A 288,358-nucleotide genomic window follows, 5' to 3' on the forward strand; every position below is an offset into this window, starting at 1 on the left:
ATCTCTGTGTGCCATGCCCACAACACACACTGCCTTGGCATACCTCAGTCACCCCTCTAGCTGGGTGCACTATGCCAGTGGTGAGGGTACAGGTGCATGAGCCCTGTGCCCCTACTGTACCCAGGTCCATTCCTGGGCACTGTAAGTGCAGTGCTGCCATAAAGAGTATATGGTGCTGGGAGGTCGTCAACACGAACTCCACAGCACCATGATGGCTACACTGAAGACTGAGAAGTTTGGTATCAAGCTTCTCAGCACAGTAAACCCACACTGATGCCAGTGTGGGATTTACTGTAAGATGCATGACAGAGGGCATCTTAGAGATGCCCCCTGAACCTAACCTACAATCCACGTCTTGTCTGAGGGGCTGCATAGGCTGCCACACAGCAGACATGTTGCTGGACCCCTGGGTAGAGAGCCATCTGCTCTCCTGGGCCTGCAACAATGCACATCCTGGGTGAGGTGCTAAGTCTCCTCCCCCAAGATGGGCAGGGGAAGCTTCAAAGGCATTCCGCCTTTGTGAGCTTCTCCAGGCCACTTGCTGTACTCAGCAACTGGCTCATACCGGTTCAGACCCCCACTCTGGTGGGAAGAGTGGCCGGAAACCCCAAGGAAGGAAAGGGGGTGTGCCAGCCTCTGCCAACCCCACCCCTCAGGTGCGGGAGGTGAGGTGAAGCACATCCCCGGGCTCTCGCCATCTTGAAGACGGGAAGCCCTGCCCAATCAGGACTAGGCTACTGCCCCCCTCCCACAGGAGAGTGGTAGGAGAGGGGGTGTACCCACCCCAGGGCAGGGACCCATTGGTCCCTGCCCTTTACCTACCTGAAACACCCCTAAATCTAGTATTTAGGGGCACCCTGAACCTTCCTTCCTGAGATTCCAAATTCCAAAACAGCAAAGAAGATCAAGAAGAAAGAAGACCTGCCGTGCAGCTGCTAACAAGAGGAAGACACCAACTGCTTTGGCCCCAGCCCTACCTGCCTGTCGACCCTCTAACCTGCTCCTGCTAAATCCCGGCATCTCCTGTGGCCAGCAACCTCACAAACCCCGGATAACCTGGCTACCTTGTGACTCTGAGCATCTGGGACTCCCACGAGCAGTGGCACTGCTCAAAGCAAGTAACTGACCCCTGGCATCAGCCAGGAACCGTGCACACTCTGCACCCGCCAAGCCTGGCCTGTGCTGGAGTGGATAAAGACCCCGAGGACATCCCCCCGGCGACTTTGACCCCAAATCCGGCACCCAAGGACGCACCTTGACGCTCCTGACGATGCCTGCAGCCTCAGAACCAGGGACCCCCCCAACCGTGATCAACAGAGGGTAAGATTTCCCAACATCAAAAGGCACCCATGCACCCGGCGCGCTGCAGCCCCCTGTGCCCAACTCCTGGGTACCTACCTATCCTCCAACTACCCAACTTACCTTTTGAAGTGGTGGTCACACCTGAAGAATCTTCGTCTCCGAGCTTGCAGCCTTTGTTCGTCCTTGAGCTTTTCCATTGCAATCCATTGAGCGCCCAACGGCTCAAACGCACCCTGCACCCAGCCGCCCGAGTGGCCCTTGCAGTGCAACTTCTACTCCTACCTACTTCCCCATTTGCCCTGAGCAAGTGACCAGGAGCCCAGCTCCCACAGCCGCGTAGCCTGCTAGTCAGCATGAGGTTCCGTGAGAATCGTAATGACATTTTTGGGTATGTTCGAATATGGACGAGTTTGGTATCTACGAACCGCAAATGACGAGTTTAGTGGGTGTACGCGTTTTCGCTACGCTACTATGTATGGTTCGTCTCATTCGTGGGTATGTCCATCTTAACCCTCGGGTTCCATTTTAGATACGGTATCCATTTTGTCTCTTGCCCTCAAGTAGCCAGCGAACGGACACTGTCCGCTTCGTGACCCTGGGATTCCCAAGCTTTCGCGGAGGACACATGTTCCTTTGAAGGTGTTTTATGATGAGGGGGATGACACGGCAAGGGCAGATGGCTCCGCTCGAGGCTCATCTTGCCGTGCTAGTTTATTGTTTCAGTCGTGCATACATTAGGCACGAGTCCTTTGATCCTGCAATCAAGTTTCCGATATTGCTCTCTACACTGTTTTCTAAACTGTTGTGCATCCTTGTTTTTTCCTTTGCATCTGTTTCTGTCCCTTCCTCTAATTCGTTACGGTCAGAATGGAATGTGCTTAATGTGGGGATAATGTGCTTTTACAGTTGGGAACCGGCAATGCTGCTGTAATTATGTTCCGGGCTTCTGAAAACATGAATGCGACCTTTTTGAAGTTTACTGTGGGAACTGAGTTGTAACCTTTTGTTCGCCATGTTGTTCAATGACGAAAATGTGTATAAAAGGAGCGATCCACTTTTGCAATTTGAAGCAGTCTCTCAGAACCTACACGTTGTGTACTTCTTGCGATTTCTGTATCCCTGCAGTAAATAAATGCTGATCTTTGACGCCGCAGGAAGTGTCCCGTGTCTCTGTGTCTTGTACGCCGGAACAGGTAACCCACGAAGGTTTCAGGTGTTGTCCCCTGGCACCGCTGGGCCTTAGAATAGCCCAGTCCTTCAGTTGGCGCCCAACGTGGGGCGACATCAGCGGTACCGGTCCAAAGCCCGACGATCGTGAGGAACTTCGTGTGAAATCTCCGAGGGAAGGTGCACCCCGCTTCATCGATCCAGTTGTCGAAATAAGTGGCCGAAGACTTTTCCCGCGAAGATTCCCGCCTCCTGACGGCTGCGACGGACTGATGCCCTGACTGTCGACCTGTTTTGGCGCTTGGCGTAGTCCTTTGTACGGCGAGACGATAGACGGGCCTTCCTGGTGACGCCATTGCTCTTTCAGTTAAGTATTTGTGGGTCGCTCCCAGAGTAGACTTGGTTGTTTGCATGGTTCCATTGCATTTGTGGTTCTCAGTTGTTGGTTCTTAGTTGTTGGGTTTTATTTGACAATTGCAATTGCCAAAAACCGAGGGTCTTGCATTTTTTTGCGAGGACGTCGTAATTCGATAGCCCTTGAAGTTTGTAAACTCGGTTAGTGTGCACGATGCCTGGCCGTAGTACTTTGTTTGGTTTCCTTAAATGTTGCAGCACGGATTCCCGGCTGGAGGATTCATGTCCGATACCTCCAGTTGGAACTCCAATTTATGAGCTCTATAGCCGCCACGGAGTAGGTCCTATCGTATATAATGAATATTGGATTCGTTACACTAAAAATGATGGTGTTCTTAGTTGGCCACCACATGGTAGTTTCGAAACTGCAATATTGGATAATCTTGAAGCTAAATTGTTTAAAAAGAAGGCTAGGCCGGCCATGTTTGATTCCTTTCGGTTATGGCGTAAAGAGGCCAAGCAGAAAGAAATCAAACAGACTAAGAAAAATAAGAGAGAAGGTGTTATTGCGGTGATGCGAAATGCAGAACAGTATCAGCGAGACAAAGACGAGAAGGAGCAGGAAGTTTTTGCTAGACTGCATCATATGGCGGTGGATAAATGTTATCCGGTTCTACCGTCTAGTCCTGATAAGACGGGAGAAGAAGCGGTAGAGGATCCATTATTGTCTTATCTATTGAAATCACCACCTCCCTATGCACCAGATACTGTGGGTCCTGTGATTCCTCCTGTTCCTCAACCTGTTGTCTTGGCGGCTGCTGGACAGCCTGTCGTTCCTCCTGTTCTTCCGAATCCCCTTGTGCCGCAAATTGTCCATCCTCCTCTACCCGCTCTTTTTCCTACTGCTCCTTTGCCTGTACCTCATCAGCCTATTGTTACTACTACTCCTGCTATCTCGACTACTGCTACTGTTTCTACGGTTACTCCTAATGTAGTTGCTCCTGTACTTCCTTCTTCTTCCCCTTCTGTTCGTAGTCGTATATTTAATGCTGTCGCTAATCTCTATTCTCCACTTTTTGGACCGATACTTGGGTCCGATCTTTCTGATGTCTCTCAGAGGCGCAGTCAAATTCCTGATGGTAGAGAACGTGAGTCGTTAGTGAAACTGGCGCGTAAATGGATTAGTCATCCTGCGAAGTACACTTCGCGTATAGTTTTCGAGACGTTTTCTCAGTTTAATGAGCCCACACAAAGACTTGTGTACGAGGAAATGTGTAAATCTTTGAGAGAAGAGTGGGATAATGATGCGGTAGACAATGTACCGCCCGAGATCACTGAACTTCAGAATCAATTTTCGAATGGTATGATTGTGGGTAGTAATGTCCGACGTGCTTTAGAGCGTCTGTTATCTTTTCGATCTACGGTATCACCTCGAGCATTGTTTGAGGATGAAACTGAGGAGCGGATGGCACAATCTGGTCAGTACCCTATGCGGGAAGTTCCCCCAGTGTGGATGCCAGGTGATCCTGCTGCTAACCCTGTTATTCTACCACACTTTCAGAGAGTTTGGATACACCTCCCATGGAAGCGATCGGATGTTTTGCAGGTAAGGCAAACTTTGCCTGACCCCCGCAAAAATCCGGCAGGTTATTATAAGGAGTTATCCCAATTAGTGGATGCTACTATTATGAACCTTACCGATATCGACATGTTGTTCGGTAATGTAGTACCTCAACCGATTTGGGCGAAAATCCGTCAAGAGAATCACGTAGCTGAGTTAGGCGATGATTGGGCTGCTCTTGCGGCGGCTGACGCACGGCAAGTTGGTGGGGCTAAACCTGAACAGCTCATTGAGAATCTGCCCCAGAGGATAATTACACTTATGAAGACGCTTATGCCAGCAATAAGAGTTAACTGGGACAAACTGTCTGCGTGCAAACAAAAGAAGGGCGAGAGTGTCTCCGATTTCTTTACGAGATTTGAGGAGGCATTCATCGATCACAGTGGTCAGGATATGAGCACTGAGGGAGGTCAGCGATTGTTTGTTGATAAATTTGTATCGAATTTGTTGCCTGAACTAAGCAACAAATTGAAGAATTCTGAAAGTTCGTGGGCTGTTTCTACCACTGCTCAAATATTAGCCACGGCCCAATACTACGAAAATAGAGAGAAAGAAGAAAGCGAACGTGCGGATAGGAAAACGAAGGATCTTAAAACTAAGGTCTTATTGCAGCAAGCGTATCCCCCGCGCTCGAATCAAAATGACTCGCAACAGCAAAATCGATTACAATCACAGTTTTCTAGGTCGCAGTCGCGTACTGACTCCTCTACACCACGAACTATGCTGGGGTATAATCAATGCGCATATTGTAGGGGTGAGGGCCATCTGAAGTTTAATTGTCCAGTTTTGCGTGACCGAAACAATGGTGTTTCGGCTTGAGGAGGTCGTAGTGGTCCTCAACAAGCATCACGTGGTAGAGGTCGCGGTGTCACTCAGAATCAGAATGAGCGTTTTGCCACTTCATCAGACTTGCAAAATTGCTTTGATCGGCGCGATTCATCGTCTGGTAGATCTGCACAGTATCATGTGGACGACTATTATGTCGAGCATGATGTTGCTGCTGACGGTAATTATTAGGACAGCCATAGACAAAGAAAGGGAGTAGTATCGGTTCCGGTTGATCAGAGAGGGCCTTACGTCGCAGTTGCCACATTGGGCGTAGTTGAACCTTTTCTGTTGGACACTGGTGCAGCGAAAAGTTCCATCATGCATTCGAAACTCCCTGGCGCGCCTTTGTCTGGCTTAACGAATGTTTCCTTTGGATTCTCTGGCGCCCTCGTTAGCAATCCAGTTTCTAGCCCGTTGCCCCTTACAATTGGGTCTCGTGAGTTAGAAGCTCCTTTGATTTTGACTACTGGTTGTGGTGAGAATCTTTTGGGCCTGGATTTGTTGAAGCGGTTATATGCGACTTTGTACTGTTCTCCTGAAGGAGTGGAGCTTACGTTGGGTCAGAGAGTGATCTCTCCTATGTATTTGTCGACTGTTAAGCTCCCACTGGAATTGAGTTCTCTTCCTGAGTCTTTGTGGGCAACAGGTCCCAATGACGGGGGCCTGCTGGATATTCCACCTTATGTTGTTCAATTGAAATCAAACGTGCGCTTACCAAGCATTCCCCAGTATCGTATCTCTCTTGATGGAGAACGAGCATTATTAGCGATCATTTACGATTTGATCGATAAAGATGTCATCGAAGAAACTCGGGGTAACGTGTGTAATAGTCCTGTGTTACCTATTTTGAAACGAACTGATCCATCCAAGCCTCCTGTGTATCGTTTTGTTATTGATTTAAGAGAGGTAAATAAAATTGTAATTCCACAGTTTCCCGTGGTGCCTGACATTACAGCTTTGCTGACTCTGATTCCAGCTTCTGCATCGTGGTTCTCGGTAATCGATTTGAAGAATGCTTTCTTTAGCATTCCGATTGCTGAGGAAAGCAGAGATCTATTCGGTTTCTCATTAGGTGGTCGCAGCTTCAGGTTTAAACGCGCGCCTCAGGGCTACTGTGAGAGTCCATCGATCTACAGCCAAGCTCTTAAGAGCCAACTTGATGCGTTTTTGTTACCGGCTGGTGCGGCCTTGATTCAGTACGTTGATGATCTGTTGGTAGCTGCTGACACTGAACAGATTTGCAAAACTGCTACAGTATCACTGTTACAGCATCTATGTGACTTACATCATAAAGTGTCACCTTCTAAACTACAATATTGTTGTCAAGAAGTAACCTATCTAGGTCACTTATTGTCAAAGGAGGGAAGAAGGTTGACCCCAGAAAGAATTGCAGCGATCGCTTGAATGACTGTGCCAACAACTCAGAGAGATGTGCGTGCCTTTCTAGGTATCACGTCATACTGTAGACAGTGGATTCCAAATTTTTCACTGTTAGCGAAGCCATTGATAGCTCTCACGTGCAAGGATGTTTCGACTCCTTTGCCATGGACGGAAGAATGTCAGAAAAGTTTTTCTGAACTGCGTGATGCGTTGTGTTCGGCTCCTGTGTTAGGTACTCCTGATTACAGTAAACCGTTTACACTATACGTTCACGAGAGAGAAGGTTGTGCGCTGAGTGTTTTGACGCAACAATTTGGTGGTAAGCAGCGTCCATGTGCATATTGTTCCTCGACCTTAGACCCGGTAGCTAGAGCGTTGCCGAGTTGCTTGAGAGCGGCAGCGGCAGCTGCGGTGTCTATTCGACAATCCGCAGGTCTGGTTATGGATAATATGCTCACAGTGATGGTTCCGCATGCAGTTGACACTCTCCTGAATCGTACAAAAACTCAACATCTGACGAGTGCAAGGTTGTCCGGTTACGAGTTGACACTTTTGGCAAGTCATATACAGATCAAGCGTTGTAATGTGCTGAATCCGGCGACATTGTTGCCGACTAATATGGAATCAAATGATGTACCACCACATGATTGCTATTTACGAACTGAGGAAGAAACGAAGGGTCGCGTGGACCTGAAAAACACTCCATTGGTAGATCCCGATGGCACTTTGTATGTTGATGGTTCATGTTTTAAGCTGCCGAATGGTGATGTGACGACTGCGTATGCTGTAGTGACGTTGAGTACGGTTGTGGAAACTGCGAGATTGAGTCAGAATTCAGCGCAAGCGGCAGAGTTGATTGCGTTGACGAGAGCGTGTGTTTTGTCTAAAGGAAAGCGAGTGAATGTATTTACTGATAGTCAATATGCGTTTGGTGTTGCACATAGCTTTGGTCGATTGTGGAGAGAAAGAGGATTTATGACATCGCATGGTACGAAGATCCAACACGGACAGCTTGTGAATGATCTTTTGGATGCACTTACATTGCCTAAACAGGTGGCAATCATTAAATGTAGTGCGCATCGAAAGGTTACGGATGATGTTGGTCGTGGTAATGCATTTGCGGATGAGATTGCTAAGGAAACGGCTAAGAATCTTGCGACCCGAATGTATGTTACGAGTTCAGTGAGGTGGCCTACGGAGACTGGTATGTGTGAAGACACTGTTGAGAGCGTGAAAGCAATTCAGAATGAGGCCACTGAAACTGAAAAGACCAAGTGGAAAGAAAGCACGGGGAAGTTAGACACGCATGGATGTTGGGTTGACTTGTCGGAATGTCAGAGGTGGATGTTACCGGATGCGTATGTACTAGCCGTTGTGACTATGGCTCACGGCTTGTCACATATTAGCGCGAAAGGTATATGTAAGTTGTTGTCTCCTGTATGGAAGAATGATGGTATTGCTAAATGTGCTGAGAGAGTGGTTAAGAATTGTATGGTGTGTTTGATGCATAATCCTGGCAAGGGCACCCCCACTCCACCCGGCCATTTTGCTCCTCCTACGTGTCCCTTTGAGGTTATCCAACTGGACTTCATCCATATGGAGAGATGCAATAACCTGAAGTACGTTTTAGTTGTGGTTTGTGCGTTCTCCAGATGGATAGAGGCCTATCCTCTTAAGGATAATACTGCCCTGTCCACAGCGAAAGTCCTACTGAAGGAATACTTTCCTCGGTATGGAATGCCACGGATTGTGTGGTCAGATAACGGAAGTGAGTTTGTGGGAAGCGTGATGCAGAGTGTGTGTAAGGGCCTTGGAATTCGACAGAAATTCCATAGCGCCAATCATCCTCAGGCAGCGGGTTTGGTTGAAGGGTACAATGGTACTCTGAAACTGAAACTTGCAAAGATACAAGCTACGACTGGTCTGTCATGGCCTGATGCTTTGCCTCTGGCTCTCTTATCAACCAGGGCGACTGTGCACTCTCAAGTAGGGCTTAGCCCATATGAGATTGTGTTCGGCCGCCCTGCAAACATTTGGGGAGTCCCGAGGCCTAAGGCCTTTGATAGTCTTGAGTATCCAATGTTAATTGATTATCTTCATGATCTGACTGCTAAACTGAGGTTAATTCATCAACAGGTCTTTGAAGCTCTACCGGCACAGACAAAGGGTCCTGGACATCGGCTCCAACCGGGTGACTGGGTTGTCACCCGCAATTTTGGCAGAAAACGCAATCTGGAGCCAAGATTTGTGGGTCCCTTCCAAGTATTGCTGGCTACAAGGACTGCAGTTCGGTTGGAAGGCAGAAAGAATTGGGTGCATGCCACCCATACCAAAAAGGTTCCGATCCCTTCACCAGCAGATAATTGGGTGAGAACTGGTATTGCGACAGCGGAAACTGAGACCTCTCTATGTTACGTGCCGTTTAGCGATGCTCAACCTATAGTAGACAATTCATTGCAGCCAGACACATCTGTTGAATCGTCAGTTTTGGAGAACTCAAGGTCTGAATTGTCATCTGATCGACTGAACACTGTTTCACCAGCTGAACAATTATTTGAAGAGCAGACTCGACCTGTAAGAAGTCGATATTTTCTTCGTTCACATGACAAAGACTAATAAACTTTTTTGGACTTATATTAACCTTCACTGTTGCCACGAACATTAAGAACAATTGCATCCTTTACTGATTTTTGAGTTTCTTTTTATGTGTACTTTTTACAGCTAAGAGATTTTTTTGTTCGTTTAAGAAAACCTATCATCCGGGTTGACCGTAGGGCCGTGCGGGTACTTCCTCCTGTTTAGCAGGTTTCTGACATTAGGTCGGTTACCTTTTGTCGATTCCTGGGAACTCCTGGGAATTGATAATCGCTACTCAGAACGAAGTGCGTCAAGGACGTCACGGACGGTTTTTAGAGGATGGCGTTCTCTAAGCTGTTGGAAGTGGAAAGGATGTCGGCGAAAAGATCAAAATTGCATAAGATTGTACGAACGAAATGCTTTTTGTTTCAGGTATTTCTACTGTTTCTGACTGTTTCTATGCTATTGGTGGGCGGAGTGTATTTTGGAATACAGTCGTTATTGCCTTCCATTTCACCTACTTTTTCTCCTAAACTAAGTTCTATTACTACTGTTTCTCCACATTCCTTTCATCCTCTGCCCCAACATGAACAGGTTAGACGTGCGGAATTCATGAATAACTCCTTCGTTCAACTCCTACATCAGCATCAGTTGGTGATGAATACTACCAACTGTTGGGTGTGTGGGTTAATGCCACATACCATGGATAGGGGTATTCCGTACTTGGTTCTTCCTTACAGCTCCCAGGGGTCAGCTCGAGCATTCCAAACTATGTTCCGTAGTGCACTAGATTCCTACCCCAGTCGAGAGCCACGTTCTGCAAACTTTGGTCCTGGTCCGTACCACAAGCCTTTGGCGATAGCGATTGCTGATCTAGATAGAGATATTTTTGATGCATCGCTTATTCCAGATGAAGAGGTACAAGCATATAAAGATCTGAGTGAGGCTGAGTATAGTATGTCAGTGGGTGATAGACAGCTCAAGAGCTCGTCTCCAATATGGATCGTACCCCACCTCGGTAATTTCTGCTTGAAAGGTATTGGTCGAAATCCGAGAGCCCAGCTTGGGGAGAGTGCTTGTACTGATACGTACGTTTTACCGATGCTCTCTTCCCCTGTTTTCCTGACTGCCAAGGGTACCTATTTCGTATGTTATGAACGTGCATATACATGGTTGCCCCGTGACTTCTCGGGTACCTGTTATATTGCAAATCTTTTGCCACCGACTTTTTCGGTTGCCTCAGACTATCACAAGACTAGAGTTGTGAGAGGCGTTATTAGCGAAGAGGACACTGCCGGTCAAGAAGCAGGAGATTTCTTTAAGGGTTTCTTGCCGTTTTGGGGACCTATGGTCAATAGTAGGAACCTGAGACAGTTGACCCGTGTGGTAGAATTGACTGCTAACATAACTGCGAGTGCTCTTGGTAATTTACCAGCAGAACTTCAGGCGGATAGACTTATGACGTTGCAGAACCGTATGGTTCTAGACGTTGTTCTTGCAGATAGAGGTGGTGTGTGCAAGGTGATCCATTTGAGCTGTTGCATTTTCATTCCTGACAACGCTCCAACTGTTTATCAAGCCATCTCGAAGTTGCATAAGATCTCCGAGTCCATACACGTGGACGAAGGTAATTGGACGCTTCTAGGATGGTTTTGGGGCCTGATATCAACTTGGGGTTGGAAGATTCTGATGATCGTAGGGGTTGTTGTAACGTTTCTGTTCACGTGTTGTCTTTGTGTGCAGTGTGGTCCTGCCTTATGTGGCCTCTGTGCTACAACGTGTATAAGACGGCCATCTGTTACCAAAGAGACATTGATGGATAGAATGATGTTCCAGCAGCAACTGAACGATTTGATGAATATCGAAATCGATTCTGATCTCGACTAGTGCTTGCCTACATGAGGGCAAAAGGAGCGTCTGAGGTTCCGTGAGAATCGTAATGACATTTTTGGGTATGTTCGAATATGGACGAGTTTGGTATCTACGAACCGCAAATGACGAGTTTAGTGCGTGTACGCGTTTTCGCTACGCTACTATGTATGGTTCGTCTCATTCGTGGGTATGTCCATCTTAACCCTCGGGTTCCATTTTAGATACGGTATCCATTTTGTCTCTTGCCCTCAAGTAGCCAGCGAACGGACACTGTCCGCTTCGTGACCCTGGGATTCCCAAGCTTTCGCGGAGGACACATGTTCCTTTGAAGGTGTTTTATGATGAGGGGGATGACACGGCAAGGGCAGATGGCTCCGCTCGAGGCTCATCTTGCCGTACTAGTTTATTGTTTCAGTCGTGCATACATTAGGCACGAGTCCTTTGATCCTGCAATCAAGTTTCCGATATTGCTCTCTACACTGTGTTCTAAACTGTTGTGCATCCTTGTTTTTTCCTTTGCATCTGTTTCTGTCCCTTCCTCTAATTCGTTACGGTCAGAATGGAATGTGCTTAATGTGGGGATAATGTGCTTTTACAGTTGGGAACCGGCAATGCTGCTGTAATTATGTTCCGGGCTTCTGAAAACATGAATGCGACCTTTTTGAAGTTTACTGTGGGAACTGAGTTGTAACCTTTTGTTCGCCATGTTGTTCAATGACGAAAATGTGTATAAAAGGAGCGATCCACTTTTGCAATTTGAAGCAGTCTCTCAGAACCTACACGTTGTGTACTTCTTGCGATTTCTGTATCCCTGCAGTAAATAAATGCTGATCTTTGACGCCGCAGGAAGTGTCCCGTGTCTCTGTGTCTTGTACGCCGGAACAGGTAACCCACGAAGGTTTCAGGAGTTGTCCCCTGGCACCGCTGGGCCTTAGAATAGCCCAGTCCTTCAAGCAGCCACCAACCAAGGGCCCCCTGCCTTCCATAGGATAACATTGGGCCTAACTCACTCTGCAGCCGGCTGCCCCTGTGCTGCTGAGGATGTAACAACTGTACTTACCTGACCCTGGGAGACCCCTGAGTCTATGCCCAGAACCTTAACTCTGCCAGTCGAGTACTTACCCAAAAGCCGATAACTCACCTTTCTTCCATAGGGTAACATTGACTGGTTTCACTTGAAATTTCTTCCAAGTGTGGAGTTTCTAAACTTTAAAATATTCACCTAAAATCAACCGAGTAACGAAAACGGAAATACTCACCTGCTATTAGGAGAGATCCCAGTGCTGGATCTTGGTGCCTAGCACTGACCCTGAAAAGTACTTACACCCGTACTTACCACTAACTCAATTTTCTTCCATAGGAAACCATTGACTGTTTTTCTGTGAAATTTCTTCTGTGTCGATTTTTGCAAACTACAAATATTCTTTAAAAATCGTACCAACTGTGAAAACATAATTACTTACCTGTTTTAGATAGATGTCCCAGTACTGAGCCTAGGAGCCCAGCACTGGATTACAAAAGTAACGAGAACATACCTTTCCCATAACTTGAATCGTCTTCCATAGGAAACCATTGACTTTTTTTCTGTGAAATTTCTTCAAAAAGTGTCGATTTTGCAAACTTATAAATATTTGTTAAAAAACGCCTGTATAACTTAAACGCAGTTTCTCAACTGCTTACAGGTGGTACACTAGTGCTGGATCCAGGATCCAACACTGACCTAGAAAAAGTAACCATAACCCCACTTACCTGCTAAGTGAATTTCCTCCCATAGGATAACATTGGTAATTTGATTAGAAAAAGTTTCTAAGTGTCATCTTTTAAAATAGCAAAATATTGCTTAAAAATCACAACAGTAACTAAACGTATTTACTCAATTGTTTCCAAGAACTGACCCAGGACTGAATCTAGGATCCAGTCCTAGAGTTAGAAAAGTAATCCTGAAAGTAATCAATTGCATATAACTTAAAATTCCCATTGAGCTCAATGTATTATTGTGTTTGAAATTGTGTTCCCTATTGCAACAAACTGTAACTATTGCATTCAAAAGTCAATTACCTATTGCAAAGTATTTAACTAAAGCATCTCATTCTGAGAAAGTATATTTTTATACCTATTGTTGGTTCTAAAATAAAACAACCATATATTTTTATATACAAACCATTGGCCTAGAGTTCAGTTCTTGAGTGTGTGAGACCATTTGCTGACTGAGTGTGTTCAACAAATGCTTTACACTGTCCTCTGATACTGCCTTACTGCTCGACCAAGCTACCACTTTAGAGAGTAAGGTTATATCTAACTTTAGCCTCTGCCAAACCTCTGGGGACTGTGGACTCTGTACACACTGTACCTATTTGGGAACAGTATATACATAGGCACTTTCTCACAGATGAGTCATCTGGCCCACAATGTCGTATTGCCTCCACTCCTGAGTTTAACCATTGGTCCTAAGATTTCAGATTGTCCAGCTAACACAAGATGGCAACTCATCTGGTGTGGATTTGAACATACCTTTGCCATGGTCTGTCATTTGTTCTCAAAGGTTCTGCTGCTGCAGACAAGGCAACAAACCAATCCCTTCTAATGTAGGCCTCCTGGGAAGGAAGGAAATGATGGCGAGTCACGCAAGAATCTGATGGTTCAATATTCAGGTGACCTTCCTAGGTGTAGGTTTACGTGAAAAATGGAATGAGCTCTCATTCTTGTTCTTATTCTTCCCTGCAAGGGCCAGGGAATTCCTTCCTCAAATGTGCGGGTCATTGAAATTACAACAGACCGTGGGTGTTTTATTGGGACGCAGGTTGTGGAAAATGTGATACAAGATGCTTTGAGGAACAGTCAGGTTCTGGCCTCGTGTGCATCCTCCTTCCTTTCTCCTCAGTGTATTCCCTCACTCCTTGGTGCCTCCTCATGGACCTTGGTGAGGGATGCTCAGGGTCCCACTCTACAGCATGGATTCTGTGGCAGTGGATTCAAGTTCAGTACTTACGCTGTGGAGTCTGAGGGACAGGCAATGCCAGTGCTAAGGCTTCCTCTTTGCTTGGATCATGTGATGCTCGAGATACGGCAACACCAAAGGGGATGATGGACGGAGTGTTGAACATTGCAAGCACTCACCCCCAGTCAACTGATCTGGGTTTAATCCATCATCATTCTTTAGCTCACTCCACCACCCTAGTTCAGACATGGCCATATGCAAATCAGTCTGACCCTGTGCCTCATGTGAACAGTCCAGCCCGAACTGCCCAGCCATGTCTTCCCTGGACCGGAAACAAGCATCCTGGGACCGGTTTCTGGCTAATCAGCTGTCATCAGCCATGCTAGCTTGAATCCAGTGGCCGACTGCACTGGGAGCAGCACCAACACCCACCGACCACGCACGCTACCTAGGATTCATTCTCGACTCAACACTCTCCATGACCAAGCAAGTCAACGCCGTCTCGTCCTCCTGCTTCAACACCCTCCGCATGCTCTGCAAGAACTACAGGTGGATCCCCACCAAAACAAGAAGAACGGTCACTCCGGCCCTCGTCAGCAGCAGGTTAGACTACGGAAACACCCTCTACGCGGGAACATCAGCCAAATTCCTGAGACGACTACAACGCATACAGAACGCCTCTGCACGCTTGATCCTCAACATCCCTCTCCGCAGCCACATCACACAACACCGGAGAGACCTGCACTGGCTTCCCGTCAACAAGAGGATCACCTTCAAGCTCCTCACCCACGCACACAAAGCACTCCACAACACCGGACCAGCATACCTTAACAGACGACTCACCTTCTACACCCCGAACCGCCAGCTCCGCTCCACCGACCTCGCCCTCGCCACCGTCTCCCGCATCCGAAGAACGACCACCGGCTGCAGATCGTTCTTCCACCTCACCGCCAAGACCTGGAATACCCTCCCCATCCTCCTGTGGCAGACCCAGAACCTACTAACCTTCAGGAGGCTACTCAAGACCTGGCTATTCGAGCAGTAGCAGCACCCCTCCCCCCCGCGCCTTGAGACCCTCACGGGTGAGTAGTGCGCTTTACAAATGCTCTGATTGATTGAAAGTGAGCAAGGGAACCACGTCTGGGTATACCCTGCCAACTTAGGGCGAACAAAGCAAAACCAAAGGGGATGATGGACGGAGTGTTGAACATTGCAAGCACTCACCCCCAGTCAACTGATCTGGGTTTAATCCATCTTGCGTGACGCATCTTCCCTGGCGCATCCATGCTGATTTGCAGGGATGCGCCAGGGAACATAAATCTGCCCCACAATATCCACAACTTGGTTCCTGCATGGTCAAAAACGCCCTGGCTATGTTTATGAGTGGGATGAAAAATGTTTGCTATGTATCTAAGGCATGGTAATTAAAGTCGGTCCCGAAAAATAAAAGGTAAAATTCCATTTTATTTTGTAATCTGTTTATGATTAGGAGTGAATGAACATATCATAAAACTACTGGCAGATAGCACAGGCACATTTTGATCAGGAACTTCCAAACTAAGGGTTAATACTTAATATTGTCTTTGTCTACAAAGGACGTGGATGGCCCTTGATGTTTTTATTTGCCATTTGGAAAAGAAAAGATCGATTATAATCGTTTCAGTCTAGAACTGTATGGTATGTAGCCTTTTTTTTCGCTATGAAGTTTTGTACACATGGAAGGAAATGACGGTTGAACCCTCTGAAATACAGCACAGAAATTAATAGCCTGAAAGGGAAATGATTAAAAAAAGGGATTTTACCTGTGGGTGCGTTCTGGAAGTTCTTACCTTCTGCACAAATGTTATCTATGATCAATGCAAGAAGGATTAATGCCTTCATGGCAAATGGCAGAGTGACACAGAGCGGATTTATTTTAGATGAGAAGTTTAATATGCAATTTTTCAATTTGTTTCCTGTCACTTTTCCCTTCTTCGATCCCCGTCTTCTTCTTGTTTATTCTCTGCTACCTAAAGTGCATGCTTTATAAAATCCCAGAGCCCCGCCCATTCATATGAAGTATTTGTCACGTTTGACATGGATAGGTATTTTTAAATTTTCTCAAGGTCTGTTACTCACCAGCTCTCTATAAAGGTTATTGGACATTGACATAGGAGCCTTGGTTTTCAGAAACATTAACTTCAGGAGGACTATTTATGGACTTCAGGAGTCCTGATTATTAGAAACATGGACCTCAGAGTCTTGGCTTTTATAAACATGGCCCTCAGAGTCTTGACTTTTATAAACATGGACCTCAGAGTCGTGGCTTTTAATGAACATGGACCTTAGAGTCTTGGCTTTTATAAACATGGACCTCAGAGTCTTTGCTATTAGAAACATGGGCTTCGGAGTCTTGGCTATATGAACATTGGACTTTGGAGTCTTGGCTTTTATAAACACGGACCTCGGAGTCTTGGCTTTTATAAACACGGACCTCAGAGTCTTGACTTTTATAAACACGGACCTCGGAGTCTTAGCTTTTATAAACACGGACCTCAGAGCCTTGACTTTTATTAACATGGACCTCGGAGTCTTGACTTTTATAAATAAGGCCCTCAGAGTCTTGGCTTTTATAAACATGGACTTCGGAGTCTTGACTTTTATAAACATGGCCCTCAGAGTCTTGGTTTTTATAAACATGGACTTCGGAGTCTTTACTTTTATAAACATGACCCTCAGAGTCTTGACTTTTATAAACATGGACCTCAGAGTCTTGGCTTTTATAAACATGGACCTCAGAGTCTTGGCCTTTATAAACATGGCCCTCAGAGTCTTGGCCCTCAGAGTCTTGGCTTTTATAAGCATGACCCTCAGAATCTTGTATTTTATAATCATGGACCTCGGAGTCTTGGCCTTTATAAAAATGGACCTCATAGTCTTGACTTTTATAAACATGAACCTCGGAGTCTTGGCTTTTATAAGCATGGCCCTCAGAGTCTTGGCTTTTATAAACATGGACCTCGGAGTCTTGGCCTTTATAAACATAGACCTCAGAGTCTTGGCCTTTATAAACATGGACCTCAGAGTCTTGGCCTTTATAAAGATGGACCTCGGAGTCTTGGCCTTTATAAACATAGACCTCAGAGTCATGGCCTTTATAAACATGGACCTCAGAGTCTTGGCCTTTATAAAGATGGACCTCGGAGTCTTTGCTATTAGAAACATGGACTTCGGAGTCTTGGCTATAAGAACATTGGACTTTGGAGTCTTGGCTTCTATAAACACGGACCTCGGAGTCTTGGCTTTTATAAACATGGACCTCAGAGTCGTGGCTTTTAATGAACATGGACCTTAGAGTCTTGGCTTTTATAAACATGGACCTCAGAGTCTTTGCTATTAGAAACATGGACCTCGGAGTCTTGGCCTTTATAAACATAGACCTCAGAGTCTTGGCCTTTATAAACATGGACCTCAGAGTCTTGGCCTTTATAAAGTTGGCCCTCGGAGTCTTGGCCTTTATAAACATAGACCTCAGAGTCTTGGCCTTTATAAACATGGACCTCAGAGTCTTGGACTTTACAAAGATGGACCTCGGAGTCTTTGCTATTAGAAACATGGACTTCAGAGTCTTGGCTATAAGAACATTGGACTTTGGAGTCTTGGCTTCTATAAACACGGACCTCGGAGTCTTGGCTTTTATAAACTCAGAGTCTTGACTTTTATAAACATGGCTCTCAGAGTCTTGGCTTTTATAAACATGGACTTTGGAGTCTTGACTTTTATAAACATGAACCTCGGAATCTTGGCTTTTATAAGCATGGCCCTCAGAGTCTTGGCTTTTATAAACATGGACCTCAGAGTCTTGGCCTTTATAAACATAGACCTCAGAGTCTTGGCCTTTATAAACATGGACCTCAGAGTCTTGGCCTTTATAAAGATGGACCTCAGAGTTTTTGCTATTAGAAACATGGACTTCGGAGTCTTGGCTATAAGAACATTGGACTTTGGAGTCTTGGCTTCTATAAAAACGGACCTCAGAGTCTTGGCTTTTATAAACATTGACCTCAGAGTCTTGACTCTTATAAACATGGACTTCGGAGTCTTGACTTTTATAAACATGGCCCTCAGAGTCTTGGTTTTTATAAACATGGACTTCGGAGTCTTGACTTTTATAAACATGGACCTCAGAGTCTTGGCTTTTATAAACATGGGCCTCAGAGCCTTGGCCTTTATAAACATGGCCCTCAGAGTCTTGGCCCTCAGAGTCTTGGCCTTTATAAGCATGACCCTCAGAATCTTGGATTTTATAAACATGGACCTCAGAGTCTTGGCCTTTATAAAAATAGACCTCATAGTCTTGACTTTTATAAACATGAACCTCGGAGTCTTGGCTTTTATAAGCATGGCCCTCAGAGTCTTGGCTTTTATAAACATGGACCTCATAGTCTTGGCCTTTATAAACATAGACCTCAGAGTCTTGGCCTTTATAAACATGGACCTCAGAGTCTTGGCCTTTATAAAGTTGGCCCTCGGAGACTTGGCCTTTATAAACATAGACCTCAGAGTCTTGGCCTTTATAAACATGGACCTCAGAGTCTTGGACTTTACAAAGATGGACCTCGGAGTCTTTGCTATTAGAAACATGGACTTCGGAGTCTTGGCTATAAGAACATTGGACTTTGGAGTCTTGGCTTCTATAAACACGGACCTCGGAGTCTTGGCTTTTATAAACATGGCTCTCAGAGTCTTGGCTTTTATAAACATGGACTTTGGAGTCTTGACTTTTATAAACATGAACCTCGGAGTCTTGGCTTTTATAAGCATGGCCCTCAGAGTCTTGGCTTTTATAAACATGGACCTCGGAGTCTTGGCCTTTATAAACATGGACCTCAGAGTCTTGGCCTTTATAAAGATGGACCTCGGAGTCTTGGCCTTTATAAACATAGACCTCAGAGTCTTGGCCTTTATAAACATGGACCTCAGAGTCTTGGCCTTTATAAAGATGGACCTCGGAGTCTTTGCTATTAGAAACATGGACTTCGGAGTCTTGGCTATAAGAACATTGGACTTTGGAGTCTTGGCTTCTATAAACACAGACCTCGGAGTCTTGGCTTTTATAAACACGGAGCTCAGAGTCTTGACTTTTATAAACATGGAGCTCAGAGTCGTGGCTTTTATAAACATGGACCTCGGAGTCGTGGCTTTTAATGAACATGGACCTTAGAGTCTTGGCTTTTATAAACATGGACCTCAGAGTCTTTGCTATTAGAAACCTGGACTTCGGAGTCTTGGCTATAAGAACATTGGACTTTGGAGTCTTGGCTTCTATAAACACGGACCTCAGAGTCTTGGCTTTTATAAACATGGCCCTCAGAGTCTTGGTTTTTATAAACATGGACTTCGGAGTCCTGACTTCTATAAACATGGAGCTCAGAGTCATGGCTTTTATAAACATGGACCTCAGAGTTGTGGCTTTTAATGAACATGGACCTTAGAGTCTTGGGTTTTATAAACATGGACCTCAGAGTCTTTGCTATTAGAAACATGGACTTCGGAGTCTTGGCTATAAGAACATTGGACTTTGGAGTCTTGGCTTCTATAAACACGGACCTCAGAGTCTTGGCTTTTATAAACATTGACCTCAGAGTCTTGACTTTTATAAACATGGACTTCGGAGTCTTGACTTTTATAAACATGGCCCTCAGAGTCTTGACTTTTATAAACATGGACCTCAGAGTATTGGCTTTTATAAACATGGGCCTCAGAGCCTTGGCCTTTATAAACATGGCCCTCAGAGTCTTGGCCCTCAGAGTCTTGGCCTTTATAAGCATGACCCTCAGAATCTTGGATTTTATAAACATGGACCTAGGAGTCTTGGCCTTTATAAAAATGGACCTCATAGTCTTGACTTTTATAAACATGAACCTCGGAGTCTTGGGTTTTATAAGCATGTCCCTCAGAGTCTTGGCTTTTATAAACATGGACCTCGGAGTCTTGGCCTTTATAAACATAGACCTCAGAGTCTTGGCCTTTATCAACATGGACCTCAGAGTCTTGGCCTTTATAAAGTTGGCCCTCGGAGTCTTGGCCTTTATAAACATAGACCTCAGAGTCTTGGCCTTTATAAACATGGACCTCAGAGTCTTGGACTTTACAAAGATGGACCTCGGAGTCTTTGCTATTAGAAACATGGACTTGGCTTGTCTTGGCTATAAGAACATTGAACTTTGGAGTCTTGGTTTCTATAAACATGGACCTCGGAGTCTTGGCTTTTATAAACTCAGAGTCTTGACTTTTATAAACATGGCTCTCAGAGTCTTGGCTTTTATAAACATGGACTTTGGAGTCTTGACTTTAAAAAAAAATATTTTTATTGTTCATCATCAGAAAAATAAAGTATAAACAATTAATTGCTTTGACATATATATCTAATACAACAGAAATCCTTCAATTAAGGCTTAATCTCTTAAATTAAACAACATGATGCAATACATAATTTAATTATAATTACTGAAAAAAGAAAAAATGAAAAATCTGAAAATGGAGGGAAAAAAAATGAAAAAAATTAAAGTAAAGAAACATAAAAGTAAAAGTCGAGCAATTTCAACACAGCCAGCTTTCGTCCTAACAGAGTAAGCATGTACCTATCCCCCTTTAGATTAACCATCTAATTTAAGTTTCCATTTTTCAACTGGGGTCCATACCCGTTTCCCAAGCTGTTTTGCATTCACTCCTTTTTTTTCGTATAAAGATTCCTCTAAGGTGTAGATAGCTAATAATTTTGAGAGCCATTGTTGAAACGAAGGGGGTTTAGAGTCTTTCCATATCGTTGCGATACAAAGCCGGCTCAGCGTCTTTGCAATAAACAAACATTCTTGATGGGGTACCTCCTGTCCCTCCTTTGCCACCCCAAGAACCATAATGTCATTAGTTAATTTAATCGAAATCTCCAATTCATCTTTAAAAATGTTTTCCATAGCTAGTTTAAAGGGATCTAAATTTGGGCAGGCTGCAAACATATGTATCGTGTCTGCTTCCAAACTCTGGAACGAAATAGCAGCAGCAATCTGTTGCATTCCAATCGCACAGCTTAAGAAGGAAAAATTCCAACCTTTGTAGATTCAATATATTTATTCCTTGCTTTTTTCAAAATTCGTATATTCAACTTAACACAATTTGTTGACAACAATGCTATTCAAAGACCCCGTTTGCTTCTCATGAGGCAATTGTGCCCATCCAGGCCTCTTACTGCTTCACGTAGGGCCATGTAATTCACCAATAACAGCTTAAAAACTTAATTCCAATGCCTTTCGGGCCTTGAAGATGCCCTTCGTCAGGGAAAGCTGTATAAATCTAGAAATCAGATAAAACCCATGTTAGTCTAACATGCTCAAATGTATAAATGAATTATACTTAAATACATTCTGTTTTTATCGATCCATTATGCCTAACAATGCCCTTCATCAACGTGAACATGTACCATCTATGCGTTATTGCGAAGTTTGCGCCACACAGAAACCTCCCCCACTCCAACCTCGATTTTAAACCTGCCATATTGCCCGCGTGGTTAAGCAAACATTCACCCTGCCTAATGTTCCTTAAGTGAACCTTTTTACTGCGCTACTCTGAACCTTAAAAATAACAGTTAAATATTAGTTCAAACTTAACACTACCCTCCACCCCGAGTTGAATCCATTTACCCATTAGTTTGATGAAACTGTTCGTGACTGCTCGCAACTCGCTCATCTCTTTCCAAACTCTGACATCTTGGGCAGAAGATCCCAATAGTACCACCCCAACGAGCTATTCTATGTGGTGTGTAATATAGTTCATGCAAGGTCTTATAGTATTGTACTTGCAGGTTTGCAACCTTCAGGATAGAATTTCCAAGCCAAAGTGATTTTTCGCCCTCATTCCCGGCTAAATCTAGTTTAGTTCTCCATTTATCAAATACCTTTCCTCTATCATCCTCATTATACTCGCACAATGCACCATAAAGTTGAGAGATTGAACATCCCTCCTCATCTCGAACAATTTCCATCAGATCTACCCTAGCATACTTACAATTACCTGCCTGTTTCCTCTGCAAAACTGATCTTATCTGTAAGTATTTAAAAAAATCTCTCCGATCCAAGTTATATAGCTGTTGCGCCCTCTCAAATGATATTAACCCTGACTGATCCGTGATATCCCCAATTGTACTAACCCCGAGATTATCCCACCGCCTCATCACTTGATCATGGAATACTTCTGGGAGGAGTTCATTCATATATAAAGGGGTATAGAAATTAATTCTCCCTAATTTAATTTTCTGCCGGATTATTGACCAAACTGAGATGGCCGCCCCCAACAGCTTGAACTTTGTTCTTTTATAGTAGTTTAGCTCCTTGAATGTGAGAAGTCCCTTATTAGAGTCCAAAACCAAGAGATCATATATATCCGGAATGCCAACCCTACCCCTCCAGATGTCTTTCGTATTCCCGCCGAGGAGTCCTTTACAATACTGAAGGACTGACGCAAAATAATATGCCTTAAAGTCAGGTACTGCAAGGCCCCCCCGGTCTTTAGAAAGTGCCATCAACTTTATGGCTCTGCGAGTTCTGCCCTTAGCCCATATATAGCGATTACAAATCCCCTCTATTTCCTTAAACCAATTGTTAGAAAATGATAAAGGAATTGTACGGAATAAATATAAAATCTTGGGCAAAAACAGCATCTTTATAACATTGCAGTGGCCTATGATTGTTAAACGTAAATTGTCCATCCTATCTAAGTCTAATTTTGCCTTTTTGATTACTGGAGTCAGATTTTCCTCCACAACCTTAGATAGGTCAGATGTTATAGTAACTCCCAAATAAACCGCGGACTCTACAACTCTCTCATCGTTAATCGCAGCAAATTGATTTACAACTATTTGTGTTTTTCCTTGATTTAATTTATACCCTGATAGAAGTCCATATTTTTTAGCCTCATTCTCGATTTCCCCTATCGCTATTATTGGTATTGATGATGTAATTGCTAAGTCATCTGTGTATCCCAATATTTTAGTCTCATATCCATTCAGCACTATTGGACAGATGTTTTTATTTTTTTCTATGTGTCTAATAAATGAGTCTATATAACAGGCGAATAGTAGAGGGGAACAGGGGCATCCTTGCCTAGTTCCACGCTCGATTTTTATTGCCTCGCTCAACTCCCCCCCCACTCTCAGACTGATGCTCGGACTTCTATAAAGGGCTTTTAGTGCTCCTATACATATTTTCCCAAAATTATATTTATACATTGTTGCCCAAAGAAAACCCCACGAGACCCTATCGAAAGCTTTTTCAGCGTCCAGCAATATTAAGGACATAGGGTCTCGTGAGGCAGTAGTACCGTCCAGCAACGCGAATACCCTTCTGATGTGATCAGCAGTGCCCCTCCCCGGTATAAACCCGTGCTGCCAGGGTGAGACTATCTTCCCAATTACCAAGCTCAGCCGGTTTTCTAAGATTTTAGAATAGGCCTTAGTGTCACTATTCATTAAGCTGATTGGTCTATATGACCCAGGATCCGTAGAGCTTTTATTCTTTTTTAGAAACACCACCATTAAAGCTTCTCCCCAAGACTCCGGAGGGGCAGCACCATTCTGTATTAAAACCATGAGTCGATTAATGTCTGCTTCTAAGGTTAAATAAAACTTTTTATAAAATTCTAACGGTATTAAATCGGGTCCCACTGCTTTTCCTGATGGGAGATCCTTAAAGGCTCTTTGTACTTCTTCTGGGGTAAAGTTGATCTCAAGGGAGTTATTGTCCTCCTCTGTAAGCTTATCTAGGGAGGCAGAGTTTAAATATTCCTCAATTTTCGCTACATCTGGATCCCCATTATTCTGACTGTATAATTTCTTATAAAAATTCTGAAATACAGCGCAGATTTCCTTTGGTGTTTTTACTATTGTCCCTGCCTCCGTAGTAATTTCTGTTATCTGCCCCTGAGTGGCCGCCTGCCGGGTTCTAATCGCTAGGATTCGTCCGACCTGTTCGCTATATTCATGCTGCTCTTCCCTCCTAGCCAAATATTTACCAGCTGCCTTTTCAGCATATACTTCGCCCACTGCTGCTTTAGCCAAAGCTAGTTTTTGCATTACTTTTGTCACATCCTCTTTCTCTCTTATACTTCTTACCAGTTCTTCCTCTAGCTTTGCTACTAGATTTATCTTCTTCTCTATGGCTTCTTTTTCCCGCTTACTCCGTCTAAGAGAATAACTTAAGGTTTCCCCCCTAATACCTGCCTTCATAGCATCCCATACTATTTGCGGTGACGCTGTGCCCCTGTGGTTTTCCAGAAATTCTTTTAACCAAATTTCCATGTAAGTAACATAATTTACATCCTGTAGCAAAGCTCTTTCAAAGGTCCAGCTATTTATACTGTTTTGTGAATATGGTATAGAGATCTCCATGGAGAGCGGGTTGTGATCTGACATCAATCTAGGCATTTTTTTAATTTTCACCATCGGTATCATCGAGGGGGAAATCAAAAAATAATCTAGCCGGTCTAGAGTTTTATGGGGGGCAGAATAGTATGTGCAGCCTCCCCCTCCGTTTATATGTTCCCAAATATCGATCAACCCATTGTCCTGCATGAGCTGTATTAGCGCTCTGTGGGTTTTCTTCTTTTTACCAATAAATCTTGCAGGATTGTCTTTCCACAACCCGTTAAGGCCATTTATATTTAAATCGCCACATAGTATTATGGGGAGAGGCCAATTGGGCAATTGAGAATTTATATGGATAAAAGTTTCCGGGTCATCAACTGTTGGTGCATAGATAGAGCATAGAGTAAAATTAAAATTTTGAATTTGGCACACCGCTAAGACCCAGCGACCATGTCTATCTACCTGTTGTTTTTTTAATGTAATCTTTTTTCCACATGCTAATATTGAAAACCCGCGAGTTCTAGTGCCCTGAGTCGTACAAGTCAATACTTTATACCCCAGTTGTTCCAGTAAATATTTCTGCGAGATCTCTATATGCGTCTCTTGAACACAGATTAAGTCAGCTTGCAGTGTTCTAAAATATTCTTTCAAATCCCTTCTTTTTCTTGCATCATTTTAACCACATACATTAATTGTGACTATGCGCATCATTTTTCTTTTTTTCCCTCCATTTCTGTTTCCTTTCTTTCTCTGATGATGATTTTTCCCCCCTTTTCTCCCCCGAAGACCCACCCACCCCTCCTCCCCTTACCTCCCCTTGAGGCATCCCCCCTTGAGGCATCCTGGGTCCAACCGGATCCAGGTGTGGGCGTCGGTTGATCACGGCGCCTCAGTGCAACCCCCCCACCCAGCCCTGCGTGTATTTTTTCTTTCCTTTTTCCTTCCTCCTCCTCCCCCCTCTCTTTTTTTTCCCCCTAAAAAGGGAGAAAGTCTGTGAAAAAAAAGGGAAGGATCTTGATCATTTGCCGGTATTGTTCTTTACAGTCTGTGAGATTTCTCTGAGATAATGTTCAGCCTGTATTTCGCTCGTAAAGCTGCGGGTTGAACCCCTAAAAATTATCTTCAATCTGGCAGGGTTCTGTAGGAAAACCTTTGCGCCAATCTGCTCAAAAGGGGAGAATAGCTGCATCAACCTCCAAGTCCTTTCAACCGTCGCATGAGCAAAATCTTGTCGAACAAAAAATATAGTGCCATTGTATTCTCTCTCGCTTGTAGGGCGCGCTAAGTCATAGATAGATTCTCGGAGTAAGAAATTTCCAAAGAACACCAGCATTGCCCTTGGAAATTTAGATTGGTTCTGTGTTTTCTTGGATTGAGTGAGGGGGAACTGATGGGCTCGTTGGACTTCTCTCTCTAGTTCCCAGTTTTTCAGTTCAGGAAAGGCTGATTTAAGAAGTCTAATTACATATCCCCTTGGGTCATTGTCATCAATGCCCTCAGGAAGCCCCAAAAATCGCGAATTATTTCGTCTTGATCTATTCTCCTGATCCTCAACCTTTGTCAGTAAATCCTGTATAATGCCTTCTTGCTTCTTTTCTTGCCTTTGTAGATAAACAACATCATTCTCCAGGTGATCAATTCGTGTTTCAACTGACACCATTCTTTCAGATATCTCTATACATGTGCTGCCCACCTTACTTACAGCACCTTGTAGCTTTTGGATGGCTAAATGATTTCTTTGAGTGTCCGTTTTAACATCTTTATGAAGTTTCCTGATTGAGCTTAATATATCTCTCAAAGATGGCTCATCTGATTCTACTGCTTCATCATATTGAGAGATGACCCCAGTTGAGTCCACACCAATTTCTTGAGCCACTATTTTTTCCTTTGATTTTTGGGGTTTTGGGGTTCTCCGAGGATTACTAGATTCAGGATTACTTCCTTGATCGATGGTTTCTTCATAGGTAGATTTATTTAGTCTTTTATTCCTTGTTTTTCTTGTTTCAAGTTTTTTCCTTGGTGTACTTCCTTGCCCAGGATCGCTCGATTTCCTTATACCCGAGCAGCTGGATATTTCTTGAGTTGAGACACCTTGGTCTTGGTCTTGGCCTTTGTTAGCTTTGCTTGTGTCACTAGAAGTCGAAATACCCGTTTCATAAATGTCTGCGTCAGATTCTTCTGAATGTGAAGGTAAGTATGAAACAGTTTCCAGCGAAGGCCCTATATCTGGGGGGGAATTCAGAATTCCATGAGTATTCATCCCCAGAGTATGTTTTTGATTTTCCCCATTCTGTATCGTTGATTCCTGGACTGCTAGCACACTGCTTGACCCTTTGGGTAGCGGGCTAAAGATATTCCATATGCTTGGCTGTAAAGTAGTTGGCTGCCCTGTCGAGGTCGCTTTTGCATTTGCTTTCAGATCCTTGATGGCTTGTAACCGTTTTGCTTTTTTCATCATAAGTTCCATCTCTTCAGTATCTTCAATATCCTTCTCTTTTTCCTTATATCGCTCCTTGCCTTTTTCTTTCTTTTTCTCTAGTTCTGTAGTATTGACTGCGTATTTATAGCCTTTTTTAGGTTTTTCGTAGTCCCCCTGTTGCTCTCTGCAGCTCGTCATTTTCAATTTATCCTTATCTATCTCTTTCTCTTTATTTTTCTCTTTCTCTGGGCCTCTCTTGTTGCCTTTCTCCTTCTCCTTTGCCTTGTCCTTTTCTCTATCTTTCCCTTTGTCTTTATCCCTATCTTGTACTTGGTCTTTATTTTTGACTTCTTTGGCTTTAGTTCCTCTAGTCTCTCGTCGTTGCTGCATTGGCTGCAATGGCTGCTTTGGCTGCGTTAGCTTTAATGTATGAGCATTAATATTAGCATCATCCACATTATCTGCCTCTAATGCATCTTGCATTTTATCATTAGGTTCAACTTCGACTTCAAGTTCCTCAACCCCTTGTGCACTCATGACCCCCGGGGTGTTCAATCGCGACATAGATAGATAATGCACTACATTTTGATCCCGTAACTCCCTTAGTCCATCCCCCACTTTCTCTGTGGCAGTCTCATTCATTTTCCCTACCTCTGTCCCTGTCTCTTCTCGCCTTGTAGAGTGTCCGGTCTTCTCGCTCTCCTCACTTGCAATAATCTGAGCTGATTGCAGAGTGGTTGATACCTGCCCTGAATATGCCAGGTTTAATACGGCTGACTCACTCCAGATGCACAGTGTAATATGCCGCTCATGTATTTTGCCGTTACACTTACACATAGGCTTGAATCTGTTTGTGGCGCCCTCAAGATTTTGGTTTATCTGTTTTGTCCGTTTTGTTTGTGCCCGCCGCCTAATGCCTTGTACACACTTAATAGTCGCCTTAATCCCGACTGCGGGCCTCGTGGCACATAACACGGCAATTTTGATGTCTCTCCCCACCATCCGCTTCTGTCCAGACACCCTTAGGCACCTAATGCTCTGTTCCTGGGTTTTCCACTGAGGCCCCCCTAGCATTGTAGGCTGTATCTCTTTAATAATAGTGTCCGTTTTTTTAGCATCCCACCACTTAAAACCTCCGTGGAAATCTCTAGACAGGTGATTGACAGTGGGAATCGAGGCTGAGAGCAGAGCCTCCCCTTCCCAGCAGACCCGATCCACTCGAAGCAAGCAGCGAGGTCGAACAGGGGTGAGCAGAGAGCTTAACTTTTAGCTTCAGCGTCTGTGATTGAGTGCTTAATTGCGAGTTGCGAGTTGTAGCAGGTTGTTATGAATTTACTATTCAACATTCAAGTATTGTTCAAGCACTCAGTGACAGGCTGTGAATTAGAGACTTAAGTCTTTTTTTTATCGTCTTTTATAGCACATTGCACATTGCACCCTGACCGAGCAAGAGGCAGTCTTTCTCATCGTTTGTCGTTTTTTAATCCTAATTGCATAATGACAGAGCAAGAAGCAGTGTTAATCCACATGATCCCCGCGAGCATCGCCGTGAAAAACCGCCAACAAACGCCGCACTGCACCCCCGCTCCTCACCTCCACCTCCACAAGTTAATCCAAGTCCAAGTCCAATTCCGAGTCCTGGGCTGTACATGGGGTAGCGGGCGGGTGGGTGGGCGGATGACAGGCGATCAGAGAGTCTGAATAGTCTTGACTTTTATAAAACATGGCCCTCAGAGTCTTGACTTTTATAAACATGGACTTCGGAGTCTTGACTTCTATAAACATGGCCCTCAGAGTCTTGGCTTTAATAAACATGGCCCTCAGAGTCTTGGCTTTAATAAACATGGACCTCAGAGTCTTGACTTTTATAAACATGGACCTCAGAGCCGTGGCCTTTAATGAACAAGGACCTTAGAGTCTTGGCTTTCATAAACATGGACCTCAGAGTATTTGCTATTAGAAACATGCACCTCGGAGTCTTGACTACAAGAACATTGGACTTTGGAGTCTTGGCTTTTATAAACACAGACCTCAGAGTCTTGGCCTTTATAAACATGGACCTCAGAGTCTTGGCTTTTGTAAACATGGACCTCAGAGTCTGGGCCTTTATAATCATGGAACTCATAGTCTTGACTTTTATAAACATGAACCTCGGAGTCTTGGCTTTTATATGCATGGCCCTCAGAGTCTTGGCTTTTATAAACATGGACCTCGGAGTCTTGGCTTTTATAAACATGGCCCTCATAGTCTTGGCCTTTATAAGCATGGACCTCGGAGTCTTGGCCTTTATAAACATGGACCTCGGAGTCTAGGCTTTTATAAACATGGACCTCGGAGTATTGGCTTTTATAAACATGGACCTCAGAGTCTTGGCCTTTATAAACATGGATCTCAGAGTCTTGGTTTTTATAAACATGGACCTCAGAGTCTTGGCTTTTATAAGCATGGCCCTGAGAGTCTTGGCCTTTATATTTATGGACCTCAGAGTCTCGGCTTTTATAAACATGGCCCTCAGAGTCTTTGCTATAAGAAACATGGACTTCGGAGTCTTGGCTATAAGAACATTGGATTTTGGAGTCTTTACTTTTATAAGCACGGACCTCAGAGTCTTGGCTTTCATAAGCATGGCCCTCAGAGTCTTGGCCTTTATAAACATGGACCTCAGAGTCTTGGCTTTTATAAACATGGACCTCAGAGTCTTGGCCTTTATAAGCATGGACCTCAGAGTCTTGGCCTTTATAAACATGGACCTCAGAGTCTTGGCCTTTACTAACATGGACCTCAGAGTCTTGGCTTTTATAAACATGGACCTCAGAGTCTTGTTCTTTATAAACATGGACCTCAGAGTCTTGGCCTTTATAAACATGGACCTCGGAGTCTTGGCTATAAGAAACATGGACCTCAGAGTCTTGGCTTTTATAAACACGGACCTCAGGAGGCCTGGTTATGGATTTAAGGAGTCAGGATGTTATGTTAATAGAGCCTAAAACGCAACAAAACTCCCTGCGCATCATCCCTGTGCGGCAAGTAAAATAATTTGCAATTAACAAACGGTCCCCCAAAAGCATACAGAAAAGCAAACAGAAGGAAAGGTGTATGCTGTACCTGTTGTAAAATAACCAGGTTTTCAATATTATTTTGAAATTTGTTTAGTCAGAATTTGTATGCATCCTAATATGGAGCTTGTTCCAGTGCCAGATCGCTGAATATCTGAATAGCTGAAAGAGCCCTCCCCCTCTAGCATGGAGGATCTGTTGTGCTTGAGCACGGGCTAAAGAGACCTTAGTGCCCTGGTAGGTTCTACTGCACATGTAGGGTGGGGAGGAGGCTCTAGAGTAATGTGCTCTGTGTACATGGCAAATCGGGAGCTAGTGAAGCTTTTTTAACATTGAAACTGATGCAGATTCAGGGGGAAGACAAAACAGGAGTAGCCAGTTGATGACCTTGCAAAGCAAAGGCAGGATACTTCAACAGGATCTACACAGACAACTGCAATCTTATCTTTGATTTACTGTTGAGTGAAGTCCCCAAATTTCTTGCCACTTCTTTAGTTGTGGGGTCTTATTCAAGTTTCCTTGGACCCATTTGTCTAACGAAATGGTATTTGCTCTGACATATGGCACAATCTTGGTCTTATCAGTTAGTTTGAGCCAGTTCTTTCTCATCAGAGCTTTGGCTATCATAAACATTTACTTCAAAGCTTTAGCTATGAGGAACATGGTCTTCAGGTGCCTTTGATAACAGAAACATTTGGGAGCTTTGGTAATGAGAAACTTTACGTTAATCTCCTCTTTATGGCTGTTCCTTCATTCCAGAACAAAAAGCATTCTTGCTGTGTGAAGTTAAAAAAAAACAGAAAGGAGAAAAAGAAATGGAAAAACATTTCTTGACAAAGTTTACTAGTGACCTCTTGCACTGCCTCAGTTTTTCACCCCAATCTGTGGACTAAGAGACCTAACGTTGTCTGCCCTAAGGTCCAATATACATTACCTTTATGAATCAGATATGGAGATTAGTTGCGTTCATCCCCTCACTGGGCAGATATATGTGCCATCCTGCTCAATGTTTTCCCTCCATTGCTTCTATATCATCATGTCCACTGTAGGTGCATCACATTTTTTTGGTGTGTTTCCAGCTTAGCTCCCGGTTCTGCTGGACTGGGGTGCACCCAAAGTGTAACTGTACCCCATGGATAATACCACCTTCAGTAGCTAAAGAGGAGTCTGATGGTTGCCAGCTGCAGAGACCTGTTTCACTGTACCCTGGGGAGAGGGGTCTACGTATCTGCTTCCAACATGCCTTAGGGCCTTCTCTTCCTTGGAAGTGTGAGGTCTTTGACTGTGTGGTTGATGAAGTGGCTCTGTGCTCATTGAAACAACAAAGCACAGAGCACATCCTGCCCTTGAAGCACCCCTTGGAGGCCTCTGCCCCAAACCTCCATTCACAGTGTCTGATGTCTTGGCTGTAACAAACATTAAGTCCAGAGATCTTCCCAAACCAAAGCACCTGGACAAGACCTCTTCTCCTGTTCTGTGCAGGGCAGGGCCCTGAAGACTGAAACTGATGCCCGCTTGGAAGATGAGGATCTGGAATGATGGCATGAAGAGAAAGAGACAAGATACAACTGACTGACGCGGACATCTGTCACAAGAAGAAAGCATGACCAGGAGCCTCAAAGATATGCAGCCCAACAGGTCAGTCCAAAACCTGAGCACTAATATCATTAACAAATCACTCGAGAAGAAGCATAAAGAATATGATTCTGAAAGACACTTGTCCATAAATCAAATACATGGAATTAAAATTAAAACAGCTTTCACATCATTAAATCAAGATTATTACATTTCCTCACTGATCTTAAAAAACACGTTCCAGCCCCACAGCAACACCAAAAAGTGTGTATTGGCTAACAGGGCAATAGCATCATGTCTCCTAAAATCTCATATTTAAAAAAAAAAGGATTTAAACATTTACGAAGCAACCTTCAAATCACTGGACAATCCATTGGAACATGTGTACTTGTACATTTCATTTTCTGGTCACATATATAAGTTCTCCTCCTCTCTTTAAATAGCACCGCTATACCTGGTACCTCCAAAATGAGATTACATCCTACTCTATACTTTAAAATTTCCAATAAGAGAGTTGAATCTGGTAAACAAAGGTATGGAAGCACATCAGAATTATTCAGACACTGAAATGTTAAAGTGATTGCAGATTTATGAGATCAATAAGTCCTGTGCTTTTGCAGAGACATGAATAGGGCAGCCTCCTTAACTTTTTGTGGGGGAACTGGTTCCATCCTCCTAAAACGTCTCAGGTTCAAGAAATAATCCTTAGTATCCTTATTATGTTTCAAAAATTCCCTCACACACTTACGTTCATTATGTTGAGCCCCCAACCAACAGATCTGTGATAACTTCAGCACTTCATCTTCTAAAGAGTACTTACTGCAAAATTAAAACAAGCATTTGCAATGCAATTGGTCTCGCATTTGCGAGAGTTCGAGCTATTGGCACTGTAAACGACAATGCTTTTTATGCGTTTTAAAAACCTGCAAGCAGTGCGTAAACACGCAGTTTGTACTTCTACTTGTTGCTAAGCCAGTCTATGACACTCTACTGTACCCCCTCCATTCTACAACACTCTTCACCCCCTCAAAGACACACCCCATCACAACACTCTACAACACTCTACTCTACGATACCCCACACCACTAACTTTTAGCCATGCTGAACATAATCCAGACTGGTATACAACATGGCCAAAGCACACTGGCAAAGCCAACAGCTCTTGCATAGGAGAGACCTATTTGCTTTGCTAATGCTTGCCTTAGGACTACTGCGACCCAGTAATTAAAACTGAGTGACAAAGGGAACAAAGAAAAGAACAGCAAGGCAAGCATGGGGCGGGAATTAAGTTTGGACGAGGGGTGGTCTTGAGGATGGGGGTTACTAGGAGAACTTTAATAAATGCCTGGTAAGTAACCTGGGGGAGTGGAGGGAGTAGGGAAGGGGCTTGAGAGGGTGAAAAAACAAGGGGAAAGGATTTTGGGATGGGGGGAACCTCCCTCTCAAAAGAGACTAACCAAAAAATAAAAGGAAAAGGTGAACGCAGCGAGGAGACTCGAAAATACAAGCTGTACAAAAAGACAATTTATCAAGATGGGTACTCATCAGGTTGGTTGTCACCAGTCTGCTCAATGCGATTCTAGGTAAAAACATTTGTCAAAACAAACTCTACAAAAAAGATTCATTAGAACCGTTTTCAATGTGTTCTATTTTTGACGAATACACAAACAACCAGTACACGGTCAGAGTAAGCCTTGTAACTGCTTTGACAGGAGCTGGCGAAGAACACCCAGAAATCAGGATAATGGACCCATACTTGGACTTTTAGATTGGTCCACAGAACATCATGCTTCAAAATTAAAAAGGTTAAACCGACCACCACCTCCTTACTGTGGGTACTCGGCTACTGAGGGCAAGGACCAAGCTCATTTCCATTGAATGTGCATTAAGGCCTACTTGTATTTTTGCAAATGAGTTGTACTTCAAGCTTCATACACATAAAAATATGGCCCAAATTTTATGAGGAAGATTATCTAACAGCCTCATAAATGATAAGAACAGGAGAGAATTGACATTTATGGAATATCCCATTTCAATATTTGATGGTATCACCCAAATGGAGAAAGTGCAACCAACTGTAAACATCCAGTCAGTAAGGACTTGAACCAGATTAATTTGGTACCTTTAAATACCAAGATAAAACATAATTCTGGCAACCCCCTCCTCCTCACCCCTCCCCCGTGTATAAAAGAAGGAACTTCAAAAACATAGTGCCTTGTTACATTATAAACAGTCACCGTCTCTGACTCACTGAAGCTCCTACGGTTTAAATGCTGCACTACTTATCGTTGCTGATTCACTGGCAATTTGTGACCCGTAATCATTCCCCTCAAGAAGTGAATCCAGCTCGCGAAAGAACACGGCATCTAGCGCTTCCGGTCTGGTGATAAGAGGTTCAGCTAAAAACAAAACAACAGGCATTGTCAAATACAGGGCTTAAGCCTCGGCTGAGCTGCGGACACTTAATGCGGACACGTCATGGACCCTGACATTTGTCCTGCGCCGCTGTGCTCAACCGCCGGGAGCCGTACACGAGGAGATATGCACGCACGCTGCAGAATAGAGGCGCGAGGGGTGACGCGCATATGGTGCAAGTGCGACCAGCTCCTCGGTGTGCTGTCGGCGGTGGGAGCGCTCGAAAGTTAAGAGACATGTGAGCGTCCAAATGGGCTGTCCGGGCGCCGTGAGCATGCACATCCCTGTTCCCCTTCGGCCACCAAACCGACGACTATAGGTCTCACCAAGGCGAGCAATGCATGCGCTGCATCGTTAGGCGAGACCTAAAAACAAGGATACCTGCCACACGTGACCAAGTTAATACATCATTTCAAAACATAGGCTTTGCATTATTGATCCTTTTGGCAAACATAATACTGGTTTCAAACATCTACTTCTACCGGGTCTAAACTATTTCTATTTTTATGCAAATACATTTGTAAAAATGCTTTAACTAAAGGGGCATATGATAACCATCAGTACGTCTTATCAAACTTCACAAGAAAAACGTACTGTAAAGGTGCTTAGCTGTAGTAACTTTGACATTCCTGCACAAAAACAATCATTCAAGGTGATTGGCTCTTCCAAAATGTGTGCTGTAGATTGCAGCACGCAATGAAAGAGGACAAAAAGGAGGAGAAATAAAAACAGTTCTCCTCGTTGCTCCTCGAGGGTGGCGTAGCATTCTGACGCATTTTCAGATTTACGTTTGCTCGTAAATCTGGAAATGCATCAGCTGACATGGGTGTTGCGTGGGAACACACACAGCAACACCATGTCACACCCCTAACACTCAAAGTGTTGCGTGAAAAGGGGCGATATTTACAAGCACAGGTAAAGTCACGCAGGGTGGCTTTACCTGTGCTTGTAAATATCACTCAGCAGGTTGCGCCGCTGGTGCGTGATGCAACGTGACGCACCGGCAGCGCAAAGGGCTTGTATATCTGCTTCTCAGTTGCCTGACATGCAGGTATGCAGAGGGGAGTGTGCAGTTCTTAGCATGAAATTGGCACTTGAAGCATAGACTTCTAGTGAAAAATCCTACCCCTCGACAAACTCTGAAACATACCACACATTAAATGTGTGCTGTGCACTGCAGCACACATGCAATGTGTGGGTTGTTTGGAGAAATGAACACATCTCAGCACATCCTTCAAAGAGGCGTTAGATTTTTACACAAAGCCCAGCCTGGATATCTAAGTAAATTGAGCTTTACGTTAAAATTCATGGGTGTTTACACTGATCCATGCCCTAGTGACACCCCCTTCTCACAAAGTGACACAAAGTTGTGTAAAATACTTTTGGCACTGAAAAAAGAAAGGGCATCCTTCCACAGCACAACCTCTTTTGTGTAAATACCATGCACACTTCGCATTGCTTTGCGCTGGTGCAGGGCTTGAGTAAATCTGGGCCTTTTTGTTAACCTGACCTTAGTTTTGTAAACCCTTCAGGGAGGCGTAACAAGAAGAAATAGCTTTATTTCTCCTCTTTACTTTCTCTTGGAATTTGTCTCTCTGAATTGTATTTGTGCAGGAAGGTGCCCCTTTCTGCACCAAACAATCTTGAATGCAATGGAGGCACCGCCAGCGCAGGGACTAAGGCAGGAATGCCTCGTATTCTTTTAAGTACGCCGCATTCCTGCCTTTTCCCTGTTACGCAGCGCAGCGTAGCGTAGCGTAGCAAGGTGGCTTGCTGCGCTGCGTTACTTTCTAATAAATATGCCCTGTAATTTGCAGAGCATACATGGCATGTTGGTGAAAATTTGCGTTTCCATTTTCTTTAGCAGTATTTGTGTGTTACAGTTGTCTAAGGTGTGAATTCTCGTATGTGATTCAGCTAAATGCATTTTTAGACAGTATTGATATTTCTACTTTTATGCCACTCCCACGTGTTTTTGTGGGTTGTCAGTTTAGGCATCTTCCGTTTGGCTGTTTTGTTACTTCTTCAGAGATCTGAAAGTGTGCATCAGCCCTTTTTGCACTTTTGCACTATTCTTTTTTCTGCGTTTTCTACCTCGGTGTGAGTTCAGACAAGTACATTTTGCAAAGCTTTAATAATTCATTTATTGTTCTTGGGTGTTTTGTTGCGTACCTACAACCACTATTCATTTTATTGTTGTCAAGTTGCATTAGCCTGCCTGCCCTATTCATTACTTCTGGTGTTAATAAGACCTTTTTGACTTTATTAAAATTATCTCTATGGTATACTCACTGATAGAGACTTTCAGCCATTCCTCTTCATTCATTGGTCTTATTTCTGTCAGTCACATTTTTCTCCCGCCCTCTACAACATACATCATGGGGCCGTGGCTTCCCGGCCTCACCCACTTCAGCCATTAGCTACATTTCCTGTGAATGGAGGCATTCCACCCTTTAACAAGGAGTGCAGCCCCCGAAAAAAGTTGTGGCTTTTAGTGCCAAGGACTACTATGGGAATGAGTGCTCTTTTGAAAGCAAACAAATATTTCTGTTCTCTAAACCAATGTTTTATTTCACGTTGTAGAGAGCCTGGCGGCTCCCTCAACAATAAAGCTTTACAAACACCTTGGCAAATCAAAACAAGCATTGACAACGCCAAGAGGGTGGGAGCCAGCAACAGATCTAAAGGCTTTGCCAATGCTTGTTTTTGTCTGTAGCCTATTTGTCATGTAACTTGTCCTTATGTGTGATGTATCTGTAGTGTTCTGCGGGACACGTTCTAGTGTCCCACAGGAAACTGTACTCCCAGCCACTCCCCTGAGGGCTGGACACACTGCACCCACACACTCTTCCATCACGGGTGTCACGAGTGACGTGGCCCCGCCAATAAAAGGGCCCGGGTGCACGTGCTCACGGCCAGTTATCTAACTATCTCGCCTGGTGTCTGTGTCTACCTTTCATGTAATGTGGGCCTGAGGCCCAACACCACCAGTGGCGTAACAAAACTTGAGGGGGCCCCCCTGCAAAGTACATGGAGGGGGCCCCCATTCTCCTTGCCAGTCGAAAGCTCTCAGGCCAGAGACCCGCCATACTGCCGGGGCTCACCCCAGCCATAAAAAAAGGATTCTGGTTCCTCTATTGGTCACATCCGCCCTCTCATCGGGCGATTTACATACATCAGTAAATTCTGCTGCTGCGCCCTCCAGAAACGTTACATAACACTGTCTCCAGCCGGCCCAACAAACACATCCTCCTACTTGATGACCCACCTTCAAGCGAAGCCCGCTCAGTTAACCACCTCCAAACTCAGATCACTTCCGTCGTGCCTGCTACTAACGCATCCATTACACTCTACCCTCACCCCTATGAAACCCGCAATTATGCTTTTCTGTCTGCCTTTAAAACCACCCCTCGGATGTCACTGCAAACCTGTGACCGCCGCCTACTGCTCCCCTGTCCATCACCCACAGAAAGACTGATGACCGGTCACCATCTAACCACTGCCTACCAGTAAAGACAGAGCCTTTCAGCTGCTGGCCTCCCCAATGCCACTATGGAAGTTTAAAAAATGTTAAACAATCTCTTCAACTGACCACCTCAACACACTTCTTCCTCGTAGCCTATACGGCATCAAAGCCGTTCCTGCTACTTTTCATCCTCTGCATGATGCACACAATAATATCAAATGTACAAAGGGTCCGATTTTTGTTTCCTCACGCCAACATTAATTTACACTATGTACCCCACTAAACCATACCTGCTGTCAAAGGCAAACCAGATCCCATATGTAGCACCAGTCAACAAGTACCCCAAGGACACCAGAGAGAATATGCGTTTCATGAATTAAACCTACAATGACAACGTAGCATTTCCCCACCAACTGTCAGGCCAGCAAAGTCTGCAACCGCACAGTAGCCATCAATACCAGCAACGTCTAAAGCGCATTTCCACTTCCTTTCCTTGGCAGCTCCTGATACATATACTTATGCCTTCTGGGCGGCATGTACCACAGACCACAGCATTCTTTGTCTCCCTAAGACTAACCGAATGCTGTCGGTGAACGCTTCTCTTCCCCCTTCCTTACTAATAACTTATGGAGGATAACAAAAAAATATATATAGTATTTTCTTATGCAAATAGCGTATCAGGCACTTGCTGCCCACAGTCCTCACCAGATCCACACAAATCAATATTCTGCTATCGCACCATCCTGTCACCCCTATTATTATCTGGAGGTATTTTTTATCCCTTCCTTGAACTGGGAAAAGCAATACTTTGCACAAAAACAAGTCCCTTTAAAACCTTTGCTACTTACACAGGCTCGCAAAGCACTTACTTGTTTTACTAACTGTTGTTGTAAAGCAAACGGGTAACTCATTCTAGGATTGGGATTACTGCTTAGAGGTGTGGAAGTTAATACTGAGTCATAGGATGATTTTTTGCATACACTCGTTCTTCCCTGCATGCGCACACAAAGCAACATTACAATTTAGCTTAACAAATTGTTCAGAAATGTACCGGAAGGTAAAGAAACAGCCCAAATTATTTTTACAAAGGAAAATAGACAATCGTCAACTTTATACCCCATGACATAAAAGCCTTAGCATGCACAGCTTGCTCAGATCCACGCTACCTAGTTCTACCAAACTCAGCACATTTGAACATCTCATAATTCCATATCACACTATTCAACTATAAATAATTTAACCCTACATTCCATACCACATAATTACAATCCTAAACATGAAAAAACATATATTTCTACTTCACTCCATACCACATAATTCCACATCACATAACATTCCACACAACTTAATAGCACTCCAAACCACATAATTACACTCCACACAACACAATTCAAGTACACATAATTCCACTTCAACCTATATAATTATACGTAACACAACATATTTACACTCAACTCCAAAACACAGAATTACCCTCCACAAAATACAACTCTGCAACATGTTACATAATTCCACTCCGCACAATTATACACCACACCATGCCACATAATTCCACACGTTTCACAATTCCACAATTCATCCCCACACAATTCATCACACATAATTACTCCACATTATGCCACTCAGCACCACATAATTAACCTCCATATAATTATGCTCTCATTCATATTGCATAAATACACTCCACAGAAATCCAGTCTATGCCACGTAGCAACATTCCACATAACTACACTTCACACCATGCCTCATAATACCACTCAACATAATTTTCACACAGCAGCGCACACTTCCAAGTCACACATTTCAACGCTACACATTTCCATTCCACACCACATAATTCAACAACAAACTACATAATTCAAACCAACAACAGAATTACATAACACACCACATACATCCAATCTACACCACAAAATTCCACATCATGCTACAATATTTAACAGCACATCACATAAGTAAACTCCACTACATACCACTCCACAACGCAAAATACCATTCCAGATAATCTCACTCCAAGACACACAATCCCACTCCATGACACACAATCCCACTCCACATAATTCCAGTACACTCAATACCACATAATTACTATCCACATAATTACATTATTTCGCTACACAGATCCAATCCACACAACACAATTCCACAACTAACAATTCCAATCCAAACCACATATGTCCACTTGACGCCACACACATTCACTCCACTCCAAGCAAAAAACACATAGGTAAAATACACTGTCCTTTACAATGTCAATAGCTCTAACTCTCACAAATGCGAGACCAATTGCATTGCAAATGCTTGTTTACCTTCCAATGCGACTGAGCAGATCCTGTTCATTTTTTATTTTTTTATTTATTTGATGGAGTTTTATATAGCGCAAACTTGACCCGTATCGGGTATCATAGCGCTTTAAATGAGCACCAGTTGCGTTACATGAGGACACATTCATATTTGTTAGGCCCGGGGAGATTAAGTGATTTGCCCAGAATCACAGGATGTTCAGTGTCATTGCTGAGACTTGAACCCAGGTCCCCAGATTCGAGGTCGACCGCCCTAGCCGTTAGACCAACTCCTCTCCCAAGTATAAGTAAGAATAGGCATACGAAGGGCTAAGCAGAAGAGCTGTAGTATGTAGATGTAAAAGTAGTGGAAGGTAGGTTCAAGTAGGAGTATGCAGAAGTAAGAGTGCAAGTAGGAGTAGGAAGAACTAAGTTAATTGTAATAAGGGCATTGGCAAATACGGTAGCAAAAGTAAGAATAGAAGTTAGAAGACGTAATAGGAGTAAGAGGAGAAATGAGTAAGAGCAGGAGGAAATAGGCATAATAAGTTGTAAGTGGAAGCAAGAGTATGTTGGAATAATAAAACGTAAGAATGGGAACAAATATGAGGTGTAAGAGAAAGGTAAAATTAAGAGGTTACGTAGCACAGTAAGAGGAAGTATGAAACCTATGAGTAGAAACAAAAATCAGCAGTAGGCATAAGTAGGAAAAGTTAGTGCTAGTAAATTAAGTTCAAGATTAATGAAAGTAAGATTGAAAGAGACCAAGATGAGAAAAGAAAGACGAAGACAGCAAATCCTTCCATATTCTTCTACGACTCCAGTGCTAACAAAGCATGACATGCTTTTCATTTTATGCACACATCAGATGAAGAGCAAGGACCTTCCATTAAGCACTATTGTAACACGCTTCAGTTGGTAACTTGCGTGCAGCTGAAATAGGTCCAATTTATGTGTTTTATAGCGCTCACAAACATCATAAGCGTGTTTCTTGGCACTATTTCAACAAAAGTTATCGCTATGCCACTGGCAGAGGTACAATTTGTTTTATTAATGGGTTGCACACAGACCGGTCTGTGTGACGTGCTGTTCGACGAAAAAGTGCAAAAAAAGACTTCTTAATACCCCGTCAGCAGCACTTCAGAACAGTTTGAATAAAGCTTAGCCGATTCCCGGGAGCCGAATAGTGATTTTTGTGTGTCTCTGGCGCCCAGTAGCAGTGCGTTTAGCCCGAAGGCCACATTTGGCATGTTGTGACTTGAACTCACCATTATAGAGAGAATGTAATACTAGGTAATTTATTGTCACATGCCCCCCTTTCTCTGTAGTTCCCGGCGCCTGTTTAGAGGTGGACAGGAAGGAGCCCTCTCTCCTTCCAGCACAGCAAGCAATACCACAGAACAGTGCCAAAACCAACACAAACAGCTCCCGGTAGCTCAGCTCATGTGCCCCGATAGATGTGAGGCTGTGAGCTCATGAGTAAGAGGTTTAGGGGCAGAGTGAGGAGCTGGCAGCCTATACCAGGGTGGAGCAACAGCACCAAGGAGTCTACAGCAACAGGGGACGGGTCTCCTCAGCTCCGAAGTGCGAGGCCAGCACGTGGGAGCCATACAGCGGCAGCCAATGCTTGTGAAGCAAGTAATCAAGCATTGGCAAAGGTAAAATAAAACCAGGCTAGTACCAACTAACACGAAGGGTGTGACGGGGAATGGTAAAATTGGGGGCAGGAGGTAACATATCTTGCACTTGTTAGTGTTGTGAGACAGAGAAAAGGGTCAGCGACAGGAGGATATTTACAGCTGGGACTAATTAAAGTCCCAGATAACCTAAAATGTAAATGCTGCATTTTGAAACACATTAGGCATTTGTTATCAACCCACAACATAGCATGTTTTTTGAAGGAGCACACTATTAAAACTCACAATTAAAACTGCTAGACTTACCAACAAAGCTGCAGAATGTTATCTGTCCTGCTCTTTACATGTCTAACCTCTCTCCCTGAAAGCGTGTTTCTGAAGAGTACAGGGCCCCCATCCTTTTTCCGTCAATGTAACTTGTTACTTTGTTTCTCTTCAGTTCAGTCCTGCCCTGGGTCAGCACCAAGAGCTCAGATCAGGCTGCAGACTGCACCTGCTTTCTAGAGCAAGCATTTCACTCACAGCTCTTTACTGGAGAGCTGAGGGGGCCCCCTTCACCTACCGAAGACTGGGGCCCCCCCCGCACCGCGGGGGCTGCGGGGGTGTTTGTTACGCCCCTGAACACCACAGTATCCATGCTCCAAGGTGTGAGTGCTTTCTCCTTCTTCGGTTCCTTTTGTTCCCATGTATACATTTGCTAGCCGTGTTTCTGGGTGTATCGTTGCAGGGTGTGCTGTTCTTCCCATATACTGTCGCCACTGTGGGCCAGCCTTTGGTGGTGGATGGCTAGCAGTTCTGGGAATACATCCAAAACAAGCCAGTAATGGATGTCCGACTTCAAACAATGATTTATGGCGTGGGACCAACAACCCCACTTTGCAGGTGTTCAGCCTGAAATTAAACAACAGCATGACGGCCACATGGATTTACACTAGATAAGGTGTTTTAAATGATGAAATAGTTGATAACAATGTCAAAAACAGGTTTACGCCAGCTATCCGCTCATGGACACTGAAGGAGTGTTATTACACAGCCAGAGCTGTGACAAACATCACCAGCTCCGATGCCAAGAAGTCACAGAGTCCATGCAAAAGTCAGGATCTATTTAATATTAGTAGTGTGAAGTCATGTAAAGGGAGGAGATAATTCATGTGCAGTCTGAGCTGCACAACATGCACGAATCTGTTCATCTAAACTCAGGCATTTAACATTCAACTCAGAGCAGTAAAGTATTTGACTACTATGTGGGAACATCTGCATCTTCTACTGGTAGTGTAAATGTCAAATATCATCTCTTCCTCCCAAACGCACATTGTTCTATACATTTAAAACGGCCAAACAAGTAAACAAGAATCTTTGCTTCTAATAGAACCCCGTTTGCATTCCATGAACAGAGAAAGGGAAAAACAAATATTCGTATTCGTCCTTTATATCAGCGGCAGCACCTTGTTTAGGACAGAGGAGCGTCTCCCCCCTGCTGCCAGCGCCGCAAAACTGAAAAATAAAATAGTAATTAATTGAATTTATTACCATTTTATTTTCCCCTTTCCCTATCCCAAGATGGTGTTTGGGGGCGGGACCACTGCTGCTGACTGGCAGCAAGGGAGAGGTGCTCACCCCAACAGTTTACACTGCGCATGTCACTTTGGCCGGCTGTCTTGCGACGGCCAGTCTGACATGCTAAGTGTAAACCTCTACAACGAGATGTCTCAGACAGCTTGGTGAAGAGCAAGCACAGTCACACAGTGCCAGCAGGAGCGTTGAGGCAGCCCACTCCAGCCAATCCAGGCGCTGCTCTCATGCTGCTGAACATTAGGAGCAGCATGAGAGCAGCGTCTGAATTAGTGCAGAGAATTCAACTGGTTCAAGCTTCCAACACCGAGGGACTGAAGCAGAGGACCAGAGGAGACGATCCAACGGAGTGGGTAAGTACTCTTCTGCTCATTATTTTGCCTCTTTCTGCACGTTCTGACCTGTATTTTGCCTCTTTCTGCTAGTTTCTGGCCTTTATTTAGCCTCTTTCTTCTTTTTTCTGAAATTTATTTTCCTCTTTCTGCCCGTTATTTTTATTTGTTCTCTTTCTGCTCGTTTCTGACCTTCATTTTTTCTCTTTCTGCTCATCGCTGACCTTCTTTTTTCCTCTTTCTATTCTCTTCTGACCTTTATATTGCCTGTTTCTGCTCGTTACTGTCCTGGCTCCTTGACGGAGACGTCGCATCCACAGTGCCCAGATACCCCCAGGGGAGACAGTGCTGTGCTATATAAATGCTGATTGATTGATTGACTGCGTGAGATGGAACCCATCCACCACCCATCTGCCTGCCTCACCACTCTCCTGGGTTGCCAGCTGCCGCTGGTTGTAGGTATGGAAATCAGATACAATATTAACAAGCAATCCACAAACAATAAGATCAAAGTTCACGCAGAGCTGTATCTTGTGAAGGGAAAACTCCTTAATCCACAGCTTGAAAAGGGTAGTTGAAAAGGGCATACTATCAGAAATCAAAAGGTGATGGCACATTCTGGGACTGAGGTGTGACCCAAATGTCTTTTAGGTGCTTAAATAGTTGGGAGCTATAGTTCATTTAACATTAGAGTCTATATGCAATGTAATTCAATAGGCAGAGCCATTGGGTTTATGTGGCAGGAGAGGACAGATTATATGGCAATTTTGATGCAAGAAAAAGCTAATCATGCAGCATATTGTGGTGCATATTGTGGTAGTATTACTTCATAATGTTATTATGTATACACATTAACACTGTCTGAGCAAAAGGTTTCACACCCAAATACATCAGTCAGCAACTGAAAGTTGCAATCTGCCTGCCGCTATACAGCAGGATGCATTGGCAATGTTTTAGTTTCATTCAATCCTTTTTGAGATAGAAGTATATTTTTTTTAAATCTATAAATTGTGCAGCGCACCACGATGAGAGCCCGAGCACATGCTAGCTGATACACAGAGGAACTCAGGCTAACGAAAATCACTTCAATTAATTGGAATTCAAGTGGAGAACAAGTCAAGAGACTGCAGACAAAGACATCTTCATATCCGCCCTAAGACACTATCACCAGCAGATCCGGAACACCAAGCAAACCACATCAACGCTAGCAGGAACAGCAGCAAGGAAATCTTCACCATAATCAAACATTTCACAGCAACTCCAGCTACCTCCAGCAGCATCACAAGATCTCTGCAACAAGCTCTCTGAATTCTTCTGTAACAAAGTCACCTTTATAGACAGCAACTTCAACCCTCAACTGGAACCTGCCACCCTCTCAGCTCAACTTCTCATCATGGCTGAAGAAAGAATCCTGACTTCATGGCCTTCCATTACCATTGACGAAAACAGCCGCTACCATGAAGTGCATCCACACAGGGCCTCATCTGACACCTGACCCCACCATGCACACACCAAAGGACTCCTACTGATTAGCAAATCACTACTATCCATCCTCAATGCCTCCTTCGACTCCGGACACCTGGAAACATGGCAAAGTCACTCCCCTGTTCAAGAAACCATCCACTGACCCTTCCATGCTCACAAACTACTGACTTCTCTCCCTCCTACCATACCCAGCCAAGGTCCTAGAGAAGCGCATCAACGGATGCCAACACCACAGCAACCACAAGCTCCTCAATGACATGCAGTACAGCTTCAGTCCCAACCATAATACAGAAACAGCACTTAGTACTGCCAAATACACCACCCTCATGATCCTAGACAAAGGAGATACAGTGGCCCCTATCCTCCTGGACCTCTCTGCAGCATTTGACAGAGTCTCACACCCCATTCATATCAGACACCTACACGAGACTGGCATCCAAGAAGCCGCTCCATGCTAGATCTGCTCCTTTTTTTTTTCTTTTCAAAGCTTTATTTTTAAGGTTTCTTATACATCTCGTAAACACAAAGAATGCAGAGCGGTACAATTTCAAGTCACATAGCAATCGTCACATTAATAGAGTCTCATATAATGTAGCTCAATCACTTGGCAACCTAAGTGTTCATAATAGCAAATGTGAATCGCGTCAGACCCATCAGTCCACCCGTTACCACCCCCCCAACCCGCAAGGACCATCCACACCCAGACCTCGTCTAAACAAAGGAAAAAGGAAAGCAACCAGAAGGAAAACAAGCATTGGCATAGCCAATAGGTCTCGCTTTTGGGACCTTATAAGTATTTAGTTATGCAGCACAATATCCTTGGTGCAACAACATCAACTGTTGCATGGCTAAACACTTATAAGGTCCCAAAAGCGAGACCTATTGGCTATGCCAATGCTTGTTTTACTTTTTGGATGAGAGATGTGTATAATGTCAGTGCCTAATTTAATGTGTTGGGGGAGAGCTGTATGTCACCATGAGGGACAAAAAAATAAATTGTAGCAAAAAACAAAATCCAAGTGTTCGGGGCCTTAAGTAAATGCTTAAACTAATAATAACAGGGATACAAGAGTTAAATTAAACTGACGAAGAGGGAGGGGGAGAAGGGAGGGGGTAGTGCGAGCAGAGGAGTAAGACAAACAAAAAATGAAGCTGACGAGAAGGGAGGGGGAGAAGGGAGGGGGTAGTGCAAGCAGAGGAGCTTGATTACAGCAATAGAAGACAATCTGTCAAGGTTGCCCAAGCTCGTAAATTAGGCATAGAAGCAGGTTTGAGTGTCTATTTTAGCATTGTCCTCTCGCGGTGTAAATTAAGCAAACAAATAACTGTGCAAACACATAAGCGAGGAAATGTCAGGAAGAAAGCGGAACTAACATGCCTCGCGATGGATAGAACAGGTGTGACGACAGAACAGCGAAGGAACAGCTCCCAGACAGCACAGGAAGAAGGTTTTAAGAAAAGGCACGCTTGCCACGCTCCCTGGGGATAAGTTAATACTGTGTCACAAAAAGCCTCAAAGTAGTTAGAACGGGATTGCTGGCAACGGGATGTGTTTATACAGAACGAGTTACTACTACGGGGAGTTGAGTGGTTTTATTACAGCATAACACAATTATAAAAGTAAATCATGGTTGCAAATGTCATTTGTTCCTGGAGTGTATGTATAGCAGCATATAAAAATGAAACTGACACGGCCGCGGGAAAAAAATAAAAGTGAGCGGGAAGTGATTGCAGGGACGCGCTCTGTGGTGGGGGAGGGGCAGAGCGAGGCGCTTGGGAGAGCGCTGTGCTTTATGAGCCATGACGGCCAGATGGAGGAAAGACAGATGGCGACTGCGTGCATGCACACACTCGTGAACGCAAGCTTGAAGCCAGGAAACCCCTCTGGTAGTACTTTAAAAATCCACTAACTAAATGTCTCACAGAGCAGCGCATGCGCTGGCTCATGCGAGACCTAAAAAAGGGCATTAAACATACCCTGCACTTATATGGTATTTTCATCAGTGCACATATAGGGAAGTTTTGGAACATACATACAGTGAGATATCGACACATTCATCCCACCCCCTCTGGCACTATTCCACTTTCAGCTTGAGATTTCCGGCGTTCACGTTCAATGTATGCCTTGTACGGGCCCCATATGTCCTTTGGGCGCAATGAACTTGGCATTAGGGAAGAATATAGATCACAGTTAACGTTACAATAGGACAAGCTCCATCATGTCTCCTAATGTGTAGTGTATTTGTTCCCAATATTTCTGTAGTTTGGGGCATGTCCACGTAAGGTGGGCAAAGTCCGTGTGTGGAGCGGAACATTTCAAGCAGTGATGCGGTCTGGAGGGATCAATTTTGTGTGCCATGGCCGGAGTGTGATATAATTGGCAGAGAAATTTGAAGTGAATAAGTTTGTGCCTGCTGTTTAGGGAGACTTCCCTGGTTACCTTGCAGCCTTTTTCCCCATTGATTGTCAGTAATGGGATGACCTAGGTCTTGTTCCCATGCTGTGCGTATTTTAACATCAGACACCGGGCGCAGACTAGAACATGATCTATACATTTTGGAAATGAGGTGGGTGCCAGTGACGCTCTCAATAATCAATGTCAAAGAGGTCATAGGTGCAGGTGGAATCAGATAAGTGGGTAGCGCTGCTCTCAATACTGAACGGACACGTTGCAATATAAAGGTATCCATGACAGATCTGTCCTGGAATCGGGCCTCTTCTGCCAATGAGAAGATATGATCCCCAGGATATGGATCCCCTATCTTTGTGATGTTGAATTTGGTTAATGTGCGCTGTACCAGTATTTCATCTGTGATGGGGAGCCATAGAGGATTTGGAAGTGGTAGAGCCGAGGAATATAGTGTGTTAAGTCAAGTCCTAGAAGTCTCCGTAACCTGTCCCATGCCCAGCTAGTAGTAGAGACGGTTTGTATGTCGCGCAGATCTCTGGGGATGCCCTTCGGTAACACCGAGGATAACTTTCGAGGAAGTACAAAATCAGCCTCTGGTCGCAAGAATGGAATACGAGCATCTGGGTGATACCACGCAAATGCATAGCTACATTGAGCCACTAAGTAATAAATATAAGGATCAGGTACCCCGTAGCCTCCTCTGTCACTCGGAAGAGTAAGGATTTGCCAATGCCCATCCAAGCCTCTTACTAGTGTCAGGACATTTAATTCATGAATTGCAGCAAAAATTCTTATTCCCAATGCATTTCGGGCATCTTTAATTGCCCTTCATCAGGGGACAACTTTACTGTAAAGTTGTAAAAATGTTTTTGAGTAGCAATATGGCAAATTAACATGGGTTTTGTTTTATTTTATTGTAACAGCGTCCCCTGACGAAGGGCAATTAAAGATGCCCGAAATGTATTCATAAAGGTAAGTTCATTAATGGGTGAGATTTTACAGTAAGATTCATTGTTACTTATTGGGGAGATCAATAAAGGGTTCATTTTAAACAAGGTTCAGGAAATCAATATTTCTGATAACCAAGGTTCTGACGTCAATGTTACAAGGCTGCAAAGTCAATGTTTGCCACAAGATTCAAAGGAAGTGGAAAATGTCCTAAGCTGGTTAGCAAAAAAACTTCAAATAGTTTATAAATAACTACCTGTGTCAAACGTGGCACAAACTCATAGGGAGCGGGAGGAGGGGAGGGCTATAACAAGGCATGTGATTTAATGAGCAAAGAATAAAAAGCAAGAGGACAGGGATTGAAAAAGGAAAAGAGGTGGAAGGAAAAGCCTTATAAACATCATAATATCCTCATCTTTGCAAATAAACCTGCCTCGTGCCACTCTGCCAGACACCATGAGGGCATTATCCTTCTAGCAGCCATCATAGCCACGGTGTTTGCAGAAAGTGAAGTATTTCAGGATGCGGCCACTGGTAAAATGCTATTATTTTATTATTTTCCATGAATGTTATTCATTTGCCACTTGTGTTTCCGAAGGTTCCATTTTTATTTCCTTCCACATGTACAAAAATCCAGAACAAAAAAGCCTACATACCATACAGTTCCAGAAAAAAATAATTAAAATACGACACCATCATGCCTTATTCTTTGTTTGACACTTGACTGAACCCAGGATACCCTATTTTATCTGCCAGTGGACATATGACATGTCATTTCAGTCTTAATCAGACATAGATTACAAACTAAAATGTCAAATTCGCTTTTACTGCTCTGGAACAACTTAAGGGACCACTTCTTAGACACACAGTAAATAGTTTTAATCCCACTCATGAGCCGATTCAGGGTACCTTTGTCCATGCAGGAACCAAGTGATAGATATTTAGATTTGTTAAACTTTATTGTTGACAACTTCATGGAAAAGAAAAGTGTTTGAATCAATACCATGCCAGTCGTGGTTCAGTACCCCTGGCCAGCTCAGTTCTTCCTTATCTTCATTTTTCCAGGACCCTGTAGGCATCTCATGTGGAAAACATACATTCTGTGATGTGTGTACCTCAATAAAGTCCAGGACACAGGAAACCCCCTGAAAACCACTGATAAACTGAGGTGCAGCGGTGGTTTCAGGGCTGGGTGGACTTGGGTGAATCCTGTCCTGTATGCAGTATTGTGGCACTCAATTGTCTTGCAGGCCCAGGCACGATTTTCTGTTGCAGAATAATAATACTAAATTGAGAGCTGCCTGCTCCAGCTAGCTGGTGACCAAGGTGGTCAGGGCTGGCCCAGTGATCATAGATGCTGCAGGCAGGAGCGCAGAGGGTGCCACAGCACCCCAAAATAACCAGACTTCAGAAGGTGAAAGCGCAACAAAGACGCCTTTGGAGTTTGTTTACATAGTGTGGGTATGTCTTCTGACGAATTGCTGCTTATTCTTTGTGAGGGGATTGTTTTCTAAGTGAAATATGTGGCAATCCTGCTGGGGTGCAGGGAGAGAGATAGGAAAGACTGTAGGATGGCATTATTCTAACACACAACAACATGTAACTACCTATAAATGAACTGCACAAACATGAAACAATGTATCAGCAGCAAGCAAGCACAATGAGACACATTTATAATTCAGAAGTGTGATAGAAACAAAGATTTTAACTGGATCCAAAGAAATCCATACACTTTACTTGGTGAAGTGCAAATTATATATATTTGCTTAAACCTATTTTCCAGACATTATCATTTGTGTGGTATGTAGTTTTATCAGTAAAACTGTGTCTGTGCAATTGTATTGGTCACTTTAATGGAACTCGTGCTGTCCGGAAATTATAGCGCACTACCACACCATGCCTTACTGATATGTGCCTTGAAAACAAGGAGAGGGGCGCTACAAATCCAGAGGGACAGAGCTCCTATTTGCAACAGTGTGCTCCAAAATGCACATCAGACAAATTTACACACTTACCGTTTAAATGATGGGATCACCGACACAATATCGGAAACAACAATATCGTTTACAAAAATATTGTGTCAAAAATACTGTTTACAAAAATATTGTGTCCCAATACGTATAATGGTAAGTACAAAAATATCGAAAATAAAATTTGTTTCACACTAATAACATTAAAAACATACAAAAATATTGTTGTTTAAATTTATGTAGTTTAAAACAGTAAATCTTAAATATTTTAGTATATAAAATTAATATGTAAATTAATTAAATTTAACTAAAATGAATACAATATATAAATGTATACTTCTAGAAATACACACACATATATTTGTGTGTATATATATATATATATATATATATTACCTACTGGCGGTCGCCAGTAGGTAGTTATAGTTAGGACCCCTTTTCCATAGGAAAACCTCAACATTCTATTTTGAATAACTTTGGCGCCGGTCGATGAATCCTCGCGAATTTCTCGAAATAGGTGGGGCGCTACGCTCCGCTCCTACCCTGAAAGTCTCGGGGGGATTCGTCAAGCGGGGGCTGAGATAAAAGGGGGGTCCCAAAACGCGTTTTTCCCATGCATTTTTCCATAGGACCTTTAGAACGAGCTACAGCCCGAACGGCTGAACAGAATTACTAGAAATTTGGCAGAGAGGTAGTCCCTAGGTCAAGGAAGTGCCTTTTGTAGGTTTGGTGTAAATCTGTTCAGTAGATTCTGAGAAAATAGCCTTTAAATCAATATATATATCTGAGCCCGCTTACGGTACGCTTACCGTACGCTTACCGTAAGCGTACGGTGGCGTGCGCGAGCGCGATTCTGATTGGCTCTTAGATCTTAGTAAACATTCGAATCGGCCGAAACCAGGAAGCGGCGTCCGCCATTTTGTCTCTCGCATTGAGAGTTATTTCTCAAACTTGATGCCCAAAAACATGTTACGGGCATTTTTGACAACTCCCTCCCACACAGTCATGTTGAGGGAGTCCCCAAACATCCCCCAAGAGCAAAAACGGTTTTATTTTTTTTTCGGCAATTTCGCCGAGTACGCTTACCGTACGCTTACCGTAAGCGTACGGTAAAAAAAAAAAAAAACCACTATCCACACTTACCCCACCCCCTGTGCTTTTGGTGGCCGGAGGCCACCAAATGTACAGGGCTTATTAATAGGTAAAAAAAACTAAATTTTGGCAACATGAAATTATAAAATCGAAATAAAAAAAACACTATCCACATTGACCCCACCCCCTGTGCTTTTGGTGGCCGAAGGCCACCAAATGTACAGGGCTTATTAAAGTTGATAAAAACCGTGCACGGAACGAACTGCGTTAAGTGGGCGCGCACGCCTCGAATGGCGTAAAGTAACTTAGCATTTAAAAAACCGTACAAATTCACTGAAAAAACCATAGGTTTCACACACGTTATAGTTAGGAATTAGCATTTAAAAAACCTTGCAAATTCACTGAAAAAACCATAGGTTTCACACATGTTATAGTTAGCGGAAATTTTACTGATAAAAAACCAGTGAAATTGCCCCGTTATAGTTAGTGCTGGCAACTATAACTCACGCGACCGCAATCTTCTGCTGATGACATATGTGTCTTTATGAAAAAAAAATATTTGTAATATATGTATAGCTAAAAATGTATGGAAGAAGACATGGGCAAATAAGTGTCTAAATACAGTATTAGCATCAGCAGAGGATTGCGGTCGCGTGAGTTATAGTTGCCAGCACTAACTATAACGGGGCAATTTCACTGGTTTTTTATCAGTAAAATTTCCGCTAACTATAACATGTGTGAAACCTATGGTTTTTTCAGTGAATATATATATATATATATATATATATATATATATATAATATCTACTGGCGGTCGCCAGTAGATAGTTATAGTTAACATATTTTCCATAGGAAATCCGCAACATTCTATTTGGAATAACGTTGGCACCGATTGACAAATCTTTGCAAATTTTTCCAAACTTTTGGCCAGCTCCGCTCCGCTCCTACCCTGAAAGTTTCGTGGTGATTCATCAAGTGGGGGCCGAGAAAAAAGGGGGGTCCCTAAACGCGTTTTCCCCATGCAATTTCCCATAGGATCTGTTGTCGCAGCTACAGCCCGAACTGCTGAACGGAATTACACCAAATTTGGCAAAGAGGTAGTCCTCAGTTCAGACTCATGCCTTTTGCTTAAATGGTGTAAATCCATTCAGTAGTTCCTGAGAAAATTAGAGTTAAAAGTACATAAATATCTATGGCCGGGAAGGATCCGCGCACCCTACCCGCACCGTAAGCGCACCCTCCACGAACCCAGCGCGCACCCTCCCGATCACGCGCTGATTGCTAATTGGCTGCCAACACTCTGAAACAGGAATTGTTGGCAGCCATCTTGTGCCTCGGTAGAACCGAGGCACAAGAAAGCACCAAAAAAAAGGTGCAAAACGCGAGAAGGGGGCAGGGTAGAAACACCCTGACCCCCTAGGCCTGCTCAGGGGGTCCCACAAGGACCCCCAAGGCCCAAAAAAAATCGCGGGATGCGCATCCCGCTAATGAAAAAAAAAACGAAGAGCGGGCTCCCGCGCTTCATTTTGATTCAGCCCCCGGGGGGGCCAAGTCACGGGGGCAATTTCTTTATTATAATGGGGGACCCAGAGGGGCCCCCCAGCCCTGGGGACCATCACCCCGGGGCTTTAATTTAATGTATGGGGGGGCTCATGGGCCCCCCGCAGCCCTGGGGACCCCCACCCCCTGGGGCTTAATAAATAAATACCTGTGTGGGGGGCTCGAGCCCCCCCACACGCCCCGGGGACCGCCACCTTCCCGGGGCACTAATTATTTAAAGTAGGGGGTCCGTTACGGACCCCTAAGCCCCGGGGACCACCACCCCCGGTGCTTTAACTTAATGGGAGGGAGGCCGCGCGGCCCCCCTCCCTGGAGCCAATGATGGCCCTGGGGACCGCCACCCCCGGGACACTGCTGTTTGCTATGGCAGGGTGGGAGCCTCGCAGCTCCCATCCTGCCATAGCAAACTGCTTTGGTATTTGAAAGAGAGAGCAGGAAACCTGCTCTCTCTTCCAAATACCAAAGACGATTGTTTTTCCACACCGGGAGCAGCATGTTAGCTGCTCCCCATGTGGAAAAGCAATGCCGGCTCCCGCAGGACGCAGGGAGCCGGCGGGGCCGTTGGGGGATTGGGGACCCCCCACGGCCACCAACGGAGGCCAGGCCCCGGGGGATGGGGTCCCCGGGGCCACAGGTGGCCACAGGAGGGGGGCTACGCAGCCCCCCTCCATAAAAAAATGAGAATTTTTTTTAAAAGGGCCATGCCCCGGGGGATGGGGTCTCCGGGGCAAATAATGGCCTGGGGAGGGGGGCCACGCGGACCCCTTCCCGTTTTTTTTTTTTTTAAATCAAAATTGGGGCAGGCCCTGGGGGATGGGGTCCCCAGGGCCAAAAAAAAAAGAAAAAGAAGGGGGGCTACACAGCCCCCCTTCTAAAAAAAGGATCGGGCGGAGGCCACAACCCCTCCTTACACCACTCTGCAAACGCGCCCCCTGGCGAGTTTGCAGAGGGGGAACGAATTCCCCTTCAATACTGGGGGTCCCTGGGGGCCATCTAGCCCACCAGGAACCTCCAGTATGCGCCACGGGGCTGAGTTGCAGAGAGGTGTAATGAGGCCATGCCCCTTTTTACACCTCTCTGCAACGCAGCTCCCTGGCGCTTACTGGAGGTACCTGGTGGGCTAGTTGGCCGCCAGGGGACCTCAGGATTCAATGGGACTTGATCTCCCAACTTAAAAAGCGCCACGGGGCGCGTTTGCACAGTGGTGAAGGTAGGGGGCGGGCCTAAGGTGATACTGTGCAAACACGCCTTGTGACGCGTTTTAAGTTGGGCAATTCATTCCTCTTCAATCCAGAGGTCCCCTAGGGGATAACTAGCCCATCAGGTACCTCCACTAAGGGCCACAGAGCTGCGTTGCAGAGTGTTGTAAAAAGGGGTGTGGCCTCTGAACACCTCTCTGCAACGCAGCTCCCTGGCGCATACTGGAGGTACCTGGTGGGCTAGTTGGCCGCCAGGGGACCTCAGGATTCAAGGGGACTTAATCCCCAAACTTAAAACACCCCACGGTGCGCGTTTGCACAGTGGTGAAGGTAGGGGGCGGGGCCTGAGGTGAGATCTGTGCAAACACGCACTGTGGCGTGTTTTAAGTTGGGGAATTAATTCCTCTTCAATCCTGAGGGTCCCGGGGAACCAACTAGCCCACCAGGTACCTCCAGTAAGCGCCACGGAGCTGTGTTGCAGAGTGTTGTAAAAGGGGGCGTGGCCTCTGAATACCTCTCTGCAATGCAGCTCCCTGGCGCATACTGGAGGTACCTGGTGGGCTAGTTGGTCCCCAGGGGACCACAGGATTGAAGAGGAATTAATTCCTCAACCTAAAACGCACCACAGGGCGTGTTTGCACAGGTCACCTCAGGCCCCTCCCCCTTCCTTCACCATTGTACAAATATTCCTCTAAAATCTGCCGAACTACGAATTCCGATTTACTCACCTGTAATCAGGAGAGAACCCAGTGCTGCATCTTTTAGCCCAGCACTGACCCTGAAAAGTAATTCTAAGCGTACTTACCAGTAACTTGTATTTCCTTCCATAGGAATCCATTGTGTGGTTTTCACCAGAAAAGTTTCTAAGTGTCTATTTTCACAAACTAAAAATATTCCTAAAAAATTGTCTGTATGACTTAAACACATTCTTTTAACTGTTTACAGGAGGTTGGCCAGTGCTGGATCCAGGATCCACCACTGAGTAAGAAAAAGTAACGATAACACTACTTCCCTGCTAAGTGAATTTTCTGCCATAGGATTACATTGGTGATTCTATGGGAAAAAGTTTCTAAGTGTCAACTTTTAAAATACAATAATATTCCTTAAAAATCACTACTGTAACCAAAACGCTTTTACTCAACTGTTTACAGGAGATGTCCAAGGACTGAATCTAGGATCCAGTCCTGTGGTTAGAAAAGTAATCCATAAAGTAACTAATTGCATTTCACTAGGAATTCACTTTGAGCTCAATGTTGCTTTGTGTTTGAAATTGTGTTGCCCATTGCAACAACTGTAACTACTGTACTTAAAAGTCTGTTACCTATTTGCCAAGTATTTAAACTAAAGTAATTCATTCTGAGAAAGTATATTTTGTATTGTAATGTATAATGTAATTATAATGTAATTAAAAAAATATATATCTAAAAATAAATAGTTTAAAAAATGTAGTAAATCAGTATCAAAAAAATCAGTATAACAATTAATGCATTCAAAATTGTCATTTACAAAACCTTTGAAATTCACTGAAAAAACCATAGGTTTCAGGCCTGATATAGTTAGGAATTAGCATTTAAAAAACCTTTGAAATTCACTGAAAAAACCATAGGTTTCAGGGGCGTTATAGTTAGGAATTGGCATTTAAAAAACCTTAGAAATTCACTGAAAAAACCATAGGTTTCAGGGGCGTTAGAGTTAGCTGGACATTTCCCTCGTACAAAACCCTAGAAATTCCCCCGTTATAGTTAGTTCAGCTAACTATAACTCCCGCCCCCGCAATGCACTGCTGATGACGTCACATATTACATCACTCATGACATGGTCAGTGACATCACTGATGACATCACTGCTGACATCTGAAATGACATCACTGATGACATCACTGATGATGTCATCCATGTGATAAATTAGTGCATCTTCTCACACCCTTTGATATACTCAATCAAAATTTCAGATGTCCATTCTCAAAACCATAGATACTCCAATACCAATAACTACATACCCACTCATTGACTCTTAGATCTACACATACATGCACTCACTCACCTGAACAGTCACTCATACTTACAGTCACTCAGTACAGGACTATCATATGCATTTATACACCTACATAGACACTCACACACCACCAATCATCCATAGAGGTACTCTCACACCTAGTCAGTCATGCAAATAATTAATCACACTCCCATTTACTCACCTATGCAGTTATACACACACAAGTTCACTTACTCATAAAAATAGTACCACATTCTTACGCTCTTATACAATCACTGATACAAGCACACACTCATCCATACAGCCACTCTCACATATACCCACTTATATACTCTTACACACATATATACTGCCTTTCACATATGTAGTTACCCACACATGTGTTAATATATACATATATATATATATATATATATATCTCCCCTTCCAGTTGCCTCAATTTGAAACAGACACCGACACAGAGGCTGAATTTTGAGTCAGATCTGCGTTTACTTATTTAGCTGTTAAGCGTTTCGGCATTTCCCGCTTTGCTCATATATATATATATATATGTAAAATGTAACACAATAAAAATATATATTTTACATTTTTGGGTTCTTTTTCAAAATTTAGTACTATAAAAAGCATTTATAAAAATCAGTGTATGTCTGCATTCAATCAATCAATCAATCATGGCATTTGTGAAGCGCACTACATGCCCGCAAGGGTCTCAAGGCGCTGGGGGGGAAAAGCTGCTACTGTTCGAAGAGCCAGGTCTTGAGAAGTCTTCTGAAGGTCAGAAGGTCTTCGGTCTGCTGCAGGCGAATGGGGAGGGTGTTCCATGTCTTGGTGGCGAGGTGGGAGAATGATCTGCCGCAGGTGGTCATTATTCGGATGCGGGGGACGGTGGTGAGGGCGCGGTCTGCGGAGCGGAGCTGGTGGGTGGGGGTGTAGAGGCTGAGTCGGCTGTTGAGGTACGTTGCTCCGATGTTGTGGAGTGCCTTGTGTGCGTGGGTGAGGAGTTTGAAGGTTATCCTCTTGTTGACAGGGAGCCAGTGTAGGTCTCTCAGGTGGGGTGTGATGTGGCTGTGGCGAGGGATGTCGAGGATCAGGCGTGCGGAGGCGTTCTGGATGTGTTGAAGCCATTTAAGGAGTTTGTCCGGACCTCCTGGGTAGAGTGCATTTCCGTAGTCCAGTCTACTGCTGACGAGGACCTGGGTGACCGTCCTTCTTGTTTTGGTGGGGAGCCACTTGAAGATCCTGCGAAGCATGCGGAGGGTGTTGAAGCAGGAGAAGGAGACGACGTTGACCTGCTTTGTCATGGAGAGGGCAGAGTCGAGGATGACCCCTAGGTTGCGTGCGTAGTCGGTGGGTGTTGGGGGTGTTCCTAGTGCAGTCGGCCACCAGGAGTCGTCCCAGGCCGAGGGGGTGGATCCGAGGATGAGACCTCCATCTTGTCCGAGTTCAGCTTTAGTCGGCTGTTCCTCATCTAGTCGACGACGGCCTTCATTCCTTCGTGGAGGTTGGTTTTGGTGGTGTGGGGGTCCTTGGTGAGGGAGAGGATCAGCTAGGTGTCGTCGGCGTAGGAGATGATGTTGAGGTCGTGCCGTCGTGCGATGTGGGCGAGTGATGCCATGTAGACGTTGAACAACGTTGGGCTAAGGGATGAGCCTTGGGGTACGCCGCAGATGATCTCGGTGGATTCGGAGCGGAAGGGGGAGGCGGACACTCTGTGTTCTGCCGGAGAGGAAGGAGGAGGTCCAGTCCAGGGCCTTCTCTTGGATTCCGGCGTCGTAGAGGCGTGTTCATAGTGTGCGATGGCAGACCGTGTCGAAGGCGGCTGACAGGTCCAGGAGGATGAGGGACGCATTTTCTACGTTGCCTAGCAGGGACCTGATGTCATCGGTGCCGGCGATGAGGGCAGTTTTGGTGCTTTGGTTGCTGTGGAACCCGGACTGGGATAGGTCCAGGATGCTGTTCTCCTCGAGGAAGCTGGTCAGTTGTTTGTTGACAGCCTTTTCGATGATCTTTGCCGGGAACGGGAGCAGGGAGATGGGTCGGAAGTTCTTGAGGTCCTTGGGGTCCCCTTGGGTTTCTTGAGTAAGGCGTTGATCTCTGCGTGCTTCCAGCTCTCCGGGAAAGTCACTGTCTCGAAGGAGATGTTGATGGCTTTCCGGAGATGGGGTGCGATGGTGCTGCTGGCTTTGTTGAAGATGTGGTGTGGGCAGGGGTCTTCCGGGGATCTGGAGTGGACGGTGTTCATGATCTTGATGGTGTTGTCGTCGTTGATGTTGGGCCAGGAGATCAGGCGGTTGGTGCGGGTGGTGGTCGTGGGAGTGGGGGTCTCAGTGGTTGCCGGCGTGGTGACGGTGTTGAAGCTGTATTGGATGTCTGTGATCTTGTGATGGAAGAAGGTGGCCAGCGAATCGCACAGGTCTTGTGAAGGTGGAATGTCGCTGGTGTTGGAGCTGGGATTGGAGAGTTCCTTCACGATGTTGAAGAGCTCTTTGCTGTTGTGTGCGTTGTTGTCTAGGTGGTCTTTGAAGGAGGTCCTTTTGGCGGATCTGATGAGGTGGTGGTGTCTGCAGGTGGCGTTCTTGTGGGCGGTGTAGCTTTCCGGTGTTCGTTCACGGATCCAGGTTTTTTCGAGTTTTCGGCAGGTTCACTTGGAGGCATGGAGGTCTTCGGTGAACCAGTTGGCTTTGCTAGTGTGGGTGTTGGAGGGCTTCTTGAGGGGGGCAATGGTGTTGGCGCAGTCATTGATCCAGTGTTTGAGATTGTGAGCGGCGGTGTCGGGGTCGGTCGGATCTGTGAGTGGGTTCCGGGCGAGGGAGGTGGAAAGCTGGTCTTCGGTGACTTTGCTCCAGCAGCGGCGCGGCATCTGTTGGGTGCGGTGGTGCGTGGTGGGCTTCCGGAAGGTGAAGTGGATGCAGCGGTGATCGGTCCAGTGGAGCTCGGTGGTGTGGTTGAAGGAGACATGGGAGCTTGCGGAGAAGATGGGGTCAAGCGTGTGGCCGGCGGAGTGAGTGGGTGTAGTGACGAGTTGTCTGAGTACGAGGTTGGCGAGGTTGGCGATCAGGGTGGAGGAGTTGGTGTCATTGTTGTTCTTGGGTGGAAGTTCAGGTCTCCGAGGAGCATGTGGTCCGTGGAGGCGAGGGCGTGTGTGCTGACGAGGTCGGTGATGGAGTCTCTGAACTGTGCTCGTGGTCCGGGGGGTCTGTAGATGAGGGTTGCTCTGAGGGTGGTATTAGGATCGGTGTGGATCTGGAAGTGCAGGTGTTCGGAGGTGCTGAGGGTGTCGTCGGTGTTGGTTGAGACTTTGAGAGTGTTCCTGTGGACGATGGCGATTCGTCCTCCAACTCCATTGGTGCGGTCCCTGCGGGTGATCTTATAGCCTTCCGGGATGGCTATGGCGATGTCGGGTGCCGAGGAGGGGTTCAGCCCGGTCTCCGTCAGGAAGGCGGCGTCTGGGGTGTTGGAGTCCAGTAGGTCCCAGAGTTCCACGGCATGTTTGCGAGCGGAGCGGGTGTTGAGAAGGATGCATCTGAGGTCGTTGGGTTCTTTGGTAGGTGGGTTGGCGGTCCGGATGCTGGTGAAGCTGCAGTTCCGGAAGGAGAAGGGTCCTTGGGTGCGCTTCGGGGCGACCAGGCAGCAGGTGCGTGATCGGCCGGCGTTGAGTGCGTGGAGGGTCCTGGAGTTGTAGCAGAGGCGGGCGCCATGGCGTTTGCGGAGGCCAGGGGTACTGGCGCTGGGCGAGGTCCAGGCATGGACGGACACAGACGGGCTTGCCTAAGGCAAGCCTGCTGCGTGCGGCCGCCATGTATGGGGAGGAGGGAGGGAGTAGCAGCTGGGAGGCAGGAGGCAGGAGGCAGGGGCAGCGAATGGACAGTCAGGGGGCGGGGCCGCAGGGGATGCAGCGGCGGGAACGGTGGACGGCATGGGGGCAAGGGCACAGAATCACGGGGGCACAGGAAGAAAACGGGGCACAGAGGAAAAAGCGGGGCACAGATCAAGGGGGAAAGAAGGAAACGGGGCACAGATCACGGGGCACAGATGAAAAAGTGGGGCACAGATCACGGGCCACAGAAAGGAAACGGGGCACAGATCACGGGGCACAGAGGAAAAAACGGGGCACAGATCACGGGGCACAGACAAAAAAGCGGGTCACAGATCACGGGGCACAGAAAGGAAATGGGGCACAGATCACGGGGCACAGATCACGGGGCACAGAAAGGAAATGGGGCACAGATCACGGGACACAGAGGAAAAAACAGGGCACAGATCACGGGACACAGAGGAAAAAACGGGGCACAGATCACGGGGCACAGAGGAAGAAAACGGGGCACAGATCACGGGGCACAGAAAGGAAACAGGGCACAGATCACGGGGGCACAGAGGAAAAAATGGGGCACAGAGGAAGAAAACGGGGCACAGATCACGGGGCACAGAAAGGAAACGGGGCACAGATCACGGGGGCACAGAGGAAAAAAACGGGGCACAGAAAGGAAACGGGTCACAGATCACGAGACACAGAAAGGAAATGGGGCACAGATCACGGGGCACAGACGAAAAGGCAGGGCACAGATCACAGGGCACAGAAAGGAAACGGGGCACAGATCACGGGGCACAGAGGAAAAAACGGGGCACAGATCACGGGGCACAGAGGAAAAAGCGGGGCACAGATCACAGGGCACAGAAAGGAAACAGGGCACAGATCACGGGGCACAGAGGAAAAAGCAGGGCACAGATCACGGGGCACAGAAAGGAAACGGGGCACAGATCACGCTGCACAGAGGAAAAAATGGGGCACAGATCACGGGGCACAGAGGAAAAAACGGGGCACAGATCACAGGGCACAGAGGAAGAAAACAGGGCACAGGGCACAGAAAGGAAACGGGGCACAGATCACGGGGCACAGAGGAAAAAACGGGGCACAGATCACGGGGCACAGAGGAAGAAAACGCGGCACAGATCACAGGGCACAGAAAGGATACGGGGCACAGATCACGGGGGCACGGAGGAAAAAAACAGGGCACAGAAAGGAAATGGGGCACAGATCACGGGGGCACAGAACTTAACTCAGCAACAGCAGCTGGGGCAGGGACAGGACGCACAGGTGGTGCAGTGCAGAGAGGGAGCGACCTACCTAACAAGGTCAAGGGTCGCTCACCTCACCGCGCAGCGGCCGCCATATATGGGGAGGAGGAAGGGAGGAGCAGCTGGGAGGTGGGAGGTAGGGGCAGCAAATGGACAGTCAGGGGGGCGTGACCGCAGGGGATGCAGCAGCGGGAACGGGAGCGGTGGACGGCACGGGGGCAAGGGCACAGAATCACAGGGGCACAGGAAGAAAACGGGGCACAGATCACGGGGCACAAAGGAAAAAGCGGGGCACAGATTATGGGGTACAGAAAGGAAATGGGGCACAGATCACGGGGCACAGAGGAAAAGGCGGGGCACAGATCACAGGGCACAGACAGGAATCGGGGCACAGATCACGGGGCACAGAGGAAAAAACGGGGCACAGATCACAGGGCACAGAGGAAAAAGCGGGGCACAGATCACGGGGCACAGACAGGAAATGGGGCACAGATCACAGGGCACAGAGGAAAAAGCAGGGCACAGATCACGGGGCACAGAAAGGAAACGGGGCACAGATCACGGGCACAGAGGAAAAAACAGGGCACAGATCACTGGGCACAGAGGAAAAAACGGGGCACAGATCACGGGGCACAGAGGAAGAAAACGGGGCACAGATCTCGGGGCACAGAAAGGAAACGGGGCACAGATCACGGGGCACAGAGGAAAAAACAGGGCACAGATCACGGGGCACAAAGGAAGAAAACGGGGCACAGATCACGGGGCACATAAAGGAAACGGGGCGCAGATCACAGGGGCACGGAGGGAAAAAACGGGGCACAGATCACGGGGCACAGAAAGGAAACGGGGCACAGATCATGGGGTCACAGAACTTACCTCAGCAGCAGCAGCTGGAGCAGGGACAGGACGCACAGGCGGTGCTGTGCGGAGAGGGAGCGACCTACCTAACAAGGTCAAAGGTAGCTCACCTCACCGTGCAGCGACCGCCATATATGGGGAGGAGGGAGGGAGGAGCAGCTGGGAGGTGGGAGGCAGGGGCAGCGAATGGACAGTCAGGGGGGCGGGGCCGCAGGGGATGCAGCGCCGGGAACTGGAGCGGTGGACGGCAGGGGGCAAGGGCACAGATTCACGGGGCACAGGGAAGCAAACGGGGCACAGATCATGGGGCACAGAGGAAAAAGCGGGGCACAGCTCACGGGGCACAGAAAGGAAATGGGGCACAGATCACGGGGCACAGAGGAAAACGCGGGGCACAGATCACGGGGCACAGAAAGGAAACAGGGCACAGATCACGGAGCACAGAGGAAAAAATGGGGCACAGATCACGGGGCACAGAGGAAAAAGCGGGTCACAGATCATGGGGCACAGAGGAAGAAAACGGGGCACAGATCACGGGGCACAGAAAGGAAACGGGGCACAGATCACGGGGGCACAGAGGAAAAAATGGGGCACAGATCACGGGGCACAGAGGAAGAAAACGGGGCACAGATCACGGGGTACAGAAAGGAAATGGGGCACAGATCACGGGGGCACAGAGGAAAAAAACGGGGCACTGATTACAGGGTACAGAAAGGAAGCAGGGCACAGATCACGGGGGCACAGAACTTACCTCAGCAGGAGCAGCTGCGGCAGGGACAGGACGCACAAGTGGTGCTGTGCGGAGAGGGAGCGACCTACCTAACAAGGTCAAGGGTTGCTCACCTCACCGCGCAGCGGCCGCCATATATGAGGAGGATGGAGGGAGGAGCAGCTGGGAGGCGGGAGGTAGGGGCAGCGAATGGACAGTCAGGGGGGCGGGCCGCAGGGGATGCAGTGGCGGGAATGGGAGCGGTGGACGGCATGGGGGCACAGGAAGAAAACAGGGCACAGATCACGGGGCACAGAGGAAAAAGCGGGGCACAGATCACAGGGCACAGAAAGGAAATGGGGCACAGATCACGTGGCACAGAGGAAAAGGTGGGGCACAGATCACGGGGCACAGAGGAAAAAACAGGTCTCAGATCACGGGGCACAGAGGAAAAAGTGGGGCACAGATCACGCGGCACAGATCATGGAGCACAGAGGAAAAAACAGGGCACTGATCACGGGGCACAGAGGAAAAAATGGGGCACAGATCACGGGGCACAGAGAAAGAAAACAGGGCACAGATCACAGGGCACAGAAAGGAAACGGGGCACAGATCACGGGGGCACAAAGGAAAAAAATGGCACAGATCACGAGGCACAGAGGAAGAAAACGGGGCACAGATCATGGGGCACAGAGGAAGAAAACAGGGCACAGATCACGGGGCACAGAGGAAAAAGCGGGGCACAGATCACAGGGCACAGAAAGGAAATGGGGCACAGATCACGGGGCACAGAGGAAAAAATGGGGCACAGATCACAGGGCACAGAGGAAAAAACGGGGCACAGATCACAGGGCACAGAGGAAGAAAACAGGGCACAGGGCACAGAAAGGAAACGGGGCACAGATCACAGGGCACAGAGGAAAAAACGGGGCACAGATCACGGGGCACAGAGGAAGAAAACGCGGCACAGGTCACAGGGCACAGAAAGGAAACGGGGCACAGATCACGGGGGCACGGAGGAAAAAAACAGGGCACAGAAGGGAAATGGGGCACAGATCACTGGGGCACAGAACTTAACTCAGTAGCAGCAGCTGGGGCAGGGACAGGACGCACAGGCGGTGCAGTGCAGAGAGGGAGCGACCTACCTAACAAGGTCAACGGTCGCTCACCTCACCGCGCAACGGCCGCCATATATGGGGAGGAGGGAGGGAGGAGCAGCTGGGAGGTGGGAGGTAGGGGCAGCTAATGGACAGTCAGGGGGGCGTGACCGCAGGGGATGCAGCGGCGGGAACGGGAGCGGTGGACGGCACGGGGCAAGGGCACAGAATCACGGGGGCACAGGAAGAAAACGGGGCACAGATCACGGGGCACAAAGGAAAAAGCGGGGCACAGATCATGGGGTACAGAAAGGAAATGGGACACAAATCACGGGGCACAGAGGAAAAGGCGGGGCACAGATCACGGGGCACAGACAGGAATCGGGGCACAGATCACTGGGGCACAGAGGAAAAAACGGGGCATAGATCACGGGGCACAGAGGAAAAAGTGGGGCACAGATCACGGGGCACAGACAGGAAACGGGGCACAGATCACAGGGCACAGAGGAAAAAGCAGGGCACAGATCACGGGGCACAGAAAGGAAACGGGGCACAGATCACGGGGCACAGAGGGAAAAACGGGGCACAGATCACTGGGCACAGAGGAAAAAACGGGGCACAGATCACGGGGCACAGAGGAAGAAAACGGGGCACAGATCACAGGGCACAGAAAGGAAACGGGGCACAGATCACGGGGCACAGAGGAAAAAACAGGGCACAGATCACGGGGCACAAAGGAAGAAAACGGGGCGCAGATCACGGGGCACAGAAAGGAAACGGGGCGCAGATCACAGGGGCACAGAGGAAAAAAACGGGGCACAGATCACGGGGCACAGAAAGGAAACGGGGCACAGATCATGGGGTTACAGAACTTACCTCAGCAGCAGCAGCTGGAGCAGGGACAGGACGCACAGGCGGTGCTGTGCGGAGAGGGAGCGACCTACCTAACAAGGTCAAAGGTCGCTCACCTCACCGTGCAGCGACCGCCATATATGGGGAGGAGGGAGGGAGGAGCAGCTGGGAGGTGGGAGGCAGGGGCAGCGAATGGACAGTCAGGGGGGCGGGGCCGCAGGGGATGCAGCGCCGGGAACTGGAGCGGTGGACGGCACGGGGGCAAGGGCACAGAATCACGGGGCACGGGGAAGAAAACGGGGCACAGATCATGGGGCACAGAGGAAAAAGTGGGGCACAGCTCACGGGGCACAGAAAGGAAACGGGGCACAGATCACGGGGCACAGAGGAAAAAGCGGGGCACAGATCACGGGGCACAGAAAGGAAACGGGGCACAGATCACGGGGCACAGAGGAAAAAATGGGGCACAGATCACGGGGCACAGAGGAAAAAGCGGGTCACAGATCATGGGGCACAGAGGAAGAAAACGGGGCACAGATCACGGGGCACAGAAAGGAAACGGGGCACAGACCACGGGGGCACAGAGGAAAAAATGGGGCACAGATCACGGGGCACAGAGGAAGAAAACGGGGCACAGATCATGGGGTACAGAAAGGAAATGGGGCACAGATCACGGGGGCACAGAGGGAAAAAACGGGGCACTGATAACAGGGTACAGAAAGGAAGCGGGGCACAGATCACGGGGGCACAGAACTTACCTCAGCAGGAGAAGCTGGGGCAGGGACAGGACGCACAAGTGGTGCTGTGCGGCGAGGGAGCGACCTACCTAACAAGGTCAAGGGTTGCTCACCTCTCCGCGCTGCGGGCGCCATATATGAGGAGGATGGAGGGAGGAGCAGCTGGGAGGCGGGAGGTAGGGGCAGCGAATGGACAGTCAGGGGGGCGGGGCCGCAGGGGATGCAGCGGCGGGAACGGGAGCGGTGGACGGCACGGGGGTGTGGTGTCCTTGTAAATATAAATAAGTAGAAAGCAGGACGAAAGAATAGGCAAGTGGATTTATTGGCACCTCATCCATCAACCGCTCTTCTCCAACTCCCGACTTCCAGAACCCCACGATAGCCCTTCTGATTCCACATTGGAATCCATGCCACATTCTGACCTTAGGCCAGTTAGCTCCACTGTACATTGCCACACATCTTCCCCCTCAACAATAATAAAACAGAATTGCAAATAATCATAAAACAAGAAAATCGTCATACAGAATCAGGACAGAGAAACATAAGCTGCCCAGTAACATATTACTAAAATGAACAGAAAGGCATCACAGTAAAATAATCCACTCCATTCTTCTTCTGAAGCAGCACCGCCCCCAACCCTTTTTCACTAGCATCCGTCATGATAACCGTCGGATCGCTAGGCACAAACGCATGAAGGGCTGGCGCTTTACTCAACTCCTTTTTGATCAAGACAAACTCCTCCTCACACTCACTTGACCACAAAAACACCGCATTTTTTACAGTCAATTTCCTCAAACAATGAGTTTTACTTGCATAGCCAGGGATAAATTTACTGTAAAACTCTACCATACCAAGAAAAGAAAGCAATTCTTCCTTGTTGACCGGTACCGAAACATTCATGATGGATTCCACCAATTCCTTCTTGGGAAAAACCCCATGTCCAGTTATACAATGTCCAAGATAATTTACCTCCTGCAACCCAAATTTACACTTATCCTTCCTAAGAGTAAGACCCGCTTCCCTTAGACGTTGCAGGACAGCAAAAACCCGACTATCATGCTCTTGTAAGGTGTTCCCAAAAATCAAAAGATCATCCTGATAGCATTTAACTCCAACAAGACCCCTGAGAATGTGCGACATTATTCGTTGAAACACAGAAGCCGCCGAGACAAGCCCGAACGGCATTCTACAAAATTTAAAAGTACCCATGGGGGTAACAAAAGCAGTGAGATCCTGGGAGAAGTCATCTAACTCAACTTGATGATAAGCTGAGGCCAAATCAAGAGTTGAAAAGTATTTCGCACCACCCAACGTACCAACCATCTCATCGATGTTCGGTAAGGGAAACTTATCTACTATGACCTCTTTGTTCAATGCCCTCAAGTCAATGCAAAGACGAATTTCGCCAGTGGCCTTCTTGGCCACGACTATCGGAGCCAACCATTCTGTAGCTTCAACTGGTACAATTATGCCTGCTTTCATCAATTTATCTATCTCTTTCTGAACGCCAGCTTGTTCATTCAACGGAATTCTCCTTACTCTAGCCACAACAGGTACCGCTCCTACTCTTACTTTAATGTGATGTTTATATCCCTTAAGACACCCCAAGGTATCCTTAAATATGTCAGCAAACTGTTCTACAAACCTGAGGGACGTGTCCCCAACCGCTTGTACTTGAACCTGTGGAGAGGCATTGGGATTTAACCACACCCCCAATAAACGTTGATGAGGCCAACCCATAAGGGAATCACCCTGCTTAGCAACATATATCTTCCCCGCAATCATCTTCCCACAAAGTTCAATGGTGGCCACAAAATATCCAGACATTTTTATAGGTAAACCTCCATAACCCATGGGAGAAAGATCATTCTTAAAATATTTCACTCTGTTGACAAAATGTTGCATAAAAACATCCTCTCCAATTATTGTCAGGTGAGAACAGGAATCAAACTTAAAATTAAGGGGTACCCCTTCTATATCCACCACATGAGATGGATGATCACTTTTGCTTGCATCAACTTGAAATGTGACCACCTTTACTTCAGGCTGGTGCTTGGCAGTCATACTGTTATCTTTATTGCCTTTACCCTTGCAACATTTAGCGAAATGTCCTTTCCGACCACACATGTTGCAGATAGCTCTCAGTCCAGGACAATAAGGTGAATTAGCAAAATGCCCAAAACGTCCACATCTAAAGCACACAGGTTTTCCTCCAACAGGAGAACTGGTTACATTGCTAGGCATAAATATACTAGTATCTTTTCCCTTAATCTCCCTCTTTTGTACCTGGCATACCACTTCTTCTACTTTATTTTCAACCACAGTACTTTTACTCTTTTCTTCACTTTTACCCTTTTCTTCATTCAACTCATCAACACACTTCCTCATATGCTCTACTTGCTTGGCAATAGTAATCACTTCTTCGAGCGGAGGTTCATCTTTCAACCAGAGTTCTTTCCTGATATCATCATGCGCACACCTCAACACAAACTGATCCCTAATCCTCTCCTCCACAGCAGGACCAAATTTGCATGAGGAAGCAAGCTTCCTCAGAGCCGAAACATACTCTTCCACCGACTCCTCTTTTTTCTGTCCCCTTAGACCAAAGTGGTACCTTTCCATTATCGTGCTCAGCCTTGGTAGGTAATGACGGTCCAATTGTTCAATACATATTTCATATTCATTGAGGTTCCTTTGTTCAGAAGCACTTAACTCAGGTAAATGTTCTAACACCTCTTGACCTTCACCCCCAAGACAATGCAACAATAAAGAATGTTTACGTTCGGCACTGAGATTCGTGCCACACACCCTCGCATAATTCGTAAAAATCTTCTTCCACTTTTGCCATTTAACATTCGGCTCACCTGGACTAGTTAGAAAAAACGGAGGTTGCGTTACATTCTGCATGACGATAGACTCTTTTTAAGTCTTAAACATTACCAAGCTATCAATAACAACATAAAATCAGTATAAATAAAAATAATAAACAAATTAACATATGACCAACTCCACCCTTGGTAGCACTAACACATCTAAAATTCCAATCAATTGTTAAAGTACTTGTGACCAACTGGCTCACATAAAGGAACAAAGAGTTATAAACACACTTCCAATGAAGTATGATTTCTGTGCACGTTCCCTCTGATTCCAAAAGGAAAAACCACAAAGTACAGTATTTTTTCTTTTGAGCACCGTATTTCCTTACAAGTGAATGGAGATCTTCCCAACAACTGAAAATGGCCCCCAACGAGGTTCTCATTGGCTGTCTCCAAGCCTCCTTTTGACGATTCAAGCCTCCATCTGGGAATTGCTGGGACACACGCTGAAGCCTTTGTTTTCCTTATGACTTCACCGCACACGCGCAGAAGCCTAGCGCCTCCCTTTGGCACACGCGCTGAAGCCTTTGTTTTCCTTTGTGACTTCTCCTGCACACGCGCAGAAGCCTCGCGCCTCCCTTCGTGACTCCTCTGTAAACGCGCTGAAGTCTCGCGCTCCGCGTTGAAGTCTCGCGCTCACAGCCTCGCACAGCAACCAGTTTCACGGAGCTGTCTCGCGCTCCCGATGCCACCAGCTGTTCTCCTCCTCCAAAAACTTTCACCACAAGAAGATCCGCAGCGCCACACCCGGAGCGTCACCACTCTCGAAGACCTCCACAACGCCTCCTCATTAGCAGAGATCATGAATATCGGCTCCAGGATCCACACCGAAACCCTCCAGAGGTTAGTGCCAAACCGATGTTGAGGTGCCTTTACTCCTGCCTTTACTCCCGCTCGTCGCCAAATAAATGTGGTGTCCTTGTAAATATAAATAAGTAGAAAGCAGGACGAAAGAATAGGCAAGTGGATTTATTGGCACCTCATCCATCAACCGCTCTTCTCCAACTCCCGACTTCCAGAACCCCACGATAGCCCTTCTGATTCCACATTGGAATCCATGCCACATTCTGACCTTAGGCCAGTTAGCTCCACTGTACATTGCCACAGGGGGCACAGGAAGAAAACGGGGCACAGATCACGGGGCACAGAGGAAAAAGCGGGGCACAGATCACAGGGCACAGAAAGGAAACGGGGCACAGATCACGTGGCACAGAGGAAAAGGTGGGGCACAGATCACGGAGCACAGAGGAAAAAACAGGTCTCAGATCACGGGGCACAGAGGAAAAAGCGGGGCACAGATCACGCGGCACAGATCATGGAGCACAGAAGAAAAAACGGGGCACTGATCACGGGGCACAGAGGAAAAAATGGGGCTCAGATCACGGGGCAATGAGAAAGAAAACGGGGCACAGATCACGGGGGCACAAAGGTAAAGAAGGGCACAGATCACGAGGCACAGAGGAAGAAAACGGGGCACAGATCATGGGGCACAGAAAGGAAACTGGTCACAGATCACGGGGCACAGAGGAAAAAATGGGGCACAGATCACGGGGGCACAGAGGAAAAAAACGGGGCACAGATCACGGGCACAGAAAGGAAACGGGGCACAGATCACGGGGGCAGAGAACTTACCTCAGCATCAGCAACAGGGACAGGACGCACAGGCGGTGCTGTGCGGAGAGGGAGTGACCTACCTAACAAGGTCAAGGGTCGCTCACCTCACCGCGCAGCGGGCGCCATATATGGGGAGGAGGAAGGGGGAGCAGCTGGGAGGCAGGAGGCAGGGGCAGCGAATGGACAGTCAGGGGGCGGGGCCGCAGGGGATGCAGCGGCAGGAACGGGAGCGGTGGGCGGCACGGGAGCAAGGGCACAGATCACGGGGCACAGAAAGGAAACGGGGCACAGATCACGGGGCACAGAGGAAAAAGCGGTGCACAGATCACGGGGCACAGAAAGGAAATGGGGCACAGAGGAAAAAACGGGGCACAGATCACGGGGCACAGAGGAAAAAACGGGACACAGATCACGGGGCACAGAGGAAGAAAACGTGGCACAGAACTTACCTCAGCAGCAGCAGCTGGTGCAGGGACAGGACACACAGGCAGTGGTGTGTGGAGAGGGAGCGACCTACCGAACAAGGTCAAGGGTTGCATTTATTAATCAGTATATATATATATATATATATATATATATATATATATATATATATATATATATATATTCACTTAAAAAACCATAGGTTTCACACATGTTATAGTTAGCTGGACATTTCACTCGTGAAAAACCATTGAAATTCCCCCGTTATAGTTAGTGCAGGCAACTATAACTCACGCGACCGCAATCCTCTGCTGATGACGTCAGATATTACATCACTGTATTTAGACACCTATTTACCCATGTCTTATTCCATTAATTTTTAGCTATACATATATTACAAATTTTTTTTTTTCAGAAAGACACATATGTCATCAGTGATGTAATATCTGAATTTGCAAGGTTTTTTAAATGCTAATTCCTAACTATAACGTGTGTGTAACCTATGGTTTTTTCAGTGAATTTGTACGTTTTTTTAAATGCTAAGTTATGTATTTTTTTTTTTTAAGGTTTTTCACCGTTCGCGCACCGTGCGTGCGCTGTGGGCGAGCGGTGCGCTTTGCGCACCGCGCGCCCATGTTAGGCAGTTCGCGGAATTTTTCCGTTTCTACCGTACGCGCACGCTACGCGTACTCCGCGGTTTTTTGTAAAAAAACTTAAAAGATATTTTGGCCCTTGGGGGTCCTTCTGGGACCCCCTGACAAAGGCTAGGGGGTCAGGAACTGTCCACCTTGCCCCCTTTTCACGTTCTCCACCTTTGTTTTTCACCCCCTCAGACTGCGAGAGACAAAATGGCGGCCGATACTTCCTGGTTTCGACCGATTCGAATGTTTACTAAGATCTAACAACCAATCAGAATCGCGCTCGTGCACGGCAGCGTGCGCGTACGGTAAGTTTTACCGTACGCGCACGGAGCGCGCCTATAGATATATATATTGATTTAAATGCTATTTTCTCAGGAAATACTGAACAGATTTACACCAGACCTGCAAAAGGCATATCCCTGACCTGAGGACTACCTCTCTGCCAAATTTCAAGTAATTCTGTTCAGCCGTTCGGGCTGTTGCTTGGACTAAAGGTCATATGGAAAAATGCATGGGGAAAACGCGTTTTGGGACCCCCCTTTTTCTCAGCCCCCGCTTGACGAATCCCCCCGAGACTTTCAGGGAAGGAGCGGAGCGGAGCGCCCCACCTATTTTGAAAATTTCGCGAGGATTCGTCAATCGGCGCCAAAGTTATTCCAAATAGAATGTTGCGGATCTCCTATGGAAACACGGTCCTAACTATAGCTATCTACTGGCGACCGCCAGTAGATAATATATATCTATATATACCGTTCCACATTTGTCCAAAAAACGAAGCACACTCGTGTCAGGTAAATTAAGTGCAGCAAACCAGAGCCAGCATGTTGCTTCTTTTAATAGATCAGCCCAACGCGTTTCAAATTTAACATCCTTGATCACGGGCAGACGGCATCTGAAACAAAAGATTGTCTTTAGGGACTCTCAATAAATACCCACATATTTCATTGATAACACACTGGTGAGTAAGTACAGCCTCCATGCATTGTGGGATCAGAAGTCCATGATGAAAAATAACCATACTCATTTGTCGTCAAATATTTGCATAATGTTCCTTTATAAACCATGATAAGTTTGAAGGTCCATCCATTACTCTGGTATGCCAAATATCGCAAACTGACACTCTGCCAGGCTCACAAGTCGTAAAGCCTCAGACCTGCCATTTCTGATGTAGGCGGGGGTGCGCTTCCACGGCCGGACCGCCGTGATATGTACATATATATATATATATATATATATATATATATATATATATATATATATTCACTGAAAAAAACATAGGTTTCAGGGGTGTTATAGTTAGCTGGACTTTTCACTTGTACAAAACCATTGAAATTCCCCCGTTATAGTTAGTTCAGCTAACTATAACTCGGGCGCCCGCAATGCACTGCTGATGACGTCACATATTACATCACTCATGACATGGTCAGTGACATCACTCATGACATCACTGATGACATCTCAAATGACATCACTGATGACATCACTGATGACATCATCCAGTGAATGTGTGTTTTTCTGAAAATTAAATATATTTTGAATATGTATATCTCAAGTTCGATGGAAGAATAAATGGGTATATAAGTGTCTAAATGGATGATTTGTTTTTGAAAAATTGATTGTGTAACTGACTGATTAAGTGTATCATAGTGAATACATGGCTTAGTGAGTAATGTTTAAATATGTAAATATCTGTATCAGTCTCTCACTTTGTGTATAAGTGGCTGCATGGGTTGGTGAGTAGCTACATGGGTGTCTATATAGGTTATTAGTTGTTTTTTTGAGTATCAGTCTGAGTGTCTGCATGCTCGGTGGGGGGTATTACGTAGTGCATAGGTGCATGAATGAGTGACTCACTGTTTGTATGTGTTGAACACAGCATGTGTGCAGGACTGTATGGGTGGATGAGTGTGTGTATGGGTGTGTTAGTGAGTGAATGACTGTCTCAATAGTGTCTTTATGAGTAACTACATATGTTTTAAACTAGTATATGTGACTATTGGTGTATATATGTGAGTATATGTGAGAGTGAGAGATTGAAAGAGTTCCTGTATGAATAAGTATGTGTTTCTATAAGTGATTGTTTAAAAGACTAAGTATGTGTAAGTTTCCGTAGAAGTAAGTGTGGTGGTGTGTGTATAACTGTATATGCAAGTAAATGTATGTTTGATTCTTTATTAGCATGAGTGACTATGTGTGTGAGTAACTCTATGGATGAGTGGCATTGTGTAACAGGATGTATAGGTGTATGAGTACATATGATGAGTGAGTACACGTATGAGTGACTGTATAGGACTGTTGGTGAATGAGTGGATGTGTATGTGGATCTTAGAATTACTGAAGAGGTTGTTGTAACTGGTATTGGTATGTCCATTGTTTTGAAAATTTTAGTCTCTATTTTTGAATGTGTGTATCAAAGGTTATATTAGGGTGAGAGGAGGTCTGCCACTCTATCACAAGGATGATGTCATCAGTGATGTCATCAGTGATGTAATTTGAGATGTCATCAGTGATGTCATGAGTGATGTCACTGACCATGTCATGAGTGATGTAATATGTGACGTCATCAGCAGTGCATTGCGGGCGCGCGAGTTATAGTTAGCTGAACTAACTATAACGGGGGAATTTCAATGGTTTTGTACAAGTGAAAAGTCCAGCTAACTATAACACCCCTGAAACCTATGGTTTTTTCAGTGAATTTCTGAGGTTTTTTAAATGCTAATTCCTAACTATAACGTGCCTAAAACCTATTGTATTTTCTGTGAATTTCAAAGGTTTTTTAAATGCTAATTTCTAACTATGCCTACAGAGATAGGACATATGAAGAAAGAAGAAAAAATGCACAGAAAGAAACAAAAGAAGTGCAGAAAGAAGCAACAGAAGTCCTCAAAGACGAAGAAAAGTGCAGGAAGAAGGATAACGTGCAGAAAGAACAAAAAGAAGAGCAGAAAGAAGCCTTGTTGCAAAATCATCCTGTACCCTCAACTTTTTCAGACGGATACTGGTGGTAACTGAGTCTAACTAACCAGTCCTAGAGCCAGTGCTATGTTAAAAGACACTTAGAATACAGTGAAAACACCTACATACACTAGGGAACATTATGCGTTGGGGTCCCCCTGTGATTAGCATGACCTCCTCTGTAAGCCCCTAGTATATAATAGGGCATGGGGATTAAAACTACCTCTTAAAACAGGCCACAGGGCGTTTTTGCACATGTTAACTCAGGCCCTGTCCCCTCCCTTTACCACTGTGTAAACACGCCCTGTGTCAGTTCTTAGTTGGGAGATTAAGTTCATTTGAATCCTGAGGGTCCCTAGGGTCCAACTAGCCCACTAGGTACCTCCAGTAAGTGCCACAGAGCTGCGTTGCAGAGAGGTGTAAAAAGTGGCACGGGCTGGACCACCTCTCTGCAATGCAGCTCAGTGGCGCTTACTGGAAGCACTTGGTGGGCTAGTTAGCCCCCAGGGGCCCTCAGTATTGAAGGGAAATTATATCCCCAATTCAAAACGTGCCATAGTGCGTGTTTGCACACGTCACCTCAGTCCCCGTCCCCTCCCTTCACCACTGTGTAAACGCGCCCTGTGGCTGTTCTAAGTTGAGAGATTAAGTCCCCTTGAATCCTAAGGGTCCCTAGGGTCAAACTAGACCACTAGGTACCTCCAGTAAGCGCCACAGAGCTGCGTTGCAGAGAGGTGTAAAAAGGGGCTTGGCCTCAGAACACCTGTCTGCAGCGCAGCTCCCTGGCGCATACTGGAGATGCCTGTTGGGGGCGCGTTTGCAGAGTGCTGCACGGAGGGGGCATGTCCTCCGGCACAATGCCAGTCTTTTATTTATTTTAATTTTTTAAGAAGGGGGGCTCTGTGGTTCCCCTTCTTATTCTAATTTATTGGCCCTGATGACCCCATCCCCCAGGGCCTGTCTCCTAATTATATTTTTTTGACCCAATCCGCAGGGCCGGCCACTGTTTTTTATTATTATTAAAAAATATATATTTATAGACACACCTAGGACATGCTGGACAAACCGTACGTACCTATCACCATGACGATTTGCGTGATATTCATTAAAAGGCGACTATGCATACAATGAATCCACGTGGAATGTATTTACACCACTAGTGAAGCTCTGACATGTCTGATGCCCTACCGTGCCTAATCCCGGTAGACACCCTTGTCGTTTATTTATACAAACATGGGTAGCTATTGACGGGCACATTTAATACACATGCACACCAAGCCATTCAAAGGGGATTCGACAAAAATTCGACCAAAACTATGCAAGAAACCCCCCTCACGGTTAATAAAACACACATCCACTGCCGGATGTGTAATACTTTTTATTTTACTCTCTGGAAAGGGGACGAACATCACTTGAGAGTCACAGCGCGCTCCTGACAGAGCCCAATGCTGTGTTACACCCACCATTGCCTGCCGAGTGCCACACACCTCTGTGTTGTATTCCACTAGCTAGTGCATATGCTATGACACTCTCTAGCCCATGTGCACTGTAACACCACCCCGTGAATATGTCATGCCACACTTGTCTTCGCACGGGTTATATTGCCCCATCTAACGTGCCTTCCTCGAGGCCTATGTTATAACGCACAGTGCTATGCCATACATATTACAATCTGGGATCCATATCTTTGTCACAGTGCATATGCAACGTTACACTCCCCAGCACATATTTTATATTACAACTTTAGAGACTAGCTAGGTTACACAACACTGCCCTGTGCATATTACACTCCAAGGCGCATATCGCATAGCACGCGCTAGTGCCTGTGCTATCTCGCGCTCACCAATGAATCTGTCATTGCGCACAATGTATTGCATATTATATTTCACGCCCGGTTCATTTTATATCACACTTTTTGGTGCATAGTTTATACCATACACTATATCTAGTTTTCATTTTCAATTGTGCTCTCAGGACTATGTTCTATATACCACTGTGTTCACCTACCCTTTTCACGGGCATTACATTTTGCGATAGGGGGTGGAGGGTCAGGGGGTGTTTCTGCCAAGTGAGCCCAGAGTCACAGTCACAAACGTCCTCTTCTTCCTGAATAAAAGTGAGATTATGCTGCATACTTGTTCATATTTTAAGTAGTTCGCACAGACACAATGTTTTAAAAACAATAAAGTTCCTAATACCCGCCTTCTCTGAACAGTTAGCTTGCTGCCCCATCCCCCTCCTCCCTATCCTCTGTTGTGTGAATCCATGGACTAGCCTCCTCCCTCCTGCCATGCATGGTCTGATGTGCTGCCACTGCCCTAAATTTAGTATGATGTACCAGTCCACTCCTCCTGCCCTCCATTGCCCAATTCTATGCCCCATCATTGACCTCCTGCTGAACCTCTGTGCTTAGCTTGCTGCCCCTATTCTCCTTCCCCCTGCCCTCCGATGTCTTTGTGCATGCCCCTGCTCCATCCTTTTTGCCCACCATGTTCCATGGACCTGCCACTCCTATCTACTCTGAGTGTTCTGTTGAGCTGCCACTCCCCTCCCACCTGCCTAGTATTGTCAGATGACTGTAACCTGTCCCTGCCACCTCCACCCTGCCTGTCCACATGCCATGCCCCTATCCGTTTCCTCCTGTCCTACATGGTCCATTGTACAGCCACACCCTTCTGTCCTCCCTGGTCTGTTGTGCTGCAACTGCTCCTCCTGCCTGCCCCGTGTGGTCTGTTGTGAGGCCCCTTCCCCTGAACTTTCTTGCCTGTGCACAGGTCCTGACCCTCCCTTCTATCTTCCATCGTCCTTTGTGCATGCCCCTGCACCCTCCTTCTTGCCCATCATAGCCATTGTGCTGCCACTAACCCTCCCACTTGCCATGCATGGTCTTCTGTGCTGCCATGGCCCCTCCCACCTTCCCTGTGTGGTCAGTTAGCTGCCCCTGACCCCCTCCCACCTTCCCTCCATGGTCTGTGTGTATGCCATCACAGTCTCACTGTTGCTCTTCATGGTGTGTCTTGCTTCTAGTGCCCATCCTGCCTGACCTCCATGGCTATCTTGCTGCTCCTGCCCTGCCCCCTTGCCCCCAGCCCTCTGTTTACATGTGCAGACCCCTACTCCCTCCCTCCTGGCTTGTCTGTTCCATTGCAATGCCCCTGATCCGTCCCTCCTGCCCTTTATGGTCTGTTATGCTGCAGCTTTCTCTCCTGTCTGTCCATTATGGTCAGCTAGCTACCATTGCCTCTTGCCCCTCTGTTCTCTGTTGTCCATGTGCATGGGCCTGTCCCCTCCCTCTTGCTTTCTATGGATTGTTGTGCTGCACTCCCGTCCTGCATGCCCTGTGCGGTGTATTGTGCTGCTGCAGACCCTGATGCCTGCCCTGCAGGGTCAGTTTGGTGCACCTCTCCATGTCCCTCCTGTCCTCTGTTATCCAAGTCCATGTCCCTACCCCATTTCCTTCCATGATCCAATGTACCATACTTGCGAACATTTAGAACTTGGTAAGAGGGAGATTTTGAAAAAAAACTGGGGTATTGATTTTCCCCTTTGAGTTACATTGAAAAAGAGGAGATTGTAGACAGGAGACAGATCAAATAAAGCCCATTTGAGCTTAAAAACATTGGACGTTTCCTGGCTGAATCGGGCCTGTTGGCATGTATGGTTGTACTACCATTGCCTCTTCCTTCTGCCCACAATGGTCTATTATATTGCCACAGCCTCTCTTGCAAGTCCTGTATTGTTGGTTTGTTGCCCCTGCCCCCCTTTTCACTGCCCTCCATAGTCTGTTGTGCTTCCACGGCCCTTCCTGCCTGCTCAGTGTGGTTAAATTGTTGCCTTTGCACCCTCCTACCTGCCTTCAATTTTCAGAGTCCGTGCCCCTGGCCTCTGCCTCTCAACAGTATCCTAATGAACAACTAGATTGCTAACATTCTATATTTATTACAATAGTGTGGAACGCCTGACATCATCTTGATGTAATCAAAACTGTAATACCTAGTGTATTTCCTTTAGAAATTACATATATGAGAGGGTCTTATTAGCATCAAAATTATGGTTAGTGCTCTAAAAGACTAAAATAAGGACATATTTTCTGAGTTTTCAAATAGCGACAAAGCACTTTTAAATTATTTGTTATCTTTATGTTTTTTTATCCAGTTGACCACTTGATTAACCCCTTCAGTGCGGCGCAGATTTCCGCGCCACGCTGAAGGTTCCGTGCGCGGGCGGGGCCATGACGGAGCGGTTCCGTCATGTGCACAGCGCGACCGTCGCGCATGACCGAACCGCTCCGTCACAAGCGCGGAAAGGGTTAAATGTTGCACTTAGGGGAGAGGATGTGGTGTTACTTCCAGAACTGCAGACTTTGCAACTGGGGAACCAGGTTGAAGTTTCTGCTTCAGCTCGACATTCTGTGATTCTGGTCAAATCACTTAGTCTCCCCATGTCTACAACCAAAATGAATTTGTTCTTGTGTGATGTAACCAATGCTCATGTAAAGCACTCCAATACCTGACAAGTCTGCACTATATAACACTGCAAAAACACAAAATAATAAGTGTTTTGCACACTTCTGTCATTGGGCTATATTTGGGCTACATCTGGGTGATTTTGGGCTACATTTGGGCTCTTTTGTCTCCGGTGGCCATCTTGGGAGATTTATTTGTTATGAAGTTTCCTAATTTCCTCATGTACTGCAGTCTCCTCAGTAGGAAATGCTTTCAGTTTTTTACTTTGATTCCATCATGAAGGTATTCAGATGTGTCACACATTTGCCATAAATTCAGAATGTTAGCCCTCTTTTTGCTCATTAGATCACTGTAGTAAAGCTACTGCTCACCAGGGAAAACTGCTGCTGGTATTGAAAGTGCATGTTTCAGTCTGCATGTCAGAATTTTTTAATGAAATAGAAGAGGATTTGAGAAGTCACTCAAAATGTGCCCTCATTTTCTTTCTTCAGCATTAATCATAATTTCTATGGCAAAATGAACCCCCTCATTGTGTTCCTTTTTAAATTAAATGTGTTAAGTGTTACCAGTTTATTCCAATCAAGATGGCTTCAGGTGTGCCATACTTTTGTCATAATGAAGACAGTAAGCGCTCTAGTTGTTTTTAAGAACATTCTGGGACATTCTGTCATTGGGCAATACTTGGGCTACATCTGGGTGATATTTGGGCTACATTTGGGCTCTTTTGTCTCTGGTGGCCATCTTGGGAGACTTATTTGTTACGAAGTTTCCTAATTTCCTCATTTACTGCAGTCTCCTCAGTAGGAAAAACTTTCAGTTTTTTACTTTGATTCCATCAAGAAGGCATTCAGATGTGTCACACATTTGCCATAAATTCAGAATGTTAGCACTCTTTTTGCTCATTAGATCACTGTAGTAAAGCTACTGCTCACCAGGGAAAACTGCTGCTGGTATTGAAAGTGCATGTTTCAGTCGGCATGTCAGAATGTTTTAATGAAATAGAAGAGGATTTGAGAAGTCACTCAAAATGTGCCCTAATTTTTCTTTCTGCAGCACTAATCATACTTTTTATGGAAAAATGAACCCCCTCATTTTGTTCCTTTTTAAATTAAATGTTTTAAGAGTTACCACTTTAATCCAAGCAAGATGGCTTCGGGTGTGCCATACGTTTATCATAAGTAGGACTGTTAGCGCTCTAGTAGTTCTTTGGAACACTCTGGGAAGCTGCAGTAGAACACAAAGGAATCAACTGACAGTCTCTGCCCTTGTTGGATGTACATGTTTTACTGAGAATGTCAGACTTCATTCTCACATGACTGAGAAAGATAATGTGAATTTACAGAAAATAAGCTCTCAGTTTAGCTTATAGATCACCTTCCAAACCTCTGTGGTAAAAGCATGAGAAAATATTTTTCTCTCAATCATGATATCCCAGCAGAAGGCTTTTTCACATGGTGAAATCACCTTAGAACATACCACAATTCCTAAAATGAGTATGGTACCATCAACAAATGATTTATAATGTAACTAAAGTCTTAAAACCTTCTATTAACTGCAATGCTTTTTAATGAGGTGCTATCATGTATATTGGTCCCAAGATGGCTGCCAACACTTCTTGGATGAAGTGCTGACAGCCAATCAGATCTCAGGATGAGATGTGTGGTTAGGCTCCGCCCACATATATATATATGCTTTTAAATGCTATTTTCTCAGGAAATACTGAACAGATTTACACCAGACCTGCAAAAGGCACTTCCTTGACCTTATGGCTACCTCTCTGCCAAATTTCAAGTAATTCTGTTCAGCCGTTCGGGATGTAGCTGTGTCTAAAGGTCCTATGGAAAAATGCATGGGGAAAACGCGTTTTGGGACCTCCCTTTTTTTCTCAGCCCCTGCTTGACGAATCACCCCGAGACTTTCAGGGTAGGAGCTGAATGGAGCGCCCCATTAGTTTTGAAAATTTCGCGAGGATTCGTCAACCTGCGCCAAAGTTATTCAAAATAGAATTTTGAGATTTCCTATGGAAACTAGGTTGTAACTATAATAACTATCTACTGGCGACCGCCAGTAGATTATATATATATATATATATATATATAATTCACTGAAAAAAACATAGGTTTCAGGCCTGATACAGTTAGGAATTAGCATTTAAAAAACCTTAGAAATTCACTGAACAAACAATAGGTTTTAGGGGTGTTATAGTTAGCTGGACAGTTCACTCGAACAAAACCACTGAAATTCCTTTGATATAGTTAGTTGTACTAACTACATCTCGCGCACCCGCAATCCACTGCTGATGATGTCACATATTACATTATTCATGACATGGTCAGTGACATCACTGATGACATCTCAAATGACATCACTGATGACATCACTGATGACATCATCCACGTGACAATCAGATACACCTCATCATACACTAGTATAACCTTTCATCACTCACTGTAAAATACAGAGTGCCAGATTTAAAACCATTGACACACCAATACAAGTTTCTAAACACCCACTCAGTGAATCCTAGATCTATACACACATCTAATCACTTACCTATAGATTCACTCATACATGCTGTCAATGATCAATAGAACACTATCAAATATATTTATACACCTATATCGACATTACACACCAGCACTCATCCTAATCACTTATGAAGTCATCCTACTCACTTGTGCAAACAATGGATCATACTTACTTTTACTTTACTATACACTTATAAAAACACCACTTCATCTATTCATATAGATAAGAACTCATACTTAGTGTGTTATAAAAACACTATTACAAGTATACAGTTATCCATACAGTCACTCATACAATCACCGAATCTTATGTATACTTATTTATATACAACAACTGACACATACACTGGCTTTTATTTTTCTAGTTTGTTGGACATGTACCATTGAGACATATATTGGCTCATCACCACACCCAAAAAGATATTCACTCACCCAAACAACTGTTATAATATGTAGTTTTAACTTCATTTACCTACTGAATCAACTATTCACACATCTTTGGGCAGTCACACACCCCCCACCGAACCACACACCCATTCACTCTCCCATACAAATACTCAGTTAACTAATCAATAACTAATATAGACTTTCACATAGCTAGTAACCAACTGGTGCAGCAGTTTACACAACAACTGACAAAGTGATACAGATATTCACACAGTTTAGTCACTATCTAATATATTTAGTGAGGCACTATAAATTACTCAAGTAAACAGCCAATCACACTGCTTCTAAATCCTCCATCCAGATATTTATATTTATATATCCACTCATTCTTCAATGCAAATTGCTATAAATATATAATACATATTTAAATAACGAACCAAACCACATTCACTGGATGATGTCATCAGTGATGTCATCAGTGATGTCATTTGAGATGCCATCAGTGATGTCACTGACCATGTCATGAATGATGTAATATGTGACATCATCAGCAGTGGATTGCGGGCGCGCGAGATGTAGTTAGTACAACTAACTATATCGGAGGAATTTCAATGGTTTTGTTCGAGTGAAATGTCCAGCTAACTATAACACCCCTAAAACCTATTGTTTTTTCAGTGAATTTCTAAGGTTTTTTTTTTTTTTTAAAACCATTTTTATTAGTTTTCTTGCAAGCAAACCAACAAGACACTTGAAACATTACGTTGCCCATCATTTCTGCTAACAACATATACCACCTGGCAATACATAAGTAGATCACAGACCAGCACATTGCCGCATAGCCGGTAACAGTCTCTGGCCTCTCCGTCCCTGGGGCCTCCCCATTAGTCCGAGTCCGAGGATTCATCTTGTGACAGCGATGGAGGGGTGCATATTTCTCCTCTGAATTTGTTCCACGCCCCCCAAACCTTGTCCCACTTTCGGGGGCATCCCCGCCTGATAAACACAGAGCGTTCCGCAAACATTGCTGCATCCATGTCCCTTCCCCATGCGGCCAGCGTTGGTCCCCTCTCCGCCCCCCATTTTTGGGCTATGTTCCTTTTAGTCGTTATAATCCCCAGTGTCACCCAGTTCTGCGCCTGCCGGCTGAGGTGATTGGGCTCCCACACATTTAACAAGCATCGCCGGGGCTCAGGCACCAATGACACTCCGCACACCTGCGACATCGTCCTCATCACTCGTCTCCAGAAGTCTTGGATGACTGGGCATTCCCAAATAGTGTGGTAAAAGGTCCCCACCTCCCCACAACCACGCAGGCAGAAGGGGTGCACCGCTCTACCCATTTTGTGCAATAAATGTCTGGTGTAGTACGAGCGGTGCAGGATCCGAAGCTGCACCAGGCGCAGCCTTGAGGGGATACCTGCCTCCCGCGGCGAGGCCAGCGCCTCACGCCATTCCGGGTCATCAAATTCCCCGACCTCCTCTGCCCACCTATCCCGAAGGGGCCCCATGGGGTCCGTCAAGTTATTAATGAGCTTGCGGTATGTGAGGGACGTAGCCTTCTTGGGCATGTATTCCGTCAGTAGCCTATCCTCCAGCGGGGATGACTCCGGAACCTCCTGTCCGGGTGTCAGATGCGTCATCAGGACGTGTTTAATCTGAGTGTATCTGAACCATTCCGAAGGAGCGAGCTCATATTATTGCTGCAGCCGCGTGAACTGGACGATTGCCCCCTTGTGCCACATGTCACCTAATACCGAAATGCCGATGGAGTCCCAGGCATCGAACCCTTTACTGCCCCTCAGCCGCCCCAATTGTTTAGTATCCCAAAGAGGTGTGAGTTGAGTCAGTACTCCCCGCCATCCGAGTTTAGCCTGTGCTGCGTGCCAGATAGACACCGTCTGCCGCAAAGGGCCGATCAGCCTCGGTGCCAATCGTCCATCATATAAAGAGGACAGCATACCCCTCTCACCTAGGATGTCTCTGTCTGCCCTGAACGCCGGATCAGACTGTGGCGCATGGAGCCATTGGTTAATCACCTTCAGTTGGGCTGCCCAATAATAGAGCTGGATGTCTGGGAGCGCAATTCCCCCGTCGTACCACCCACAAACCAGTTTGGTTTGCGCAATGCGTGCCGGCTTGCTACCCCATAACAAGCTGGAGACTTGCGCTGCTATCGCGCGGAAGTAGGCCGGAGGCACCGGGTACGGCGTGTTTTCCAGTACATATAGGAAACGTGGCAGAGCCATCATTTTGAAGAGCGCCGCCCTCCCCAGCAAAGTCAGTGGCAGTGCTCCCCAGTGAAGCACATCCCGCTTGAGACGGTCCAGCGGGGGGCTTAAATTGCGCCGAAAAAACTCCGCCGGATCCAACGTGATATACACCCCGAGATATTTAAACGAGCCGTCTGCCACCAGGAGTGGACAACCCGTCGGTAAGCGGGGGGGGTGGCCATGCAACACAAATAGGACCGATTTAGACCAATTTATCGTATATCCCGATGCCCGGCCAAAAATCTCGCAGATATTAAGCAACGCCAGTATAGAGCGGCCAGGGGAGGACAGATACAGGAGCACGTCATCCGCGTATAGAGAAACGCGGTCCTCCCAGCTTTCCGTCCACCTGAGGCCCCGTATCATGGGCTCCCAGCGTATCCACGCCGCGAGCGGCTCAAGCACCAGGGCGAAGAGCAGTGGCGAGAGGGGGCAGCCCTGTCGAGTCCCTCGCGTCAGGGGGAAGTCCTCCGACATATGCCCATTGGCCGTGACATGCGCCAGTGGGTTAGTGTATAGGAGTCTGACCCAGGCACAAAATTTGGGCCCGAAGCCCAGATGTGACAATACCGCAAAAAGAAAGGGCCACTCAACCATGTCGAACGCCATACGCGCATCCAGGGAGAGAAGCACCGCCGGCTCCCGCACGCGTCCCGCCCGGGCCAGTACCCCGTGTAGGCGTCTTAGATTGTGGGATGTACTTCTGCCGGGCATAAAGCCGGATTGATCTGGGTGCACAATTTCAGACAGATATGGCGTCAGCCTGATAGCCAGTAGCTTAGCGAGGATCTTGGCCTCCGCATTGATTAGTGATATGGGACGGTAGGAGGTGCATTGCGCAGCGGGTTTACCTGGCTTTGGAACCACCACAATGGTGGCCGTGCGCTGATCTAACGGAAGCTCGCCCTCGTGCAGGCTGTGATTTCTAAGGTTTTTTAAATGCTAATTCCTAACTATATCAGGCCTGAAACCTATGGTTTTTTCAGTGAATTTCAAAGGTTTTTTTAAATGCGAATTCCTAACTATATCAGGCCTGAAACCTATGGTTTTTTTCAGTGAATTCCAAAGGTTTTTTTAAATGCGAATTCCTAACTATATCAGGCCTGAAACCTATGGTTTTTTCAGTGAATTTCAAAGGTTTTTTAAATGCTAATTCCTAACTATATCAGGCCTAAAACCTATGGTTTTCTCAGTGTATTTCAAAGGTTTTGTAAATGACAATTTTTAATGTATTAATTGTTATACTCATTTTTTTGATACTGATGTACTACATTTTTTAAACTGTTTATTTTTAGATAATTTTTTGATTACATTATAATTACATTATACATTACAATACAAAATATACTTTCTCAGAATCAATTACTTTAGTTTAAATACTTTGCAAATAGGCAATAGACTTTTAAGTTTGGTAGTTACAGTTGTTGCAATGGAGACGTGCATTGGTGACTGTTTTGGATATATATATATATATATATATATATATATATATATATATATATACATATATATATTATCTACTGGCGGTCGCCAGTAGATAGTTATAGTTAAGATCGTGTTTCCATAGGAAATCTCAAAATTCTATTTTGAATAACTTTGGCGCCGGTTGACGAATCCTCGCGAAATTTTCAAAACTAATGGGGCGCTCCGTTCAGCTCCTACTCTGAAAGTCTCGGGGTGATTCGTCAAGCGGGGGCCGAGAAAAAAGGGGGGTCACAAAACGCGTTTTCCCCAGGCTTTTTTCCATAGGACCTTTAGTCGAAGGTACAGCCCGAACGGCTGAACAGAATTACTTGAAATTTGGCAGAGAAGTAGTCCTCAGGTCAGGGAAGTGCCTTTTGCAGGTCTCGTGTAAATCTGTTCAGTATTTCCTGAGAAAATAGCATTTAAAACCATATCAATATCTATACGCGCGCACCGTGCGCGCACGGTGTCGTGCGCGAGCGAAATTGTGATTGGTTGTTAGATGTCAGTAGACATTCGAATCGGTCGAAATCAGGAAGTGTCGGCCGCCATTTTGTCTCTCGCAGTCTGAGGCAGTGAAAAACAAAGGTGGAGAACGTGAACAGGGTTCAGGGTAGGGAGTTCCTGACCCCCTAGCCTTTGTCAGGGGGTCACAGTAGGACCCCGAAGGGCCAAAAAAAAGATTTTAATTTTTTTTTTTAAATCGCGGGGTGCGCGCACCGTGGGCGCAAGCTACGCACAGCGCATCGTTGGCGCACCGTGCGCAATGCGCACCGTGCGCCCAACGCCTGCGCGCACACGGTGAAAAACCTTAAAAAAATATATATTAATAAATACATAACTTAGCATTTAAAAAATCGTACAAATTCACTTAAAAAACCATAGGTTTCACACACGTTATAGTTAGGAATTAGCATTTAAAAAACCTTGCAAATTCACTTAAAAAACCATAGGTTTCACACAGGTTATAGTTAGGTGGACATTTCCCTCGTAAAAAGCCAATGAAATTCCCCCGTTATAGTTAGTTCAGATAACTATAACTCGCGCAACCGCCACTCTATCACAAGGATGATGTCATCAGTGATGTCATGAGTGATGCCACTGACCATGTCATGAGTGATGTTATATGTGACGTCATGAGCAGTGGATTGCGGGCGCGCGAGTTATAGTTATCTGAACTAACTATAACGGGGGAATTTCATTGGTTTTTTACAAGGGAAATGTCCACCTAACTATAACCTGTGTGAAACCTATGGTTTTTTAAGTGAATATATATATATATATATATATATTGCAAAGGATTCCTTTGGAAAAAAAAGGAAGGTCGACGCCTTGTCTGTTTGCGCGAAATCAATTTAATGACAGCACAGCCGTTAGACGCGTTTCGCCTGTGAAACAGGCTTGTTCACTATATATATAAAACATACAAAACATTAACAAATCAATTGCAAAACAATAAATTTCCAAAATAATAAAAAAAAAATATTCTAAAATCCCTAAAACAATACATTTACTAAAAATATTATGGCAATAAAAGAAAAAATTATTAATATATAAATATATATATATACACAAATAATATAAGATTACAAATATTATTGCTAGATACATTTAATCAATATTAGGAAAAGTATTGGAGTCTGGGATGAATAAGTCTTCTATTCCCACACTTACGTTTATGCACAGTAGTGAAAGCATATGCTTTTACTATTCCCACTCCAAACAGGTCAAGGGTAGGGAAAGTATTGGACTTAGGAGATGTAAGATTTACTATTCCACCTCCAGTATGTGCAACAGGGAGGAAAGCCTTGGACTTCGTTCGGGTAAGATTTACTATTCCCAATACAGTCTCTGCACTAGTAGGGAAAGTGTTGAACTTCGGAGGGGTAAGATTTACTATTCCCACTCCAGTCTGTGCAAACATTAGGGAAAGCATTGGACTTCAGAGGAATTAAATTTACTATTCACACTCCAGTCTGTGCAAAAGGAGGGAAAGTGTTGGACTTCGGAGGGGTTAAATTTACTATTACCACTCTAGTCTGTGCAACAGTAGGGAATGCATTGGACTCGGAAGGGCAAGATTTACTATCCCACTCCAGTATGTGCAACAGTAGGGGAAGCGTTGGACTTTGGAGGGATTCAGTTTACTATTCCCACTCGAGTCTGTGCAATAGGAGTGAAAACATTGGACTTCGGAGGGGTTAAATTTACTGTTCCCACTGTAGTCTGTGCAATAATAAGGAAAGCGTTGAATTTCAGAGGGGTAAGATTAACTATTCCCACTCCAGTCTATGCAACAGTAGGGAAAGTGATGATCTTCAGAGATAGTAAATTTACTATTCCCACTCCAGTCTGTGCGACAATAGTGAAAGATCTGGATTTCGGAGGGGTTACATTTGCTATCCACACTCCAGTCTGGGAAACTGTAGGAAAAAATTTGGACTTCAGAAGGGTTACATTTATGATTCCCACTCCAGTCTAAGCAACAGTAGGGAAAGTACTTAATTTCAAACACATCTTATATTTGAATAACCCTATTAATTTAGCACAAATATGACATTCTTAATATAAACATTATTATTTGACCCAAAAATAAGTATATATATATATATATATATATATATATATATAATATATATATATATATATATGAAAAAACAATTACATGAATATTAAACAATGTATTAATTAACAAATTGTTATTTATTTATTTATTACTTAATTCACTTCCCACACTATACCCCTACTAATCTAGCAGCCCACACTTAAAATTAACTAAAATAAATAAGTATAACACAATGTTCATAATTAATAATCAATTAAGTAATTAATTAATAATTATTTGTTAATTATTATTACTTACCATCCCACTCTATATCCCTATAACCTTAGCAACCCACAAAATAAAATATAAATAAAATAAATCAGTATTACATAATGTACATTATTAGTTATCAATTAAATAATAATAAATAAATGATTGTTAATTCATTGTTGATTAAATAACTTCACATCTTAAATCCTTACAAACCCAACAGCCCATACTTAAAATATAACTAAAATCTAAAGGTATTACACAATTTATGTAAATAATAATCAATGAAATAATTAATAATACATAAATAAATCATTAATAAATATTATGAATTAACTTCCCAACCTCTACCCCTACATGCAGCAGCCTGCACCTAAAATATAACTAAAAATAACATGATTACACAATTTACATAATTAATAATCAATTAAATAACAATTAATTTTCAATTCATTATTACTTAATATACTACCCACCCTGTACCTCTACAAACCCAGCAGGCCGCACCTAAAATATAAGATAAATATTTAATTATTACAAAATTTACATAATTAATAATCAATTACATTATAAATAATACATTGATAATGAATTGTTACCTCATTATTGCTTAACTAACTTTCCACCCCATACCCACACAACACTAGCAACCAGGTACAACACTATAAATTATTTTTAGCAATTAAATTAAAATGTATTTATCAGTCAAAATTAGAAAGTGTATTTAAAAATATTTTTAGAATTATACAAACAATAAAAGCACATACAATTAATATATGAACTAAAACACATTAAAATCATTTAAAAACTCTATTTTTTTAAACTACGTTATTGAAAACAATAGTAACAACAACAATATTCTTAACAATATTACTTACCTGAAAAAAACAAGCTTTTGCAATGCAATAGGTCTCACATTTACACAAGTTTAAGATATTGGCATTGTAATTGACAATGCCTTTTATTTATGTTTTAAAAACAAAAATAAAAATAAAAGGCATTGTTCTTTGCAATGTCAATAGCTCAAACTCGGTTAATTGCGAAACCTATTGCATTGCAAATGCTTGTTTCAGAGGCTATTGTGTTTTGCTCAGATCACTCACTGCATGGAGGGAATCCGAAAGTAATGTATTTTTTATGTGGAAAAATCCCAACTTCTAAAGGATCCCACATAAATGAAAGGAGCCCAGATTTTGGAAAACAGTTATTTCCTTCAAACAACACTGTGTGTCATGAGAGTGGCAGAAACCGGAGCTGCTGAATCCTTGTTTTAAACCACATAACTGCAACCTGCCCCTCTCCATGTAATCATATTTTGGAAAAAATACGAAATGTAAACTTTATCGCGATTGTGTTTATGAGAGGATCCTGGAAAATGTTCTATACGTCAGCGTAAACATAGTGGACCGTTTGTCACATATGTTAATTGGAATTGTTTGCATTCTGATTGTTACGCGGCAACGCTATGTTTATCGGGTTCTTGGTTCATAAAAATGCGTTTCGAAATGCTGGCGTTTGGCTACGCACACGGTTTGTCTCTGTCATACACAGGCCTTTGTGCCCCCCACAGCCATGTATCAGAATACTGGGTCATGGCAAGCTCCGTTATTTGCAAGTCAATACTACACGCTGTGGCGCAGGCGTGAGTGGGTAACTGAGTGCACTGCACGTCCATTGTGTGTGAGTACACTGCACTAGCATTATCTGTAAGTGCAGCACTCTAACTGTGCCCGTTAGATTAAGTGATTTGCCCAGAATCACAGGATATTGAACCTGGTTCCCTAGTTCCAAAATCGGCAGCTCTGGCTGTTACGCCACGTCCTCTCCCCATCCTCTTGATAGTATATCAATAATTGAGTCGAAGGGCCTTACAAATCACGTTCTACTGATAAATAATCTCAAAGAGTCGTGATATCTAAGTAGAACGATCAGTGTGAACCGTGCAATGTGTGAAAAAAGTGCTTGGTGCATATAAACAAATGTACGTATATACATCCTGTTGTCTTGAAGTTTCACCTTCCATCTGCACTGGCAGTGTCTGTGCGTGAGTACACAGCACTGACTGCAAGTGTGAGAACACAACGCTGCAAGCATCTGTGACTGTGTGCGTTTGCATTACCTACGAACATGCCTCATGTACACCACGAGTGAGTGCGCTGCACTGTCAGTATTCGTGAGTACGCCTCAGTTACCGTGTGTACACCATCCTCTCCTCACCATCTGTCAGCACACTGTGCTTGTATTATCTAACAGGGCCATACTCTGGTTGTCTGTGAGTGCTGTGTATTTCCTCTGAGTAGTCTACACTGGAGTTTCCTCCTCACTATCATGATATTTTGTTCCTGTGTCACAATTTTCACTTCTTCTGCCTGTGTTCAGGGCAGAAATGAGCACACCTCGCAAGTAGTGGGGAAAGGGTCTTATGGGAAAGAAGACCCCCCCCTCCCAAAGTCTCTCATCTGGCTCTCGCCTCTCTCTCTGGCCCTTCCTGCCTCTCAGGAGCTCTATTCTTGGGGATGCAGGAACACAGCACACCCTGCTGTCTCAGTGTGTGCTCTTCACACCGCGGTCCTGCAGCCTGTCTTATGGAAGAGACGGGAGGATGGGCTGAAATTGCGCCTGTGTTCGCCTGCCAGCTTCTTAGAGAGACCTGTTGCTATCTTAATAGGTATAAACAGCCACACATATAGATACTCGTGTCATTAAACCTGGTATACGACACATCAAACACCTACACCTTCCGGTCACAGTCAAGTCAATGGCATTGAAATAAACAAAATTATTTTAATATTATAGTAATATTGAAAGTTGGCACGTTTCTTGGTTCGACTGTTTGATGAAACATTAAATAAGTTAGAAACATTTTTAACAAACCCCAGAGTTTCATGGTTTGACTTATTCGACGCGCGTCCTTTCCCTTTTCTCACAATATTGGTACGCGTGTGAATATGGTGTAACTTAAGTGCGACATTTCACTTTTGGATTCATTCACATGAGGCACCTTGGGTAGAATGTGTCCTTAGAAAATGTTCACGCGGACAGTTACTTAAACGAGCAAACCTGGCAGCTTCATTCCAAAGTCGAGTTATTGTCTCCTGGGAGGGCAGTTTCATTTGACAATTTTCAGGCACATTAGCACAAGAGCAACAGTACAAAACAAGGAAGTAGTCCCTAAATAAAAAGATAACAGCAGAGCAGCAGAACTAAACTGTAGTTGGTCGGTGTTGCTTCCTGCAAAACGGAAGCAAAACAGAAGTGACGTATTGGACCTCCAGCCAATGAATGAGCGAGATAAGAAGAGCAATGCCAGATTTAACCAATGGCAAGCCACAAAACAAATGGAAACACAATGGGTGGAGTTTCACCACTAACACTGATTACTTGATGCCTCGGAGAGGCAGCGCACGCGCTGCCTGTGAGAGACCTAACAATATTCTTGACAACAATATTTCTGCACCACAATATTTTTGTATCACTAAATATTTTTCGAATATTTCTGGCTACTAATACTTGCAACTTGATATTTTGTCCAAATACATTCATGCTGGATGGGCATGGTTTCTTTGCTGCACTTGTGTTTTTTGTGTGATGCTTGTATTTGTGAATTAACATTGACTGCAGCACCCCCACTCTGAAAATTGTTCCGGCACCACTGCCTGTGATCATATTTGCTGCATTGTTTTAGAAGCACGTCATTTATCTTGTTTCTTAATAGGAACCCGGAGAGCTTATTAGCAAGTCATCTAAGGAGGGATACACCTCTTCCGGCTCAGAGGGGCAGATACTACTGCTGTGATCTTATTGCTTATGTATGTGCAACTCATGCCTTTACACCCTCCCCCCTTCCACCTTCACTGGGACAGTATTTATGGTGCAGATCCCAGATAGAAATACCAAAGTACTTTACTTGCAGGTCTGGGAGAATAGAATTCATACCAGAGCCGCCATCTTGAAATTCTCTGTGGAAGAAGGAAGGTGAAGAGGTGATGAAGGTTTTGTGTAGGTAAAAGTCGTTTTTTCCACAGTAATGAGCTTTGTAGGATTACCCGTGGAGATGACTGCATCATATTCTCCTAACTCTGCTGAGTTGTAATGGTTAATGGTGCATCACGTGCTCCAATCAGTGGATGAATGTGCTGCGGAAAATGTAGTTCTTTACCGGTAATGGAATTTGGGGACTGAGACATCCCCATCTATCGAACAATGCCCCCCAAAAACAGTGCTGTAGAAGAAAGGCTCTATTATTGACATTGGAGGGGGTGAGTTGCTGAAGGGAAGGGTGCAGGGATAGAAGGAGAGGTTGCATATATATTGTTATACAACAGTTACATTATTTAAGGAAGCAGGGAGAAGTTAGAAGTTCCATACGTGATGTTACAGGACAGTGAGATTTTTTAGGCAGCAGGGAAAGGAGAGATTGCCTACATAATATTACATGTTAGTGTCCACTGGCAAGGTACAGGAATAGGCCGTAAAATGTGATCACTAACACATACATACATCACCAAGCCTAACAGCAAAGCAGGGTGATCGTCTCCTAAGCCCAGAAGATTGTAAGGTCTTTCTTGGAACATAGCAGGTCTCGCCCCCAAGTTGGATAATCCAGAATGTGGTTCTTTTATTGGTCTTCATGAAATCTGCATGTTCCAAGAAACCTGGGCTAGGACAGACATTCACAGAGAGGGCTATGCCACGTTTAGTATACCAGCATCCAGCGAGGGCAAGGGAAGGCCATCAAGGGGATTATGTACATGGGTTGAAGTGAACTTGGGATGTGTCGCCAAACAGTTAGAGACATCATCCCGGGATATTCTTTGCATTTTTCTATCCTTCCCTACGAAGATTAGAATCGCTCTGATTAATATTTACTCCTGACCAGTCCGCTACGGCTCAGAGTCACCAACCCTTGACCAATTAAATTTCTTTCTCTCATCAATTCCTGCAAATCTCTGGGTTATAATCGGTGGGGATTGTAAGTGCCAGTATGAGCCACTGAATGGATGGATCATTGACAACCCAAGTGATGAAGCTCTCCATTGGGCTATCCAGGAGCCAGACATCCCCCCAGTATGTGCATGGTCCCCACTAGTCTTGCAGATGAACATTCATACACTCAACCACTCCATGAGAGCTTGCAATGGACTCACTAAATCAGTTACACCAGGACATCACACCTTCAATAGACCGGGGCAAACATCTATCATAGACTACATCCTGGTTGACTTCAAATCATGGCATAGGGTGATAGACTTCAATATTGTGCCCCGTATCGATAGTGACCACAATGCTCTCATAGTAGAGGTACTCTCACCCTGTGACTAGAATGTATCTGCAGTATCATCATCAGCTGATCATAGGTTAATACTGAGTAACTGCAGGAAGTGAGTGCGCTGGGGCGATATTTGCCAATCCGAAGCAAAGATGGCTCTAATATATCAACATCCATTCCCTTTCTTTTAGCAGTGGAACAATTAACTAGGATTGATGGGGTTCCAAACTCCCTTCCCGAAATATCGAAAAATCACCAAAACCTGGTAAACAGTCTGGCAAACATACTTAATCCAATTAAAAGAAGGAAAGGGGTTGGAAGTTCAATTGATCCATGGTATAATGCAAGTTGCCGTAAGGCTTAGGTAGATCTTATTGCCGCAATCAAAAAAATGATAGGCGCCTAATCAGAGAGAAAGGGACACTACACAACAAAGCCATTTTGCAAGCAAAAAAAACATGGGAAAATGAGACTGAACAAAGCCTTAAGTGCGCATGATTTGCGAACATTCCGGAATATAGTCAACACGGGTTCACAGGAATCCAAAAGCGCTATAGAACCCAATATAGCAGAGAGCGTTTGAAGGGCACATTTCCAATCTCTATATGTGAGGGAGGTGGATGCTGATGCTCCAGTGGGCTCCACTCTTATGTCACACGAGATAAATGCCCCACCTATCACCCTAAAAGAGACTTCAGAGGCAGTAAATAGGATTCTACCCTCCAAGGACCCAGGGCATGACAAGATCCCAGGTGACCTTTTTCGCTCAGAACCCACTATTTGGATCCCCTATCTGTGCACCTTATTTAACGCCATACTCTGTGGAATGACGATACCTACCACTTGGGCTGGGGCTGAAATTATACCTATTATTAAAAAAGGATCGCCACTTCTACCCGCAAATTACTGTCCAATTAGTCTCATTGATGTAAGTCAAAAATTATTTGCCCGCGTCCTTCTTGGACGGTTACAGAGCTGGATGGACGAGCACAAGGTACTTAGCCCCCTCCAAGCTCTTAGAGCCAAGATTTCAACAATCGATCAAATCTTTAGGCTCCAAATGTTATATTGGAAGTGTGTACTTTTAGAGGGTGGCAGCCTCTACCTGATTTTTGTAGACCTTAAGTCAGCATTTGACTTGTTTCCGAGGGGGAAACTGTGAGCACTCCTGTTAGACATGGGCGTCCCACCCTATCTATGCCACTTATTTGAACGTCTCCACCAAGGAAATTATACCCAAATAAGGTATGGGAAAAATGGCGATCTAACTGCCACATTGCCGGTAGAAAAAGGTGTACGCCAAGGTTGCGTCCTGGCCCTGACACTCTTCTGCCTTTTTATCAACGGCTTAGTTGAGTCATTAACCACAGAGTTAGACATTGATGCCCCCAAACTTGCAAACCGTAAAATCCCAGTGATGATGTTCGCAGATGATACCCTACTTCTGTCTAAATCACCCATGATAATCCAGAAGGTCCTTAATAAATTTAGATCTTTCTGCAGAAACCGGGGCCTGGAGATCAACCTACAAAACCAAATACATGGTCTTCAATGCAAGTAGTAATACTCGCCACATTCCCCATCTAGACGGAAAACCACTAGAAAGGGTCTCCATCTTTGAATATCTTGGCATCATGCTTACAGAAAAACTGGATTGGGGACCGCAAATCCAGAAGGCAAGTTTAAAGCTAGAACAATCAACAGGGTGCTTAACTAAGGTGTACAGGAGTTGTTCCCATAATATCCTAAGCCCAGCAGTTGAAATTTACAAAGCTCAAGCTAGGGGTGCTGCGCTGTATGGTGCCGAAATCTGGGGCCATCGCCCCCCGGACTCCTTGGTAAACTCTGAGAACGCCTTTACTAGGCAACTTTTTGGTCTTCTCCCCAGTTCCCCTCTTATACCGCTAAGAATGGACCTGGGGATTAGACCAATTTCTGATGAAGCCGCCCTTAGACCTCTTTTATTCTGGCGTCGCTTATGGAGCACCCCTGAACTGTCTACTTATAGAGAAGAACTGAGTGAAGTGCTGAGAATACGGGGCGCGGGCAAACTTGCCTGGTTGGTACATATTAGGAACACCTGTGCTGCAATAGGGAGACGTAACCTGTGGACCAATGCAGAAGAATCCTGCCTTGCTACCCCCATACCCTACTGGAGAGCTATAGGGAACATAAACAAACTCAGGCCACAACGAATTCCACAGCTGGTTGCCTAACACTCGAGTTTCTACAAATCAAAGACCAATACAGTCTAGAACTAGTCTTGGATGTCATTCAGCTACTTTTGGCCCACAAATTACATCTCCAATTCAGACACGGGGTGCTCCCACTGCGCACATTTACTAGTAAATGGGCGGTCAGTCCTGATCAAGGTTGCCCAGCTTGTAGCAATATAGAGGAGACAGATATCCATGTATTCTTCATCTGCCAAGGCTATAAGAAGGCACGGTCGCACTGGCTCCGTCAGATATCTGGGAGTTAAACACTGCAGAGGCATGTAGGATATTGAAATATGATACACATCCACCCATTGTGTTTTCTGTCACACGTTTTTTATTTTCAATGTGGTGTGTGCGCAGTGCCATTTTAAAGTCAACACCCTAGTATGGGCCAACACACTGTACTTACTATACCTCCCACGACAAACCTAGTTTCTAGTTTCTCATTGGTATCTTTGTAAATTATAAGCAAGCATTTTAGAACTTTTTAAGAAAACTTTTTAACTACAATGCCCAAAATGGAAATTGGTTATCTCCTCTCTCTTGGATTGTCTATTGTTGTTAGATCAGACTAGGGACATATCCCGCCTACATAAGGGCCTCTTATGAACTTAATATTCTAGATAAAGTAGTAATTGTTAAGATTGCCCGTAGGTTGCACAAGCACTTAAACTATTCGTAGAATGTGTATATGATGCATAAGCACTTTGCTACCGCCCTAACTAGCCAACATCGGGGGGCTGCGGTCTGAGGCAGACGGAAAGCGGAATTACAATCTGCCAGAGTGGCTGCATGTTGCACTAGGACTTTACCTTTCACTCACCTAAACAACAATGTGGGGCCGAGGGGTGAGCTAGAAGGCCAAATGAGTTGATAATGGATTTTGTTCATAATACATGTTTTTATCTCCTTGGCTGGTATTCTCCGAGGGCCTTGGTTTGTGATAATGCAATGTACCACATGTCATTTTTTAACTCTGTTTTTAATCAAATGTAATGTAGTTTTCATATTTGTGCTTTTATGGCTATTTTTAGCCGAAATAAAGTTTTCTGAGATGAGACATACATACGTCCCTTTGGCATCAGCCACTTAATGTTTCACATTGGAATCACCTCATGCTTATCAGTGGAGCTCTGCTGCCTCACCTGCCTCATGGGTAGGGTAAGGGCACAAGGCTGATGCCTAAAAGTGGGCACGGAACTTAGCTACCTTCCACATCCACAAAAACAAAATGCAAAATTCCTTGCCACATAGTTTAGTCACTCTCTCTTCATTTTATCTAGAGGCGATCGAATATAAATTGGGCTCTCGATGGCTGAATGGCTACGACCAGCCACTGTGGTTTACTTGCCCGGGTCAGGATTCGATCAGCTCAATAATAAGGTATGATTAATGTATCACCTAAATGTTCGTTGTTAATATCATCATTGCTATAATGTACTGCATTATTCTTCTGAGTGTTGTTTAATCCCTCCCTTATGACTGGTATCTTTCCTGCCCTGTTTCACAAGGTTTCTCCTCTTCCGCCTCTGAAGAAACACAGGGGCATATTTACAAGCCCCTATCGCCACGGGAACGTCACATTATATGACGTTCCTGTGGCGATATGGCCTTCACCTTATTTACACGGCAACGTTAAGCCACTTAACGTGGCCTAATGCTGCCTTGTAAATAAGGCCACTTTTCACGCTATGCTTAGCGTGAAATGGGAGGGCAATGGGTGTTGCTATGGGCATTCCACCGCAAAACTGCAGAAAGGTTCCCCTTGCTACACATAAACAATCATTTAAAAAAAATGCTGTTTTGTGTCTGCTGCATTAAGCAGCAGACATAGAAGTTACAAAACGGCATTTAAAGATTGTTTATGTGCAGGAAGGGGGACCTTCCTGCACACAAACAATCTTCCCCTGCACGCAGACACCCTTGCACTATGGTGTTAGAGTGCCTGCGTTGGCACTAGGCTGCTAAGTGTAGTGCCAGTGCAGGGGGAAATGCAAGGGCTGCACCAGATTCTTGTAAATGTGGTGCAGCCCTGCGTTTCTGGAGTGGCGGAGTGGAGCGTTAAGCCAGGAAGACTAATGCCTCACTCCCCCACTTCCCTTGTAAATATGCCCCACAGACCTAGTATTACTTATTTTTCACCCAGCACAGCCCAACAACCAGATTCTACCAAAACTGGCCTGCTGCTGCTGTCACTCCATGCACGAGTGATTGGCACATCTCACAGCCTCGCACCATGGTGCAGAGGCGAGTGTGCTCTTTCTGGCATATCCTTCCAGTACAAATTCCTATGTCTAGACAAACATAGAAGGATCCTGCAGACATGATATGTGATATCCACTTCAGCACACGTACAAGGCATTGTTTTTGGAGAAATAAAAACATTTCTCTTTGTTAACACTTGGTTCAAGTCGGTGTTACTTTTAAACAAAAAACCCAGTCTGGCTACCTTAGAGGATCCAAGTTTGCATTAAAACCTATTGGTGTTTGTGCTCATCTGTCCCAGTAATGCATCCTTGCCAAAAACCAACACAGTGCAGCAAATAACAGTATTTTTGTGCTGAGAACAAGGCACGCTTCCACCACAAAACTCCTGTGGTATTACTTACCAGTAACAAATGTCCTGAATCACTTTGCATTGCTTTGCGCTGGTACAAGTCGTAGTAAATCTGTACCAAAATATTTTCCCCCTATGATGTCAGTTGTCACCTTCTTATCTCTTTCCTTCCCTTTCTCTAAAAGATCCCATCAACAGCGCATCTGCTTTATGGACTCAAGGTCTCCCCTTCCCCTTGTAATGCATTGGGTTTAAACCCTTAGCTATGGGCACCTAGAACGTCTTAATTTAACATGATGTTGAGGAAGTTTGAAGACACACCGGCTTTGCTCTTTCAAACTCTGTGTTACGTTTGAGAGGAGGGAGCAGGGGCAATCAGTAGCGGCATCTCCGGGGGAGCTGAGGGGGCGGAGTTTAGGGTTAGCAGTCTAGCTGCTTAACCCTATAAAAATCAATAACTTCAGCAACGCGCAGCTGACGTGCCGCCGGCGTGCCAAAGGCGCGCCAATGCCAAGCTTGTGTGCGCCCGTCGGCGCCCGGACGGGACCAGGGGCCAGAGACTCTGCACGTTTCACTACAGGTATACGCGCAGACTCACCTGACTTTCTCCATTCCCTCAGAGGGAAGAAACTTGAAAATTTCTCCCATTCTTTAACCCCATCCAATAGTGAGAAGTCTTGTTGACAGTGTTCATTCGCATTCACGCCATCACTTAAAATCCATGCAGCAGATAAGGAACAAGGTTTTTATAGGATGTTCCTTTTGGATTGTAGGTCCCTGACAAAACATGAAACTGAAACTTCCATGGTTTTAGAAGATGAGCTCCCTGACGCATTATTCCTAACAGAGACCTGGCTGTCTAGTGACTCTGACCCAGTTTTGGTGCAAACTCTTTAACTGGCTATCTTATTCAAAGATTAGACCGCAAAAGCAGTAAAGGGGGAGGAATCGCTGTTATTTACAAAGAGCGTTTCTCCTGCCGCATCACACCTGACCTACTAACCAACTGTGAGAACCTCATGTTTTCCATCAGCTTCTCACGTACTCAAACATTTTCAGGATTATTGATTTACCGTCCCCGAGGGACACCGGGACTGCTTCTCAAATCCTTCCGCGAAATGGTTGCCAATTTAGCTAGCACCCCCTCTAATTTCACAGTGATGGAGATCTTAACTTGCACTTTGACGACTCTACCAACTCGGTTATCTCAGAATTAGTTGAGAATCTCTCAGTGCTTCAGCTCAATCAAAAAGTGTCCGGACATACTCACATCAAAGGCCATTTCCTGGATCCAATTTTTACCAACATTGAGGATCTCTCAGTAGAGGCCTCAACTCAACTTTCATGGTCTGACCATTTTTTGATCCCCTCCTCATGGGCCACTATGGGACCACCATCCCTATTTAATAAGACTCTTACGCAGGATCATCTATGGTCTAAACTCCCCCTTGAGCAGTGGATCTCAGTTTTGAACGCCACCATACCTCCCAAAAATGCCAACCCAAATGTGGCCAATAATTTGTTTAATCAATGGATTAAACTCTCGCTAGACCAGACTCTCCCTAAACAAACATGCCTCAAAAATAACAGATCTAAGATATCACCATGGTATTCTTCAAATCTTCGTGAACTTAAACAAGCATGTAAAAAGTTAGAGAGAGAATGGAGAAAAGATTATGCATTACCTAGCAAACAAAAATATAGGGCAAGCATTCAAATCGACCAAAGCGAAATTAAAAAAGCACAAGCCACGTATTATGGGGAAAGAATCGTTCTTGCCGCCAATGCACCACAGGAAATTGTTCGCATTGTAAAAACCCTTACCAAACTTCCTGCACCATCAGTCAGAAACAGATGACGCCCTCATGCGTTGCAATGACCGAGCTGAATTCTTCTGTAAGAAGATTCATGACATGTACCTCACATTCCCGGGATCATCAGTTCACGTCGACTCATATCCACCGGATACGCAATCCCCGGATATACAATTAAAGCTAGAGCATATCCCTCTTCTGGACACTAGTTCACTCGAATCAATTCTCATCCAGGATCACCCAGAGAACCAGCCCCCCCCCACATGTTTTGAAATTAGCGAAGGCTACTACTGTCCCCGTGATTCAAGAACTTATCAACACCTCCATCTCCTCTGAAGTGGTCCCCTCACCATGGAAATGTGCCATGGTAAAAGCATTGCTGAAAAAACCCAACCTTGACCAAAGGTCCTTGGGGAATTACCGGCCGATTTTCCTGCTCCCAGCAGTTAGTAAAATCTTGGAAAGGCATGTCAATTCAGTTTTATTTGAATTCCTAGAATCAAACTCCTTGCTCCACCCCTCACAAATGGGGTTCCGGCCAGCCATGGTACAGAAACGGCACTCCATGCAGTGGCTGAAGAGTCCAGGAGAGTCTTGTATCAGGAAGGCGCTGCAGCCATCATTCTCCTTACCCTCAGCGCCGCATTTGATACCGTTAATCATGTTATTCTAATGTGTAGACTTAAGAGTTTGGGAGTGTCAGGAGATGTACCCACATGGATAGAATCTTTCTTAGAAGACAGATCTTTTCAGGTCTTCGAAGGAGAAGTAATGTCTAAGCATATGGCTCTCAGCTGCGGGGTGCCTCAGGGATCCTCCCTGAGTCCCACCCTATTCAATATATACATGAGGCCGCTGGCCGACATAGTACAACCATTTGGCATAAAAATTGTCACGTACGCCGATGACACACAACTTGTCATGACCTTAAATCAGAAAATACATCCGCAAGTCTAGGCCCTTGCCTAGAGAAGGTTGCTGAATGGATGGGGCTCTCCTGTTTAAAATTAAATGGAGACAAGACCTAGCTTATGCTCCTAGGCAACTCTCCAATCTCCAGCATAGGACTACTGTGGTCAAAATGCTTTGGCCCTGCCCCACCTGAAAAAAATCAGATCAAAAGTCTGGGTTTGTGGTTGGACCGCTCACTGACTTTCGGATACCAAACTGCCAAACTGGAAGCAACTTGCTATGGCATCATGAGGATGCTTCGTAAAGTACTTCCCCTCCTCCGGTTCCTGGCAAGAAGGATAATGGTCCAGGCCCTCATTCTTTCGCAAATGGACTATGGAAATGCACTTTATCTGGGAGCCCGTAAGGCCACGATAACCAGACTACAGATCACCCAGAACTGTGCAGCTCGTCTGCTTCTGGGTCTCCCCTATAGGCAATCGGCCAAACCCGCATTGAAGACTTTACACTGGCTGCCAATATCAGAAAAGATTAAATTCAAGGCGCTCTGTATTGCCCATAAGTCCTGCCAGGGGATGGGACCGGTCATCAATGAGTCCATGACCACCCGTTACCACCCAAACAGAAGCCTCCGCTCAATAAACTTGTTGCTTGCAACAGTCCCAAAAATAAAGAGGGCAAGAAGCAGTGGCCGTTCCTTCGCTTATAATCTGGCTAAGTTATGGAACGCCCTCCCCCTCCACATACGACAGGAAACCAATCATCTGTCTTTCAGGAAACTACTCAAAACCTGGCTGTTCTAACTTACCACGCAGTGAGCTGTCTTTAGGTCCACGTCCGCAAATAGCGCTGGGATGCCTTATGGTAGCTATGCGCTCTATAAATGCTTATTTCATTCATTCATTCATTTCATTCATTATGTAGGAACCTCACAAATTCACATCCATATTTGTTTTTTATCACCTCTGTGTACCACACATGTAAAGAAAAGATTCTGCAGTTGTCAAAAACACCAGGGACCCTATTATGTAGAGGGCACACTTCCCTGTTTGCGACCGGTGCACCTTAAAGCAGGTGGGCCAAGTGCAAACAGGGAAAGTGCCCCCTAGTACATGGAATTCACAGCCCCCAGAGCAGCCACGACTCGCACTGCCCTTGGGGCTGCGCATTCCTGTGAAAAACGGAGCGCCTGCTTTGAAGCCGCTCCGTGTTTTCACAGTGCAGATGGCAACCTGTCTGCACTTTTAAAGGAGATTAGAGATCCCCTTGCAGGCGGGTGCAGCCAGTGACTGCATCCGCCTGCAAGGAGTTGTTTAGTGGGTCCCTTGGGAGCTCTTGCCCCCTCCAGAGGACTGCCATCAGGGATCACCCTTTAGATGGCGCACTGTCAGTGCACCTCCTGGGAGCTTCTTTGCCTCTATGCCGCGTTTGTAATACGGCGTGGGCGCAGAGACAAAGGGATTCAATCATTTGCATGGGGCACGCCCCCATGCAAATGAGGGAACGCCCCCTGAAGATAAAGGCCCAGCGCTATCGGTATTACAGAAGGGGCAGCACACGCATCTGCGGCCCCTTCTGTAATACTAAAGTGCCCTGCTGGCACTTATGTAATATGCACCAGGTAGGTTAATACAGCTATTTCCATGGAGGCTCTTTATATCTTGTCATAAACCTTTTATATGCAGTCTATGTTTCCTAATTTTCCCTCTGCTGCTGCTGTAGTGCAGAAAATAATAGCTTTAAAATCTATTGTTTTTAATATAAACTTAAAATAGAGCTTACATCCCGCCTCCTCTCCTTCTGGCTTCTTATTGGTTCCTGTGGTGCCACTTACTTTTCCTCCATTTCTATAGGCTGTAGCATATTTTCCTGTATTTCCCAAAGCTTGTTGCCGAAATGCTGTTAACATCCGCTTTGGTGGAACTATTGTTTATGAAGTTTTGCCTCTTTTTGCTTTTTACTCTTGCATCATATTTATATAACAAATTATAACCAGAGAGATTAAGTGATTTGCATAGAAACAAAGGATATTGCGCCGCAGAGTCTAGAACCAGGATCCCCAGCTCTTGATTCAGTAGCTCTGGCCGCTGCGCCACATCCTCTTCACTCCCATGTATTTTTTCTTCTTCTTCCGGTTTGATGTTCCATGACTAAGCACTTACTTCCTCTCCATAGTGCTGTAAAGCCGTAATCCCACCTTTGGCATAGCTGCATTTCCCATGACGGAGAGGTTAGTCTGTAGCAGGCTACATTTAATCTGTGAGTGACATCTCACGTTTTATCCAAGATGAGCCGCTTTAAAAACACAGTGACACCTTTTCTTTCCTCTGTTCCGCCTGTAGCGTTTCTAGCGATCTAATCTACATGCTTGCGCGGTCGCGCTAAAGGATCACAGGAGCCGGTATTTTATACTTTACACGCAGCTCCCGACTGCCGCGCCGAGGCCACGCCTCTTTATTTATACAGGCTAGCGTCTGACGTCACGCATCAGCGCTAGCGCACCCCGGCAGCACGGAAGGCTAGAACGCCTCGCGCGCGCCGGACATTACACTCCTTCCAACCCTTATAAAACATCAAAGCAAAACACAAAATCAAAACCAACGATGAGTCTGTTACCAGTCTGCCAGTCCTTTCAGGTTACACCATATAGTCCGCCAACTGGGACGACGGTGCCGGGTTCTTCCGCAGGCTGTAGCGGGATTGGCCGCCTCTGGGTGGGGCCACCTCGGGGGTTCTGCGCCTTGGGGTGTTATGCTCCTCTCGGGACGGGGAGCAGCCGGGCAGGTTACACCCGGGTGTGGCTGGTATAGACTGGGAGTCACAATCTTCACCCAGACCGTCCTCCCCCTCCTGGTCTCCGCTCAGCTGGTCGGGGCCGGGTCCTTCTGGTTCGGCCCCGGGACGTGAAGGTGTCCCTGGATGGACTTTTTTGAAGAAGGACACATCTCGGGTGACCGTTTCAGCTCCTCTTTGGGCGGTCACCATCGTGCCTGTCCGGCGGGTGACGATCCACGGTTGTGGTTCGAAAGGAAGTCTGAACTTGCTGCCTGGGTAGCGGTCCTTCACATACACTTGATCCTGCCATTGTATCGTGGACTCCTTAGCTCCCCTTCGTCGGCTGGCTTGGTCATTCGAGCGCGTCCGATTGGCTAGAGTCTTTTCATTAGTAGCTTGTGCCGGAATCCAAGTCGGGTGGTGAGGGATCGTGTCACTCATTATTCTTCCCATGGTGGCTGTTCCTGGTGCTGCCTCTGTTGTGACACGGGGGGTCATCCGGTATTCCCTCAGGAAACTGTAGATTGCCCTCTCCAGTGGAGATCCGTCAGCCATGGCTATGCGTATGGTTTTGTTGAGTGTCCTCATAAACCTCTCCACCTCTCCATTGGCTTGGGGCCATCGTGGTGTCACCTTGCGATGATGGATACCCCAACTCTTGAGATATTCTGCGAACTCCATCTGGGAGGTGTCCGAAGTCGGCGCTCACGCACTCCCACGGCCTCTGGGGGTTTTCTTCGGTCGCCACCGGGTGAGGGCGATCCGGCTGTCCTGCCGCTTGGCACCACGTGCAGGTTCTCACCGCCTGCTCAACCATCGCATCCATGCCAGGGAACCATACTTTGGCTCGAAGCCTGCCCTTCGTTTTCACCATTCCTTGATGCCCCCTGTGGGCGAGGTCTACCGCCTGTTGGGCCAGGCTGGCCGGCATGACCAGTCTCGGGCCACGTAGAAGACATCCTTGGGCGTCGACGGACAGTTCACCCTTCACTCTCAAGATGGATTCCAGTGTCAGCTTGGCTTGGGGAGTCCTCCGGTTTAGCGATTCTTGGATTATTCTCCAATCCCCCGATCTGACGGCCTCCGCCGCTGCTCTCAAGCTTTCATCGCCTCTCGACGCTTCTATGATGGCGGATAGGCTCATCGGGAGGGGTCGTGACCGCTCTGTCACATACCGGACGTACTCCTCTGTGTCCTCGGCCTCTTCCTTTTCTTCCGTTGTGGCTTTCCGCGGGTGCCTTGACAGATAATCCACCGGGTTCGTGGCCCCCAGTTTGTACTCCACCCTGTAGTCGTACCCTTGTAGTTGGAGTATCCACTTTTCGATCCGGGGTGGCGGCTTCGAGGCTGACCCTTGGAAGAGAGGTATGAGGGGCTTGTGATCGGTTGCCACCGTGAAGTGGTGGCCGTACACATATACATGAAAGTGCCTGCAGGCCCAGTGGATGGCAATGGCTTCTCGCTCGATTTGCGAGTAACACTGCTCTGTCTCGGTCAGAGACCTGCTTGCGTAGGCGATGGGGGCCCACTCTCCGTTGCTCTGGAGTTGAGTCAACACCGCTCCCAGACCAAAAGGGCTTGCGTCCACCGCCACATTGGTGGGCTTCGCAGGGTCGAAGTACGAGAGGGTAGTGTCCGCCGAGAGGGCCGCCTTCGTTGCTTGGAACGCTTGCTCTTGTTCCGGGCCCCACTGCCACGTGGTCGACGACTTGGTCAACTCCCTGAGGGGTTTGGTGAGGTTGGAGAGATCCGGAATGAAGCGGCCGCAGAAGTTGACCATGCCCAGGAAACTCCTGGCCTCCGAGATGTTTGTCGGGGCCGGGGCTTCTTGGACATCCTTCACCTTGTCCGGGTCTGGGGCCACTCCTTGATCCGAGAAGGTGTATCCGAAAAAGCTAATCTTGTTCTGCAGGAATTGACACTTCTCTCGGTGCAGGGTCAGGCCTGACTCCTGAATCCTTTTGAGGACCCCTCTCAACTTCTGGTGGTGTTCCTCTATGGTTGACGCGTATATCAGCAGGTCATTGCTCACATTGAGCCCGCCGGGGAGCCCGCTGAGGACTTCTCTGATGGTATTTTGGAATACCTCTGCAGCACTCGAGATGCCGAAGTTGAGACGCCGATACCGTCGATACCACATGTGTGGAGAACGTGGTTATGTACCTCGAGTCCGGATGAAGTGGCAGCTGGTGATAGCCTGATCGTAGGTCCATCTTCGAAAACCACCTGGCCCCGTTCAGCTCTCCCAAGATGTCATCAATGGTGGGCATCAGGTGTCGTTCCTCTTTACTGCAGCGTTGGGGAGGCGCATGTCCACACAGATGCGGACTTGTCCTGGCTGTTTCGGCTTCCTGGCGATGACGATCGGGGATACCCACGGGGTTGGCCCGCTGACCTTTTCAATGATGCCTTGTCTCTCCAGGGCCTCCAGCTCCTCCTCGACCTTTTGCCTCAGATGGAACGCGATTCGCCTGTGCCTCAGCGCCACTGGTTGGACCGACGGATCGATGTGTAAGGACACTTCCTTCCCTTTCAGGCATCCGATGCCTTTGAAAACTTCTCCGAACTCTTCCATGATGGTATCCAGTTCTTCCTCTAGGACTGCCATGGCAAACGAGATCAGTCTCAGTTCTTCGGCTGATTGCCCGCTCAGCAGCATCCCACTGCCCTCTTCGGTGACATAGATGGTGGTGCTGATCCTCCTCTCTCCATGTTGCAGCTCTGTCTTGAAGCACCCAATGAGAGGGATGGGCGTCTTTTGGCCGTACGCGAACTCTCGGATCTTCGCCTCTCGCAGCGGAGGCTTGGTGCGCAGTTGGTGGTAGACATTGGCGGCCATCAGCACAATGGATGCCCCTGTATCAATTGTCGCCTTTACCTCCTGTTGTTGGACCAAGATGCGACATTTTGGAAGTCTGCGCTTCTTCTTTTGTGGCTGGTTGATCGCAAACACATAATGGACTGGGTACTCTTCGGTGTCATCGTCCATGTCTTCGCTATCCGCCCCTTCCTGCACCGCATGGGCTGCCTCTTTCTTGACTCTGGTGGACCGGCACACTGCCGCAAAGTGGTTCATCCACCCGCAGGCGCTGCACTTTTTCCCTCTGGCGGGACAGTCTTGCATGCGGTGGGGCTGGCCGCCACAGTATCCGCATTCTTTCTTCTTCGTCTCAGATTGTCTTTTCCCTCCGGCCGGCCTCCCTTTGGGCCGTACCACGTTCACCGCTTCCGCCACCTGCACTTGTTCCGTCTTCACGGGGCGATGTAGAGCTGCTTCCATGTGCGAGGCCCTCGCCTGCGAGAGCTCCTTCGACCGTCTGAGGGTGAGGATGTCCGCAAGGGGCTTTCCTTCTTCCTGGAGGACCGTTACCCGGAGCTTGGACGAGTAGCACCCTTGTATGATCTGCCCTCGGATCTCTTCTTGCTCATCGCGGAACCCACACATGCTGGCTAACTCCTTCAGTCTGCCGTGGAACGCATCAAGGGACTCTTCTGCCTCCTGTTTGGCTTGACGAAAAATGAATCTTTCATAGTCTCTATTCGCCATGGGTTCGAAATGGGCGTTGAGAGCGTTCAGCAGCGTGTGGTAAGTCTTCGGCGTTGCCTCCACAAGGGTTTTGTAGATGCGGTGGATGTCTTTGCCTCCCAGGTGGAGTAGCAGTGCTCTGCGCCTTTCCCTCGAGATGCCTGCCCCTTCGAAATAAATTTGTAGGCGGTCTGTCCAATCCCTCCAGCGCGGGGCGAGGGACGACGGGGCACCGTCAACGACAAACGGCTCAATGGCGGGAATCGACGCCATCTTGGCACGTGCGCTGCACGCGGTGGAAGCCGGCTACCTCTCCTCTTCGGCGAAGCCGATCGGTGGGCACCCCCTTGTGGGCATCGCGCGTGGTCCCCCACCGTGCCTCAACACCATCCAGCGGGCGCGCATACCTCCAGGAGTCATCATTGGGACCCTCAGGGTGTTCAGGGGCTTGGGCGATCCCGCCAGGCTTGGGCCTGCTCACGGGTAGGGTGCGGCCGTCGTCAGGCTCTTCGTGGCATCAGGCCTGCCACCACCCAGGCGAGACAGACTCCTCACAGGCTGTAGGGTGGGGCTCCAAGGCTCTCTCAGGGTCTCCACAGGCTGCAGGATGGGCCTCCAGGGCTCCCTCAGTGTCTCCCACAGGAACCACCAGCATGCTCAGCTGGGTAACCACTAGGATGGGACACCAACCACAGGCCCAGGAAACATGTGTGGCCGATGTACCACACAGTGGGGCATATCACCATCAATGCAGGGCTCAATACACCCCTCGTCGCCAGTGTAGCGTTTCTAGCGCTCTAATCTACATGCTTGCGCGGTCGCGCTAAAGGATCACAGGAGCCGGTATTTTATACTTTACACGCAGCTCCCGACTGCCGCGCCGAGGCGACGCCTCTTTATTTATACAGGCTAGCGTCTGACGTCACGCGTCAGCGCTAGCGCACCCCGGCAGCGCGGAAGGCTAGAACGCCTCGCGCGCGCCGGACATTACACCGCCTGGATGCACAGGCAGTGAGTGTGCCAGTGATTCACTAGTGGCTCAGCAGCTGATCGCTATCATCTGGAAGCTTAACACCCAAGTGAGAACAGACTCGACATGTTTCCGACTGGCCTCCCTATTTCTAAAGACTATCCTAGCACCAGTGCTTTAAGTGGGCCGGGTCTCACTGGTGCTGAGCACCAGCAGTTTTTTAAAGGGGGACTCGAAACGGGTCTTTATTGGGCTCTGTCTTGTGCCCTGGCACAGGCTGTCCGTTTTTTCCAGACTGCAGTGACAGCAGGCACAGCGATGTGGCGTTATCACTTCTCACTAGTGGAGAAGTTACGGCATGAAGTCATGCCAGGTCAGGTGACTGTTGTAGGGGAAGGGAAATACTTTAAAGAGAGTCATGTTCCCTCTGGATTTCCCTTCTCTTTTTGAAACTCAGGAGCAGCAACATTGTCTTGGTGTCACCAGGGCTTTAAGTGGAAGCTTTTTCAATATTACATACAAGCCATAGTTGCTGCTTATTTATCTTATGCAACTAACAACCATTGACAAAGCCAATAGTACTGACCTGTTGCAGTTATGATGTTACTTGTTGTATCATATATCTGGATGCAGTGAGAGAAACAGCAAAATACAAGTCGTGCGGCACACTGTGCTAAGCACAGGTTTTTAGATTATGTGTTTTTAAGCATTGCCCGTAATTACATTGGCCACGCCCCTTTGAGAGACCCCCTAGTTTTTTTATCCCACTTAAAGCCCTGCCTAGCACTTTTGTAAAACTGCTGTAAATATGCCACATTGTTGCTTTTTTCTCAGATTTCGTAGCTTGGCATCCATCGCTAACAGCTTTCTCTGTGTATCTCAGTCCTGCCCAGGGCTTTAAGTGCGCCGGGTCTGTCCGGGTCTGAGCACCGGCAGTTATTTTCAGGGGGCCTCGAAACGGGTCCCTATCGGGCTCTATTTTCAGGCCTCGCAAAGGTAGTCCGTTTTCTTTTTTTTTTAATTGGACTGCAGTGAGAGTATGCACATCGATGTGCGCATGCTCATTCTGCTTACTACTGAGAAGTGGAGACGTCATGCTAGGTGAGCCGCGTTGTAGGAGGAAGGGAAATCCTTTAAAGAGAGTGTTTTCCGAAGGTAGGATAATTGGAGGGGATTTTCTTAAGCACACAATGCTAGTTGTCTTGATTTAGACCATGCCCCTACTTGGATAGGTCAAACCCCTTTAAGAGGTTTTCCCTGCCCCTTTTAGAGCACCCCCAGTTTTTTTCCCACTTAAAGCCCTGGTCCTGCCCTGCCGCTGCACAGGGCACAGTCTCGGCCACTCTGATTATCCGCTTCAAGCAGAAATCCAAATGGAACAGGTCTGCGGGCTGACGTGTGCAGTTTGTACATTTATAGCGCTGGTAACAGAGTGTGGCTGTGAAAGGACCTCTTGTGCGCGTGTGTAGGTCCACTTCTAGCCCTCTCACTCTCTACCCCCTGCAGCATATCCTAAAATTGAGCCACTCAGCTGGCATTCTATGCGCTTGTGTGCGTTATAAATACTGGATACCTCAGCAGCCAGAGCCATTTACCTATTGCTGCCAAAAGGGCAGGTTGTGCCTTTCAGCCATCCGCTGCCTATCGTTACTCGCTCCCTGGCTCAGCAGCCCAGATCACCGTTGGCACTGACCCCAAGGATGGCAGAGACTGCGGTAGCAATCAACATTTTAGAAGTATGTAAACTGCATTACGTTGTTGTTTTTTTTCGTGACAGGGAATAGTTGAGCCATCAATAGCTTTGAGCCCGTTGCAATCAAGGTCCTGAAATCCTGATCCATAGAGGACTTTCTACTGAAATGCATTTTTAATGTTGCTATATTTTACTACTAAACAGGGAGACGCAAGTGCAGTCACTTTGCAGTTAAAAGAGGCATAATTTGAATGGTGCAGCAGATGCAGTGGCACTGGGGCAAAAAGCTCTATGGACCCCACTAAACACAGATCACAATTTAACTACTAAACAAGACAGTCACAGGTGCAGTTATCTAGCAAGCACTAGGGTCATGATTTCAATGGTGCTGCAGGTGCAGTGGCACTGGGGACAAAAGTTGTCAGAACTCCTCTGAACACCAACTATTTCTAAATGTAACTACTAAACAGGCAGTCACAAGTACAATTACCATGCACACACTAGAGTCATGATTACAATGATGCAGCAGGTGCCTTGACACCGGGCCTAAAGCATGAGGATTCCCTCTAAACACCAAATATTGAAATATTTCACTACTAAACAGGCAGTCACAAGTGCAGTTACCTTACGTCAATAGGGTCATGATTTGAATGGTGCAACAGGTGCAGAGGCACCGGCGCCAACATTTATCATAAATCCTCTAAACTCCAAATATTGCTATATTTTACTACTAAATAGGCAGTCACAAATACAGTTATCTTGCAAGCACTACGGGCATGATTTGAATGGTGCAGCAGGTGCAGTGGCATCGGGCCCAAAAGTTGTCAGAACTTCTCTAAACACCAAATATTGCTATTAAATCAATTAATTCTATTATTTTCCTCTTTTCTTTCATTTTTCAAAATGTTGCTATTACCTACCTGCACTATATCACTAGTAACATCACAATATATTTCCTTGTACATAAACAAGTCATAACACTTTAAGAGACTTTATGTAACTTATAGTTATATTGTACAACTACTCAGCAAGCTACAACTACAACAAACAAGCATTTGCAATGCAATTGGTATCACATTCTTTAGAGTTAGAGCTATTGGCATTGTAATGGAAATGTTCCTTTGTTTATAATGAATAACCACGTCTTTAAAGGCACTTGCTTTTTAAATACCTTTTAGAAGGCAACGGTAAAGGCCTCCTCCCGGCAGCAATAGTGTCGCTGAGATTTGTAGTGGTGCTAGGGAACAAACGAACACTGGGGATTTTGCTGCCTCATAAGCAGCAACAGGCCGGATGGCACAGCGGGCGGCGAAGCTGAAGAAGCCCCACCATGAGTCTGAAGAAGCAGCGACCTCTGGAGGGTGTTGGAGCTAACCCTGCTAATTTACGGACCAGATTAGGACGACACAGAGACTACTATAATATTTACAAAAGCCATGCAAAGGGTGATTTGTGCCGCCTTGTGTGGCTTTGTAAAAAAATGTAATGCAATTCAGTGGCTTGACCAGCGTTATGTTACATTTGAAGCTGGGAGGCATTGCATGGGCGTTCTCAGGCATCCACCCAAGGATTATGGCACATGCCCAGATTTACTAAAGCTAGTAAACCTGGAAATGTGTCAAAATGCTACACCTTCCCCAATGAGGTGAAATGAAAAGAAGTATTTGTCTTCCTGTGACTTCCTCTTCCTAGATGCATTCTGCATCACACATTGAAAGAGGAAAATGCGTCAAAGGATTGCTTTTGGAGAGGAAGATGTCCCTTCCTGCAGCAAACCAACCCTGCCTCTATCCCAGGCACCCTTGTACTATGGCGCAAGGGTATCTGTGTGGGCGCTCGGCTGCACACAGTGCATTGGTGCAAGGAGAGAGCAGAAAGGCTGTGCACAGTCCTACTCTAAAACTTTACCAAACAGTTCACATTTTCATGATCATAACTGACCAATCCACAACATACTGAAAGTATTTGGAGGGTATAGAAGTACATTGAAACATAATCACATGAACGTGCATTCCTAGGATTCCACACAGAAAGAAGTATTATCAGGAACCTTACTTTAGATATTGCACCAATTTTTTTTTATCTATCATCTATGTTTCCTTTCAAAATCCGCTCTGTCCTGTATGCACTCATTGTGAAAACACTGAATATTGGCATTCTTGCCATACCACCTATGGATACCTAATTCAGTTCACGTATGCTGGACTTTCATCAACAGTTGGGAAACATATTGCAATATGCTTGTGAATGTGCACAGTGTTTTATTACATTAATGTACACCACATTTCCACTGCATTTCCCAACCACCAATCTGACAATTTAGTGGCAATGCCCAGTGGCCTAAGTTCAAAACAACGTGTGCATAGCTGACACATACATTTTGCTGTAAGCACATAGACCTTAACTGTGCGTGTTTTAAGTAACTTGGCAAATCGCTCACACAACGCAGGGCTTCAAAAAGCTCTCTCAATAGGTAGAAGGATGGGTACAACTGTAGTATCTTCACAACTGGTCATCACAATTACTACTTCAAACTCTTTTTCCGGGAAACAGCAAAGGCAATTGCCTGGAAGTCAAGTGAGCAATGAGTAACAGTTCATCTATTCTGCCAGTGCACATGACCTTAAGGATCAGTCTAGATCAGTGGCCTGCTGATAAAGGGAAGAACTGTTTCACCACTGTTCCTCTTTCCACAGTTAAACTTTATTTAAGCAACTAGTCTCTACAAAGATTACATTATAGAATAATTACTTTCATGAAGTAATGTATTTGAATACATGGACAATGCATTACTGGCAATTATTAACAGTTTATCACATTCAGCCATACGCTTAGATATACTGCAGAGAGCTGACATGTAACCTATCCGAAAAGAGCCCCTCACTTCAGCCTAAACCCGCTATGATACATTTAGCTATGGATTTATTAGAGCAGTGGTTGTTAACTCGTGATCTGTGGGGTTTACTCATGGGGCCTGCAAGTGTTTTACAAAATCAAATAATATAAAATAAAAGGAAAACAAAATAACAAAGTTTATACAAATAAAGGAGTAACATTTTTTTTAAAAAATTCTCTATTTGACTGAATTAAACAAAATATTTCTATATTTGAGCATTTGTGTAAACTTGTTTTGTGTATTATTTTGAGGTTCCAAACATAAAAATTGCTTACGTAGGAGGCACCCGACGTCCAATAATGACTTAGTAGGGCGGAGTATGGGGTGTCACTGGATTCCAGTAATGATTCAGTGGGGATCCAAAGAAGTTAAAAGGGGAAGAATTGCTGGATTAAAGGATTGTAAACTACTGTGAAGAGCCACATACTTTTTTTTTAAGGTGCTGCCAAAGGTTTGGGGAAATTATGTCTAAGCATATATCATTTATTGCAAAGGTAATTTTACATTATTTTGGAAAAACAATTTCTTGTGCTCTTTGAGGAATTACAGTAAGCCAATGTCAATTCAGAGGTGAGGTTTAGAAAAGGTAAATGTAATCTAGAAGAAACAAAATACATTCAAGAACAAAATGAATTATGGTTAGCAAGATAAATGAAAATATACTCTTATGTGGCACTCAAAATAAGCCACAGCAATACAACCAAGGTAGTCACAAAGAAACCATGGTAATCACAAAGTTTGAACTTGCCAGGGTATGACAGCCCAAACGTAATACACTTAAATGTGCCCCTCCGTAAAGAAATATCTATAAAGTCAAGTGAAAATTCTGGGGCTCCATTTATGTGGTAAACTAAGTGCAGAGCATCTAAGCACTTTATGCCGCTATAACTTTTCACTTTTTTGGCGCACACATGGATTCTGTACACAATTAACACTTCTGAGTACCTGCTGACTTGACAGGATGAAGAAGCACTTCATAAAAATCTAAGTACAAGGTCAACAGCATATTTCTGCGGTGTTCCACAGGTCTAGCCATTCCAGAGCAGCCTATCTGACACTGCAAACATATATACATACACACACATATATACAAATATATATACATATTCACTGAAAAAAATACAGGTTTCAGGGACATTATAGTTAGTTGGACATTTCACTCATACAAAACCAGAGAAATTCTGCAGTTTTAGTATGTTAAGCTAACTATAACACGCGCCCCTGCAATGCACTGCTGATGACGTCACATATTACATAATTCATGACATGGTCAGTGACATCACTGATGACATCACTGATGATATCTCAAATAACATAACTGATGACATCATCCACGTGATGATCGGATGCACCTCCTCATACCCTAATATAACCTTTGATACATCCACTCTAAAATACAGACTACCATTTTCAAAACCATAGACACACCAATACCAGTTACTACATACCCACTCACTGATTCCTAGGTCTACACACACATCCACTCATTCACCCATACAGTCACTCATACATGCAGCCACTCATCAATACAGCACTATCATATGCACTCATACACCTATACAGACACTCACACACAGTCACTCATTCAGAGTTACTCACACACCTAGTCAGTTATTGGGAAAACAAAAAACGCTTTTTTGAATAGAAACGAGGTCCTAACTATAACTACCTACCTACTGGCGACCTCCAGTAGGTAATATATATATACATATATATAATATACATCTTTAAAGGACTTCTTTAAGGATGGGAAAAGATGAAGTTCAATGCAAATGCATGTCAAGATGACGTGTTTCGACCGCAAGCCTGCGGCCTTGATTACATAGCGCACTAAAGTGAATGACAGGGTATATATACAGATAGAGGACTGGTAGTGACTCTTCTATTTTTACACACAGTTAACATTATGACGTTGGGTTCACGACATGCTGAAAATCAGGTGAGTCATCTGTCTAGGATGACTATGTGAAAAGCCGTGAAGCAGCGGACTGATGTGACATTACTAACGCTCGCCCAACATTTCTCAAACTGCTCTGTGAAATGTAAACATTATGGGGCAGATTTACAAGCCCCTTGCGTCACTTTTGCATCACTTTTCCCATGTTAAAAGTGACGCAAAAGGATGTCTTTGATTTTTAGAAGGAAGTCACTCATGTCTCTGAGATATGTGGGCAGGTTGATGACAAGTTCCTGAAGGAAAAAGTCCACATACTTGGAGATATTCTCACACATACTTTTGCGGGCCGAGATTATAGGGCATCCTGGCACTGGTGATGTACATTTGTGCACCTTAGGGAGGAAATACCGTACCGGGAGTACATGGAATTCATTATTGAGAAAGTTGAATTCATCCTTGCTGATAATGCCTTGAGTTCTATAGATGTTTAGGCTTTTCTTCAGTTCTTTGCCACTGGCAGTTACTTCTTTCAGGTTAGAAATCATGTAACATGTGGTGTCATCAAGGTGTCTGTGGGCTTCCTCCATGTACAGATTCCTAGGCCAGAGAACGATATTCCCACCCTTACCTGATTTTTTGATGATAATCTCATTCTTGCTTTGTAGTTTTTTCATCAAATCTGTTTATTGATTGTGCCGAAAGTTGAGTCGGTGCTTAGAACGCTTTTTTCGATGGTGCAGACTTTTAAGCCTCACAATGACGACATCATTGTAGAAATCTATGGCGTCTCTGGGCATCATGGGGGTAAAGGTGGATAGTGGCTTAAATGGGCTCTCCATGTTAGTCAAGATGTCAATGCCCGCATTGTGCATCAGCTGTTGTGTGGAAATGTTATCACCAGTTGATTCTAACTCAGATAGCATACGTATGGTTGGTATGTCAGACACCAAAAGGTTGCTGTTATCAGGCCGCTTCATGTCGGTAGATGTTGGATTGGGGTTGTTGGCATGTTTTTGCTTGAAGAACTTGATGAGTTTCAATTTACGGATGAAGTTGAAAATGTCAATCCTGGTGGTGCAGTAGTTGAAGCTGCTTTCCGGGCAGTAGGTCAGGCCCAGGGAGAGGAGTTGGGTTTTGGCGGTCGTGAGATTGCAATCAGAGAGATTGATCACAGTTTTAGAGTCCGATTTTATTTCCATCTCCAGTTGCCTCTTTTTCTGTTGTTTCCTCTTGAGTTTGTACTGCTTCCTCTGCTCACATCTCCTGATGTTGTGCCTGTGCCTGTGCCTGTTTTCTTCGGCAACTGAGAATGCAGGGTCTGTCCCCTGTCCAGGACCAAAAAATCAAGGTCCTCTGCTAGGCTGAAATTACTGAGTTGTGGGTCGTCTCTGATGTTTGTGCCCATACCATCCACCGAGTCAGTGCCACTCTCAAGTACTGAGCTTAGGTCGGATGTTGAGGCTGAATCTGTTCCAACTTAAGCTGAAGATGTTTGCGCAGCTGGTACTTCTGGTCTTACGCATTTGTTGAGTCTTTGTTTTTTGACAGAGTCAAACTTTCTTGCAAATGTGAAGATCTGCCCACATTCATAATCCGCTTTATTTCGTACGAATTTGAACGCCTTGCGTGTCGTAATCATTTCCTCATGTTTTTGAGTCTCGTCATGATGTCCTCACGACCCCTGGTGATTTGTTCCATGTTGTCTAATTCAATGTTGATTCAGTCAATCTCTTTTTGTGCATGTGCATGGTCTAAGTACTTGATAAGGATAATAATTAAGCGCATTGAGGCATCAAGGATACTTTTCGCCCACTCCTTGAGCATTTGTGGGTTGGGATTGTCAAAGCTTGGTGCTAGCATTATCCTGAGTCTGCGTGGAACACAGCACACTTTGCGGTACTTCTGCAGCGACTTGCACTTCCACCACTTGGTCAGTTCAGTGTGCATTAATTTTTCAAGTAGTTTCAGTTTGGCCTTGAGGTTGTCATTGTTGGGAGCCCCTGTGGAGCTGGGGGCTCTCAGTTGGTTGGGAATATTTGGTAAATTGTCAAACAACGCTTCAGCTGCTGCTTCCCTTTCACGCAGCGCTTCGTTTGACATGCTGAATAAGTACAAACTTTTGTCGGACTGCCGATAAATGTGAAGCTGAGTGCAATGTAATCAGAACAGTCAGGCAAAAACCTCTTCAAACCTGCCAATTCCTGCATGATAGGGTACTCACCACCAGATGTGGAGATGATGGACAGGTCCTCCGACTCGACGAGCAACTCGATCGTGGTGGTAGTAGGGCAGAGACTACCGGGCTGGCAGGGGGCAGTGTTTAGTCCATACTCCTCCAGGAGTTACCACAGAAATCCGACGGAAGAAAATCACCCAAGCCCTTGGAGACAAAGAGACAGCCGTACTCTGCCGAAAATGAACAACAGGATCCCAAGGTAAAACCACACCGGGTCAAACACGGCCACAGACCTTTAAAGATGCAAAAAGATTACGTTTAATGCACATGCATGTCAAGATGACACGTTTCGACTGCAAGCCTGTGGCCTTGATCACATAACGCTATACTTAAAAAAGTAATCTATGATTCTGGCTCAGAATGTGATCAAGGCAGGGGACCCTGCCGAAACGCGTCATAACCCTGATGTGATGGAAAAATAAAGAATTGTATCGCTTACCTGGGACTGCGGTGTAGTTTTCCGGCACAGTGAGGTTATTGCCGGAACTTGCCGAATAAACTGACTGCATTCAAACTAATACGGGGACTTGTGGAGTGCATATATACATATATATATTATCTACTGGCGGTCGCCAGTAGATAGTTATAGTTAGGATCGTGTTTCCATAGGAAATCCGCAACATTCTATTTGGAATAACTTTGGCACCGATTGACGAATCCTCGCGAAATTTTCAAAATAGGTGGGGTGCTCCGCTCCGCTCCTTCCCTGAAAGTCTCGGGGGGATTCATCAAGCAGGGGCTGAGAAAAAGGGGGGTCCCAAAACACGTTTTCCCCATGCATTTTTCCATAGGACCTTTAGTCCAAGCTACAGCCCGAACGGCTGAACAGAATTACTTGAAATTTGACAGAGAGGTAGTCCTCAGGTCAGGGATGTGCCTTTTGCAGGTCTGGTGTAAATCTGTTCAGTATTTCCTGAGAAAATAGCATTTAAAAGCATATATATATCTATAAGCGTGCTCCGTGCGAGTACGGTAAAACTTACCTTACGCGCACGCTGCCGTGCACGAGCGCGATTCTGATTGGTTGTTAGAACTTAGTAAACATTCGAATCGGTCGAAACCAGGAAGTGTCGGCCGCCATTTTGTCTCTCGCAGTCTGAGGGGGTGAAAAACAAAGGTGGAGAACGTGAAAAGGGGGCAGGGTGGACAGTTCCTGACCCCCTAGCCTTTGTCAGGGGGTCCCAGAAGGACCCCCAAGGGCCAAAATTTCCTTTAATTTTTTTGCGAAAAATCGCGGAGTACGCGTAGCGTGCGCGTACGGTAGAAACGGAAAAAATCCGCGAACTGCGTAACGTGGGCGCGCGGTGCGCGAAGCGCACCGTGCGCCCACAGCGCACACACGGTGCGCGAAGCGCACCCTGCACGTACGGTACGCGCACGGTGAAAAACCTTAAAAAACAAAAAAATTAAAATACATAACTTAGCATTTAAAAAACCGTACAAATTCACTGAAAAAACCATAGGTTTCACACACGTTATAGTTAGGAATTAGCATTTAAAAAACCTTGCAAATTCACTTAAAAAACCATAGGTTTCACACATGTTATAGTTAGCTATGACATTTCACTCGTGAAAAACCATTGAAATTCCCCCGTTATAGTTAGTGCAGGCAACTATAACTCACGCGACCGCAATCCTCTGCTGATGACGTCAGATATTACATCACTGATGACATATGTGTCTTTCTGAAAAAAAAATATTTGTAAAATATGTATAGCTAAAAATTAATGGAAGAAGACATGGGTAAATAAGTGTCTAAATACAGTGATGTAATATCTGACGTCATCAGCAGAGGATTGCGGTCGCGTGAGTTATAGTTGCCTGCACTAACTATAACGGGGGAATTTCAATGGTTGTTCACGAGTGAAATGTCCAGCTAAATATAACATGTGTGAAACCTATGGTTTTTTAAGTGAATTTGCAAGGTTTTTTAAATGCTAATTCCTAACTATAACGTGTGTGAAACCTATGGTTTTTTCAGTGAATATATATATATATATATACATATATATATATATCCTTGAAACTCCAACCTTCACCCGACTTTTGCCAAAACAGGAACAGGAGCACGGACCACAAAGTAGGCGCAGATTATTTAATTTATTTTCACCAAAATATAACCACTAGCATGACGTGTTTCAACCCCGAAGGGCCTTGATCACATGACACGGAACACAGTACATGATTGGTTTAAATACCCTTGTGCATCATTTCCTCAAGTTTTTTTATTTCATTCTTTTTTTCTTTTTTTCTCAACTTTACTCTCTTTTTTGTGTGCTGTTTTTTTACACATTTGTTTAAAACATTTAAAGTGACGAGTGCTTGAGCAAAAAGTTTGTGCAAACAATGCATAATTAAACATCATCACGCCATATTAATGAATTCGGTACTAGTCAACGTTTTACATTTGAATATGTAATGTGTACGGATTGCGGGGCATCCAGGTCTAAATACCTGATTAACCTTAGCCCTGGTACAGAAGGAACACAAACTTGTTTATATAATAAATATTAAATAGGTATATAAATGTATAAATAAATAAATATCCATATGTAAAATATTTGCACTTAAATATTTTTACAAACATTCAATAAAAAGACTGTATATGTACTTTCTCAAAGGGTACCACCTTACCCAATATTCGTACTTTCTATTGGTGTACCCTGAAAAGAACCATCCAATACTTTGAATATAAATGTATGAAAGTACTTCCAATACTTGTCACCATATGTTTTAACTCGTATTAATAAGTATCAATTGTGGTCGATTAAATAACATGAAATCGCTTCGTACATTGTATAATCATTTTGAATAATTTTCTTCTTATTTGGCACGGTTGCTCGCCCCTCGTTTTGTGTGCAAATACCTAGAGAGAAAACTATATTCAATTTGTGTAATAAACCCCTTAAAAGATCTATAAAAAATATATATGTGCAAAATAATTTGTGCAAACCCTATATATAATTAGGAATCAGCGATTGCTTGAGTTTCTTTCAATTAGAATCATAGTGATTTGAATGTTTAGTTTAATTAAAACTGAACAATGTTTGATTCTAAGAAGCTCCTAGGTTGAGTTTATCTATTATCAGTGCCGAAATAGCTTTACTCTGTTTGACTATCTCATATTAGATGCCGGTGTAGAGTTCTTCAGTTACATTAAGGCCCCCAGGGGCCTTAGTGTCGAGGTCTAGTATGTAGCGTGTTTCTAGTTGCCTCAATTTCCTCTCTCTATCACCCCCTCTTTTGTTGGGCGGGATGGTGTCCACTAAAAAATATTTAAGATCTTTGGGATTGGCATTATGTACTTCCCCGAAGTGTTGTGCCACTGGGTAGGCTGTATCTTTGTTTTTAATCGCCCTAATGTGCTGGAGTATCCTCTTGTGCCCCTGTAGTATTGTACTTCCTACATATCGTAGGGCACAGGGACACTCCAGCACATAAACCACATGATCAGACTTACAAGTCATGGCCTTATTAATCTTCTTCTCCCGATCGCTGAATGGAGTGTTGTAGGTGGATTTTTTAATGCCATGTTGGCAGGCTTTGCATGTTCTGCAGGGAAAAAAGCCTGTTCTTTGTGAAAGCCAGGTACCCCCTGAGGGTGTAAACGGGTCGTTCCTTACTAGAGTGTCTTTCATAGAGGATGCCCTGTTGTAAGTTAGTAATGGATTTTTGGGGAGTAGATGGCCAATCACTGGGTCCTCTCGAATGAGTGGCCAGTTTCTTTTGATGATGTTCCTAATGGCTTTTTCCTGTCTATTATATTCAAAGATGAATCTGAAAGGGGGGGCCTCCTCTGTATCTCTTTCAATCTCATTAGACTGTTTGTTGATGAGGCTCACTCTGGTTACTGCCATACTTTTAGTGATTGCACTATCAATGCAGCTACATGAGTATCCTCTTGCCAGACACCTCTCCTTGCTCGCCTGTTGGCACAAATAACGTTCATCTTCCTGACTGCAAATACGTTTGATACGTAGCATTTCCCCATAGGAGATGCTGTGTATCAAATAGGATGGGAGCTGCCTGCATGTAAAATTGCATTACCTGCTGTTAATTTCCTGTGCAATTTAGTTTCCAAATGACCATTCTCAATATATAGCTGTACATCCAAAAAATTCACAGTGGTAGCACTAATGGAGGCTGTAAAGTGCAGGTTAAGGCTGTTGACATTCAAATCGTTAACAAATTTTTCAGCTTCACTTATTGAAGCATGCCATATTATAAATAAATCGTCTATAAATCTCAGCCATTTTTTGACCTTACTATTGAAAATATTGGTGTAATCTTTCAACAGAACCAGCTCCTCCCACCAGCCCATGTGTAAACAAGCATAGCTTGGGGAGAAGCTGGCTCCCATCGCTACACCGCGTTGCTGTAAATATAACACATTCTGGAAAAGAAAGATATTATTATTGAGACAAAAATCCACCATATTAGTCAACATCTTATTATGTTGTGTACAGTTGGATGGTCTTTGGGCCAGATAATGATTTAGTGCCTTAATCCCATCCGAATAATGGATGGACGTGTAGAGTGAAGTCACGTCCATTGAGATGAATAAATAATCACTTTGCCAGTCAATGTTTTGGATCTTGGATAGAAAATCGCCTGTGTCTTTTATATATGAGGGTAGGTTTTGAACGAATTCTTGCAGGTAGTAATCCACATATTGGGAAGTCCTTTCCAAAAGACTGTTGCGAGCGGATATGATAGGCCTTCCGGGTGGCTTTGCAGGGTTCTTGTGTATCTTCGGTATGAAGTATAGTACTGGGGTTACTGGTTTGTCATTACGTAGAAACTTATATTCTTGAGGGGAAAATAGGCCTGCATTTTTCCATGCTATTAATTTCAAATAATAGTCATTGTAGATACATCTGAGTTTAAGATGATCACTGCGGTGATAGCAGTCTTTATCTGAAAGTTGACTCATTGCCTCATTAATATATTCACTCTTTTTCCACAACACAACATTGCCACCCTTGTCGGCACTGCGAATGATTATATCATTGTTGTCCTTTAATTTCTTCATTAACATATGATATTTAAGTTCGTTTTTGTTAGAGCGTGATCTTATAGTTTTTTGTACTCGATGGTTGAGTCGCTTAATGCCTGTAATCAATTGTTCTTGGAAGATTTCAATTGAGTCCCTTGTAGTTATGGGGTTAAAGGTCGATTTTGGTTTGAAAGGAGTTGTTTTTGAAACCCCTTGGACCGTTGTGTTTACTTGAGTGTACTTCCTTTCACTGTTTGATGAACCTTTGATATTTTCATTCACCAGTTCTTGTAATTCTGATAGAAGAGGCAAATCAGAGGCGGTTAGACTGCAGCCTGGAGGACTTGCCGCCAGAGATCCTGTGTGGATTGGATCAATTTCAGTTACGTTATTCTCATTGTTTGGGCCACGTTGGAGGAAGTATTTCTTCAACTTAAGTTTCCTGATGCTCTTAAAAATGTCCATTCTTGTTGTTGCATAATTGAATGTTCCAGCAGGGCAATACAAGAGACCCAATGTTAAAAGCTGCTCCTCCGCTTTATTTAAAACAACATCAGTTAAATTTATAACCATTGGGTTGTTGATTGGGTCTTCACTGATTGCTGTCGTTAGCGTCTCCAATTCTTTTTCGGTTTTCGTGTTGATTTTTTGTATTCTTCGTTGTTTTTCCTTTCACCTCTCCCGGCGTTTGGTGGATCTGTTTTTGTTTGTTTTATTGATTGATTCCTGGGGCGTAGCGTGTTTCTCCTTTCGTATACTAAAAAATCAACTTCTTGTGCTAGTGAGAGTTTCACCGGGATTGCTCGAATGCGTTCCTCATTATCAGTTTCGCTCTCCGGCGCTGAGCTGAGATCAGAGTTTGACACTGTGTGAGAGACCATAGGTGGTCTTGAATTGATGCCCTCACTGCTGTCAAGTGCTCGTGTTTCCCCAAATTTTGTCACCTTAAGAGCATCATATTTTTTAGCAAAGATCCGTCGTGTTTCAAAATCGACGCGATCGCGATGAAATTTGAACGTTTTCCGTTCGCGAATTTTGTCCTCCTCCTTTTTTAAGCGTTTAGCCATTTCATCTCTCAATTTCACAATTTCTTCAGTGCAGTTCAACATTGCTAATTCCGCATTTAATATTTCTATTTGTTCTTGTAACTTTGCCCGATCTTTTTCTGCATATTTAACCAGAATCACAATTAACCTTCTAGATGAATCAAGGTTTGTTTCCGCCCATTCCCGCATCATATCATGATCAGGGTTTTCATAGCTGGGGGCAGTTAGAATGCGCAATCCACGGGGCACCCTTCCAACATCTAAATATCTTTGGAGGGACTTGGCCTCCCACCACTTGCTCTGCTCTGATTTCATTAATTTTTCCAGAGTTTTAATTTTTTCTTTGAGACTGGTGTTGCGTGTTGTGACTGGTGCATTATGGGAAACAGAGTTTTGCCTAGGAGTCTTCTCATCATCAAACATTTCAGCAGCCGCTTCCTCCCTTTCCTTGAGCGTGTCGGCTGACATGGTGTTTTTTGGTCTAATTTGAAATTTAATAAGTTGTACAAGGAGAGCTGTTTTATGCAATTAAAATAATTCTCTCGATGTATGCGTACTGCACACCTCCAAACCCGATTTGCCTTTCAATTACTGGCCTCTATCACACTCACGCACTCCCAGCTGGCGCCCTCCGTGTCCTCCGACACGTGCTCGCCTACCTGGTGCCTGCTGTGCGGATGCCGTGCCTTTGTCTCGGGCAATCGGGGGGCTGAAGCCGAAAAATCCTCCCGGATTAAATTGCAAAGCTTGTAAACCAAGCGGCGGCTCCTTTGATGGCGGTACAGCCCAATTCTCGGAGGGGGTCCGTGTATAGCCGGAGGAGTCCACAACCGGCTAATCCTATCCTTGAAACTCCAACCTTCTCCCGACTTTTGCCAAAACAGGAACAGGAGCACGGACCACAATGGGAGCCTGGGGGGCAGCCGAGCACCGCGAGGTCTGCCGCCCGGGCAGGTTGGGAGGGGGGAGAGGGGGGCGTGGCCGAACGGCCATTTTGTAAATAATTGGGCTACATTCGAGGGATAGCCCAAATGTAGCCCAAATCCAGGGGTAGTAGCCCAAGGGATATATAAGCAAAACGCGCGATATCCCAGCCACCATTTTAGGATTGGTGACCTGGTGGCTGAGTGCGCTAGATTAAAGTTTTTGGGTGTGCTAGTAAGTAAGTGTAGGAGGGTTAAAAGTACCTGGAGGCATGTCTTGCGGCGATTATCGTGTCCTGGAGGCGATCCGGTTGTTGAGCGAGGCGGGGAGGATGGACTTGCTGGTCCAGGAGGCCAATTGGACGAAGCGCCCGGCGAGGCGCGCGTCCGCGGGGGTGGCGGCCGCCGTCGCGGCTTGTTCGCCACCCGGGAGTCCGTCAGGGAGAGCGGTGAGTGACAGGGGCAGCGCATATGTCAGGAGCGCTGCCCCGGGATCAGAGTGCGTAGCGGAGGGGAGCGAGGCGGGAATGGAGGCGGGGAGGGGGCGGGGACGAGCGACGCGACGAGGGAGGGCTCCGGGCGCCTCCCAGGCGAGGCCTAAATCTTATGCGGGCCGCTCCGTAAGCCGGGGAGCGTCCGTCTCCACGGCAACGGCGAGGAGATGCTCGGCGGAGGGCCAGGCGCTGACGCGGGGAGGATCGCGGAGCGCGCGGGGGCGGGGAGAGCATGCGAAGGAGGTCGAAGGGCAGGGGGAAGGGCCCGGGGGGAGCGCCCGGTTTGAGGAGATATCGGGGGCCGGATCAGCGCGGAGGCGCGCGGCCCCATGGTCGGAGGGTGCAGCAGTGACGAGTGGGGGGGGCGGGGGGGGGGGCAGGCGGCTCGGGCCTGGAGATGGGAGTCATGGATCGGCTGGTTAGCCAGACGATGGGGGGTCGGGGGAGGGGGGGGAGCGCGGCCTGCAGTGGGGGGGCGATCGCGTCGGGCCATCAGGCGGCTGGGGGGGAGCCGGGGAGGGGCGGGGGGGGGTTTGACGCGGGCACCTGGTAGAGGAGGGGAGGGGACAGGTTTGTGGCGGGGCGCGATGACGACGGGTGGGGGCAGGTAGGGGGGGCCCTGGGGGGGGAAGCAGCAGGGGGAGAATCCCCTGTGCTATTTGAGTCGGAGGGCAGTGAGAGGGACTGGGGAGGCCTGGATATATTCGAGTCCTGGGCGGAGGGGTTGGGGGGGGCGTCGGGGGTCGGGGGCGTACGGGCGGGGGAGACGGAAGGGAGAGGGGAGGGGTGTGGGGGGGGTGGCGCGGTTGGAGTGGGGTCGAGCGGGCATGGGGTAGGATGGAGCGGGCAGGGGGAGTGGAGCGACGGGGACGACGGCGAGGGGGAGGACGACGAAGGGGCGGATTTGAGCGCGGTGGGTAAGGCGTGGGTCGCGGAGTCGTCGGGGGCGGGCAAGCGGGGATGGGATGGCAGGAGGAAATTAGGTAGGCCCAGCACACCAGACCATTCCTTTCCTTTGCAGGTAGCGGAGCGGCAGCGGGAACAGCGCGGGGTACCGGACTTGGCAGGGCTGGGAGCGGCCTGGCGACGCCAAGGAGAAGGGAGGGTGGAGCCTCGGGCGGCGTGCCCAGTACCTGCGAGGGATCCCGACGCGGCTGGCACAAGTAGGCCCGAGACGGGCTCGCCGGCCCCAACACCCACGGGGTTACAGCGCCCCGGGGGTCAGCGACGGAGGAACACCGATAGGAATGTGGTTGGTTTTCTTAAGCAGCAGGTGGCAGGTCCAGCGGGGAACGCTGGGGGTGCAGGACAGGAGGAATTGGACTATGAGGAGGAGAGTATGGAGGAAGGAGAGTTGCGTGAGGTGGGAGACGGTAGGGACGGGGGGCCGAGTAATGTTGTGGCTAGTTTCTTACAGGTGTCACGACGCCAGGCGCAGCCCACGGGTCGGACATCAAGGTGGGAAAGCAGCTCGGCTCCCAGGACTGGACGTCGGGAGGAGCGACGGATGGAGACACTGGCGCCAGGTAATGCACATTTGCTCGGGCGGCCAAGGATGGTGTCGAGAGGGGTGGGGGGGGCGGGGGTGGAGGGAGGGTTAGGGGAAAGATTGCGCAAAGGTACGTATGTGGTGGATGTGGCTGTTGGCACGGACGGAGTAGGGCAGGGTGACAGCGGGCAGACCAAGAAGGAGGGGACAAGCGAGAAAGGGACAGGGGACGCAAAGGCAGAGGAGACTAAACTGGAAAGCAAGGAATTGAAAGTAAAGCGGTTACCATATATGGGAGTGACAAAGCCCTTGGGGGCGCACTTGATGTTGGCAACAAAGGAACGGATCTGGAAGGGGGAGTATGTGGAGATACTAAAACTCCTGCACAGAGAGGTCAGGGCGAAAGAGGGTTCTAAGGAAGAGGAATTTGAGCTCGCAAAAAGGCCTAAGGTGCCGCTGACGATAGAAAACTGGACAGCGGCTTTTCTGATATTTGCCAGCGTGTATTGCGAGAAGTTTCCGGAGAGGTCAGTGGCCATGTTTAAATACATGGACGTCATTAGGAAGGCACAGATTACAGGAGGTGGATATGCCTGGGCTCAGTATGATGAGGAATTCCGGGCGCGCATGGCATGGGATGCGGAGGCAAAATGGGGAGAGTTGGATACGGATTTATGGCAGCATACCATGGGCCTGGCGGGATCGGGGAAGACGATATTTACGGCCAGCGGGCTGCCGCTGGTGTACCAGCCCTTTCGAGGGGGTCCCACCCGCGGGGGGGTGGGGGGAGCCGGCAGAGGGACGACAGGAGACAAAGGGGCTTGCTGGGACTTTAACAAAGGCCTATGCACGAGAGAGTATTGTAAGTTTCGGCACGAATGCTCGAGCTGCGGCAAGCGACATCCGCTGGTCAAGTGTTGGGGGACTCAAGGTCCGGGCCAGAGCGGGCAGCATTGGCAGTCGGGAGCCCCTAAGGCTGGAGCCCAACAGCAGTCACAGCAGGGAGGAGAGGGAGGGGGGCGAGGGGTGCTGGGGCAAAGGGCTCGTACTCCGGTTAGGGTAGAGCAGCTGGTGGGGGCGCTGGGGGCCTATCCGGACAGGGCGGCGGCGGAAACATTGAGATTGGGGTTTCAAGAGGGGTTCAGATTGGGGTACGAGGGGCCGAGGGTCCGGAGATGGGCAGACAATTTGCGATCAGCGAAGGAGCACCCACAAGTGGTACAGGCAAAACTAGACAAGGAGGTACAGGAAGGCCGCATGGCGGGACCATTTTGCGAGTGGCCTTTGCCTAATCTGATTGTGTCACCCATTGGTGTGGTACCTAAAAAGGAGGTGGGCCAGTTTCGCCTCATTCAGCATTTGTCATGGCCAGAAGGTGGGTCAGTCAATGATTTTATTGCGGACAGCGCGGCCACTGTGTCCTATTCATCGGTTGACGTGGCCATGGCACTGGTGGTGTCCGCGGGCGCAACGGCACAGATGGCAAAGTGCGACATCAAGTCAGCTTTCCGGTTGCTGCCAGTGCATCCAGATGACTGGGATCTGTTAGGCATACAATTCGGCGGTCACTGGTATGTGGACAAGGCATTGCCGATGGGCTGCTCCATGTCCTGCGCACTTTTCGAATGTTTCAGCACGTTCCTACAATGGTTGTTTACGGAACGAACGGGTCACCAAGGTGTGACACATTACTTGGATGACTTTTTCTTTGTCGGCACCTCAGACTCCGCGGACTGCCAGCAGGGTCTGGACAGATTCCATGAGATCATGGGGGACATGGGCGTGCCGCTGGCCCCGGAAAAAACGCAGGGCCCCAGTACGGCACTGGCCTTCCTGGGTATTGAATTGGATTCGGTACGCATGGAGGCGCGCCTCCCGGAGGAAAAGAAACGCAACATGTTGAGTTTGCTGACAGGGGTGTTGGCACGACAGAAGGTGACGGTCAGGGACATACAGGTTTTGCTGGGACACCTCAATTTTGCTTGTAGGGTGGTCAGAGTAGGGCGGACTTTCTGTAGGCGACTGGGGCGCGCACTGGCGGGGCAGAGGCCTCCGCACCATCATGTGAGGTTGTCAGCAGGGGTGAGAGAGGACTTGCGCATGTGGCTGTTTTTCCTGCACCAGTTCAATGGGGTGCCTTTGATGAGGGAAGTGGACATGGTATGGGACGTACAGATTTTCTCGGATGCAGCGGGGAGTAAGGGATTTGGTCTGTATTGGCAGGGGAGATGGTGTGCGGAGCCCTGGCCAGAGGAATGGTTAGAGGGAGGCAGGAGCATCGCGTTTTTGGAATTCTTTCCCTTAGTGGTGGCAGTCACACTGTGGGGGGTTTTGCTGGCCCACAAAAAAGTCACGTTCAGGATCGACAACATGGCAGTGGTCCAGGTGGTGAACAGGCAGTCGGCGCGGGATGCGCAGGTGCTTAAGCTGTTGCGGGTTTTTGTGCTGGGGTGTTTGAGGCATGATATTGCGTTTCGCGCGGTGCATGTGCCAGGAGTGGACAATGACATTGCGGATGCCTTGTCTCGTTCACAGTGGGGGAGATTCCGTGGGCTCGCCAAGGACGCGGACGTGAACCCGACCAGGATGCCGAACCAACTCTGGGAAGTAGGCAATACCGGATGCTACAATTGGTTCTAGGTTCATTGGCGCGGTCAACGAAACTAGCGTACAGGGCGGCATGGGAGGAGTTTGTTCGAGCAGGGGCGAGATGGCGGGCTTCCGAGGCAGAGAGACGGGAAGACGTGGTGCAATTTATTCTAGATTTGGTGGAGAGGGGTTTGACAAGGGTGACTATAGTGGGCAAGTTGGCGGGGGTTGCGTTCATCGGCAAACTGCTGTGGGGTTATGCGCCATCCGCGGGGGAGCTGGGGGCGCGGATTCTGGAAGGCTGGGCGCGGGAATGTGGGAGAGTGGCCAGGGTGCGGAGGCCTCTGTCCTGGGAGCTCTTAGGTCGAGTGATGGGGGTTCTGCCAGCGGTGTGCTGGGACGGGGGGGAGGCCTTGCTGTTCGCCACACTCATGTCTTGGATGTTTTTTGGGGCGTTTCGGGTATCAGAGTTACTGGGGTCGAAAGGGGAACGGGGTTTGACCTGGGAGGAGGTATCATTTGGGGACCGGGTAGTGAACATTTGGCTGCGAAAGGCAAAGACAGACCAGAAGAGTCGGGGGAAGTGGGTTACGTTGAGGAAAGGGCGATCCCCGAGGGTTTGTCCGCTCCGCTGGGGCATGTGGTGGAAGGCGTGCGCTGGGGGTCTGGGGGGACTGGTCTTCTCCCATCAGCATGGACGAGGCGTTAAAGCTTCACAATTGCTGGCAGTACTGAGGAAAGCACTTAGGACTCTGGGGGTCGAAGAAAAGGGTTTTGGCACGCACTCGTTTCGCATTGGGGCAGCGTCAGAGGCGCATGCGAGGGGTTGGGACAGGGAAGAAATCATGAAGTTGGGAAGGTGGTCTTCGAATTGCTACCAGCGTTATGTGCGCAGCGAGCCGGGGGGTGGGGCGACACTATAAAAAAAAAAAAAAAAAAAAAAAAACAGGCAAAAGAGGGACTTTACACAGTACAGCGGAGCTTGTCAGAGGTTGTGGATAGGTTTTCATTCTTGTTTTTCTTTTCAGGTTCGGTTATGGGACCCCTGGCCCGAGAAATGGCTATATGGATTGTGGGGCACTCGTTCGTGCGGAGGGCCCAATTGCAGGCGCAGGAGAGCTATTTTGGGGAACAGTTGGGTTTCAATAAAGATGTGTTCTCTGTGGGGTGGAGGGGGAGGGGGGGGGGATGCGTTGGAAGGAACTGGTGCCGGTGTTGAACGGGATTTTAAGGGCAGGTCGGTGCCCAGATGTATTGGTTCTTCACTTGGGGGAGAACGATATGGTAAGGGAGACAGGTTTGGCACTAATGCGGGCGATGAAGAAGGACCTGGCTTTGATTAAAGAGAGATGGGCGGGTTGTTCAATTGTGTGGACGGAGTTTGTCCCCCGGAGGAGTTGGAGGGGGGCGGTGAACCCAGGTGCGGTAGATAAGGCGCGGCGAAAACTTAATACGGAGATGGTGAGGTTTTGTCGGCATTTGGGGATTGACCGCATGGCTCACGGGGACATTCGATATGATGCGCAGGAGATGTTCAGGGATGACGGGGTGCACTTGTCCAGGATGGGAATGGATCTGTATCTTTTGGAGTTGAGAGAAGTGTTGGCGCGTCTGTTGGGAGTTTATAGGCGTTAGGTCATGCGGGGTCGCGGCGCGTGGGGGGGGGCAGAAAAAGGGGAGGAAGAGGCGCAGTCGCCGACACTTCCCCCCTTTTCCTGGGTGGCGGGGTGGTTGACAGTTGGCCGGGATTGGCTAGAGTTTGTTGTTAAAGGTTTGGTAATGTGGGTCCAGGGACAGGTAAAGGATAGACAGGTTGGATAAGTTTAGATTAGAGGTTGGTTAGTTACAGTTGCACTAAAGGCAGGTAGGGGTTACGGTCAGGGGAGTTTGGGAGTTGGGAAAGGTTACATGGTGTAGGATTGGGTTATATGTTGGTTATGGAAGGTTATGTTGTATTTTGGGGGGATGGGGGAAATGATGTGGGGATCGTAGGGGTGGGGGGAAAACACAAGGGGTCAGGAGGTTATTGTATAGCGAGGCGGTAGTTTTGTAAGGCAGTGGCCAAGGAGTTAAAATTGTGATATGCACCTGTTTCAATAAAGCGGCCTTTTTCACACACAATAAAGGAGTTTGGTGTCGGCTTGCCCCCCTCTCCCCCCTTAATCTCCCAATGGGAGCCTGGGGGGCAGCCGAGCACCGCGAGGTCTGCCGCCCGGGCAGGTTGGGAGGGGGGAGAGGGGGGCGTGGCCGAACGGCCATTTTGTAAATAATTGGGCTACATTCGAGGGATAGCCCAAATGTAGCCCAAATCCAGGGGTAGTAGCCCAAGGGATATATAAGCAAAACGCGCGATATCCCAGCCACCATTTTAGGATTGGTGACCTGGTGGCTGAGTGCGCTAGATTAAAGTTTTTCCCACCCTCCCTCCCTATGGTTAGGGGGTTTAAGGGGTCTGTTTTAGGGGTTTTGGGTATGCATTTTTGCGGGTTTGGGGGCAGCATTTGTTGGAACAGGTACATAGGGGCTGTTGGATGTATTGTCGCTTGGAGCAGGTGCAAGCGGGGTGGTTGACAGTTGGCCGGGATTGGCTAGAGTTTGTTGTTAAAGGTTTGGTAATGTGGGTCCAGGGACAGGTAAAGGATAGACAGGTTGGATAAGTTTAGATTAGAGGTTGGTTAGTTACAGTTGCACTAAAGGCAGGTAGGGGTTACGGTCAGGGGAGTTTGGGAGTTGGGAAAGGTTACATGGTGTAGGATTGGGTTATATGTTGGTTATGGAAGGTTATGTTGTATTTTGGGGGGATGGGGGAAATGATGTGGGGATCGTAGGGGTGGGGGGAAAACACAAGGGGTCAGGAGGTTATTGTATAGCGAGGCGGTAGTTTTGTAAGGCAGTGGCCAAGGAGTTAAAATTGTGATATGCACCTGTTTCAATAAAGCGGCCTTTTTCACACACAATAAAGGAGTTTGGTGTCGGCTTGCCCCCCTCTCCCCCCTTAATCTCCCAAAGTAGGCGCAGATCATTTAATTTATTTTCACCAAAATATAACCACCAGCATGACGCGTTTCAACCCTGAAGGGCCTTGATCACATGACACGGAACACAGTACAGGATTGGTTTAAATACCCTTGTGCATCATTTCCTCAAGTTTTTTTCTTTCATTCTTTTTTTCTCAACTTTACTCTCTTTTTTGTTGTTCTGTTTTTTTACACAAAACATTTAAAGTGACGAATGCTTGAGCAAAAAGTTTGTGCAAACAATGCATAATTAAACATCATCACGCCATATTAATGAATTCGGTACCAGTCAATATATATATATATATGTCTTCATGCTCGAAAGAATAAATACCAGCACTCACAGGGGGTAAATCCTTCTTCGGATTTAATGGCACAGCGGTACTCCTTCCTCAGTGTTGGCGGCTGTCAAACCTCGTTATATAGACATCGTCATTCCAATTATCTTCAAAGCTAATTGACAGTCAGGCAAAGAAATACCATTAAGACATCAGGCATATCAAACCCACATTGCGTCATGCTGTAATGGTACCAACTGTTACATTTCAAAGGAGAATCACACGAGTCCCCTCTCGGCAGCGTATCGTAATTGCAATGCCCACATAATCACATAGTCTCATCTATGCAGGACAGCTTATATTATATTAAATCTAAGCTTCCGATGTTCATTACAATTATAGATAACCCACACATATCAACGCAATGTGTTTTCATTATTGCGCCCTGAATGGGCCTGCTCCCTCTGGAGCTCAACATTATAACACAATCCCTCCCACATGTAACCCAATGATGCCCTATATGGGCCATGCATCTGGCGGCTTCAATGATCAATGCAACAGGGTATCATTATTATTAATACGCCCTGGATGGGCCTGCTCCCTTTAAGACTCCGCATTACACAAACAACCCATGCCACTGCCGCATGCGATACAATTACGCCCTGTATGGGCCACATATCCATAGGTGCCACTCCACCTGCTGACTGACCCCTACTCTGCCTGCTCTACTATGCTTGCTGTACATATTTACATGTGAACCCCGAGTTCCTCCCGCATATTCAATCCTAATGGTGACTTTGTCACCATATCGAGAATGTAGCGCGATTCAAATCTCCATAATTGCTTCTCTCTATCTCCTCCCCTCATGTCACGTGCCACATGATCAATACAAAAGTATTTGAATAGTTGCCTGTTGCTGTTATGGTGCGACCGAAAATGTCTGGCGTCAGGATAACACACATCTCTGTTTTGAATAGCCCTCTGGTGCTCCAAAATGCGGACTTTGGCAGGATGGATAGTACTGCCCACATATCTCAAGCCGCACAGGCAAGTTAGACAATAGACCGCATAGGGTGTGTTGCAATTCATAAACTTGGTTCACGTTTATCCAGTTTAATTGCCTGCACCAATCCTACCTCTCCCTCAAGTGCACATGAAGCATTTATAAGAGAGATCTCTACCTAAATGCCAAACCCCCACCAGAGATTTGTTCCACATGATGTAGGAATGTCCCTTGAATAGTGAATACTGGAATATACAAGTGCCCCTGATGCCAGACATGGGGCTCGAATCCTGCCCATTGAGATACTTTTTCAGATCTAAGAATTACAGCTGTGCAAACTAGTTTATTGGCCCTGTATGTATCCTAGCTAAGAGGAGAATGACCTTGTCTTAAAAGGCATCAACTGCACCTCCTATACATTAACGGCTGAAGGATCTACAGAGACGGGCAATTTTTAGAAACGATACACTGCAAAGACAAACAAAGGGCAGAATGGATTCTAACTCAATATCTTGCTATGCTTAACCAACAAGAATAATGAAAGGCTCCATGAGGACCTGGAATACATGCTAGGCCAAGGCTATGAACAAAGTGTACAGTTTGGGAAGCCTGTTGCCGTGCACTATCCGGTGTATCGCCCTGATAAATGACAATAAAATTCGGGACATCCTGATTTGTGGATGGAGACGCCCACCCAACATGCTATTCTGGTGGGAGGAGGTCCTACATAACAACCACCAATGGATATACACGTCATCACTAGACTACGTTTAATACAGTATTATGTTTTCTGTTGTACTTTAATTGATGATAATAAATGTTTCACAATGTAATGAGCACCACTAGATACAGAACATTGTACAGTCCACAGTCATAAAGCTTATAAAGAATAGTTTAAGAAAATCTTACATACTCAATCCATAGTCACTTGTTATTTGTAGACATTTCAGTGTCTCAGCGAGTAGTGTTTAATTGACCCAGGTTTAATTTTCTTTATAGTCAACATCACAACAAGCATGAGGACCGCCAGTGGGATTTCACCTGCAAGAACACCTTCAGCGGATCAGCAGCATGTCAATGGAGCCCCTATGTTAACTACTTTGATGAGGAGTTCTACTACACCTGTCCTTTTGGATCTGTCATCAGTGGCTTTGACAGCTATCATGACAACAAGCGTGAGGACAGGAGGTAATGCCACCCAAAGATTAGAAAGCAAACCTTCATAGGCAAACCAGCTATGACAACAAATCTTTAAACCATTGCCACCAATATAATGCCACATGAAACCTCTCAACAATCACAGCCTCTGTAAAACAAACAGTTCCACAGACCATTACCATTCCAAGCAAATACAACGAGATGATGGGTGGAGTGCTGAAACTTTTCAACCACTCACCCCCAGTAAAGAGATCTAGGTTTAATCCATTGTTCTTTTTCTCACTATGCCACCCCAGTTTGGACCCAGCAATATGCAAATCAGTCTTGACACTGATCCTCATGAGAACAGTTCAGACCGAACTACCAGGCCAGGTCCACCCTTGACTGGAAACAAGCATCCTGGGGCCAGTTTCGGGGCATCACCCCTCATCAGCCAGGATAACTTGAATCCAGTGGCACAGTGAGCCCAGGACCCACGTCTGGGCATACCCTTGGCCACTTAAGCTGAGCATAGCAAACACAACAAGATTATGGCCAGAGTGCTAAAACTTTTTAACCACTCACCTCCCAATCAAGCGACCTGGGTTTAATCCATTGTTCTTTTGCTCACTATGACACCACAGTTTAGACCCAGCCATAAGCAAATCTGCAAATCAGTCTTGACCCTGCTCCTAATGGGAATACACAGGGTATGCCCAGACTTGGGTCCCTTGCTCACTTTGCCAATGGAGTCAAGCTATCCTGGCTGATGAGGGGTGTTACCCCAAAACCGGTCCCAGGATGCATGTTTCCGGTCCAGGAAAGACCTGGTTTGGCAGTTCGGGCTGGACTTTTCCCACGAGGAGCAGGGTGAAGACTGATTTGCATATGGCTGGGTCTGAACTGGGGTGGTGAAGGGAGCAAAAAGAACAATGATGGATTTAATCCAGATCTTATAGTGACTGGGGTGAATGTCTGAAAAGTTTCAGCGCTCCATCGATCATCTTATTATGTTTGCTTTGTTCACCCTAAGTTGGCAGAATGGGCCCAGACTTGGGTCCCTTGCTCACTTTGCCACTCAATTTAAGGTAGCCTGGCTGATGAGGGGTGTTACCCTGAAACCGGTCCCAGTATGATGTTTCCATTCCAAGCAGGATCTGGCTTGGCAGCTCGGGCTGGACTGTTCCCAGGAGGAGCAGAGTCAACACTGATTTGTATATGGCTGGGAATGAATTGGGTTGGCGAAGTGAGCAAAAGAACGATGATGGATTTAACCCAGTTCTGTGACTGGGGATGGGTGTCTGAAAAGTTTCAGCTCTCCGTCCATCATCTTATGTGTTTGCTTCATTACCATTCCACGCCATACATAAAACTACCACCATCTCAGACTCACTATTCACATACACTTTTACCACGAGAAATCAAACTGTTGCCACCAGCTGTCTGATGAGGACCCACACTAACCACTGCCAAGCTAAACTTGCTTCTTCTTCCGATGCGTTGCCACTACACATCTGATTATTCCCATGAATCCACTACCACATAGAGCTCAACTATCCTCTCTGACACAACACCACACAAAACCTATCCTTTCCCACTGACTACCTGCTGCCCAGGCTCATCCAGTCCCACTTTGTCACTGACATGAACACTGATGCAGTGCTGCCAGATTCACCTCTAACCACAGACCAACCAATCTAGCAGATGGCTTTATGATGCTGTAATTGAAAACAAAAAATACATGATCATCATGGGTCGGCCTTGCATATCTCTGAGGTGCTTCTCCCTATATTTGCTTCAGTGTGTTACTGCATACAATGGTTTTTAAATGCTGCACATATTGCTGTGTTAAATAAAGCAGAACCCCCGCCACATCAGATATTACCATTCCCACGGATGAGAGGCATCGGATGGTAATCTTAGCCATTCTGACATCCAGCTAATGCAACCATCCTCAATCTTCACACATACCAACTGGTCATAAAAACATAAACTGCTCTACACATTCACTAACAGAAACAACCTTTAGACCTGGTTCTACATAAAAGTTGTACCAAGTACACACGTGGCTGAACACTCACTGCTACACTAAATGCAATCTGTTTCCACAGCTTCACTTTTGCACCAAACCAACCCTGCAAAATAACCTAGCAAAGATGCTAACTCAAACTATATCCCATCTATGATCACAGTGACTGTAGTCATTTTAGTGGTAGAAACCCACTAGCTTCCACAACCCAACCATGTATACTAGCCTGGTGCCAAGCCTGTACCAACCATACCAATGGAATCACTACAATAGCAGCACTAACCATGACAACAAATCCATGGCTAAATGACTTCTTTCTGTTTAAATCTCTTATCAATCTATATTGCCAAGCAAAAACATTCATATGCAAGCGATACACAATGTATCAAACTGATCCGTCCTCGTACACAAACTGCCACCCACAATAAAACATATCCAGCAGGCACACTATCTATGCAGAAGGTATCTTTCTCAAGGCTATTACCTAATGTGTCTGGACCACCAGAGAACACATCTTGCCAAAGACACACGTTTGTACAACCTTACTATAAACCATCCTAAACAACTGAAACAACTGTACCCAAACACTCCAGATATCCACCAGTGTAGGACTACAGCTCCGTAAATGGCATATTCTACATTAATCAAGCCATTTCCAATTAGACAATTCACATCTTTAAAAACCTATTTTACCAAATGTAAATATTTTACACCAAGGTCCCTTATAAGTCATAAAAAACATATATCTATATATATATATATTTTTTTTTTTTTGCACGACCTCCATCCTCATAGGTGCCAGGTACCATCAGCACGGTGCATCCCCAGGGTACGAGGAAAACCCTGTAAATGTTGATTTTCACTAATAGCAGACTCACTGCTTGGCACGCACTCCCTCCAAAATGATGGGAAAATGATGAAAAAACACCTCACATGTGGCTCAGAGTGATTTATTCATAGTCAGCTAACCCAACGTGCTTTTACGTCTCCATGCCTCGATCACGGGTGATACAAGTGGTAGTAGGCTTGGTTTAAGTAGAACATAAAACAGTGATATAAAAGAAGGACTTACATACACATAAATACCCTACACTTGGTGGCCATTTTGTGCTATGCAATGTATAGCAAAAAAAATCCTCATATTAACAGTAGGCATCTTATAATGTGCAATATATGTGCAATATATCGTGGTGAAACCCATATTAAAGCATGAGCAAGAGCAAAACGACTTCTAACAGACATAAGTGTGTAGCAAAATAGTTTTAAAAATGTCAAGATGTATAAGTAATCATACAAAATTACATAATACAGAATAAAGGGCACCAATGTAACATGACACCATGAACAATCACAGACAAATACTGTTGATATAAAGTTTCTGATTTAAAGTCCTATATTTTGATCACACCTATAAAGTTATTTCCCAAACGTAATTCCCAGCCTACTCATGATTTGCTTATTCTTTTAAACATATTACATATGCCACAACACTAAAAATGTCTGTAAACAATACTCTCCAATAAAGTGCTCTGCGCTATATTGGTTATTAATGACCTGTAAACACCATTCTCCAATAAAGTGCCGTTTTACTTATACTTGACCATCTTTTTCTTGCTTTCTTATTTTCTATCTGTTTATATGACTCTTTTAATCTTTTTATGGTAATTTCAGCCAATAATTGAAAACTGATATATTATATCATCACTTCTCCTGAATTAATAAAACTGCTCAAATGTATAAACTCTGAAATTTTACATTGAATAATTAATGAGAGGATCCCTTTAATTACAAATGACCATCAACATAACCTTCAGGGGGAATCCACAATTGAGAGCAAACAATTCAGCCCGAGTGGGCATGCTACAAAATACTAAGCACAACTCAAAAAATATATTTTTATTTGATGATAATATTCTCTCTCTATCCCCTCCCCCTGCCAATATAGCAAGTAACTCATAAACATAACCAAGAATAAATCTCATACATAATATTTTGTAAAGCACTCTCCAAAAATATATATGAAGAATTACTAGCAGTTGAATTTGAAAGATGTCTTCTGTACGATAACAGAGTTTGATTTTCAAGGGAGAACATTGCAGCCAACCTGAACAGAACAAACACATATGTTTAAAATCTAAAGTGCTATGTGAATATAAAGGGCAATGTGAATTTTAAAAACCAAATTCATTACAGTAACAGATTTCTAGAATGTAATTATAACTTAACAGCAATTTACCATTTCAGTGTATTAAACAGTGTATTTTTTTTTACCTAAATAGGAGACCAGCTCTTCATCGGAATTCAGACCCCCTTGTATTTTAGTATCCAGCTCTAATATGTACCTAGATTCCAGTTGCCGTAGTTTGTGAATCCTATCTCCTCCTCTAACTGTCTCAGGGACACGGTCTATCACACAAAATCGTAGATTTCTATTGCTACGATGTGATTCCTCAAAATGACGAGCTACCAGATACTGTTTATCCTTGTTCTGGATAGCCCTCAGATGTGCTTTTTGGCTGGAAACATTGTGCTGCTCATGTATGATTTCTGACATGGGCCTTTTACCATTTTTACCATTTCCCAATATCCACAACTTCTATCATGTTGTTTCCTAGGTGGAAAGTTTATTGCTGCACTCAGAACTCAGACATAAGCAGTGACTGCCAGTGGACTAATTATGTCAATGACTTTGATGCATATTTTAATTGGAATGTGCCCAATGGAAGATACCTCGTGGGAGTCTCCAGTTACCACAGCAATAAAAGAGAGTAAGTCCTGACAGTATTTTACGAGCTATTGTAGCCACTGATTCGAGATTTTGTTGCTGATCAGTTGTGCACCGAGTATATTACTTCAGACTGGAACATTCCTAGTTGCGTCTCTGTTTACTGTTTCCACCTAATCTTTTTTTTCTATTGGTTGATAAAGAGACCAAAAGATTTTTGACATTGCCATTTCTGTTTTTTAAATGCGTTATACTCCACTTAAAAGTATTTTTTCTGATATGACTTTTAATTTCCAGATACTAGAAGGCTTCAACTCATAGCTGGTGAAACCTACTCACTGACACTTTAGGACTGGCCCAAATATTTGCTAATTTCCTCCTACTGATGTGAATGCCCTTAGACTTTCTGATAAACAATAGAGCCCCCAAATACGTTGTCGGGCGGAAAGCCATCTGACATCTAGTCGGAGGCTTTCCGTCCGACATCATTGATTTTCGCCCAACTGCCGTATTACAATACCGGTGGTTGGAAGGAAACCCGCGGGGGGGCTTCCCATAATGATTCGTGAGCCAGCCCCGGTTCCACTGTCTAAATTACGATGTCGCTTTCCTTCTGCCCTTTCATGGCGGTCTCTCTGTCCCAAAAAGGCAGGCGGAAAGTAACTGAGGGGGCCCCTAGCAGGGCCCCTTTCTCCCTGGCCCTCCGCTATGGGGCCTGGGGGCACCTATGGTGCCCCCTAAACATCCCTGCACCGTGTGCCTGTCACATGGTGCAGGGATGTTTGTAAACATTTATTTTTCAATTTTAGCTTGTGCTGCGCCCCTTTTCCGCCTGCTGCACAAGCTGGAATTGAATAATGGATGTTTCTGACCACCCATAGGGTGGTCAGATCCAAATACAGCGGGATGAACTGCCAACCTATGGTCGGACCATTCCATTCCGCAATGGTGTCAGTCGAATGCTCGTCTGACCGACATCGTAATTCGGCCCAGAGTGTCTAAGGGGTTCTTCTTCACTGAAGAGAGACTCTGGTTCTTTTTGTTGATACCAGAGGATGGGTGAGGTGTTGAGGGGACTTGATCAATGCGATTCTGCTGCTAAACATCCTTGATGGATGCCATCCTAAAGGAAGTGTTTTAAGCAGTCCTATTGGTTAAAATGTTCTTAATGCAGGACACTTCCAAGGCTGATCAAATAATGCTATCAAATCTCCTTCTTCACAAATTTGATTTGTCATGGCTGTATACTGCTGGTTTTGTTTACACTCATCGTTATGTTTGTTGAGGGAGGAAAGGAAGTCCGGTTAATTGGTGATCGTACCAGATTTAAATGAATAGTTGTCATTTTAAGATGTCAAGAATGTCAATGACTGATGATACACACAAAATAAACAGAAACAACTGGGATTAAAGCAATTAAGACGCTAGTGGAAATGCAAAGACTTAAAAAGAGAAAAGTAACATTGATACTTCTCTACACTTTATCCAACAATCCTCAGGAAGGTTCTAGGTCTCTTTCTTTTTCTTTGATAGACTTTCTATTCTGCTCCCTTTTCCTCTCCTCATCTTCGTCCCCGCAATTTCTTTTTTTTAGGTGTGCCACTGCTGTCGAACCGACCTATTACTGACAATATTCTAGGAAAATGCCTCATTTTGGGGCATATCATCAATAGACGGTGATAAATATCACAAAGCGCGCTTAGCGCTTTTTTATTTATCACCGTCTATTGCAGGAATTTATTGCCCGGTTAGAGCGTTATTAACAATGTGGCGATAAAAATGCCAGTGATAGCGGGGAAATCGCTGTTTTCCATGGAACAACACTGGTTTTCAGGCGATGTTCCGTGGAAAACGACGATATGGTTGATGATAGGGCCCTGTGGTCTTAGCCCCACAATCCACCTCCCATGTTAGGTATGCCTTAGTCAGGAATTTAACAGATGTTAAATTCCTGCATTAAGTATTGTTAACGCAATTTCAGATACCGCTACCCCTCGTTGATGATATCACGAAGCTGGGTTAGCGATATTTTCCCATGGAGTTTTGTCAGGCACGCCTCCTTTGCATCTCATTAACGATGCGATGCGAGGCTTGCTGACAATGGGCACTAAGGCAAGGAAACACGCGCTAGCGTGTCCTTGTTGATAATGCGATAAGATTATCGCCGCTTTTCACCTGAAAATGGACACTAAAGTGGCGATAATGTTATCGCCAGCCCTTGATAATATGCCCCGTTGTACGGTCACCCCTAATATTTCTGGACTGATCTTGCTGTTTTTTTACTCTATGCACTGTGGCGCTGCTAATAAGGCCCCAGCGCATGTACTCCCACCCCAAAAACAAAGTCAAAATTGGATACACTCCTGATTGGCATATTTAATCAGTGTTGCTTGAACAATGATCAGGGTGGGAGTGCTGCTATCAGTTTAACATCACTGATTTCATTGGAATTGGGAAATACCCAACAGTTGCACAAAGAGCAAGTGTAGCAAATGTATTCAGAAAGAGAGAGAATGAAAGAGAGCGAGAGCGAGAGAGAGAGAAAGAAAGAAAGAGAAAGCAAGAGAGATAGAGAAAGAAAGAGACAGAGAAAGAATGAAAGAGAGAGAGAGAAAGAAAGAAAAAAAGAGAGAGAGAGAAAGAGAAAGAGAAAGAAAGAAACAGAAAGGGAAATAAAGAAAGAGAGAAAGAAAGAGAGAAAGAAAGAGAATGAGAAAGAAAGAGAAAGAAAGAAAGAGAGCGAAAGGGAAAGAAAGAGAGAGAGAGAAGGAGAAAGAAAGAAATAGAAAGTAAGAAAGAGAGAGTAAGAGAAAAAAAGAGAAAGAGATAGAGAAAGAAAGAGAGAGAAAGAAAGAGAAAGAAAGAAAAAGAGAAAGAGAAAGAAAGAAAAAGAAAGAGAAAGAAAGAAAGAAAGAAAGAAAGAAAGAAAGAAAGAAAGAAAGAAAGAGAAAGAAAGAAAGAAAGAAGGAGAAAGAAAGAGAGAGAACGAAAGAGAGAGAAAGAAAGAAAGAGCGAGAAAGAAAGATAGAGAAAGAAGGAGAAAGAAAGAAAGAGAAAGAAAGAGAGAAAGAAAGAGAAAGAGAAATAAAGAAATAAAAAGAAAGAAAGAGAAAGAAATGGAAAGAAAGAGAGAAAGAGAGAGAAAGAAAGAGAAAGAAAGAAACAGAGAGAAAGAGAAAGAAACAGAGAGAAAGAGAAAGAAAGAGAGAGAAAGAGAAACAAAGAAACAAAGAGAGAGAAAGAAGGAGAAAGAAAGATAGAGCATGTAGCTGGTGGTGCTTTTTGGGGGAACACTAGTGCAGATATATTGCCTATGTAGTTAACTTACCTGTAAGTCCCTAGTATATGGTACAAGAGTACCATATAAAAAAGTACCTAGGGCACAGCTTTCCAAACTTTTCATGTTGGTGACTCACTTTTTGGAGATGCATCATTTTGGGACAAAGCAAGGCAGTGTAGCAAGCGAGCGTAGCAAACGGGCCCAAACCACTTAAGGGTGGTTCGGGGGGGTTCTCTCCCTGGAAGAAAATTTTGAAATAAAAGCGGGAAAATGGTTCATTTTCAAGCAAATTTGGGACCATGAGGTTGAACACAGGCCCCTGCAGTGGATGCCTTCGTCCACTGAGCCACTAGACTCGGCATACACACACACACTCTCTCTCTCTCTCTCTCTCTCTCTCTCTCTATCTCTCTCTCTCTCTCTCTCTCTCTGTCTCTGTCTGTCTGTCTCCCTCTGTCTCCCTCTCTCGCTGTCTCCCTCTCTCTCTATCTCTCTCTCTCTCTGTCTCCCTCCCTCTGTCTCCCTCCCTTAGTCTCCCTCCCTCTGTCTCCGTCCCTCTGTCTATCTCCCTCTCCTTCCCTCTGTCTCCGCCTGACACGCTCCCTCTGTCTCCCTCTGCCTCCCTCCCTCTGTCTCCCTCTCTCTCTGTCTCCCACGGTTTCCCTCTCTCTCTGTCTCCCTCCCTCCCTCAGTCTGTCTCCGTCTGTCTCCCTCTGTCTCTCTCCCTCCCTCTGTCTCCCTCTATCTGTCTCCCTCCCTTCATCCCTCCCTCTGTCTCCCTCCCTCAGTCGCCCTCCTCCCTCTGTCTGTCGCCCTTTGTCTCCCTCTCTGTCTCCCTCTGTCTCCATCTCTCTGTCTCCCTCCCTCTGTCTCCTTCCCTCTCTCCCTCCCTCTCTACCTCCCTCTATCCCTCCCTCTCTCCCTCTCTGTCTCCCTCGCTCTGTCTCCCTCTCTCTCTATCACCCGCTGTCTCCCTCTCTCTCTCTCCCTCTGTCTCCCTCCATCTCCCTCTCCCTCTCCGTCTCCCTCTCTGTCTCGCTGCCTCTCTGTCTGTTTCAGTCTCTGCCTCTGTCTGTCTGTCCCTGCCTCTATCTGTCTGTTCATGTCTCTGTCTGTTCTTGTATGTCGCTGTCTCCCTCCCTCTGTCTCTGTTTGTCTCTGCCTCTATTTGTCTGCCCCTGTCCCTGTCTCTGCCTCTATCTGTCTCTGTCTGTCCCTCTCTCTGTCTGTCTCTATCTCTGTCTGTCTCTGTCTCCGCCTCTCTCTGCCTGCCTCTATCTGTCTCCCTCCCTCTCTCTCTCTCTCTGTCTCCCTCTGTCTCCCTCCCCCTCTCTCCCTCTGTCTCCCTCCCTCTGTCTGTCTCCATCTGTCTCCCTCCCTCTGTCACCCTCTATCTGTCTCCCTCTATCTGTGTCCCTCCCTCTGTCTCCATCCCTCTGTCGCCCTCCTCCCTCTGTCTGTCTCCCTCCCTCTGTCTGTCTCCCTCTGTCTGTCACCCTCTGGCTCCCTCTCTCTGTCTCCGTCCCTCTGTCTCCTTCCCTCTGTCTCCGTCCCTCTGTCTCCCTCCCTCTGTCTCCCTCTCTCTCTCTCTCTCCCTCTCTCCCTCTGTCTCCCTCTCTCTCTGTCTCCCTCTCTCTCTTTCCCCCTCTCTCTCTGTCTCCCTTCCTCTGTCTTCCTCCCTCTGTCTCCCTCCCTCTGTCTCCCTCTCTCTGTCTCCCACGTTTTCCCTCTCTCTCTGTCTCACTCCCTCTGTCTGTCCCCCTCTGTCTGTCTCCCTCCCTCTGTCTCCCTCTATCTGTCTCCCTCCCTCCCTCTGTCTGTCTCCCTCCCTCCGTCGCCCTCCTCCCTCTGTCTGTCACCCTCTGTCTCCCTCTCTGTCTCCCTCTGTCTCCGTCCCTCTGTCTCCCTCCCTCTGTCTCCCTCCCTCTCTCTCTCTCTCTCTCTCCCTCCCTCTGTCTCCCTCTCTCTCTGTCTCCCTCTCTCTCTGTCTCCCTCTCTCTCTGTCTCCCTTCCTCTGTCTCCCTCTGTCTGTCTCCCTCTGTCTGTCACCCTCTGTCACCTCACCCCAGCTTCCCGGGCACACACACCGCCGCACCCAAGTACTTCGCAGGTCTTTAAAAGACCATTTACTGGGAGACGTTATGCAATAGATGAGGCATAGTGAGAACAAAGCTTTCAAAGGAATGCCTCTTAATTAGCATCAGTTATGTGCTAAGTGCCTGTTAATACCAGTTTCATCCCGCGACACACCTACCATTTGCAGGCGACACAGCACTGTGTCGGGACACACAGTTTGGAAAGCTCTGACCTAGGGCCTTTAAGTTTAATGTCACTAGTGAACTGCAGCATGTATTGTGCTGCCACAAAGGTGACAATGCAAAGCATGACTCCAGGCCTGCCCCTGCAGAATGGATAGGCAGGTTTAGAACTCCCAATTTGACTTGGCAACGTAAACATTTTGCCAGGCCTTATCCTTCCTTTTTATACAATACTTATGAGCCACCCTGAAAGTAGGCAGGTAGGTAAAGGGCAGGGTGCATGGTATTTAAAAGTTTCTCCCACCATTATCTGACAAAACTTAAGGGTCCTCCAGCAGGGTGCTCACACCAAAGCTCAAAGGGGCTGAAACCCACTCCCTTTTCCAGTACCTCCCTATAGGTAAATACAATTGTTGAGGTGGTCCATCTCACTAAAGGAATGGACTTTACAGTGGAACACCATCCTGCGTCAGACCACGCCAATACTGATGGTCTCTCCAGGTTTTTCCACCTTAGTGATGAGAACACCCAGGAGGTTGGGTAGTTCTCCCCAGTTTCAGTTGGAGGGGACACATGTTAGATCTGTCAGTCTTAGGGTGGTCTTCCCCCAAATGTTTTTCTTCACCCCTCCTATTTTTGCTGATCTCATTTTTGTTGACCTTAGAACTCTGCACACTTTACCACTGTTAATCAGTGCTAAGGTGCTTGAGCTTTCACTTTAAACATGGTGGAATTGGCTTGCAACCGAATGGCATATTTAGTTTACTTGAAAGGCCCTAGTAACGTAGTACTACATGTACCCATGTCCTGTAAATAAAATGCTACTAGGGGGCCTGCAGGACTTATTGTGCCACCCACTGAAGTAGCCTTTTAAACATGTCTCAGGCCTGCCATTACAGCCATATCGACCTGGAAAAACAAACCTTTTGCCATTCCCAGACCTTCTTTTTTAATACACGTAAGTCACTCCTAGGGTATGTCCTACACAGCCCAGAGGGCATGGTGTAGTGTTTTTAAAAAGTTGGACATGTACTTTTAAGTTTTACATGTCCTGGTAGTCAAAATCTCTTCCATTTGGTTTCCAGTGCTGAAAGGCCTAGCTCTCTCATTGGATAAGATTGGAGTTACTTTATTACATTTAATAAGCTGTAACTTTCAAATGGGAACAGGTGACTTCATTTGTGGTGTCTTTGGAAGTGTAATAAAACTTCCTCACTTACGGTGAAGTTGGATTTTTTTATCACAATTTTTTTAAATGCCACTTTTAGAAAGTTGGTATTATCCTGTCCTAGCAATTAGTGCCTACAGAGTGTCTCGGGATCACATGACTGGGTGCAGCTGACAGTTGAGCTTTGTGTATTTCTCTTAGACAGGCGCACAAATAGAGGGTTTAGGTGTACCATCACTTATAGGATGGGAGGGCATAGCTAGGCACAGCTCTACTTACACTTGAATAGGCCGTGTCCAGCCTCCATACAAAGGGCTGCATACACCCATGGTTAGTCTGGAGCCAGGGCAGGGGAGGTAGGAAACCTGTGCACTTCAAAGAGAAACCTCTAGAAGCTTTTCACACTTCAAATGAGGCACCTGGTATACCCACTGGACATCAGACACCATTATTCAGTTAATTTCTGGACCTGTGGGCTCTGCTGGGAAGGACTGTTGTGATGCAGAAAGGACTGTCACTCTGCTGTACTGGTGCTCTGAATGACTGCTGCCCTGCGGTGCTAAGATGCTGCCTGCTGTCCTCTCGTCTGGGTGAGAAAGACTGGGCCCACATCTGTTGATCCCACAACCCCAGAGTGCCTCCAAGGACTAGTTGGTTGGCCTCCTGATTACAGCCTCATGGACAGAAGACTCCATCAATCTTGAACCCAGCACCTGCACTTTATCTTCTGTGAGTACTACCCTGCCAAGTGGTGCCACCCCAGTCCTGGACCCTTAGAAGTGGGCCTGCAAGTGCGCTGCCAGCCCATCAGTCGATCCAGAAGAACTGATGCATCTCCTCTGCTGCTTGGCACAACTCAGAGCAGAACAGACTCATCGCCTCTGCTGTGTGGACTTTCCCAAGAGAAGGACTTCGCATCGCATTCTCACAGCTCTATCTGAACCACTTCTGCATGATGCATCCCTGACATAGGCCCCCATCCATCAAATCTCTTTTCAAAATGATCCTCGACGATGATGCAGGACCTTGCATCACAGACTCACAGCTCCCCGGAATCGATGAATTGCCATGGCTGCGCGACACATTCTTGCCACTGGACCTCGTAAATCTCAACAACCAGGATTTGAGGTACTCTTGTTCAGCAGGACTAGCTGGGAACCTGTAGCCGGGCTGTGCTCCATCGCTGTCAGCTTGAACTTGTGACTTTGTCCTGGTCTAGCACAACCAGATATCCACAGAAGGCGCTTTGTATTTGTTGGCACTATTTTTACTCAAACCTTTAAAATTACATATCACTGAATCTGCTGATTGCATTTTTGTCATTTTGGTTCTGTTTTATTTATTAAAATCTACTCTATTCTCCTAATCTGGTGTGGGTTCTACTTTTTAGGTGTGTTCATTTTATTACTGTTTGAAGTGCTGCACAAATACTTTACACATTACCTCTAAGTTAGGCTTGACTGCTCCATGCCAAGCTATCACAGAGTTGAGCACATGTTAATCTGAGGGTTTGCTTGTGACTTCTCCCTGACAAGGTTTGTGGTTGTTGCTTGAGCAGGGTTTTACCCCATCTCAATCAGTAACCCAATTTCTTACACTCAGCTTCCTTGATACAGCTGTCAACGGAAACCCTGAACGTTTTCAGCCTTCATCAATGATGGCATGAGGACCCCATCATGCTTCAACCTGTCACCTTCGAACCCTTCTATTGTCTTAGCCCGCTGCCTACAATGCCAACAAACTTGTCTAAGAAGATAACTTTTCACCTGGATAACCCAGTCTATGTGGCCAGTCGGTGATCGGTCATGGTCGGCCTTAATCTAGGCTTTGCCCCAGTCTATCATGATCAGTTGCCCGTGGTTGGTGCTGAATGGTGTTTTGATGCTAATATTTAATTCAAAGTTTTAAAACTTGTATCTCCGGTATCTAAATTTCCTCCTTTTAGATTGTTTTTATTTTGGTCTTACTTTGTTCATTAAAACATTCTCTACTTTTCTAAATTAGAGTGTGATTTTTTATTTTGTTGTGTGTTCAACTTTTTATCTGCTTTTGTACTTCTAAATGTTGTAGGGAAGTGCTTCTTTTGGACATGGTTAGCCTCCACCTTTTGCCTGGAAAATGATGTAACTTTGACTGGAAGTGCACAGGGTCTCTGCCAACCAGGTCCCCTGTGCCAGAGCTCTTTCCCTAAACTGTCCCATATGTTTCTCACTTAGCACAACTTCAGTGGCCTTTGTAAATCCCTTGTAAATGGTACCCCTGGTACCTAGGGCATTGACCCTGAAGAGGAACCCCAAAGGTAGCAGCACAATTTGTGCCACCCTTGGGCCCCCTCACCAAGGCCATGCACACTGCCATTGCAGACTTCATGCCTTGGTGCACATAAAACCAAAGAGTCAACATGATATTGGTAAGACACCCTGTTGGACTTAGCCCTTTTTGCAGGGTTATCCCCAAACCTTTTGCTTCTTCCTCCTCTTTTTCCTGACCTGAGTTTGTTGGCTATAAGACACTGGGCACTTTACCACTGCTGATCAGTGCTAGAGTGCATATACTCTCTGTATAAATTGTTATTATGATTGGTTATCCATGATTGGCATATTTGATTTACTGGTAAGCCCCTAGTAAAGTGCACTGAGTGTGCCAGGGCCTGTAAATCAAATGCCACTCGTGGCCTGCAGTACTGATTGTGCCACCCACATAAGTAGCCCTGAAAAGATGTCTCAGACCTGCCATTGCACCCACTTGCCAGGCTCTAACCTTCTATTTTCTTACATGTACGACACCCCTATGGTAGGCCCAAGGTACCCCCATGGTCAGGGTGCAGTGTATGTGAAAGGCAGGACATATAATGGTGTGTGTGACATGTCCTGATAGTGAAATACTGCCAATTTCATTTTTCTCTACTGAAAGGCTATTTTGCCCCATAGGATAGAATGGGAAATGCTTTGTAACATCTTACAAGTATAACTTCCCTTAGAGACAAGATGGAGAAAGAAAGTTTAGGCTCTCTGAAGTCAGAATTTAATAACGCATCGTTTAGTAAAGATGGTTTTTAATTGTATGTTTGAATATGCCACTTTTAGAAAGTAGGTATTTTCTTGTTTAAATATTCTGTGTGCCACTGCCTGTTTGTGTATTTACTGTTTTACTGTCTGATTTGGAATGACAGAGGGTAGAGATGTGCATTCTCTCAGACAGCCACGGGGGAGGTTGTGGTGTTTGTGGCCCTTCCTTGATATCTCAGAGCTGAGCTGAATAGACCTTGACTGAATTTATAGTAGTGGGAGGAGATTTCTTTGCACCTGAATAGGGCCTGTCTCCCTTGCACAATGCTGTCTCCACCCCCTGCGGTAATACTGCACCAGTGAGGACAGAACTAGTTTGGACTGGGCTCAGAGACTTTTTTGCACAAAGAGAACAAAGACATTTTGGGGTATACGCATTAGATAGTTTCTGGAATTCAAGAGGAACCTTTGCAAAGTAGAAGAGCTGGAGAAACTGAAGGAGAAATTCTGCCCCTTTGCTGTGTGCTGTCTGGGGTTGACCTGCAGTGGCTGATTCTGCCAAGGGAAGGACAAGGACTTTGCTGTGTGCTGTGTCCCCTGCTTGAGGAAGGTCTCCAAGGGCCTGTGTGTGCTGGCCTCCTTTTCTGAAGTCTCAGGGACACAAAGACTTGACCCCCAGCTCCCCTGAACCCTCTTGCTGAGAGTTCTGACCTGTCAGGAGGTGCCTATTCCAGTTGTGGGCCTTAGGAGGTTGTTCCTGCTGTTGGGAGATGAAAGAAACCTAAGAGAAGCAAGAAAACCTGTTTCTGACACCGTCAGTGATGCCGTGACTTGCACAGAGACCCGGGGCACTGCTCGTGAAGTGAACGACGCACGCTTGGTCTGCATTGCGTCTCCGACGCCCTTCAACGCCTCCAGTTATCGGCCGTGCCTGACACTAGCGCCTGCATTCTGTTATCACAGCTCCGATAACCGGCGAGAGTGACTCCATGACCACGCTAACTTCGCATCCTCACCGGAACCGATGCCTCACTGCCGACGCAACAGTCTTCCCCTGTCCTGGACACAACAAGTCGCCTCCTTGCGGACATGATCCCTCGCCTCCCCCGTGGCAGCCAGAGAGCCGGCCTTGACCTTGGCACCGACGCCTCACCTCCACAAAGCTGTGCACCATCATAGACATCGTTTCCAAGGTACTGTTTGTTTGGGGATCTGTGTGACTCCGTGGCCGACGCCACGCTCCTTGCAGTCGTTGACGTATTTAGATTTATTATTGTCACGGCGTTGCAATAGCCCCAGGTGGAGCTATTTGTTTTCTACAAGCTTTATTTTGCAATAACTCTACTAAAGTCATATCTTATTAACTGTATGTTATGTATGTGGAGCGGTGTGGCTCACTGGTTAGAGGCAGCAGACCTGGAAGCAGAGGACGGCCCGGGACCAGGGTTCAATTCCCGACGCGGCAGGGTTGTGGACCAGGGCCAGCAGACTTGATAATTCTCGCTTCGGTGCCTACTCTAACCAGGGATCACACTTGGCAACTCTGGGCATTAGCTTGCCTCATCTCCACAATGGCCCCCCACATTCGCCGGGGATGCCTGGTTTCACCTTGGAGATACCCTGGAGGGACCATCTCACAGGGATAGCCAGGACGGGTTCCCCAGCGGTCTACAGCGCCACGACGCCTCAGGGCAGCAGTGCATTTTACAAGACATTTACATTTATGTTGGGTTTTTGTCGTTTGGTCTTGTTAAGTTTAGATAAAGATACTTTATTTTTCTAAACTGGTGTGGTGTCCATTTGTGGTCTGATCACTGTATTACTGTGTGTTTTGTTTTGAGTAGAAATACTTTACACATTGCCTTTGGGATACGTTTGTCTGCTCGCCAACCCAGGCCGTGAGCAGGGGGGTATCTAAAGTGTGTATGCCCCTTACCCTGACTAGAAGCAAGGGTCCCTATTTGGACTAAGGTACCTACCACTGCCAACTAGAGACCCCCATTCCTAACACACCCCTATAACAGGCCTTATAGTCCTAAGGCAGGGTGCAATATATCTCCTGTGGGGACATATCTGCATGAGCAGATATGCCCCTGCAAGATTCATGTTGATTCTTGGATGTTGTAAGTGAACAGGGAAGCCAAAGAGAGTACATGGGCTGGACACATGTCATTATGGGTTCCCCATCTTCATGATAGCTTCACTGTGTTATGGGATGTTTGGTACCAAACATCTCGTCTTAATAAACCTGCACTGATTCCAGTGTCAGATTTACTGATACTTGCACACAGAGGTCCCCTTAGAGGGGTCCCCTGAAACCTACTAATCCTTAGAGTGGTCACTGGCTGGCCTATCACAGCCTGTCACCCCGAGACAGAGGTCTGACGTGTTTCAAATGCCTTGCCACATTTGAAACACGACCCCAGCCTCACTCCTATCCTCACCCCTTCTTTTGGCGGGAAGCCAGGCGGTAAAACGAAGAAAGAGTAGGAGGTGTACCCTCCTCTGCCAACTCCACCTCTCATGTGCTGGAGGCGAGGTGACGTGCATTTTTCAGTGCCCACCATCTTGAAGATGGTGGGACTTCTCCAATCAGGGCTAGGATTACGTACCCCTCCCACAGAAGGTGGATATAATAGAGGGAGCAGACACCCCACATAAGGGGCCCATTAGCCACATATGTCACTCCTTTGTAAACGCCACAAAATGTAGTATTTAGGTGGCATCCCCAGACCCTGAAACTAGTATCCACTGACACAAGAAGAAGACGAACTAAGAAACACTGTTAGTCTGAGAACTCCAGACCTCGTGGTGGCCTTTGGGTGCAAACTCCTGCCTGCCTCCACAGAACTCGACAATCACCATCCTCCAATTTGTCTTGTCGTTGTGTGGCCTCCACAAATCCTGGTGGGTCATCAGCACTTTGCAAATCTCCGAGGAACTCCCTTGAGATAGCGGAGCTATCTCCCTGCAACCTCTGGTCCCAAAAACAGCAAAGTCCGGTCCAGTGATGTCCAGCTCCCCAGATGGACCAATGTTTCTGAGTGCCAGACGAAGGTACACTGGAGGGTCAGATCGGCCTCTGCACTAAGGAGCTCATTACGATGGCGTAACGATCGCATCCGCCGAGCCGGCGGTGGCGACCGTTACACCATCGTAATGAGAAATACCCCCCTCCATATTATGATGGCAGGGGGTATCGCGGTGGACGCATTGTTTGTCTGCCGCTTTTTAGCCTGTTTGCAATTGTTCCGATTGCCGGCTCTGCTGGGACAGTAATATGGTGGCGGTGCCTAGCAGGCACCGCCAGCCATATTATGATGTGGGTGGAATACTGGCCCTTCCATGGCGGCGATGCCGCCATGAAAGGGCTGGCAGGGATTGGCTTTGGGGACCCGTTGCGGGCCCCTGGGAGGGTGAGGGGGTGGGGGTAGGGGTGCACTTGGGGGGTACCCATGGTACCCCCTGCAGTGCCTACCACGTGATGCAGGGAAATGCCAGGCATGTGGTTTTGACATTGCGGTGGGTGCAATCAGCACCCGCCCCAATGTTAAAATGTTAAAATGCGGAATGCGACCGCCAGGGTGGCAGTCGCATCATAATTCGCGGTGCAGGACCGCCGCATGTCTGGCGGCCGGTCCCAACACCGCGAGGATGGCAGGCGGACTCAGGTCTGCCCACCAACCTAATAGGCCCGTAAGTCTTTAGTCCCCGGGACCCACCGGAGCTGAAAGACACAAATACCCGGGGTACTGGACTCCCTACTGTAAAAACCTACGAAACCGAGTTGAGGCAGACTCCAAATTTACAGGGAGCCAGCACACAATGAGGGACATCAGGGGTCTGGAGACCCACCTCAGCAGTGGCCCAGCAGCTCCAGAATCATCACTCCAAGGTGTCAGCCTTTGACCTCGAGGTGTCTCTTTGTGCGCCATTGCCCAACTACACATCCTCACTGCACCCAGCCTGCCCGGAACTTTGGAACTTGGCCCTCGAACCTTCCCATTCCAAAAGGTGAACCACAAAAATCACTGTATTGCTTTGATTTTCCGATTGCCTTTTACCCCCCGTAGGGAATGTATTGTGCATACATGGGCACAACTGTGAATATTGCATTTACTGTGATTTTCCTTATAGCGAAAAGTATTTACCTTGCACCTGAAGTTCTAAATATTTAAATAAAAATCAGTACTATTTTTCTAATTCGTTCTTGACTTCATTAATTGAGCCGGTGTATCATTTATTGCCTTAGGTAGTGCAACAGATGCTTAGCACTACCCCAGGCTTCTCCAATGAGTATCTCGTGAGCTACTGGTAGCTCTCCAGGTATCTGTAAGTAGCTCTCCTTTGTGCAACCCAGACTACTAAATTAGAAGCTTTACTTGCTTGAAGTAATATATGTATACTAAAATTTTGAGTGTATAGTTCAGACAAAATATTTCTTATTTTCAGAACTTATAAGCTGATATTTGGAGAAAAATAGCTAAATTTCCAAAATATATTTAAATTTGATATTTGAGTGATAAATAATATTGTGGGTTTGGGAAGACCTTTTCCCAATGTTATTACCTTGGTGCTAGTCATAACAGCTATGGTTATTATATACTACCCATGTTGTGGCATTCCATATTGACAAAGCCTTTTATGCATTACTGTTTGCAACTATGTCTGATGCACTGAGGTGAGTACTGGTAGTAATCTTGTCTGAAGTAGTCAGTATTACAACACTAACAACATTAGTAGCTCTTGATGAGTTCAATTGAACATAAGTAGCTCTTATTACAGACAAGGTTGGAGACCCCTGCACTACCATGTGATAAGCCTTACTGCTCACTCACACTACCACAAAAATAGAGTGTTAGACAGTATTATCTAATTTTGCATCTGAAAACCAATAAGGGTCTCCTTGACCACTCTGCATAGTGTACCCCCTGTGGTGCACTATATAGAGAGGTGGGTTTCATACAAATGGTTTATACTCCTTTTTAAGCTAAGCCTGTCTGCTCTGTAACATAGCTACTAAGGGTAGAGCTCAGGTTTAAATTACTGAAACCTTTACTGAACCTAACAAGGATAATGCCAATATTACTTGTGGTGTACTGCAATCTACTTTAATTAATAATCCACTTTCTTACATTGAAATTCAGTGGTGGGAGTCAGGACCTTTGTTTAACAGTAACGCTCAGCTATTAGGGTGGAAATTAAAAATTCCTATTTTGAACAAAAAGCAAACATTGATTTTTGATCTTCTATATTCACCAGGCAATCAATCGGGTCATATTTGATTTTTCAAAATTATTTTTTAGTCTAATTTTTGTATCTTTTAAAATTCAAGGTAACATTGAGCTGGATCTGACTGCCTAATTCCAAGTAATCTTGCAGAATTCACTATTCTTAATTACGCTACACGGAATTGTGCGAGTTACATCCAACTCTAATTAAAAGGAATGATCTGAGAAACCTGGGGGAAGTGGAATGTCCTACTCCAATTACTTTTATTTCCCTATAGGGAGGTACTACAATAAGGGGTGGGCTTCAGCCCCTTTGAGCTTTTGCATGGGCACCCTACAAGAGGAGCCTTACGTTTTGTCAGAGAAGGGTGGGAGAAACTTCTCAAGGAACTCATACAGGACATTGCAGACTATGTGCTGGGCTTGCATTGCTAAGCACATAAAGAGTGCTAACAGAAACAGCCAGCCAGGGGCTCATCAAGCACTGGTATGAGCACAACATAACCTGGTGGAATACTAGACATGTCAAAAAGTGTGGGTTGTGGAGCCTGGACAAATGGACCGCAACTTACACTGCACTGGAGAAGATGAGTGAGGCCAACTACCAGGTAGACCTTTGTACTCTAAGGCACACCCACAGGGTGGTCCATGTCAACAATTTGATGCCCCACTTTGCACTGACAATCTTGTGTTGGTGCACCTATGCCCAGTTAGTGACTTTGGCAACATTCCCAGCTCCCCCACTACCCTTTCCTGATGAAGGAATTCATCTGAAAACACGTTTCTAGAATTACGCAGCACAGGCTGCACCAACAAGGGTGAATACTACTACTGAAGTAAGTGTTATCTTTCACTGCATTTCCCATGATGCATTGGGGCAAATTGAGTGCTGGGATGTGAGGCAGAGTGCTTCCACCCCCGTTTGAAATTGGCTTCCTAGAACTACTGAGCTGACGAGCGTGTGTTGATGCACCTGCACCCAGTAAGTGGTACAGAGACCTGAAAAGGATTGGGGAACCATGTCCAGCACCCCCACTACCCCCTACTGAGGAAGGAAGGAATCCAGAAACACAGGTCTAGAGTCACTCAGCACAGGCTGCACCAAGAATGGTGAAAAATGAAAGGCTACTACTGAAGTAAGTGTTATCATGCACTGCATTTACCATGATGCATTGGGGCAGATTGAACGCTGGGATGTGCGGCAGAGTGTTCCCACCCCCTCCTGTTTGAAAAGGCAAAAAGGCAAATCAGGATTGGCCTTGGGAAGTTAGTCATAGTAAACACAAAGTAGCCCCTATGGGCTACTCTCCATCCAGTGGGCTTTCCCATACAAATACTAATGGGTTTGGACACAAATCCCTATCTGCTAACATTGGCAGATAAAGATATGCACCAAAAACATATACCTTCTCAAGGCAGGTAGAACCACAGGCATAACAAAGACCTTCGCAGCACCTGTAGTGCAGTGGACCCCCAATTCAGCCCAAAACCAAAGAATATCTATGAAATATGTGAAACTCGGGAGCCCCTCACCGCATTCTATGGTGGGGGGAGGGGCATAATTTTTTGTTATGCCACTGAGCGTAACTGTGCCCATTTTTCCAACTTTGCATGTGTGCTGCACTCTAGAAAGCGCATACATGTGGAAATGTGCCTTTTCAGGGGCACACCGGTGCAGGGTTCACCCTTCTCTGTCCACGGGTCCTTAAACCAACAAAGAAGAGATTGGCACTGAAGCTGGAATTCTAAATAACAAGTTTATTCACTCATGAGTGAGACCACGTCCATACAACACCCTCAAGTGTTCCAGGAGGTTGAGGCTTGAATACACAGACCATGGTGCTCATATACTGTGTTTTCTACACTGGTAAGCATGTAATTACAAATAGAAGGTACAAGCATACACAGGAATAGTTATAGCCAGACATGGGCAGTTAAGTAATCACTTAGTCAGCAAAGTGGGAGGGGGGACAGAACTGCTTACAGCAGCATAAAATATCTGACAATTACATCTTTTACCCGGTGCATTTCAGCAGCCACATGCCTTTGCTCAGCACAGACATTGGTTTGGCCCAATACAGATGAAGTTAACTAAAGTTGATGACTCAATCAGAATAGAAGGGCAAGCAGCAGTGAAGACAGAAGAATTACATAGCTAACAAATTGGATGCCACAGACAAGATGGCTTCAGCTTATGCTAACAGAAATTATTACACGTTTTCCACATACGGCCCTTTTAGCATAAGCTAAGACATTTATTTATGCTTCTAAAGGGGTACGATAAATGTTATACATATCAATTAACATTATGTTGCTGACTTCATTATCTACTGCTAAACGGGCATTTACATTTTGGACATTTGTTTTAAATGGTAGACAAGTAGTACAAGTGGAAATACAGAGGGAACAAAACATTTGTCTGGTCGTCTACAGAGATGTCTATTGCACGTTTTCCCCTACTACCAGCATAGTGATTGAACAATTGCAAATCTTGATGGTAAGCTCTGGGAGCTAAAAACACAGGTGGTAGAAGGAAGACTATGTAACAGGTACCAGAGCAGCCTGGAGGTAGGAAATAGTATGCCTTAGTTCCACACAAAAAAAATCATGACAAAATGCAAGGAAGCGGCTTCGGCCTCTCGAAGACATCTGCAACACTGCAGTGCAGTTTCTGTGGCCCACTGGCACATCGCCTGTACTTTGCACAAAAAGGGGGCCAGTGGTCATGGCAACAGAGATAACAAGAGGTCCATTTCCTTTACCCAACCTAGAATTTGAATACACATAGTTTGTTGCTGCACTTCTTTTACTATATTCTTCCATCTCTAAAGCAGCCCCTTTTGCTTGTAGGTCCCCATCTTTGTTGGGGTAACAGACTTTGTTCATTAGAGGCATGTAGAAGTTTGAACCAAGCTGGGCATGAGCCATTGTTAGAGAATGGCAGCGGTGATAATAGGATTCCTTTTCTGTTCTGATGAGGAGGAATCTTACCACACATCCAACAGTTAGTATCATTGCTTAGCTGGTGTGTCTGATGCAACATTTGAAGAAATTAATTGTTTCTCAAATTTTTCCGGTCTCCCTGTTCATGTTGCGGCAAATCAAAATGATGGTGCTTTTTTGTAGCAAGTGATGTAACAGTAATGTTAGGTAAGGAGGCTCCAGGCATTACTTCCTCCACTACCCACATTACAGTAGCGATGATGGCAACAGTCAAAGTTAGACCAAGAATCCAGATTGTACAGCCGTTGCACATTGTCGCAGCGATCTCCTTCTTAGGCGAGCTCATTTTCATCGGCAAATAACAAAATAGATGATGCCCTAAGGTCCTGGGCAGGCGTTGGTTTCTTCACTAATGTTGAGACGAGTAGTCACTAATAGGCTACCTCCCTTTGTAGTCAGTCTTTAACCACCCAGGACAGTGGTTCAAACAGTCTTTTTCAGCAACGAAGTGTCTCTTCATGTATAGGGCGTGGTTTCGGAATCCCCCATATATTCATTGGTCTTCCAAAAACCACCTCATACGGTGTGAGGCCAGATCGTGTATGTGGTATCGATCTAATAGATAGCAATGCTAGGGGCAGTGCATCAGGCCATTTCAAGGATGTGGAAGCCTGTATTTTGGCCAACTTCAATTTGAGGGTAGAGTTTTTTAATTTTTATTATTGATTTTCAAAAAGCAAACAATGACAACACAATACATACCCCTCTAAATTTGAGGGTAGAATTGTAACGTTCCACTAGCCCTGCTGATTGTGGGTGAAAAGCAGCATGAAATGTCTGCTTAATTCCTAACCCTTTCATGAAATACTCAACACCTTGCCCAATGAAATGGGGTCCATTGTCCATTTGCAGGACCTCAAAAGTTGGAGTTTGTGTTCACTTTCTAGGACTATACTGGAGACAGACCAGACAAGACTGGACTATCTTTTTAGCAGTGCCGGCAATATCAGGATGAACCCAAACTTGCATAAGTTGTTTTGCTTTTGAGGATGCACCAACATGTGCCGGCCCATGTGCCAGGTGAATCATAGGGTGTAAATAGGCTGTGGGTAACTTCCATTTGGTCATTTCTTTATTCCTTCATCATCCAATGCTCCCTCCTTGGACCATTGTTCTAATTCATCAACAGAGGCAGATTGTTTCATGTCCAGGAGCTCTTGCCTGGCATCATGCCAATGTTCAGCCTGTGATTTTACCACATACATGGAGGTGGTACTTCGCTGCATTGCAGTCTCCCGAGCTGTGTAATATGCAAAGGTATTGCCTGCTCCTATTTTATCGGTCACTTTCTTGTGTGCACTACATTTTACGATTGCTACTGTCTTAGAGTAGGCCAAGGCAGTAAGGAGATTATGTACTAATTCCCTATGCACTATTTGTGTCCCATGTGAAGTGAGAAAATAATGTATGAAAAGCTAGGGATTCACTGCCTTCAGAAAGAAGTAAGGCCAATCAATGCATGGACGTCCTTCTGAGTACGGGGCACAGGTGTATCTAAAATGGTCTGAATGCGATCTGGTGTGAGTGCACGTTCCTCCATAGACAGGAGGTGACCTAAATAGGTAACCTGCTGTCTACAAAATTGCAACTTCTTCCGAGAGACTTTGTGATGATGAGAGGCAAGGCATGATAACAAGGACAGTGTTCCTTTCACACTAGGTAAGGACGCCAGAGCGGCATCCTCATTGATAAGACAGGACCTTTCAACCATTGGATAGTTGTTATTTAAAATAACACGCACACCTTCTAGAGAACAACGTATTGTGGCACGAAAATATTTAAGCATATCGTTACCCACACTGTTGTCCGGCGTATTAGGGGAAAGCAAAAATGGACATGCTGCAGTGAATTTAACAAGACTAAATGCAAGTGACTGCAACAGCGGGCTAGATGTAGGTGTCCCATCGAATCCTATCGATGTTATCATTGCGCCAGACAGGGGAGCCCTAGGAACCAATTTTTTAGACAGAGCACTACGAGCAGCTCCTGTATTAACCAGAAACTGATCAGTAGAGCCCAAGACATTTGCATCAACATATGAATCTTTCTGATCTACTGGGACCTCAACCGGTTCCTTACCCCATCCTAGGCATTCCTATGCATAGTCACAATCCCCAAGACCATCAGCTGAATAATCAGACATTTGATATTGATTTTGTCTATCAAAGATATTTGAATAATGTGGTCCATGTTCACACTAAGTATAGTGTGAAAGGGGGCCTTATTTACAAGGCTGCCTTGAAAATAAGGCAAAGCCAATGCTGCCACAGGAATGTCACCAAAAGGAACTTTCCTGTGGCAATAGGGGGCTTGTAAATATGACACAAAGACTCAGCAACTATGGCACCAAGGCCTTTGTGCCTGGCTGTCTAGACCTCTCTGTGGCAGCAACGCGGTGAGGGATATGCTCGATGTGGCACCTGTTTTGCACGCAATTGCCTCCTTCTCATGCAGAGCTCAGCAGGCTATCTGAAGTTTGGGTAACATGCCCAAAGCCAAATAATACACCTGCTAAACCTACCACGTTTATTGTAACAAATAGAAAGGCACAAAATGGAGCAAAGATGAGCGTGCACCAAAGTTTACTGACCAATGAGGCAAGTCTGAACCTACACAAAGATTAGTGAGTAATGGTGCAGATCGGAAGATCTGAGTTTGCAGTCCAAAAGAATGAGTGATCGAACAAATATGGGCAAATGACAGTGGCGGCCAGCACAGCTCGTAGGTGGGGGGCGAGCACAGGGGGTTGCGGGGGGTTGAGATTGCGGGAGGGAGTTCACGTAATTAAAAAAAAATACCTTACATTGCTGCAGGGTTGCACGTCTCTGCTCCTGATCTCCTCGGGGAACAGGAAGCATAGCCAAGCCCCACTGACCAATCACAACGCTGCAATGCAGCATTGTGATTGGTAGGCACCCAGGCTCCACTGATCAATCACAATGCTGCAATGCAGAATTATGATTGGATTTGAGCGTGCTGGTTCGACGCTCAACCAGGAAATGGGGGTCAGGGCATATTCTCGGTGCAGGCTGTAATGCAGCCTGCATGGAGAACCCGGAAAGTGTGCATGACTGGTTTGGGCTGCCTTAGTGCGCACTTAGGAGTGGGCAAACCACCCTTCCCCTGCCCTGCTCTGAGAATAGAGCAGCTCCGCCCACCCACCCGCCCCCAAGTCAGTACGAAGCATAAAATGATAATAAATGAAAAATATAATTTTATGTTTCTGCTTCTCGCACTGCTTGAAAGCAGTGGGGCGATGCTCCTCCACCATTGCGGAGGAGCCGCCACTGGCAAATGATCCACATTTCTGAGCACTGGTGCAAGTTTGAGCAGACATTGATTTCTGGTGAGTGAAGGCATGGTTGTGCACATGAACTGATGGTCACTGAGCGATTGCGGAAATCTGAACATGAAGTCCTCATACGGAACGATACTGCAAATGTGGCCATGCAGCTAGGACATCTAAGTGATGGCATGCATCTGTGCCAGCAATAAAGAGGTCTGAATGCGAATGTAAATATTAGCGAGTAAGAAATGCGTTGTAAAGGTTGTTTCCCGTTGATCCCTTCATCTATTCAATAATAACTCCCATGGCTAGAAATCAGTACACAATAATGCCCTACAACTTTTAAAAGTTCTGTTTTAAATTAATTCAGAAATGATAACATAAAGACAACTTCCCTAGAGAACGACAGCTTGTCCAAGCTGTTATGTCTCCTAACACATGCCGTTTCGTATGTTTTACTATATTGGTCTGTACTGCATGGGTCATAAATAACAAAATTGATTTTATTTTTTTGTAGGGACCGTCGATGGAAATACCAGCACTGTGCCAAAAGAGCTTGAGCATAGAGGATGCAGCAGGAGAGCGCCTCTGTGATTGGAGCTTCGCCTCGGCGTGCAGACACTACATTTGTGTTTGTGCATCAATTAACACTCTCTGATGTCATCACTCTGTAGCAATCCTGGTTATGTATCTCCAACGTTACATTATCTGTTCATTAATAAAGCATCTACCAGACTTTTTTTGTTTTTTGTTTTTTTGTTGGGGGGTCTTTGCCGGTAGGGACCCCTACCCGCAAAAGATAGTATTGATTTTTTCAAACAGCTCTCCCCTGTGTGCACTTTCAAAGCACATTCCATGGTCTTTATGACCAGCCAACTGAACTGCTGTCCACTCCCCTCCCGCCCCAAAGGAGATAATGAAAAATACTACAGCCGAGCAGTGTGTGGTCTGCTTGTAAGCAGCCAGCTCTCTGCATCCATTGTGTAGATGTATTGGTCTGTGGCTCACTCATACCTTGTGGTGTCGGTGGAGGGCAGGTCTTCCTGAAAAGTCTAGCCCACTCAGGTAGGAGTTAAGTATTTTTGCAATCAGTAAAGATTTTAAAGAACCGGTCAATGACAAATAATTTGGTTCCTAAAAATGTAAATCATAGTGGGTCGCAATCTGACCTACCTCATAAATAGTAATGAGGAAGGTCGCAAATTGCGACTCACTATGATTAGGGGCCATCACATGGATGGTGGCCTACTGGGGTCAGCAGACCTCAATATCTGTGATTGCCTTTCAAGAAAGTTTTTTGTTTTTTTGTAAATGCAGCCCTTTTTACTAAAGGACTGTATTTAAAAAGAAAAGTTACATGTTTTATGTTTGTTTAAGAGTTGGTAGTGGTAAAGCTTTTTTATTTACACTAAGAAAACGGAAGGGATGCCCAGGGGGCCCTTTCCCTTTCGTAAATGAATTACAACCTCTTTTGAGGTGTGATAAAATAATCTATGCGTTGCAACTGGATTTCGGCTGCAAAACAGCCAGACATTAGATCCATATTCAGTATTTGGAAGGGATGCCCAGATAACGCCTCTCTCAGGTACTAAATAGTATCCTTTTTTAATCAAATTTAAGGAGCTTGAAAAGCGTTTTAGAATCCTAAAATTGGATTACTAATAAGAAAAAACATTCAAATGTTCGCAAACACCGAATTGGAGTATTTGCAACTGTTTAAATGCATAGTACCTCTGGCCCCAAATTCTTTGTTCCAAGTTGGGCCCTTAGGTTACAGTCACAGCAGGTAGATCTGGCCAGGGCTCCTTCCTCAAACTGAAATGCTCCCCCAACTTCCAATTTTGATGCACAGACCAACATTCCTTTCCATTACATCATTCTCTCGCAGCATTCCAGACGCAGGGTCAGAGGTAAAGGAGATGGGAACACAGTGGATAATACATCTTTGTTTATGTAAAACATGTACTGAGGTGAATGTATGACATTTTTCTGCATTCTGTCCATCAATTGTTCTTTTTGCATTTGTCACCCCGAGTGGGAAGGGTATGCCCAGACGTGGATCACGTGCTCTCCATGCCACTGGAGTCAAGCTATCCTGGCTGATGAAGGCTGAAAGCCCGAAACCGGTCCTAGGATGCTTGTTTCTAGTCCAGGGAGGACCTGGCCTGGCAGTTCGGGCTGGACTGTTCCCACTGGGTGCTGGGTCAAGACTGATTTGCATATGGCTGGGTCCAAACTGGAATGGCATGGTGAACAAAAAAACGATGGATTTAGGCCCAGATCTCTGTACTGGTGTGAATGTATGACATTGTTCTGCATGCTGTCCATCAATTGTTCTTTTTGCATTTGTCACCCCGAGTGGGACAGGTATGCCCAGACATGGGTACCGTGCTCTCCATGCCACTGGAGTCAAGCTATCATGGCTGATGAGGGCTGAAAGCCCTAGGGTGCTTGTTTCTACTCCAGGGAGGACCTGGCCTGGCAGTTCGGGCTGGACTGTTCCCATTGGGTGCAGGGTCAAGACTGATTTGCATATGGCTGGGTTCAAACTGGAATGGCATGGTGAGCAAAAAACACGATGGATTTAGGCCCAGATCTCTGTACTGGGGTGAATGTATGACATTGTTCTGCATTCTGTCCATCAATTGTTCTTTTTGTATATGTATGTCCCAAACAAGTTCAACATAAAACCCTAAACTTTGAGGTAAAACGGGAGAGAGAAATAGAGAACCATTTTGTGGCTGAACTGGACAATGTCAATCAATCAGGGATTTGTAGAGTGCATACTCACCCGCAAGGGTCTCAAGGCGCAGTGGGGTGTGTGGGGGGGAGTGAGCAGCTTCGTTAGGGTCATTCGAAGAGCCAGGTCTTGAGTTCCTTTCTGAATTGGTGCAGTGTTGGGCTCTGTCGGAGGTGAAGGGGGAGTTCATTTCAGGTCTTGGCTGTGAGGTAGAAGAAGGATCTTACACCAGCCCTGGTCCTGTAGAAGCGAGGGACAGTGGCTACGGCGAGGTCGGCTAGGTCAGCTGAGTGGAGGTTTCTTTTGAGGGCATGGAAGGAGATTCGGTTATTCAGGTATTGGGGTCTGGTATTGTGGAGGGCTTTGTAAGTCTGGCTGCAGCGTTCTGAACAGTCTGGAGTTAGTGGACGAGGTATTTGTTGATTCCAGTGCAGAGGGCATTGCCGTTATTCAGTCTGCTGGTGATGAGTGTGTGGGTGACGGTTTTCCTGGAGTCGGGGGATCCACTTGAAAGTCTTGCGAAATATGCAAAGGGTGTTGAAGCATGTGGAGGATACAGTGTTTATCCGGGAGTTCATGGTGAGTGAAGAGTCGAGTAGGATGCTGAGGTTGCATGCATGGTCAGTGGGGGTGGGTGGGTTTCCGAGGGCAGGGGGCCACCAGGTGTTGTCCTATGTGGAGGGGGTGGAGCAGACGATGAGGACTTCTGTTTTCTCAGAGTTGAGCTTCAGGCAGCTGTTGCTCATCCAGGTCGCAAAGGCTTTCATCCCTTCTTGGAAGTTGTGCCTTGTGATGTTGTGATCCTTGATGAGGGTGTCATCGGCGTAGGAGACGATCTTAAGGCTGTGGTTTCTTACGATGGTTGAGATGGGGGCCATGTAGATGTTGAAGAGTGTGGAGATGAGGGAGGATCCTTGGGGTACCCTATATCTGATCTCTGTCGGTTCTGAGAGGAAGGGCGGGAGTCTTATTCTCTGTGCTCTGCCTGATAGGAGAGAACGTATCCAGTCTAAGGCTTTTCCCTGGATGCTGGCGTCGCAGAGTCTGATAGCTAGTGTGCGGTGGGAGACGATGTCGAAGTCTGCTGACAGGTCCAGGAGGATGAGGGCTGCCGTGTGGCCTTGGTCGAGGAGGTCACGGCTGTCGTCGGTGGCAGGGAGGAGGGCGGTCTCGGTGCTGTGGTTGCGGCGGAATCCGGACTGAAAGGTGTCTAGAATGCTGTTGGTTTCTATGAAGTATGCTAGCTGGGTGTTGACGGCATTTTTGATGACTTTGGGGCAAAAGGAAGCAGTGACATGGGCCTGAAATTCTTCAGGGCAGTCGGGTCTACAGAGCCCTCCTTAGGAGGGGGTTGACTTCGGCATGCTTCCAGTTGTCGGGGAATGTGGCTGTGTCAAGGGAGCAGTTGATAGTTTGACGTAGCTTGGGTGCAATGGGAGTGGCGGCCCTGTGGAAGATGTGTGGTAGGCAGGGGTCAGAAGGTGTTTCGAAGTGGATGTTCTTCATTGTCTTTAAGGTGTCTTCTGTGGTGAGAGGGGACCAGGTGAGAAGGGTCTGTTAGGTAGCGTTGTTGTGGGTGAGAGTTAAGGCAGTGCCATGGTCTTGATCGTCGGAAGTTGTTGTAAAGCGTATTGATCTTAAGGTGAAGGAAGGAGCCGAGTTTGTTGCAGAGGTCTTGGGAGGGAGGGACGTTGGTTGTTTCGCTGTTGGGTTGGCGAATTCCTATATGATGGCAAATTGTTCTTTGGAGTTGTGGATGTTGGCATTGATTCTGTCATGGATGAAGTTTTCTTTGTGGATTGGATGAGTTGGTGGTGTGCTGTAATGGCTGTTTTGTAGGCAGTGCGTGCTTCCGGGGTTCTGCTGTTTCTCCATGTCTTCTCCAGTCGGCAGCAGGAGTGGATTCTCAGAGTTCCATGGTGAACCAGTTGGCTTTCTTGTTTTGTAGTCTTGTGTTGTTCTGAAGGGGGGCGAGAGTGTTGGCGCAGTTTGCAATCCATTGGTGGAGGTTGCCTGCCGCTATGCTGGCATCTGTTGTAGTAGGGGGTGGAGTGCAGGTGTGGGCCGAGGTGAGGTGTTCTTCAGAGTCTTTGTTCCAGCTTCTGTATGGGAGGCAGCATGTGTGCTTGGGTGCGATGGGTTTCGTAAAGGAGAAATGGATGCATTGGTGGTCGGTCCAGAGCAGTTCCGTGGCGTGGCTGAAGCAAATGTTGTTTCCACCGGCAAAGATGGGGTTGAGTGTGTGTGTCCTTCTGTGTGAGTGGGGGTGGAGACAAGTTTCTTCAGTCCTATATTGGTGAGGTTCTCCAGGAGGGCGGTGGTGTTGGGATCGCTGTGGTTGTCCAGGTGGAAGTTCAGGTCTCCAAGTAGAATGTAGTCTGTAGAGGCGAGGGCATGAGGTGCAATGTGGTCAGCGATTACGTCAGTGAAAGGGGTGCAGGGTCCAGGCGGTCTGTAGGCGAGTGTTCCGTGGAGCGTCATTCTAGAGTTGGGCTGGATCTGGAAGTGGATGTGTTCCATGTGGGGCAAGGCATCATCTGAGTTGGTGGTTGTCAGTCGGAGGGAGCTTTTGTTGACAATGGCGAGGTCTCCTCCTGGGTCGTTGGGTTAGTCTTTTCTCAGGATCTTGTATCGGTTGGGGATGGCAGTTGCGATGTCGGGTGCAGGGCTGGCGTTTGTCCAGGTCTCTGTGAGGAAGGCGACGTTGGGTGTGTGGGTGTTGAGGACGTCCCAGATTTCTACGGCATGTCTGTGCAGGGAGCGTACATTGAGGAGGATGCAGTTCATTGGTTTGTGTTCACTGACGTCCGGTGGGCTGGAGGCTACTGCTGGGGTCCGGAGGTGGGTGAAGGTGAGGCGGCAGTATCGGCAGGAGATCGGGCCTTGGGTGTTGCTATGCGGTGAGAGCTGGCAGTTGTTGTTGCATCCGGGGCTGAGTGCGTGGAGGGTTCTGAGGATCGTAGCGACAGAGGGTCAGAAGACCAGGGTCCTTTGCGCTGGTCGCGATCCGGTCGCAGACGGGCACAGACGGCTGCCATTAAAAAAGGGGTCGGGGGAGGGCGGTCAGATGGGAGGCTGGAGCGGGAACAACACGCATGGAAACCCCAGATCTATCCCAGCATTCCCGTTTGACATAACTGTGTCGATCCTAAGTAAGAATTTTATTTCACTCTGCCTCCTTTTCCTTCATCATCACATCTGAGATCACTCTAAAATTCGTCAGTTCAGGATGTGTGGTCTATTAATACATTTCATATAGATTTTAATGTTGCTCAATGTGCAACAACAATACAGGCCGTATACAACTGACAATACAGGTCAGTATACAACTGACTTGCTGGTTGATTCTCTAGTGACATCGTCGCCAGGGTGGTGGAGGGAGGGGCATGAATATTTCTAGATTCATGTTTAGAAATTATCACCTCTAATGAACGCCACTCAACACACTGATATAATCTAATACACTCAGATGAAACAATACTGTATAAAAAAAGACACTTTTAAAAAACATTTTGAAGCGTTTTTATCATATTTTCACATTCACAGTTTGTTCATGGACATCAATTAGGGGTTGCCGGGGTCGCAATTGCGACCTCTGGGCAACTCCTTGCAATCCCTGGTGCCCTGCTTGCGACCCATAGTTCCAATTTACCTTTATTATGCCGCTAGTAAGTTTACTGACTTCGTTAACGTAGTATGCATTACACTGGCCTTTTTGCAAAAATGAAATCGTTGTATGGGATAACCTGGGACAGGGAGGACTGCAGCCTCGCCACCATGAATACACCAGGACTACGGTGGCCCTGCGGAGTGCACTTGTGGAATGCACTTACTTGTGCGCATGTGCGGCCTCGGCGTGGTGGACATCGAACCATTTTCAGCTTAGCGCGCACTCTTAAATATTGCTGCCAGTCAGTGCTTAATTTGTCCCCAAAGAAAAACATAAGTGCCAGGGCTCTCGTGAAGAGGCCACTGCAGCTTGCAGCACACACTGCCCCTGACATTTGGCCAGTGAAAGTAATAACACTGCTAACAATCACACTCCTAAAAGTGTGACAATATGGACTGTTAGTCTGTTACAGGCCACCAAAGCTATGAGAATGACTTGGGCAGCAGGTAATTGTCATTTCTAATGTATATTGAATAAATAATCAACTGTTGTTGTGGTCATCACTAAATTAGCTAAACTGCGTCACCTTGTGGCAGACTGTCACAAGCACCGGTGTTGACAATTAAGTGCCGGTGCCCAGCACCATAAACCACCAGCTCAAATTAAGGACTCCTGCCAGTAAAGACGGGGCCTCCTGCAGCCGCCCTAGGCCCTGCATTCATTATATGCACACAATACTATATGGGGAGCACAGCAGCGACCCTGCCCTGGCATGTGTGTACTATCCTGACTCAGCAGCAGTGTCCATGCACCCAGTCCCGGGGGTCGGTGCCGCTCTGCTACTGCTCACGCTTGTAGGCCATCCCTACTGTATAGTAATGTTAGAGCCCATTTTCATAAGTTTCAGTACCCTGCTGTAAGCTCTCAGTAAATACAGAGCTGGTTCTAAATGCCGTGGATTTAATGTTGACAGTTTTACATGGACGCAGGATACCGGCTCCGGTCTCATATTGCAGATTACACTTCTCAAAACCGCACGATCATCATGAGGTATAGAAGTGTACAGCAGGGAAGTGACGTAGAAGGCGCATTTGGCCTTCATGGGGTCAGGTCACCGATGAATGACTGGAGTTTTAGGTAAGACATAAATAAAAGGGTTTAGTTAGTATTAAAATGCGCAATTACTTATTTTTTTCGTATACATTGGCATGCAGCCTGTAAAAGGAATGTTTACGCACATACATACACAAAAGCAGCCCTTTCCCCTAAACGCTTGCCTGCCTCGGTTCAGAACCAGAGATCCTCTGTACCTAGTGCGTGAAGCCTGCTAGTGAAAGTAAAGAGGACGTTGTGCCTATTTTCACATCCTCAACTTTACAGGCACAACCCCTGTTTGACGGATTTCTCAACAGTCACTTTAAGGTAATAATGTCGAGAGGCAGTTTCAGTTCACTTTTCACGTTTTACTTCACCTCACCTTGCGTTCCCTACACGTCTTTGCTTTTTTCGGCTGCTTTGCTTTCGTAGTTCAGTTTTTTCATGCACGATATGTCTTTTTCTTTAGTGCACACTTAGAACGGATTCATCTCCAGGTATACGGGTGTGTCCTGTGGAGCAGAGAATGAAAGCAGTGCAAGCTTGTCACAGCATCTGCCAGTCGATCTAAGGATGTTCATGCACATCAATCCTTGGCCTCTTGTAATGGAAATAAGTGAGGGAGATCCATTCTTTGTAAATTCATAGATGGTATTTATTTAAGTAGTAATAAAGGAGAGCCCCACCAGGAGCAGTCTGTGCTCTGCTCAGCCCATACAGCAACTCGCTGAATCATGCCAACATTCTAATCTTCAACATTCTAAAATACAGACATCCTGGCGGTGGTAGGTCACTGGTGGGGCTCTCCTTTATTACTACTTAAATAAATACCATCTATGAATTTACAAAGAATGGATCTCCCTCACTTATTTCCATTACATTTGGCGACGATTTGGAAAGGGCCTGCGCTTCAATTTCCGAGAAACCTCAAAATAAAGCTACCTCAAGATACAAAAATTCTAAAGCAGCAGCTCAACTCATCTGGCACTACGAGCCCCACCAGTGACCTACCACCGGTCGCCCTCAAATCCACTTCCTACCTGCAGATCCTGCTTCTTCCCAGTTTCTACTTACTTACCTTAAATGCAATTTAACATTATGCGTTGTAATGGTATGCGTTGTAAAGGTAGTATGCGATGTAATGGGATGCGTTGTAAATGTAGTTTTTAAAAATGCGTTGTAGTGTCATGCGATGTAATGGAATGCGTTGTAGTGGATGTTGCGTTGTAAAAATTGCGTTGTAAGTGCATGCGTTGTAAAAGTATGCGTTGTAACGTCATACATCCATGTCAGCATAATCCACCCCCCATGTTAGGGATGGCTAAATCAAGATTTTAGCAAACGTTAGGTTTTTGCGAAAACGGCTGTTTTCGCCAAAATCTAATGTGTGCTAAAATCATGTGGGCTGCCTTGTAAATATCGCGATGTAAACATCAGCGATATTTGCAAGGTAGTCCATCTTGGGTACGCCCTGTAACGCCTACTTTGCATCTCATTGGAGAGAGGCGTTGGGAAAAAGGGTGCTAACATGCGATTATGCATGTTAGCATCCTCTTGTAAATAGGGCGCTGGTTTTTCCTCCGATTTTTTGGCTTTGTAAGCCAAAAAAGCGGCGATAAAGCCATTGTAAATATGCCCCTAAATTCCTGCAGAAAGAGAAAGTGAGATGATGCTGAAAAGGGAATAGATGATGTCTGAGGTATGGCGATGAAAGTATGTTTGGACAAAAAGGATGCATGTGTCTAACAGAGTGAGAGATTGCAAAGCAAAATGGTGTACATGAGAAACTGGGAATGACAGAGGCACTCCGAAGATCACGACCTCTTCCTCAAACCTTAATGACGCTTAATTCACTGTGTCCTATTTTCAGAACAGAAAATTTTTCAAGCCTAACTATTCATAACAAAAACCTTGTCGTTAATATTTTTTAGTGCTGCTTGGCAAAACCAACAGGTCTAGCTTGTTTTATGCATAGGTTTTTTCATTGTCTTATGTGTTTGGATGCAATGGTAGAAAACTCACAAGCAGCCCCACATACCCGCTCGGTGAAGTATAGGATTTTATTTTCCATATTTTAACTCATGCCCTTAATTCCATGTTGCTGGGATCACTAAAGTTATTCAGTCACTCTCCTTTCAGAGCCAACCTATGTTTTTAATCCCACTCAAAGCACTTCCTGCGAATGTGCTCACCCAGCGTCTGCTTCTTGCACGGTGCTGGTGCACTAAGGAAGCACTTTTTTTAGGAGTATTGACAGGCATGTAATTGGTGGTACAACATTACAAGGAAAATAGCACAATTGTTTTCTCTTGATCGCAACTAAGGGAGAGGCGGGAAGGTCACAAGCAGACCCATGTTAATCCAGCCCAACTCAAACCAGTTGTCGTCGAAAGCTTTGTTGAATCATTCTGACATGAACCCCTATTATGGGCACGCTAATTCTTGGTGCAACCAGAATAAAGCTGTAACGCTCACACATCCACAATGTTTAGTCTCCTCTCCAGAGCCCCAGTGTAGAGCACACTGCAGGGTTGTTCTGGGCCCCCAACCACACTTGAAAACAAAGTGTCTGACCAAGGGAACTTGGGGAAATGTATTATTTTATTTTTTGAAAGAAGTTACAGCTTCAGGCCTCACAACGGCTTCGCAGTGCAGGGGTCGGGTCTTAGGGATTGTTGTGCATATGGGTGCTTGCTGTCTCTCTTGTTGCTCACCTCAGACTGCACTGAGCTCCTGCAGAGGAGCACAGTGCCTGTTGGACTCTACTAATGGTGTGAAATGTCAAATCCCACAAGGCAAAGCTCTACACCAAATATAGTCATTAGGTCTCGCCTAGCGTGGCAGCGCGAATGCTCTGCCATCTCTTTGCGAGGCATGCAGTATATACTATAGCGGGGAAGCTTTGTTTAAGGTCTGCCCACTCTCCGCCTATCTTTTGGATTGGCTTACATCCTAAATGCTGCCTTCCAATTTGTTCTAGGCTTATTAGTCCCTCCTTATGACGAGCATGTCGTCATTTATATCCTTCCACGGCTACTGGCCCCTTTACTCCTAACACAATTTTCTTTCCTGACTCCCTTCCCCTCCGCCCACTCCCTAAGTCTGTGACTACTCTCCCCACCCCTGCCCCCCCCCCCCACTTAGGATTGTGCCTTTCTGGCCACCCGTACTTCTGTTTTAAATACAATAGGTCTCATGTAAATACGAGTCCTATTGCATTACCAATGCTTGTTTCTCATTCTTGTGAGCACTATTTTCGGTATACGTCACAACGTGCATACGTTTAGCAGGCCGTGCGCGCTTTCACTTTCTAAGAAGCCCACACCACGCGGATGATGGAGCCCAGAACAGCTGGTGCTTTCAGGATCCGGGACTGCGGGTAGCGGGATAGAGATGTAGAGACGCCAACGGATGAGCGCAACCGGGCTCAACTCCAGCACTGCGCTGTGGTTTTCCCAAACCTATGCAAGTTTGTGGGTGTGCCTGTCACATGACCTGCCCCCAGGAAGCAGGCTGAGCCTGCTGTGCCGCTGACCCGGCTCCAGACGCGGCCAGGCCCGGAAGTAAACACTTGGCACGCTCTGGATCTGCAGACGGCTCAGTGTGTGTGCTGCGCTACTACGCTCATCCGGTCCAGGACGGGAGCCGCGCAGGGAGCTGTGCAGCTCCACCGCCTCCTATTGATCACAACGACTCTGGCTGGACACCGCCAAGCTCAGGACCATGGCTGCCTTCTGAACAACCGGCCTTAAACCAACCTCACAATATGGACACTCTGCCCTGTCCTCATATCCACGTGTCCACTCTGTCTCCACAAGACCCTCGCTTCCTCATTTGTTGTATCATTCCTAATCTCTCTCCTGCCGCAATCCTCATGTGTTTGCTATTCTCACCACTGTCTGTTTCTCTAGTCTCCGTGTTTGCTGCCTCTCTCCTTCCTTTCACCTGTTCGACCCCTCACTCCCCCGTGTCACCTGCCCGCCTCTCCATTTGCTGTGCCTGTGCTAGGAGAGGTGAATGATGGATGCACAGGGCAGCAGCGTGCCTGTTCCAGAAGGCGGCGGCAGCAGCAACGGGGACTTGAAGGCTCCCAATCATCTGTGAAGACGGGAGCAGCAGCACCACCAGTATCAGAGCCCGCCACACTGGCAGCAGGTCCTACTCCAGCAGCGCTCCCCCCGGAGCCCCTGCAGCCTCTCCTGCCCGCAGCAGTCGGCGACTTCAGCCAAGTGTCCGGCACACGGCTTCTCGGACACTGAGTGCTATTTGCACTACCGCCCTATGGAACGCACCTCGTACGCCGTGGACACCGGGCTCCAGTCGTTGCTGAAGAAATCACAGATGCCCTGGCCTTCATCCTTAAAGGGGTTCAAACGGTAGGACACTGAGCGCTATTTGCACTACCGCACCATGGACCGCACTATGGACCGCACCTCCTATGCCGTGGACACCGGGCTCTGGCCAGGGTTGAAGAAATCACGGATATCCTGGCCTTCATCCTTCCAGGGGCTCAAATGGTAAGAAGGCTACTTATCTCCCCTGCTATTGTGTGTTTCCACAGGTTCTGTGCCCTTTATAAGAGGGGGGCATTGCTAACCACCACCCTCTAGAAACCACAGTGCCCACCTGTTATTATGTCTTTACTCGTCTCTGCCCCTGATTTTTTTGTCTCTTTTTATCCATGATTTTTGCTCTATTGATTAAGAATATGAATATTTACCTTTTTACGTTGGCCCGGCCAATACAGAGATGCATTTCAGCAACATTCCTGCCAGCTTGCTTCAATTTGGGAGGTTCTTTGTTTTCTATTAACTTTGGCCATAACACACAGATATGTATGTATGTTCATAATCTGAGACAACCAGAAAAATATAAGTACATCTCAATGCTGCAAGTAAAATAACACATTATAGAACAAACTGAGCTTCGACAAAAATTCTCAGAAGAAAATGTCGCAAAACTTTGTTGAAAAAGTTACATGAGGAATTATAACAGCCAGGGTTAAGTGCGTTACCAGGTATGTTGAGTTGATGTGGAAATAATTCCAAGGCTTATATACGAGCATAATGCCACGAGCACCCGTAGACAATAATATTTTTTCAAATCTTGTATTTTCAGTGATATGACCACCGAAGGCCCTGATTTTATATTAAAAACAGAGCTTTAGCCTATACCATTTCCCGCTAAAAGGCAATATTTCTCTCCATGTGTTCCCATACCTGGTGTCATGCAGTTAGGTACTTACTTTCCGCCATGTTAAAGAGCAGTAGATGTTTCAGCACCCAGCCTAATGTGCTGCATAGCTAAATACATATAAGGTCCAAAACGCGAGACGGATTGCATTGCAAATGCTTGTTTTTACACTGCCCTAACTAAAAGTGAGCACTTTTACACCTTCATAACCGTATATTGATTTTGTGTAGGAATCATTTTCAGTACTGTGAGAAAATGCCTCTTTTTGCATAGTAACCCCATTTCTTTTGCCAAGTTTTATTGCTAGTGTATAGTCTCTGCACATTGGGGCACTGCTGTTCAGAGCCCAGTGTATGTGGTCGGACCTCTAAAATATGTAGAAATGGCCAAATCCATGATTGGCGTATTTAACTTTCTATAGAACCATAGCATATGGTGCAGAAATACACTTATGGTCTAAAAAGGCAAGTCATCTGTGGAGTGCAGCACTTATTTTGCCGGCCACTGGTGGTACAAGGAAAAAATGGCTTCAGGCATGCCACTGTAGCCTGATGTCTGCAGTGTAAAATCTTCAGTGTGACCTGATGAAATATTTCCTTTTAACAGGTAGAACCCTCTCTTTTAAATATGAGTAAATCACAACTATGTGAGCCTTGTATCCCACAACGTAGGCTGCATGGTATTTAAAAGTGGGACTAGTGCAAAATCAATGTTACTATGTTCCTACAGTGTCAAGGCCCTAAAAGCTATTTTTCCTGTGTTAGGCCTAGCTGTCCTATGTAGAAAACCAAAGTACAGATTAAAATACTAATACTGTATCTCAGGAATGGGACAAGCTAGAAAACAAATTAAAACTACTATTCTTAATAGTTATAAAAAATCCGATTCACTGGTGAAAAGTAACTTTCAGAAAGTCTCCCTTTACCTGCCTTAACTGTCCAAAGGCTAATTAGCTTAAGCCTATACCAACTCCCAGCCTGTGCTCAAGCCTGGGAGTAGGTGTGAAAAAGGTGTGAAATGCCTCCCAGGAGCAAACAATAGGCTGACCTGAATGGGCAGAGATGACTCCTCTGAACGCCACTGAATATTCTGCGTGGAGGCTGTGGACATCCTGTTGACACCACACTGTCAAATCCTGCTTAACAGATTTGTTGAGCCACATGTAAAACTTGGGAGACACTTGAAAGGGAGAGAATAGGATTCCAGGACACTTCTTATCTATCCCCTATCTGGTTTCCGCAGGTCCCTGCATTTGCAATGCCAGACTCCTGTCTATGGGTTTATTGTGGGTTTAGTGCCTGCTTTAAACAGGATTTAGAGTAAAATGTGTGCGGACAGTAGGATTAACATAGTACAATCCATAGTGCACTCCCCACTCACATCCCCAGCCTCAGAGCCCAGGTTTAGTGTGACCGAAGACCTTCATCATCTTGGATTTCCCCAAACACATTTCACTTTGTGAGTGTTTGCCGTAAAAGAATCAGGAACTACTGCAAAAGTATGGGCATGGGAACCTCTACTCCATTGGTCAGAGAAGACCTAAGAGTGTCTTAAGGTGGCCCCCACCCGAAGGCTGGTGAATCCTACAAAGCTGGATCCGCGCCCAGCCTTCCTCAGAACACGTCTGGACTTGCAAAAGGATACGAGTTGGACTGAAAGATGCTGCACTTGGCATCTGTGACCTGTGGTAAAAAGACATGAGAATGTTGGGCCACATTCCACTTCAAATCAAGCAAAATCAGCAGAATGCAGCACAGATGGAAAGATGAAAAAACAAGAAAAAATAAAATGATGCCTCCTCGTTACGCTTCCGCTGTGGAGGCGTAAGGTTTTGAAGCATTCCCCGGTTGCCATGGATTTGTCAATCTGTGGGAGCATCGAAATACATGGAGTGGTGTGGCTCACTGGTTAGAGGCAGCAGACCCAGAAGCAGAGGACGGCCTGGGACCAGGGTTCAATTCCCAACGCGGCAGGGTCGTGGACCAGGGCCAGCGGACTCGATAATTCTTGCCTCGGTGCCTACTCTAACCAGGGATCACACTCGGCAACTCTGGGCATTAGCTTGCCTCATCTCCACAACGGCCCCCCACATTCGCCGGGGATGCCTGGTTTCACCTTGGAGATACCCAGGAGGGACCATCTCACAGGGATAGCCAGGACGGGTTCCCCAGCGGTCTACAGCGCCAGGACGCCTCAGGGCAGCAGTGCGCTTTACAAGACACATACATTTACATTTACATGGGTGCTGAATGGGAAAACCCACTGCAATACCCATGGAAAGCATCCCTAGGGTAGAGTAAGGCAGCACAGCAATTTGCGCTTCCTGCCTTACTTCATATCTATGAGGCCATTTAAAGCCATGGAGAGGCTGTGCGTGCCCTCATAGATATGATTTTGTAGTGTTCGCGTCAAAAAAAGTGACACTCTGGTGGCAGAAGAGGCTCACAAATATACCCCCGAGTTCTCATATGTACAAGGTACAACAATTATTGGGAGGCGTCAGAGTTTGATTGTGTCAGAGGGCGGGAAAAAAACCTCACAATGCTAGGTTGAATTAAGGCACTACCTGCTGTTGAAGTGTTAAGAGCACAACCGCTACTCAATTAATGCCATATTAATATACCATAGTAACTAAATCTTTGACCTCAGCCCTTTCAGTTTCTAAGTGGAATTCTTGAGATGCCTCTAGAAGATTCCCCTTTCTCTGCAGCTAAATAAGGGATGCTATGGCATTGTGCATTTGTATAGCGCTTAGTATGCTGGTCAGATTCTGCGAATCCTGAATGGGCATCTGAGCCATTCCTTCCAACAATACATTATTGCCTCCAATAAGTGTGCATAAAAATTTTTGTAAACTGTGCTTAGGGAGTGATTTTGAGTTTCAAGGTGTGTTTTAGGATGGTCATAAAAGACATGGATTCCCACGTGCAATCATTACAAAACAGTGAAACAAAAATCCCATCTAGCCACTAGTCAAGTTTTAGAGGTTACTAAAAAGTATTGTGTTATTTCACGTCTTAACATGCATAGATAGAAAACAAAAGTCATAGGAGTAAAAATCTGTTCTAATTCTTTTAACCCATCAGTGGTTAGAAAACTGGGGATGTGCCACATCTTAAAATTGTACATTTCGGGGCCTTTTTTTAGGTCTCGCCTGACCCAGCGCATGTGCTGGTCTGGCGAGACTTATTGAGAGGGCTCCAAAAAGTGCTACCAGGCCAGCCTAGAGCTACAGTGCATGTGCGCGGGCGTGTGCGCCGTGCTTGACAGCGATTACTTTCACTTTCGCGGCCGCTTTGATGTTTGATCGCGATCACTTTCGCGGCCGCACGGCCGCTTGGCATAGCCAATAGGGCTTGCTTTTGAGACCTATAAGTATTTAGTTATGCAACTGTTGTATGGCTGAGCACTTATAAGGTCCCAAAGGCGAGACCTATTGGCTATGCCAATGCTTGTTCTACATGTTCCTTGAAAGTGCTTGAACTAATTTTCTATTCTATATATGTCGTTTGGAAGGTGCCAAATCTGTATTTTTGTAAGAATCATTGTATTTGGCTGGATGAAGGGAGGCTCTGATCTGGATAGCCGACCTAAGGAACCTGGTAAAGATTACCTACGGCTGTTCAGGAATGGCCTTGCAGCGAAAATGATGGTGTGAAATGCAGATTGCCTAACAAGAGTAATAGCAAAGAAACAATTTATTCAAAACAAAGATCACCTTTGATCGCAATTTCAGGTCACAATTTCAGTGGTACAAGGGCGGTTTCGTAATTCGGTGTTGGACCATACCCCTCAACCTTTTGGGCCTACAAAGTGAGGGACACCCAAAGTGCCTGGAGGTGTTAGAGGTTTGCCTGTATGGTGAAGGGGCCCTGCGATGGTGGCACTCTCCAAATGAGGTCACTTTGAGGCATGGAGCAGCAATGTGAATTTTAATTAAAGTGTACTGCTGTGAAAAGCAGTAGAGGGGTTGAAAGCAGAAAAATAAGCTAAAAAGAGAAGCTGGATGTCCTTTTAAACATAGTGAACAAGCGTTGGCATAGCCAATAGGTCTCGCCTTTGGGACCTTATAAGTGGTTAGCCATGCAACAGTTGCATAACTAAATACTTATAAGGTCCCAAAAGCGAGACCTATTGGCTATGCAAAGCGTCCGTGCGGCCGCGAAAGTGAAAGTAATCGTGGTAAAGCGCGGCGCGTGCGCCCACGCAGTGCACTGTAGCTCTAGGCTTGCCTGGTAGCACTTTTTGGAGCCCTCTCAATAAGTCTCGCCAGACCAGCGCATGCGCTGGATCAGGCGAGACCTAAAAATGGATCCACGCAACATAGGAAAACTTCAAAATGTTATGCTTCAAAGTAGCCTGAGAGCCACCGAAGCCACTGGGCAAGAAACCTGCATAACTTTGGCCACTGAACTCTGATGCGCACAACCGTGAAGAATTACCGCAGTTTGATGCATCCAGAAAAAGAGCATGTGAGACAATAAAGTGGCACGGACTTGGTACACACAGCAGCCGTCGCAGCCTTCTTTCTAAACTCTACAGTACATATACCAGGCCTCCCACGACTTATGCTGTTTAACGCTATGAAGCAGGACTGTGTAGAGCCCAAAAACCTCACACAAACATAATTCCATATTTATACTCCAAACCCAGAAGCAGTTCACAGTGAAATCAATAAAAATGGTGCTCACAAGGTGGAAACAGGGAGATAATAATTTACAAAGACAACAGTAATTTGTTGTATATATTTCTTTATATATTTAAGAAACATGAAAAGCAATGTGTTACATTCAATGGCATGTAACCTGTGTAATACTGTGCACAAGTGCTTGTGAAATAGTGAACGGCGCAAGTGACACGTGAGGAAGTATGTACAGCGACAAGGGGGGGCGCAAAAACAAAACAAATTAAATACAAGATGTGTGAGTAGAAATCCCCATACAATAAATGCAATTAAATACAAAGTGATTTAAATGGGTATTTTAGAAAGACGGGCGCCATAACTTTCGCTGTAAAAGTCGACGGCGTTTCGGCCTGTAGCAATTTTAGGCCATCATCAGGACTAGGTTACAATTAGTTACACAACAGTGCTGTGGGGGAGAATAAAAACACTCAATGATGGACCAAGAAAAAAAGAAAAAAGGAAAGACCATAATGGCAATGGAGTGAGCCAGAGAGAAAAAACAATTACAGTTAGAACGCGGCAGATAAATGGCGCTAGTAGGAAAATACCGCGTGTCTAGGCTCAGAGGGAAGAGGTGGGGGCAGGTAGCAGGGGGCAAGGGAAGAGATAAGGCCCGCAGTGGCGGTGAGGGAGCGCTGGTGGGTGAAGGCACTTACTGGCAGTGAGAAAGGGAGGCGCAAGCTAGGTGGTCTCAGGCTGAGGGCCCTGGAGATCCAGCTGTAAGGCAAAAACCGAAGAAGGTGAAATAATAACGTGAGGAGTTAAAAGGAAGAAATCCTAAGAGCTGCCAGGGGAGGAAACACTTACTGTTATTTATTTGAAATACGCCATGCAAACAACAACATGAAGCGAAATATACACAAATTATGGGTTTCGCACAATCACTTCTTATTGACCGCTTCTGTGCATTGGAAAAGCCTACCTTATAATAACAAGCATTGGCAAAGCCAATAGGTTTTGCCTCAAACTAAATCTATTGCCTGTGGAACGTGGCTTTAAGTAAATAAACGCTATGACGAATGTCAAAGCTGGCCACGTCACCACTTTTTTTATGCTCTAAGCCATATTGCACAGCAGGTCAACTGCTGTGCACCACGTAGAAACAAATTGACAAAGGCAGTAGATTTTGCATAGGTGAAACCTATTAGCTTTACCAATGCTTGTTTAAATTAAAATGTTTTTCTTCAAGTTTGGCTTCGGATGACCCTTTAAAATATACCTTTTTGACCAATATATTAAAGAAAATGTGCTGGAAAATGTACCATTTTCACAATTTTAAAAATAAATTCTCACTGGAAGACTTGTGCCCCAGTCCAACCTCCAGCCCTTTTCTTCCAAGCCTTTACTTTGGTCATACGTGATTGTTTGCTCACACAAGTTCATGTTTTGGGTTTACACCCCACCACTTTCAAGCTTCTCCAGCCACCACTCCTCACACCAGACAGCAAGAGGTATCCAGCGCCCTTTATCAAGAAAGTCATCAATAAAACAGTTACCTGCCTTTGACAAGTCCCTCATCTGTTCTAAATCCCAAATCACCACCTATTGGTGCATTTGAGTGTAAACTACTGTGAACAGCCGGCTCTGTTAGACAGTGTGCCATGCAAGTGCTGTGGCATGGATGATTGCGTTTGAATCCTTCCTCTAACCCAATTCTATCCCCTCGTAGATTGACGGCATGCCCCTAACTTGTTCCGGCAAGTTAGTAGTAATAGTTAATTGTATGCCGGTTGATGGACAAATTAATAAGAAACCCATGTGGCCAACGTTAAGCCCACATTCACTGCCGGTCTTTCCAATCTCCATTTGAACGTCTTGATGACTGCGTTAATCTCCAGCTGTGTGGTTTTACGGAGAAAACTGTTTCTGTAAAGAGTCCTGCAAATATTGGGGCAGATTTATGACGACTGGCGCATCCCTGCATATCAGCAGGGATGCGCCAGTTATTATGCGCCACAGCTGCGCCACCATGGATGCGCCGCATTTATAATGCTGGTATTTATAAGGTTGGTAATGCCCCAATGGGTCTTAAATACTCCTATTAACCTAAAAGGAAAAAGGTGTCTTGTGTATCTCTCTTTTATACCTTTTTTCTTTTAGGTTAATAGGAGTATTTAAGACCCATTGGGGCATTACCAACCTTTGGAGGTTATTTACTTCCTTTATTCCATTTCTTCACTCACTATTTGGCTATTTTTCACACATCACAGTGCGTTGTAGGAAGGGATCCTTAAGGTCCTGACGAAGAAGCATGGGGAAGCTTCGAAACATGTCGACACCATTAGGAGGCCTAGCTCATTGAGGCATACACCCTCCTCCCCCTCACCTTTTAGTAATACCAGCTCAGACGGCAGAATAAACTTTCCTAGACCAGAGAGCCAGGTATTTTTTAATTCACTCTCCATCCACTCCTGACCCTTCCTCGCACACCCCTGCATCACACATAGCAGTCTCGGCAAGAACAGTGCTCCCACGCAAACGTAGGTTGTAGCACGCCCCGTCCCGTAGAGGGGCGGGAAGACCCCTATGATGAAGTATGACACCAAGGGCCCTTTTGGTGTGTGAGGGGTATTTTAACAACTGATGTGTACTCTCCACGACTGTGGGATACATATTGTATAAACGGGAGACTCTTGATTCACTATACCTGTGGGTGGATCCTTGTGTTTATGTACGCTTTACTGGGAGGAAGTATCCACCTCCACCACTCGTTGAGTGGTACCTCTCTACTCCCCTCTTTGTTTCTTTCTCTTTACTTCACTTTCAGCCATGCTGAACAGCAGATGTGCTGCTATTCAACATGGCTAAAAGACTTTAACATTGATCATGCCAATAGCCATCAGATTGCCAAGACCTATTGGCTGTGCCAATGCTTGTTATTTACTGTATCCTGCCCCACAGCAAGAGCTGTAGGCCAGACCAGCACAAAAAGTCAGTCAGTGACTTTTGTAATAGGGGTTGACTGGTATGTCAAATTATGTCAGAGAGGCTACCGTTAGGCAACATGCCCAGGTGTTGTAGGTTACGGGCCACCCAAATAAGACTGACCTAGTAGAGGACTTGGACATTAGAAGTGCTTGACTCCATCTCAAGTTAAATTTGTAACAAGAAAAAGTGAGAACTCATCAACTAATATTATGGGGATCCCACATACTGTCATTGTTATATTCTGTTGTATTGATTTGTATAGCGCACTAATCACCCGAGAGGGCATCCAGGTGCTTGGGCAAGTGTGTAGGTGTGTGGTGCCCAAGGTGCTTATACGAAGGACCAGGTCTTCAGCTTCCTGCAGAACTCAAAAAGTGAAGAGGAGTCTCTGATGTGTTGGGGGCGGTCGTTCCATGTCCCGGATGCGATGTAGGAGAAAGAGCGACCTCCAGTTTTGCTTTTGCAGACATGGGGAATGTGTGTGAGTGACAGTGAGGCAGAGCGCTGGTGTCTGGTGGGTTGGTGAAAGTGTATATGGTCCTGTGTTGTGCAAGGCTTTGTATGTGTGTGTGAGAAGTTTGAATTGGCTGAACTTGTGAATGGGGAGCCAGTGAAGCTTCTTTAGGTGTGATGTGATGTGGATGCGGCATGGGAGGTAGAGTATGAGTCTTGTAGCGGTAATCTGGATGATCTGGAGTCTCTGTAAAAGCTGGAGGTGAACACTACATTGACTTGAGCCATCATGTTGAGCATATCGTCTAGTATGATCTTGAGATTTTGTTGCATGGTCTGTGGGTGTGAGTGTTGGTCCTAGCTCCGACGGCCATCATGTGGAATCACATGAGGAAGTCTTGTTGCCAAAGACCAATTTTTCCATCTTGTTGGAGCTGAGCTGCAGGTAATTGGTTTGCATCCAGTCTGCTACCATGGTCATGCAGTTAGTGAAGTTGGTCCTGGTGGTAGTTGTCTTGTCTGTCAAGGAGAGGATGAGTTGGGTGTCTAGGAGATGACGGTTGTGTCTTGTGATTGGATGATGTTGCCAAGCGGTGTCATGTATGTGTTAAAAGGGTGGGGCTGAGGGACTAACCATGTGGCACCCTGCAGATCAATCTCTTGACCCTTTGGGTTCTGCCCATGAGGAAAGAATATATCCATTTGAGAGCAGATCCTTGTATGCCAATCTCGTGGAGTCTTCTGATGAGGGTGTTACGGGAGACAGGGTCTGTAGGCTGTGGAGAGGTTGAGCAGGATGTGGTCCGCTGTTTCTCCTTGGTCCATGATGATTAGAATATCGTCAGTGGCCGCAATGAGTGCTGTTTCGGTGCTGTGGTTCTTTCTGAATTCTGATTGAGTGTTGTCTAGAAGATGGTGAAGCTTAAGGTGGGTTGTGAGTTGCTTGTTGATGGCCTTCTCAATCACTTTGGCTGGATAAAGGAGCAGGGAGATGGGTCAGAAGTTGCTCAGTTGATTTGGGTTCGCTGTGGACTTCATTAATTTCTGCAAGTTTCCATTCATCTTGAAAAGTGGCTGACATGATGGCGATTTTCCCAGGTTGTGGATGTAGTGGGGCGACGGGGTCCGTTGGGGCCCCTGAGTGGATGGTCCGCATGATTTCCGCAGTGCCATTTCTGGTGAGCGTTGTCCATTTGGTCAGGTGGCCGTTTTGGTTAGTGATGGGAAGGTTAGCCACGAGTTCTCTGAAGTTGTGTTGGTGTGCAAATTGCTGTAGATATTTGCGATTTTGCTGAGTAAGAAGCTGGATAGGTTGTCACAGAGTTGTTGGGAGGCAGCAATGTCGTTGAGAGTGGCTAAGGGAGAAGAGAAATCCTTAACAATGAAGAAAATCTCCCTGCAGCTGTTGGAGCTTCCTTCGATGTGATCCACTAGTGCTATTTTCTTGGTGTCTCTTATTTGCTTGTGATAGCTTCTGAGTGCAGCCTAGTAGGTAGTTATGGCTTGCTTTCATGTCCTTTCTAGCTGTTTACAGTGTCATTTGGTGTCTTAGAGGTCTTCTGTGTACTAGCTGGCCTGTTTGTTTGATCTACCATTCTTGTTAGGTTTGATGGGTGAGATGGAGTCTGTGTTGTTCTTGATCCAGTTGAAGTTGTCAATGTCCTTGTCGTGGTTGTCTGTGGGACTAGGTTGATCCATGTTGAGGCTGCTGAGCCACTCTGCTTCTGTGATTTTGCCCTAGCTGCAGCTTGGAATGTTCAACCTGGGAGGGGTGTTTACTTGAGGTGTGTTGATTTGGAAGTGGATGATGAAGTGGTCGCTAGATGTGAGTGGTGTGGTGGAGTTATTTGATACTGTAGCTTGTGGTGAAGACGGGGCCCAGTGTATGTGTCCTGCGGTGTGAATTGGTTCTGGGACAAGTTGGGTGAGACCAACTTTTAAGGGATGCTTTAGAGCAGGAGTAATTCCTGTCTTCCACGTGAAAGTTGAGGTCACAGAGGAGAATGTAGACTCTGGAGTCATTTGTGAGTGGAGTAACAAAGTTGTTGAAGACGTTTGTAAAGGTGGCTGGTGGTCTGGGTGATCAGTAGGTGAAGGTTCTATCCAGGGTGAAGTTTTCAGAGATTTGCAGCTTGAAGTGCAGGTGTTCCATGATTGGTTTTATGTTCTCCGTGGATGTTTTGCATTTGATGTATTCTTGTAGATGATGGCAAGTCCTCCTCCTGGATTGTGAAGGCAGTCCTGTCGGGCGATCTTGTAGCTCACTGGGATGGCCGCGGCAATGTTGGTAGCCAATGAGGGGTTCAGCAAGGTCTCTGTAATGAAGAGGATGTTGGGTGCACTGAAATATACATAAACTATCCTACCTGCAAAATACTTAAGTGGGCAGAATCACTCACCATCATAACTGGGCTCAAAAAGAGTCACAGATGAGACAAGACACATTACACTAACTGTGTACACAGATAATGTAAATATGCATACATTTGAGAACAATCGTACAATCAACACTCTTGTACTAAACGATGAAACAAAGGAAAACATACATTTTCATTTTTATTATGGATATTAACAGGTAGAAACTAAATACTGTATAATTACATCAAAAAATATTTCTACATATATCAGAAGAACACAACATAAGGAAGCGACACCAAGACATGACCTAACAACATCTCTGATCACCAACTTCCACACATACTGCATTCATACAACACACAGTTAACACATTCTAAAAACAAACAAAAGATACATTGAAAGCTGGGAGGACCAGCCCGCTCTAATACACAGGCAGAAGCTTTAAAATGTGATGTCCACCTATATAGGAATAAATCAGTCTCTGTATCTTTAGAGAGTGCCTGTAACACAGAATAATTAAGTTAGATTTATCTGTTTAATAGAGGTAAAACTTGATTAAATAAATGTCCTAAAACAAATGGACTTCTAAATGACTTATTCATTTGTTGCTACAGGAGACTTAATATACAGCGGTTCTATCTTGCTGATCTCCACAGTGTGCGCCAGGATGTTGGGTGCATCACTACTCAGCAGGTCCCCTTAGTTTGGTTGTGTGTTTGCCGAGTGATCGCGTGTTGAGAAGCATGCTGAGTGATCGCGTGTTGAGAAGCACGCATTTGAGTGGATGCTGATGTGCAGTTTACTGTGGCATGTGATATAGGATGGAGATGTCGGCCTTGTTAGTATTAGCGTGGGGGCTATGGGTGGGTGGCTGCTAGAGAACTGGTAGTGGGTGCAGGCACAGCTCCTACTGTGGTATGTGCGAGGCACAGCAGCATTAGGGGGAACAATGTCCAGTGTCTAGTATCTTAAGGAGTGCTACGTAGAAAACCAATAAGGTCACTTCCTGTCTAGAAGGATGATAGGAAATTCAGTGATGTCACTTCCACTTGATTGCCTCTCACAATTGGAAATTGATGGATCTGGGCAGCCAGTGGCTCCATTGCTCATACAAATTGGACCAGTGACAAAGAACACTTGTGGTGTGTTCCACGCTGAACTGGAAATGCCTTGGAGAGAAGGCAAATAGAGGCTATAGACTCAGGGGGTTGAACAGAGCCAGTGGATCGTATTAAGAACATTCATTCCCAATCCTGCACTTTCAAATGTCCTGAAAAGGTAACCTCAATCTATTGAATGCTTTCTGTATGCAAGGACAGGACGCTGATTGTGTCAGCCAGACAAACAAATGAAAGCGCCTCATGATAACATGCATAGACACAGTATGTTAATCTAAGGGGACAATAACATGACCACCTATCTCCACTCTTAATCTAGTTAAGTCACATGAAGATTGTCCATATTGTAGACACTGCTATATGAGTCGCACCATGTGTGTGAACAAGGGGCTACGAAGGAAGAGTGCCAGTAGTAGCCTGAGCAATCACCAGTGCCAACCCACCAAAGTGTGGGACTGCAGGAGGCAAAATAAAAATGTGTGAGGTGCATGACCAACCCAAGAGCTGGCTGTGGATCCAGAGTTGAGAAAATTAAAAGAATCATGTACATTCCCCTGTACATATTCTTATATATGTGAACCTTTATCTGTGTGCGGGACAAGATGCTCCTCCCTGACAAACTGTGTAGCTCTTATCAAAGGGGTTATCCTTGGGCACAACTGTGTCAGTTCCTGGCCTAGTATTGCCAATGTCATAACAATAGTTATCCTTGACTAATTTGGGCAGCTTGGTCTAGTTAAGGCATAATGCCAGCCATCGTTGCCATAATAAGATCCTGAATGTTCTACTTTTATCCATTTGTGACATAATGGTGGTTGCCCCGTGCATAATAATGGCAATGACTTCTATATAGTGGGCATCCACGACATTCTGGTATCTAGCTTTGGGACAATGGGGGTGCTGGCACAATGTTGGGCTTGATTAGTATAATACATGCATCCTTGGTGTTACTGATAAGTGTTGGACCTGACCCTTTTTACAGGGTTATCCACAAACTTTTTGACTTTTTCCTTCTAATTTTTATGACCTGTTGTTGTTGAATTTAGGACTTTGGGCACTTTACCACTGCTAACCAATGCTAAAGTGCATATACTCTCTGTGTAAATTGTATTGGTGATTGGTTTATCCATGATTAGCATACTTGATTTACTTGTAAGTCCCTAGTACAGTGCACTGTATGTGCCCAGGACCTGTAAATCAAATGCTATTAGTGGGCCTGCAGCACTGATTGTGCCACCCACAAGAGTAGCCCTGCAAACAGGTCTCAGACCTGACATTGCAGTGTATGTGTCTGCAGTTTTAAACTGTCATGTCGACCTGGCAAGTACAACCACTTGCCAGGCCAAAACCTTCCCATTTACTATATGTCAGTCACCCCTAAGGTAGGCTCCAGGCAGCCTAATGGGCAGGGTGCAACGTATTTAGAAGGCAGGGCATGTATTGTGTTGTTTTAAATGTCCTAATAGTGAAAACATGCTAATTGTGTATTTCACTATTGCAAGGACTATCTCTCCCATTGGTTATTATTGGAGCTGCATTGTAACATCTCACAAGTGTATCTTCCAATTGGGAACAGACAGAGTTTGGAGTTTGGGTATCTCTGAACTCACAAATTCAAAATACATCTTTTGGTATAGTTGTTTTTTAAATTGCGTGTTTGAAAATGCCACTTTTAGAAAGTGGGTATTTTCTTGTTTTACCATTCTGCGCCTCTGCCTGTCTGTGGAATCCACGTCTAAAGGAGGATGACAGTTGGGTTGTTTGTGCATTCACTCTAGACAGTCACATAAAGGGAGCTGAGGTGTGCCTTGCATATTGTATTGCCCATCACAAGGCTGATGGGCCTTCCTGAGCTAGAGTGGTGGGAGGAGTTATCACTGACACCCGAATTGGGCTATGCCTGTCCTCACACAGAGCTGTCTCCACCCCCTGTAGTGTGTCGAGCCAGGTCAGGTCTTGTGCACTCCTAATACTTTCCTTTGAAGTTTGCCTACTTTAAATGCAGAAACTGGTATAAGTAGTGGAGCTGTGACATCATAACTTCAGAACACTTCTGGTTTTAGGACATTCTGCCACAAGAAGAGTTGTGTTGCTGTTAGGAGGGACTACAGCTTTCGCTGTTTGCTTTGCTGTGCTAGCCTGCTGCTGCTGCTTCTGTCTTGAGCAGTGAAAGGACTGGAGTTTTCTTTATGTATCCTGCCTTCCAAGGTTCTCCAAGGGCCTGAGTTGAGCTTGCCTTCCGTTGCAGAAGTATCAGGGACACTAACGACTTCATCCACATCATGTGACCAGCACTTGGACTCTTCTGCTGTCAGTCCTGCATTGCCAAGTGATGCCAAAACTAGTCCTGGGACATTGGAACTCAGTGGCTGTACTGTAATCCCACAAAAAGCCATCCCAAGAGCGTCCACCGCTGCCTTTAACAAAGCCATGGTCACCGCCACTCTGCTGCATACACCATGGCTGAGTGCACCATTCGGTAAGAGCACGATGCATCACCCCATCTCACAACGCAGCCCGTGGTCTACCGACGACTGCACTCAGCACCGACACCACACCACTGCCTGCACTGAAGCTCTTGAAGAGCACAACACATTTCAACAACACCTCAGCCACAGCCCTGCCGACACTAGCGATCCTGACTTTGACATGGTAGAGCTCTATCCCCAGTGTGTGAGACTCCAAGGCCTCAACGACTTCTGCCCAAATTTCAGAACTGACGCCCTCCGACGCCAGCAACGCCTCATCTTCTGATTTCATCATCTTTACTTCTAAAAATACTGTTTTAGGTGTCTGTCCGACACATGTCACTGAACTGTTGGATTTGCATTGTCCACGATGACGCATTAGCCCCGTTTGGCACTATTGACTTCAAGGAACTGTATTTTTAAGTTTATTCATGCAAAATCCATACATTTATTGTGTATGTTGGATTCTTATAGTTTTGGTCTTGTTTTATTCAGATACATATTGACTATTTTTCTAAACTGGTGTGGGCTAATTTTTTGGTGTTTTCACTGTGTTACTGTGTGTGTGTTTAAATTGTACACATTGCCTCTGAGATAAGCCTGACTGCTCGTGCCAAGTTATGAATGGGGTGAGCAAGGGTTATCTTAGCTGTGTAACCTACTTACCCTGACTAGAGCGAGGGTCCCTACTTGGACAGGGTGCATACCAACTGCCAACTGGAAACCCAGGGGCATATTTACAATATTTTGGGATAGGGCAAGGTTGCAAGCTTTCTAGCTGCACTGCTTTCATCATAAGAAAAGGGCAAGAATGTGCCGTAACTACAAGATAAAGTGCATTCCTGCCCTTTGTGCCAGTGCACAAACTGCAGCCGAGCACCAATGCAGGCAACCTTGCACCATGGAGCAAGAGTGTCTGTGTTGTTGGCACAATTGTTTTTGTGCAGGAAGGTACACCTTCCTAGACAAAAACAATCAAGGGAGGAGTTTTCCTTGTTCTATGCAGCACATGTGGATAGAGGAAAAAATGAGGAGAAATGTAAGCATTTCTCCACGTTACACCTGCTTTGGGAAGGCCTTCGTTTTAGAGCTGTCCTAGATTTACACTATTGGGTCGATTAAAATCGCATTTGGAAGGGCTCCGGATTGGATTTGGGCTTGCTGAATCCGATTCATAAGCCTTATTTCCGACTGAATCATACCCAGTTCCGAACGCCCGATTACGATTCTCAGAAACCATAAGGGCTGTCTGAATCGGTTCCGAAAGGCATTCGGACAGGTCAAGCCTTTCGGAGCCGAATCGTACAGCTCTATGGACTAGCGATTACGATGACCGATTCGGACAGCCGTTCCAATTCGTTTTGCCTGGAATGAAACAGCTGTCAAAATCGGTCATCGGGGGCCCGTTGCAGGCCCCCTTCACCCGGGGTGCTCCGAACTGGGCCCGTGGGGGTACCCATGGATTCCTTTTTTGCAACCATGCACAGTGTGGAAGCCACCATGGGTGCCTGCCACAGACTGCACGTTTTACCCGAGCCACCCCTTTCTTCAATGGGTGCCTGTGTTCACATTCGGAACCGAATCGTATACCGAATGCATACGGATGCATCCAAATTGCTCGGTCGGAGTCCCCAGATCTGAGTCGTCTGGAAAGCAGTCTGGAACCGATTTGGTCATAATGCTTTTCGAACGTGATTGTAATCGGCTGCTATGTTGTAAATCTGGGCAGTATCAAAAGCCATGGGTGTTGCATGGGAACACCCAAGGCAACACCCATGGTACACCCTTTCCATGCAGAGTAGGGCATTGCCTTACTCCATATTTACAAGGCCATGAAAAGCCACGCAGTGTGGCTTTGCATGGCCTTGTAAATATGGGCTGGCAGACTGCTCCTCCAGAGCATCACAAAAGTGACACTCCGGGAGCGTAAAAGTGCTGCAGGGGCATTGTATATATGCACCCCCATTATTTATTAACAGTGAGCATCTGCAGTCTATGGTTGTAAATCCTGGGCATTTTAAGCAGAATCTGTCCACATGAGGCATTTGTACATTTGTGTACTTCATAAAAATGATAAGATGATATTTGAGTATTGTGCATTTCCTACAAATGAAAATGGATAGTTTGAAGGCAGCAATTATGTTTTTCGGAAAAGGTTTCTTTTAGGAAAACTTTGTTTGTTTGCCCTTAATAGAAAGTGGTATTTGAAATATGTGTATTTTAAGAAACATTCATGGTGATGAAGACAACATTTTGCAATTCCAAAACACTTTGTGATTGAATGATAACTCAAGCTTAGCTCAGGAGACTTACTTCTGTGGTTATGTCCTCTGTGCCAGAGGGTTCACTGATACCATATCGACCACCAAAATATCAGTGACAAAAATATCATCATTATATCTTTATAACTCTATATATAAAAATATTGAAAATAAAATGTTGATGTAATTAATATCAATGTACTAAATATTGTTTCTAAATATATATCAAATAAATCAACTAATAATAAATATTAACATTAATTTAAAAAAGAAAAGAAATATAATATATACTTTAACAAATATTATACTAGAACGTCTCTGAAGACTTTACTTGTGACTGTTTCTTTGCATTACCAGACGCTAGGATCTTTGACGGATTACTATCATCCGGCTCTTTACTTACTCACACCTTATTGCGGTGTGCTACTCATTTTACATTTTGGATTGGACAGTACTTACTCAAATACCGACTCAAGTATTTCTGGGTTTCTTTATCATCTCACACCTCATTGCGGTGTGCTCGATTACTCGGACTGGGCTTTATAAACCTTTATACTGACTTAAATATTTCATGAATCCGTTAGTATTGTTTTTCAAAAGACCGTGAAGATGGTCATTTGATTTGATACCTCACTGGGAATAACGTACTGGATTGGTGGAGCATTTGATCATAATCTGAGCCTTGAAAAAGTCATTGTACCCATTAAGTACAGACGAAACACGTGTTGACTGCCTTGGATATTGGGTGACTGTACTACATGACTGAATACTGGGTCCTCATTTAATAAAGAGGAGTATTTTGGAAAATCCTGCCAACTTCTGCACCCTGTCCGGTCATTTCTATTTGTGAACTCTTCAGAGACTTTCTCGTATATGATTTGTACACTTATCTCAAGGAATTGGTCCTTAGACCTAGTGAATGGACTTTTATACGTATTTTGTATTTAGGGTGTGCTTCTAAGCGGATTCTTTCTCAATATTTGTACGGACCAGTCGATTCATCGACTTGCCAACAGCACTTTTGGGTAGTAAGTGCTATAGCTTCACCAGCACCCCGCCATACCAACACTATATTGCCTACGCCAATACATAACTGTTTACTGTTCTTGATAACTGTGTTCATTTGATGTGCGGTTCTTTACCCATTTTGGGGAACACTACTACCTCATTATATTTGTACTTTAACAAATATAACAAATTAACTAAATTCAAAACATATATATATTTACATATATATCTGCTCAAAAACAATGTTGAAACTATTTAAATTTATATTATAATTTAAAAAATTGTTCAATAATGTAAATGTAAATTGATACTTGTATAGCGCACTACTCACCCGCAAGGGTCTCAAGGCGCTTGTACGAATACCGCTGTGGAACCCATCCTGGCTTTCCCTGTGAGGAGTCCACTCCTGGGCACCCCCAAGGTGGAGGCCAGGCATCCTTAGCATTGTGGGGGCCGTTGTGGAGATTAAGTAAGCTATTGCCCAGAGTTGCAGAGTGGGACTCCATGATTGGAATAGGCACAGAGGCGAGAATTATCAGGTCCGTGGAATTTTTGAGCCCAAGACCCGCCGAGGCGGGGAATTGAACCCTGATCCCGGGCTAGACCTCTGCATCAGGGTCTGCCGCTCTAATCATTGAGCCACACTTCTCTCACACTTCTTGATATAAAACAAATATATATTACATATACTAATAAAATAAATAAAAAACCAACATTCTAATTAAACTAAACAACTTTTATGGGCCGATTATGGTGACGGTGGGACTGCCACCGACAGCCCATCGGTGGTGGTGACATCGCCATCGTGACCATGTTATCCGCCTGCCATATTACCATGGCCTGGGATAGTTGGCGTTTGGAAAGACCGACCACCACACATCCGACAGGCCCCTTGAGCCTACCAGTGCGTTGGAGGGGAATGATATCCCTACAACGGTGGCAAAGCCCACCAGGCATCAAATAGAGATTATGATCTCCCTTTCTGCCCACCTTTTCCTCCCACCTTTTCATGGCGGTTAACCCGCCATGAAAAAGCTGGTGGAAAGGGACTTTGGGAGCCCATAGCGGGCTCCGCTTCCACCTTGGCCCTAAGCTCTGGGTTTTAGAGGGAACCTCTGGTACCCCCCTACTGCATGGTGCCTGCCACGTAGTGCAGGGTTATGTCATGTGTCCCCTTTTTGCATTGTGGCATGTGTTGCAGCCACAGCACCCGCCGCAATGCAAAGGATAGGCATTGCGACCTCCGTGTTGGTGGTCGCATCGTAATGCCTCTGTTAGGACCGCTGACAGTCTCTTGGGTGGTCTCGTTTCTGATACGGTGGCGGCAGTCTGCCCACCATTCTAATCAGCCCCAAAACTCCTAAAAATTAATAACAAATATTTTGCACATGAAAAACATCAATAATTAAAAACACAATAATATAAATTATAACAATAAAAAATAAAATAACAATTTTAATACATATACTTTACCACTACACTTTATTTAAAACTAAGTAAACTATAATAATAAATATGTAAAATGCAATGCAAAAATTACAAAACTGCCTCATATTTACAAATCTCCCTCAAATAAATACAATATTAGTAAAAATATATAATTACAGATAGGCTTTATTTACTATAACCATTTGAGCCACTACAACAGAAGGAAATCTGTTCCAGTACAAAAGGGTAACATTTACTACTCCCACTCCAATCAAAACAACTGTTGGGAAAGTGCTGGATTGTGGAGGAGGTAAATTTACTATTCCACCTCCACTAAGGGCATCATTATAATGTCGGTTGGAAAGCAATCCGACCGACTACTTGTCGGAATCGCTTCCGACTGACTCGGCTACAGTGAGTCCGACGGACCGATTATGATGTTTCCGAATACCGTTCGGTCGGACTCCCATTGACTTCAATGGGAGCCTGTGTTCCGCCCAACAACATAGGCTCCCATTGATAGAAGGGGCGGTTGTAGAAAACCTTGCACCCTGTTGCAGGCACCCCATGGTGCCTGCCACAACGTACATGGTTGTAAAGAGGAGTCCCATGGGTACCCCCACGGGGCCCAACGGGAGGCCTCCGAGTGAAGGGGAGCCTGCTACGGGCCCCCAAAGTCAGATTCGGACAGACTTTCCATGTCAGACAAACCGATTCGAAAAGGCTGTCAGAATCTGACATCGTAATCACTCAGTCAGAAATGCGGTCCATCGAGCTGTACAATTCGACTGACTCGGAATCTCCGAATGCCGGTCAGACCTGAGTCGGAAAGACCAAACGGTTACCTTCTTTTGCAATCGGTCGTTCTGAAATGTTTACGAGTTGGTCAGAAATATGGGTTCCGACACGGGTTAGGAAAATCCGAATGCGGTTCAGAGCCTTTGTGACCGACATCATAATGTAGGCCCCAAGTACAACAGTAGGGAAAGTGTTGGATAACGAAGGGGTACATTTTAGTATTCCCACTCCAAACTGTGCAACAGTAGCAATAGTGTTGGATTGCAGAGGAGTAAAATGTACTATTCCCACTCCAGCAGGTACAACAGTAGGGAAAGTGTTGGATTGCGAAGGAATAACATTTACTATTCCCACTCCGATAAGTGCAACAGTAGGGAAAGTGTTGGATAGCAGAGGGGTAAAATGTACTATTCCTACTCCAGTCAGTACATCCGTAAGGAACGTGTTGGATAGTGGAGGCGTTACATTTACTATTCCTACTCCAGTCAGTACAACAGTAGGAGAAGTGTTGGATTGTGGAGGAGTAAAATTAGTACAGCAAATTAAATTACTTCAAAAACAAATTAAAATAGAACAATATAAATAGATTGAAAACTATACAAATGTATTTAACTTTAAAAATTAAAAGAAATTAAAACATATTACAATGTTAAATACATAACACAAATACCTACAAATATTATTAAAAATCAAATTCAAAGGTAATTTTCATACAAATAAATGTTTGTATTTAGAAAATATTTTTTAACAAAAAATGATTATTACGTAAATGTAATTTACTTACTTACCACTGTTAGTCTCACAAAAGTCTCTACCTGTGCCAAAGAATTCTCCTTTTATAAAAACATATTTACCCTATTAATACAAATATTTAACAACAAACCAATTATCATTAATTAAATATTAATTAATTCATGTACTTCCCACAATATACACCCCACAAAACACACAACATAACATAATTATCAATCTTTTAATTAATAATAATAAAAAAATTATGAATTACTTAAAATTAATTTACTTCCCACCCACTAACCCTATAAAACCCACAACCTACAGATACAATCTAAAACAAATAATTTAATAACAATTAACATAATGAATTATCAACGAAACAAATATTATTTATCAAAAACTGAACATAAATTCAATACAATTAAATAACTTCCCATCCTTTACCCCATAAACCCGACAACCCACACCTACACCACAATTATTTAAACAATTAAACATAATTAGTTATCAATTATTTAATTATTAAATCAGTAAATAATTCTTAGTTAATTAAATTAAAATTACTTCCCACCCTTTACCTCAATAATCCCTCAACTCACAACCAGAAAAAATTAAACAATGAACACAATTAATATTGATTAATTATTAATCATTTGCAAAAAATTGGTCATTAATTAAAATTAAATTGCTTCTCACCCTTTACCCCTAGAACCTCACAACCCGCACCCAAAAATAAAAAATTAAACAATTAACATATTTAATTTCCAAATAATTAATTAATACTAACCAACAATTAATTAATAATTAGTTAAAAGTAAATTACTTCCCACCCTTTAAACCCCACAACCCGTACATAAAACGTACTTCAAAAACTAAATAACACAATTAAATTACTTCCCACCCTATACCTCTATAAAACCCACAGCCCACTACAGAACTAAACAACACAAAATGTAACATATGCATCACATATAATAACTACTAAAAACTTAACAGATATATTACCAAAACACAAACAATAATGCTACAAAACATTACATCATATACACTTAAAATATTATCGAAAATGCATAACAATAATTTAAAAAACAATATTTAAAACAACTATGTCACCGATTACGATGTTGTGCGGAAAGCCTACGACCAACGGTTGGAGCCTCCTCGACCGTGTCGGAACGCTTCTGACCGACTAGATCGGTTTACAATTTGACCAACTGATTATGATGTTCGTGGTCGGATTGAAAACTGTACGGTCTTTTCGAAACGCTTCTGACCGTCTCTCGGAGTATTTGTGCCAGTCGGAACCGCATTATACAGCCCTATAAACAGCGTTTCCGACCGAGTGATTATGATGTTGGTTTCCAACAGCCTTTCTGTATCAGCCTGTCCGACACAAAACGAAGGTCGGAAATTGACTTTGGGGGACCCTGGCAGGCCTCCCTTCATCCTGCGGTCTCTGGTTGGTGGCTGAGGGGGTACCTAAGGAACCCCTCTTTAAACCATGCTCAGTGTGGCAGGCACCATGGGTGCCTGCGACAGGGTGCAGGGTTTTCCGCACACCCCACATTTCTCCATACAAGCCTGTGTTACAGCTGGTTTTTGGGTGGAACACGGGCTTTCATAGGAATCAATGGGACTCCGACCGAACAGTGTTTGGTCGCATCGTAATTGGTCAGGTGGAACCGCCGATTGCAAGTCCGTCAGTTCCCAATCCGAGACAGTATCGGGTGGAAAGTTTCCGCTCAACATCATAATCAACCCTTAAATTTATGACCTATATTTAAAAAAATCAATATTACTTACCTGCAAATCGATATTCTTGACAACAATATTCTTGCTATCGATATTTCCATGTCACAATATTTTAGACCCAATATTCTTGTATATTTATATTTTAGACTCGATGTTTTGTTTGATTACCATCCTAGAGGACAGACACAATATGCTTTGGTTACTATTACATTAGACCCATGAGAGCTTTAATATTGCAAAGCTTTTTCCTGGCATTTCTTTTGGTAATCTTGCCTGAAATGCTTGGGTGGGCACTACTGATAATCCTGTTTACGGTGCATAGAAGGGAATGTTACATATGTGGTCACTATTTTACAGTGATAAAATTAGCTAGGAGAATGAGGGCACGTTCCTTGAGCAGAAATAGCTCTCACTACAGAAAAGGTTGGAAATCTGTGCTGTAGAGCAAATTCAGATTGGGAAGTAAAGTGTATATTTAATGATTATTTAGCTCTAATCTGGTCTTGTATGTATGTTGGGGACCCGTGCATTTTGTCTCCTAAGTACGGTGTCCAGGGCTTTCAGTGGGATGAAAAAACTGGGGGTCTCTCAAAGCAGCGTGGCCAATGTAATTAAGGGAGTGGCTTCAAAACACATAAGTCAAAAATCTGTGCTTAGCATAGTGTAAAGCCCAACTTGTATTTTGCTGTTTCTTTCATTGTATCTACATGTATAAAACAGCAAGTAGCATTACACACCTACAACAAGCCAGGACTTTTGGCTTTGTCAATGGTTATTAGTTGCATAAGATAAATAAGCAACAACTACAACTTCGTTGTATATAATATGAAAATCAATCAGTTCTGAAAAGATGAAACTGTGAAAGAACTTTAACGAGTCTCTTTAAAGTTACATCAAAGGCAGTGAAGGTTGGTGCTGCTGCAGTGGCAAAAAAAAATGTTCACCCTGAGGTTGAGAGCAAAAATGTAGAGCCCGATAGGGACCCGTCTCTTTTTAGAACTGTTGGTGCTGAGCCATCTAGCGCTTGCTGCGCGTACACGCTCCTCTGTTGGCTGCATATAGCGTTTTTAAGCTCCCTTGTTCTTCTATCTGTGTTAGTTTTCATTTCGTTTATCCCTGTTTTTATTGTGGGGTTTCCCTTCCCTGGCCCTTACTTGCACTTTAAATCTGTGGAACACGCACCGCTGTTTCGGCGGGTCCGGGCTCACGGGGCTCCCGCGCGCACTTTGGCCGCCATCTTGGAGCGGGTTGGAACGCTCCTTCTACATCCAGGTGAGCGCTCTAGTGCTCTGCCTGTCACTTCTATATAACATCATTTCCGCAGCGCAGCGGTCACGCGCAGCGGTGACGTGCCTTCACTAAGCCTGAGTCTCGCCAGAGTCCTGCCCGTCTGCGCCCGTCAGCGACTCGGAGGCGACGGAGCGGCGGGTTACTCTGGACAGACCCGGCGCCCCGTTAGGATGCTTTGTTATTCGTCATCCACCCTTCATACTATGCGGACTTCCTCTCGCACCTGTCGGACAACATTTCCGGGACGCTATAAGGGGAAACGACGTTGCCCGGGCTGTGGCTGGATGCCTACTTGGGCTCCGGTTGCCGCCCGCCGACCTGATAAGGCCTGTGGTGTCCACTCTTGCCTTCTGCTCAACACCAGATCATTAGGCAGTCATGCCTTGGACATCTATGATCTGCTGGTCAGGGAAAGTCCTTTATGCCTCTTATTGACTGAAACCTGGTTGGGCGAGGCGTCTAACCCGGACATCCTCGCTGCCATTCCTCCAGCCTATAACATCTTTCGGCAGGATAGGGTCAAGGGTAGGGGAGGGGGAGTTGCGGTGGTGGTGAAGAAGAGTGCCTCCTGCTCTCTACTCCCCTTGAATTCTCTCTCTGGCTCTGAGGCTCTTGCTTTCACGCTTGGTCTGTCCCCGCATCAAGCCTTGAAAGGGCTATTGGTATATAGATCTCCAGGTCCAGTAGGCTCCTTTTTCGAGGACCTGCAAACGGTCATGTCCGATTTGGCCCTGTCCTCACAGCATTGTTTGCTGGCGGGTGATTTTAACTTCCATCTGGATGTGGAGGATGACTTAGACGCACTGAGACTGATGGATATTACATCTCCGCTGGGTCTTGTACCTTTTGTCTCGGGGCCTACCCATGATCGGGGTCATACTTTAGATCAAGTGTTTTCTTCGACCCCTCTGGCGGACATCGATGCTCTGCCAGTGCTATGGACAGATCACAGTCTGATTAAGTTTTCCATCCCGGGGGTCGTGGTCCCACGCAGTAACAATTCCACACAACCTAGGTCAGCCTCCAGGGCATTGCACAAAGTTACGCCTGAGATGCTTGCGCAGACGCTGGTGGACCATCCATGCTCCGCCACGGGTGATCTAGAGCGGGATATTGAGGCCCTGCAGCTCTGGCTGGCTGAAAGGCTGAATGACCTTGCCCCTGTAGCTGTCCCTCGGGCCATGACCAAACGATTATCTGCGCCTTGGTTTACAGAGGCGCTTCGCCTGTCTCGCTGCCAGTGTAAGGTCGCGGAGAGGACTTGGCGCTGAAAGTCTATCACCGTGACATCGTGGTAGCGAAGAAGGAATATCTGGCTAGGCGGATAGAGGTGTCCATGAACTCCTGTAAGGAGCTCTTCACTGTGGTAAGGGAGTTTATGACCCTGAGATCCACCGTGCCCCTCTTAGTGTCATCCGATACATGGGCTTGTGATCTTGCTAGCTTTTTTACTGAGAAGATTAAGGTCATCCAGGCCTCTTTTGCGGAGAGGACTGACGAGGGGAGGTGTAGCACTGGGGTGGGTCCTGGTCTATCGTCCATGCCAGATGTTGTGCTGGAGGAGTTTTCTGCTATCTCCAATGAAGCTTCCCTATTGCTGCTGACCAATTTGAAATCTGGTTCGCCACTTGACCCCTGCCCGGCCAAATTTTTGGCCAGGATGGCATCAGTTGTGAATCCATTGGTCAACCCTCTCCTTAATGCCTCCTTGATGGAGGGCAGGGTCCCATGCGCCTGGAAGAGGGCGATGGTGATCCCCCTCCTAAAGAAGCCTGGATTAGACGCCGAGGTGTTGGCCAATTATAGGCCAATTTCCCTTCTCCCGGCCCTAGCAAAAATCACGGAGAAGCATGTCCATGGCATTTTATCTGGTTTCTTAGAAACCAACTATCTCCTGCATCCATCACAATCTGGTTTCCGTCCCGGTTTAAGTACCGAGACGGCATTGCTGGAAGTCTCGGAGGTTATTCGGGAGACATTGGATGCAGGCGGCAAGGCCATGCTTGTCATGCTTGACCTGTCGGCGGCCTTTGACACCGTCCCCCATGAGGCGCTTCTCGCCAGGCTGTATGACTTCGGGCTTAGGGGGACGGTGCTTAAATGGTTTACATCTTTCCTCGAGGGCCGCCGCCAAACAGTCTGGGTTTCCCAAAGCACCGCAGAAATGCCGCCATTGGGAGTCGGAGTTCCACAGGGATCTGTGTTGAGCCCGACCCTCTTTAATATCTTTATGGCCCCTCTGGCGACACTAATGGGGCCCAGATTGTATCGTATGCAGACGACACTCAACTGCTCTTCACGTGCAAGAAAGATCAGGCATTTGATGGTGTGGGCATTCGGGGCTGTCTGGGGATGGTCTTTGACTGGTTCCAGCAGAACAGTCTCAAGGCCAACTCCAGTAAGTCAGAGATCCTTTTCTTTGGTTGCACCGCTGACCCTGAATGGCAGGTTTGGTGGCCTATGGACATGTGTCCTCCGGCTCAGTCCTCTCTGGTCGCCAAAAACCTAGGAGTTAAGCTGGACAACAAGCTTACGCTAAAGTCACATATCCTTGGTCTGGTGGGCACCTGTTTTGGCATTCTGAAGATGCTCCGCAAATTTTTACCACTGCTCTCTGAGGAGCATAGGCGGATCATTGTCCAGGCGCTAATAGGCTCGAGACTGGACTATGCCAACGCCCTTTTTTTGGGGCTTCCGGACTACTTGGTCCAGCGCTTGCAGGTGGCGCAGAATGCGGCGGCGCGTGCTATTTTTGGCCTCCGTAGGCGAGCGGGGGTCTCTGGGCTACTGCAAGCATTACACTGGCTGCCTGTCCGGAAACGGATCATGTTTAAGACTTTGACTCTTATGCACAAAGCTCTGTTTAGTTCAGGGGCTAAGTACTTGCAGCGGAGGTTGACTTTTTATCGCCCCGCCCGCGCTCTACGTTCAGAGGCATTATACCTGGCTTTGGTGCCACGTGTCAAGAAAGCTCGTATTGGTGGGCGTTCTTTTAGTCTGAATGCCCCCCACCTCTGGAATTCGATGCCTCTGGCTCTACGCAGCACGTCCAATCTGTTTTTGTTCAGGAAGAGCCTTAAGACCTGGCTTTTTAATCTCTAGGTCTTCTATTTGTTCCTTTTATGTCTGTGCTGTTTCCATGTAGTTATGTTACTTCGCTGAGCTGTATGCGCAAAAGCGCCGGGACACTCTATCGGAGTAGCCGAGCGCTATATAAATGCTTTGTAACATAACATAACATAACACCGACAGGACCTGGCCCACTAAAAGCCCTGAAGGTGTCCCTCATCATATGGGCTCTAATATACGTTGTTTTCACTACTATTCACGAACACTGAAAAGCTCCACCATTACACAGGATTTTAGAACACTTTACTATAGGTAATTAGGTTTATTATTATCATCAAATATTTGGAGCCTGACCTCTGGTTATGGATTCTGACCGTCTGATTACAATGCGACCGAACACATTCTGTTTTCTATATGGAAGCCTGTGTTATAACCGTACACCGGCCGTAACACAAGCTCCCAAATAGAAATGGGGGGTATCGAAAAACCGTAAGTCGGAGACTTTCTGACCGAGATCACTGCTTTCACTTCCGGACACCTAATTACAATTTAGGCACTCAGAAGTGAAACCAGCCGGTCATTCCAGCTGGCCCCCGATGGGCTCAAGGTGCCTTTGGCCAGTCGGAGACCGGCCCATCATCCATATGGAAAGCGTTGTACGCCGTCCGGATTACAATGCTCGGTTTCCGGCAGGCCTTCTATGCCGGGCTTTCTGACATGGAAAGCCTGTCGGAAAGCGAGTTTGGGGGCCCCTAGGAGGGCCCCCTTCAACCAGCGGCCTACAGTTGGTGGCCAAGAGGGCACCTATGGTGCCCTCCTGTTGAACCCTGCACCGTGTGGTAGGCACCATGTGGTGCAGAGATAAACACAGCCACCCATTTTCCTATGGGACCTTGTGCTACGGACAATTTATGGCCTTAGCACATGCTCCCATAGGGAAATGTGAGTATGCGACCACACCATGTGAAGTCGCATCATTATTAGGAGGTCGGGACATCGTAATAAGCCCCATTGTCCCAAAAGTGATCTCAGGTGTTCATGTGAATCAAAGCATGTGACTGGCAACAGTTTTGTCAAAACACTCATCTGCAGAGGCCCTTTCACGTGATGTGAAGAAGCCTACTGATAAAGCATTGGTAAAGTGCACAGTCTGCCCTTAGTTTCACCTGGTAAAACAATCTTTGATTTTATTCTTTTAAATTATAACTAACACCACCCAACATTCATGGTGCTGGAGAACCACATAGACTAGAAAGACAGAAATTACAAAAAGGGAAATCTTTAGAGCATTTCTGAAGGTAAAGAAGTGATCCCTCTGTATCTGGGAGTGATAGGTGATTCCAGAGTTTAGTGCCAAGAGGTTTAAGAGCTTCTACCTGTTTGGGACTTTTTTATTGAAGTAAAATTGCCCTCCTGACCAACAAGTCTTAAAAAGACACAATCGATCCCGAGATCTAAATAACTATTTGCCAACAATGGAACAAAAATACTAAAAATGACCACATAAGAAAAAGTCTATAGTGCACTTGGTAATGTATCTCAAGAAGATCAGAGGATCGTACTACGTGGCGTCGCATCTCCTGGTGCTAAATGAATGGTGTTATGGAAATGGAGAAGTGGAGCGGAGCTGTATGCGGGAGTTCACCTTGCATACCATTCTGTACTCTGCATCGTTATGTAATTCTTTACTGTCGGCAACTCAGGTGGTGTTTCGAGTGTGGAAACAGTCCCTCCGTAAGATGGGGTGGTGGAATAGGCTAACTAGGGAGATCCCGCTGTGGCATAATGGCCGTCTACTGCAGCTGGCAGCGCTAGCTGGATGTCAAGGATGGGACAATATGGGAATTTCCACATTAGGGGATGTCATGAGAGGCTTGGTATTCAAATCCTTTCAAGATCTTCAGCGAGAGTACCATATGCCAAGAACTCAGTTCTATAAATGCCTCCAATTTCAGCATGCTATTTACCCGAGTATCTCGTGTTGGAGGACCTCCCTGAATTCAGTCCGATTGAGGCTAAGCTCTTCATGGGAGATTTACAAGATCATAAGATATCAAAGATTTATCAATCCTTGGTGACCCATGGCTTCACTAAGCTGGATAAACTCAGAGAAGCATGGGTTGGGGATGTGGGCGAACTGGATGGAGATGATTGGATGGACGCACTGGCCTCCCCTAGAGGAGCAGCGATATTGATGAGATTGCATCTCATTCCATTTAAATACCTTCACCGGGTTTATTACACTAGGCTCAGGCTCTGGAGGGCGGGTCTGGTGGCTTCCCCAATGTGCCTGCACTGTGGACGAGAAGAGGGGTCCCTAATGCATACCATTTGCCACTGTACGGCGCTCACAACATTTTGGAGAGGGGTGTTGACCTGTTTGGCGGAGGTGTTGGGGTGGGAACACCCCTCCTCACCGAGATTGACAATTTTGCATATCATGGAGGGTATAGGAGGGAACATGTAAAAGAGGCATCTACTACTACTGGGGCTGACCTTGGCCAAAAGAGATATAGTAAGGCTGTGGAAGACGACAGCCCCTCCATCTATCTCGGCATGGAAAAATGGGCTGGATTTTAGCATGGGGTTAGAGATTCCGATATTTAAGGCCAGGAGCTGCCTGCACAAACACCCCAAAATTTGGAAATGATGGGCGGATTACCGAGGCCTGGAATTAGACCCGGTGCCCTCAGTGGACGCATCCGTATCTGCCTTGATCTGTGGACCACTAGGGTAAGGGACTGGATGTGTAGCAAAGGGATGGATTTGCTGTTATGGGTGATGTGGTGACAGCCGGAACTCAGCAATGAGTTAGTGCAACAGGGGTGGGTGGTTTCAGGGTGCTTATGTTATATTGTATTTTATGATTTTGATGATAATAATGTATAAACTATCTGTCAAAGACATTGACCTGCAATGTTTGATGTGGTAGATGTTTCCTGGGTTAAGGAGCACTGCACCATGTATGACTTTTGACATAATAAAATTTGTTTTAAAAAAAAGAAGAAGACCAAAGGATCACTCTACAAGGTTAAAAAGGCTACTTTTTCTTTTTAAGAATTGTCTCTTCTTCTGAAGTCTGCAGAGCATCTTCCTGGGGATCACTTATTTACTATAGTTGTAGTCTTTACTCAGGCCTCCCTGATTCCTCATTGTCATAGTTTTAGTAGGCTCAAGACTTTGCAGTCAGCAGAATGACAACAGGACTGAGAAACATGACCATGTCTTGACTGCCAGGAGAAATGTTACCGGCTCTTAGCGAAGCAAAGGATTAGTTTCATTGCTGTATCCCTCATATACCTAGTCATTTACTAATTTGATCATTCCTGCCCCGCAGTAAGGCTTTCCTGGAATAGCATTGTAAGACCGCTTCAGTCGAGCTCTTTTCTTCTTGTGTGTTCCCCACTGACTAAAGGTTTGCATGTTGAAGTATGGTCCTAAGAAATCTGGATCCCAAACTTTAGAAATGTCTCCTGTACATCTCTATAACCTTCAGAATCATTATCCTTCAGAACGGACCTCAAGACTTTCCTGTTTTTTTGACTTGTCTAAAGGTCAACTTGTGCTGTTCCATCCGAGATTGGGCTGATTGCGTCTGGTTCTGAATTACTCCTTGCCAAGATACTCCCTGGTGGATGTGTGCTTTATAAATATTAAACGTAAGCAAATAAATCAAACACTTGTTATTGCAATGCAAGAAGGGGAGATATCTTTGCTTCTGAGAGATATTAAAGAAGCATTGTCACTGAAAGGCCATAAAGGTGTGCGCGGCATTTAGCTTGTGGTGAGATGCCCTCAGGTAAGAAAATCCCCTGGTCCAGGACCAGTTTTGGTATCTGCACAGTGAGCAAACAAATCAAGAGCAGGTTCAAGATAAATGTTTGGTATGTACAACTTTAGCAAATAATAACTTACTAACAACGGTGAATGGTAACTTTGCAAACAATTTTCCAGGAGACATTATTTCTGTCTTCCTAAGCAGGTACTTAGATATCACTGCTTATAATAATAATAGACCATTTCAAAGATTAAAGTTGAGTGAGTGTTTGATCAGTTAACAGTTTTTTGGCTCCAAACCAGCATCGCTTCTGTCTACAAAACTCGCACTGATGGAAATGAAATGCCTTTAGAGAAAGGTTGGTTATATATATACAAGACTCGAACTACGGGTTGATATGAAACTCCTCAAATGAGCAAACATGCATATCTTGAAGGGATGCCCTTCTTCTTTGTTGACTCATTGTTTTCTGTGAACTTCACAAAGATGCACTTTGCACCATCTCATCTTAAAATTAGTTTTTCATCTCTCTGCTCCGAAAGAGTGACTGCACTTTTTGGAAGGCACGATACATTTTGGGACACATTACAATTTCTATCACGCCAGACATGTCAAGGTTGTGCCTAGTTTCATCCTGTTTCCTGCTTATGCCACGCCGCCATCTGAGAATGATGCCAGTGCATGAGGTCTTGGCTGATCAGTGAAGTCTCAAAGTTGAAGTAACATAAATATCCTATGAAGCATTGCAAATATGGATTCTTTAACTCACAGCGGGCATATCCTTGGAACAAAAGAGTTTTCCCTGCACAATAGTGACTAACCTATGTCTTGTTGGGGGAAAGGCACACATTTCCTTTTCGGGTGCTGGGTCTGTGGCCCCCGCAAGCAAGGAGATCTCATATCCACTGGTTAGAGCAGTGATACTCCTGGTTTAATCATCAAGGCTTCGTTGCAATAACCAAGGTTTCATTTGTAGGAATTCTTACAAGCAACGATGTAAAGAAAGAAATTACGTATTCTTGTGCCATCTCTCAGGGCACAGTAGGTCTCAAGGGCTAGGTTTTAGCAGAGCATCAGTGGTGTTAGGCTAACGCCAGCAGTTCATCCTGGCATCCAACATATTCAATGTCATAGCAACAATTTTTATATTGCAGCGGTACAGATTGGGACACTCGCTAGAACATCATCTTTAGACCATCACCAGACTCATTCCTTAAAACTCCGCTGGCCTTTGTTATCCCAACACACTTACACTGCTTTCATCCCTTTCATCCAAGGTATTTCAAGGTGCAGCCAATAGACTGCTCCTAGACTGCCCAAGTGCAGCTTCGACCCACTGATTTCATTTCATTCCTGAGGCCACACTTTGCGTGACTGTAGATGGTGGCAGATGGGTGGCTCAAGCTCAGTCTTCTGTAGTTTCTTTTGACCATGGTGGGGAGAGGTCAAGCCTCAGCCTGGTTTGTTTCACCAGCCCGGATCAAGCCTCCCCTGTGCTGCTCCTCTGAGATTTTTCTGCAGAGTGTCTCGAAGTTCATCTGTCAGCCACAAGCTTCAACTCTTGCCCTTCTCTCCTGCTCATTTGGGTTCCCATTCTGTTCCTGCACTGCTGATTGTATTGTATTGTATTGTATTGTATAAAGATTTATATAGCGCGGAGAAACTGTAACCCTACGGGTATCCAGGCGCTCTGACCAGATAAGATGTTTTATCGCGCGAGAAAAGAAGATCAGGGACTTCAAGCTACTGGGAAAAGGCAGGTCTTAAGGCCCCTTCTGAAATCTGTCAATGACTGCGTCTGCCTAAGAGCGGGTGGGAGTGCATTCCAGCTTTGAGCTCCGACCACCCTAAAAGCCCTCCCTCCTAGTCTAGCCCGTTTAAAGCTGGGCTGTACCAGCAGGTTGGCCCTGGATGACCGCAGCTGCCTTATGGGGGAGTACCGGGCAAATCTTTCCTGTAGTGGGATCGGGCCTGTTCCGTGAATTGCCTTATGCACCAAGCACAGAGATTTGAAAAGGACCGTCTCTCTAACAGGTAACAGTGCCTGGGTGGAGGATGAGTCGAAATTGCGACCGAGTGCCAGCTTGGCAGCAGCTGACTGCACTCTCTGTAGCCCCTGCAGAATGTGATGGGGGGCTCCGAGGTACAGAGAGTTACAGTAATCCAGTCTGCTGAGGATGACGCTTCTAACAACCATGTTGCGAGAGTCTATAGGCAACAATGGGAGAACACGGCGTAGGAGTCGTAGCAGGCCGAAGCAGGTGCTGGAGGTTTTCCTAGCCTGTGAGACCAACTGGAGGTTATTATCAAATAAAACCCCCAGGTTCCGTACAGTACTAGCTGGGGTCAGTGGAGCTGAGTCTGGTGTAAGCCTAAGTTCCACAGGAAGATTTTGGATCCGTTTCGATGGTGCATAGAGCAGCAATTCAGTTTTGTCTCCGTTAAACTGTAAACAGTTTTTCCGTAGCCAATCCATGGTCTGCCTCATGCAGCTTTGGAACTGCTCCAGAGGAACTGCCTGTTTGCCTTCCAGGGAGAAGGCCAGTTGGGTGTCGTCCGCATAGTTTATCAGCTCCACCCCGAACGCTTTAATGATGGAAAATAGCGGTTGTAGATAGATATTAAACAGGATGGGGCTGATACTAGATCCCTGTGGGACCCCAAATTCCACGGGTGTATTCTCTGAGACAAAAGGTCCCATAGTCACCATTTGGTGCCTTCCTGTTAAGTAGGAGTGAAGCCATTGTAATGCCTGGCCCTCCACCCCAACCTCCGTCAACCGTCCCAGCAGCATTTCATGATTCACGGTATCGAATGCGGCTGACAGATCTAGGAGCACCAGCACGGCGGTGCTCCCTGTGTCAGCCCGCATCCGCAGCGAGTCCATCATGGTGACTAGTGCAGACTCGGTTCCGTGACAAGGGCGGAAGCCGAACTGGTCCTTGTCCTGCAGACGATTTGTCTCGAGATAACTCGAGAGGGATCTGCTCACCGCCTTCTCCAAGATTTTAATTGGGAACGGGAGGAGAGAGATAGGCTGGAAGCTGGCGGGAACCGCTGGGTCCAATGTTGGTTTTTTAATGAGGGGGGAGACCGTGGCCTGTTTCCATCTGATGCCAGCTCTTTAGTCTTTAGATAGTACCATCACCATCCAGACATGTTTTCTAGAGTGTCTTGTGGCTTAAGGCAGCTGGGTTATCTGAAACAGTATAAACAGAATGCCAATACCACTGAGGCACTTGTACTATTCTTTAGTCCAGAGAGTGGTGGTCTTCCAACAGGGTCCACTTCTATTCTGTCTGCCACAGTGTGAAACCAGGCTTTACTTTTTGAGAATTCCCTCTTACTTGGCACACTTTTCTATAGCTGTTTTTGTCTGTTCAAAAACAGAAAAAGAATCCATTCTTTCTAGGATCAGTCACAAAACTGTGGTTCAGAAGATTTTATAGCACTGATTTTATTGTACTGATAATTCCTTTGGGTCCCCTTCCCCCAACTACATGATCCCACTACTTCAGCTACTTCTGCTGCTCACTTAACTCCAAATTATAGTGACTTCTTAATTCTGATAGGGTAGGTAACAGTAGCTGCTGACACCATCGAAATTAAGAAATCTGCCAGAACTCTGAGGATTTCTTAACTTTTGTCTACAGAAGTGGGGGGAAAGTCTGGCACAAAATGTGGAATTCCCAGGAGATCGGAGCTGGCATTACTGATTGCAGCTGTTAATTCCTCATTTTAAGGGTGCCCTCGGGGTCTAACTAGTTATGGGCCGGATTTTCCCCACCTCTGTTATCTGTACCTCTGGGGGAGGGCAGTTGCAGCTGGTGAACTTGGAAGTGGTGGAGAGTAAACACAAAATATGAAATTGTGTGAGCAAGTAATCACGTATGACTTAAGTAAGGGCTTGGAGGGAATGGGCGAGAAGAGGACAAGGGTGATGTCCCTGCGAGACTTTAAAAAAAATTGCACTTTTTCTTTAATATATTGCTGAAAAAGCTATATTTTTTAGAGCCATCTGAAGCCAAACCTAAAAAAATTACGGCTTTCGATTCCATGGTTGGCATGGGTGCCAGTTGGTGGGAGCAAGTGTAGGTGTCAGCAGAACCTTCACTGGCTCTCATCACTCATACTAGTAGGGCGCTGTGGTAGGGTGGGACGGAGGTGCATTGATAGAGATGTGCGAGTCTCCAGAGCTGCACCAGTAAAAGATATCTTGGCTCAAGTTTGAGATGCATTGTTAGAGAAGTGTGGCATCCCAGAAACTCACTAGAAAGGACGATGGCATTAGGACTGAAGTGGATTGGCAGGACTGTGTAGGAGGGATATTAACATTTTCAGGGAATGCTGTTGGTCAACTTTGCACTTCATGAGTGAGAGGGCTTGCACATGGAGGAGACTAGTTGCCCCCAATTTGAGATGATAGTAGGAGTGTGTTATAATAACAGGTAGTCTGCCCTCACATGTATTCTGTGTGGCTGGTATATGACAAAAGAAAGAGGGGTACGAGATTTTAAAAGTATCCCCAAAATTAACGCAAATCATATTCGTTCTTTACTGAAACATTTTGTGCTAGAAATAGGAGCATTGGATTGGATTATGATGATGTTCGGGGCTGATTCGTTTTAAGGTGGTTTATCTCAATGTGGGGGTTTCTGGCAGTGCACAGACGCTGGGTTTAAGTTTCTTTTAGCACGAGGAAGTGATACCTGTCTGAAACTGCGAGTAGCTATCATGGCTCGAGTTAAAAAATAACCAGATTGTACTTAACGTCACCACGAAATAGATGCTCATGCTTCCTCCTTTCCAGGAAAATTCCCAGTCCTGCTGTCCTGCACCAAGCTCCAATAAACAGGGAGAGCATAGCCAGGCGCTTGGCCGAGCACTGAACATGTTAACTATTTAAGTCATACCACAAACATCATGTAAAATATGATGAACTCTAGTCAAAATCCCAAAAAGTGTATTTATTTACCATGTGGATGTTTGGCATTATTACGTCACACTACATACACCACTGCACTGGGAGGTACTTTTTAAATCTGAGTTTTTAAACATAGATCAATAGTGAACTAAGATCCAAGACAAGAAACCCTGTACCTGGCCCAGATTATTATGAATCTGTGTGCTTGCTTGTGTGTGCGCATGTCTATTATGAAGTTCTGTGAATATACAGAATAAGCAGCATCTAGCTACATTTTCATCATATGAAATCCTTTTTATTGATGTCATGATAAGTACACTTTTACTAATGCTTTATTAACCTTCAAATATACTTGAAAATGCACCATTTGCCCACTCTTTTTTTACAAAATGTTCCCTTATGACACTCGGGCTTGCTCGCTCACCACTGGGCACAATTTTACGCCTCACCACTTTCAAATGTCACCAGCCACCACTGATGAGAACGATCTGGGTCAAAGAACAGCACATCCGTCGTAAAGGGACTCTACCCACGAAACAGCCCTATTACAAGCAAACTTCTGGAAAATGCTTTATTAATAAAAAAAAAAGTGATTTAACGCCGGAGACATATAGCATACTGATTATATCACATAATATTGATTGATATATAAACACATTGCTGCAAACAGTGTTGAAGCTTTAATCACAGAGGCGCTCTCCGGATGCGTTCTTGATGTTAACGCACAGTGCTGGAATTTCCAACGACGGTCCCTACAAGAAAATAAAATGCATTTTCATTTCTTATGACCCATTCAGTCCAGATCAATGTAATAGCACACATGATGAAGTAAAGCATGTGGGGGCAAGCTATGATTCACCAGGAAAGTAGTCTAATGAAAAAACTGCTGTATTTAGGTCTTCATTTCTGAAGTATTTAAAAACACATTTGGAACTTATAGGACATTACAGTCCGTGCGTTTCTTAGCTATAGCAGATATGGAATAGATTGATGGATTAATGCATAATAAATGAATGTGTGTATGTGTGCATGGGTGCAGACCAGGGTTTACCAACCTTGTCTGTAGTGAGAGCTTTTTCTGCTCAAGGAAAGTAACCCTGAGCTACTAACCAATTTTATCACTGTAAAATAGTGACCATTTATGAAACCTTACATTACATGCACCCTACGTAGGACCATCAGAAGCAGCCACCCAAGCTTTTCAGGCGAGCTTACCAGCAGAAATGCCAGGAAAAAGCACAGACTCTCTGAATGAGGTACCGAGCTTGCTTTCACCTCTGAAAGCTACTTTGAGGTTGGGGGAGTTATGAGTGCCTTCCCATCTACTTGTTGGAGACCAAAGGGTTAAACCAAACTTTCAGGCCGAGTGGAATATTATGTCAGTGCAACCTTTAAACCAGGGCCCATAATATGACTAATTATCACCAACATGTCAGTGCCAAGAATGGCCACAATACGTCAAGAATGGCTACTTTTGCATGTTCAGATTCACCCCATTACACTTCCATCCTTTGTGCATGCTCAGATCTGCACCACCACTCAATCCTGTCAGCTTGTTTAGATTTGTTCTGTCATTTAGTAATCCGTACTTAATGTTAAGGTGGCACCATCACTCACTAACATTTACATTTGCATTCACAAATCTTGATTACCGGCACAAATGTGTGCCATCACTTAGCTGTCCTAGCTGCATGGCCACATTTACATTATCATTCTGTGTGTTGGAATGTCCAGATTTACACAATGATTCAGAAAGTATTAGTCAATATTCACAAGTAGCTTCACTCAGCAATATTCAGTGCATGCTGACATTTGCACCAGTACTCAGAAATTCTTAACATTTACCCATTTTGTATCATACATACATAGGGACCCATCCTCTTGTATCATCCGAGAGGGCCAGGGTGACTCCTTAGTGAGGAAGGGACCCTTAGACACTCTACTGTTTATCAGAATGTCAGAGGGAATTCACATCAGCAGGAAGGAATTAGCAAACATTTGGGCCAGTCCTAAAGTGACAATGAGTAGGTTTCACCAGGTACAAGTTGAAGGCTTCTAGTATCAGGAAACAATCTTTTAAACCGAGTATAATACATTTAAAAAAAAAGGAATGCCAAGATCAAAACCATTTTCATCTCTTTATCGACCAGAAGAAAAACAGATTAGGCGCAATCAGTAAACAGAGATGCTACTAAGGATGTTCCAAGGTGAAGTAATTTAGTTCTTGCACAATCAGTCAAAAATCAAATCTCAAACCAGAGGCTGACAGGACTTACTCTCTTTGGTTGTCGTGGTAACTGGAGACTCCCAAGAGGTATCTTCCACTGGGCACTTGCCAGAGAAAATATGCATCAAAGTCATTGACATAATCAGTCCACTGGCAACTATAGTTTGTGTTCGCGTTCTCAGAGCAGCAGTAAATCTTCCACCTAGGAAACAACATGGTAAAAGTTGGGACTATTAGTTTTAGACTTGGCATTCCTTGGCATGGTTTGTCCTGACTTTTTGCCTCTACCTCCTGCAATACTGTGTGTGGGTTTTCCTGGCTTAGATGCTTTTCGCACTTTGCCACTGTGGATCAGTGTCAAAGTGCAAATGCTCCCTTTGTAAATTGTTGTTATAATTGGTTATCCATGATTGGAATATTTGATTTGCTGATAAGTCCCTAATGTGTGTGTGTGCCCAGGGCCTGTAAATCAAATGCAACTAGTGGGCCTGCTGCATTGAGTAGCCCTGAAAATATAGCTAAGACCTGCCACTGCAGTGTCTACACGCACAGTTTTAAACTGCCATGTCAACTTGACAAGTGGACCCATTTGCCAGACCTTAACCTTCCCATTTCTTACATGTATGACACCCCTCAGTTAGGTCCAAGCTACCCCCATGGGCAGGGTGCAGTGTATGTGAAAGGTAGAATATCTGCTGGTGTGTGTGTGACATGTCCAGATAGTGAAAATCTATGTATTTCGTTATTCACAATTGAAAGGCTGTCTGTTCCATAGGCTAACATAGGAGTTGATTTGTAACAGCTTACAGTTATAACTTTCCATTAGGACAAGATGGAGAAATTGAGTTTAGGCTCTCTGAACTCAGAGTTTATAATACATCTTTTTAGTAAGTCAGGTGCATATTTACAACCCCTTGTGCCGCCTGTGCATCACTTTTTGTGACGCACCAGAGGCATAGTGTGCTGCCCCACAGACAGCCATATGGGGGAGTTGAGGTGTGTCCTGACTTTCGTGGGTGACTTATAGCTGGGCTGAATATACCTTGGCTGCATTTAGAGTGGTGGTAGGAGTTTCACTTGCACCTGAATAGGCTGTGCCTCCTTTACCTAATGCTGTCTCCACCTCCTGTGGTCATGCTGCACCAGAGAGGACAGAACCGGTGTGGACTGGGCTCACAGACCCTTGACACTAAGGGACCAAAGACTAAGTATTGAATCATAAACCACAGAGAACTAGATCACTTCTGGACTCAAGAGGAACCTCTGCCAAGGAGAAGAGATGGATGGCTGTGAGGAGGAGTACTCTCCATTTGCTGTGTGTGCTTTGCTGGGTTGGCCTTCAGTTGCAGCTTCTGCCAAGGAGAGGACAAGGACTGGAAATTTGCTGTGAACCTGCTTGAAGAAGAATCTCCAAGGGCTTGTGTGGGCTGGACTCCTGTTCTGAAGTCTCAAGGACACAAATACTTCACCTGCAACTCACTGTCCAGCACCTGGACCCCTTTGTGGACTTCTTTATTCAAAAGGGCACCAAGTCTAGTTCCTGGGCCCTGAGAATTGTGTGGTTGATGCTGCAAAACAAGAAAAACAACTCTGACACAGTCAGCGACGCCGCCTGTGACACTGCGACCTACATCGAGGCCGGGGGCATTGCTCATGAAGTGCCTGACGCACCGTCCCGCTGCACCACAGCTCTGACACTCTCTGACGCCAGCTGACACCTACAGTTATTGGCATTCCGGACTCCAGCGATCACACCATCACCGCCAGCATCCTGGTATCACAGAGCCGATAACCGATAAGGGTAACTTCACAAACTCTTCAACTTTGCCTCACCTTACTGGAGCCGACTCCTCACCGTCGACGCCACCTAACTTCCCCTGTCCTTGATGTATCGCCTCCTCATGGAAACAATCCCTCGCCTCTCCCGTGGCAACCAGGGAACTGGCCTCGACCTCGGTACAGACGTCTCACCTCCACGACAACGTGCATTGCCCATAGACTTGTTTTCCAAGGTACTGTTGTTTTGGTGTCAGTGTAACTCTCTGCCCAACGCTGTGCACTTTGCATTCTGCACCGTACTTATGCCTGTCACAATGTCGTAATAGCCCCAGGTGGAGCTATTTTGTTTCTACAGTTCTATTTTTGAAATAACTATTCTAAAACTGATATCTTGATACATATATGTTGAATTTTTGTTGTTTTGGTCTTGATTAATTTTGATAAAGTTCATTTTTCTAAACTGGTGTGGTGTCCATTTGAGGTGTTTCCACTGTGTTGCTGGGTGTTTGAGTACAATTACTTTACAAATTGCCTTGTTTTGTGGTGACTGTGTATGGGTTTAGTTATGAAAATGTGACAACGCGTGAGTTCTGTGTAGCTGTGATTTTCTGTGAATAGTTGACATTGCACGATTCTGAGTGTATGGGGAAGTTAGGCCTAATCATCTGTTGGGGCTGTGATTCATTCATAAGTCTAAATGAGGCAGTAGTGTCCAATACATCAATTGCATTATATAGCACTTACTACCCCTGAAGAGCCATTGAAGCGCTTTGTGGGGAATAGCACACTTTTCTGGTACCCAAGGTTAGAGATAAATAGATAATATGTAGTAATCTGTGCTTTCTGTTCCAATTGGAATTAGTTGTGTTAAGGTTGTTACGTTTATGCTCCTGCGGTCTTATGCATTTACTCTAGTGTTCTGAATAAGAGTAGATTAATTTTAAGTTGATTAATAAAGGGAAGATATGAGATGTTAATGGGAGTGGTGGGCATGTGTGCCTGTTAGAAGGGATGAATTGGATGGAAAGAGGTAAGAGTCCTGAAAGCATGTTTGAAAGTCCATAGTAGACAGAAAAGTTTGTGAGACAGAGAGTTGAGGGAAGGGGTGGATTTTTGTTTTTCCATTTAATGATTTTTAAATATATGGTACCCAATGGCAGTAGCACCTGTGTAGTTATCCGTGAGTCAGAGTTTCCACAGGAAGAGCTTTTTGTTGGCTAATAACTTTGATGCAGTTTGACAAATTTTCTGAGAACTTCCCCAAAAAAGGAAATCCACCTCAGCTCCTTCCTAGAAAGTTGTGTGGTGAGTTCGTCAAGCTGGAGAGGAATAAAATGGGAATTGGGGGCCCAAAATATTTTTTTCCCAATTTAATTTTCCCTGCAGCTAAAAATTTAAAAAAAATGTTTGGGGCGTTCATTGCAGTCCCACTGGGCTTTTCTGGGTGCCAGCATGCTGAACCTCCACTTCCCTCCTTAGGTGTGGTCCCGAAAATAAAGAAACTATGGAATGGAGGTCTGTGGTTGGTTGGCCACTTGTCTGGTTTTTGGCCTCCTGCAGGGCATTGGGTACTCTGGGGCCAATCCCGCGAGGGTTGATCGCCCTTGGGGTTTAGGGTAGGTCGGTGAATGCAGTGAGGGGTTTGTTTGCAGATGTATCATAAATTCACTGATACATAGATTTTTTTTAATTGTTTTCAGTTTCTATATATATGCATATCCTATTGAACTAAAGCAGAAACCCATATACATACTCATTTGTATATAGTGAACCTGATCTACATAGTCAAAGAAAAATATTTTATCATGTTAGAAAATAATTTTTTTAATGCATTTTTCTTTTTAATTTGTTAATATCCAAACATTTGTTCTATGTTTATAGAAAGTATGATGAAAACATCCTCTACATAACTAGAAATAAATATTTTGTTGTGTTAGGACTATACAGGTGTTTTTCTCAATATCTAAATATATTGTAATAGAATAGCCTTTTAGAAAGCATTTAGACGAATATACCTAGGCACAGGATCCAATTCTGTAATCATATATACATAATCCAAAATATATTTATTAGCATGCAATGAAGCATAATCTCATATACAGGGACTCATTTACATATATGTTATCAGCATATTTTGACATACATAAATATGTAAAGCATAAACATATATTTATTTCTGTACACATATAATTTTTTATCAATATTTTTAAGTATCTGTAAATCTTATATTGAATTGATAGACCAAACCTGTTTATTATGGTGCACAATTTACCTTTGTGTGAGATATTTACATTTGGTAAGAATGCGGGATTTAAAAAGGGTGACTTTTGAAATTGGAAATACCTCAATAAGTGTAGAAATTGACTTTTACCAGGGTGTACTTTTATAGTGCTTGGGTGCAGTTTTTTCAATTGTTTAGAATGGTTTGCAGTAAGGTTGTACAAACATGTGTCTGTGGTAACATATGTTCTCTAGTGCTCATGAAACATAGGGTAGTAGCTTTGTGAATGGTTACTTTCTGCATAGAAAGTGCAACTATTGGATATGTTGTCATACTTGTCGCATTTTGCTATGAGGATGGATCAGTGTGATATATCAGTGGATCAGTTGAATGTCAATATTTCATGTGAATATTTTCACTTGGTAAAATGAATAAACTTGGGATTTAAACAGAAAGAGCCTGTATAGCCATGGACTTGTCATTGTTAGTGTTGTTACTGTAGTTATTTCATTGGTATGGTTGGCACTGTTCTGGAACCAGTCTAGTATAAATGGTTAATTAGTCTATGGAAGTAGGTTTCTGCCATTAAAATAACTGAGTTCTCTGTGATAATAGATGAAAACTAGTTTGCTTGATTGCTAGGTGAGGTGGGTTTGGAGCAGAAGTGAAGCAGTGGAACCAGATTGTATTTAGTGTGTTAGTGAGTGTTTGGGCATGTAGTGGTTGGAGCAACGTTTGTGTAGAACCCGGTCTAGGATGCTTCTGTTATGTTGGTGGTTATGCGGGACAGTTCATGTTTTATGACCAGCTGCTTTGTGTGAAAGTTTGGTTTGTCTGTATTAGCTGATTTGTCAGAAAGTCTAAGATTGCCATCCTATGCATCCCATCCGTGGGAATGGTAATATTAGATGTGGCGGTGGTTCTGCTTTATTTCACCCATGAAATCGGTGCAGCATTTAACAACCTTCTTGTGCATTAACACACCAGTAAGGAGGGAGACACATCACGTAAAGATGCAAGACCAAAGCCATGCTCGTCATGTTAGTTTCTGTTTTCAATTGCCTCATTATGAACCCATCTGCTAGATTGATTGGTTGGTCTGGGGTTAGGGTGGGCTACTCCATCTCTGCGGGAGTGTTCATGGTAATGAAGAAGAGAATACATGAGCCCTGGCCAGCCAATAGTCAGTGGAAAAGGATTGGTTTTGTGTGGTGCTGTATCACTGAGGATAGTTGTGATTTATGAGGAAGTGGATTCATGGGAATAAGCAGGTTTGTTGCGGCAACACTTTAAAACGTGTTTGTCTTCAGCAGTCTGTTGGTGGCAATGGTTGGCTTTTGATTGGTAATGGTGTATGTGAATAGTGAGTCTGACGTGGCAGTAGTTTTATGATTGGTTTGGAATTGTAATGGTTTGTGGTAAGTGAAGCAGATAATTTTACGGAGCCTGTGATTGTTAGGAGCAGTAAATTGGTGGCAATGGTTGGATGCAAGATTTGTTGTCATAGCTCAGTTGTGTATCCATTTTTGAATGGTTGAGCGGATTACCTCCGGTCCTCACGCTTGTTGTCATGATAGCTGTCAAAGCCACTGATGACGGATCCAAAAGGGCAGGTGTAGGAGAACGGCTCATCAAAGTCATTCACATAGGGGCTCCATTGACATGATGCTGATCCGCTGAAGGTGTTCTTGCAGGTGAAATCCCACTGGCGGTCCTCATGCTGGTTGTGATGTTGACTATGAAGAAAATCAAACAGTAGTCAATTCCACGCTCCTCCCTGAGACTCGAAAGTTTCTACTAATAACATGTGACTATGGTTTGAGTATGAATTTGGGTTTTTAAATCAGTTTTATGACTGGTTGCTCTACAATGTTCCATATCGAGTTGGTGCTCATAACATTGTGCACATTTTAATACCATCATTTAGAGTACAACAGTGACCCTTGACCCTCGGGTAGGTCACTTCCCCACCGCTGCAGCTCCGCCTGCCTGCCCGCTTTGCCGCCAGATCCTATACTCGTGTGCCTACTCGTGTGCCTGCCCCCCTTGCCTGTTTTTTTCTGTACCCCGCTTTTTAGTGAGTGCCCCGTGCTTCTTGGCCCTTCTCCCCTCCCGCTTCCCGCGTCTTTCCCGCCGCTGCCTCCCGTGCGGCCCCGCCCCCCCGACACCCATTGGCTCTTCCCTCCCGCCTCCCAGCTGACCACTCCTCCCCTCCTCCCTCTTAAGGCGACCGCTGCGCGGCGGAGTCAGTGACCCTTGACCCTCGGGTAGGTCACTTCCCCACCGCTGCAGCTCCGCCTGCCTTCCCGCTTTGCCGCCAGATCCTATACTCGTGTGCCTACTCGTGTGCCTGCCCCCCTTGCCTGTTTTTTTCTGTACCCCGCTTTTTAGTGAGTGCCCCGTGCTTCTTGGCCCTTCTCCCCTCCCGCTTCCCCCGTCTTTCCCGCCGCTGCCTCCCGTGCGGCCCCGCCCCCGACACCCATTGGCTCTTCCCTCCCGCCTCCCAGCTGACCACTCCTCCCCTCCTCCCTCTTATGGCGACCGCTGCGTGGCCACGCCGCCGGCGCGCCAAAGGCAAGCCCGTCTGCACCCGTCCGCGCCTGGACCGCGCCCAGCGCCAGGACCCCTGGCCCCCGACGATGCCAGCCAACACGACGGACTTACGACGCCGCCACCCTCAACGCACTCAAACCCGGCCAGAACCCCGCCTGCTACCGAGCCAGCCCGAAACACACCCACGGACCCTTCACCTGCCAAGCCTGCAATTTCACCTGCCTTCGGACCTGCACCGCACCTGAAAGGCCAGGCACCAGCAACAACCACCTCAAGTGCATCCTGATCAACACCCTCTCCGTCCACAGACACGCCGTCGAACTCTGGAACCTGCTCGACACAACATCACCAGACGTTGCCTTCCTCACGGAAACCTGGATGAACGCCTCCTCAGCCCCCGACATCGCCATAGCCATCCCGGACGGATACAAGATCACCCCGAGGGATCGCGTCAACCAGACCGGAGGAGGCATCGCCATCGTCCACAGGAACACCATCCGCATCATGACCAACTCCGACAACACCCTCACTGCCGCCGAGCACCTTCACTTCCAGATACACACTGACCCCAAGACCACCCTCAGAGGCACTCTCATCTACAGACCCCCAGGACCACGCACACAATTCAGTGAAGCCATCGCAGACTTCATCAGCCCGCACACCCTCACCTCCTCTGACTACATCCTCCTAGGGCACCTCAACTTCCACTTGGAGAACAACAATGACAGCACCACCCTGCTGGACAACCTCGCCAACCTCGGACTCAAGCAACTGGTGAACACCCCCACCCACTACGCCGGCCACACGCTTGACCCCGTCTTCTCCTCCAACAAGCACATCTCCTTTAGCCACTCCACCGGACTTCATTGGACTGATCACAGCTGCGTCCACTTCAACTTCAGGAAAACCACGACCCACCACCACCCGCAACAGGTTCCGCGCAGGAGCTGGAACAAGATCACCGCCGACCAGCTCACCACCTCCCTCGGCCAGAACCCTCCCGCCAGCGCAACGGACCCCAACAAAGCAGCCCGCAACTTCACACAGTGGCTCACCAACTGCGCCGACGACCTCGCACCTCAGAAGAACCCACCCAGCAGACCCAGCAGCAAGAAAGCCTCGTGGTTCACCAACGAACTCAAAACATCCAAGAAAAACTGCCGCACCCTCGAGAAAGCCTGGCGCCACGACCAGACTACAGAAAACATGACAGCCCTCAAGAACGCCACCCGCATACACCACCAGCTGATCCGCACCACCAAAAGAACAACATTCAAAGAACGACTGGACAACAACACCCACAACAGCAAGGAACTCTTCAGCATCGTCAAAGAGCTCTCCAAACCCAGCGCCGGAAACAACGACATCACACCCTCGCAGGACCTCTGCGACTCACTCGCCTCATTCTTCCACCGCAAGATCGCTGACATACACAACAGCTTCGGCACACAGACCACGCACCCAACCACCGAACCAACGCCCCCCACCACCACCCTCTGCAACTGGACCCCGGTCAGCAGCGAAGACACCACCCGCACGATGAATACCATCCACTCCAGATCCCCTACCGACCCCTGCCTCCACCACGTCTTCAACAAGGCCGACTCCATCATCGCACCCCAACTCCGGGACATCATCAACATCTCCTTCACCACCGCCACCTTCCCGGAGAGCTGGAAGCATGCCGAGCTCAGCGCCCTCCTGAAGAAACCGACAGCGGACCCCACCGACCTCAAGAACTTCCGCCCCATCTCGCTCCTCCCTTTTCCTGCCAAAGTCATCGAGAAGACCGTCAACAAACAGCTCGCTACCTTCCTCGAGACAAACGGATCCCTCGACCCCTCACAGTCCGGTTTCCGAGTCAACCACAGCACCGAGACCGCCCTCATCGCAGCCACCGACGACATCAGATCCCTGCTCGACAACAGGGAAACAGCTGCCCTCATCCTCCTGGACCTCTCTGCAGCGTTCGACACAGTTTGCCACCGCACACTAATACAGCGCCTCAGCAACACCGGAATCCAAGAGAAGGCACTGGAATGGATCATCTCGTTCCTCACCGGAAGAACCCAGAGAGTCTGCCTCCCCCCGTTCCTGTCCGCGGCCACCGAAGTCACCTGCAGCGTACCTCAAGGATCCTCGCTCAGCCCCACCCTCTTCAACGTCTACATGAGCCCCCTCGCATCCATCGCACGCCAACACAACCTTAACATCATTTCCTACGCCGATGACACCCAGCTGATCCTCTCCCTCACCAACAACCCCGCCACCGCCAGAGCCAGCCTACACGAAGGAATGAAAGACGTCGCCGAGTGGATGAAGAACAGCCGCCTGAAACTGAACTCGGACAAGACGGAAGTCCTCATCCTGGGATCATCCCCCTCCGCCTGGGCCAACTCCTGGTGGCCCCCTGCCCTGGGCACCTCCCCCAAGCCAACGGACCACGCACGTAACCTGGGCTTCATCCTGGACTCCTCCCTCTCGATGACCAAACAAGTCAACGCCGTCTCGTCATCCTGTTTCAACACCCAGCGCATGCTCCGAAAGATCTTTCGATGGATCCCCACCGAAACCAGGAAGATGGTCACCCAGGCACTCGTCACCAGCCGACTGGACTACGGGAACACCCTCTACGCGGGAACCACAGCCAAACTACAGAAAAGACTCCAGCGCATACAGAACGCCTCCGCACGACTCGTCCTGGACATCCCCCGCCACAACCACATCTCCGCCCACCTGAGAGACCTGCACTGGCTCCACGTCAGCAAGAGGATCATGTTCAGACTCCTCACCCACGCACACAAGGCCCTCCACGACCTGGGCCCCAAGTACCTCAACAACCGCCTCACTTTCTACACGCCCACCCGCCAGCTGCGATCGACCAGCCTCGCCCTCGCCACCGTACCACGCATTCGCAGAGCCACCGCCGGAGGAAGATCCTTCTCCTACCTGGCAGCCAAGACATGGAACTCCCTCCCCATCCACCTTCGGCTGACCCAGGACCATCTCTCCTTCAGGAAGCAACTCAAGACCTGGCTTTTCGAGCAGTAACGGACCCCCCCCCGCCCTCAGCGCCTTGAGACCCTAACGGGTGAGCAGCGCGCTATATAAATTGATTGATTGATTGAACAGGAAACAATAAAAAAACTTCAAAAATGTATTAAACTTGGTCTAGTGATGATGTGCAAACATAGTGAGGGTTTATATCTGGGACCACCTCCTGCCAGAAGAGTATGTGGGCGGGCGTCTCCATACACAGAATGACCTACATGTACCCTTTATTGACATTTATCAGTGTAATACACTGATTCTATGTAGGTGTGCGGTAATACATGCCAACATGAGAGTTGAAGGCTACATCTTCTACGGCATGCAGCATTCCACAAAGTCTGTGGTGGTGGGGGGCTATGTATGGATCTTTCCTAAATTAAACTCTTTAATAACACCCATGACCTTGCATTTATTCCTGATACTTATTGTAGCCTTTCAGCATTCTTGTTGGTTAAGGCTAGCAAGATGTTGTGTTACAATCCATTCTGCCCTTTCTTAGTCTTTGCAGTGTATCGTTTTCAGCAGTTGTCCATCTCTGTAGATCCTTCAGCCGTAGATGTATAGGGAGTGCACATGGTGCCTTCTAAGACATGGCTTTTCCCTCTTAGTTAGGATGTACGCATGGTCAATAAACTTCTTTGCACAACTGTAATTCTTAGATCTGGGCAGATGTCTCAACAGGCAAGATTTGAGCTACATGACTGTGTTAGAAATAGGGTTTCTGGTTGGCTAAGGTATACACCTAGGCCAGGCAGAACCCACCACTCTAGTCAGAGTAAGCTTGATGCACAACCAGTGACGCATAGTGACATTTGAAAGTGGTGGGGCAATACCACACAAAGCTAGGAGTGCCTATGGCAGAGGATACAGGCCTCAATAGTCCAACACAAACATAATTGTGGCCTGCTATGTAACAACAATGGCATTGCGTTTATTAAAGTTGTAAAATGCACAGCAAATTGATCTGCTTTCTGGTGCCCGTTGCTCCAACTCAAAAGTATTTGATCGACCTTAAAAGATATCTGTGTTCCACAAAATGTAGCTCATGCTTGCAAACCAATCAGCTACGTCACACTGATGACACATGACAAACAAAACTATGCCTTAGAGTTCAGATCACACGTCAAGTAAAATGTAACCTGTAAACATACAGAAATTGTACATCATCTTTCCGATAGTATGGAACAGACAGCAACCTCTGGCTTAACCACCCTTAATAACACAATCAATCAATCAATCAACCAATCAGGGTTTTGTAGAGCGGACTACTTACCCATTAGGGTCTCAAGGCGCTGGGGGATGGATGTGTGTAGCTCCGTCGGGGTCATTCAAAAAGCCAGGTTATGAGGTCTTTCCTCAATTGGTGCTGTGTCGGGCTTTGTCAGAGGTGAAGGGAGAGATCGTTCCAGGTCTTGGCTGTGAGGTAGGAAAAGGACCTTCCACCCACGCTGGTCCTGTAGAAACGTGGGACGGTGGCTAGGCAGAGGTCGGCTGAGTGGAGGTTTCTCTTGGGGGCATGGAAGGAGAGGTGGTCGTTGAGGTATTGAGGTCCGATGTTTGTAGGCGTGCGTGACCAGCTTGAAAGTTATTCTTCTTTCAACGGGGAGCCAGTGTAGCCACAGCCATAGTTTTGCTTTACCGTTTTCTGCCCAAAGTGGGTATACTGGCACCTGTACAGACCTAGAGAGGGGTGCTACAGCAAAGGGGAGTTATTACTGTATTGTGGTGGGGCTTCATTGGGAAAGTGTGTGCCATAGGCATGTGCCGCTTTCCACATGAGAGTTTAGTACTCAGCCATTCAGTAGAAGCACTCTTAACATCACGTCTCCGAATGTAAATGTCAGTAGAAGCCTCAGAGCCTTCAGCAGTGGCACTATCTCGGCTCTGTTAATCGATCCATATCATGATTCGGTGTTTTCGCTCCCATGCATAATTTAACTTTTTAACAGATCAGTAGACTGCTTCATGGATCAATCATTATTTCTCTCTGCTGATCCATTTTAATTGTGATATCAAAGGGGCAATAATCCATTCTCAGGTTATAATTTAAAATAAATAGTGCTAGAGTCAAGATGAAAATGGCATTGTGATGCAGCCGGTGTCTGAGAAGTGGATCTGAAAGGAATGAGGCAGAAAGTTTTGGAAGGAAGATCGGTAGCACTTGAGCCAGGCAGCATCAAACAACAGTTGTGCTTACCATTTACACACAGACAGCACCCACCACAGGGTTTTAAATAAATTAGATACATCCTGAGTCGAGCAAAGAGGGGAGCTCAATAGTAAAAAATATTTATACAAATTAAGTGGGAATCGTGACATATGTTACCTTAATATTTCCAATCCCACTCCAGTCATGATGAAGGTGTCCGTTCCAAATGCAGCCTGAGCACAGCCAACAAGCCTAACCAATCCTGGAGCTGCTCTCCTACAGAGAAGCACCAGTATTGGGTGCAGCAGGCTACCCCAGCGCTCCTTTTGGCTCTGGGAGCCTGCAGCTGCAATCTGCCCGGATGTTTAAAACAACTCGGATTTGTGCAGTCAGAAGTACGCATGTCGGGCTGGCCGTGGGAAGAGAGACGGCCGATCCAACATGCACACTTTAAGTTTTAGGCAAACTGAGGTTATCCCTGAGCCTGCTGTCAATCATCAGGAATAGCCATGCACCATCCCTTAACCCCTTGCATGCCCGCCCCTTTCCCCGCCCAGTGCCGCGCTTTGTATTAGCGGGCGGAGTTCATGACGAGCTGGACTCGTCATGGGCACAGCGCCACCGCAGCCCATGACGAGTCCAGCTCATCATGGGCACTGAAGGGGTTAAAAGCGAACTGAACATAAGTCTTCATTCTTAAATGGTAATATAATCATTCATGATGACGATTTTATTAACTTCTTTTGCTGCTGCGCTTGCAGCAGGTGAGGCAATGTTCCTCTGCCCTAGAGGAGGAACCGCAGCTGCAACTGAGATAATCTGTGCTCACCCTCCGGTAGCTTGGCACAGAGCAGGCAGGCTTATTAAAAGAGGAAATGTGTATAGTATTTGTGCAACACACACACAGTAACACAATAAATACACTACAAAAAGCCTCTACACAGATTTATAAAAATGGGTTGTTCATTTATAATCACTCAACGGCCAAAATGATAAAAAGCCAATATATTTTTAAAGATTGAGACTTTTTGTTAATTAGAGGTAAACACATTCACATCTATTAGGTGCGTTACAGTTCTCTTCCTACCATTACAATGATCCCCGTTGGGGATTGGTAAAAGGGCTTTCTAAATGTTGAAGAGTAAAAGCAGCGGTCCTAAAGTCCTAAGGGATAAGTTTCCTCTTGTCAAGTAGTTAAACGTCAGTGCCCAATAGTCGCTGGCACAAGAGTCCTCACCCGGAGGAGCACAGTGCAGCCCTAAGGATCACAGGGGTCCTTCCATTCACAGTACCTTTTTGGCGGGTGTTACAGGGGACGTCTTTGGCAGGTAGGAGGTACAGCAGTGGTTGCACTGGACTGTCCTTGGCATTCCCATAGCCCACAACTGTGGCGATCTCCCTCGGGACCTCAGTTGAGCAGCCATTGTCAGCATGCAGCGTTGGTTTAGCTTAGGTGGGTAGGTCAAGCAGACGAGTAGAGACTTGTTGGAACTCCTATTACCAAGGCGACATGGCGGTTCGCACTGAGAGGGCTTCTCTCTGCAGTGCAGCATTGCTTAAGGATCAGAGACGGCGATTTTAGGTGCACATATGTCAAAAACAGCTCAGGATTAAATTACTGGTCCTTTGTGCAAGTAACCATGGAGCGCGGAGCTCATCTGCAGCTTAGGCGCCAGTGCTTGTCTTTTGTGGAAAGCACTGATCTTTGCAGGCATCAGCAGCCATGTAGATGAAAAGTGAAGTCTTTGATGACCCTCAGACTGCGTTAAATGAGGGCAAGCTAACAAGTCCTTGGAGAGCACTTTGAGTTCAGCGCACAAAAGCTAGCAGGCAGCAGGCCAGCACAACCAGGCAGGTAGCATATGGCAGTCCATCCTGCATCACGACAATCAGCAAGTAGCAGGCCAACACAGCAGAGCAGAGTGGCAGTCCCACGTGGCAGCTCGGCAGTACTTCTGGTAATGAGCAGATATAGATCATGCAGTGCCTGGTTACAGATCTAAAAAGTGTCTGATCTGTGTGGGTCAGGGACCCAGTACTTATACCCAAAAGTGCCTTTGAAATTGAGGTGACATCAAAGGCTGGCCTCTGAAGTGCACACATGCCTTTTCAGCCCAGTCCTGTCTGCCAAGCTATCTGTGGGAGGTAAATCAGTGCATTGTGTGTGGATAGGACACTACCTATTGAAGTGTGTCAGCCCCTCCCATTCCTCCCTACCCAGAAGGACCCATGAGATTGCAGATGAATACAGAGGAGTGCTCAGAATGCAGATGCATTTCACCTTCCGGTGTTTGTGGTTGTCTAGAGTCAGTGCACAAAGTGTAGCTGTCACTCAGCCCAGACGTGTATTGGAGACAGACTGAAAAGCTATAAGAAATGTCCACTTTCTAAAAGTGACATTCCTAACATGGGGCCTTATTTAGATTTTGGCGGATGAGTTACTCCGTCACAAAAGTGACGGATATCCCGTCCGCCGAAATAGAAATCCCATTGTATCCTATGGGATTTATATTTAAGCTGACGGGATATCAGTCACCATTCTGGCGGAGTAACTTGTCTGCCGAAATCTAAATTAGGACCATAATAATGTCAAATCCAACTTTACCATTAAAGAGGATTTGTCAGTCCCAATCTAAATATATGAAACATGAAAAAACGACTCCTCTCTGATCAGTATTTAAAGCTTAAAAGTGTAGAAAGGCATTCCCAATGGTAACCTATAAGAGGAGTAGGTCTCACAGTAGTGAAAAATAAATTTGAGTGTTTGTCACAACCAGGACATGTAACTCATACAGGTACATGTCCTACCTTTTACGTACATACCACCCTGCCCTTTGGGCTACTTAGGGCATAACTTAGGGGTGACATATGTTAATAAAAGGGGAGTTTAAGGCTTAGCGAGTAGTTTTAAATGCCAAGTCAAAGTGGCAGCAAACTGCACACACAGGCACTGCAGTGGTAGACCTCAGACATGCTTAAGTGTGTGGCACAATCTAGGCTGCAGTCCCAACAGTAGCAGTTACCTTCCTCCTCCATTTTTTTACTGACCTCGTTTTGGCTGGCTTAGGACTCTGTGCCCTTTGCCTCTTTGCTAAAGTGCTCATAATCTCTATCCTCTAAACATGGTAACACTGGTGTATAGCCAATTGGCATATTTAATTTACTAATAAGTCTGTAGCAAAGTGGCACTACGTGTGCCCAAGGACTAAATTAAATGCTACCAGTGGGTCGGCAGCACTGATTGTGCCACCCACTTAAGTAGCCCTTTAAACATGTTTCAGGTCTATCATTGCAAACTGTGTCTGTTTGCAATGACATGGCAAAATATGCCTTTCACCAGGCCCAAGCCTTCCTTTTTAATACATATGTCACCCCTAAGGTAGGCCCTGTAAAGCCCAGAGGGCAGGGTGTAAAATATTCAAAGGGCTGGGCATGTACTTTTAAGTTTTACGTTTCCTGGTAGTGAAAACCCATAAATGTGTTTTTCACTACTGGAAGGCCTATCTCTCCCATAGGATAACATTGAAGTTACCTTATTGCCCTTCATAAGTGTAATTTCCAAATGGGAATAGGTAACCAGTTCATTTTTGGTGTCTCTGAGATCCTATAGTTAAAACTCTAATTTATGGTAAAGTCGGATTTTAAATTACAATTCTGAAAATGACACTTTTAGAAAGTTGGAATTTTCTTGCCTTAGCCATTTACTGGCTGTAGCCTGCCTCAGTCACATGACTGGGTGTAGCTGACAGGGAGCTGAGTGTACTCCTCCTAGATTGCCAAACACAATAGGGAGCTTAGGTGTGCCTGGATGGGCCATCACTGGCAGAAAAGGAAGGAGGATCTGGACACAGCACACTTACACTTGAATAGTCTGTGTTCCCCTCTTCACAAAGGGCTGCATACTCCTTGTAGTTAGTCTGGAGCCAGGACAGGGAAGGCAGGATACCTGAGGGCTTCAAAGGGAAATCTCAAGAAATGTCTCCCCCACTTCATAGGCACAACTGGATATACATACTGTACCTCAGACACCAGCTCTCCAGTACACTTCTGAATCTGTGGATACTCTGTCAGGAAGAAGGGGTGCTGTGCTGCTACAAGGACTGCCACTCAGCTAGACTGCTGCTCTAAAGAAACTGCTGTCCAGCTGTGCTGACCTGCTGCCTGCTGCCCACTTTATCTTTAACCCAGGACCCCAGAGTGACTCCAAGGCCTAGTATGCAGGCCTCCTGATCTGAGCCTCAGGGACATAAAAGGCTCCCCAACATCCCGCACAAGCCCATGGAACCAGCTGCCGCACATTCCTGACCCAAAAGTTATGCCTCTCAGTTCCTGGACCCTAGGATTGGCTCATGGGTGCTGAAATCAAGCTTTTGGACTCGTAACAACCGCGAATAGGCCATTTTGCAACAAGACCTCGTTGATCACACTGCTAATCAGCTGAAGCTCTGTCAACCTTGACTCTTAGCACTGCAGCATCGTCCACTCGGAGGGACCGCCACCGCGAAGCCCCAGCAATGCCCACTTTTGACACCGGCCGTCTTCTCGCACATTGCCGACAGACTCCCGCGACGCTCTCGCTGCTCCTCGTGGCCCTCTGCAACAGGAATGTGACTCTTGGCATGAACTTGAGATAAGACTAATCTGAGGCTGTATCCAACCTGTACTCCATTATGATCAGCCTGAACTTTTGACTTTGACCTGGTCCATTGCGACCACATAGCAGCGTGTAAAATTTTTGCAAGGATCGAGGTCCACAAATTAGGGGTTTGGGCTATCTCTTTTTATTGCACAGATACGACTTTTCACATAAGCCAGAGTTCATCACTCGAATAATGCCTCTTATTCGGGTTGGCTGATCTTGTCTTGAACTCCGGGGTCTTCTTCTCTCTTGTCTGTGTTTCCTCGCTGGGACGTTCCTCAGGTAAGCAGGGAGACATAGAGGAAAAGAAGGGGTATGGTCAGTGGTGTGCTATCTAATTGTAGCGAAGGGAAAGGGATTGAAGGACCACCAAAGTGCTTTAATCCGGCTCCAGTATCGTGAGGTAGTGATGGGTAAGCGAGGTAGGATCAGACAGGCAGGAAACGCTATACCCTGCTCTCTATTTGCCGTCTTCCTCCCTCCACCCAGCCCACCCCGTGAGCCGCTGATGTACCTTGGAGAACCACGCTCTTCCAGGAGCGTGGCTGGGCGCAGTGCGGATACGTTGGCCTCCTGGCTCTCCCTGCTTTCCGGTCTCTGACGTAGTCGTCAGGATCTCGGCTTGTTCCTCGGGTCTCGGTCTCTCTGCTCCTCGCTTTGTCTCGATCAACACGTCACGTCTTCCTGGGTCTGACGTTGTACGTCTGAAGCCTGGTCCATCCTCTGCACTCATTGGATCCAGCGGCGTGACGTCAGGGGCACAGGCGTGGCTATCGCAAGAGGGTTCCTAGTTAAAGGAGTACAGTCCTGAAAATGGAGTCTCCAGGGAAGAAGTGCAGTATTGTATTCCTGTCCAATCCGACGGTTCCTCCTGGTATGAAGAAAGGAGAGGATCGTCTTTATGAGGTACTTGCCATCATTCAGTTACACTGCCAGTACCCTCTTCAGGGCCGGGAAATCATGACACAGCGGTTGGGGCTTTGTGCTTTTAGGTCCTATTTTACACTCTATTCTTTAAAAATTCATATTGCCGGTTCTACTGGTTCAAGTTTTGTCGCTTGGGTCTTCTTTTATTTATTAGATTTTGCTCTATTTTTCTAACTTGGTATGGGATCTTTTTGTGTGGTGTTTTCGCTGTTTTACTGTTTGAGGTGTTGCACAAATACTGTACACATTGCCTCTAAGTTAAGTCTGACTGAGCTGTGCCAAGCTACCAGGGGGTTGAGCACAGGTTAATTTGGGGTTTGCTTGTGCCTTACCCTGAAAAGGATTGTGGTTGCTCTTTGACCAGGGCTCACACCCCAGTGAACCAACAACCCAATTTCTTATATTGATGATCAGTGGCGATGATCAGGACTTGTGTTTGTGCAGTGCCATTCAGTGATTTGGTGTACACTACCAGCCTACATATAAGACCAATTCGAGTTTAAGTTCTCCTTGATTAGCTTCTTTTTGTTTTTCCAAATTCTTGGCCAATTTGTCTGATACCACACCTGCCCGGATGGAACTCGAGCTGGCCAACATAAATGCATACACTGTGGCACAGCTCAAGGACTGCTGCAAAGAGAAGGGGCTTCTAGCAAAAACCACCACCAGGAAGGTGGAGGTCCAGAAGGTGCTGAGAGCCTGGATGGAACCTCTATGATGAAGCATGCCACCTTCGGTGGGTGAGTGAAACCTCCCTTTAAAAGGGACACTCTGCTAGCACTCATCCTCACCTGGCGGACCCAGGGTTTCTTTTGTAGTTTTGGTTTCTTACTCTTACGTACTCATCTGCAGATGCAGGACAAGAGTAACAAAGTGGCAGCCACATCAGCACAACTTGACCTCAACATCCACAGGGGTAAATCCAAGATTCTGAAGGCTAACTCGGCCAGCTAAACTGCAGTCACTCTTCCAGGTGATGCACTAGAAAAGGTCGAGGCTTTCACCTACCGGGGCAGTGATCTAGACAAGGACTGCAGCACAGACGTCAAGGCAAGAATTGGCAAAGCAAAGGGATGCCTTCATTCTACTAAAGAAGATCTGGTGCTCCAAGGACTTAACGCTGCAAACCAAGATCATTGCAAAAGAAACAATTGATGGACCGAATGCTGGACAATGCAAACATTCACCACCAGTCGCAAAGATCTGGGTTAAATCCATCATTCTTTTGCTCACCACACCACCCCAGTTTGCACCCAGCCATATGCAAATCAGTCTTGGCCCTGTTCCTTGTGGGAACAGTCCAGCCCAAACTGCCAAGCCAGGTCCTCCCTGAACCGGAAACAATCATCCTGGGACTGGTTTCAGGGCATCACCCTTCATCAGCCAGGCTAGCTTGAATCCAGTGGTGTAGTGAGCATGGGACCCACGTCTGGGCATACCCTTTCCACTTAGGGCAATATATGCAAAAGTAACAATTGTTCCTTTTGCATTTCGCAAACCAAGATCAGGCTTGTTAACACCAACATAAAATCGGTCCTTCTGTATGGAGCAGAAACTTGAAGGACAACAGCAATCACCTACAACAAAGTCCAGATCATCACAACACCTATCTGATGAAAACCTTCCAAATCCGCTAGCCACACACCATCAAAAACGACTTATAGCAACAGGCTTTCCAATTCCCTGCTCATGAAGAAATCATGAAAAGATGCTAGGGCTGGATAGGCCACACCCTCTGCAAGCCTACATCAAACACTATCAGGCCAGCCTTCCATGGAACCCTCAAGTCAAAAAGGAAAAGAGGAAGGCCAAGAAACACCTGGTGTCGAGGCCTCAAGGAGGACTGCAGTGAGATGGGTTGCATCTGGAGTCAGATTGAAAGAATAGCCCAGGACAGAGATAGCTGGAAAGTCCTGGTTGATGACCTATACCCAAGGAGGGGTACTAGCCGTAAGTATTAAGTAAGTAGTGTCCGGATAGTGAAAAACTCTTAGGGCCCGATTCACAGAACTAACTTAAGACAAAATCCTAAACTTACTACCATTTTGGTATTCACAGAAGGCACTTACTCATTTTGGTATTCACAGAAGGCACTTACTCATTTTGGTATTCACAGAAGTTAGGAGTCCTAAGTTTAGGACTCCTAAATGCCTTCTGTGAATACGGAAAGCCTTAAAATTAGGATTTTTCTGAGTTTAGTAGTAGTAAAGTTAGGAGTCCTAACTTTAGGACTCCTAAACTGAGAAAAATCCTAATTTTAAGACTTTCGGTATTCACAGAAGGCATTTAGGAGTCCTAAAGTTAGGACTCCTAACTTCTGTGAATACCGAAGTGAGTAAGTGTCTTCTGTGAATACCAAAATGAGGAAGTGCCTTCTGTGAATACGAAAATGGTAGTAAGTTTAGGATTTTGTCTTAAGTTAGTTCTGTGAATCGGGCCCATACATTCCCTTTTCACTACTGCAAGGCCTACCTCCAATAGGATAACATTAGAGTTACCTTATTGTCTTTTATAAGTGTAATTTCCAAATGGGAATAGGTGAGAAGTTCATGTTAGGTGTCTCTAGAATCCCAATTTAAAATCCTAACTTATGGGAAACTCAGATTTGAAATTACAATTCTGAAAATGCCACTTTAGCCATTTAGTGCCTGTCTCTGGTGACATGACTGGGAGTAGCTGACAGATGAGCTTTGTGTACTTCTCCTAGACAGTCACAAACAATAGGGACCTTACGTGTGCTTGGGTGGGTCATCATTAGCATGATGGGAGGGAAGAGCTGGGCACAGCCCCACTTACACTTGAATTAGGGTGTATCCTGCCTCCCCACAAATGGCTACATACCACCTGCAGGTAGTCTGGAGCCAGAACATGGAAGACAGGTTGCCAGGGGAATTCATAGGGAAACCTCTAGAAGCTTCACCCTCACTTCAAAGGCACAACTGGGTAAAAATACTGGCCCTCAAACACCGACTCTTCAGTACACATCTGGACCTGTGGTGCCTCTGCTAGGAGGAAGGAATGCTGTGCTGCAACTTTGCTGGGCTACTGCTCTGAAGTAGCTGCTGTCATGCTGTTCAGACCTGCTACCCTCTTGCTTGGGGAAGGAGAACTGGACCTGCAACTTCATCAGGACCACAAAGTGACTCCAAGGGCTAGTTGTCTGGCCTCGTGACCTGAACCTCAGGGACATAAACGGCTCCCTAACATCCTGCACCAGCCCATGAATCCAGCTGCAGCACATTCCTGACCCCAAGAGGTGCCTCTCTGGTCCTGGACCCTTCGTGTGGCTCATGGGCAATGAAATCAAGCTTTTGGGCTCCACACTACTGCGAACAGGCCAGTTTGCTCCTAGACATCGTCGCTAGCACTGCAAATCAGCTCAAAGCTCTGTCAGCCCAACTCTTCATTCTGCAGCATCAACCGCTTGTGGGGACAGCCACCACAAATCTCCAGCAAGGCCCGCCTGTGTTGCCATCCGGCTCTACACACTTTGTCGACAGGCTCTCACAATGCTCTCCATGCTCCTTGGGGCCCTCTGCAATGCGAACAGGACTCTTGGCGCGAACTTGAAAAGGTAAAACAGCAGCGGGACTAACCTGGGACTGTTTCCCACCTGCGCTTCATCATGGTCGGTCTGAACTTTTGGCTTTGACCCGGTCCAGCTTGACCAGATAGCTGCAGTTGGCGCTTTGTGCTTTCGGGCACTTTTTACACTTTATTCTTTCAAAAAATCTTATCCGCTGTACGGTCTTGTTTTAATTTATTAAATTTGGTCTATTTTTTTAACTTCGTGTGGGATCTTTTTGTGTAGTGTTTTGGCTGTGTAAATGTTCAAAGTGTTCCACAAATAATTTACATGTTGCCTCTAAGTCAATCCTGACTCCTCTTTGCCAAGCTACAAAAGGTTAATTTGAGGTTTGCTTGTGCCTTACTGTTAGAATCCGGGGTCTCTGGTTGGCGCAGGTATGCACTTGCGACAAGCAGGGACCCTTTCCTCTAAATCAGGGCATAGGATTACCTCTTTAAAAATAACCCCTGCTCACCCTCTAGGTAACGTGGCGCGAGCAGTCAGGCTAGATTTCCAGAGGGCATTAGGTTAAGCGTTCAAGATGTCTCACACAATAATCACCACCCCACCACACAAAGACACAAGGCTGTATTTATATCAAAATAAAGTTCTTTATATAAAAGATTTCTTCAAGCAGGATGTCAAAATACAGTTCTTTCACTTAAATAAGGTTCCAGTTACTTTAAATGCTTTTAGGCAGTCCACAGTTCTTAAAATGGCACTTTCCTATTCAAAACAAGCTTCTTTGGGGTTCTGTGCGCTTCGTAGCGCCTTCGGTACGCTTCGTACTAAGTTTTGGACGTCTCTTGCCGTTTCTCACGCTTCTCGCGTGAGCACGCGTACTCGGGACGTGCACCGTACGGACCGTACCCTCGTAGGTACGTGTCGTACACGTTCGGTACGCCTCTTCCCAAACCTCACGCTTCTCGCGTGAGCAATGTACTATACTTTCAATGGGGGACGATTCGTACCTTTCCGGATCCCTTCGTACAGTCGCTCCGAAGGTTGCTAAAGCGCACGCTTTACGCGTGAGCAGCATAGCGGGTCTCAAGCGTCAGTACGGCCCGAACCAAGCAACGGACGGCTCTTACCAACGCGCGCTGCACACAGTACCTTGGAATTCTTGTTGGGCAAAAGGTCCTGGCGGCTCCAGAAGTCGGTGAGGGGTGTCCCATGTCGCGTTGCTGTCCCTGGAGGTCAGAGGATGGCGATGCTTCGTGGGGCACGTCTAGGCTTCCGGACACGCACCAGAGGGTAGAAGCAGGAGGGGCAGCTCGGGGGCAATTCCTTCAGCGCGTCGCGCTGCCGGCTTCACGGAGAGGACACACAGGGCTTCGTAGGTCCTTGCAGGGGCTTCCACGGCCAGGGGGGGTCGCAGAGGCTCGGCGCTAGGAGCCTAGTCAGTTTCTTCTTTGCGTTGCGAGCTACGGCTCGGGGGGCAGATGCTTGCGGTGCTTGGACCAGGTAGACAGGTCTTTGCAGTGCTCGCAGTAGCCCCGGTGGCAGATGTCACGGTGCTCAGATGAGGGGCACACAGGTCCTCAGGGGTCAGCGTCACAGGATCGCCTCCAGCAGCTTCTCCTCTTCTTGGGGAAAGGTAGCGCCCACTGTTCCTGGGGCGCAGATCAGGGGGCAAGTTCACCAGCAAGCCCTTGGAGATTGTTCAAAGCACAAGTTGATTCAAATGTCTTTTCTTCTCAAGTCTTTTCCTCCTCTACTTCTTGCAGCAAGGCACCCACCACAGGCCAGTCTCACAGGTCAGAGACAGTAGTCCTCCATGCAGCTTTCCCAGGTCCTTCTCTTCAGGCAGAGTTTCTTCTTGGCGCAAACAGGATCTGATTTCTTAGGAGCAGGGCTTCTTCTTTTATAGCACAATTCTTTTGTTCTTTGTCGCCAGGGGGCCTGGGCCTGGCTCAGTCCAGTTTTGGAGCACTTTGTTGTGGTAACTCTGCTCTTTCCTTTCAGCAGCAGGGCAGAGACATCAGCCGCTCCACAGGGGGCGGAGCCGGCATTGTGGTGGCAGAGCACAGGTCTATTCAGAGTCAAAGGTGTACTCCTTCCACCCATCCTGGTGTAATCTCTCTACCCACCACCTGGCAGCCAGCCTGTCTCCTGGAATTCCCCAGCCCTGCTCCTTTACTGTTACTAGGCAGAACACACACACACAGCAGAGGCGGACTGAAATGGCCAAGTCAGTAAATACTAACTTTCTAAAAGTAGTATTTACAAACACAGGATATTAAAATAAACTTTACCAAAAGAAGTATTTTATTATTCTGAGTTCAGGCATACTAAACTTGACTTTCTACCATGGTCTATGAGTCCACTGGGATTACAGCGTGTAGTAATTCCAGCAGCCCATTCTGGCCTATGGAGAGCAGGTAGCCTTCAATAGTGAAAAATGAAAATGGCTGTAATTCACTATAAGGACATGCCACACACATCAGGGCATGTCCTACCTTATACCTACAATGCACCCTGCCCTTGGGCCTACCAGAGGGGTGACTAATATGTAGTTAAGTGAAGGTTTGGAGACTGGCAAGTAGGTGCACTTGCGCAATCAGCGCGACAGTACCAGACCGCGCGCAGGTTCTGCAGTGGCAGACCCTAGACACATTTTACTAGGCCGCTTCTGTGGGTGGCACAACCAGTGCTGCAAGCCCACCAGCAGCATTTGTATTTACAAGCCCTGGCACTCCTGGTGCACTTTACTAGGGGCTGATAGTAAACCAAATAAGCCAAACATGGACACCAATCAATGTATACACTTTTCCAAAGGGAGCACTTGCACTGTGGCACTGATTAGCAGTGGCACAGTGCCCCGAGCACCAACAAATCACAATGAGGCACATCAGCAAAAAGCGGAAGGGAAACTCATGCCAAGGTGCCAGGTCTAACACGTGTCCCCTCCAGCTGAAATGTGGGGGGAACTACCCTACCCCAGGGAGTTCCTCTTCACTAAGGCGGAAAAACCTGGACAGACCGTCAGCATTGGCGTGATCTGTGCCAGGGCGATGCTCCACCGTAAAGTCCATACCCTGTAGGGAGATGGACCACCTCAACAGTTTTGGGTTCTCACCCCTCATTTGCATCAAGCATCTGAGGGGCCTGTGGTTGGTCTGAACCCGGAAGTGAGACCCAAACAAGTAGGGTCTTAGCTTCTTCAGCGCCCAGACCACAGCAAATGCTTCTCGCTCGATTGCACTCCACCTTTGTTCCCGTGGAAGTAACCTCCCACTAATGAAGGCTACAGGTTGATCCCAGCCCTCCTCAGTCATCTGTGAGAGAACAGCCCCTACACCATGCTCTGATGCGTCTGTCTGCACTAGGAATTCTTTGGAGAAGTCAGGAGCCAACAGCACGGGCGCCGTGCACATGGCAGTCTTCAGGGTGTCAAAAGCCTTCTGACAGGTGTCAGTCCATATCACTTTTCTGGGCTGCTTCTTCGAAGTCAGCTCTGTCAAGGGGGCAACAATGCTGCCATACCCCTTGACAAACCTCCTGTAGTACCCTGTGAGTCCTAAAAAGGCCCTCACCTCCGTCTGGGTCTTTGGGGGCTCCCAAGCCAGGATGGTTTCGATCTTGGGTTGTAGGGGCCCTACCTGGCCGCTCCCTACTTGGTGTCCCAAGTACACCACGGAACCCTGCCCGATTTGACACTTGCTTGCCTTGATCGTGAGGCCTGCCTTGCGCAGTGCCATCAACACTTCCCAGAGATGTTGCAGGTGTTCTTTCCATGTGCCACTGAACACTGCGATGTCATCCAGGTAGGCGGCGCTGAACTCGGTCAGCCCAGCCAACACCTGGTTGTCCAACCTCTGGAAGGTGGCAGGGGCATTCTTCATCCCAAATGGCATAACCCGGAACTGGAAATGCTCATCTGGTGTGGAGAATGCGGACCTCTCTTTGGCCCCATCAGTCAAGGCGATCTGCCAGTACCCAGACGTTAAATCGAACGTGCTGAGGTACCGTGCAGCCCCTAACCGATCGATGAGCTCATCAGCTCTGGGGATGGTGTGCGCGTCAGTCTTCGTAACTGAATTGAGTCCTCTGTAGTCCACACAGAACCGGAGTTCGGGTGTGGCACCCGGCGCTGCAGCCTTTGGGACCAAGACCACTGGGCTGGCCCAAGGACTGCTGGAGGACTCAACCACCCCTAGAGCAAGCATCTTTGAGACCTCCTCTTTGATGCAGGCTCTGACCCTGTCAGTTACCCTGTAAGCCTTGTGCTTCACAGGTAAGCTGTCTCCTGTATCCATATTTATTTATTTATTTATTGCTATTTTTAAAGCGCGCAAATACCCATACAGGTGTCTCGGCGCTAGTGATCACAGAACTTCCTACACTTTGACGAGGTGGTTAGGCAGAGGAGAAAAGCCATGTCTTGAGGTTTTTTCGGAATTTAAGGAGCGTGGGGGCGGTTTTGATGTGCAGTGGGAGGCTGTTCCACAATTTAGCAGTGGCTGTAGTGAAGCACCTGTCTCCCCAAGTGGCCTTTTTTGTCCGAGGGACAGACAGCATGAAAGCTGTGGAGGATCGAAGGGTTCTGCGATGCTCCAATGGGCGTAGAGCTTCTTTTAGGAACTTAGGCCCTGGGTGGTTAAGGGTCTTATAGGCTATGCAAAGGGCCTTAAATTTTATTCGGCTCCTGATTGGGAGCCAGTGGAGCTCTTTGATGTGATGGGAGACAGATGTGAATTTGGAAATAGAGAGTAAGGTTTTGGCAGCCGCGTTCTGCACGGTCTGGAGTTTGTTGAGGACTCCTTCCTGAGCATTAAGAAGCAGAGAGTTGCAGTAATCCGTTTTAGAAAACACTACTGTTAAGTGTTTTGCCGGCTGACTGTGGTAGATAAGGAAGGAGTTTCTTGATTTTTTTGAGGGTGTAGAATGCAGATGATACAACAGCATTGGTGTGATGGTGGAAAGTCAGTTTGTTGTCAAAGGTGACTCCCAGGTTGCGGACCTTAACCACCGGTTGGGGGGGGAGATCCCAACTCCGGTGGCCACCATTGTGGGGACCATGCTGGTTTCAAGCTCCCGAATGTCATCACCTCCGTTTTATCAGAGTTAAGTTTAAGACAGTTTGATGACATCCAGGAGCTTATTGCCTTCATTCCCTCCTGAAAGTTGGCTGCCACGCTAGCTCCATTATTGTACACCAATAGTACTAGTTGCGTGTCATCGGCGTACGTGGTAAGGGCAATACCATAAGATTTTATCACCCTCGCCAAGTCCGATACATAGATATTAAAAAGCGTCGGACTTAGCGAGGAGCCCTGTGGAACGCCGCAGGGGAGTGAGAAGGTCTGGGAGGTGAAGTTACCCATTTTGACAGTCTGTGGACGATTGGCGAGGAACGAAGCAATCAGATTTTTAGCTGTTCCTCCTATTCCCAGAGCTGCGACACGGTCGATCAAGGTGATATGATCGACCGTGTCAAATGCAGCGGAGAGATCAAGGAGTATCAAGACTGCTGATCCTCCCTTGTCCATGGTTGTTCTGATTTCATCTGCAGCTTTCAGTAGTGCCGTCTCTGTCCCGTGTCCCTGCCTAAAACCGAACTGTGTGTCATCTAGCAGATTGTTGTCGATGTATTTTGATAGCTGCATGTTCATGGACTTTTCAAAAATCTTTGCTGGAAATGGGAGACAGGCGATGGGTCTATAGCTTGCTGGGATAAGAGGGTCTAGCATTGGTTTTTTCAGCAATGGCTTTATAATCGCCTCTTTCCAGACTGAGGGATATATACCTGTTGCGAACATAGCATTGCATATGGTAGACAACGAAGGGGAAATTGCTTCCGGTATGCGGTTGAGAATGGAAGGGGGACATGGGTCGAGGGGGGAGCCGGATTTAGTGCTGGCTACCAAACGTTGAATGTGATCCTTATCCACGGCGTTGAAAGATAGTAAAGTTGGCTGAGTGCTCGTAAGGGGAGGACTCGAAGAAGGTAGGGGGGAAGAGCGTGAGAAAGTCTGGAAGATGGAACTGACTTTTTCCTCGAAGAAGCTGGCCAAGGCATCTGCCAGTGATTGAGAGCCTTCTAAGGGCGGCGTCGGGGGGTTGGATAGAGTGGTAACTACCCTGAATAGTTCTCCTGACGAGTTTTTTGCCCGATTGATTTGAGTGATAAAGTAATGGCTTTTTTCAGTGATTATCGCTCTTTTGTAGATGGCGAGGGCATTTTTATAGTTGGATTTGTCTGCAGGGCTATAGTTGCGACGCCATTGTCTTTCGAGGTTCCTGCAGTATTGTTTCTGCATGCGTAGGGCCTCAGTGAACCATGGGGCTGAAGGTATTTTCCTGTTTCGGTGTGATGATTTAAGTGGGGCTAGCTTATTACAGGCCGTGTCTAGGTTTGTCAGGTAGTTTGCGGATGCTTTGGTAGGGTCATGCTCATTGGGAATATAATTATCCTGTATCATCTCTGCTAATTGTGTTATGTTAATGTTTTTCCAGTCTCTATATGTTGAACGGGCTGGTACAGTGCGGCTTGGTTTGGTGGAGTTTATTTGCACTGTAAAACAAATAGCTGAGTGGTCTGTCCAGATTAGTGGAATTATTTGGGTGATATTTACAAGAAGACTGTTGGTAAATATACCGTCTAATGTGTGACCTGCCTGATGAGTCGGGGAGTTAATAAGTTGTATTAGGCCTGCAGCTTCAAGGTCTGCAAGAAGTTGCGTGGTATCGTGGTTATTCGAAGTCTCAAGGTGAAAATTGAAGTCACCTAGTAGCGTAAAATGAGGGGCGTCGGCGACTGCTTCGATTAGACTACCTATGTTAGCTAGAAACTTAGCTCTTGACCCTGGAGGGCGGTAGATCAGCATTCCCTTGAAGGATGATTTTGCTGATAGGACTAGAGTAAATGTGAGAGACTCATATTCTGGGCATGTATATGGTTTAGTCGAGAGTTTGAAGTGGCTTTTGTAAATTATGGCAGTGCAGCCACCTCTTTTTATTGGTCTGTCTAGTCTACAAACATTGTAGTTGATTGGAGTGGCTTCTGCAAAATCGGGTCCTGAGGAGTCATCGCCCCATGTCTCGGTGACAAACAGTAGGTCCAGTTTGTGCGCGCCGATCAAGTCGGCGATTTTTGTTTTGTGTTTGGGGAGGGATCTGGCGTTTATTAACGCTGCTTGAATTGAAGGTAAGTTATTTGTTGGAGGTTTCCCGGAACGTTTAATGCAAGTCGGACATAAGAGTGGACCTAAGATGTGATTAGAGTAGCTTAAATACGGGGGTATATGCGGTTGGTCCGCTAGATGTCTCAGTTGTAGTAATTCATCGGTGGAATAGGTTAGTCTCACCGTGTCCGTAGAAGGCCGTGGAGCTGGAGTTGCAGGGGGGGTGGCCGTTGGCCCGTCCTCGGCGCGGACGAGCGCAGACGAGCTTGCCCTATACGCGCCTTCGGCGCGCAAACGGCGCTCCCGCTGCGCTTGCGAGGATGGCACATTTGGGGAGAGGGTGGGTGTGGCCAGAGAGATGGGCGTGGCCTCGCGAAGCAGCGATGGCGGCCCTTTCACTGTCTATCCCGCGATGCAGCGCTAGCTCCGCTGCTCGTGGGGTGCCCTGGTAGGCTTTAGGTGCTGTCAGCCTCAGTAAAGGAGTTAGGTAAGTTTGAAATCATGTAAAAGCACAAAATACAATTTTTAAAAACACGAGTGATTCTGCCCTCCGGCTTCCGCCTCAGAGGTGTAGGAAGTAATCACCAGCGCTTTCAGTCAGCGCTTAGATATAGGCGGGGGAGTGGGCGTGGCCAGAGAGATGGGCGTGGCCTCGCGAAGCAGCGATGGCGGCCCTTTCACTGTCTATCCCGCGATGCAGCGCTAGCTCCGCTGCTCGTGGGGTGCCCTGGTAGGCTTTAGGTGCTGTCAGCCTCAGTAAAGGAGTTAGGTAAGTTTGAAATCATGTAAAAGCACAAAATACAATTTTTAAAAACACAAGTGATTCTGCCCTCCGGCTTCAGCCTCAGAGGTGTAGGAAGTAATCACGGACGCACCAATCTGTGATACCAGGAACCAGGGAGAACAGGTCAGGAAACTGCCCCAGCAGCTGGCGGCAGTCATCCTGTTGCTCAGGGGTCAGGGTGGGTGAGAGGTTAACTCCATCCACTGACCCGTCTCGCTCTGAGGCTACCAGGAGGTCAGTAAGAGGCTCAGACTCCTCCTCCGTCACATCATCTGTGGCCAAGAGCATGCCCACTTCGGACCTCTCCAAGTGGGGCTTCAGTCGATTGACATGGATGACCCTCAAGGGGTTCCTCGGAGACTGCAAGTCCACCAAGTAGGTGACAGAACTCTTGCGCTCCACAATCTCAAAGGGTCCTGTCCACTTGTCCTGGAGTGCACAAGGCTCCACAGGGGCCAGGACCCATACCTTTTGACCAGGTTGAAGCTCAACCAGAGTGGCATTCTGGTCGTACCACCGCTTCATTTCCTCCTGGCTGGCTTCCAGGTTTGCCTCCGCAAGTTGCCTGAAACGCCTAGTCTGGTTCCGAAAGGCCAGCATGTAACTATATACATTCTGGGGAGGTTTCCTGGGAGATTGCTCCTAGCCTTCCTTGACCAGACTAAGAGGTCCTCGTACTGGGTGACCATACAGAGGCTCAAAGGGACTGAACCCCAGAGACTTCTGTGGCACCTCACGGTACGCAAAGAGAAGGCATGGTAAGAGGATGTCCCACTTACGCCTCATGGGTTCCTCAAGACCCATAATCATGCCCTTTAGGGTTTGGTTGAATCTCTCAACCAACCCATTTCCTTGGGGATGGTAAGGGGTGGTAAACTTGTACGTCACACCACACTCTTGCCAAAGGGATTTCATATATTTCGATATGAAATTGGTCCCCCTGTCAGACACCACCTCTAGAGGGAATCCTACTCGTGAGAAAATTCCCATCAGTGCCCGTCCCACCACGGGGGCCGTCACTGTCCTCAGAGGGATGGCTTCAGGGTACCGGGTGGCATGGTCCACGAAGACCAGGATAAACCTGTTGCCCATGGCTGTCTTGGGGTCCAGTGGCCCCACAATGTCAATCACCACTCGCTGGAATGGGGTACTGACCACAGGGAAAGGTTGGAGTGGAGCCTTCAGCTTCCTTCCACTCTTGCCACTTGCCTGGCAAGTCTGGCATGTCCTGCAGTGAGTGTACAGAACTCCTGCGCATTTGAGGCCAATAAAAGTGGGTGAAAAGCCTTTCGAAGGTCTTGTCCTGCCCCAAATGCCCTGCTAACGGAACGTCGTGAGCCAGCCCCAGTAGGAAGGCTCTGAACTTCTGGGGTACCACCAGCGCACGGGCTGACCCAGGTTCAGCAACCTTAGGCTCTGAGTACAGGAGGTCATTCTCCCAGTAGATTAAGTGAGTACCGGACTGATCACCATTGGCTTGGGCTGCAGCCTGCTGCCTGCTGCCGCATACCCACTAGAGAGGGGCACTCTTTCTGCTCCCTGCAGAATTCCTCCCTGGTGGGGCCTCCTTCTTGCTGCCAATGGGTCAGCTCAGGCAGGTCCCCCAGTTCGGCTATCTGTTCCCCGGTAGGCTCCAGGGCATCCCCCTCAAGGTCTACTTCCTCCTGGGCCGTGGGAACTTTAGGAGCCGGTTTCCCGTGCCTCCTGCGCCCTTTCCCTAAAGCTGGTTCCTGGGCCTCTCCCTCAGGCTCCAGGGTCCCTTCAACACCCCTACTGGCTGCCATTGACCGGGTGGTCACGCACGCCCAATCAGGTAAGCCCACCATCCGCAGGTGAGCTGTCTTCTCCACCTTTTCCCAAGGGGAGCTCTCCAAATCATTCCCTTGGAGACAGTCTACAGGCATGGCAGTTCTCACAGCGACTTGCAGAGTACCAGAGACCCCCCCTCCATCAAAGGGAACTTGAGCCATTGGACAATGACTCTCTGTGTTGTCAGCATTGACAACCCAACAATAGGCATGGGGTACGACCTGCTCTTGAGATACCAGGTGCTGCCGCACTGCAGTCATGCTGGCTCCTGTGTCTCTAAGAGCCTCTACCTTCTTCCCATTGACGGTCACCACTTGCCCATATTTCTTAGTGTTAGAGGGCAAGTCGGCGTTTGGGACCATCTCACTGTCTCCTAGTGAGACTAAGGTCAGTTGGACGGGGTCCCACCCATCTGGGACTTCTACCTCCTCCCCAAAGGCTACTGTAGCCACTTGCTTCGGTAGAGCACCAGTGGGTGCTGGTTTCACATACTGGCGACACTTGGGATCACTGGCAAAGTGACCTAGTTCACCACATTTATAACATTGAGGGGGCCCCTTGGGAACAGGTTTAGCTGTCGGGCCCCTGTCGGCTTCGGGGGTGGGGGAGGCTGAGAACCTTTCTGCTGGTTCCATTGGGGATTACTTTGGGGGCCTTTTTGGAACCCTTCCTGTTTTCCCTTGTCCCCCCCACTCTTCTGCTGGGGACCCTGCCCACCCTTGGCGGAGTCTCCCACTTGACCCTTGTGGACCCTGGTGCTGACCCAGCGGTCCACCTCTTCAGCAAGCTTCCTAGGGTTAGTCAGCTTGCTATCTATCAGGTGTTGGGGTAGCTCAGGAAAACAATTAAGCGACAAGTGCTCCCATGCAATTAAATCAAAGAGACCTTGGTAATCATCAACTTTGCTACCCTTCACCCAGCCATCCAGTGCTCTGCAGAAAAAGGTCACATACTCCACATACGTACTCCCCGCAATCTTGGTACACCCCCTGAACCTCTGTCTATATAATTCAGGAGTTAGCCCATACCTGGTCATTAAAGCTTCCTTCATGTGGGGGTAAGAATTATACATGTCAGAGGGCAAATCTAAAAGTGTGTCCCGCCCCTCACTGAGGAACCGTCCCCACAACCCCGCTCCCCAATCTCTCTCAGGGACCCGGTGGGAAGACATGGCTACCTCATAGGCCTTGAACCATTGCCCTATGTCATCATTCTTAAAGTATTCCTTAACTACATCTTTTGGCATGTACACCCTTGACTCTACCTGCACCGGCGTTGTGCTGCCACCAGAGGGAGGGCTTTCCAAACTTTTCTCCTTTATCGCCAGCTCCCTCAATCTCGCGTCGTGCTCCATCTGAATCTTTCTTTCTTCAAGAGCCATTTTCTTGCTCTCTAGCTCCAATTGGCCATTTAATTTCAACGTTGCCAAGGTAATCTCATGATCTCTTGCGGCCTGTCAGTCTGCCAGCTCCTCTGGCGACAGGCCTCTGTCAAGACTACGGATGCTCTCCGCTGGTTCCACTAGGTCAACCTCAGGTACAATGTTCTCAGCTGCACCCCTTGATTCCATCCAGGCTCTCAGCGCTGTGCGGAAGTGTGCTTTGTTTGTGCATCCTTTGCGTGGAACCTTGAACTTCTTGCAGAAATGCCTGAGTTGGTCTTTCGTGTATTTATCCAGTTTCAACTCATCCCATTCCAGTTCCTCTCTCTCTCAGAGGTTCCAGATGCTGTATTCTCTGTGCTGTTTGAGCCCGGCATGGCTTCAAACACAAGGGATCTTCTCTACTTGGCAAGCGAAAATAAAAAGTTCTGTGGCTTAAGCTACTGGACTGTCCTCACTGTGCAATGGTTAGTAATCACTGCGCAGACACCAAGAACGCAAATCCGTAAATCCTCACCGCTGCCACCAATGTTAGAATCCGGGGTCTCTGGTTGGCGCAGGTATGCACTTGCGACAAGCAGGGACCCTTTCCTCTAAGTCAGGGCGTAGGATTACCTCTTTAAAAATAACCCCTGCTCACCCTCTAGGTAACATGGCGCGAGCAGTCAGGCTAGATTTCCAGAGGGCATTAGGTTAAGCGTTCAAGATATCTCACACAATAATCACCACCCCACCACACAAATACACAAGGCTGTATTTATATCAAAATAAAGTTCTTTATATAAAAGATTTCTTGAAGCAGGATGTCAAAATACAGTTCTTTCACTTAAATAAGGTTCCAGTTACTTTAAATGCTTTTAGGCAGTCCACAGTTCTTAAAATGGCACTTTCCTATTCAAAACAAGCTTCTTTGGGGTTCTGTGCACTTTGTAGCGCCTTCGGTACGCTTCGTACTAAGTTTTGGACGTCTCTTGCCGTTTCTCACGCTTCTCACGTGAGCCACGCGTACTCGGGATGTGAACCGTACGGACCGGACCCTCGTAGGTACGTGTCGTACACGTTCGGTACGCCTCTTCCCAAACCTCACACTTCTCGCGTGAGCAACGTACTATACTTTCAATGGGGGATGATTCGTACCTTTCCGGATCGCTTCGTACAGTCGCTCCAAAGGTTGCTAAAGCGCACGCTTTATGCGTGAGCAGCGTAGCGGGTCTCAAGCGCCAGTACGGCCCGAACCAAGCAACGGACGGGTCGTACCAACGCGCGCTGCACACAGTACCTTGGAATTCTTGTTGGGCAAAAGGTCCTGGCGGCTCCAGAAGTCGGTGAGGGGTGTCCCACGTCGCGTTGCTGTCCCTGGAGGTTAGAGGATGGCGATGCTTCGTGGGGCACGTCTAGGCTTCCGGACACGCACCAGAGGGTAGAAGCAGGAGGGGCAGCTTGGGGGCAGTTCCTTCAGCGCGTCGCGCTGCCAGCTTCACGGAGAGGACACACAGGGCTTCGTAGGTCCTTGCAGGGGCTTCCACGGCCAGGGGGGGTCGCAGAGGCTCGGCGCTCGGAGCCTAGTCAGCTTCTTCTTTGCGTTGCGAGCTACGGCTCGGGGGGCAGATGCTTGCGGTGCTTGGACCAGGTAGACAGGTCTTTGCGGTGCTCGCAGTAGCCCCAGTGGCAGATGTCGCGGTGCTCAGATGAGGGGCACACAGGTCCTCAGGGGTCAGCGTCACAGGATCGCCTCCAGCAGCTTCTCCTCTTCTTGGGGAAAGGTAGCGCCCACTGTTCCTGGGGCACAGCTCAGGGGGCAAGTTCACAATTCTTTTGTTCTTTGTCGCCAGGGGGCCTGAGCCTGGCTCAGTCCAGTTTTGGAGCACTTTGTTGTGGTGACTCTGCTCTTTCCTTTCAGCAGCAGGGCAGAGACATCAGCCGCTCCACAGGGGGCGGAGACGTCATTGTGGTGGCAGAGCACAGGTCTATTCAGAGTCAAAGGTGTACTCCTCCCACCCATCCTGGTGTAATCTCTCTACCCACCACCTGGCAGCCAGCCTGTCTCCTGGAATTCCCCAGCCCTGCTCCTTTACTGTTACTAGGCAGAACACACACACACAGCAGAGGCGGACTGAAATGGCCAGGTCAGTAAATACTAACTTTCTAAAAGTAGTATTTACAAACACAGGATATTAAAATAAACTTTACTAAAAGAAGTATTTTATTATTCTGAGTTCAGGCATACTAAACTTGACTTTCTACCATGCTCTATGAGTCCACTGGGATTACAGCGTGTAGTAATTCCAGCAGCCCATTCTGGCCTATAGAGGGCAGGTAGCCTTCAATAGTGAAAAACGAAAATGGCTGTAATTCACTATTAGGACATGCCACACACATCAGGGTATGTCCTACCTTATACTTACAATGCACCCTGCCCTTGGGCCTACCAGAGGGGTGACTAATATGTAGTTAAGGGAAGGTTCAGGGACTGGCAAGTAGGTGCACTTGCGCAATCAGCGCGACAGTACCAGACCGCGCGCAGGTTCTGCAGTGGCAGACCCTAGACACATTTTACTAGGCCGCTTCTGTGGGTGGCACAACCAGTGCTGCAAGCCCACCAGCAGCATTTGTATTTACAAGCCCTGGCACTCCTGGTGCACTTTACTAGGGGCTGATAGTAAACCAAATAAGCCAAACATGGACACCAATCAATGTATACACTTTTCCAAAGGGAGCACTTGCACTGTGGCACTGATTAGCAGTGGCACAGTGCCCTGAGCAGCTAACACTAACCAAACACAATGAGGCACATCAGCAAAAAGTGGAAGGGAAACTCACGCCAAGGTGCCAGGTCTAACACTTACCATGAGAAGTAGTGTGTTTACTGCTTGACCAGGGATCACACCCCAGTCAATATTATTAGGTTTCTCCAACAGGGCTGTATTGAACAGCTGGTTTGGAGAAACAGCACAAACTCTGTGTCCTGAGAGGAGCATCAAAGCAGCCCGCTCAGGCCAATCCCTGCGCTGCTCTCATGCAGCATGAGAGCAGTGCAGGGATTGCACAGGGAGTCTCTGCTGCTGTTCTAGTGTCTGCTGGGACCAGGAAGCAGCAGAACACTGAGTCACGAGGAGTGATGCTGCTGGCAGCTTCAGGTAAGTGTTACTTTTTGAAAATTACAAACCCCTGTGCTCCCCTCTCACCACCTCTTTATTGTGTCGGCCGCCACTGACTTTAATGTACCAGCTGGTACAAAAAGAAGCAAAATCACCTAAAGCTGGTATTTTGAACCATAATCTGTACATACTTAAAACATCAGAAATAAATAGAAAGCATGTGGTTTTAGAGCTGTGTTAACGAGCCCTGACTAATAATTAAAGTAAACAAAAGGCAGAAAAGTAATGTTACAAATGAATACATACAATTTTATTTACAGTCATATTTAGTATCATGTCCGGGGCCTTAAGAAATTAAAACAACAGCAAATGGCTGGCATTTTTCTCTTGGAAAGATGACAACCCTAAATCTGAAAGACTGACACTTTATTCTTAGAATTTACCCATGCCCAACCATGCCAAGTAACACGCATCTGGGGTTAAACTAACGCATTTTAGTGCTGGTGTCCGCATCACTGCATTAAAATGCATTAATCACACAGTACACCTCTTCCGATCTCGTATATTGTTTAATTGTGATGTGAAAATATAAACAGCAGCCCGCACGATTATGGCTGCTCTGCACTGCCTACAGCTCCAAACAATGCATTCACTGTCGCCCGGGCCTGGACTTGTAGCTATGGTCAGGGCATCAGGAGGAGAGTCACTTAAAACATAAACAACAGGAAGCCCCAACCCAGCTGATGTGGATCCAGTGCCTTCTTTTGCTTTCCGGGTAACGCCGCAGTTGATTGGTTCCTGGAGGCAGCAGCTCTTTGATTTCCTTTTCCTAAACTGAGCAGTGAACTGTGTGGTGGTTTGGGCAGTGTGCGCCAGCTTTCTGCCACTTTGTCAGGTTCCCAGATGGTTTGTCCTGCTGCCCTGTGCAAAGTGAGCAGGCTTTATTCAAATGTATTCCCTTCACCTTAAGGGTCTCTAAACAACCGCAGGCCAATTGGTCCAAGCATGGAGAGAGGTAGTCTAAGACTCTGGCTGGTCAAGGGGACAAGCGAGCTAGCCATGTGCATGACATAAGGGAGTCGAGCAAAGGAATTACAATAAGCAAGCTTTGGAAAAGCTAATAGGTCTCACCTATGCGGGATCTATTGGATTCATCAATGTTTTAGTCATGTTGTAAAGCAGCCTACCTGCTGTGCAGCATGAAGGAAAGTGTATAACCAGCATTGGCATAGCCAATAGGTCTCGCCTTTGGGGCCTTATAAGTGTTTAGCCATGCAACAGTTGATGTTGTTGCACCAAGAATATTGTGCTGGATAGCTAAACACTTTTCAGGTCCCGAAGGCGAGACCTATTGGCTATGCCAATGCTTGTTTTCATGGCCGGCGGATCAAATTCGCAGCACAGCCAGAAGGTAAAGCTTAAGTTTCAACATCCCGCTCTCTCCTGTTTTGCTAGGGTTTTTTACTCGCTTCCTTTTAAGTGCTTCGTGGCCACAACAGGGGTATGAAGCGTTATGCAAATATTACAATAAAATAAAAGCACAGGGGGGGCGGAGGACGAGGAATGCTACAAGAATAGACTGCTGTATCCGTTTGAAAATTATGTTTTGATGTATTTTACTACTTAATTAATTGTACTTAAAAGCAATACAATTTGGACTGAACAACTGAACTTATGTTTGTTTGTGATTAGTTGGTTTGATGAGTCTGTTTCTAACCAGGGAATAAATCTGTCTGTCTGTCTCTGTCTGTCTGTCTGTGTGTGTTTTTCTATTTACGTTATCCATCTACTTGTATCTTTTATTTAAGTAATTGCTGTGAAACAGTGCCAAACCACTTTGCAGTGCTTTCCTCCTGCATTGGTAGTGAACAAGTTACCAACAGGAAACACGCTTTTAGCTAAAGTCTGAGCTAAGATGCCTCAAAGGAAGAGCGTCTGAAAGCAGAGGGGAGGGGGCTTCTTAGCAGTGGCGGTTGGTGTACTTTTAAAGTAGTGGGCCGTAAACTGTGGCAATCACGGGCGGGTGGGGGAGAGGGGGTGGAAATTTATTTTATTTTATGCGTTTTTATATAGCGCGGACTTTACCCGAAGGTGTCAGAGCGCTTCACAATAGGAGCAGTAATGATACATAAGGAGAAAAATTACAAGTGAGCATGTTACAAAATCAAACGGTACGTTACATGAGGCAATAGTGACAATTGTGCAAGTATCAAGAGCAAACAGAATACAAGAGGTAGCAAACGATACGTTACAAAAGAAAAAAGTGACATGTGTGCATGTTACAAAAGCGTTAAAAATACAAGTAAAAGTATAATACTGCAATAAATGGCAGACACTCAAAACACAAAAACACACTGGGAAGGAAATGGGAATGGGGTTGGCTCGGGGTAAGGAATGGGGGGAGGGTTTGTTTAATTAAAAAAATACATCAAATAATATCAAACTTAACTTACCGTCCTGCGCCACTGTCTTGATGGGTCCAAAGTCCGACTTCCGACTCCCGCCGTCCTGCCTTTCCCGAATTCAGTTCCGAGATTGTCATCAGCTAGCAGGCAGGCAGCCTCCCTCCCTCACCTCTGCCAATCACAACGCTGCAATGACAGCGTTGTGATTGGTGACCCGCATTGGAGAGCGCCCCACAGGCGGGCCATTTTCTCTATAGAGAACAAAGGGAGAGTGGGCCGTCCTGCTCGAGGGCAGGGGGGGAGTGGCTTGCCACTGTTGTGCATACTGACTGTTTGGTCGGCCCTGGGCCGACCAAACAGTCAGTATGCACAACAGTGGGCAAGCCACTCCCCCCTGCCCTCGAGCAGGACTGCCCACCCCCAATCAGGCACTTCTGCTTTCTCGCGGTGCGAGAAGGCAGAAACATACGATGGTAGTTATTACCATTTATGTTTCTGCCTTCTCGCACCGCGAGAAAGCAGTGGGGCAACGCCCCCACGCCCCAATGGGAGAGCCGCCACTGCTTCTTAGTCCCGACACCACGATCCAAGAGAAGTGACCGAGTCTCGAAAGTGAATGCCGAGCAGGGTCCCGCGCACCGTCACCTTACACACAGCGGCAGTGCCAGCCCACCTCTGACCCACACCAGGCTCCGACTCATTACCTTGGTCAGAAAAGAGATATCACAAGTTATGACACACCGACTAATTTCTGGGACGGACGCATTGAGAAACGCCTTCCGTCACCCCCAACCCATTCAAAACCTGTTGAGGTCAAAATGACGGTGTCTCTTTAAAGGGAAGCGGGCCTTGTGGTTCTGAGATGCAGTGTCCAGCGAAAGGTGGGACGATTAGACAAAGCAGCGAGGTCGTAAAAGCATACACTTGTTACTGTCTTTAGACATACATCTCTGGAACTGTATAAATATAACCTCTGTAAAAGCTTTACATATCCTTTAAAATAAAAGAGAGGGGATAACAACGACACAGAGGAACACAGGAACCACAACACCCTAACAAAGAAGCATTCCAATAAGAAATAGGAAAGGAGTGGGAGCAAAAGCTTAAAAGAAGGAAATTATTTGATTTAATTGAACAAAACACAAAACAACACACACCAAAAAATCACCATTTCTAAGTGCGTGACAGCAGGTCCAGCTTCCAGCGCCCAATGGAGCAGACGTCGGTTTCCGATTCTTCCGTTGAGAAGAGATAAAGTTGCAATTTCAAGACAACGGGTGGGGGCAGTTGACGCAATATGGGGTGGGCTTCCCTCCGCTGAAGAGACCCCGGGTGGGGGGTGCAATGCCAAGGTGGCGCAGGCAGAGCGCAGTCCCGACCTCTCTCCTCGGGAGGGAGAAGAGCAAATGATGGAAGAAGAAAAAACAGCGTGCGCGCCTCAAGTAAAAACAAGCATCGGCCGCGAATGTGACGCGGCTGCGAAAGTGAAAGTGATCGCGATCGAGCGCTGCGCTTAATGAGCATGACGAGGAAAGCCATATGGCGCCTCTGCTCGTAAGCGTGCGCCCGCGCACTTGCACGCAAGCTGTAGGCCGGCCATGGTAGCATTTTTTGAAGCCCTTACTAAAAGTCTTGCCAGACCAGCGCATGCGCTGGGTCAGACGAGACCTAAAAAAGTGCCATGACGCAGGAAATGTTGGCCGATTCATAGTGCTTAGCAAACATACAGCTGTACAACATGGCAGAACAGACATTGAAAAGCTAAATAGTAGAGCTGTTTGGCTTTGCCTCTGTTTTCTGTGTCATGTTGTACAGCTGAGTGGCTGCTAAGCAGCATGGTTGGACAAAAAACAAACAAGCATTTGCAATGCAACAGGTCTCGCAATTGCGAGATTTTGACCTATTGGCATTGTAAATGACAATGCCTTTTATGTATGTTTTAAAAAAGACCTGCAAAAATAAAATGCATTGTCATTTACAATACCAATAGGTAAAAGTTTCTAAATGAGAGACCTATTGCATTGCAAATGCTTGTCTAACATATAGCTAGGTAAGACTTCCACATGTTTTCACAGGTTTTCGGAGCATTTGGAATGCCACTATTAATGGGCACATCTTTACCAACATACCTGAGTGGCATACCATCAGATTTTTTTTTCCTATAACACTTCTTTTTCCTGCCTTTATTCCAGGTATTCTTAAAGTATGGCCACGGAGACACAGTCTGGAAGAATGCGGTTTAAAGCGATCTTTACACTCACAGCCTCCTTTCCAAGTAACCATTTGCTTTTCTGTGTAGCAGAGAAGAATAACTCATACCATGACAGACAGAAGTCAGTGCAAATATTTGCAGATGTGAATCACGCGGATTAATACCCTGGGTTTTATATCGTGTCCGTGCCATTTCTAAGCGCTGTAAAGGGTATGTGTTTATATTACCCATGTAACGGTACCCGATTTAGCCACCTTTGAGTGCTGAAGGACTGGGCCGTCTATGTTGGTAATGGAACTTGTGACATACAGACCATCACATGCGGAGCATCGCATGTCTCAGCGGCAATCGCGCAAATCATGGCAACTCGGAGCTCTTCTCAGTTTAGTGTGAGGGGGAAAAGGAGGACGAGGAAGGATTACTTCCTAACTTGTTGTTCAGCTCTTATACCCCACATCTGTCGATTCTAAGCATTAATAATTGCAGGTGTATTTACCCTCGTTTTATAATACAAAAATTATGAACATGATTAGCACGAGAGCTGAGTACATAATGCCTGCATTCGAACCCTTGTGCATTAGACTACCCTATTTGCCAGCACATAGGGCTCAACCTCCTAAGCCAAGCACACACAAAAAATGCAAGTTTATTTGTCTTCTCCTTCTCCGTCTCTATCGCCCCTCTTACCATCACTCCAGCCTTCTCCTAATCGTCCCTCTCATGGCTGCCTTCCCTTCACTCTTTGCCTGGAGGCATTCGCTCTTCCCGTGCCCGCATAATTCAACGAATGTTAACCTTTCGTTCATTGGTATCAAGTGAGGGTTTTGCAAACGCAGATACACAGAGCCAAGCCCTGAAAATATTTGCCATAGGAAACTCTCTTCAAAAGTCAAAGAAGTGTATTTCATTAACATGCAGATTATTTTTCTTGAATGATATCTACTTTCCACTGTTACTGATGTGTCCCGTTCATGTGATCCCTCCCTCTGCTCTCCACTCACCACATAATTTGATACCAAACATATTTCATCTCAACGACACAACACACCACATACATCCAATCCACATAACACAATTCCACATCATGCCACACAATTCAACAGCACACCACACAATTAAACTCCACTACATACCACATCACACCACAAAATACAATTCCACATAGTTATACTCCATAACTCACAATCCAACTCCATCTAATTCCAATACAGTCAATAACACATTTACTGTCCACAATTCCACTGCACACCATGCCACATTATTCTACTGCACAAATCAACTCCACACAATTCCATACCTGATAAGTCTGCAACAATTGCAGTCCAAAACACATAATTCCATTAAACACCACATATATACACTCCATAACATATGGGTAAAATACATTGTCATTTCCAACTGCATGAAAGACCTATTCCATTTCTAATGCTTGTTTTAAATTTAGAAATGCACTCTCTGACATCAGACACCCAGCTGTTCCAAGGTGCGCTTTAGTAAAGAAGTTAGTATGCTTTCCTTTTCAAGGTGGAGGGGTGGCCGGGTCCTGGTTGTTGCATTATAGCAAGTTCCAGTTCAGGGATACATTTGCCAACTAACCAAGGTTCAAGTAGGCTCCACATGTCCTATGAAGGCAGTACAGTGTTAAACGGGACTCTAAAATGTGACATCGAAAGTCCAACGAGTCCATTCACTATCACCCGTGGGTGGTGATGGGGCAAGACACAAGAGAAGGATGCAGCTTGACCCGTCCCCAGACTCCAAGACCAATCGTCTGAGGCTCCCATCTTTCCACATGGAGCGCGGTTTGCAATGTAGGTCTTTATTTACTCTTCTTATAAGCTGTACTTCCATGTGTGTTTTCTGTCCAGGATGAAAGAGCATCTGGTAGCCTTGTTTTATGCCTATAAACGAGTAACCTTTATCTCTATAGGAAAATGTTCTAATGTTCTCAGGCTACGCTTGCACACTAAAACAAAATAGGGGAAAGAAAACACGGTGAAGATCTAAACAGTCTATCCCTTTTCTTGTACTGTGTGGGTGATCTCAAAGTTCACATTTAGTAGCCTATGTCAGGAGATGAATGTATATGACGACGGTGATCAGTACATCGTCCACCTGTGAGACACTATCCGTCATCAGAGCGCTGCCCATTTATACTAGACTGAAGGAACTGTGTGTAGGGCCTGGGAAAATAGTGCTACTGTTATTATACTGGGCTTCCATCAAGCTTTAAAAAAAAAAAGTAATGCTTCCGTGGCCCTTGCCAAGATCTGAGCCGATCTAGTGGTGTCTAGACGGGCTCCGAGCACGTTAAACTACCCAAGCATATTTGGCCTAAAACATTGTGTTTTATGTGATTTGTTAATTGTTAAAAGATGTCCTACAAATAAGCAAGATCATTTTCGCAAGTTATTTATTTCTAGGGATAAATGCGTTAGGGGTTTCCCTTTTGTTCACAGCTCTGCACACATTGCTCTCCCAACATAAGAATGCACACAGGGGTGCGATATTCTCTGGTCCGATGAGAGAAGGAAAAGGGCAAAAGGAGGGGGAGAAGGCAGACTCTGAGACAGGTGTCACTCTGCATTATTACTGGTGGCACTCACCCCCCCCCCCCACCCCAATAATATAGGAGATGTAGGCAGGGTGAGCGAACAGCAGCCAACCCTGGACTTCGGTATGGGTTTATTAATGATGCATGGCCCTGATGGGTTGGCTTGCGTGTAGGCGGGTCTATGTTGCCAACACCAATATCTGTTGGGCTGCACTTTCTGTGGCCTTCAGGTGTGCATCTTCAAAGGATGGAGTGAGCTTGGAAATGACCCGTTCTCCTCTGTGGAATGGAGGGACAAACACAGCACATTATCGTTGAGTACACAATGACAAGCCATACCATACCAAGCTGCTGATTGTGTCTCCTAGTGTGCTTGGGTTTGCCAGAGAGGTGAAGTTGAACGTCTACTTTTGCACATGGGCTCAAACTTTGAAGCCTACCTGACACCGTACCATGGTAATAAAGGCTTGGAGCTCTTTCGAGAAAGTTCCTGCCATCTGGTACAATGACAAGGCTATATCATACCATACCCACAGAGCACACTGCAACAATAAAAAACCATACCACAACAGGCCATCTCATACTATTCAATAATATACCATACCGTACTATCCAACAACATACCATATTATTCATTGGTAGGCCAGTCCATATTATATGACAGCCATATCATACTAAACAGCGACAGATCATATCATGCAACAGAATGACAGGCCATACTATACAACAACAAGCCACACCACATGAACAATTTAGTACATATGAGATCTCATTCAGATACATGAGTTCAGGATGTGTTCATTTAAAAGCACCTCTTATGTTTGATTCAATATAATATACCTTTGTGATTCTTCTCAGTTCAGGAGACGCACCAATGCTTGCTGATTTGTGGGGAGGTTTTCGTCATAGGTCGCTGACCCTAGTCTCGCAGGAGGGTGCTGCGCAAATAACTTCAGCCAATCAAAGCCTGCGCTGCACCAGTGGTGGCTGGTGACTTTTTTAACTTGTGGGGCGTAAAATGATTGTCATACTGCACAGTAGCGAGGGAGCGTAGCACCGAACAACCTAAGGGGGTTGAAAAAAGAGTGGAAAAATGGTGCATTTTCAAGCAAATTTCAACACTCAGCATACCATGCCATACCTGTATCACATCCATACCCCTGGATTTAAACCTCATTGATAGTCGGTGAAAGCTGCAAGGAGAGCCCGAAATGAACTAGAAATAGAAACACAGCCACAAAACGAGTGCTTTTCTTGCTCCAGCCTTCATTATTCTCTAAAATATTAGCTGAATAAAATGACAAGTAAAGTAAACATCACAACAATGCATATGCTCATGCTTCCTGAGGGGTGAATGAACATTAACAATGAGACAATTACTGCACGCTGAGGCCTGACCAGTCTTTCACTTTGTTACATGATTGTTTTTATTTGTATAATATTTACCTGACTATATAAATTAGTTTAATGCTTACAAAGAACAGATTATGTGTACCTGCAAATAGTTTACATAACTGGCTTTTTGCATCATATTAAGTTAGCAGATGACAATGCAAAACCAAATGTAATTAGATCTATGAGCTGTATTTCAAAGAATTAAGCCACAGTATTAATCTATACTTAAATGAAAAGTGCTGACAGTAAACCTATGTAAACAGCAGAGCCCTAGGTAGAGGTGTGTAGAGATGAGGTAACGACACACTACAGCAGTACTGCCTAGAGGAATTAAAATGTAGGAATTACCACTGGGACCAGTTCCCACGCACACTCCTCACTCAACACGGAAAGCTCTCCTACCCCAACACGCACATTACACCCTCCTCCCGCCAGTGCGCGACTGAAAGGGGCAGCGGCAGGTAGTAGGACCGCTGCATCTCTCCCTGGCCAGTCTCCAACTTCACTCTGGTAGTAGTACCGGCTGCTGGCTGCGCACACCGAGCATACTTTGTGTCTCCATCGTGGTATTTAGGGTATTTTCTTCGTAATTCTGCACTTTTTTTTAGCATAAAACCAAACGACAAACGAAGCCCATGGTACGCCATGCACTCACTGCATGTGACAATAATCCACCAGCATATACACTACCTACAACTTTGTTCTCTGCAGCCAGAACACGTTCGTGGCGCGGAGGCACCTCCCAGACAGCATGCTGCCCCGGATGGTCCTTTGAGCTGCCTCACAGCGCACGATAAAGTCAGACTCACGGTATGTACATTTTAAGAAAGACCCGATAAAGACACACAACTCATGATACAAAAGTAGAGACAAAGTGGAAAAGGCAACCACTGTACTGCAAACATATACATTTCAAAGTGCCTGGGGTTGTACGGCGAGTTGTACGCAGTCACACATAACGGTTAAAGACAAGCACTATATAGTTAAAGTTGGCTTCTCACATTCAGCACAACTACCGCGCGGTAAACGGAAAATGAAGAGGCGTTATACTGCCAAAGAGGATACTTTAAGCATTGATATCTCCCGAGTACACCAAGGCAGCACCCACTGCTAAAAGCAAGCATAAGACAGAGACCTTCGGTACATTTCATAGTAAGCCGAACGGAGTCACACCTAACGGCCGAGGAAAAGGCACCATATTCCCAAGTAAGATACATCAAAGACAAGCAGGTAGAGTGTAACACCGCAAACACCATATTGTAAAATTAAAGCATTGCAAGAGCTGAACTTGGAGATAAAGACACTCAGGTCCTACTGTGAAAGGAGACGCACAGCACAGTAAAGGCAGACATTGTAAGCATAAACGCCGCGCTGGGAACTTGTGCGCCTCTCTGAAGTACAGAAGTCCCAACGCAGTTCAGCAAAGTTCTACCACATAACGCCTAGAGGACCGGTACTCACGCGAAGACGTGGCCCAGGCGCGGGGTCTCTCCAACACGTTGTATAGGTAGTTCTGCAGCTTGCGGTACTTGACGTTCCGGCGGCTCAGCTCTGCAGGCTCCGTCACCGCGCCAGTGCCGGAGCCCGCATGAGCCTGCTGGCCATCACCGCGCCAGTGCCGGAGCCCACATGAGCCTGCTGGCAAAGCGGCTTTCCCAGCAGGCTCATGCGGGCTCCGGCACTGGCGCGGTGACGGAGCCTGCGCGGTCACGTCACAAATCACGATGGCCAAATCCAATCACAGAGCGGCACAGAGCCCAGTGCCACCCACCCACGCGCGGCACCCAATGCAGCACATGCCTGCGCTCAGGCTGCGCGGTGTCTCTGCCAATCCAGACGCGGCATTACCAGCGCAAGGATTGGTTAGAGCACGGTGACGCCTCGCCCATTAAGAGACCGGGAGCTGCTGCATTCAGTCAACCCTCTGCCTCTCGGTCCCGACTCCCCCTCGCTCTCCTGGCTCAAGTATGGTAGTAGGGTGGCTGTAGTGCGCATGTTCCGGCTGGTCACAGCCCAAAATCGAGCATGCGCACTATTGCAGTAGAGCTTTCTAAGCGCAGCTGTCAGTCAACCCGCTGCCGCAGCCAGCCCCGACCACACCCCCTTCAATCAGCTTCTGACTGCCAGTGCCGCGAGCGGAGCAGGCGCGGCAAGTGTTATTTAACTTACTACATTAATAAAAGAACTACAAAAGACTTCTTTTGTAGTTCTTTTATTAATGTAGTTATTGTTATGAACTACAGTTGGATGGGGCCATGTGGCTAGTGGGGCAACGCCCCACTGCCCCAATGGACGCACTGCCCCTGCGCTGCACCTCCCTTAACCCTTTGCGTGATGACACATTTTAGCAGGATTGATTTGCATTTAGTTCGAAGGTATTTTCGGGTGATTAATATTATTATTTTTAATCTAAGGCTATTTTTTTGAAACCCTTGTAAATCAGATTGGTTTATATGAGAGCAAGGTATATCTCTGTGTAAAGGATGAACAACGCGCTCCCATCCATCTGAGTGTTTGATGAGTGAACACCGTCAGGTCGGTGTCTCCATATCACTTTTTTCACAGAGCACGCCTTATCACCCGCCTAATATTGAAACAGAGAGTTTCTCCCCATCCGCCAACACGGTATTCTTTATAGAACATTTCTATATTATAGAATAAGTTACCTCTGGAGCTGCCTGGGCCTTTGCTTAGACTTACTCTCAGGTAGCCAGACATGTTTATTGCTCTGCTCTAAGATGGCGCCGACTGACTCCGACATCAATATCCCAGTCTCTTACAGCAGGTTTATAAAGTGAAGCTCCGACCCGAAAGTATTAGAAGCGCTACACTTAACCACCAGTTACATTGCGTAACAGCACATAAGAAAAAACAAGCATTTGCAATGCAATAGGACTCGCATTTACGCGAGACCTATTGCGGGCAGGTGGCGGCAGGGATCAAGGGGGCACGAACAACGGGAGTGTTGGGGGGGGCGAGGAGGCAAAAAATAGTACTTGAAGTAAAGGGGCCAGTAACCATGTAAGGATACAAATGACTACATGGCCGTCATAGGGGGGACTAATAGGCCTATAAACTAATTGAAGGCAGCATTTAGTAAAGGACAGAGACACAAGCCAATGAAAAAGATGGGCGGGGAGTGGGCGTGGCTTCTCTCCTGTACTCAACTACCCTAGAGCAGCGCTTGCGCGCTGGCTCAGTGCTTGACCTAAAAAGTGCTGTACAGCGGCCAGCATTGATGGCTTTACAGCTCTTTTTTAAAAATACTTTTAGCCATCCTACACAGCTTCTGTGCTGCTGTACAACATGCCTAAAAAAACACATCGACAAAGTCAATAGATCTTGCATAGTTGAGACCTATTGGCTTTGCCAATGCTGGTTAAAGTTGCTTTTATAACGTGTGCAACACTGTAACGTTGTAATTGTCTGTGATTTGAGTGCTTGTTTAGGTCTATATTTTTTCTTGTCTCCTACGATCATAATAATAATAATAAGAAGACAACTATGGCACAACTGAGAGGCATGTATTTGAAACAGCCACATCAGTAAACGTTTTTGAAATTTAAAATTTGTATTAAAAGTATTATATGGTGGTTCTGTTTATTTAGTAACTTTCTTTCTTTTTATTTTTGTGGCCTATGTTTCCAATAAAAATAGCCCATGCACCAAGCTTGCCAAAGAAAGACCTTTCGGCTTTGCCAATTCTCGTTAATTTATCTACTCGTGCCCTGCCCTTCCATAGCTTCGCTTAGTATTTCCCCAGTGGCTGCAGACCTCTGATGGTATGTGGTATTTTAGGTCTCAGCTAGACAGCACATAGGCTGTCTCGAAAAGACATGTTTCTTTCAATTCAGTGGGCTAAAGCCCGCCCAGGCTTACCATTTGTTCGCTTCAACTTCGCTTTCTAGTCCTTTGTTCCTGTTTATTCATGACATACCTGCATCATGCCTCATCCTGTGTTTGGCCCTCCCCAGATCATGGAGCGTGTACGTGTGTCCATCCACTACTTCCATTTTTGTAGCTACTTTTTTAGTTGTGTTTAGATACACTATATGTGTGCTCTTCTTTTCACTCTGTCTGTCCCTGCACACACCTCGCCCTTTCTATTACTTTGTTCCCCCTCCCACCCACCCTCATTCCTGATGCTTCATTCCCCCCACCCGCCCCATCCCTGTTGTTTATTTCATCCTCCGACCCGCTCCATCCATGTTGCTTATATCCCACTGGAGACGAGAGCATTTATGCAGAAAGAATGTGGCTTAACAAAAGCCCCTGCAGCCTAGGTGGTGTGGGGGTCCCGACCTCTGGGGGCCCCTTCCAGCACTGGCATGCCCCTGGCCTGAGAGCTTCAGACTGAGTCCAGAGCGTAGGAGGCCCCCAGCATGTACTTTGCAGAGGGCCCTGTCAAGTTTCATTATGACACGGCACAGGCCTGGGCCAAGATGGCGGACGCGCTGGCGTTCGAGTGAGGAGTACTGAGGTGCTCTCGTTGTGCTCGCTCAATCTGAAGATATCACCTTGAAGAGTTGGGGTGTAGCGTGGTTAAACTGGCTAAACCGGCGAAGCGGGATCCGTATGTTTTGAGGAAACGCCGTCGATGAATCAGTACTGGCTGTTTTGATGCGGTCGGATCTCCGTGGCTGCTTTCGCCGCTCACTTCAACGGGTTTGGCGTTCTTCGTCCGCTGCTGTGTGGCGATGCTGGAGTCCCGAAACTGACTTGGTTCTCCGTTCTTCGGATCGGAGACGGACGCAGCTTTTCCCACTGTGTCATCAGGAGAAAGGTAGTTTCTTCACCATGGCACCTAAAAATCCGACTCCTGCCATAAACTCTAAAACTCAGAGACCTAAAACTAGAGCGGTTACGGCTGCCGCTTCAGTTGTTACTCAGAATGCTCCCGCCGTTAGTTCCTCTGCTGACAACGGATCTAGTCAAGCTACTCAACCTTTACCAATCGATCTAGGAGCAGTATCCTCCAATGCATCTCCTGTTTCTACTCCATCTACTCCATCCAATTCTTCACTGGCTGCTCAGGTGGATTCTGGGACATGTAGTCCTGGCATGACATTAAAAATACCAGGAATGTTTAAAAAGAAGAAGAAGCAATCTTAACCCGACAGATACTGCGGATTGTGCTGCTAAGTCCATCGACAACGCAAGCTTATTTCAGACTGATTCTTCTGCAGCCGTGCTTTCTGTCGGAGATAACATACAGGAGGTTTCGGTACCGGTGGGAGATACTGATTCTGATACAGTTGACACTGCAGGGAATTTTTATTCTATGTCGGATTTGTCTAATGCTTTGGAATCCAAGAGCCTTGAAGGGGACACAGATCAGTATGGGGTGACGGGGGATGCAGTCAGTGTTAACAGCTTGAGTAGCTCACAGGACCACAGGAGTTCTCCTGATGAAGAAGATGATGAGGAGATTCAGATGGAGGGGCTCCCGGTAAGTTCAGCATGGGAGACAGAGGAAAATACTGTTTTATCGATACAAAGAACTAGTGTTGGCTCTCCCACCATTAAAAGCTCAAGCAATACAGACGACTCTCAGGCTCCTGTGGTTACGTTGAGCACACTTTACCAGCTTATGCTCCAACATCGTGAAGAAACGAGAACTGAGAATCTACGAACACAAGGGGCTGTACGGAAGTTGCTAAATAACTTAAGACGAGTGGCTAGATCATGCTCCGAAATCACTGCAAGGGTGGTTGAAGTTGAAGGGAGGATCTCTGAAATTGAGGACAGGATGAATACTCAAAAAGCACAGCTATCCTCCTTGGAGGGTTTAAAGGATGAGATAAACTGGAAATTGGTTGACATTGAAAATAGATCACGGCGTAATAACCTACGTATCTTGGGTATTCCTGAGGGGAGCGAGGGGGGGAATGTTAGGCAATTTGTTAGTGAACTTTTTGTTGAAGCATTTCCAGAATTATCGCATTGGAAGTGGGATGTGGAACTCCAAAGGGCCCATAGATTTCCATTTCAAATGAATACTAGATCTAGTAATACTGTTAGGCCAAGAGCCATACTGATCAGCCTGAATAATTTTTTGGCCAGAGAAGCTCTGTACGACTTAGCCAGACCAGATCGTAAGCGCAGGGGGAAGGGCTTGTAATTTTTTGTTCGGCCTGACTATTGCCATGCGACTGTCCAACAACGCTGGCAGTTTTGCCAGCTGATTCCGTCTTTTCTGGCTAAGGGGGCCCAAGCATTCCTCCTCAAACCCTCCAAACTGAAAGTAATTCATAAATCAAGAACGTATTTTCTTGTATCTGAAGGGGCAGCTAAGGAGTTGTTAGCCACATTATGAGTATGTCCCCTGCACTTTTTTCTATGCCGCTGAGACATTAGCTTTCACTGCTTTCGTGGTCTACTCGACTTCATTTAAGTTAATTTGCAGTGAATTCTATTTCGGCTGTTTTTTTCATTTATCGTGCCTGACATATTATACGCTGGAGAGCGAGCCACGAGGCGCAGGATACTTCTCACAACATCACATGGTAGGGACTTTTCAGTCCCTTGGCCCATTATGGGTAGGGGTCAGGGTAGGGACAGGGGAGGGGGTGGGCACCTATGTGAGGTGGTGGTTTCGGGGTGTGTGGGGGGTAAGCCTGGTTACAAAAGAATGTTTAGAGAAAGACATTTGCTATAAGATGATTATGAATCTGATTAGTTATATCTTCTTGCAGATATACATACAGTTTAACGTTATAAGAAATTGGAGTTCTAAAATAAAAGGGTACTCTTTCTGGGCTTTGGTTTTTTTTCTTGGGAGACTTGTGCTAATTTGGATTCATGTAGAGATAGTATGCTAGGATTAATCTTAACAAGATGGGTATAGTGAGGATTTGCTCTTGGAATATCTGTGGTCTAAATAATAGGGGAAAACGGGGGGTGTGTGCCCAATTGATACAGAATATGAACCTTGACTTATTGTGTCTTCAGGAAACGCACCTGGTCTGGAATGATAGACATTTATTTAATGATTTGGGTATGCAGTTATTGGGCTGTACCCGTCAAGGTACTACCACTAGAGGTGTTGCTATTCTTATGAGGAAAGGACTGGCCACTCTGAAACGAGTTAAAGTAGACGAGTACGGCAGATGGATGATTATTGAAATCTGCTTTGATAATAAACTTTGGACTATATGCTCAATATACGCCTCCAATACAGACGATCCTGACATACTTAATTTTTTTAATCTAGAATTAGCTACCTGGCCATCCCCTCTAATTTTTTGCGGAGATTTAAATATTCATATGGAGCCTGGTTTGGACATTCGGGGCACTTCAATATATTCAGGCTTGAAAAAAAAGACATTTAAGGCATTAAGAGCTCTAGTGTTGGATTTTGGTCTGATTGATGTCGGGTTTGAGAAAAATCCCTTGTCACCGGGGTATACCTTTTTCTCTGCACCACATCAGAAACTCTGTCGACTGGATTACTTTTTTGTTACTTTAGGACTCAATTATAATACTGGCTTTCAAATTCTTCCACGAATAATATCCGACCATAACCCGGTTCTGATAGAGGTTAAAACTGATAGACAAGATACACCCTCGGTCAGGGCTTGGTGTTTTGACCGGAAATTATTGGCGGATTCAGCATATATAGAATCTATGGGGAAATGGATTAGTGAATTTTTCGAGCTTAATAGAGGGAGTGCTTCGACTCAAAATGTCTGGGATGCTTTTAAAGCAGGAGTTCGCGGGGAGACCTTATCGTATTCGATTAGAAAGCAAAAGAATACCCGGAATAAGCTTGATGGCAATTATAAAGCGATCCAGGAATGGGAGGCCAAACTAATTATTTCTATTAGTTTATCACAAGACACAGACTACATTAAAACCATTCTAGATATACATAAAGCTAGACTGTATGAGGTGTTAGCAACCAAAGTGGCTGAGCAGACGGCAATATTTAGATCACAGATTTATGAAATGGGGGCAAACTCTGGTAGGATTCTCGCAAAAACAATAAGACAAAAAGAGACCATCAATGCTGTCACTGCAATTGAGGATGCTAATGGACTGACTCATAATAATCCCGATGAAATCCTAGAGGTATTCCGACAGTTTTATTCAAAGCTTTACGAGCAGGATGCTCTATCATATTCGAATGAGCTTTTCCTGAATTTCTCCTCATTAGATAATATTACAAAATTAACTACTACTCAAGTTCAGGCTTTGGACATCGAAATTACATGGGATGAAATTGAGTTGGCTTTATTTTCACTTGCCTCAGGCAAAGCTATGGGACCTGATGGCATCCCTCTGGAGTTCTATAGGCTGTTTAGGAACTTATTGAAACAAGACATGTTGTCCACGTTTTTAGAAGCACAGAAAGGGACAGCACCTGTCTCTTGGAGACAATCAACAATAATGGCTTTCTTGAAAAAAGATGAACTTCCAACCATGCTGGCCTCATACAGGCCAATATCGCTAATTAATGCAGACAGTAAAGTCTTTTCTAAAATATTAGCCTCAAGAATATCAGGGATAATTGCTACTATAGTCTCTATTTGGCAACATGGGTTTATACCAGGGCGGGACACTACTGACCATGTCCGCAGGGTTATTGCCCTCATGGATTGGGCTCAGGGTACCAAAACATCTATGGCAATCACCCTGTTGGATGCTGAAAAAGCATTCGACAGGGTGGCTTGGTCTTATCTCTGGGATATGCTTTCATTGAAGGGGTTTGAACCTATTATGATCTCAGCTTTGAAAGCCCTTTATAAATCCCCTTTGTCTTCTGTTAAAATTGGGACAAAATCATCTGCCCTGTTCTCCATCAATCGGGGGACTAGACAGGGCTGTCCAGTTTCACCATTACTTTTCGCTATTTATATTGATCTTTTTCTTAAAGAATTGAATCAAACGGAGGATATCTCTCCAGTTTTGGTCGCGGGAGTGAATTATAGAGCCCTAGCCTATGCCGATGATGTGGTAGTGATCACGACAGATATTGTCAAAGCTATCCCAAAGGTGGAAGCGCTGGCAATCAAGTTTGGCTTATTTTCTGGGTACAAACTTAATATGGCTAAAACGCAAATTCTTTTAGTGGGCCAGACCTCTCTGACTCGTCTTCCGGCTCACTTTAATATAGTCACTGTGGCAACATATCTGGGTATTCAGATTACTACCCCAGTTTCTGCTATTCCGGAACTCAATTATAAACCAATTCTAAAAAAGGCTAATTCTACGCTGGAGCGCATTAATCATTTGCATTTGTCTTTATATGGGAGGAACAACGTGCTGAAAATGTTAATTCTCCCCAAATTTTTATATTTATTTCGTTCTATCCCTTTAGAATTTCCTCTTATTTTTTTTAAAGAACTTGAGAGAATGGCGACCAGATTCTTGTGGGGCTATAAACGTCAACGCAGAGCCTATAAGAAGATGATTCTTCCCAAGGATAGGGGGGGGGTGGAGTACACCATACTTCTTACTTTATTATTTAGCAGCTGTTTTACAGTTTATTTCTCCTTTGATAATTGGTGCGAATGCACAAATACAAGAATCTCATGCTCCTTCAATTTATGAATTCGCGCTGGGAGTTGAGGCGCGCGGATGTTTGTTATCTATTATAGAACCTAGTTACTACAAAAAAACAAAATTTAAGATATCGAAGGCCGCTTTTTTGTTTGGAGGTTAATCCGTCGCCACGTAGGGTTTCACAATATTAGCAGATATACCCCTTTGACGTCAACACATATTTTTCCTCCTATCTTTAGAGATCACACAATGACGAGATGGGGAAATAGTGGCATTCATTCTTTAGGTGACTTATGGTATAATAATCGTATTATAACATTTGTGGAACTTCAATCTAAGTTTAATCTTACAAATGTGGATTATTTTAAGTACCTCCAGATCCACAGCTTTCTTAAGAATATGATTTCTTTGGATCGTTCTGGATTTGTTGAAATCCCTATTATTGATGCTTTATATACTAAAAAAAGGATAGGCGTATACTATAATTTTTTATTATCTTCTTGCTCTGATGATATGTTGGATGTCCAACAGCGATGGGTGGAGAAGATGAACTGCGATAGCAATTCGATTCAGACATCTATTTTGCTGGCTAATTCTGTGTTATTGACAGGTAGAATGCGTGCTCAGCACTTCATGGCCTTATTCGATCTATATTATACGCCTGCAAAAATCTCCAAATGGGGATCAACAACTGGCGCTGCATGTGGTAGATGCGGGTTATTTGCTGCTGACGCAGTTCACATGTTTTTTAGTTGTCCACTTTTAACATCTTTGCTACATGAAATTCAATCTACTGTTAGGAGTCTCTTCTGAGATATCGAATGAGTATAACAGAAACCTGGTATTTATTTTCATGGCAATTCTACGAGGATGTATTACTCAAGAGTGGATTAGTCGTGAACCACCATCGTTTTGTACTTGGCGTGCACGGTTACTAGCAATATATAATCTGGAATATGCTATCTATAGAACAAAAGGGTCTAAAAAAAAAAACTATGGGAATGAAAATTTGGGCGCCAATCTCGCAATGGATTGAGGGCAAAGTAGTATAATTTTTTTGGCCACTCTTCTCTTTCTTATAATATATGTTTCTATCTGGTCTGCCGTTTCTTTTATTTATGGGGTAAAATTGGCTGCTAAATTATAAACTGTATGTATTCTCATTTTTATTACTTTGCTCGCTTATACTTGTTTTTCTGGCTTATATGTTTTTCTGCTTGTACTGTAACCGGCTTGCATTAAATCAATAAAACTATAAAAAAAAAAAAAGTTTCATTATGACACTGTGTGGCGTAATGGCCACAGCTACCGACTTTGGAGCCGGGGAACCGTTGTTAAGCTCCTCCTAAATATATAAGGCATTAGTCTACTGATAGGTATTTGAAGATCCTGACTGGTGTAAAGCTCGATCCCCGAGAGCACAGGGCGGCGTTCTTCCTGATTCCCGCCATTATGCAAGAGTTGGTTTGGAAGTGTGCATTACAACTACTAGGGTTCATTGCCTGAAACACATCAAGTAAACCTGTTGAAGCCTGTTCAGTGACAGCACCAAGATTTTGCTGAAAGGTTTGTGCTGTTAATGTGGGCTATGATCAGTTCGACTTTCTTGTTTTTCTCTATGCATGTAATAAACACAGCTGTGCACAGTGCTCGCATACGAATATTTTAAAACATTGTTTTTGTTTTTATTGATACATCTGTGATTGGAACCAGCAGTGTAGTGTGGGTTGCCTGTGCCCTGGGCAAAATTAAAAGTATGGCACCCCCTAACCCGTGGAGAGTTAGCTTAGAAAGTGCTAACGTTCCACGTGTTAGGGGCGCAATACTTTCTTCAAAAATGTTGTGCCCCTTAGAATTTTGCACCGGAGGCAACCGGCCCTGTGGGTCCCGCAAGCTATGCCACTGTATGACACAAATGGGTGAATTGCTTTCCCACTCGGCCGCACAATGCAATGCTTGTAACCACAATGCTTCTGGAATGGCACCGCTGTTGTTGCCTGTGATATGCACAGATGATTTTTTTATTTGTATAAACATAAACCTGTGTTTATTGCTTGCATGTATGGTTCACGTTCTGTGCCAGAGTCTTTTTAGGTCGAGCCTAGAGGAAGCCCGCATGCGGTACTCTGTGAGTCATGCTGTATTGCCTCTGTGGAGATTGAACACACCCACCGCTTTTCATTGGTTGCTTGGTCTGCCTTAACAAATTCCACAGTTTTCATTTGTAAATAGTTTAAATTTGTCCTGCCTTGTGGCTATTGTGTTCCCACCCTGGCTACTGCCCTGCTATGTGGATCCTTTCACGATGGGCCATATGTTTTGTTTGTGTGCACTACTTTTCCTTTCATTCCTTTCCTCGCAGCTCGCTGGCACAGGGCGCTACTTTACTTTCTGTTCAGGAGGTTTTTTTTACATCCCAAATCGTGTTTCACTGGCGGCACCCGCAAGGTTTAGTTACATACCTCTTAGAATGTGCACCCGTTGATCAGCAATACGGTAACTTGTAAATAATTTTAGAGACCAATTGGCTTTCAACTTGTTGGTGAAGCGGACATTTCAGCCTATCTCATGTGTTTCCTGACACCAAACTTGCCCACGGCCACACTCCTGGAAGTCTGGTAACCAATTTGGTCGTGGTGAATACCTGCTCTGTGACTTATTGTCGCCCACACCTTTGGACTACAAGAATAGCTTGACAAAGCAAGCAAGGGAGGGTTGGTTTTTTTGGGAAGCTGTAGTTACTAATACTATAGTCACCCGCTCAGCACTCTCGATCCCTTGTGCCTTCAGTTGAGCAGAAAGCCATCATATAAATAGCGCCTTGGATGAGACGGCCTAGATCTTGGGTCTCTTGGTGCTAAGCTAAGGATGCAAAATTGAGTGGTTTAAACTCATTGGTCGAAGGTGTTGGTAGACAGCAGGACACCTGCGGAAGATTGTCAGTTGAGTCCCACTGTAGTGTTTGTGACAGAAGCTTTTCATTAATTTACATTTCGAAGCTGAGGAGAACTGTGGGAATAAGGTTAATTATGGTTCGGGGCAGATCCTACAACCGAGTCTGCTGCTGGGGATATCCTGGCACGATCATTTTAAATTGATTGTAAACAGCCATAGTCTGATTTGGTTCACGCTGCACATCCCTGGAGGCTTGGGAACCGATAGATAATTTTGCAGGTCAAGTTGGGGTTTATGCATTTTTAAATGACAGAACAGTGATACATTCTGCATATACCAGGCTCCTGAAGATTTAGTGATCCGCCCGGGACAGAACGACTTTAAGTCAAGTGAAGTGCCTCAGTTGGTATTGCAATCCAAGTCTACAAGGCCTCATTTACGAATAAATTATGTAGCACGGCGCCGCGAGCCACTGTGCTGCACCGAGCTGGATCATTTTAAAAGCTCAGGGATGCGTTGTATTAACAATACGACACATCCGGGTGCTTTCCCCAGCGCTGCTGCACAATTTGCTGGCATGCGCCAGTGCAGGCATCTTACGTCATGTTGCAAGGGTGCCTGCATTGCGGGAATGATTGCACAAAAAAAGAATCAATGGTATTTTCCTCTTACTATAAGTGCTGCAGAATGCAGCATGCATAGAAAGAGGAAAAAACTAGGAGAAATACGAGTATTTCTCCTCGTTGCGCCACTCCTACGCATTCCCAGCTTTTAAAAACTTCATAAATCTGGGAATGTGTCAGGTTCCATGGATGTTGCGTTGGAACACCCATGGAATGCCTCTTTCACGCAGAGTAATGTGTGAAACGGGCCCATATTTATAAGGCCATGAAACGTCATGCAGGGTGACTTTACGTGGCCTTGTAAATAAGAGGAGTCACACTGGGCCGCTGGTGCTTCAAAAACAGTGACGCACCGGTGGCACAATGGCCTTGTAAATGAGGCCCACCCCATTTTTATAGGCCACTGAGTCCTTCATCCAGGACCTCAACGAGGTCAAGATAGCATCTGGGTGCAGTTTAGCACTGAAAGAAACAGTCCCCTCTACTTTTGAGTTTTGTGCTCCACCCAGCGCTTAATTTGAGCCGGTGCTCGGCACCAACACTTAATTGTCAGCACCAGCTCTAGTAACAGTCTATCACATGGAGGTGCTGTCTGTTTAATCTTGAGATAAGCGCAACAACCGTGTTTATTGAGTCAAGCAGCATTGAAAATGAATAATAATAGCCTATCATACCATTATTATAGCTTAGTGTGGCCTGAAATAGTATTAATTGTCACAGTTGTAGGAGTGCAATGGTTAGGTGTTATGTTGGTACTGTTATTAGCAGCGCTGGCAGGGGCAATACATGGTGCAGGCTGCAGTGGCCTAACGAGAAGGGCACTGGCACTTCATTTTTACAAAGTAAGCACTGGCACCACCGCTATCACTTTGTGTAATGTAAGCACAGTTGAGGGACTGCAAACTTACAACTCGCCTGCATTCACGTGCTATGAATTCATCCTCTCTGTGCCTAGAAAAGATGATCAGAAAAATCTTCAGACCAGCTGGCTGTGGCAGAAAATTTCAGGGATGTCACTCACCTAAGATTCCAGCTTCATGCTCGGGTCTCCAAAAGACATGGCATCTCATGCAAACCCCAGAGGTAACATAATAGTTTACCGCAGATGTGAAATCGACATTTAGAAACTTCAATTTTTTTTTTAAACCTTGATAAATATTGCTTGTGTGAGAAACACAACTTAGTGACGGCCGCTGCGCAGTGAGCGAGTGATCTTACTGACCTTGTCAGGAAATTGCTTCCCGCACTGCACAGCTGCGCCTGGAGCTGTTGCCCCCTGACCTTTTCAGGTCCTAAGTTCGAGGCCCTTCTCCACCCGCAGGCACCTCATACCTGGTGGTCCAGTGGAGAGAATCTATGCTCTGCTACTGCTCTCAGCCCATTGTTTTTCTGCTTTCTGCCTTTTTGCTCCTCTGCTCTATTTTCACCTTCATTTTATCTATTTATTGTTTTATTTAATCTATTATTGCTTTTGTTTTACTTTCTCTTGTTTCTCCTCTTTTTTGTGCCTTTTTTCCCTTTTTGTGCCCTTGCTGCTGCTCGTCACTCATGACTAAGCCCCCCTCCAGCACTGTTTTCCTGCTTCCTGCCCCCCAGCTGTCCAGCCCTCCCCAAATACAACTCAATGGCGGCCGCTGCGGGGTGAAGGTGTGATTTTAATGAACTGGTCAGTAAGTTGCTTCTGTCGCCGCATAGCTCCGCCTGGTAGCTGTTGCCCCTGACCCTTTCAGGTCCTAAGTTCGAGGCCCACCTCCACCCGCAGACACTCGCCTGCACCTCATCCCTGGTGGTCCAGTGGGGAGCATCTCTGTTCTACTGCTACACTCTGCCCTCTGTATTTCAGCTTTTTGCTACTCTGCTCACCTTCCTTTTTAGGTCTCGCGCCTAGCGTTACAGTGCGTAAAGAGACCTCTTGAAAAGGCTTCAGAAAGCTACCCAATAGCGTGTGGGTTTGCTTTCCCCGTGTGGCATTGGCTTGCGTGTTCTTTTTTTTTTTTTTATACGGCACGCGATTGGGCGTCCCGCCTTTGAAACGCCCATTACCTCCTCGTTAGTCTTCCTCGCCACATGATAAAAAGTGAGCTTCAGCTCCACACACCAGAACCCTCCAAAGCAAAAAAATCAGCCTCCCATGCCTCCCATCCCTTCCCAATATGGCCGACCCAGTATACCCATGACCTCTATAAGAGGAGGGCCGGCCCAACCCATCAGCCTGTTTTTTTCGTTCTGTGCTGCAGATTATCCTGAGCATTTCAACAGGTATGTTGGGGCCTGGGCCTGCTCTAGCGGTCCTACGTCCCGGGGGACGAGGCCCTGCTCTTGCGGGCTCCTGCTCTGGGTGTTTTCCCCCGCCTTGTACCCTTGCGTTGCCCCCTTGGTTTACCTGCTCTGCTCTAGCGGGTTTCAGGTTGGGGGCTCTGGGTGTTTGTCCTGCCCTGCTCTAGCGGGCTCTCCTTGATGGGTCTCCCCGATCATGATGGCTCCGGGGTGTTACCAGCCTTGTCCTCTGTTGCCGCCTTTGTTGCCTCCTGAGTGCAGGGTGTGGGGGCTCTGGTGGGCTGTGGTCGTGGAGGATCCCCGGTGTTGTTTTATCTCTGTGGGGCACTTCTCCCGATGAGCTTCCCGCTTTGTTCCCTGTGAGGGTGGGTTGCCAGGCTGTGCTGGTCGCCTCGTTTTGTCCTTCGCAGGGTGGGTATGTGGCCTGTTGGCTGTAGTGGTCTACCTCCGAGCTGGGGAACCTGGTTCGAGTCTCGGGAGGTTCGCTCTACGTTATGTGTTTCTGAGCGAATCACTTGTTCTCCCCGTGCCTGACAACTCTGACTGCCTCCGTATGTACTGGCTCTGATGCTCTTGTGAAGTGCACTGGATTTGTCTTTGAGCGCCCCGGTGTTGGCGCTTGTTGTTTCTATCGCTTGCTACGTGATGCTTGCTGCTGTGCGCGGCCGGGCGCTTGTCCATGTGACCCGCGAGTGTCCTTACCGTCTTCGGTGGAAATGTATCTCGGCTCCCCTGGGGGTATCCCGGTCGTGGCTGTTGGGTTTTCCTTTGTGTGCTTCCGGCTCCCGGGCGGATATCCGCGTGTGCTGCAGGGCGCCGCGCGCAGCTCCAGGTGGCCAGAGGTCGCACACTGCTGTTTGGCCTCGGCTCCCCTGATCCTGGTGGTACCGTGCTGGCTCGTTTACCCTGACGGCGGGCGTCTGGTGAGTTTTGCCCGGATCGGTGCCCCTTGTTGGGTGCCGCGCGTTTGCGCTCCCCTGGGGCGGCTGCATGGTTTTCGTGTATCAGTTTCCCCACAGGTCTGCTTTCAGCTTTGGCTGGCGGGTGTTCCTTGTACTGCCGTGCCTGTGGTCCGTGTTTATTTCACCTATGGGTGTCTCGGACTGTGTTTTGTTTGTGCTGTCGCTCTGTTGTCACGTTTTTGTTTCTTCCTTCGCGGAGGATCTTTCTGGCCTAATGGAGAGTCACTGTGGCCTCATGGGTGAGGTCTGAGACTCTTTTTCTCAAGGTTACAGGTTCAATTCCTGTTGATTCTCTTCAGATAGATCTCTAATGATTGGGGTCTTTGACTCTTACTCTGGGGGTTTGGTGTTCCATCCCTGGTCTTGCACTGTCACTGTTGGCTCAGTCTCCGGGGTAGGCGATGGTATTTCCTCCAGTCGGATGTCCTGGGGTTGGCGATCCTGCTGCGATGCACTGTGTGTGGACTACGGTGCTGTGGCTCATGGGTTCATCTTGTCCCCGTCTGGCGGGCGCATTCGCTCGTCGTCCTGGCGGCTTTGTTCCTTCCTGGTTTTCCGTGTGGGGTCTCTTGGGTTTGGTTCCGACCTGGGTGCTCTTGCTCTCTGGTTGGTCTTGTGTCCCTGGTGGCTCAAGCTCTGGCTGAGCGATGTCCGTTTGCCCTGGGGGTTGTGTTTCCTGCCCGGCTGGGGGTTTGTCCGGGGGCCTTGGATTCATGTTTCCTCTGTTGTCTCTGGCTTTTTCTTCCTATCCATGCTTTGGGCCTGCCGTCCTTCCGTCCTGTGGGCTCCTGCTCGCCGTTGTGTGGCGCTGTCTGTGGGTTCATGGTTGGGCGTCCTCCTTCACCATGCTGTTGGTTTCTGCGTCTGGGGCCGGGCGTCTGACACCTGTCAGCTCTTCACTGGACTGTTTTCGGTGATCTCCATGCCGGCTCTTGCCGCTCCTCCTGCTCCTGGGGGGGGCTTGCCCTTTTCTGCCTGTCGGGGGCCCCATCCGTGGCTTCCCCGTTGTTTATTGCTCCCTGGCTCATCCGGCAGCTGCGCCACCTCCTGTCCGGGTCGTTCTTCTCCTCGGCTCCGGCCTGCTGTCCGGGTGGTCTCCTCTCGGTTCCGGGTCTGTGCCCGCTGCCGGGCCGCTCCTTTCTTCCCTGGTTGTTGGGCTGCCCTTCTCGGGTCTATTGTGCTATTGGCCTCTGGGGTGCAGCGACTTGGTCGGGCCGGAGGTTTGGCACACGCCTGTGCAGGGGTGTGCGTTTTGTGGGCTCTTTTTGTGTGTCTACCCCGCCTGTTCGTGTTGGGGTTGCCTGCTTTTTGTGGGTCCATCCTCGGGGTGTGTTTCGAGTATTTATGGTCCTGGTGGGCGGGCGATACTCGCCCTGTTTGTCCGGTGGTGGTCCTTCCCATCCTGATGGTCTCTGGCCTTTTTTGTGCCTGCCTTGCTTCCGACTCCGTTTCGTCTTCGCCTTTGTTGGCGGTGGTGTTGGCGACCTTTGCGTCCTCTCTGTGGCGCCCTCTCAGGTCACTTTCCTTGCTGTGATTGGGTTGGCTACTGCAGTCTTTGTGGTGCTGCGCCTTGCCGTTTGGTTGGCTCCTCCGGCTTCCCGTGCTTGGCGTTCCGGGCCCCTTGACCTTCTTACGCTGTGTGCATCTGGCCTCCTCTGCTCTGGGTGGTTGGCCGGGTCTGGGCTGGTTTGCGCCTTGTTGTTTGGCGACCTGGTTCATCCTGGTGATTTGGGCTTCCTCTCCGGTGGGCTCCTTGTCTTGTGGTCTTCGGATTCTTTCTTGGACCGGTGTTTCGGTTGATCGGTTTTCTGTCGCCCGTTACTTGGCCTCTCTGGGATTTGTCCCGGCCCTGTGGGGGCTTCTTGTTGCTCTACTGGGCGGTTTCTCCCCTGCTTCGTGCTCAAGGGGTGTTTGCGAGGTTCGCCCCTGTTGCCTTTTTGGCTGGATGGTGCTGTCCTTGCCTGGGTCACTTTTCTTCTGCATGCGGCCGTGCCACCCGGCCGGCTCCTGTTCTCGTCTGCTCTCTTCCTGGTGCCTGGATGGGAGTTCTCATGGGGGGCGTCTGATGCTGTTTGCTTCGTTTTGGGTCCCCGATGTTGGCTCTTTGGCCTTCTGGTCTGGACTCCCGGCTTTGCGCTTCCTGGGGTCTTTTTTTCCTCCAGGGGTTCTGGGCTTGTTTGGCCTGGCCGGGGTTTTTGTCCTGTTGGTGGTTCTTGCCTGGGTGCCTTTCCTTTGGCGGCTGCTGCTGCGGTGGTTCTCTTGGGCATTGTTCCTTCTTGGTCCATGTTTTGCCTCTGTAGGCGCAGGTTTTTGTCCTGCCTCTGCTTTCTGGCTTCCCTGTCTGGCTTTTGTTCCCAGTGAGGTTGTTGGGTGCCCGGGGGGGGCGCTGGGACTCCCGGTTTTTTCCCCCTGGCGGGGCCCTGTGTTTCCGGTGTGGATTTGTCTTCATCGTTTTTTGTCCCTGGTTTTTGAGCTCCGGGTCCTGTTGGCTCGGTGGCTCCCTGGGTGTTTTGTCTGGGCTCGGGCTTCTTTCGCCCTGCCCTTCTGTTGCACTCCTGTTCCTGTTGGTTTTTCTTTGTTCGACGGGGCGGGGCCTGGTTGTTTGCTGGCAGGCTGTGTGCCCTTCTGGGTGCTCGCTTCGGCGGCCTGCTTCCTTCTTAGGGGACGTTCCTGGGTCAGGTTGCTTGGTGCCTGTGCGGGGCGGTCTTGGGCCGCTTCGTGGCCTTTTCCCTTCCTTCCGGGCTCTATGAGTTTTCTTCTGCTTGGGGTCCTCTGGTGGCTGCTCGCTTCCTTTCTGGTGGCTTGCCCATGGGCCTGGTCCCTTCCAATCTACGGCCTACGTGGACGGTCCTTTCAGATTTTTGCTTTTCGCGGTTGGTCTGTTGAGTTCCCTTGATGGCCGGGTCTCTTCGGGGTCGTTTCTGGCGCCTTCCTGGGTCTTTTCTGCCTTAAGCCTGCCTGGGTTCTCTTGTTGGTGTCGAGATCCTGTCCTGGAGGTCTTTTTATGTGGGTCGCCCTTGCGGTGTTGCTGTGTTGGCGACCTGCATCTCTCTTTCTGTCATGGCCTATTTGTTGGGTCTTATGGTGGAGATGCCCTCTGTTTCTTCGGTTCTTCTGTCTGGGCTTTTGATCTCCTCTCGCTTCTGGCTGTCCTTTGGGCGGTCTTGGCGTGTTGGACCGGCTTGCTACTTTCTCTCTGGGGCCTGTTTGCTGTTGCTTTGGCTCCGTGAGGTCTGGTTCCGTGCCTACTCTGTCCTCCTTCGTCCTTTGGTTGGGGAGGTTTTTTTTGGCGGCACTTCGTGTTTCGGGGGTCCGGGTTTTCGGCCTTCCCGGTGTTTTTCTGTCTCGGGCTCGTTCTTCTGGTTCGTGGTTGCCTCTCTTGGGTGCTCCTTCCACTCATGTGATCTGTTGGGTTTCCCTCTTTCCTGGGAGTCCCTTTCGGGTCTGTTGGTTTCTGGTGCGTATTCATGAAGCCGTTTGGCTTTGGTATGCGCTCACTTGTTATCATGTGGCGAGGAAAACTAACGAGGAGGTAATGCCCCGATTACTTACCGGTAATCTTCATTACTCCGAGTATAGTCTTCCTCGCCACATGAGTTCCCATCCCTCCCTCCCTGTCTGGCTATCGGCTTCATGTTTATGCTTGGTAGTTTCAGGCTGATGGGTTGGGCCGGCCCTCCTCTTATAGAGGTCATGGGTATACTGGGTTGGCCATATTGGGAAGGGATGGGAGGCATGGGAGGCTGATTTTTTTGCTTTGGAGGGTTCTGGTGTGTGGAGCTGAAGCTCACTTGTTGTCATGTGGCGAGGAAGACTATACTCGGAGTATTGAAGATTACCGGTAAGTAATCGGGGCATTCCCGACAGTGGCTAGCACGCGCAGCAGCGCGCGTTCGCCTTGCTGCCACTGCCGTGCTCCCTTCCCCCTGCCTCCGCCACCTCTAGTTGTTGACAACAGCCGCGTTCGCTAAATCGCGGCACTCGCGCTGTACTTTTAACATTAAAAGTAAAGCGCGGGTGCCGCGATTATACCAAAAGTAAAGAAATTGATTTTTTTTTCTATTCCTTTACTTTTGGTATAATCGCGGCACCCGCGCTTTACTTTTAATGTTATAAGTAAAGCGCGGGTCCCGCGATTATACCAAAAGTAAAGAAATAGAAAAAAAAATCTATTTCTTGACTTTTGGTATAATCGCGGGACCCGCGCTTTACTTTTAAAGTTAAAAGTAAAGCGTGTGTGCCACGATTTAGCAATCGCGGCTGTTGGCGATGCTTGTTAAGAAAGCTTTGACCAAAAAACCTACAGGCTTTTGCATCCCCCGGGACACTGTCCTCCGCTCACGCTATTTATGTAAGTATGCGATTCACTGGGCGTTTTGTGATGCCCATCACCCTCGGCTATACATTAATGTACCCCCATCTGACACATTCAGAGGAACCCGGGAGCCACCCAGAGATAGAGCTTGGACAGTTGATTCATTCAATCCAAAGGCAGAGTTTCCAGTTACTCCATCACCCGCGTAGGAAATGGAGTGTCAGAAAATAGGGACCTTCAGAGAAGCTTTGGTTAGTATTAGACTTCCAGCGTTTTACCTCATTCATATCTCATCTTGGAAACACGCTTCAATCATTGGTCAGTGTGCAAACTTCAACTGCTGAAAACAAAAAAATTCACCTCACGAGACAATGAGGTTTGATCCCATTTAGACTAAAGTAGCAACACATACCCTCCCAAATAATCCCCATTCCCCATTTTAGGGTATCAAAAACATGCTCCAGTACCTCTCACTTTCATCGCACCAGCCATCTACTCTTCACTAGGCTTCCAGTGGAACTGCTCGCTTAATTTAAATGCTTAGTAACAGAATAAGGTTGAAAAGTTACGAACTCCTGATGCCCAACACACTAGAGTGACACCAGGTGACACCGGGCGCAAAAAGTGACACTTTCTTTGCATCTCGAGCATATGAAAACAAAATATATAACCAATACAGTTCATGTTAGGGGCCTTCAGATGTACGATTTCGTGTTCCGCCAAAGAATCAAAGCGGATTATTCGCTAAAATATAGGGGCCTAAAGCATGAGCTATAAGGTCCCCATGACACATTTGTTTTCTTACAGAGAAATCTATTTTAAGGGGTGAATACTGAGACACAATTTTAACTTGCATTTATAGCCCACTATAGGACTGTGGCACTGAAGATAAACATTTAATGAATGCATTAAAATTTAAGTATTGGGCTAACCAGCAGGTCTAGATTTAATGTGCTAATGCAAGCAAACATAGGCATTTACACACTTGTTTGCATGTGTTCCATGCATAAATACTGTTTACAGTGCTAAGGCCAGACACATGGGCTCTGCCAGTGCTGGGAGGGTGTGGGGAGGGAGTAGAAAATATGTTTACTTTCGGTCTTTAATGTATATAGGAGGTAAAGAATTGGAAGTGACAAACTGTGATACTGAAGTGTACTTTTCAGATGTAAAATCCTCTGGGTATTCCAATGGAGGCACTTCCTAGAAGGTGGAATGATACACAAGGAATCGCTTGGGGTAATAAGACATTTACGTGTATGGGTGGAGTCAATGTCCACTCTTAGTATATTTTAAAGAATTAGTTAACTATAGGAATAAAGACAGAGGCATTATCAGCCAGACCTAAAAAACACAACGAAGTGAAGAATGCTTGAATAAACACAGCCTGTCTTCCCACATTGGCAAAGAGCAGTCAATGACGCTTTACATGTAAATTAATCACAATGGAGACAGAGCAAACAGGATCATAATAATAAAACAAGCATTGGCATAGCCAATAGGTCTCGCTTTTGGGACCTTATAAGTATTTAGTTATGCAGCACAATATCCTTGGTGCAACAACATTAACTGTTGCATGGCTAAACACTTATCAGGTCCAAAAGCAAAACCTATTGGCTATGCCAATGCTTGTTTTATCTATTTATTGCTTTTTTCACTCTTGCTTATTTCTCCTATTTTTTTCACATTTTTCCCCTTTCCAAGCCTTGGCTGCTGCTTGGCCCCCATGGCCCCACCCCCCTCACATGCCCTTTTCCCGCTTCCCAGTCCTCCCCAAACACTACTTAATGGTGGTCGTGCCGCTTCAGGGCAGCGAAGGCAAGCCCGCTTGTGCCTGTCCACGCCTGGACTGCACTCAGCGCCTCAAACCCTGGTCCTTGGACTACCTCACCACTACGACTCCATGCTCTCAACACCGGATGTTCCACCGCCTGCAAGTTGGAGACCAGTTGTCCTACGTAGCGGCAAACCTAAATTAATTTTACCAGTCGTAACGGAAGTTACTGGGGAAGAGAGAGTATTCCACCAGCACACTTAACCAGAATGGGCAATCATATTATGTGCTAAAGCAGTGGCAGAGGAAAATGGCCTGCATTTCAAAATGCATGCATGGCCTGCATTTCAAAAGTAATAGAGAAAAGGCAACCCCCTACACAGTTAACTTTAAGGTCAGGGAACAGGGGGAAAGAACAGAAAACTACAATGCACAGTATTCCTCTAGACCTATATTTCTTTGTATCGAAATTGTTGTAGGCTCACATGTACCAAGCAAAAAAACACCCTTATATACACATATTCATTGTGTTTATTTATAAAAAAAAATTATTATTTTTTCCTTCATTTTAGCATATAAATGCAATTCATTTCATTTTTTATATAAAAGAGAGAGAACATCCGAAAGAAACTCTTGATATGCAAAACAATCCAGATCTTGCACAAATGTGACAATTTATACATATATATACAGATTTAGAAAGGCAAGACTTATGTCGAGAAAATTCCCAAAAATTAAACATACAAATATTAGCATTAGTCAAAAAAACAAAGATCAAAAAATCAAGAAAATTCAAAAAATTCAAAAAATCCCCAAACCATTTATACCTCTGCACACTTCACATCGTTTCCCTCACATCCATCACATACATCCTGCACACCCCAGAACTAGGCAGCATGCACAAAGACAGGCTAGCAGGGGTGAGAAACTCAACCCTCTGGTGTTGTGCTGAGCGCTGAGGCGTGTCATACAGACTGGTCGACGCGCATTTCGATGGCTTAATCCTCTTTAAGTGCCATCTTCTTCAAGACCTGTTACTTAATAATTTTGTAACGGGCAGGTCGGTGGGGGATAATTTTTCTATAAAGATAAAAAAAAAATATTTAATTGGTTTTACGCTTGGGTATTGATTTCTTTAAGGCCCACAGGAGAAATGTTACATCATCTCCAAGAAGAAAAGACTAAAATATTATTCAAACTATCAAAGTTGCAGGTATGCCACTAGGCAGTGTTCTTCACCAAAAAGGATAGACCCACATCCATAAGAGAGTGTCAAGAGAGGCAAAGTAGGAGAAAGGTGGTTTATAGTTGCTACGAAAGCGAGTAATAATGAGTCATGGACCCAGAGTACAACACATTTTTATGCAGAAAAAGTTTACACGTCTATGCAATCCTTTATATCTCTTTATATTGGCTCATTCGTCTCAAAAATCACTAACCTGTGAAAACAGAGCTGATACGCTGGGACTATAAAACAAGAAAAAGGATATAGAGGACAGCACAAAGAAGACATTTAGAGGTACATTAAGTGACCAGCAGGTTATCTGATACATATTGAACTCTTCTCTTACGTCACATAAAAGATAATCACAACAAGCTCTTTGTTTGCATCACTACCAGCATTACACGGAGAAATTAGTACAAAGCTGTGACTAGGTTCTCGCTAGTGACATTTATTGTTTTTGTAGGTAATGACCAGATGACAAAATCAAGGAGGGCACTGTAGCGGAATTTCCACGAACAAGCTGGAATATCCTCAACTTATGGGAAGTTAAATCGATCTTTTTCCGAGAATACGAAGTAGCGCTAAAGGTAAAAAGTGCACAAATGTGGAATTTAACAACACCAGGCAGCTAGATAATAAGAACCTCTCTCTTTAAATAAATTGGTAAAATATTGCTTTTTGGAAATATCTCTGACCTCTTTATAACGACATACGTGCAAAATTTAATTGTCGATTATACACTGTTTTTCGCGTGCAGATAGATTTTGGAGCAGTGGGAAAGCGAACGAAACCATAGAGAATACTTACTGCTGCCCACACAGCTACATTTTTACAGGTTGGAACCAAGATTATATAATCTTCTCTTCTTCTCATCAGTGCCTATACTGGTGTACGCTAGTTATGATTTTTGAGATGAATGAGCCAATATAAAGAGATATAAAGGATTGCATAGACGTGTAAACTTTTTCTGCATAAAAATGTGTTGTACTCTGGGTCCATGACTCATTATTACTCGCTTTCGTAGCAACTATAAACCACCTTTCTCCTACTTTGCCTCTCTTGACACTCTCTTATGGATGTGGGTCTATCCTTTTTGGTGAAGAACACTGCCTAGTGGCATACCTGCAACTTTGATAGTTTGAATAATATTTTAGTCTTTTCTTCTTGGAGATGATGTAACATTTCTCCTGTGGGCCTTAAAGAAATCAATACCCAAGCGTAAAACCAATTAAATAAATATTTTTTTATTTTTATAGAAAAATTATCCCCCACCGACCTGCCCGTTACAAAATTACTAAGTAACAGGTCTTGAAGAAGATGGCCCTTAAAGAGGATTAAGCCATCGAAATGCGCGTCGACCAGTCTGTATGACACGCCTCAGCGCTCAGCACAACATCAGAGGGTTGAGTTTCTCACCCCTGCTAGCCTGTCTTTGTGCATGCTGCCTAGTTCTGGGGTGTGTAGGATGTATGTGATGGATGTGAGGGAAACGAATGTGAAGTGTGCAGAGGTATAAATGGTTTGGGGATTTTTTGAATTTTTTGAATTTTCTTGATTTTTTGATCTTTGTTTTTTTGACTAATGCTAATATTTGTATGTTTAATTTTTTGGAATTTTCTCGACATAAGTCTTGCCTTTCTAAATCTGTATATATATGTATAAATTGTCACATTTGTGCAAGATCTGGATTGTTTTGCATATCAAGAGTATCTTTTGGATGTTCTCTCTCTTTTATATAAAAAATGAAATGAATTGCATTTAGATGCTAAAATGAAGGAAAAAAATAATAAATAAATGTATAAATAGACACAATGAATATGTGTATATAAGGGTGTTTTTTTGCTTGGTACATGTGAGCCTACAACAATTTCGATACAAAGAAATATAGGTCTAGAGGGATACTGTGCATTGTAGTTTTCTGTATTTCAAAAGTGTCTGAGAAGAGACAAAGAGGAGCCTCTACGGAAATCACTGTAGAAACCTTATAACAAGTGTTTCTGACAAATATAGAATCATATGTGTGGCACACAGAGGTGTCGGGTGTTCATAGGCAAACAGGGATGTGAAACGGTGATGTTCCTACATAATGAGCGCAGTGGTTGAAAGAACAGAGCCAGTATCAGAACACCATCTTTTTTTTTTGAAATATTTTTATTGGGTTTATCAACAAAACAGAAAAACAAACACCACTCGTATAGTGCAAGGCATGGCATACAGGGGTTACAAGGTACCGGAGCAATGACAGTACCGGTGTCACAGAGAGAAATAAACAGCCCAATGACAACACACCATCGCTCCCTTCCCGCCCATCTCCAGCAGTGGAGCCATTAATCCTGGTCACTGAGATCCGAGTCCGCTGCATCCGGTGGGGGCTCACAGATATTTCCCCGGTATACATTCCATCCACCCCAGACCTGGGACCACTTCTTGGGGCACCCTCTATGGACATACACAGTTTTTTCGGTCACCATTACAAGGTCCATATCTCGGATCCACTGCGTCAGGGTAGGCCCCAGCCCCGATCCCCATTTCTGGGCTATGTTACGCTTTGCGAGCATGAGTTCCAAAGTCACCCAAAGCTGGGTCACCTTCTTGTGGTCCGTCTGTTCCCAGACATTAAGGAGGCACAGCCGGGGTTCCGGCAGCGTGGGAATTTTTGTTACCTGGGAGAGAATACGCAACACCCCTTTCCAATACGTCGCCACGACAGGGCACTCCCAGAGGGTATGCAAGAAGGTCCCCTCGTGGCCACAGTTCCTGAGACACAGCGGGGACTCCACCCGGTGGAGTCTGAATAGGAGGGTGCGGGTGTAGTATGTGCGGTGCAAAATTTTGAGTTGGACCAGTCTGAGCTTGGAAGATATGCCCACCTCCCTGGGGGATGAGAGCGCGGAATTCCAGTCCGTCTCATCAAATTCTCCAAGTTCTGCCTCCCACTTCCCCTTGAGGGCGGAAAAAGGGTCGGGGCGGTTATTTAGTATCTTCCGGTACGTTAGGGACGTCGCCCTCTGGAGCAGATGCTCCATGAGGAGCCGGTCCTCTAAGGGCGATGACTCAGGGAGCTGAGTCCCACGTGGTATCGCCGCCTGAAGAGCGTGTTGCACTTGTAAATATCGGAAGTGCTCGGTGTCCGCCAGGTCGTAGTCCGCTTGCAGTTGGGCAAAAGTGATCACCTCTCCCTTGCGCCAGAGGTCTCCCACCCTGGAGATACCAATAAGATCCCACTGGTGGAACCCCTTGGTAGTGCGAAGTACCCCGAGCTGCCTGGTGTCCCAAAGCGGCGTTGCCTGGGTAATCTTTCCAGCCCATCCCATCGCCCGTTGCGCCGCGTGCCATATCCGGAGGGTATGGGCTGCGGGCCCCGCCGGAACGCGACCCCTTTTTGGGTTGTAAAGGGCTCCCATAACCCCTCCGGGGCCAAGTAGTTGACGGTCCATACGGTATGCGGGGTCATCCCCTGGCACATGGAGCCACTGGTTAATAACCATGAGGTGCGACGCCCAGTAATAGGTCTTCATGTCGGGGAGGGCTATACCTCCATCATACCAGCCACTGGTAAGCTTATGGAGGGCAATGCGAGGCGACTTGTCCTCCCAGAGGAGACGAGTGATCTCAGCGTTGATCGCCGTGAAGTAGGAGGGTGCAATGGGGAAGGGGGTATTTTGCAGCGCATAGAGGAATCTCGGGAGGGCGAGCATCTTAAAGAGCGAAGCCCGCCCAAGCAATGTCAGCGGCAATGTGCGCCAGTGTTTAACGTCGGTGCGAAGCCGTTGGAGGGGCCTCATTAGATTTTCCGCGACAAATTTGTCCCGGTCGGCCGTGACGTATATGCCAAGATATTTGAACCCGTCGTTAGCTAGTAGAATGTTACAGCCTGACGGAAGCCGCGGTGGGGAGCCTCGGAGCATATATAAGATGGATTTCTCCCAGTTTATATCGTATCCAGACCTACTACCATATGATTCACATATGTTGAGGAGACAGGCGATAGAGCGCGCCGGCGAGGCGAGATAGAGGAGCACATCGTCCGCATAGAGGGATATGCGATCCTCCCATTCCAACGTCCACCTAAGGCCACGGATCATCGGATCCTGTCGCACCCACGCCGCCAATGGCTCGAGAGCCATAGCAAATAGGAGCGGGGAGAGGGGGCAACCCTGCCTAGTCCCTCGACCCAGCGGAAAGGCGTCAGAGACGCGGCCATTGACCACCACCTGTGCAAGTGGCTTAGTGTAAAGCAGCTGGATCCACGCGCAAATCCTGGGGCCGAGCCCCATATGGCGGAGGACGGCAAAGAGGAAAGGCCACTCCACTCTGTCAAACGCCATCCGCGCATCCAACGACAGTATGGCCGCATCTTCCTCGATCGAGGAGCGGCCGGCAATGATGCCATGGAGACGCCGCAGATTCAAAGCGGTGTTCCGGTGGGGCATAAATCCGGACTGGTCCGGGTGTATTAGGGTCGAAAGGTAGGGCTGCAGCCGCGTTGCTATCACCTTGGCCAGGATCTTCGCCTCGGCATTGAGCAGCGAGATCGGGCGATAAGAGGAGCACTCGTGGGACGGCTTGTTGGGTTTAGGGATCACCACTATTGTAGCCATCCTCTGATCACGGGGGAGCATCCCCGTCGATAGACCGTCCTCATACATGGCTAATAGGTGAGGGACCACAAGAGCGGAATTTTGCTTGTAGTATTCGATTGGGATTCCGTTGGGCCCCATTGCCTTACCACTGCGGAGGGCCAAAATCGCCAGCGTGATCTCCTCCGCCGTCAGATCAGCCTCCAGGGCCTCAGCCCCCGAAGCGGCCAGCCGAGGCATTGCGATGTCCCTGAGGAAGAGCTCATTGTCCGCCACGGTGGCCGAGGCCTCCGGGGTATAGATGTGTTGATAATGGGCCGCGAAGGCCCCGGCTATGCGCTGGGGCTCCGAGGTAAAGTCTCCTTCGCCCAGGCGAATCCGCGCCACCCACCGCGACGCACGGTCCCCCTTCTCCAGCCAGGCCAGGAGTTTGCCAGCCTTATCACCGAGTTCATAGATGGTGTGCTGGGTGGCTACTTGTCGAGCTCGGGCCCCCTCCCAAAGATGGGACCTATATTCTTGCTGCGCCATATGAAGGGTGTGCGCCGAATCTCCGTCCCCCCGCAGTGTATGGGATGCTTCCGCCTCCACTATCGCCCGCTCCAGCTCCAGTACAGCGAGCCGCTGGGTCTTAGTATGGTCCGTAATGATGGAGATGGCCTGGCCACGGAGGACGGTTTTAAAGGCCTCCCAGAGGGTTGCTGCGCTCTCGACCGACTCAGCATTCTCGGTAAAATAGTTCTTGGTCGCCTTTTTGAGGGTCTTAGCAATTTTAGGGATTTTAAGATATCCGGGGCGGATCGGGAACAATGTGCGCCTTCCTGGGTCACCGGACGCAAACGTGATGACCACCGGCGAGTGATCCGAGATGCCCCTGGGTAGGTGCGACACCTCCGTCACCCCTTTGTACCCGGCCGGTGAGGTGAAGATGTAGTCGATACGGGAGAGGGTGTGGTGTACCCCGGAGAGGAAGGTGTATTGTCTCTCATCAGGCCAGTATGCCCTCCATGTGTCTACTAAGCCAAGCGCGGTAGCAAAGTCTGCGAGCGTGGAGGCGTCGGCCCCAAGAGTCCTGTGTGCAGACCTGTCCAGTGCCGGGTCCATGGCTGCATTGAAGTCTCCGCCCATGATGAGCTCCCCAGGAGGGAGCGCCAAAAGGAATTCGCCCAGTGCCCTGAGGGAGGCTTGGTGTAGTGTCGGGGGGATGTAGACAGAAACCAGATTATAAACCCTCCCCTCCCATTGACAAGTGAGTGCCGCGAAGCGGCCATATTCGTCCCTACGGGAATCAAGAAGAATCAGGGGGACACGCTTGTTCACCAGTATGCCCACCCCCCGGGACCCTGTCGTAAACTCTGAATGTGTTGCCATCTTAAACCCCCACCTATCCAGGGCTTTGGTGGACGTACCCACTAGGTGTGTTTCTTGCAAGAGCGCCACCCCGGGCCCCTTGCGCTTGAGATATTGAAGCACTAGCCCCCTCTTAATCTTGCCTCCCAGGCCGTTAACGTTCCAGGAGAGGACCGCAAAGGAAGGAGAACGCTGCTGAGCAGGGGCGTCTGGCAGTGAGTCAGAGGCCGCTCGAGGCAAGCTATGTGACGTCGTCTCCAGGGGAGGGTGTGTTAGTCGCGTCCTGCCCTGTGCCACCCCTGTGCACCTGTACCTGCCCAATCTGCCGTATGTACCCCTGAGTGGTTGGTGAACCTAAAACAAAACAAAAATCAACATTTAAACGAACTCCCCATCCCCCCACCCCCCTCCCTGCCTCCCTGCCCAGCGGATTTACAACTACCCGCCACCCCAACACAGCAGAGTGCTTAGTTCCCATAAACTTGGAACGTGCGTACGGGGGAAAGCCGCTCAGCACACAGCCGCCACTCCCCATACCGTAAGTTTGTCCCCTCAAGCAGCAGACTGTCAGATGAGAGAAAAGGAAAAAGGGGGATCCGGGGTCATCCGTTCCTTGTAGGTTCAAGGCCCCAGGGGCCGGCGGCCACTGCAAGGTCCCAGGTCGCCAAGCGTCCAATAGTTCGGTCACATCACAGCACCATGCCTCAGGGCACTTCGTCACCCGCGCCTGAGTCCTCAACGTTCAGGGTTTGGCGAGAGTCGGGAAGGCCGCCCAGGGCACGCTCTCCCCTGCCCCTCGCTCTTGCTGGACGCCACCCCTCGAGCCATTCCGAGGCCTCCGCCGGCGACGTGAAGAACCATGTGCGCCCCTCCGCCTCCACTCGCAGCTTTGCAGGGTACAGCATTGAATATTTTAGCTCTCGAGAGCGGAGGTCTGCCTTAACTGCCATGAAGTCCTTACGTTGCCGCACTACTGTAGCGGTGTAGTCCGGATAGAGGGTGACCTTAGCGTTGTCCACCCGCAATGGTGGGGCGGCACGCGCCGCCTGGAGGATCGCATCCCGGTCTCGGAAGTTGAAAATGCGGGCCAGGATCGGGCGCGGGGGGGCCCCAGGCTTAGGCCTCCCACCCGGCACCCGGTGCGCCCTCTCGACCGAGAAGAACTTGGAGAGCCCGCGGGGCTGCAGCTGTTCGGTGATCAGTTTTTCAACAAAGAGGTCTAAGGCAGGGCCGCGTTCACTCTCAGGCACACCCACGACCCGCACGTTGTTCCGCCGAGACCGGCCCTCCTGGTCGTCCAGCTTGGCCAGCAGCTGCTTTTGCACCAGTTCAAGGGCTTGTATGCGCTTGTGGTGGTCTGCCGTGCCCCGCGTGAGGGTCTCCGCGGTGGCCTCGACCTCAGTCAGTCTGGAGTTGATTTTGGCGACATCCGCCCGGAGGAGCGCAACATCTGTGGAGATAGTGCCAATTGAGGCCTGCATCTGTGTCAGCGTGGCCATGACGTCCGCCAGCGTGTACTCCGCAGGCCCGTCCGGGGGGGACCGTTTCTGATCCTGACAAAACGCGTACTTTTCAAGCTTTGCCTGTGCCCCACTGCGGTGGCCTTTCCCCCCCATGGTGCCAGGCCGTCTCCGCGATCACTCCCGGCCGGTGCAGGCACAGGGCTACCGCAGGAGCGACCGACCCACGTGCAGGGCAGGCCCAAGGGCGGCGCCGCCCGACCACGAGTGCCGCAGCGGGCCGAGATATCTCCAGGTCGCCCCCACGGCGCGGCCGCCGATATCCGAGGCGCCCCAGCGCCGGCAAGCCACAGGCAAAGCGACGGTCACCACAGCAAAAGGTCAGAGTATGGCCGCAGGCACTGGGGCGATGCACTGTATCCCAGGACTACACGTGCTGGCCGGCAGTCTGCGTGAGGGCACCACCCGGGTCAGGCGCTCACAGTCCCCTCAGAAGGCCGCAGTCCAGAGCGGCAGGGCGCCGCCAGCCCCGCGTAGGTCAATCCCAAAGTCCGATCTCCACTAACCTCCCTGTAGCCGGCGAGTCCACCCCTGCTCCTCCTCAATGCTGGTTGCCTCGAGGCGCGGGCCGCTGCCCAGGTCCCTCTAGGCACGGAGATGGACGGCGGCTGTACCAGGGTTATCACTCAAGGAGGCGCCGCAGGTGGCTCAGCTCACACGATCGATCCGCGGGGCCAGATCGTTCCGCGGGGCCAGATCAGCACCCCGTCTTCGCCCAGGCGCGAGTCCGCCGAGGGCCCTCGAGTCCTGCCACAGGTCGCTCCGGGGACCGGCCCGTCCCAACAGAGCCCGGCCGCACGCAAGGCGACGCAGCCACGCCCCCTGTCTACCAGGCCCCGGGGATGCGAGGCCCAGCAACGCGCCAGAGGCCTCGCCTCACAGCTCCGAAACGGGGGGGCCACCAAGAGTCGAAAGGCCAGATCTGGGACGTCGAGGCCCCCGGACCCAAAAGCAGTCGTCCAAAGATGATTTTTGCCTGAGGGGGTGTCGGATAAATACAGGATAGTAGGCCGGCGCGGAGGAGCTCCGGGCTCAGGCGGCCATGTTCGTCGCGAGCCAAGCTCCGCCCCCCAGAACACCATCTTAACTTAAAACCCTTCAGGTGTGAGTAGCTAAGTGTTCAAATCCAATGGCTTACAAAGGAAGGGGGTGACATTGAGTCAATAGAGCTGATGAGCTGTTGATGGGAATTCATTTATTGATCTTTAAGAGAAAGGGAAGGAAAGACATCAGAAGGTGACAGCTGACATCATAGGCGGTAATATTTTAGTACAGATTTACTAAGGCTTGCAGCAGCGCAAACCAATGCTAAGTGATGCAGGGTATTTACCTGGTAAGGAATAAATGCAAATACTCGTCAGTAAACAAAAGGTGTTTTGTGCTGGAAGAGTGCCCTTTTATCAGTGCAGAAACTGTCACGTGTTACACTGTGTTGCTTTACGGGCAAGGAGGTGTTATTAGGTCAGATCAAACGGCATTAGATTTTAATACAAAGTTCAATCCACTGAGATAGCCAGACAAGGTATTGAGAAGGGATAGGTAGAATGTTTGCTCTCACCATGGAATTGGCAGAATCTGGTGACTTAGCATTACACCAATCGCCGTGAGGTGGGGTTTTTTCCTGCGAGGCTCCAGAAATGTGAGCGCGATCGAGATTTGGCCTGCCTAAGCAACATTTTTTAACGCGGTAGGTTGCGGTCAGAGGGCTGCTTCTTGAGTAGATTTGCTGCCTCTCGACTACATTTTCTACTCGAGTGACAGCAAAATCAACTTGAATGGCCACCGTCTTGTGCAGAGCATTGTGCCATTGGCACCGTTTTTTTAGCACTGCTCACGCTAAATTGCAGCATGAGCAATGCATATTTTCTGCTTATTGGTGGAACTCCATGGCATCTCGCAGTGTTTTTATGGAACTCAGCAGAATTAGACAGAGTGAAACTCCGCAAGTTCTGCCCACACCGCCTACATGAAGCAAGTGTTAACAAGGAGTATTGTGTTTATTTCTCCAAAGCAAGGCATTGCGCATGTGCTGCACTCCATGTCACGTATCCTGTCCAAAGGATCCTTCTATATTTGTCTAGACATAGGAATTTGTACTGGAAGGATATTCTAGAAAGAGCGCACACACCTCTGCACCATGCATGGAGGAAAAGGAGAAGCCTTGTGGAAAATGGCAGGAAAGATGTCAGAGATAGGGAAGCATTTAAACAACGGAACAATATAGAGTGCCTGCGCAGTACATTACAGCAAAGTCAATGTTATTAATAATGAACAAATAGCAGATGCATTAATCATACCTTATTATTGAAGCAATTGTATCTTGACCCAAGCAGGTAAACAACAGTTGCTGGTCGTAACTGTTCACCCATCGCCGGCTCAATTTATGTGCTCTCTCCTCTAGATAAAATGAAAAGAGAGTTACTAGTACATGCACCAAGGAATTTTGCATTTTGTTTTTGTAGATGTTGAAGGCAACTGTTTTCCCTGCCCACTTATAGGCGTCTGCCTTGTGTCCTTATCTCAAGCACCCTATGGAGAGGCAGAAGAGCTGCACTGATTCACTTTTTAGGTCTCGCGTGAGTTGCAGGGCAGCTCCGCCTCCGCAAGAGATTTTGTAGGAGAGGATTTTCAGAAAAGGGCTTTAAGCCCGCCCCTCATTTCCATTGGCGGCGTCACCGTTTATGGTAAACGATGGCCTGCCATTGGAAATGAGCTTTCTGGGGTGCCTCCTTTTGGCTTTTGGCTTTTTGTTCCGGCCCGCCCGGACTGGCTCGCCTGCATTATGGCTGTCGTGACAAAGTTTCTTATCAGAAGCTTCGTCACACTGCCTTGCACGTGCCAGTCCGGCTCTCTGATTGGGCCGGACAAAATAGGAGACATGGCGCCGCGTGTTTATATTTGCATCTCTTCCTCACTCCCGTGCTACGTCAGGGAGCTCTTTCCATTTGCCGGATGGTGATTGATAAAAACTGATTTTTTCATCACTGGCGAACCCAATGCATTACCAATGCTTGTGTTGGCCATCCCAACGCCTTGCTGCTTGCCCTCCTGCTGAGAAAACGCTTTCCTGCCAGCATTCAAAACTTCATGTGAATTAGTACGCTTTCAATAACTGCGCTGACCGTGCTTCTGCTTTTAAGGTGAGCCATGTAAAATATCTCCTCACGCTCTCTGTTGTGCGTTAAATAAATAAACATTGCCGTCCTACGATATCACCGCCTGCTTGCTTCCAGTTCTATTTCTTGGTGGTGAAGTTGCCCTACTTTGAACTTTCAAACCGCTGTGTGCATAGCGCTTGTGAGAGTGGCCACTGTGGAGGAGCTATCTGTGAAGCTTTTCAGCAGGAAACCTCACGGAGCGGTTCTTGCTATGACGCGATCTCTTTCATACAGAGATGATTGCGAGGCTGCTCTCTTCTGCATATAGTACCGTTCCTCTACCAAAGTCCAATGTAAGTAAGCCTTCCGCTTGCCGTTTACCTTTGTTTATCTCCCCCTGGCTGCACGCTTTTTCAGCGTGCTTTTAAATGTACTCTTGTCGTGTTAGCAGCATTTCACTGTTGTTGTCAGCTACCCTCCGACCCCCTTCCCTCTGCCCTCCACTTCCCCCACACCCACCCTCGCTTGAGTTTCACCGCAGTCAGAATCCAGGCATGTTCCTTCTTTTCTCAGCATGCACAGGTCTCCCTGGTGCCCACCCTCTAACTTCCATGAGGCACCTCTCAAGAGTTCTACATTGAAATACTAGCATGCGCTAAGACACGAGACACCAATCACTAGGAGCACCTGCCGTACTTCGGACAAGGATATGGTCTAATGGCTAGACTGCCGACTTTGGAAATGGGAAACCAAGGATCAAGAATCGGGGTCGACTACACATCCTGTGATTCTGGGCAAATCACTTATTCTCCCCGTTCCTCCCAATAACAAGCATTTGCAATGCAATAGGTCTCGCATTTACGCGGGTTTGAGCTATTGACATTGCAAATTACAATGCCTTTTATTTTTGTTTCCGTTTTTAAAACATAAATAAAAGGCATTGTCATTTACAATGCCAATAGCTTAAACTCGCGTAAATGTGAGACCTATTGCATTGCAAATGCTTGTTACAGCTTATTCTTGTACCTTGCCAGTTGGCACTGTCATATATGTCATTCTGTAAACGACCTCTTCTCCTCCTATCAAGCTCTTCACTGACAGAAGGGGCTGCTGCAGGGCTGCTGAAACAATGGTGCAAATGTGTTCACAGGTAGCCCTGCGAGTACCAAGCATTGCGGGTTAGGGTAATGCACTTTAGTGCTGGTGCTCACATCACCACACTTAAATGCTATGATCATGCTTCATAGCTCCCCATGCCCTACTAGGCGCTGCAGCACATAGAGTGAACGTTAGGTAACCAGACTGCTGTAAAGCCCCAGGCAGAAGT

General features: G+C 46.4%; 2 protein-coding genes across 2 annotated transcripts in view; one reads left to right on the top strand and one right to left on the bottom strand.

Moving 5' to 3' along the window:
* The first annotated feature begins 47,689 nt into the window (after nt 1–47,689).
* On the top strand, nt 47,690–160,074 carry LOC146854150 (hemagglutinin/amebocyte aggregation factor-like). The gene is made up of 6 exons (XM_085651024.1): nt 47,690–47,747; nt 48,378–48,566; nt 96,387–96,486; nt 133,214–133,402; nt 137,996–138,148; nt 159,857–160,074. The coding sequence occupies exons 1-6, from the start codon at nt 47,690–47,692 to the stop codon at nt 159,897–159,899; spliced, it is 732 nt and encodes a 243-aa protein (XP_085507150.1). The 3' UTR covers nt 159,900–160,074.
* A 47,512-nt stretch (nt 160,075–207,586) lies between these two features.
* LOC146854151 (hemagglutinin/amebocyte aggregation factor-like) overlaps nt 207,587–288,358 on the bottom strand; it is an 88,717-nt gene continuing 7,945 nt past the window's right edge. The window contains exons 2-5 of the mRNA XM_085651926.1: nt 286,231–286,330; nt 214,804–214,992; nt 209,306–209,458; nt 207,587–207,781 (exon numbers count right to left, since the gene is read on the bottom strand). Coding sequence (XP_085508052.1) covers nt 207,652–207,781; nt 209,306–209,458; nt 214,804–214,992; nt 286,231–286,330 — 572 coding nt within the window. The 3' untranslated portion in view covers nt 207,587–207,651. The remainder of the gene's footprint in view (nt 207,782–209,305; nt 209,459–214,803; nt 214,993–286,230; nt 286,331–288,358) is intronic.

Source organism: Triturus cristatus, chromosome 4_1 (assembly GCF_964204655.1).
Source record: "Triturus cristatus chromosome 4_1, aTriCri1.1, whole genome shotgun sequence".
Lineage (NCBI taxonomy): Eukaryota > Metazoa > Chordata > Amphibia > Caudata > Salamandridae > Triturus > Triturus cristatus.

Coding starts and splice junctions, on each gene's coding strand:
- LOC146854150 (XM_085651024.1), top strand. CDS start 47,690: ATGGAATACGAGCATCTGGGTGATACCACGCAAATGCATAGCTACATT. Junction 133,403..137,995: donor AACAAGCGTGAGGACAGGAG/GTAATGCCACCC, acceptor GTTGTTTCCTAG/GTGGAAAGTTTATTGCTGCA. Junction 138,149..159,856: donor TACCACAGCAATAAAAGAGA/GTAAGTCCTGAC, acceptor ATTTTTTTGTAG/GGACCGTCGATGGAAATACC.